Genomic DNA, 242,475 nt, shown 5'->3' with positions numbered 1-242,475 from the left:
GGAGAAATATCAATAAGCTCAGATATGCAGATGACACCACCCTTATGGCAGAAAGTGAAGAGGAACTCAAAAGCCTCTTGATGAAAGTGAAAGTGGAGGGTGAAAAAGTTGGCTTAAAACTCAACATTCAGAAAACGAAGATCATGGCATCCGGTCCCACCACTTCATGGGAAATAGATGGGGAAACAGTGGAAACAGTGTCAGACTTTATTTTTCTGGGCTCCAAAATCACTGCAGATGGTGACTGTGGCCATGAAATTAAAAGACGCTTACTCCTTGGAAGGAAAGTTATGACCAACCTAGATAGCATGTTCAAAAGCAGAGACATTACTTTGCCAACAAAGGTTCGTCTAGTCAAGGCTATGGTTTTCCTGTGGTCATGTATGGATGTGAGAGTTGGACTGTGAAGAAGGCTGAGCGCCAAAGAATTGATGCTTTTGAACTGTGGTGTTGGAGAAGACTCTTGAGAGTCCCTTGGACGGCAAGGAGATCCAACCAGTCCATTCTGAAGGAGATCAGCCCTGGGATTTCTTTGGAAGGAATGATGCTAAAGCTGAAACTCCAGTACTTTGGCCACCTCATGCGAAGAGTTGACTCATTGGAAAAGACTCTGATGCTGGGAGGGATTGGGGGCAGGAGGAGAAAGGGACGACAGAGGATGAGATGGCTGGATGGCATCACTGACTCGATGGACGTGAGTCTGAGTGAACTCCGGGAGTTGGTGATGGACAGGGAGGCCTGGCGTGCTGCATTTCATGGGGTCACAAAGAGTCGGACACGACTGAGCAACTGATCTGATCTGATCTGATAAAGTAAAATGTTCACATTCTTTTTACCTATTATCTCAAAGGCTACCCATGATGCCTGGCATCTCAGGACCCACGTTAGGGAATGCCCTGTTGTTGGATGTGATTGATCAATTTGGACCAGGCAGTCAGGAAGTAGGGTTCTAGTCCTAGCTCTCCTCACTAGCTACATGTAAGAACTTCAGCCCCTCTCAGAACCTCTGTTTTTTCACTAGTAAAGTTCAGAAATTGGCCTCAGTTACGAGTTCCCAGGATATTTTCCAAAGAACCTAAGTTTTTGGAACTTTAATGGAATTTTTTTTTAATGGAGGAGGGATTATTTCATAATTGACTTGAAAATCAATTGCTTAAACAAAGCTAAAACTGGTTTTTGTTTTTTTGTTTTGTTTGTTGCCCCAACTCTCCTCTGTATCTTTCAGAAGCTGATGTGCCTTGAGAATCTTGAGGGACCAGGGTAGGAAGTTCAGTAACGTTTTTCTGACTGACTTAAACCCAGAACAAAAGTAACAGAATCAGTGTTAGAAACCAGTTCGAAATATACAGATGACAGCCTCTATCATCAACATTCCTCCCAGCTGTTTTGAACACTGGCTGCTTGTGTCTTTACTAAACACTTTAAAAGAATTTAAAAAACAGAAGAATAAGCTGAAAAATGAAAAAGCACCAACCAAGCACTGCCAAATCAATCCTCAGATATTTACTGTGTGCTAATTCTATGAAAAGCACAGAGCTGATCCAGGTGTGTTCTTGGCAAAAGGCATTGTGTTCTACATTCAGATCATATCAGATTAGATCAGTCGCTCAGTCGTGTCCAACTCTTTGCGACCCCATGAATCGCAGCACGCCAGGCCTCCCTGTCCATCACCAACTCCCGGAGTTCACCCAGACTCACGTCCATCGAGTCAGTGATGCCATCCAGCCATCTCATTCTCTGTCATCCCCTTCTCCTCCTGCCCCCAATCCCTCCCAGCATCAGAGTCTTTTCCAATGAGTCAACTCTTCACATGAGGTGGCCAAAGTACTGGAGTTTCAGCTTTAGCATCATTCCTTCCAAAGGGTAGGTGATATCTGAAGCATAGAGCTGCCCAAGCTCTTGGACCACTATGTACCTTTTCATTTCACATTATAATTGCTCACAAAATGGCTTTTCCATTTCCTAAAGCCCTGTTCCTAGGGGTTCTATTAAATTGGCTGCTGAATGAGAGAAAAGGAGAGAGCCCTTCCCTGTAATTCATTCTCTCCAGAATGATGGAATTACAACTTTCATTTCTCTTAAGAATGACCCATTGCAGGAGCTTAAGAGATGAAGGGTCACTGCTAGGGCTGAGGATGAGATAACTCTTCAGAGGTGGCCACAGAAACTCTGGGCTGTGTGGTCAGACATTATGTACTTTGTCTTCCCCAGACCCTTCATGTTTAAGCACTAGTTGATACCTGCTGCTGCTGCTAAGTCGCTTCAGTCATGTCCGACTCTGTGTGACCCCATAGACGGCAGCCCACCAGGCTTCCCCGTCCCTGGGATTCTCCAGGCAACAACACTGGAGTGGGTTGCCATTTCCTTCTCCAATGCATGAAAGTGAAAAGTGAAAGTGAAGTCTCTCAGTCGTGTCCTACTCTTAGCGACCCCATGGACTGCAGCCTACCAGGCTCCTCAGCCCATGGGATTTTCCAGGCAAGAGTTCTGGAGTGGGTTGCCATTGCCTTCTCCCAGTTGATACCTAGAAAGGCACAAAGAGTGTCTACTTTGTTAAGGTGTATGGGGGCGGGATGAGGGTGGTTTCTAGTTTTTGCCTCCTAAAACAAGTTATTGACTGCATCCATAGCTAGCTGTGTTGCTTTGGTTGTTTCACTTCCCCTCTGGGTTGATCAAATGTCTTGATTTCTTGTACTGTAAAGGAGTTGGCCCTGCAGGGACTCTTGAAAGAGCTATTTCACTTCTGATACCCCATGATACTGGGCAAGGCACTAAGATGGCACCTCTGGGATTCTGGTAGTGGGGGGACAAGTGATGAGAGGGTTTGCTGTAGTGGCAGGGGAGAATTCTACCAGGTTTGAACAGAGGGACTATCATTCTCAACCCAGGGCTTTCTCTGAATGCAACACTCAGATAATATCACCTCCCTCCATCCCAAAGCCAGTGTAGAGCTGGGAGTGCTAATGAGTTAATGTGGATAAATTACTTAGAAAGGTACAGATGCTAGGCAAAAGATAAGCACCCCAGATTACTGCTATTGCCTGTAGAACCCTCTAAGGCCTTTTAATTCCCTGGGCAAAGCCCCATTTGAGAACACAAGTTTCTTAGTAAGCAGTGTTCATGCCCGTAAGTGAGATCAAGAAGAAGCCACCCCTCTTTGGGCACTACGGGAGGCCTTTGCCCACTTCCTTCCAAAGAACTTTCGAACACTGCTGTCACTTACAACAACTTTATCTGTTTGAACTGACATCTTGCCTTCTATTCAATCAAACCAAAAACTGAATTCCAGGAATTCCTGTAAGGCACTGAGTTGTTCTTTAGCACAAATGGTAGAAGACATGAAAAACATGCTCTGAAGAAAGAGAGAGCTGCAAAAAGAATCCTAACGATGACAGTAGCTGACATTTGTGTTAACTTACTGAGCACTTTCACCCCCTCCCTGTAAGGTTCACAAGCAGATATCACTCTCTCTGCTTTACAGATGAGGAAAATTAGACTTGATTAGATCACTGGTAACCATGGGAATTTATATTTTATCCTGTAAAGAAACTGGGGGATCTCTAATCCAAACCCTTTGTTTTACAAGTGGAGAAACAGAGAACCAGAGAAGTTAAGTGAGTTGCTCAAATCAACACACCTAGTTAGTGGCAGAGCCAGAGTGCAAATGAAGTTCTAGGGTCTCAACCTTGCACAGATAGGGAACATGTTGACAGGAAGAGTCCAGACCTTCTGGCATTCAGTCCTGGCCTGCATTATCTCTGCCACTCAACTCTGAGTCTCATGGATATAAGTTAAATACATGAACGCATGTCTGGTTCCCAGAGCCTCAGATGAACCCATTTTGAAGATGTGGGCTTTCTGGAAGTGAGGAAAGAGTGTATTAACATAGGGTCTGGGAGGCTTTGGATGATGTTCAGAAGCTGTTCTTGGGGGCATTTTCAAGAATCTCTTTCCTAGAGTAAACAGCATAGAATCATGTGAAGCATGGCACGAAGAAGTAGATGCAGTGGTTAAAAATAGTGTGTACCAAGAAAGGCTAATGAGGTTTTACTTCCCCATTTCAAGTTCTGAGGGGTTTTCTTGGTACATTTGTCATTGTATTCTTCCCCCACCCCCACCATATCACCCCTGCTACCTGAGGATTTAGAAATAAGCAAAATTAGGGTCAAAGAACTCCAGCAGATCATCTTTTCCCAAAGAGCCCGTAAATTGTAACACATCTCCTACACCCGGTCTGAGTTGTAAGCTCATGAAAACTCCGGCTCTTCAGAATTGTGCAATTATGGTACCATTCAGCCCAGTGCTTCCAATGCTTTCTACAAACTGCCACACCCTGCATCAAATTAATTGTGTTGGGTCAGAGTAAAGAAGTTCTCCAGTTGTGTCTCTGGAGCTTTTTTTTTTTTTTTCATTCTTCTGGAACACTGGGTCCTCGGCTAGGCTCTGCACTTTATGAAGTTCATCCCCTCTCCTCCAGTAAGCTCTGAGTGCATGTAAACTGCCATTACATACCCCACTGTATCTGCACAGTTGCTGCTTGCCACCCAAAGCAGGCCCAAGGAGTCTGACGTGGAAATGATGTGGACTGTGTGCTGGGAAATAAGAGGAACAATCAAGGGTTATGATTATGAGAGCCTGATCTACAGAGAAACACAACCAGGGAAGGCTTGAGGGGGTGGAGAGCAGGCTGAAGAGGTCAGTGCTGGACAGAGGGAAACATACCAAGAAAAGGAAGTTAATAATCAAACTACTATCTATTTCAGGGGTAAAAAGAAAAGTAGTGGAAAGTAAGAAAAGAATGGGAGTGAGCCAAGAGGTATACTGCTTTTTATTATGAAATGTTTATGATAAAGTGAAGTTAACCCCATGGAAGGTCAGAGACAGATGAAGATCCTGGGAGATGGCCTAGTGAGGCCAACTTGCTCAGAATACAGATGAAAGAACTGAAGCCTGAAAAGAGGAAGAGGTCTGGCTCCAGGCATGTTATAGAGAGCCACATCCCTCCTCCTGTATGCGCTGGCTCCCTTGCTCCATGTGAGTCTATGCAGAGCCTGGCCTTCAGCCCTCACTCTTCCTCCGTTCCTCCCTCCCTCCCTTCCTTCCTTCCCTCCATCCTTCTTCCATCCCTCCCCCTCTCTCCCTCTCTTTCTTTCTCTTTCTTCCTTCTTTCCTTTCTCCTTTCTTTCTTTCTTTCCAGAAAGGGCAGTTTCAGAATGAAAAACAAGGACTGACATTTTAAAGCAGCTCCAGAAAATCCCTCAATTCTGCATTTAACACAACGTGATTGGCAGCCCTCCAGCACAACTGACAAAGCCAGCATGCCAACAGGGACTAGCAGGAAACAAGGCACCCTCTAAGAACCAAGAATTCCAAAGAAAGAAAGAAAAATAACTCCTGACAGGGCCACTTAAAATCTTACCACCATTTCTTGTTTTGTGTATGTGCGTGTTCATGGTGTGTGTTTTGTTTCTAGAAAGCTCTCTTTGAGGGCAATGAATCTAGGTCAGTGATTTATTGATAAGCCTCAAAGGGTGCACAAATACGTCAAAAATGTATGCAAATTTTATGATGAGTATGTATTTTCTGACCCAAGGGGTCTGTAAATTCATTCATAATAAGACCCCCAAAAGAGTCATGTCCCAGAAAAGATTAAGAACTTCTGGAACACAGCATACTATTACTTTTAGGCTCATCTTCAGAGTGGATGCTCCACCAAGAAATGCCTCTGGCCTCTCCTTGGTATGTCAAACCAGGTGCAGAATCCAAGTGCCTTCAAAGTAACCACAATAGGGAACTAAAACAAAATCATGGTGGTTTTGGAGATAACAGTTGTCCTAAAAAGAGCTGGAATGACATTTTAGGACATCCTAATAGTCACTCCAGTCAGGTATGACAGCACCCTTCATTTTGTTGACCTCGATAGGTCAGGTATATAAATAGAAATCAAACCAATATTACAAAGCAATCATCAATAAATTAAAAAAAATATTAGAAAAAACCCCTGAGCCTCCTAAACAAAGGCCATAGCTCCCATATCCATGAATTTATCTTTTAAGAACTCTTGAAATTACTCAAGAGAGGAAGCAGTAGGTGTTGTCTCTCAAAATATGCTCCACATATGTTCCACCACAAAAGCATCCTAGGATGAAGTAACTTGAAGAAAACTCCTGATCATCTGCCCTGTTGTAGGATCACCATAAGCAATGGTTTTCTAAAGGTTCTGAAAAATCCTAGCAGAAGTAAGCTCATTTCATTTTCTTCAGCCCAGTGTTTGCTGACTTAGCTTGACCATGGCACTCTTTTTTTTTTTTTTTTTACATAATATCTATTCAGATTTTATGAAATACACCCTGGAAAGCAGTGACACAGTAGAATGGCACCTGAGATAGAAGGCTGGAAGCCTGGATTACAATCCTAGATCTGCTACTCATTGGATGTGGCCACTTGAGAGCTCTAAAAGTGTAGAGCTTAAAAGGTCTCCCAGATTCTTTCCTGAACTATGATCTATACAGTATGATATCTTGGTTTCCACATATAGCTATTTTCTACAATTATGCATATTTTATCCAGGAGACTATTCAGTAGTACCTGCTATCCTATAAGCCACAGTCTCTTAAGAATCCTTTGAAGACAGAAAGTAAATTTCTAAGCACTAGACAGGATGGAACCACACTGCCAAGTAGGGGCAGCTTTATCACTGTGATGAGTGCATGGGGAAGGCTCAAAGCCCTACATCTTAGTAAACACAAAGGCAACACACAGGAGACTGTGTGTGTTTGATGGGGCTGCTGTTTTGGAAGCTGCACAACCTCTTTGAAGCCACCAAGGTTTTTACTAAGCATGACCTTAAAAGCAAATGCCTCTTTTCAAAGGACCAAAGTTACTTCCATAGGCATTATTATCCTCTGGGAGAATCCCCTATCTCAGAGAAAAGGAGTGCTGACTCCAGCTCCCTTTCAAAGGTGTTTAACAACCTGATGGCAAGCTTTCCCATGGAGTACTAGAGGCCTGGGAACACTAAGTACTACCTGTGAACGTCTTGGACTCTTGCACAATCAGTGGAGAATTAGCCCAAGGTGACGCAGTAAGACTACATGTGTCTTCTGCATGGAAGTTCTATAAAAATTTTGCAGGCATAACATAGGGAAGATGTCATAAAAAGCAGGAGCCCCAGGCTGCAGGGAAAAGGGCCAGAAACAAGTCGGAACTTGCTCCACAGAAGGGCTTTCCCCAGCCACCACTGTGGCAGCGTATGTGTCCTTCTACCCAGGTGGGGCCACATGTTCAGGCAGGCTGTGCTATGCGCATCTTCTTGCCTCGAATAGGGAATCTTAAGTCTCTCTCAACACCCTTTTGCTCCTTGGTGCCCCGTGAAATTTAAACAGTTTAGCAAAACATACCCACATCTTCCCAGTTGAGAACACACTACCTTGTCTTTAAAAGGCTGGGATCAACAAATGGAGAACTATACAGCTATATAAAAGAACAGGACGGTCTCTATACACTCCAGTGGAAAAATCTCTAAGACTGCATTAGGTACAGATCAGTGTTAATATATGCCACTTTATCTTACAACAAAGAGGAACAAATAAGAATATTTATTGATGTGTTTATATTTGTGTAAAGAAAGGATAAACCAGAAATGAATATAACTGTTTACATCTATAAGGACTAAGGGGAGATGAGATATACTGGGTCCAGGATGGGACAGGTTTTTCAGCATGTACCTGTTTTGTTGTTGTTGTTGTTTAGTTGCTAAGTCATGTCTAACTCTTTTGTGACCCCACAGGTAATTGTAGCCTGTCAAGCTCCACTGTCCATGGGATTTTCCAGGCAAGAATACTGGAGTGGTTAGCCATTCCCTTCTCCAGGAGATCTTCCCGACCCAGGGACTGAACCAGGTCTCCTCCATTGCAGGCGGATTTTTTTTTTACCATTGAGCCACCTGAGAAGCCCTATAATTGCTTATATGCCCACATGCATGCATGTTAATTAAGTCACTTCAGTTGTGTCCAACTCTTTGCGACGCTATGGGCCGTAACCTGCCAGGCTCCACTATCCATGGGATTCTCCAGGCAAGAAACGGGAGTGGGTTACCATGCCTTCCTCCAGGGGATCTTCCTGATCCAGGGATTGAACCCATGTCTCTTATGTCTCCTGAATTGGCAAGTGGGTTCTTTACCACTAGCACCACTGGAAAGCCATATATCTGTTTATACTCTGGTAATTTTTGGACGTATTATAAAGTATAACAGCTTAGGTTCTGGAATTAACAGAACTAGGTTCAAATACTGGCTCTTGTATTTTCTAGTTTTGAGCAAGTTACTCATCTGTGATCCTCAGTTTCCTCACCTATAAAGTCACCTGAATCATATAGTACCTATTGCATTAGGGCTCTGTTCAAAACTGTTTGTAAAGTACTCAGCAGGATGCCTGACATATTGTAAATACCTAATTAATAATAATACTGTGGTTGCTGTTAATATTACTAGTACTTATTGAATTCTGACTGATCCTTCTGACTTGGATAAAATATGAGAAGTTTTGCCCAGGTCAGGGCAGAATGAAGTGTTTCTTTCTCCATCATTCCCACAGTAAGCCTTTCTGGTCTCATGCTGGTCTCCCAGGCTCAGCTTTTTGTTTTCACATTGGCTCCCCAGTAGTCTGTGGGCTCCTGAGAGTCCTAAACTCTGCTCCTGCATCAGGCACAGAATAGGGGATTGTCAATAAACGTCTGGAACTAATACAGTTTCGATTTTCTGTATGAGAGCCCGTCTGAGGCTGCCGCTGGGAGTTTCACTTCCTGGTCTGACCCAGCAGATGTCTGCCTGTCACTCTCTGGGTCTGCAGGAAGTTGCTGGGAGAATAAACGGCAACAAGTTGGCTTCAGAGCTCGCAGCTGAAGCCTGGCTGTGCTGAAAACGTGCCAAGGAGGGGAACTGTGGCGATTGGAGGGGCTTCCAGGAGCTGCAGGAAACCAGAGGTCTCCAGGGAGCCCAGGCACGCTGGATGCAGGCAGAACGTGCAGAAGAACACTCCAGCTGTCCCGGGAACGTGCTGACCTGATGAGCTGGGCCAGGGGTGATGTTTCTGCCTCAGCACAGGGGCCGGGCCCAACAGCCCCTGAGCTATTTCTGCTCTCACTGAGTTGGCTTCACTGGGGAGAGCATGGTGCAGAGGAAGAGCTGACAAAAATAAAACCTGAGTGTTGAAGTGCTTGCAGGAAGTCTGTGGGTCTGCAAGCCAGAGCAGAGCATAGGTGTTTGGGTGACACACCACATGAAAGCTGCCTGAAGACCAGTCCTGACAACAACACCCTGCCTCGATTTGCATCTGGGTGTTTCTTCTTTCAGGAGTCAAGTTGGTAACACCTACTGTGGTCAGGCAGATTGGGGTCTAGAGCTGGCCTCTGCCACCACTGATGGCTGACCTTAGACAGGAGGTGTCTCTGAGCCTTATCCTCCTTATCTGGGGACCCTTTCAGAGACTTAATCCAAAAATATATGCTAAAGGATTAAGCCTTTATATAATAAATATGTTTCCTTCCTTCTCTGTTAAGCACTATTAAAGGTGAAGGACAAGGTCTTCAGTAAGAAGATGAAATTTTACTGCAGAGGTAACACATGCACTACACACAGCATACACATATTACATACATACCTCACATACATACACACCACACACACCTATACAAACCATGGACACATACTGTATACACTGTGCTTAGTCACTCAGTTGTGTCCGACTCATTGCAACCCCATGGACTGTAGCCCGCCAGGCTCCTCTGTCCATGGGGATTCTCTAGGCAAGAATACTGGGTGGGTCACCATGCCCTCCTCACGTTATGCACTACACACATTTACACCAGATACCTATACACACCATGTACATGTACTATACACACTACACACATATACACACCACACACACCTACACACACCATGCACACAAACCACACACATACACATCACACACCACACACATACTCCTGCCAAGTTTAAAACCTTCATGAATCAACAACTCTAAACTTTACAGCTCTTCTGTTGGCTGCTCCCTAACTGGAAACAGATTGTCTTCTCCCCCCGCTCCCGCCCATCTGTTTCTGGGGCAGAGTTCCTCTAAATGTGGGTCTACTCATGGTGATTCCGTTTTCTTTTTCTCGGTCAACAGTCATTCGACACCCCTACCCAGGTGTTCTCCACAGCTCATTCCTTTCATTAGATCATAAACCTGGGAACTGAGGGACTGCTTAAAAAACTTCATAGCCTTTACCACGTGTGCCTGAGCATACTTCATGATGTCAGTCCTCACCACAGCCAGCAAAATACTTCTATTATCCCCTCACACAGCAGATAAGAAAATTGAGGCTCAGAAAGATTTAAAAAATAGTCCAAGGCCTTCCAAACAGTAAGAGGCAGGATTTGAACCTAAGGACTGGTTAGCCTGAGCTGTTCCCACTACCCAGTGCAGCCTGGCAACACAAAATCCAGCTGGAGCCCTTGAGGAGTTCCTTCTCCACATCCCTGATACCACCCAGGCTGTTTCTCTCGTAAGTTTCTATTTGGGTTCCTGTTGGCCCCAGCTCCCTCTGCACCTCTCTGCCCTCCGCCCTCCTCCCTCCTCCCTCTTGGGAGCCTCAGGCTTTGCCTTCTTGGAGCAGAGCCCTGCAGGCAGCAGGGCCTCTATTTCCCCTGTTCCCATCATCACAGCCAATGCAAACTTCTCACTGGGAAACACTGCACCCTCGGGACAAAGGCTCTGTGTGATGTTCTGGTACCTGCCTGTCGGGTCTTCTGTGAAAAGACCCATCTGGGGTGGCTGGGCTGCCAGGCCTGGGACAAGCAAAGTTCATAAACAGCTTCTCCAGCCACAGAGCTCAGGCTGGACTGGAGCCACATACTGCCTGCCTCAGTGCTTACACCCTCCCTGGCCTTGGTCAGCCAGAGCCCATTTCTGGGAAAGCAGCAGGACATCTGGGTGTTTGGGAGGCTGAGGCTGGGGCCCTTTTCACAACAGAAATAGATTTTGGAGTCGGGCAGACCCAGGTGTAAATCCCAACTCTGCCTCCCTCTAGCTGTCTCACTTTGAGAAATTGGCTTCTGCTGGCTGAACCTCAGCTCTCTCAGCTATAAACGAAATGAAAACTATCCACCATCCCTAGCCCAGTACTTGGATCTCTAAAATGCAAGGGAGGGACTTCTCTGGTGGTCCAGCAGTTAAGACTTCCAATGCACAAGGCTTGGGTTCGATCCCTGGTTGGGGAACTAAGATCCCACATGCCCAGTGGCATTGCCAAAATTAATGAAAATAAAATTGTTAAATTTTAGAAGTTAAATGCAAGGGAAGGATTGGGCCTTGAGATTTCTGTCTAAAATGCTCTCCACCAAGCTAGCCTGGAGGTGTCCTTCCTGCTCATGGGACACTGGGAAATTTGAAGCATTGCTGTGTCTCTCAAGCTGAGCTCAGCCATTGGGGAGGGTTTTTGGTTTAATTCAACAATTTTTACTGAGCACCCCACAACATCCTGTACCGTTTTAAGAACTCAGGGTACAAAGATAAGCATAGGCCCTGCCCTTAAGGGGTTCATAGACTAGACCAGTAGGAGTGATAAGACCCATAAAAACAAGTATAATATGCGTGGAAAGTGATAAGTATGCTAGGAGGGTGCAGATAAAAGACGATGAAGGTGGAGAGCAGAAAGAGGGTGATTCTAGGCTGGGAGGGAGATAAAGCTGCGGCCAGTCCATGAAGGGTCCTGAATGATAGTTTGCACTTTATGGGGCCAGGCTGTTGGAAGCTGTTAGAGGCTGTTGACTAGGGCGGGGAGCGGATCAGGGTCATGATGACTGGAGAGTTAGTCCTCTACCACCTGGAACACCAGACTGTGGAATTTCTAAACAGAAAGACTCAGGTTCCACCATTTTTCACAAGGGCTTTCTTTCCTTCACAAAGTATTGGGTTGGCCAAAAAGTTCATTTGGATTTTTCCATACTATCTTATGGAGAAACCTGAAGGAATATTTTGGCCAACCCAAAAGTTCAGGATTTGCATACAATGTGCAGGGGCCCAAAGCTGCCCCTTGGTCCTGTTCTTGCATGTTGCACGACCCCATGCCGCTCTCTCTCCTCTGTGGCATCTCACCGAGCCCCCTCCCTGACTGAAAGACGTGAGAATGAGGTCTGTGGGGCAGGAGGCAGGCACCCAGCTCCAGGGAATGGTCTTGGCTCCACAGACAAAGCGTCCTGGGACCTTTGCTGTCCTGCCAGTTTGCTTTGGCTCAGCTCACAACCTCCTGGGAAGCAGTTGGCCTGTGGAGGAAAGAATGTGTCAGAGTTGCAATTGGCTAAAGTTGCCTGAGAAGCGTGTGTGTGTACGTGTACACGCACTCAGGACTACATGTTTTGCAGCTGATTGCAATCTGGGTCAGTACTGTGCAGCCTTCAGCACATCGCTATCTACAGACGATAAGGTGGAACGATCCCGGGCAGGACCCAGCAGTGCTCAACTAGCCCTCAAGATGTAAACACAGCTGTTTGCCAGGCTCTCATTTCTAATGATGAAGGGGCCCACGTCGATAGCAGAAGGGATCCAGGTAGATCATAGGTTTGGTTAAGCCTCCCAGAGAAGCAAGGGTCTGCAGCTGGCCCAACCTACTGGTGGAAAACACAGAAGACACAATGATGAATTCCGCCCCCGCCGAGCTCCTGCCACTTGGCTTATCAAGGAGAGCGCGTCCAGAGCTGGGCCTGACAGGGCCATGGAGCTGAGGAAAACATTCTGGTTTCAGTGCTTGTTCTGCCACTCAGCTACCACTGTGACCTTGACCAAGTCACCTTGTCTCTGTGGCATTTGTCTCCTCATCTGTAAAGTGGGACTAGTGCTGTCATCAACGTGAATACCAGGAAGAAAATCCTAAAGGCTTCGGAAAAATCAGAAGAAGTTAATCCATCTGTCAGCCTACCTCATATTCTTTACTCCGAGAAAAGCTTACTTTAGCTCTTCTCTTGAAACCTATGTTTTCTCATAATAAGAATATGCTTGGTTTTCTGACTTCCTGGCTGACCACAAATGACAAACGATTGATTAGCAGGGAGCTGGGTCTGCTAAACATAGGACCTGACGACTGACGTCATCATCCTAGGAACTGACGGAACACAAAAGGCAACCAAGAAGGCAAAGAAGGAGAAAAAAGCTGTTGAGCAGAAACAAGACCTTTAAAAGCAACACAACCCATGTATCAATAGCACTAAAGCAAACATGTTTACACATGTCCGTAGCTCTGAAGTCCGTCGCGCCTAGGAGCCTATTGTGATAACTGACCCTTCAAGGACTTTTCAAGGAAATTTCAAATGACTGTACTGTATTTCTACTGTTAGCAAGGCAGGGCTTTATAGAATATTATTTTAGAAAAAATTTCCTTGCAAATGCTTTAAATAAATAATGCTTGGGTGCTTAAAGAGGAAATTTTCCAATATCCTGAACAATTAGACACTGCCCAACCAAGGGGACCGTGAGGGGTAATCCCTTGGTTTTGAATCCCTTGAAGGCTGGCTGTCTAGGAATGATCCTAATTATCATACTTGTTGATGAGTTGGCCTGGAATGTGTTGGGTTGGCCAAAAATTTCATTGGTGTTTTTGTACCATCTTGTGCAAAAACTGGAATGAACTTTTTGGCAAAGTCAATAAATCTATTTTGCCTTGGCTATTGTCTAGAGGGTGGACTTTTCCCAAGATATGTGGCAAGCCTACTGTGGAAGTAGACAGGGAGGAACGAGGAAATAAAGTTTCTGTCCAGATGAAGCATCCTTTTCAATGAGCCAGCCTATTGTCTTCACATCTGTATGACACTGTGGGCTCACAGAAAAATGTAATCAATTGAGCTGCACCATCTGCTGCTGGTCAGGCTCCACAATAGCTGCGTGGGAAGGACGGGCACCCAAGGAACATGGGGCTGTCCCTCAAGAAGCTTATAGACTCAGGGCTTTTCAAGGATCAGGCCTGGATCAATGTGAAGTGTTGGCTTAACAGCACTCTTCCTGATACTTCTTTCTTTAAATACATTTTGGTGCACAAATAATAATTGTTCATGTAGCAAAACAAAAAAATACAGATGAGAAGAGAGAAAAATTAAAAGCCTCTTCAACCCTATCACACAAAAATAACCAATATTAATATTTGTATTAATAACCAGCATTAACAAGCTGTAGAATTGTTCATATAAATGAGTACATGAATAGGATCATACTGTACCCAGGACTTTTTTACTCAAAAAAGTATGGACCCCTTAATGCATTCAGGGCTTCCCTTGTAGCTCAATTGGTAAAGAATCTGCCTGCAATTCAGGAGACCTAGGTTCAATTCCTGGGTTAGGAAGATCCCCTGGAGAAGGAAATGGCAACCCACTCCAGTATTCTTGCCTGGAGAATCCCATGGACAGAGGATCCTGGCAAGCTACAGCCCATGGGGTCACAAGAGTTGAGCACAACTTAGCAACTAAACCACTACAATGCATTCAGAGTGCTGAGAGGAACAATCTCAGAAACATAGCATCTATGCTGGGAACAGAAAATTCTTCATCTACTCTAAACAGAAATTCCTGAAATATTAAAGATACAAACGTAATGAATAAAGCCATAATAGCATTATAAGAAAACAGAGTAGACTAATTATGTAACATGAGGACGGGGAAAACTTCTTAAGCAAGACAGGAAACCCAGAGGCCAGAAAAAAAAACTAACAGGTGTGAATACTGAAACATTTAAAACTCCTACAAGAGGAAAGTCAGCATAAAGTTTAAAAACAAATAGCAGATTTGAATAAAATATTTGCAGCTGTTAACAGACAGAAGATTAACATCCCTAATGTCAAACAAAGACTTTTGGCTCCTTAGTACCTGTTCCAAGGGCCCTAACCCTGCCCGTATGTGCTTCAAAATAAAGTGTTTTTCTTCCCATCAATGGATGTCCATGCTTAATGGACAAAGAGTTCTTCCAAATAAGACATCCAAACAGAAAAATGGGCAAAAAATATAAGCAAAGAATTTACTGAAGAAAGGTAGATGGCCAATAAACATAAAAAGATGTTCAACTTCACTGCTGTCCAAAAATGCACATAAAAAAAAAAATGAATAGAACCCTTACACATAGCAAGGATCTGTAAGAGTGAATACTCTCATCCACTGTGAGTACAGTGCAAATCTGCACAACTTTGGGAGGAAGGTGATTTGGTAGAATCTTGTGCAAGTGTGTGGACTCGTGGATCCAAAGAGGCCTCCGCAGCCATAAGAAGAAAGAAATTCTGGACCTAAAGGAAGGAGCGAGTCTGCATTGCTCAGCCTCCCAAGAGGACAATCCCTATGTCTTCTCTTTCTTCAGGAACCATGAGTCGACAGAGGCTGAGGCACCCGGCTTAGCCACGCTCTGTGGAGGAAAGAGCTCTCAGCACAGGCAACTTTGCTCCGGACGTGGGTCACCTCCTTGTTTTTCATCTGCTGTTGCTGCTTTTGGCTAAACTCTCTGGCCTCTTGCCTGAACCAATAGGACACAGCAGCGTTATCCTGGTTGCCTTTCCTGACTTGGCTTCTCCCCTGCTGGTCTCAGGGTGCTCAGCCGACCCTGCCTTCCTCACACACCCTTCCGGAGCTTCTCAGAGCTCTTCTGGGCAGGCATGCCCTGGCCAAGGTGGCCCACTGACAAGCTGACACATTTAACACTCCAGAGTTGTTGTCACTTTGACTTATCATCCTATAGACAGGCACACTGGGGCTGGTGAATTTCCAGTGACTCGACTCTGGATTGTCAGTTCCTTGAGAGCAGGAATCAAGATGGCTTTGAACACCAATTCTGTACATTCAGGACCTGGTACATAGAAGGCCCCAGGAGAACTTGTTGACTGAATGAAAACTGGATGAATCAATGTAAACTCCCTTCTCCCCCGCCACATGTAACAGTTTTAAATCAGCCTGACAGAGCAGATAATCCACTTGAGCAGCCATCAGAAAACTTTTTCTGCAAAGGGTTAGAGAGTGAATAGTTTAGACTTTTGCAGGCAAGAGGCAAACTCAAGACTATTATCCATCTCTTAAAAAGCAAAAGAAAAATTAAATTTCCATGACATTTTTGTTGATGAAGTTCAAAATATAATAATAATAATACAGCTTTTAAAAAAATAATACAGGGCCCCCAATGTGAAGAATAAAATTCTTTTTTTGAGGAATAACATGGCACTTATTTGGGGTTCAGAGTTAATGTCCTCCTTCTTCAAAAGCTATTGCAAATATTCATCTGCTAAAGATAATACGTAATGAGATAGTATGTATTTCATCTTTGAGAATGAAAGTTGAATTTCATATCATTTTCACAGGTCATAAAATAGTACTGTTTTCACTTTGTTTTCAGTGATGGTCAGCTCATAGGCAATACAGAAAGAGGCAGTGGGGTAGGTCTGGCTTCAGGCTGTAGTTTAACTCCTGCACTTGAGAGTAAGACAGAGGAGGCTGTTTTCATTCTCTCTCTTACTTTAGGCTCCAAATCCTACATTTTCTAAACCCCAGGGTTTCTGAGACACTTTCACTCCTTTCTTTCTCAAAGAACTCACAGGCTGAGCCTGGCAACTCCCCAGAAAGGGGTTCCAGAAGTTTCGTTATTGCCAAAGGGCCCCAGCATCGCGGAGTGAAGTCAGGGCGGCCACAGGCCCTTCCTTTTCTAAGGCTGGCATTAGTTCCTTGCCAACCACACACAAAACCGCTGGGATGGGCTTGCTTGTGCTGCTTCTCCAGCCCAAACCACAGAGAGAAGGGAGGCCTCAGTGTGGCTGGGCTAATGGGAAACAGTTGTGTTCACCCAGCCCTGTTCACAGAGGGAACACATTTAGATGCCTAACATCTGCTTGTATCCTGAAAAATGTATCATTTGAAAAAGACAATTGACCACAGCCCCAAATTCAGGGCTAGCAAAACAGCATCAATAATGCACTAACAGGACCTGACTTTTTGTCCATATAGAGAGTACCAAGGAGATCAGGGACTTGTGAAAGCATCGGTCATTCACTGACTTGTTGATTTATTCAACAAATAATTTTTTTAGGGTCTACTATGTGCCTGGCACTGTATTAGACCCTGACATAGTGCAGGAAATAAGACTTGACATAGTTTCTGCTCTAATGGAGTTTACAGTATTATTCAATGGCATTTGCTTAAGTCTGGTATTTTGTGGCATATCACTAAGCATCCTTTGAATTGAAATGATTGAATTGAATTAAAATGAAACAATGCCAAACTGTTCAGGAAAGAAGGAATTAAGTCAACTCCACCAGATTACTTTATTGGAGGACTCAGAACCTTTGGTATGCAGATTTCCATTGAGAATCTCCAAGAGAGAGATATATAGAATGCAGCCTTCCCAATCTTATTTAAGTATGGCATCTTTCTGGTGAATTGCATATTGTGGCACCAGTCAAATGGAGCATAGTTTGGAAAGCATGGCTCTTAGGACTGCTGGGTTTGGCCATGTAGGTTGTACACCGAACAGCTTCAGTGCGACCACTCACACAGACTACCAGTTACGGTGCCCTGGAGTTCTGTGACAATGGACCTGATCTCTGTAACTACAGGGCAAGGCATGGGTAAGACTGGTTTCATATAGCTATCACTCAGCTATCTGCCACTTGGCTCTTTCTCATAGAACAGGCCAGAGACAGCGCTCAGCAGCTGGGAAAACAGATGGAGCTGTAAAGAGAGCCTGAGGGAAGGTCGAAGCACAGCATTCCTGTGAGTGTCTGGGTAGAAATAAATCAGCAGAATGAATTTAAAAACACACACACATACCAAGGTACAATACAGTGACACTTAAAACTCTGAGGATATAAAGAAGACCCTCAAAGCTTCCAGAGGGGGAGAAAAAATCAGGTAACAAAGGAACAAGTATTAAAATTGTATGGGTTTAAAACAGATAACCAACAAGGACCTACTGTATAGCACATGGAACTCTGCTCAATGCTATATGGCAGCCTGGATGGAGGCGAGTTTGGAGAATGGATACATGTATGTATGTGTGGCTCATACATGTATGGCTGAGTTTCTTCTCTGTTCACCTGAAACTATCACAGTATTGTTAATCAGCTATACACCAATACAAAATAAAAAGTTAAAAAAATAAATGAATGAAATATGACACTATTCCAGCCCCCCCCCAACCCCAACAAAAAGCAACACTGGGAACTAGAAGATAATGCAGCAATGCTTTCAATATTCCAAATGAATAATGAATATGGTTTTTCACCCAGACATCTCTACCTAGCCAGATTCCAGATCAATACTGAGAGTAGAATAAAGACATTTCAAGAGTTGAAAAGTCTCTGAACTACTATTACCCATGATTTTCAGGAATTATTTGAATACGTGCTCTACTGAAAACAAAAGTTAATAAACAAAGAAAGAGAAAGGCATGGGCTCCAGGAAATAAGAGATGCCACTCAGAAGAGATGCAAAGAGAATCTACAGGGATGGCAGTGAAAGTCTAAGGATGACAGCTACATGGTAAGTCTGAGGATAACGGGTTCCAACTGAAACTGACAGGAAGAAGTAGGGGGCGGTCCTACAGAGAAGATCCAGGCAATAAGAAAAGAAAGGAACCAAAAGATTACTGAGTATGTAGATAATTCTATTTACAGAACTGGGTTCAAAGGAAACTAATAACAACGACAACAACAAAAAGAGGTAATTATTAGGTAAAAAATAAAGTGTAAAAAAGACAATGTGATCACAGCTTGCTACTTGACACATGAGTGATTCGTATCTATTTAGCTATAATAATAAAAACACAAATACCAATTTAGAATGCGAGAAAGGGAGGTAGGAAAGGGGTAGCGTAAGCAAGCTACAATTCTCCTCTACCACACCAAGAAGTCAGTGGGGGGTGTGTAAAACTCATTCAACAGGAGTGAATGCATTTTAGGCATATGTTTAGAAACATGGAGGAAAATATCAGAAGAAATAGCTGAAACAGTGGGGAGTGATTAGGAGCTGGTTGTAGGTTGTGGAAGGGTGAGCAGGCAACACAGGGAACTGCCATTTCTTTAATAAGCCTTTTAGGGCCATTTGATTTTTGTGTACATTAAATATACACATTACTTTGGTTTTGTAAAACATGGTTGGTAGGTTAACTAGGTTGTCACTGGCTAAGCGGCTTACACTATTTGTCAGTTTCAACACTTGCCCAATTAAAGTTCATGGATTAATAAAATGACAAATCACTGTAGGTTCTGGATCTTTGGGACTCCTAGGGAAGACTGGTGCTAAGTCACTTCAGTCACGTCTGGCTCCGCTGTCCCTGGGATTCTCCAGGCAAGAACACTGGAGTGGGTTGCCATTTCCTTCTCCAAGTCTTCCTAGGGAAGACTACAAACTCTGAATGTCAAACTTGAGAAGAATAAGTGTTTGTTGCCTTAGTACTTCAAGTGCTACCCACAGACCAGGGGTGTGGGTTATCACCTGGGAGCTTATTAAAATTGAACAATCTCAGGTTATCTTCTCAGACCTATTGCATTTTAAAAGCTCCCTGAGTGATTCATATGCACATTAAAGTTTGTACTGGGACAACCAACGATAGTGTCCGGGTAAATGAAGTGGGGGCAGGTATACAGGCCAATGATAAAGTCAATGGTGATAGATTAAGAGTATAATGTGGGAGACGTTCTAAGGGTTCCCTGCCTTTAAAGATCCTACCCACATTCTAACAATCCTACAATGAGACAAAGTATATACATCTACATACAAGATGGGTTGACTTACAGGAGACTGGTTGCCATATGTCACATTTTGTAGGCATTTAAAAATTAAACATGTATCAGTTAAAATCAACAAAAAGTACAATGTCCAGAGGGCATCCAGGTTAGGCATGAGCCAAGATGGTACTTATAAAACTTTAAGGGGCTTTCCTAATGGCTCACTTGTTAAGAACTGGCTTGCAACGCAGCAGAGGCAGGAGACAAGGGTTCGATTCCTGTGGTCAGGAAGATCCCCTGGAGGAGGAGATGGCAACCCACTCCAATATTCTTGCCTGGAGAATCCCATGGACAGAGGAACTGGTGGGCTACAGCCCATGGGGTTGCAAAGAGTCAGACGCAAGTGAGCGATTAAGCACGCAAGTGAGCAAGGACAGAGAACCCTGGGCCAGCTTCTCAGACAGATGAGGCTGTCGTCAGCACCCTTGATTGCCCGTGACAGAACCCCAACTCAGTCAGAGTGAAATAAAGAAAATAATTTATTGCCTTTCATAACTCCTTGAGAATAGCTGGCACCTGGGATTTGGTCCAAATGTTTGTGTATATCTGGATTCTGACTTTGTTTCTCAGTCTTGCTTGGCTTCCTTTTCAGATAGCTTCTTGCCACATAATGATGAAAGGATAGCTGGCTGCCTAGTAAACAGTAGTTCTAATAACTCTTTAAAGTAACTGAAGAACCTAAAGAGTCTTTTTAATGTACACTATAGCTGCCAATATTTAACTATAGTAAAAAAAAAAATTTTAATACATATAATTACTTCATTTAAAATAACAATAATAAACCTACTCCATATTAGCATAAATAACATATTTCTTTGAGAAAATTATGTTTTCCAGAATAAAGATTATTTACTGAGTGTCCTTGTTTTACATTTTTGTAAATCTCCCTAATCTTAGGGTTAACAGAAGAAAGCTGACTGTCCATTATCTGAATTGAATTTGCTACAATATATTGTTTCCATTGAAGTATTTAAAGAAAATCTGGCCTCACAAAGACTTAGGTAGAAAAGGGAGGAACATTTTAATAACTTTTTTCAGATAATTGTGGCTATACTTCTTTGATACTACACTGAAATTTAAAAATGGTAGTGTCTTCTTAAAAAATACATACGCAGGCAAGTTTATGATGTAATTTTCCTCTCTATTGGCTGGTTATATCAATCCATTTACGATTCTTCCAGGGTTAGCCTAGAGCTAGAGCTGCTGCTGCTGCTGCTGCTAAGTCGATTCAGTCGTATCCGACTCTGTGCGACCCCATAGACGGCAGCCCACCAGGCTCCCCCGTCCCTGGGATTCTCCAGGCAAGAACAGACATCCTTAAATTAGTGTTTCCAACACAGCACATTTCACTCATTTCCCGGACAATGCAAGGACCTTAGAACATTCTAACTCCGTTTACCCTCTTCCTGACTCTTTTGTGTCCTATATTTTAATTTTCTCTCTGTATCTTAAACATTAGTTGTATGGTTTTATACAACCAAGATTCATTTGCATTTATCCATATTTCCCTTTCTACTGTCCTTCTTTCCTTCCTGAATATCCAAGATTCCATCTGGGACCACTTTCCTTCTGCCTGAAGCTTCCCTTTGTATTTGTGTTTATATTTGAACCATTCAAACAGTTCAAAATTCAAAAGAAGATGAGTGTTCTATGATAGATGTCTCTCTCTCCCATCTTTGCCCCCAGCCCCAAACTATATATTTCTATGTGTACACAGTACATTACTTGAAAGGATACACACCAAATTGAGAGGAGTGGCTTGTCCATGTGGTCTGAAACATCTGTGATGATAATATATCAATACAAAAATGATAGTTTCATTAAAGGTCATTGCAATGTGAAACCTAAAACCATATCTGTGGGGACTTCCCTGGCAGTCTAGTGGTTAATACTTCATCTTCCAATGTAGGGGGTGTGGGTTCGACCCCTGGTCAGGGAACTAAGAGCCCATGTGCCTTACAGCCCAAAAACCAAAACATAAAACAAGAAATATTGTAACAAATTCAATAGACTTTAAAAAATGGTCCGCATCAAAAACAAAAAAAATCTTTAAAAAATAAAATAAAACCAGGTCAATGAACTTTTCCCACTCTGTTACATTAAAATCCATTGGTCTATCCTGTGTTTTGAATGGATCTTTTACTCATTCATGTTTTTACATCATGGATTGGTCATTGGAAAAGTATTGGTTCAACTGAGTTTTGCAGATCTTCCAATATTGACCTATCTCCTTACACAACATCCCCAAATCACATTCTTTAATATCACCACCAATCACATTAGGAGCCTTGAAACATTGGGAGCTAATAAGCTCACAGTAGAGAATATGACTTTCCAAAACTCCCAATTTTTGCTTTAAAATTCAAATGTTATCATCATCAACAACAAAACCATCATTTGTTTTCCTTGAAATGGCAAGCTCACTCCTTTCATTTATATGGAAATGTCTGCCAAATACCAAGTCTGAATAACCGTGGTTTGCCAGTCATTCTTTTCAGGCAAGATGGAAATCCATGAAAAAAGTAGCTGGCTCAGCTCATGGCTCAAACAATCACATGAGTATTTTTCTTGAGACAATCACAGTATTTTGTTACACAGTTGAAAGTACTTTACGTACAATAGAAGTGTTTCACGCACCTTCCAGAAACAGATTTCAAGGCCAGATGAAATGTGCATAGCCAAGGAAAACACCTGTGAAGGAAAATGGGGAGGGAGTTGGAGAAGTAAGGAGATCCTTTGACCACGATGCTAGTCTAACCACAGGGGAAGAGGAAGGAAAGGAAAAAGGATCAAGTCAAATAAATCTTGGACTGCAGTGTAGTTCAACAAAAGTTCAGCCAGGCCAGTGGGGAGTCCTCAAGCCAAAATCACCCAGGATAGGAGTCCCACGTTTCTCAAGAATGAACCTGCATTAGTACTCCCCTCATGATCAACCATCGGCAGACGGAGAGAAGCAAGGCGTTGACACAGCGTGGAGGTAGGGCCAAAGGACAGCAGATGCTCCCTCCCCAAGCTGATCTGAGTGGCACATTTTTACAGCCACCACATGTTTTATGATGCTGCTGTGCTGTGCTCAGTTGTGTGCAACTCTGTGAGACCCCATGGACTGTAGCCTGCCAGGCTCCACTGTCAATGGAATTTTCCAGGCAAGAACACTGGAGTGGGCGGCCATTTCCTACTCCAGGAGATCTTCCTGACCCAGGGATCAAACCCATTTCTGCTGCATCTCCTACATTGGCAGGCAGATTCTTTACCATTTTGCCACCTAGAAAGCCCAATTACCACATGGTTTATAGATACCTTTCATTTCATCACAAGACATCCTCACAATGTTATAAAGATGTGTACCCAAGGGTTGAGGTTGAATAAAATTGATATTTGTTACTGCTTCATCATGACATTTCTTAAGTGAAACTGACCTTTATTTTCCTGCAAGTGTGTGGCAATGAAGAATGCATTCAATTTGGAGTCACTGCCTCGATTCATTCCAAGGTGGCAGTAATTCACCCCACTATTGCTTTTGCACTGATAGTGCAAATGTCAACATACCAAAAAAGGCACGTGAAATCTCAGTATCATTACAAAAACAGTTTTGATCTCATAGATTCCTTGAAAAGACCTTGGGGATCCCTAGAGAACTGCAGGTCACACTTGGAGAACCAGTGACGTATAGCTAGCAACCCCAGAATTAGAATGTGTTGGTGAGGAGAGGTTGCTGTTGTTTTGTTTCGTTTGGTATGGTTCTGGCAAAAGTCACAGGGAAGATTTTAATGTTTCCATTTGGGTCATGTTCCTCTACCTGAATCAATCACTGTGAAGAGGAGAATGAGGCACTTTTACTGGTTAGGCCTGGATTATGTGAGCAGTTCTCTGAGAAGGATAAGACACATCCATCCAATGGATGGGATGCTAAGTCACTTCAGTTGTGTCTGACTCCTGTGCGACCCCATAGACAGCCTCCCACCAGGCTCCTCCGTCCCTGGGATTCTCCAGGCAATAACACTGGAGTGGGGTGCCATAGCCTTCTCCGATAGATTAGGTTAGTACTTCTAATTCCCAAGGAGTTATGAAATGGTCAAAGAGACGGAAAAGTTTGACTGAGAAAGGAGAGTTCGGTCCACACGTTTTGCCCATTTCTGGTCGGTTCCCGAAGGAGACATTGGGTGCCTCTTGGCATTGGCAGGTTGGTATAACGCCCCGACAGGTTTCTGCCATAAGCCGTATGAGATAACCGTGGAACCGCAGAGCAGGGCTCCTTACTTGCTTCACACAGGGCATGCCATTCATTCATACAAGCACACCGTAGAGTTAGTAAAGCACAGCAGAAAACGTGTTCGCTAAGGGAACAAAGAACTAAAGCTCCAAGCATCCTTACCTTGTCCTGAAGGATCCCGGATGAGCCCCCAAGATGAAAGGTTGTTGTTGAATCACGCGAAGACACCGGGATTCTTGGCCCCCGGAGGAGAAGAATTCAATCCGGGGCCAGAGATGAGGCTTGATTGCTCAGAGCTTTTGTGTAATAAAGTTTTATTAAAGTATAAAGGAGATAGAAAAAGCTTCTGACATAGGCATCAGAAGGGGGCAGAAAGAGTACCCTTTGGGATGGATGGGATGGGTTCCCATAAAAAGGAGTGGTTCTCTTTAGGGCGGAGAAGGCAATGGCAACCCACTCCAGTAATTTTGCCTGGAAAATCCCATGGATGGAGGAGCCTGGAAGGCTGCAGTCCATGGGGTCGCTAAGAGTTGGACACAACTGGGCGACTTCACTTTCACTTTTCACTTTCACGCATTGGAGAACGAAATGGCAACCCACTCCAGTGTTCCTGCCTGGAGAATCCCAGGGACGGGGGAGCCTGGTGGGCTGCCGTCTATGGGGTCGCACAGAGTTGGACACTACTGAAGCAACTTAGCAGCAGCAGCAGCAGCTCTTTAGGGCAGGGATACTGCATGGTCAAACCAGCCCACTGTAGAGTTCAACTGGGCAAAGAAATTGGCAATAAGTGTGTGGGCTATGAGACTTGGCCTGTTCCAGAGGGAGTCTGATGGCAGCATCAGGCAAGAGAAGAGATCAAAGCTGGGGTGACGGTTCCCAGGCAGGAGCCCAGCCCCTGAGGGTACCCAGCTCCTGAGGGAGCCCAGCCCCTGAGGGTACCCAGCCCCTGAGGGAACCCAGCTCCTGCAGCCAGTTTGGCAGCTTGTTAATTTAGCCCAACAGGCAGGGCCAGGTGACCACAGCTCAGGTTAGGTCAGATTGCACGTGTATTTAAAAGGGCAGATGTCTCATTCTGTGTCTCCCTTCAATGATGCTGGGGCTGTGACTATTGTAAGTTTGCTATCTTGGTCAGCAATAAGAACCAGAGGAACCAGAGATTAAATTGCCAATATCTGTTGGATCATAGAGAAAGCAAGAGAGTTCCAGAAAAACATCTACTTCTGCTTCATTGACTACGCTAAAGCCTTTGACTATGTGGATCACAACAAACTGGCAAATTCTTTAAGAGATGGAAATACCAGACCACCTTCTCTGCCTCCTGAGAAACGTGTACGCAGGTCAAGAAGCAACAGCTAGAATCAGGCATGGAACAACGGACTGGTTCCAAATTGGGAAAGGAGTATGTTAAGGCTGTGTATTGATACCCTGCTTATTTAACTTATATGGAGAGTACATCATGAGAAATGCCAGACTGGATGAAGCACAAGCTGGAATCATGATTGCCGGGAGAAATACCAATAACCTCATATGTGGTAGTTGACACTACCCTTTTGGCAGAAAGCAAAGAGGAACTAACGAGCCTCTTGATGAAGGTGAAAGAGAAGAGTGAAAAAGCTGGTTTAATACTCAACATTCAAAAACTAAGATCATGGCATACGATCCCATCACTTCATGGCAAATAGATGGTGAAACAATGGAAACAGTGAGAGACTTTATCTTTTGGGGCTCCAAAATCACTGCAGATCATGACCGCAGCCATGAAATTAAAAGACGCTTGCTCCTTGGAAGAAAAACTATGACCAACCTAGACAGCATATTAGAAAGCAGAGACATTACTTTGCCAACAAAGGTCTGCATAGTCAAAGCTATGGTTTTTCTAGTAGTCATGTATGGATGTGAGAGTTGGACCATAAAGAAGACTGAGTGCTGAAGAATTGATGCTTTTGAGCTGTGTTGGAGGAGACTCTTGAGAGTCCCTTAGACTGCAAGGAGGTCAAACCCGTCAATCCTAAAGGAAATTAATCCTGATAATTCATTGGAAGGACTGACGCTGAAGTTTAAGCTCCAATACTTTAGCCACCTGACATGAAGAGCTGACCCTGATGTTGGGAAAGATTGAAGGCAGGAGGAGAAGGGGACGACAGGGATGAGATGGGTGGATGGCATCACTAACTCCATGGACATAAGTCTGAGCAAGCTCTGGGAGATGGCGAAGGACAGGGAAGCCTGGTGTGCTGCAGTCCATGAGGTTGCAAAGAGTCAGATACCTGTATTAGGGTTTAATTGGCCGAGTTTTTTCTTTCCTAGTTGCACAAAAAAAATAAAACGCAGAATTGACATTCTCTTAGATGAGATGAAAAATATTATTTGGGTCTCTCAGAGAAACATGAAGTCAAATTTGTTACCTAAAGCAACATGTCCCAAAATTCCTGCTTTCTTTTGGTTTCCAATTATCTAACCCCTATAGCTACCCAGAAGCCTCATTTTCCATCTTAAACTCTTTATTGTCCACCAAAACGTAACGAAACCTCCCTGACATCTCTCCCAGAACGAGGGTATCCTCTTTCTTCCTCTCCCTCCAGCTCTCTCTCCCTCCCTCCCCTCTTCTCTCTGAGAATCAACCTCAGTCATCTTCAAAGGACATCACCCCACTCCTCTGCTTCTTCCTCAACCTGACAATTTGACCTGTTTGTTTGTTTGTTTTTAATAAGCAAGAGAGGGAGGGCCAAATGCTTGGCAGTTAGAATTTTCTTTAGCAAGGAAAGGGAAAGGCAAAGAGGCTTTGACTAATCCCATAGAAATAATTCTTGGACTGGGAACAAGAGAACAAGCAGATCACAGTGTGGGTTAAAACAGAGGTGGGTGCACCTGGCCATGGCCAGGGGAAGGATTGGAGTGCTACCTAACATGGGGCATCCTGGGGAGGCTCAGATTTTAAAACCTCCAAGCTTGTCCAGAAGCTTCATATACATGTATCCTTGCATGCATACCTGCAGGCAGGCACAAACACATGTACACATACACACGTGTGTTTAAATAACAGGCTGAGGCCTTTCTGTTCCACCTCACAAAGCCCTGGGAGGGACGAAGGTGGGGTCAGGATGATTACCTGCTTTCCTGGGTTGAAGAGGCCCAGGGAGGGAGGCCAGGGGCTGGAGACCCTACTCCTCCCTACCCAGCCCAAATAAAATCTAACTACAAAAGTCTGGACAATGTACTGCTGCTGCTGCTGCTAAGTTGCTTCAGTCATGTCCGACTCTGTGCGACCCCAGAGATGGCAGCTCACCAGGCTCCCCTGTCCCTGGGATTCTCCAGGCAAGAACACTGGAGTGGGTTGCCATGTCCTTCTCCAATGCATGAAAGTGAAAAGTGAAAGTGAAGTCGCTCAGCCATGTCCGACTCTTTGCGACCCCATGGACTGCAGCCTATCAGGCTCCTCTGTCTGTGAGATTTTCCAGGCAAGAGTACTGGAGTGGGGTACCATTGCCTTCTCCAGGACAATGTACTAGAAGAGCATTATCCACTGAGTGGGAAAGGCTTCTGAGCTCTGGAGAGATGCGGAGCTGGAAGGAGGAAGGGTGGGTGGGAAGTGGTCTCTGAAGAGGAGATCATGCTTCCTTAAGACCTTGGAAAACACAAGGGACAAGCTAGAAGGATGATCTGCAGTGGGGGAGGGTAGGAGGGGACCCCACTTTGGCCACCTAGCTGAACCCTTGTGTATGGATTCTCAGCTTCAATCTGCCCAGCAGCCAACCAGAGTCTCAGGATTCCTGTGGCCAGAGAAGGACCTTTGGAAAAACTTGGGCAGCCCATGATGATGAGGGCAGAATGCAGCCAAGCTGACTGGCTCCCACCTCCCCAAGCTGAATGTTTCTGCTGTGCTAAGATCAGACAGGGTGCTGAGCATGCCCTGCTCTTCCTAGAGCTCTGGGGAGTGGGAGTATAAATAAGAAGTGGAGAGGCTGCAGAAGTCAAGATGGAGTTGAAATTGAGTGTCGACACAGGTGGAGCCCAAGTCCTATCTGATCTGCAAATCCCACTCCTACAGAGTCACCCCGGCCTGTGCAGCCTAGGAATTGCCCAAAGCCTGCCCAGAGCTCAGGCCTGTGGGAAAAATCAAGAAAGCTTTATATAGGAAGTGGACTGGTAGGACCTTAGGTAGGTGAGGAGGAGGAGCCCTGAGACTCTCCCAAACCCTGGAATGAGGTGGGGGAGTTGGAGCTGGGCCCATGCTGATCTTCTCTACCCCTGATCTCTGCTGATTCCTGGCTGCAGGGTGTGTATGTGTGTAGCTGGGAACAGGTCAGGTTTAATTATTAATCATCTGACCAGACTAATCAGCCTAGAGCAACGTCTCTCTCTTCCGGGGCTGTGAAATCCCCACTCACTAGCCCAAGCCCCCAGCACCTCCCAGACGCTAGGAGAGAAGAAGAGTGTGAGGAGTTTCCCTGCAGCCCCTGGGTCTTCAGGAGGCCTTGATTAGGTGTGGGCAGCAGGCAGGCAGGTGTGGTTTCCACGATGCAGGGTGAACCAAGGCCATCCACCCCATGTTGACACAAGCGTCATAAACTGAGCTTTGTTCCCAGCTCCGCCTGGGAAGGTCCCTGAGAGATGGGTGGGCCTGGCGAGGTGGGTATGCAGTGAGGACAGATAGGTTTGGAGAGGGCGTGCCCCTGGGGACCCAGAGAGGTGAAGCTGGCATTGGAAGCCAGTCTGTGGCTGCAGAAGAATCTGACCACTGAAAGGCCAAGCTTCAAGCCACACAAGCAGGGTCTGTGACACCAACCATCAGAGCCACCTTCCAGTCCCCGGTGGGTGGCAACCTGGAAGGAAAAGATGGGCAGGGCCAAGGCCGGGAGGTAGGGAGATGCTCCCTGGCACCTCTCTGAGAATACAGTCCTGTTCCTACAGCCAGCTGGTAGCTGGATAGAGACCTGGAGCTTGGGCCCCTGTGGCTGCAGCCACAGGGATGGGGAGGGGGCTGCTTCGTCCTTCAACAGTCACTGGTGCCTGTTCTGTGCAGACGCAGGGGACTAGGACACGCTTCCTGCCCTGTAGACTCAATGGTTAATGCAAGACCAACCTGTAAACAGATTACAAGGCAGCCTGATAAGGGCTATAAAGAGAGGCCTCTATGTGGGGCTGGGGGTGGAGATGGTGTGCTGGGACACCGTGTGGGAGCAGAAACACCTGCAGGGAGAACAAAGAGGGTCAAGGAAGGCTTCGTAATGGAGGTAACGCTTACTTAGAAGGAACGTTAAAGAAAGTCCCGGTTCCCAAGCAGAGAGAAAGGAGAAGGGCATCCAGGCAGTGGGAGACCATGTGCAAAACTGAGGGGCTGAGATGGCGCCTGAATAGGACCCAGGCGGCACTGAGCAAGCCTGGACCACAGGTGGGATCTGCGGGGGTGAGAAAGCAAAGCGGGTGGCGCTTAACTGGCATGCTCTCTCGATTCTAACAGGAAGAGCTAAGCAGGGGAGCTTGCTTCCTCTTTTTGCCTTGGCTCCCAGGACCCTCCCAGTCACATTTCATACTAATTCACCACCACTGCCTCGGCCCTTCCTACTCACCTACTTGCCGCCTGCAGGTTTCCTCAATCCTCACTTCAAAAGTTTCCGTTGGCTTAATCTGGTCGCACATGGCCTGTGTTGTATATTAACTCAATTCCTTGTTGTTAAAAAGTGGCAGGTAAATAAACAATGAAGTTTCACTCAGGAAAGAAGGGTTAAAAGTGCAAAGTATGGCCTGCATCTAGGGGCCATGGGAAATCTCCTTTTGAACACACCCTTATACCCCTAAATTCCCCAAGAACACAAAACTAGGTGCTCTTCTCCCCTCCCCAGAGGAGCAGGAACAACCCCTTGGCTCACCCCTAGATCCAGCTCCTAGGGTGAAACCTCCTGAGTGAGGGGACGAAGAAACTGTGTTGCTTTGGCACCTTCAGCCTTCCTACCCTTCAGTTTTCCTACCCTGCGGTGGGTGGAGACCTTTGTTTAGCTACAGTCTAAGGAGGGAAGTGTTGAGGTCAGTTTCAGAATTTAACAATCAGGATCAGTCATAAACTCCTGAGTCTAGCTAAATCCAGCTCTCTAATCCTCCTTACTCCACTGTTTCTGGCAGACCCAGAATCTAGAAGTTTTAGCAAAAAGCAGGAACAAGAGAAGACCCCAACCCTGAGACAAGCACTAGAGAATAGTGGTTAAAAGCATGGTTTGAGGGTCATGTGGACCTGGATTTGAATCCCAACTCTGACACTCACGAGCTGTCCCTGGGCAAACTATTTTCATCTTTGAGCCTCATTTTCCCTGTCTGTAAAATGGGAGAATAATGGCGCCTGTCTCTCAATATTGTAAAGAGGCCAAGAAACTGTATCTCTACAGAGTACACACAGTGTGTGACATGCACTTAATAATCTGTGGGGCTAATATCAGTATTAATGGTGGCTCATGGAGCACAGGAGAGGGTGTGTGAACCCCAGGTTTCCTCACAAGCAGTGACATGGCCCTGGAGAATGCCCCTGCTCCCTGTCATTCAGTCTCCTCTAGGGTCTGCTGACTGCACAGCTCTCTGCCCTTAGGGGCTAGCATATCACCAGGAGTCTTGATAATTACAATGCCTTCAGCCATTAACGAGGATAAAGAGACCATTGGAAGACTTTTGCCTAACCCTAGTAAATATGATTCCAACTGAAAAAAAATCCTGACGTGCCCCAAACCCAGTCTGACAACCACCCCCTACCACCACCAGCTCCCACCATCTCCATCTGCTACGGTCAGACTGTCTCCTCCCCTGTATGTCCCGTCTTCAAGCCTTTTCCACATTGGAGTCTCCCGTACCTTCAATGGTCTCCATTCACATCTGTTCTGCCCTTCCCCCCAGCAAAATAAATGTCCCTTCTCTTCCAGGAGTTGCTGGGGAAGTCCCCGGTTGACAGCTAGGGCAGCGTTTTTCCAAGCGCGAGGAACAAACTCCACCTGCACTGAATCACTCATGAGGCTCCACTAAGATGCAAGTGCCTTCCCGTGACCCAGTGAGGCAGAATCTCCACCGGGGGTGGGGTGGGGGGGCAGGAGTCTCTAGTTCTAACAAGCTCCCCAGGTGATTCAGATCCACACAAAGCACAAAAATCAGTGATTTTTCTTGAGTCCTTTGCCAATTGCGGAAGTCCAGCTAGGACTAGATCTGGAAAATTCACGAAATAATTCAGCTGAAAGAAACTACACTCCTCATGTGTGCCCAGTTAGGACCACCCAGGAGATCTGGATCCCCTTACCTTATACCAATAAGCTGTATTGCCTTAGGCAAATCACTTCCCCGTCTGGGCCTGTTTTCTCACCTGTAAAAGGAAGGCCAGGGCTTGTGGGGGGGGTGGGGGTGGTCCCTGGGGCCATCCTGTTCTAACAGGCTTGGAAATCCACTTAGGTTAGGCTGCTTTGGAGGGCCGGCCTGGTGGAAAAGGAGAATGGGGACCTGTTGGGGATGAGCGCAGAGGTCCTGTCCCTGCCTAGGTAGACAGTTGTTGATGTGAGAGGGGCACAGAGATCTCAGGTCAGGTGGGGGTCAAGGTCAGTATCTAAGTGGCCTGGCCTCCGGGGACTGTGAGGAGCAACTCAAGCATCTGGGCCATGGCAGAATCAAGCCGAAGAGTCTGGCACTGATCCCTGGGGAGAAGAGGGAGCCCAGAGAGCGGGTCTGAATGTCAGGGCCCAGGCCCAGGTCACTGGCTCAGAACTAGGCCTCAGGCCCTTAGGAACATGAGAAAGCAAACAAGGAGCCTCCAGCATGGCAGGGAACTCAGCTCAGGGGGCTCCCTGGCAGGATGGCTCTATTGCACAGCTCGGGGCGGGGGTGGGGGTGGGGGGTGTGTCTTACAGAAGACAATGTACGAGATGCCCCCTGGAGTTGTGCCACATGGAGGGACTGGGACCAGGTACCAGGGGCACCCCAGCCACCCTGGATCCTGAACTTAGGGCAGCAGGACGAGCTCCCGGCCCACCGGATGCCTTGGCCCACAAGGACACAGCTGGCACTGGCAGGGAAGGATGTTTCCCCACCCCTCCTGGTTGGGAACTGGAGGCCTGAGCTCAGCCTTGGATGGCCACAATAGGTGGGGGGGCAGGGAGGGGGTGGGCAGCAACAGGCTGGATGGGAACTTTCTTCAGATCTACAGATCTGCACCCACTAATTACAGGCAGCCCCACTCACTTTGCCCTCTGGGGCCGGACTGCCCTGCCCCTCCCCGGTGACTCAGGAGCACTGCCAACAGGAGGGGAGGGCCCTGAGAAGATTCCAGGCCATTCAAAGGACTTGCTAACCGGTCCCAAGAGATTAGCATTGTTTTGCTAGAAGAAACGGTTGAGAAAGAACTTAAGAACCTCTGAAAATTGGAGGGTTGTTCTGAATCCCCAAACAGCAAAGATTCAGGGCTGCACAGCATAGCAGTTGCTTTCACCAGCAATGACCTTAACCCAGAAACAATCAGGGAGGTGATTAATACCATCACACACCCTTGCACCCAAGGAAACGGGACTTCAGAAGTCACAAGGCTAAAAGGACCCAAGCGAGGGGCTGACCTCCTCACAGGGACGGCACCTCCAGAAACGGCCTGACTCCAGTGCAGGACAACAGAGTTCGGCCACTAGACAACCTGAGGGCAGTGAGAAGGGCCACAGGGTTAGAAGAAGCCAAGAGATTTTTCTATCCAACCCTTTTGGCCTGGGGAACAGCAGCTCCCCATATTCCTAGACTCAGCCCTTTTGCAGCTTCACCCCTGAGAAGCTCTGATTCCCCGCCAGAGTCCCAAGTGGAACCTCTTGTCTTGTTTTTTCAACTCTTCAGAAACATTCTAGATTTAGATGGACTGAATCCCAACCTCCACACTCAGTGAGCATCCTTTGGCCAAACACTTAGGGATCCCAGTGTAACAGATGACGACTCACTCACAAGCTTTCAAGTTCTCTTTATTAAAAATCTTTGTTTTTCCTTTTGTAAAAACAAACGCTTGAGGTCAATTATACAGATCAGGAAAAGTGACGATTAATAGGACACACTCAACAAATTCCAACACTTTACAAGTTCAAACTTAAATCAACTAATGGTTTTCTTTTTCTCACAAGCTCAATAATCAAACTCTGGTCCAGTTCAAGTATAATCTAACAGATCACAGCCTCAGACTGTCAAGAGAAACCTTGATACTAACGGCTGCTGCTCACACCAACACCAAGTTTACCGAATTCTTCGGGAATACGATGTGAATATACTTTATTTCAGGTGTTTACAATAAAAAGTACACAGGCCTTTTGTTCCATTAACGCAGGGTATGAGTAAATGTGCTGCGCAAGGTAGCAGCTGCTGTTGAACAACTTTTCCAGGGAGACATTTTGAAATGGTTAACAAACACTGAAGAAAAGCTTTAAAAAAAAAATCAATATTTTCCTGGTTGCTTTTAATACTGCATTGTGTATGACACACGTAGGAATAAAAAGTGCAAATTATAGAGTGGGTAAAACTATGCCAATGGAATTGTATAAAAATAAATAAAAATAAATATATATATACACACAAATATAGGACCTTGGATGACTTTTTAAATTAAAGGTTCTTATTAAACGCAAAGAGCTTCTTCTCTCTCCTTCCCAGGGCCGGTCTCCAGCTTTAAAATATAGGGAAGTTCGGTCTATCAGCAAGAGAGCCATTACATTACTAGGGAATATGGCTGTTTGAACAGCCATCCAGGTTTCCATGGAAACACTGCTTGGTAGGGGGGTGGTGAGCTGGTGGGGTCAGCTTCCACTATGCTCAGAGAAAAGGCTGCCAGCTTCTCTAAAAATGCAGTTTTAGGCTTTAGGCTTTTCCCAGAGAGGTTCAGAGAGTTGGCCCTGACTTCCCACCAGTGAGAAGAAAGACACACAGTTTCTGAGAAATGGAGGAGGCCGGTTTCTATAACACCAGGTAAAAACCAGAGAAGGCAGCCAGGGGAACAGGTCTGGGCTGAGTCACTGTTTTCAAACTCTACTCTTTGAGACACTCACCTTTCTGAGGCCCACAGCTGCCTGATGCCAAGCTCAGGTTTCCCACTGCATGCCGCCTCCCTCTACACCTGTTCAAGCTGGTCTGTTTGAAGCTTGCCTGAACTCTTCTCTCTCACAGGTCCCCAGCGGTTCTCTCCTTGCCGATGCCACCTGCCCCCAGGTTTACACATGATCCTTGTATCTTTTGTTTTCCCTTCCTTTCTGAGGCTTAATTTTCTCACTGATCAGATGTCAGTGTGGAACTCAAATAATCCATCTCTCTACCTTCTGCTTTTAGGGCAGAGGACAGAAAACAGAATATGCAGTATAGTCTTATCTACCATAAAAAGAAAAAAAAAAGCAAAACATTAAAATAAAACAAGCAATCTCGTCCTAGCCTACCTACCTGTGGTCAGGAATAGAACTAACAGAAACCGTCCTCTAGGAGCTGAGCCAGGGCAGCCGCCTCCGGGCAAGTGTCTCACTTGAGGAAGCAGCCCCAGGCTCCCTTCTGACCTTCTCAAGGGCTTCTCCAGGGCTCAGCTGAGCCTCATTTTCCCCAGCACCTTTTCCCAAACCCTCCCAGTGAACCTCAGCCTAGACCCCCGCAGCCTGTCCTGTCCAGGAACCTGAAGGCACTGACCTTCAGTACCCACAGCCCGATGGGAAGGAGCTCTGCGCTTCGTAACATTTAATATCAGTCTGCACATGGAGTAAACTCTGAGAGGCCTTTGGCCTTCTGCCCAATTGGAAAGGGCCCACCTACAAATACCTGGCAACCCTCAATGCTCCTCAGTCCTGCAGCCTTCCTTCTCCTTAGCTGCCCCCACCTCTAAGAGACCATTTAAAAACCATCCCACTGTGAGGCTGCTGGTACCCAGTGTGCAGGCACCAAAGGACGAGTCAAGGATGGATGCCTTTTCCTTGTTTTGGTGTCTCTCAAGCCAATCATGCACAGCTGGGAGGCCAGTCTTCAACAGGAGTCCTGACCTTCTAATGTTTTAGCTGAGGGGGAAGATGCTTCTGTTTTCATTTTTATTTAAAGTGAATCTAGACCAGACTCAATATCCAGAGGAGAACAAACCCTAGCATCTCCTGAAATCAACAGGAGGGAAATGATCAGAGCTTCCAAAATAAAGAGCTCTTTTCCTTCTTAAATTTTAAGGCTTGAATCTGGTGGGCTTCTAGAACAATGGAGAGGACAAAAGAGTTATGAAAATCAGGGCTTTTCAAAAAGGTGGTTGAGCTGGAGGAGCTCCCAGTTTCTGCCTGCTGGTGGTCCAAGGCTCCCCCATCCAGGACCGTACGACCCAACTCAGATCCCCCACCCCCCCACACACAGGATGCCAAGCAGAGACATGGTTCTCGACCCAGGAGTCTCCGTGAAATCTTTTTTTTTTTTTTTTTGGAGGACTCAGCCTGGCTTGACCTATCCTATCCCACCAAGAATTGGAACACTGTGAAAATCCCTGAGAAGTTGGATTTTATGGGCACAGAAGGAGGGAGTGAGAGATGGAGAGGAAGATAGACAAGCAAATTGAAAAATTGTTCAAAGGAAACACGAGTCACTGGATACGCCGGGATGAAGGCACCGGGAGGTGCTCCAGGCCTTTCATGAGTCTCTGCAGACCGACTCAGGCACCGCCGTGGGCTCCCTGGTCTTCCTTCCTCTCTGGCAGGAAGGCCCCACTTCTCAGGCCCTCCTCTCCCTCTTCAAGCCGCGGTGTCAGAGCTTCTTCCTTTCAAAGTGCGGCACGATTCCGCTGTCCTGGGGCCGCGGGCTGCCCGCCCTCTCCGTCTCTTTCAGGCCCTCCTCGGCCAGCTGGGATAAGTACTTCTGTGGTGTAAAGAGGGACAGAGTCGGGAGGGAGAAAGACAGTGGTGAGCTGGGAGGAGAGGAAGGGGCTGTGTGCCTGGCCCCCCTCTCCTCTCATCTTGCCCCCTGGGGTGGGACCCCTCTTCTCCCTCCCCAGATCCTTCCAGGGCCCCGGGACCCAGGCTCAGTGATGAGCTCCACCCTCTTTATGTTAGTTTACAAATGATTCCTGGAGAAATGCAGGGAAGTGCAGATCCTAACAACAAACACGTGCAGAGCCCTTATCCCAGACCCAGCGCCAACTGCTTTTCTTCTATAAACTCATTTAATTCTCACAACTCTACTCGTTGTCCAGAATGAGCCCCAGGATCCAGGCAGCACGTCCACATTTAAAAGGCAGAGGAAAGAGAGGGAGGCTGGAAGGGCAGGGAGGGGAGCAGCTCTGTCCCATACCTACTGTGAAAGACAAAACTGCAGCCCGACACCTGAGGCTCCACAGACAGGCTGGCAGGGGGCTGCCTGCATCCCACCTCAGAGCACCCATGTTCCCACTGGCCCCCCAAGTCCAACTCGGTGAGCCTGTCAGGCTGCTCATGAGGTTCTGGATTCAATGCAGTGAGAGAACCAGAAGATGCCCTAGGCCCCAGTTGGATGTCCTCTGATGGCTGGGGGAGCCCAGGGCAGTGCAAGGAGTGCTGGATTAAGAGTCAGCAGGGTTAAGTCCCCCACAACGGTCAAATGTGTGGGCTTTGCCATCACATGACCTGGGTTCAAAGGCTGGCTCTCAGCCGCAAGTTCCTCAATATCTTTGGCATCTGTTAAGTGTGAGTAATACGGTAACCACTGCACAAGGTTGCTGTGACATCCCAGAGAGGTACCATAAAGCATCAAACACAGAGCCTGGCATGGAATAAATACCTAGCAATGTCATAGGCGTGAACCATCAATTACTCAATTGCTACCCTATTCCTGGACATTCAGGCTGTTTCCAAAAATGTTGGCAATAAGTTATACATTTATTATAATTAACTGCAATAAGTGTCCTTGTACATATTTACATATTGGTGAATTTATTTCTGTAGGTTAGATTTCTGTAAGTGGGATGGCAGGATCCTGGGCTATATATTGGGTGGGCCAAAAAGTCAATGCCCCCTTGATCATAAGTGGCACTGGCTGTCTGATTCTGTGAAAGTCACTTATCTTCTCCTAGCCTCAGACCCTAAATTGTTAAATGGAAGGATGATATCTTCCTCCTTCTTCCTCCAGGGGTGAATCTGAGGGTCAGACCCGATGATGTGGGAGAGGTGATGGAGTCGACCTGGTGTCTCTAGGAGAGACTGGTTGGCTTTGAGAGGTGGGTGAGACTGATGGAGAGAGGCAGATCGTGGATTCCAGGGGATCAGGCTGCTGATGGAGGACTAGGTTGCTCCTTCACCTCGTCTCAGGGAAGGCAAGTGGGTGGATGTATCGAGTATCGGACCTGGGGCTGAGCAAATGTCTAGTTTTCCCACCTAGCACCTTCTCCACCTGCTATTTTGATCACCTGCTGTGGCTTCTCTCAGAGCACGAGAGAACAGTGGGACTGCAGACAGAAAATGAAGATTCCTACCACCTTACCCCCAGGAGCAACCCCTGCCCCCACCTCACAGCCTCCCGGGGTGCTAGATTTACAAGCTGCCTGACTGAGGTGTTAGCCAGCACTGGCCACTCCCGTCTGAATTCTTCCCTTTTCACACATGTAACATGGAGTGGGGGTGGGATGGGTGCGTCTGTGTGGACAGAGACAGTCTGTCGAGGCCACTGGCAGAAACCCTATCTGGGACACCTGTGATTGAGGCTCCCAGCTCCCTGACAGGTGCACCCGGGAAAGCAGAACTGCAGTTGGCGGGCGTAAGGGACTGAGCCAGTGTCTGGACCTGACAGGCCTGGGACCACAGGAGCGGCTGTGGCCTGCTACAGGGAGGCGAGTGTGCCTGGGGGGTTGGCCCAGAGGCCCAAAACACAGTGAAGTCTGTTGCCCTGCAAAAACCACAGGGTTTAGAATTCAAGGACCTGGGAGTCTGCATTCTTCCAACCTTCTTGGGTGACCTTGAGCTGTGTGTCTCCTTGAGGGTTATGCAGTCCAGTCGAGAAGACAGGATGAGAAGGTTCTCATGTTGGGGTATCATAATCTGCTGGAAAGACTTTAAAATGCAGATTCTCAGGCCCCACGCTAGAGACAATGAATAAGCAAATATAGGGTAGGTCCAGGAAGCCACATTTTAAAAAGATTCCAGCTGAAGACCAAAGTTTGGGAAAATCAGGACTGGATGATCTTCAAGACCCTGTTCAGCTCTTCCATTCTAGAGCTTTCCTCTTGTTGTGGGTGGGTGGTGATGATGTCTTCAGGGTTAGACAGCTGCCGCCAGCTGGCTCTGTGTAGCCCAAGCTGAACCCTTGGCCTGGCCAAGTCACTGCCTACACCCTGGAGAGGCCAGGACCTGGGCCCCGGGCCCTGTGACTTTCTCGGTCATACAACAGCTGCTTTCCGGAGGGAAATCAAGAGGCTTAAATGACCTGAGTTTGGGCACAGCTAGTAACAGTTCCTTGCAGATGGTGACCCAGGCTATGACATGAGTCTCAGTTCATAGACCAGCTTAGTCGAGTGAAAGCAGCAAAGTGACTAAGAATCAGGCAATCTGGTTCCAGCCCTGGTAACTCACCATCTTGATGGCCTTGGACAAATCCAAGGGTTGGACTAATCCAAGGTTTAGATAAATCCTTGGTTTCTCTGCGCCTCAGTTTCCTCAATTATAAAATAAGAGAGTTGGCCTGTATCTGAGTTTTCTTAACTAGGGGTACACATTCAAATCATTTGGAGAATTTTCTCAAATTACATATTCCTGGGTCTCTCCCAAATTCTGCTGAACCCTTGGCCTATGTAGTATAAATACTTCTGAAACACTGCGTACAGGACTTTGGTTCACATCCCTGGCTAAGAACCACCAGAGCAGCCACTCTTTAACAATTAAACTGAACAGTACTATCTGCTCTGGAATTAAAGTGTCTGCCTGCAGTGCGGGAGACCTGCGTTCAATCCCTGGGTTGGGAAGATGCCCTGGAGAAGGAAATGGAAACCCACTCCAATATTCTTGCCTGGAGAATCCCATGGACAGAGGAGCCTGATAGGCTATAGTCCACGGGGTCGCAAAGAGTCAGACATGACTGAGAGATTTCACTCACTCACTACCACAAGGGTCTTCCAGAGCCAAGGCCTTACGCCTCAAAAAAGTAGTCTAAATTCCTTGCAGTTAGAACAGAAGGTACTTTGATACACTTACCCCAAGCATCTATCTACTATGATTTCTATTATATTACTAATCCCCAGCTTACACCAGAAGTCATATGAAAATCACATTCTAATATGCTATATATTATTTAGGTATTTTTATAGGATATGTTGCTATATCTCATTGATTTTAAGAAGTGTTTTTTCCCTGTGTATGAACAGTCCTGAAATTGAGATGTATTTTCCAGTTGATGGAGTCTCACTGTTTAATCCGTAACATTTTTTTTCTTCTTGGTATCAAAAAATAGTGTTGTATCTTACAACTGATGGCACCTTAGATTGGATGAAATATGGAATAGAATATTTTGTATATGTCACAGTTAATATACAAAGAATCTACTACTCTAGAAGGGAAGGTCCATGAGGGCAGGGGTTACCATCTGCTTTTTTTGTTGTTGTATGTTGTACCCCCAGTGTCTGGTCCCAGACGCTGTGTCTTTGATACAGCTGCAGTATGAACAGACATTTCAATAGAACATAACACTGACTTTTATTCTAGCCAAACATGGATACTAGCACAGGAGAAGAGAAAAACACAAGAAATATCTGTATCTGAAATATCCAGGTCTTGTGAAAAGGGATCAGCTCCAACCATGGGCTAGGTGAACACTAACACGTCATTCAGTCTAGAGGGAGAGGCCGTTGCCAAAAATATCCAACCCAAATAGAATGTTTTGTATTAAAGTGGAGACAGATGCTCTGAGAGCATAAGGAAGGCAGCCACCATGTGGAGAAGTCTGGTGGAATCAGGATGCAGACCACAGAATGAATTTTCCATGTGATGGAAGGAGATATAACCTCACAGAAACCTAGCCCAGGGACTGCCCCTCCTGGGCACTAGGCAAGGAAGACCAACAGTTACCTGTAAGTTCCGGTAATGGACGGCGCTGCGACAGTGGTTCATCTTCGCCATCTCTTCACTCGTGTAGAACAGCCCACACAGCTTGCAATAAAAGCCGGTCCTGGGCACCACGAACTCCACCCCTGCAGAAGGATGGGGGATGGACAGGTAGGCAGTTTAGGAAGGTGGAGGGAGGCCCCTGGGGTCCAGACAGCAGTCAGGGTGAAATAGGAGCAACGCGATCCAGCCCTGGCTTGCTATTGGCTTGGGCTGGTTACCCAACTTCTCCAAGCCTCATTGTCCTCATTTATAAAACTGGCACGAAGAAAACAGCATCAGCTTCATTCACAGGCAGTGTGATGAAGTGTGACGGAGTGCTGGGAAATCACATGCTTTGCCTTCCAGAAGTAGGTTCAGGCTCTACTAACATCAGTCTGCTTCCTGGGGAAGGAGGAGTAAGGAGGTTTCTTACATTTCCCTGGGTGGATTTCCTTTCTCCACACTGTACGTCTCTCTGCAGCTGCTGTGGCCAAGACTGGAAGAACACTCATTTTTGTTTGCTTATTTTACAATTATGTTCACTAAGAAGAATTTTTTAAAGATAAAAGTGAGGAAAAATCACTCGGAGTCATTCCAATCAAAATATTTTCTTCCACACTATCTATATATAGAGCCCTTTGTGGGGTGGAAGAGGACATTTTTAATGACACCCTAAGTGTAATTCTGTTTCCTCCCTTTTTCATGTGATGATCTATCATAAACATTTTTCCGTCTTTCTCCAGTCTTAAATCTTAGCCATTCGTTAGTAGCATTTTATTTATGATGCGTTAAATAGAAGTTCCAGGATTTGGGGAGCTCTTTTGATTCCGAGGAAAGGAAACAGTGACCCAACAGCCAGAGAAATGACTGCGTCACAGCCCAGAGGATTCATCTTTGAAGGGGGACGGTGGCTGCTCCAGCCTACACCATGCTGTTTTGGGGTCACAGTTCTCCTCTTGAGGACACAGCAGAGTGGAAAGAGCCCAGGTCTGAGAAGGGGCTAAGACCAGAGGCTAAGAATCTGTGTAGCCTGGGGAGAGCTGGCTGAATCCCTCCTGGGCCTTCTGATTGAGGCACTAGCTAAAAAGCAGGGCTGAGGACTGCGGAGATCAGGACACACAAACGCGCCACTCCCCACTCCCGACCCCGGGCGCTTTCAGGCTAAGGCTGCTCCCTGTGTGCTGACCCCTCAGCTGTGCTTTGCTGCTGCCCATATGGTGAGTTCTGCTGCGGATGGAGGGATGCTCAGAGAGCTGGCCCCCTGGGTGTCAGGGAAAGTGGGGCTGGGAGCCACACACGAGGCCAGGGCAGCCTCTTACAGAAAGGGGGACAGGCCAGGTCTCCGCCAAGGCCCTGCGTGTGACCACAAGCCCAGGCCTTCCTCCACTTTCCTTCTCCTGCCTCTAGAGACAGAGCTAAATGTACAGGAGACCCTGTCATAGAGGAGCAGTTTAGACTTCTAATTACAACCTTCCCCCCAACACTCACCCCGCCCCTCCTCCAGCCTCATTTCACAAAAGCCACTTGTCAGCCTGGAAGCACAGGCCTGGAGGAAGGAGGGAGCCTGGGAGGCCTGCCTGCGCTCTGCCTTAATGGATGGCGCGCGCGTGTGTGTGTGTGTGTGTGTGTGTGTGTGTGTGTGTGGTGTGTGTGTGGTGTGGTGTGTGTGGGTGTGGTGTGTGTGTGTGTGTGTGGTGTGTGTGTGTGTGTGTGTGTGTGTGTGGTGGTGGTGTGTGTGTGTGTGGTGTGTGTGTGTGGTGTGGGGTGTGTGTGTGGGGTGTGTGTGTAGTGTGTGTGTGTGGTGTGTGTGTGTGTGTGGTGTGGTGTGGTGTGTGTGGGTGTGTGTGGGTGTGTGTGGGTGTGTGTGTGTGTGTGTGTGTGTGGTGGGGGGGGGGAGTGGACTGGCTGGCCGGTTCTAACTGCCACGTAGCAAGCCTGCCTGCCGTGCCCTCAGCAATCTCCAATGAGGTCCTTGGGTGAGGGGCCCAGTTGCCTTGGGGGAGGCCGAGTGTCCTCCCAACCTCACTGCAAAGGATGTGAACGTGCTGGCTTTGTGGGTGGCCGTCCCGCCCCTCCACCTCCCCCAGGCCCTGGCTCCTGGCTGCTGCTGGCAAACAGAGCATTAAGCAAGGCTCGCCTTCCTCCTCTGTGCCTGCAAAATACTTCTCCCTTTTGCTGCTGCTCCACAGGGAGCAGAGGACCCCACTGGACAAAAGAGCAACCAGAAAAGGGGAAGCACCCCCACCCCCCACCCCGAGGCCACGGGAGCAGACACAGGCAGGGGATCAGAGCCTCTCCCTGAGTCCAGACCTTGTAGGGGCGACCAACTGGGTAAAACCAAGAAAGAAGCCTTAGGTTTTCTGTGCAGATCCCACGAGGCCTCCAGAATCCGTCACGTTTCCCAAGAGGTCTTCAAATCCCTGTCCTGGGTGCCCCCCAAAGGGGTGCAGCTGCCTCAGAAGCCACCACAGAACGTGAAGCAGACCCGAGCTGGCAGCTGTGGCCCATTTCAGCCCCAGCAGTGGGCATGGCTACCATCTGTAGTGTTTGGGGTGAGATTTCACTTGAACAAAGGCTTCTACTGCCAAAAAACAAAAAAGTTGGAAGCCACAGAATACTGGAGAGAAAATGGAATTTGGAGTCAGACCTAGCTCTTTGACTCACACTGTGCGACCTCAGGTATGTGTGTTAACCTCTCTGAGATCAGTTTCCTTGTCTGTGAAACAGGAATAATAATACAGTAAATGGTATAATGGGGAAGCACATGTCATTTTGCCTAGGGCTCAACAAACATTAGTTCTTTATTAAACTGTTTATCAAAAAACAATAGCAGACATGTGTGAGGCTTTTCTCCACAGAAGCCTTCTGGCCCTCCAGCCTTTCACCAGAGCTGCCTGGAGAATCCAGGCTCCATGGCTGGGCAGCAGCTCTCTTCCGGGCCCCTGCAGACCTCCAGGGCTACTCAAGCAGTACCAGGTGGTCAGAGACAGTGTTGAGGAGGGAGAAGCTGGGGCAAGATCCCCAAATGCCTGGGAACTCACCCTTGAGTAACCAGGAGTTGCCCAGGCACTTAGAATGCCAACACCGCCTCAGGATACCTCTGGAACGTGAGGGCCTGGGGAAGCACAGCGTGAAGAAAACACAGCCCCAGACCCAGAGAGTTCTGTAGCAACCTGGTCCTCCCTTCAGCCTCTATTAAGTACCGTAATTAAAGTAACATCTGCCTTCTAATAATAGCTCCTGCCACGGGTAATTACAGTCCTGTCATCCCAGCACAGCCTGTGATGGGTGGAGAGGGGGAGCTTGCATTTTGTAGGCTTCCCTTTGGTTCTGGGAAGAGCTCAGGCCTTGGCAGGCTCATGCTGGCTGGGGTCACCCAGAGCTGGCTTGAAACCACGGAGCTGCCCTTTCTTACCCCCGTGCCCAGCCCAGCCCCGAAGCAGCAGGACTTTGCCTCACCTCTCCTTCTCCTTCTCCTTCTCCCTCCATGTGTGCCACAGGGACCAAGCCTGAGTTGTCCCCACTCCCTAAAAAGTCTCTCTGCGGTAGTGATAAACCATGGAGTGTGAAGGGTTATGCAGCCCCAGTGAGAGAAAGCAGAGTAGGTCTCAAAAACTATTCCATAAATGAATAATGGTTTCCCTGATGGCTCAGACAGTAAAGAATCTGCCTGCAATGCAGGATACCTGGGTTCAATCCCTGGGTCAGGAAGATCCCCTGGAGAAGGGAATGGCTAACCACTCCAGTACTCTTGCCTGGAGAATCCCATGGACAGAGGAGCCTGGCGGGCTACAGTGCATGAGGTCGCAAAGTCAGACGTGACTGAGTGACTTTGAGAGAGAGGGAGAGAAACAAATAATAACAATAGACAACTCATAATAAGTACCTCCTACTGAAAGAGACTGAGACCTTACATGTACTCATTCATCTAATCCTCAAAATAACCCTACATGGTAGGCGACTACTACATCCCGGATTTATAGGTGAAGAAAACCAGGGAGACAGGTTAAATCAGCAGCTCTTTGTCCCCCAGCCAGCTGGGATTTGAACCCAGGGAGTCAGATTCCACACTCTGTGCTCTTAACCACTGAACCAAAATTGCCTTTCCTTCCACTGTGCTGCCTGAATGGCAGGGCAGCCTGGTCTCCAATTAGGATTCCCTCAGTTCTGACCTTTTTACTGTGTGCTTTCAGGCAATAAGGGGCTTCCTTGGTGGTTCAGTGGTAAAGAACCCACCTGCCAATGCAGGAGACTCAGGTTAGATCCCTGGGTCGGGAAGATCCCCTGGAAAAGGAAATGGCAACCCACTCCAATATTCTTGCCTGGGAAATCCCATGGACAGGGGAGCCTGGCGGGCCATAGTCCATGGGGTCACAGAAAGAATCGGACACGAGTTAGCAACTAAAAATCAAAAACAACTCTGGTAATAAGTCTCTGGGCTTCAGTTTCCTTACCTGGCAAATGCAGAAAACAGTATCATATACCCCTCACCCCCACTGAGATTAAAGAAACAATAGGTCTCAAAGCCAATCGGACACTATCATCAAGCGTAAAAGTACAGTCTGTAATAGCCCCAAACCAGAAAAACCCAAACGCTCATCAACAGCTGAATGAATAAACAAAATGTGATCCACCCATAAACACAGTGCACTACTCAACGATAAACAATTATCCATACACCCAACAATTGGGATAAATCTCAGAATAACTATTGAGTGAAACAAACCAGGCAACAAGAGTACATACTGTATGATTCCCTTTCTAGAAAATTCTAGAATGCAAACTAATATTTTGCGACACGAAGGAGGGCAGTGGTTACCTGGGGACTGGGGTTGGGAGGGAGGGGTAACAAAGGAGAATCAGGAAATCCAGGGGCGATGAGTATGTTCACTGTCTTGCTTGCAGTGAAGGCTCATAGGTGTATATGTGTCAAAATTCAGGTTTTATGTGTACTTCATTAACCTCAATTATACCTCAATAGAGCTGTTTTAAAAAATAAAATGAGTTACCATTTTCCTCCAATTGGTTGGTAAAGATTAAAAACTGCTAAGATCCAAAGCTGGCAAGGATGTGGAGAAACCGTACTCTCAAGAACACTGGTATAATCTTTCTGGATAGCGATTTAGTGGTAATTATGAAAATGTGAAATGCAAAGATGCATGGACAGCCCCCTCTCCCCTGGGCTAGCGTGCTATCCAGCAGGAACCGGTTCACACACAAAGGCGGCAGCATGTGCGGAAGGTGGGAGGTGCCCAGGCAGCAAGAGCGCGGGGCCAGGAGTCAAAGGGCTGTTCATCAGCTCTGCAACCTGCCTCTCATCCTAGATCCCTGGTGGCTCAGTGGTAAAGAAACTGCCTAAAATACAGGAGACGTGGGTTCGATCCCTGGATCGGGAAGATCCCCCGGAGGAGAAAATGGCAACCCACTCCAGTATTCTTGCCTGGGAAATCCCACGGACAGAGGGGCCTGGTGGGCTGCAGTCCGTGGGGGCACAAGAGTCAGACACGACGTAGCGACTAAACCACCAGCATCTCGTTTCTTACCTGTAAAATAGGGCTGAAAATATTACCAACCCCACAGGTGTTTTGTGAGTTCAATGGTAAATGAAAAAAATAAAAGTCTAACTTGTATAGCATTTAAATTAATAATTTTAATTTTTCATAAATAATGTTACTTTGTACTTTCTCACTTATACTGTTCTTTTATTCTTGGCTGCTTAACATTCCTAACATTGGATATCTTACTTAATTTTATATTACAATCCTTAGAAGTAAATACGTAAGAGAAAGGCGTTATTGACTTTAAAGATGGGAAAACAGGAATAAGTTTGTGATATAGTATATACCTGACAGGAAAAACATTTCCTGATAAGAAAAACAAGTCTCTCTGCTCTGGCTCCCAGGGCAGTGCCATTCAAATATACAATACTTTTAGAATGTAAGAATATATTCTGTAGAAATATGTGAAATGTTTGGTTATTGATCAGTGCTAAACTATGATGGAAATCATATTCTACCTAGTATTGTTGTCAATCTAATTTTTAATGGAAAAAAAAAATTAAAGACATTCTGAATGTTCACCAGTAGAGAGATGTATCGGTAATGTATGGTACAGCTTTTAAGAAAAAATATTTGCAGTAGTTAAGAAGAATGCATTTGATGTGAAGAGAGCTCTAAGATTCACTGTTAAGGTATAAAAGCAAACTGCATAACATTGTGTGTATAGTTTGATCCTGTTTTTGTGGGAGAAAAACTATCCATGGGTATGACTGTGGTCACCTTCGGAGACGGGGAGAGACTGGAGAGAAGAGAAACAACATTTAATGTTTACTTTATATGGGTGATAAATTTATAATAATCTTTCACACTTTTTATAATAAAAATAAGACATGAATTATAAAGCAGCAGAATTTATTCTTAATTTCTGCCTGTGTCTATCATACAGATTCCAAGCTCCTGGATGCCGAGAGACTTGTGTTCCATTTCTCAGTGCCCCTGCCCCGAGTGCCTCACGCAGTGCCACATTATCCAGGAAGGGCTGCTGGCTGTCTGGCACCTTTTTCCTGAAAGGCAGCCTTTGCAACTATTTTCCAGAACCCAGGGCCTTCTTGCAATCATCTTAGTTCATTCTAAGGTCAGTACGTATTTCCGTTTTTTTTTTTTTTTTAATTTTTGTCCTGGGGCATGCTGGATGCTATGTAGCAAACTCCTTCTTCTTCTTCTTTTTTTTTTTTTTAAAAAGGAAGTTTGCTCTTTGCATCTAACTAAATGGCACACTGGAAGACAGAAAAAAAATAAGGGATTTTTATACAGCAGATGAAAAGGAAAAAAGAAAGCTTGATGCAAAGTGTGAGCCTCCATGCTGACTAACTCCCTTGGGGCTCATCGACTTGTTAATGAAGGACCTGCCATGCTGTGATTAGTTGTGTCATGGGCTATAGCGCCATGCTCCTCGTCCATGGGGACTCTCCAGGTAAGAAAACTGGAGTGGGTTGCCATGCCTTCCTCCAGGGGATCTTCTTAACCCAGGGATCAAACCCAGGTCTCCTGCATCGCAGGCAAATTCTTTACCGTCTGAGCCACCAGGGAAGCTCATAAATTCTGAAGTGGGTAGCCTATCCCTTCTCCAGGGGATCTGCCCAACCCAGGGATTGAACCCAAGTCTCCCACATTGCAGGTGGATTCTTTACCAGCTGAGCCACAAGTTCATAAATACTGGAGTGGGTAGCCTGTCCCTTCTCCAGGAGAACTTCCCAACCTAGGAATTGAACAGGGGTCTCCTGCATTGTAGGTGGATTTTTACCAGCTGAGCTCCCAGGGAAGCTGAAGGACCTGCTGTAACTGGAAAAAAAATTCCTGGTTATGACTTGTCTGAGGACACGCAGTCACCAACATGGGAAGGACAGGGACCCAGGGACCCTCTATCAACTATAGAGTGTGTTCTCAGTTGCTCAGTCATGTCCAACTCTTTACAACCCCATGGACTATCCATGGGATTTTTTTGTCAAGAATACTAGAGCGGGTTGCCATTTCCTCCTCCAGGGGATCTTCCTGATCTAGAGATTGAACCCACGTCTCCTGCATTTCCTGCATTGGCTGGTGGATTCTTTTACCTCTGAGCCACCTGGGAAGTCCCCTAAACACAGTCTATTCAGTATCACTGCCTCAGAGAAGCTAGTCCCTCAAAGAGCAAAAAAAAAAAAAAAAAAAGCAGCGTTGTTTGGAGAAGTGCTGGGGCCAGCAGGGCATTTCTGTTGACTCTGTGGCAGCTGGTGGGCTGCCACTACCTGGGCTGAATAAGGGCTGTGCGGTTAGGAATAAAACATTTCCTGACAGGAAAAACAAGTCTCTTTGCTCTGGCTCCTAGGGCAGTGCCGTTCAAAGTCTGGCCCCATGAGCTATCTTGGTCTACTATGGGAGACTGAAATTGCAAGAAACTTTAAAGCTGCAGGTTAATCTGGGTGATTGCATCAGACATTAATATTACAACAAAATGACGAACAGCCTTCTCAAGCTCTTAGACATTATTACAGAACTATCGTCCCCTGGAACTGAATTCTCAGGAAGGACTGAGTATCTCACCCACCTAGAGGAATGCTAAGTTCACTGAACACATCCTCTGGTTCCCAGGAAGGCAAAGAAAGGGGCTGTTTCAGCTCCACTTCAGCATCTTCCAGTGACCTCACGTCCAGAGATTTCATTTCTGAGTACCTGGAGTTTTCTGCAAAACATGAGCCGGGACAGAATACCAATGAAACACAACCTGCCTCCAAGAATCCCTGCAATTCTGTTCCTTGCACTGTGTAATGGGAAATAGTCCTGGGGCTGCTTAATTACATGAGACTAGGGCCAGGGCTGCTAATTAGAACCAAAGTGCTAGAATAAAGAGCTTTTACGGCTGCCAAAAGAACGCCACACACAAGAAAACTTGGCAAATCTTTGCACTGGCTCTGTGGGGGATGGGCCTCTGATGCCTTCGGTTGGAATGATCCACACCCGTGCCCCCGATTCAGTATCACTCCATTTCTGCAGGCAGAAGAATCACTGAAGTGCAAAAATTGTGCTGACATCCACAGGAGCACAGAGGCGGGCAGAAGAGGCAATGCCATCCTCACCCCAAGCCTATTGAGCAGTGCTATTAAATATGAACTCCAAACACTGGGGAAGCTAATGAGCGATGAACACCAGTGCATGTCAAGACCTATACTACAACACAGAGGAGGTTCAATCCGAGCAAGGTGAATGGCACTCGCTCCTCCTTTATTCTTGCCTTCTCTAGACACAGCCCAGGCCTCAGCATTTCTCTAGCAACAAGGCAGCTCACGGCAGAGTTTCCATGGAGGCTCAGATCCACACAGGTGAAAGAGAGCTCAGGTCAGCTTGACATGGAGGGAAGCCCAGACCACCCGCTCACCAACCAGTTTGTGCCAACCACAGGGCACTGAGTTGAAATATTTATTTTTAAGCCCTTCCTCTCTATTTTCTGCCCTGGACTCTTATCCCCACTTCCTTCAAACTCTGGAATGCCACAGGCTTTCTGCAAAATGAATTTCTAGCTATTTTCATTGGGAGAACACGGAGGGCCACACCTCCCCCCTCCTCCCACAGCTCTTGCTGGATCTTAGTTTCCACTTGGCAGAGAGGACCGGGCTTAGCCTATTTTAAACTCTGTCTTCATGATGTCATAGTGCCAGGCACAGACACAACATCACCTCCAATGGAGGTGGAGGAGATCCCAAGACAAGTCTGGTTTCACCATCAGACCCTGGAGAAAAGTGGGTTTGAGGTGGTGAGAAGGGAAACCAGCCAGGCCCCTTCGTGAGCCCATCATTCTGCCCTCTGCCCATTCCTTTCTCTCCTTTCTTGCCCTCTGAAGCTCTGCCCCCTCACTCAGGCCTCACAAAGTAACGGCCTGGGTGGTCCTCTGTGGCGCAGGCAAGAGAGGCTGCTTGCTGATCCCCAGGAACCAAAGCTCCTTTGATAATCCCAAACACTTGCTAATTTAGTTGTCAGAGTTCATCTGGGCTCCTGTCAAGGCAAAGAAGTACGTCCCATCTGAGTCTGCTTTTCAGAAAATGTGCGATCTCCTACCCAACGTCCCCTACCTAAAAGCTAAGAGCTAACCACTGCCTCAAAGCTCTAGCAGTTTAATCAGGATTTTCAGCTTGCCTCCTGCACCAGCTTTCACACTGGCTGAACCCTGACTTCTGTTGGTTCCAGCCTGCACTTGCCCACACACCGCTCCAGGGAAGCAGTGGTCGGATCAACCCAACCGACAGAGAAAAAGGGAGGAAAAAGGGAGGTAGTTACCCGGGGTCGACGCTCCTTGGCAAGCCTGGCTTTGGAGGTCGGTTTCAGTGGGGGGGCCGGCTTTCTCCTCCAGGGGGCTGCCTTCACCAGCCCCATCTTCGGGGGTCCCCCTGGCCTTGCAGTCATCGAGAAACGGGCCGGGCTGCCAGGCCCTCTCCTCTGCTGGCTTGGGGGAAGACATTTGCAGAAGTGGAGGGGCCAGACGAACATCTGAGCTCTCTCCTCCCTTTGCGGGCTTCTCGTAGCAATCTGAGCCCTCCAGGGAGAGGCCTGTCTCGCATTCAGCTGGCTTCCGCTCAGCATCCAGATTTAGGCCAGGCATCTCCACGTCCATGTCACTGGGACAGCCCGTTGAAGCAGAAGGCAGTTCTTCGGGCGACTTGAGGCTGATTTCTCCAGCCCCATTCCCGATGGTCTTGACTCCCTCCTTGGCGAAACCTTTGGTAAAGTCCAGGTCTAAGGCAGTTGTCACACAGGGACATATTTCTGCAGAGATTCTGTCCTTCTGGTCTATGGGCACAATCTCTTCTAGTTCTGGGATGTCTGGTTCCATGATAAAATCTTCTTCCTCCCCTACCTCATCCACTGTCACCAGCTCCTCCATGTTCGTGGGGTACCAGCTCTCACCCTCAGCCTCACTTCCACTCTCCGAATCCTGCTCCTGAATAAAAATGCAGATGGAGGTCAGAGGGTGGCTGAGGCTTGGTTCTTAGTATTTAACCAGAAGAGGGTGCAAATCGTGACCACAGGGCCCCTCAAACCGGAAAGATGCTGCGCAATCTTACTGCTACCTGGGTAATTAGGAGCTGTAAACCATTCAATCTCTCATCACTGATTCATCCCTAGGATGGGCCTCAAAATAGCACAGGAGTTGGAGTAAGCCCTTAATGCTTAACCCACCAAGTGGCACAAAGAATCTCAACTCCTGGTACATAAACAGGTGTTCAATAAAAAGATAGGGCTTTTTTGTTTGTTTTGTTTTCAGCTGTGGGTAGCTTACATTTTTATTTGGTATTATGGCTTAGAGGTGCTTCTATATCATAGAATCTACATCTCTACCGTAACTGTTAACGCCCATGTAGGATTCCAGTCAAAGGTATTTAGCCTACTTCCTATCGTGAAGCACTCCATACTGGTGCTTAGCCACTCAGTTGCGTCTGACTCTTTGCAACCCCATGAACTGTAGCCAATGGGATTCTCCAGGCAGTAACACTGGAGTGGGTAGCCATTCCCTTCTCCAAAGGATCTTTCTGACCCAGGGATCAAACCCTGGGTCTTCTGCATTGCAGACAGATTCTTTAACATCTGAGCCACCAGAGAAGCTCCACATACTTCCTATTAATAGATAATAATCTCTGCTCATCTTTTTATGATTAATTTCTAGAAACTTTATTTTTTTAAGTTTTGAGAGAGTTTTTGAATGAATAAGTTATAAGCTCTAAACGCATCACCTTGCTTGCAGGGCATCACTAAATGTAACTGCAGCGAAGCCCTTACAAGGTCCCCCCAAACACCCTCTCCCAGCAAGGGTACAACCCTCCATAGCCACAGTTCACACTTGGCTCCTCCCGAGACTTTCCCCTCACGTCCCCAGTGGCCCAGAGGCCCGGCAGCCAGATTTAGGAGATCAGCTTCCAGCCAGTGATACTCATCTCCCTGCCTCTTCTGACTGGAAAGGCATGAAGCTGGCCACGCTCCAAGGACATTTCTTTTTGCTGTGGCAGCCCCAGCCCTGTGACTGGGTTTTTCATTTTAACTAAGTAAAATAATCTTCACAAGCACAGGAGATGTTTGGTTAATCCCAGCGTCAGGGCCTACTGAGGTGAGGGCCCCAGCCTGAGTACCCAAAGCCCCCTTCTGCCTGCAGCCCCTCCCCAGGACCTGCCTATTTTGGGAGTCTGGCTCTGTAGCCTGGAGTCTTTTGTGGGCACATGCTTTCTCTTATGAGCACAGCCAAGTTACTGAAGATGGAGACAGAGCCCAGGCAGGTGGTAAAGATCTCTTCAATAAAGACTGTGCAAAGGTCCCAGGTGAAGCCATTACTCCAGAAAGTGCTGGCTTCATTCATGGACCCACTGCTGGGGTCTCAGACACATGCCATGCAGCAAGCAGGTCACCCCCAGGCAGCACGGGAAGGCCTATGACTTGGGGAGGCCTGTGACTTGGTGCCCCAGAGCCGTTGTGCCGATGTGGCTACACTGCCAGCATCTGGCACAAACTTTACCTTCCTTGCCCTTCTGTTTTCTGTATCGGAGGACTCTGTTTCCTTCTCTTGTCTGCCCACTGACGGGGGACTCTCTTCCATGCTATCCTGTTCCTCTTTTCCAGCCTTAGCAAAGGAAGCACAGAACAAACCAAATCAATAGTGAACAATGACAGAGGGCACACCAGGAGAAAAAGAACATTACTGAGAACAACTAATGACGCCAGATGCATTTCACACACATCACTTCCTTTATCCTCACAAAATCCCTTGGAGGCAGGGGCTGTTATCGTCTTCTTTTTACAGATGGGGACACTGAGGCTCAGAGAGGTTAAGTAACTTGCTCGAGGTCACACAGACAAACGGAGGCAGAGAGATGTTTCACTAATGTTTTCCCTGAGGACTTTAGGGAGATAGAAATCCCTGGCAAATTGGATACTTTTTGCAGCCATGATATCTGTAGACAGGGTGAATAAAGGGGACAAGGGGAATCTGATCCTGGGGTTCATAACCATCATGGTGACGTCTCATAACAGATCTGTATTAGCCATAAAAAAATCACTTCCAGGCCACTTAGGGTTAGGAAGAGTGTTGTCATCCAATCAGGGCCCCATCACCTCACTTTTGACTTATGTCTGTCCTAGAGTTATCGCCCCAGCTAGCAATCCTTTCCCACCTTCCTTCCTCCCATCCCTTCCCTCAGATTAAGTCCCTCATGCTAGCACTCATGTCTGGGAAAGTGAACAACTGAAGCAGGTGTTTGCTTTGAGAATTAGGGTCTCTGACCCGCCTTTAAAACAGGGGTCAGCAAACTCCCATCCTCAAGCCAAATTTGACCCAGGGCCTCTTTTCTGTGCAGTCTGTGAACTAAACAATGCTTCTCACATCTCTAAACAGTTGCATGCTAAATGATGATACAAGTACCTACATAATATCCTCAATTTAGCCTACTTGCCCACATGGCCGAAAATAATTACTCTCTGTTTTTTTTGTAGAAAAACATTTGCCAACCCCCATTTTAGAAGCTTGAGGAGAATATTCTCCCATGACTTAAACTTTGGCCACCAAAGCAATGAGTGTTCCCGGATGTTCTTGGGAGCAAGCTGCATTTTCTCGACAACTCTGGCTGAGGTTGGCTCAAAGTAAACCACTCTCGCTCTGATTTCTTACGAGCAGACACACCTCTCTTTGCTGACAAGGAGCCAGCCTGGCTGGGAGCTCAGGGCTGACGGGTTTAACTAGATATGACCGGACAGGGAAAGACAGTTGAAATCCTCAAGTCTTTGCTCTTTCCAGTGTTTGCAGCAGAATCTCTGCTCTAGCCTTCTGAGCTGACCTGAGCTGAAAGCAGCTCCAAATGCCTTTTTAGCCCTCAGAACCCAGAGCTTCTACCAACAGGGGGCCACTTTTCTTTATTTTTCCTGAATAAATTACCCACTGCCCTCTCTTGTCAAAATAAACAGCCTGTACCCTTCCCAGGCAGTTTCTGCAGCCACATATCCAGATCAACACAGTAAAGAGACTCCCTCTAGTTCTAGCTGGGAGAGGCAGGGACAACCCAGCCTCTGGAAAGCCCCTCGCCAGAAGGACCTCTTGCCCTTCATCCCTGCAGGCAAAGGCCATACCACAGTGCCTTTCAGGGCATCCCTAGACCTGGGACCATTTCCAGGTGACAGCAGCTTACAGGGAACAGACAAAGGCAACCAATGCCCTTGCGCCCCACCCCATCCCCACCCACCAGCTTAGGGAGCAAAGTATTAGGTCCTGACTATTGCAGGCAGTGCTGTCACCACAGGGCTGGGGTCACTGCTAAACCACCTACTAACTGGTTTCCCCTTCTGCTCGGCAGCCTCCTCCCAAGTGTGTTCTCCCCAAGGTCCTCGGGAATGACGATTCCAAAATGTAAAAACAATTATATCCTCCCTGCACCTTCCTGCCTGAATGCTTCATTTCCTTCCCCTAGAACTTAGGATAAAGACAAAACCCCTCAACCTGCCTGTAAGGCTCTGCATGATGCAGTCTCTCGTTGACACATCAGCCTCACCTCCCACCATTCTATCCCTGGCTCTCTCTGCTCCAGCAACACTGGTCTCCAGCCACAGGGCCTTTGCACATGATATTCCCTCTGTCTGTTCTCCTTCCTTTTGACCCAATAAATACCCACCATTCCTTTCAATCTCAACAGGCACATCCTAACCCAGGAAAGCCTCTGGTTTGTTAAAGGCACTGATAGCACTGCATCCTCCACCTCCTTAACACTTAACACTCATACTCATCTGTTCAATGAAGGAATTATTTTATGAGCGTGTTTTTCACGAGACCATGAGCTCCGTGCAATTAAGAGTCATTTTAGCTTTGACTCACAGCTGCAGCCCTAGTGCTAGATGCTCCATGAATATGAGAATGGAGACTGGTAGGAGAGGGTGAAGTGAGTAATAAGAACACACCTGCCACCCAGCATGCATGGATCTCTCTCTAGGCTTTGAACTGAGCATGAGTTCTTTTGATATTTCTCTCTCCTGTGGATTATGTATACTGGGGGCTGTATTCTGGGGACGCCTGGGGCTCCACCTGACCTACAGACATGTTTTGTTTTACATAATTTCTAAAACATGGGAAATTTCATACAGATATCTGCATCTGGACTTTGGTCTTGCCTTAAGAAAAGGGAAATCAGACACAGGGTATGTATGCTTGCACGGCAGCCATAGAGTGGACCTGAGAAGTGGCTGACCCAATATACAGGCATTTCCTCCTTGGTCCACCACATTCCCAGTTTTCCTCTCTGGCTTCAGTCATGCTACCTGGTCTGTGTCACCTGTCTGGTTTCCCTGCCCTAGGCATCTGGGTCTGTAAACCTTGGTGCCCCTGCCAGGAAAAGTGGAGGAGAGCCTCTTTCCCATGTTGTCCTATTCACTGCCTTGTCTTCTTTCTTTCTCTTTTGGTCTCATGGTCAGGGCTGAGCCTATGTCTGGCTGTGGCCTCCCACAAACACTGAGCAGTGCATACAATGGCTTTGCCAGCACGGGCACTCCCTTCAGACTCTCCCAGGGTTTCCCCTGAGCACAATCTTGTTAAAAGTCTTACAGCAGCCTTGTGATCACACCCATTTCACAAAGGAGAAAACTGAGGCCAAAAGAACAGGGTGTGACCTAGTTCTCAAAAGCCAGGCTTCTGCCTCCAGAGTCTGGACTCAGTCATTCATTCCTTTTACAAATACTTATTGAACACCCACTCTGTGCCAAACCCTAATCCAGGAATTAGGGGGGACTGGCGGTGACACAAATTCCTGCCCTCATTGAGCTCACAAGGGGGTTGGGGTGGGGGAGGGCTGGGAGGGAGAGGAGACCCTATACAAAATAAAAACATTAGGAGATAGATTAGAAGGAGACAGATGCCACTAAGAAAAAGAAAGCAGGGAAGGATGGGAAGTGGGTTGGGATGTTGTGATTTTATGCAGTGACCAAGAATAAACTTTGGAGATTGTGACAATGAATAAAGACACAGGAGCTGAGGAGGGAGCCATGTGGATGTCAGCAGGGGAGGAGCTTCCGGGGAGGGGCTCCCAGGCAGGGGAATGCCCTGTGGTGGGCTTTTCATATCATAAGAAAGGGAGGGACCCTGTCCTTAGCCTTCATTCCCCAAGTTCAGTTGCTGCCTGTTCTCCGGCTCCTGGGGCAACCCTATAGGTTGTAGGCTGTTCTCAAGATGGTGATGAGAGTTTAACATCAGTGGGTCACAAGGAGGACTGAAGTCCTGCAGCAGATGGTGAGCCCCGGATGAGGCATTTGGATGGAAGGCGCCAGCCAACTGCTGAGCATTTTTATTCCAGTGGAAGGAAACACAATGTCTGGAGAAACACACCAAGCCCTGGGCACCCAGTATAACTTAGCGGGGGGTAGTGGCTTCTCCTTCACCACCTCTCATCAAAGCCCAACGCTGGTGGATGCTCTGGCAGGAGAAAGGACGGAGCAGACCAAAGGTCTAATCTACCCTGGCAGAGTGCGTGGGTGCAAACACTTCAGGGCAGCTCCACCCTGGACAAACAGACAAAATCCAACAGAAGGCCTCTGCATCAAGTCCTTGCCGAACTTCTAGTAAAGGCAGGAGGGTGCCGTGGGACTTAGAGCCAGATCAATGACTGGGTGTCATTCCAGTTCTACCATCTCCTGACCGTGTGTCCTTGGGCAACTAACATAAGCTCTCTGGGCCTCAGCTGCCTCATCCACAGTAATGATAGTATTATTACTAGTATTTCTTCGTAGGGTTGCTGCGAGGATTAAAAGAGTTGAGATAACATGGTTAGCACAGTGTCTGGCACAGAGTACACATTCAGTAAGCATTTCATTCATTCCATAAGTGTTAATTATCCTTATTAGTCTTCTCCCCTGGGACCTGCCTCTCCTTACCTGGGGGAAAGGGATTCCATCCTTACCTCATTCTCTGCCATCCTTTCTTTTCTGTCATCAGCTCCTTCTTGGTCTCGATCAGATCTCTTGGCTCTGTTTTTCTCACTCTGTTTGGACTTGGTGCCCTTGGGCTCCAGTCCGTCTTCTCTGCCCGCGTCGTCGGCGTGGGGGTGCCTGCCTTCTCGCAGCCTGGCCTCATCTTTCCTCCTGGACCTCCCCGGAGCATCCTGCTGCGGCTTCAGGTACTTGTCCGATTTGCCCTTGGACTCTTTCCGGTGGTAGCCGTCTTCCCGGCTTTTGTAGCCGGACGCGGAGTGGAGCGGGTTGGGGGACCCAGACCTCGGGTGCTTTTCTCTGTAGCCCCTCCCCGCTTCCAGTCGCTCGTCTAACTCGGCTTTGTCTAGTTGCCGGGGGTAGTGCTTGCGATCATGCGCCCACGTGTCCGTCCTATCCCTCTTGTCCTCCCCGTTCTCCCTCCTGGCGTAGGGAGAGTGCTCCCACGAGTCCCGGCCATTGCCCCAGTCGGCCCGGGAAGGGCCCGGGGGGCTGTGAGAAGAGCTGCAGGAGGTGAAGCTCGGAGTGTGGGACCTCGGGGACAGCGACCGGCTCACTGGACTTCGAGATCGCGGCCTTTCTGGGGCGTACCTGTGAGGGGGTGGCAAAGGAGCCACTTTAGAATCTGTGGCACCCACAGGTCCCCCCACCCTGGCCAGATACACCCCATCTCTGCAACAGAACCACGGTGCACGTGACCCCACCCAGCCATGCGTTCTTACCACCACTGTGCACAGAGCCCAGAGTGGTCCTGGAGCAAGCTCTGCCTCCCTCCGCCCTCAGGGAGGGATTTTCCCTGGGCGCAATGCTGGCTGCCCTCTGCTTCTTTCCTCATAATGCTCCTGGGAATGGGGATGAATAATTGGGCTGGTTTGGCTCAGCCACATCTCCTCTTGGAAATGAGCTACACTCAGGAAGCAGGAGACTGTTCCAGGGAAGGGGGTGGAGTTTGGGGTCTGGCAAGGTTGCTCTGGTCCAGCCTGGTGGGAGAGGCTGCCTAACCTGGGGTTCTATCAGCCGACCTCTTGACTAGGAGACTGAAGTCACCCCTACACCTGGCCTCCACTGAAGTAAAGGCCGCCTCTTGGCCTCCATTTTTCTAGGAAGGCATTTGGGGTTGGAAGAGTCCTAGAGCTCTGACCTGCTCATGTATCAGATGATGAAACAGAAATCCAGAAAAGGACCTGAGCCTATCTAGGGTTCAGAGCAAGACTTCCTGGTCACCTGCCTTCGGGACTCTACCACAGAACTGCAGGGGCATGTTGCAGCTTCACACGTGTCTTTAAAAAACTCAAACAGCCACAATATTTGAAACAAACAAAAATCCCAACCCTGAACAGCTGCAAACATAGACACACACACACACATACACACACACGGTTGTTATTAAACAGGTCAGTTGAGTCATCCACCCAATATTCTAAAAGGATGGGGAACTTCCATTTGGTTTCCCAATACAGGAAAACCACGCAGTCCTCACTGACCAGGGGACAAGAGATGTGGCTCCCTGGGACCAGCTTTGGCCTCCTCTGGGGATACAGCCTGGGCTGGGCCCTCTGCAGCAAGGTTAGAGCGCCACCTGTGGCAGCTCTGGGTAAAACCCACAGAATGAGCAGGCCAGCTGCTGCTCCGCTTTCTGCACAGCGGCCTCCGCAGGGACGGTCTTCACTCTGCAGGGTGCTGACAGTGGTGAACTTGTAGCCGCAGCCTGGCAGAGTCACAGCTTCAGTTGGGAGAAATGAGGTGGACAACTGAAGGGACTCAATGTTGAGTGAGTGACCGGTCAAGTCACAGACGTTTCTGCACCTACATTCAGCTCAAGAAAAATCAGGGATTGTCTCTAAACAGAAGACATACACATACACATACCACACTCACAGCCCACATACACCCACACCACACGTATCACACAAACACACACACAGACCCCACAGATACACCACATGTACAACACACATACACCCACACCACACACACACAACACACACCAGACACCACACACAACGCTCTACACATATCAAACACATGTACAACACAACACACACAATACAACCATGTAACACAAACAAAATACACACACTGCACATAACCATAATACATACAACATACCACATACACAATACAACCACACAATACACAGCAAACACAACACACATATACCACACACACTTTCAGGCCGTTTTAGCAGAGTGTACCCTTGCCCCTAAGAGTCATGTATCAGCAGACCCTCTCCTATATGCCTTTACAACAAAGGAGGAGCAGCTGAGAAGAAGCTGAGCATCTTGAATTTTTCTGAAGTTTAACCTGAGTACTCGACTGGACTCATGTATTCCATCGGACACAAAGTGTAATGCCCAGAAAAAGCTGATGGACAGGATGAGGCAAGGGCAGGGCACAGAATGACTCAAGTACCCCAAGAAAGGGGAGGATGTTCCAATGACCCAGAATCTGCCCTGAGACCAAGGCTGGGCCTCACCTTTCTGCTTCCCGGAACATGTCCCTCTCCCTCTGGGAATGGATGTCCTGGATGATGGCAGCCACGGTCTTCCCAGGTTTCTAGGCAAAGTCAGAGGGTCACTGTCAGACCTGAGAGGGCCTTGCAAACACCAGAGGGAAGCAGCTAGGACTTGGGTTCATTGCCCCATCCACCAAAGGGGGAAAAGAGCCTTCTTAGGGGGAGAAAGTTTAATCCAGAGGATGAGAAGTATGAGCGTAATGCTGAACAGTGCGGGGCTGAGTGGTCCAGGGCACATGGCATCCATTAAGCTGGGAAGGAAGAAGTCTGAGGCTCACTATCCAGGTGCAGGGGGGAAAGCAGCATTTGTTACTACCCACCTCCCTCCAAAATAAAAGAAAATATCTAATATGTGAAAGAAACAAAAGGAAAGAGGGAGGGAGGGGAAGAGGTGTTACAACTTAGAAAGAGACTTGAAGATCAGAGAATGCAGCCCCCACATTTTACATCTGAGGAAACTGAAACCCAGAGACATCAAGGCAGAGTTCTGCCTGGCACGGCTCCAGTCACCAGCCCCGCTGTGTTCTAGGGGGACCCCTGGAGTTCTGTTGGGTTAAGGAACACATTTACAGAGATGGTTAGGACTTGACAACCGGCATTTTAACTCCAAGGTCCTTTCCATGCCCCCACGCTTCCAGCAGCTCCTGACTACAGCATGGTTCTTTTAGTGGGTCATTTAGTGCTAAATGGAAATCTGCAAGGTGGGCAGTGCAGGCTGTGAGCCAGGTTTCACAGTTGAGGATACAAGCACCCAAGGCTCCACCCTTCCAGAAGTCACCATATGGTGACTGTGCCAGGACAGGACCAACCCCAGCCCCCTTATCCCAACCAAAGCCCTTTCCTAAAGCCAGAGTGGACAAACAACAAGAAAACAATAAAAATAAGTGGTTAAAAATGAAATTCATGAGCACAGAAGGATGGAAGCATTTTGCAAAAGACTACACAGAATTCGTCCATTCAATTAAAATGGATGGAGCAGGGTAAATTTATGCTTTGTGATTTATATCCCCAAAATTGTTGTTGTTGTTCAGTCGCTAAGTCATATCCAACTCTTTGTGACCCCATGGACTGCATCGCACCAGCCTCCTCTGTCCTCCACTATCTCCTGGAGTTTGCTCAAATTCACGTCCACTGAATTGCAGATGCTATCTAACCATCTCATCCTCTGCCGTCCCTATAATACTGATGTTTAAAAAAGACTTAGAAAACCCTCAGTCTATAATGTCAATTTTTGACAAACAATTTTCTTAGGAAATGTAATTAACTGTTCTTTATATCCTTATTTTTTTTTCCCCTATATATTGGGTTGGCCAAAAAGTGTGTTTAAACGCAAATAAACTTTTTGGCCAGCCCAAAAATTAACATGAAATCTTAGAGCCTATATGAATGTCAGGTATCATCAAACACCTCATCTTATAGGTGTGAGACCCAGGCCCCAAGATACGAAGTGAGCTCCATGATGAGCTGGATGCATAGCCACTGATCTGTGTTACTGCTGCCATTGAGGGTTGTGCTGAGGAATAAGAAAGGGAGGAGAGAATGAAGGAGGAGGCTCCTGTGGGTTCAGAGGAGAGGTCAGAGCTAGGACTTAGGGAAGGGATGTAAAATGTTCAAGCCAGGGAAGGGTCGCTTGTCAACTTGAAACACAAGAGAAGAGAAGAGAAGTCAGTGATCGCTACCACTGTGGCTATGAAGGAGGAGGGGGAGGTCAAAAGCCAGACCATCCCTATTCAATAAAATGGTCAGGAACTAGCACAGGTCAGGATACCCACCTGAGAGCAGGCCTTGCAGTTTTGGCAAATGACCCCTTTCATCAGACCACAGCTATAAAGGCGGCCCCTCTATAAGCCTATGGAAGTGTCACCTATGAGTACCCAGATCACCCAGGCTCTGCACAGGCAACCAGCACCCTAACTACTTAGACTGGATCAGAAGCCGGCAACCCAAGGCCAAGAAGGGAAGGAGCTGGGGCTGTGGGCCTGCATGGAGAAGAAGGCTCCTGCCAGGGTGCCTCCTTCCACCCCACTGCAGACCACCTGTCCTCCTGCCTGGGTTGTTGGTAGAATGAGAAGGTTGATCTGAACCTACTGAGTGGCCTTCTTCCTGACTGCCCCCGTCTTGGACCACAAAGTGAAAGTTGCCTCCTGCATCATCACAGGAGAGGCCAGCCTGGGATGGCTGGTCCTTAGGAGCCCCGCAGCATCACTGCCTCCATGTGGGCCAGCCTGGGAAAGCCCTTGAGAGCCCTCAAGGCCAAGAGCAGAGACGTGGGACAAGATCTGCTGGCACCAGGCAGGCTCAAATCTGTCCTCACCCTGCCAAGCTGGAACAGCCCAAGGTTAATGAATGTGCCCCCACACCAGGTGAAATGTACCATGGCAACTTTTCACAGCATCCAAATTCCCTGAGGGGGCTGGATCAGGGACTTTCTGGAGCAAAAAGAGTCCCTAGGGTCCCCAACACCTTTCTTCTGCCTTCTGGAACCTCAAGTCCTTGTGACTGTCCCTCCAATCCGGACCCAGAAAAGCCTGGGATGAGAGGAGGGGCCTGGTCAGGGAGCAGCTGAGGTTCTGTAGGCTACCCAGGGCAGCATCAGGGTGGGCTTGAGACCTACAGGGAGGGGCAGGTCAGGCCAGTGGCATAGCCAGAGGCATTCGAGGAGCTCTCGCACCCTACTGACCTCCATCATCACAGACAACAGTCCCTCAGGCCCTCCTCTTTCTGGATGCCTTGCTGATGAGAGGGCAGAGCTGGCCAGTCAGGCACCACAGATAAAAACATCCTCAATGGCCCAATGCAATCCCCTGGGGGTCAGAGAGGTGCTTCTAGAGTTCTCTGGGGGCTAGAAGAGCCTCTTCTGGGCTTAAATATTTCCTTGCCCTTATTTTCTCAACCACAGAACAGCTTCGTGAGGCCACCGTCAGCCCAGAGCCCCCTGAATTTGCTTTTATTCAGGTGGCGTGGCTGGGTGAAGCAGGGAATGGGCTTGTCGACCAGCAGCAGCACTGGGCCCCTCATGGAACGACGAGTTTCATGGCACGATGACTGGCTGGAGAGGTGGGTTGCAGAGAAAGGCCACAACAATCTGCAAATACTATTTGCTGGAGATGGTGGTCACAGGCACCGTGACTCTCCGCTCTGAGGACCGGAGGTCAATTCCTCTATTTTAAGTGATAATTCCAAACTGTTGGCACTCTCTGGCCCAAACACCCTGCCAGCTGCCATCTGAGAAGGAGTCAGAAGTGGCCAAAGGCTTTCAAATAACAGAATCAACTTTTCACAACTCTAAGAAAATCCTCTCTCAACCTTCCTCTTCAGGCCTGGCCTCATTATCTTGTGGTTAAAGGTATAAAGGAAGCAGGTAAAAGAAAGCCATAATCACTGCAGAGGAGTGGAAAGAGAAGAGGATGGAGTAGGTGTGTGATGATGTTTGGATATACCTTTTTATTGTAGAATACTTCAAACACACACAGAAGTGGACAGGATGGTATATTAACACACACACCCCAACGGTGAATCCACTTCCACTGTCAACCAGCCCCCAGGGGACCATTTACAATGCTCTCTGTCGACACATCTTGCTGCTTTAAGGCAAGAGTGAGATTCCAAACCCCATACAGTCCCAGGGAAGTATGATCTCACAGGGAGTCTCCGTGGATGGAGAATCTCCACCCAGGAAGAGCAGCCCAGCCCTGCTGCCAGCTGGCAGGGTCACCTGGGGTCATGGCTTGTTGCCTGTGAGAGACTCACCTTCTCTACCTATAAAGGTGAGATAATGAGGCCCACCTGGCATCCACTGAGAGCCTCGGGGCAGAGAGCGCTGTCCTGATAGAGGTCACGGAGTGCTGGGCCAGCATAAAAGAAGCCGCTAGAGAGTTTCGTGCCTCCTGACCCCTCCTGGGCTGTTTCATTTGTCTCAAGAGCCTTAAGAAGATGCTGACACCTTGCAGATGAGCCCTGAACTTGTCAGAGCCACAGACTGTCACAGCATCCCTGATTATTTCTGTATCACTGTGCTTTCCAGACTCTACATCTCTTCTCACCCACCTCCTGCCCAGAAGCCCCCTCTCTGTTCAGTTGCCTCATCCTTCAAGGCTCTACTCAGGAATCTCTCCCTTCTTGACACAACCAAGTCATTCTGCCTTTTGCCACTGATCTTCTAGGAACTTGGAACGGATGCACTCAGGTTTAAATCATGAGATGAGCTTCTCTGTCCAGTGAGATGGCAAACTTTCCCCCAAGTGAGGACCTCTCTCATGTTCACTGTTGCTCTTGGCACCACATCTTACATGGAAAAGACCCTCAGTCATCATTTACTGATTTATTCTCCTTAACCAAGACATCATGGATCACTCACAAGACTGCTTCCCAGGGCCAAAGACTGTCCCTGTGGGTAGGAAGATGGCAAGACCAGTGGCTCTGAAAACAGGCCCACTGTTCCCAAACCACCTGGGAGCCTCAGTCCCGCCCCAGGCTACCTGATGAGAGTCTGGCCAAAAGGACTTGACACTTCCCTGACAGTTCTCTGATGGAGTGACTGGAACACACAGCTTTCAACTATTGCAGGTTCCCTCCTACATGTGAGATACTGTGATTCTGGAGAAGTCTCTACAGAATAATCAGTCTTCTCATGCAGGTCTGCAGGAAGGAAAACACTCACTTTTTATCATTCTTTCAGATTTTCTCACTCATTTCACATGTTTGTAGGACACCTATTGTGTGAAAGTTTCTGTCCCAAATGCCCTGAGGAAGAGAACCTCGGCCACAAAGAGTGAGACAAGATTACCAACATGAGGAAATATTTGAGAGGAGAGGAGAAATGCCTTAAAAAAATCTCTCCTTCTTCCTCCACTTTGTCTGGTGAGCAAAAGGTAAAATTACAGGAGAAAGACCAATCAAAATCTCCCCTACCTCTGCAAGCCCTGGTGGGACCCCACGTGGTGGCCCTTTGGCCCAGAGACACATATGGACACGGTGCTTTCTTTGCTGTCTGCCTCCCCAGGAACCATCCCCTGTCTCCAGCCTGCTCCCAGGATGCAGCAGGTGACATGTTCTGACCAATCACACCACAGCTACAGGGACTGGCTCAGGGAAGTGCATGTATCAGAGAGACTTCCCTGGTACCACTAGGAAAAACTCTGGCTTTCTCTTGGTGAAGGAAAATGGGAGGCTGAAGAGCCAAAGATGCTGGAGTCACTGAAGCCATCACGCCACCTAGAGGAGAGAGCCGGGGGCTGTCAGGGGCCATCCCAGGGAGACCCCAACAAGGCCAAGGGAACAGAAACCGAGTCCTAAATCCAGCCATGCCTGCAACCCAGGGCTACTCTTGTTTTTTTTCGGTTCCATGAGCCAATAAATTATTTTATTTACATTTGTGAGTATGCTTTAATGGAGATAAATTTCTGTTGCTTGCAGAGAAAGTCCAAGCTGATTCATGTCAACATGGGAACCATAATACACCCGTTACTATGTAATTGAAACATGCTCTAAAATGCTTTCACATAGAGGCAGTGTGACTACTTGGGGAGCACAAAATCCTCGCTAAAGGTCAGGATCACTGTGTTCTGGCCACTTAGAGTGTGCTACAAGGACCAGAAACATTGACATCTCCTGGGAGCGTGTGAGAAATGCAGAATCACAGCCCTGACCCAGACCTACTGAATCAGAAATTTCAACAAGATCCACAAGTCATGTGTACGCACACTGAAGTTTGAGAAGCTCTGTTAGAATACTATCTCTGCTCCTTAATGACTGGATGACTGTAAGCAAATTATCTGATTTCTCTTTTATTTTTTTCACATGGACAACGGAGATCATAAAAACACAATATGGAGGTGCACACAGAGTGCAAAACCAAAACAGTCCTAAGATACAATCATGACTCTTCCAGTAACTATGATCTTGGGCCAGTTACTAAACTTCTGTGAGGCTCAGTTTCCTTGTCTGTAGAAATGATAATAATACCTGTCTGACAGGACTGATGTCAGGATCACAGTAGATAATATCTTAAAGTGCTTAGCACATTACTTGACCCAGGACTCAATTAAAGGTACATATTCTCATTATTATTGTTGTACTATTTTGATTACTGTTATTATCCACCCTACACACGTCACAGGGGAGGTTGATTGTGAGACTCAAGGCGACCACGTGTGAAAAAAAAATGCTTAAAACCAAAGAATACAAGGTATAGTCCTTTACTGATCTGGAACCTGAGGTTCACAGAGGTTAAGCAATTTGTCCAAGGCCATCAAAGCTGGAAGGGGTAGAGCCTAGGCTGGTCCTACTACCCCTAATCTGGGGTAGGTCACATGGTTGTTGATGGTTCTGTGTTTCCATGCTCTTCCTCCCACCAGCCTGTGAGTTCCTCTACAGACTCGCTGCCACCATATTCATGGCCCAGTTCCCACTCACAATGAGCACTCAGTGAACATTAGCTGAATGCAAACTTTAATCATCTGACCCATTTAACCCACCACAAAAGACCTCCCTGGATAAGGGACCTCGGTGCCTTGGTACTTTAAGAAGCAGAGGACTGCAGTTAATCCTAACTAGAGCCTTATGACAACATCTCATTTGGAGACCAAAGCTCCACTGGGAATTCAGTGCAGAAATTCAATTCTAGCCCCCAGGGCAGAACCAGGGAGAACAAGAACTTTGGGTACAGAATGGGGCAGGATCTTTTACTTGTCTGAGAAAAGCAACAGGCTTTCATGAGCTGGGAAAAGAATGCCAGGTTCTGCCTGAAGCTGAACTGTTGGCAAAGGAACTTCAGAAGCAATAATGCAAGCAAAGCAGAATCAGGACCTTGGCAGCTGGTTGACGTATTACCAATCTACATATGTAGACTTGTCAGAAAGCTTGTCCTAGCTAGAAACAGCTGCTTAGCCTTTGTGTTCTGATTTGAGCCTTGAAGGCTGACTAAGGGCTCCAAGTCTTGAGCAAAATGGACCCTCAGTAAATGTGGAATGAGCTGAAGTGAACTGGAAAATCCCTATTAAATAGGACAGTAGAAAGTACAAAATAAAAAGTTAGATTTAACCAAAAATATGGCATTAATTATAACAAATCCAAATGGACTCAGTGCTCCAGTCAAGAGAACTCCTGCAAACCAACAGGAAGATACAATCTAAACCAAATGCACGGACAAATGACTTCAAAATTTCCCACCAGAGAAGATCTAGGTGGAATAACCAACAAACACATACAAAATTGCTCAGCCTCAATTAATACGGAAAATAAAAAATAAAGCCATGATAAACCATCACACTCTTTCTCAGAGGGGCAAAAAAGTTGGACAAGACAAACAATTAGCAAGAAGGGGAGCTGATGAAAACTCTCAGACACTACTAGTAGGAATGCGGCTGCTGCTGCTGCTGCTGCTAAGTGGCTTCAGTCGTGTCCGACTCTGTGCGACCCCATAGACGGCAGCCCACCAGGCTCCCCGTCCCTGGGATTCTCCAGGCAAGAACACTGGAGTGGATTGCCATTTCCTCCTCCAATGCATGAAAGTGAAAAGTGAAAGTGAAGTCACTCAGTCGTGTCCGACTCTTAGCGACCCCATGGATTGCAGCCCACCAGGCTCCTCTGCCTATGGGATTTTCCAGGCAAGAGTACTGGAGTGGGGTGCCATTGCCTGCTCCGAGTAGGAATGCTATCATCTAGCAAAGCTGAGGGTAAGCATGCCTGGTGATCCAGCAATTCTAGGTACGTAGTTCCCCTAATTATATACTCATGTACATGGGTACTGAAATAGCATGTTTGAAAATGTTCACAGTAGCTCTGTCCCTACTACCCTAAAACTGGAAATAACCCAAATGTCCATCAACAGTGGAATGGATAAACAAATCTATACTCATACAATGGAAATTTACATAGCAGTGAAAATAGACACATCCAACATAGATGGCAAAATGTTGAATGAAAGAATCCAGTATGATTCCATTCACAAAAAACTCAAAAATAGGCAAAACTAAACTACAATGTTAAGAAAGGCATGGAGAGGAAGTAAATAATAAATGGAAAAGTAAGGAAATGATTATCTTTAGTCAGGAAAGTGGAAAGAAGAGTTGAACATAAAAAGGGACTCATGGGAGTTTCTGGGTGCTGTCTGTGTCCTATTTCTTGACTTTGGTGATGGTTTTACGGGGTTTAAGGAAGTTTACCATCATTACTTTTTCAGCTGTACAATACAAAATTAGTATTTTTTTTGTTGTTATACTTCACAATAAAACAAAAAAGAAAGGAAAAAAGAAAGGTAGAACAAGCTAAAACAAAGACAAAAGCCCTGTCTGGAATGACCTCAGTTCAATCCTGAGTTTGGACAATGGCCAACTCAGTCATGTGCTGCTTAGAAGAATTTCTATGGACCTTAAGGCATAAATGGGGGCCTCCCTCATGGCTCAGCTGGTAAAGAATCTGCCTGCAATATGGGAGACCTGGGTTCCATCCCTGGGTTGGGAAGAGCCCCTGGAGAAGGGAACGGCTACTGACGCCAGTATTCTAGCCTGGAGAATTCCATGGACTGTAAAGTCCATGGGGTTGCAAAGAGTCGGACATGGCTGAGCGACTTTCACTTAAGGCATAAATACAGAGGATGGAGGAGAGAATAAAAATCAAAAGGTGACAGAGGAAGAAAAAGTAACTTAATACCTGTCTAAGTAGAGAAGGAGGTTACATTCAGAGGTTTGCCTGGAACTCTAACCTCTGAAAAAGCAACCACCTTTCCCTCTTGCTTTATCGTTTAAGACTTCCCTTAAAATCATTTGGGTCCCAGGTAGGTAGCCATCCTGTCTCAAGCACCCCTTTGCATCCTGTCCTTACCTCAATTAGCATGTTTCTTGCCATGTTAGAATGGGTTTGCCTTCCCATGTGATATCCTCAAAGGCAGTGGATACTTTTTGGATCTTTTCCTTTGTCTCCTTCCCACCAGCACTCAGGCCAGTGGCTGACAAGGAGACACTCAGCTGATGTTTGCTGAACAACTGAACGAAGGAGAGGGTGCTTTACCTTCAGCTGCAATTCCTTGTACCTCTTGGACATCCGAATAAGCAATTTCTCACCATTGATCATGGCAGATTTTTCTCGGTAGTACTGGACCATGGCCTGGGCAGCCTCTGTGTAAGCCATCTCTAAAAAGGCCTAGGAAAGAACGGAGGGACAGACGTCGGACTTGACTTGAGTGGTCTTAAAGGAAATTCCATACAAGATGTGACTCCATGTATATAAAGTTTAAGAACAGGCAGAACAAATTGATGGTGGTAAAAGTTAGAGTTGAGTTTCCCTCAGGGTTGGGGGTGGATATTGATTAGGAAGGGAAATGAGGAAACCTTCTGGGGTTCTGGAAATGTTCTCTATCTGTACTTGCACAGTAATCCCTGGTGGCTCAGATGGTAAAGAATCTGCCTGCAATGCAGGAGACCTGGGTTTAATCCCTGAGTCAGGAAGATCCCCTGGAGAAAGGAATGGCCACCCACTCCAGTATTCTTGCCTGGAGAATCCCATGGACAAAGGAGCCTAGCAGGCTACAGTCCATGGGGTTATGAAGAGTCGGACATGACTGAGTGACTAAGCACACACACACACTTAAGATTAGTGCATTTTAGGGTATCTGTTTTATACCTCAATAAAAAGGAAAAAAATTCAATACAAGGAAAAGAGCTCTCTTTGATCTCATCTGTTCAAAGAGACCTATTTATTAACTTTAGCAAAAGAGCTCATTATAAGATGGCCCCTCTCCTGATCTCCATGGTTACCAAACATTATTCTTAATTACGTACATCCATCTGTGGCTACAACATGCCACAGGAGCCCCTTGGGTTGGGAGGGTCCATTAACCCACAGTTCCCCGAGAGGAGGGGCTGAGTCTGTTGCACAAGTGACCTTGGGCTGATCCCTGCAAAACTTGCTAGTCAGCGCTGCCAGTGGCAGGAGACAGACACAAGTCCTGGGTATCTGAGCTCTCAATTTCTTAGCAAAGAAAGAAATACTCTAAAAACCATGGGGGTTTCTGAGGCTTGAAGGAAGGCCATGTCTTTGTGAGCTGGAGAGAGAGGAAACAGTTATGTTTCCACAGTATTTCTCCTCTTTAACCGGTCTAATAAAAATTTACAAAGAAACGGGCTTTTCCACTCAATTGATGCTACAGGGAGTTTCTACATAGACTTTTTTTTTTTTTTTTTTGGCCACACTAAGCGGCTTGCAGGATTTCAGATCTCTGATCAGGGACTGAACCTGGGCCATACCAGTGAAAGCCAGAATCCTAACCACTAAGCCACCAGTGAACTCCCTGCATAGATTGTTTTGACTGACCCGTCAGTTTGCCCCAGGAGCTGCAGTGACAGATTGGTCACTGTTATTGTATCTTAGATTCGATGGGTTTGTATTAATACCATAATCACGATGCAACCAACTGGTCAATTGACCACTGACTGATCAATGCAACTTCTCAATGTCAGTGCTGAGAAGGAAACATGGTCTGTGACCAGGGACCCCTCTCTGCAAGCCCTCACCTCCCATTTCCTTGAACTGCATGGGCTAAACAAGCTCACACTCCCCCCACCAACCCCGCTTCCCTCACATTTGCTTTTGCATTGCAGTCTTGCCTTTCTCTGTGCTGTCACAGTCCACGGCAGAAGGGTGGGAGACCAACAAGTCAGAGTTCTTTACAGTTTTATTTCAAAATCTACCACTCAGCTTTCTAAGTGCCTCTTTTTTAAAATGTTTTATTTTTATACAATTTTTAAAGGTTACTTTCCATTTACAGTTATGACACAGCATTGGCTGCATTTTCTGTGTCATGTAACACACCCCGAGCCTATGTTACACCCAACGGTTTGTACCTCCCACTGGCCCACCGATAGCGCCCCTACCCCCACCCCGTTAGTAACCACCAGTTGTTTCTCTATATTTGTGAGTCTGCTTCTTTTACGTTATACTCACTACTTTGCTGTATGTTTTAGATTCCACAGTATAAGCTCTATCTGTCTGACTCTAGGTGCCTCATTCCTCACGCCAACATTTTGGCACCTCTAGCTTTCACCTCACACGGAAATAAAATGAACCCAGTGAATCTCACTGCATTCATGTTGCAAGCTGAATTTTGGAAATTGGCCCAAAATAGAATTCTGAGAAGGAGGAATGAAGAGACTACACGAGTAGTCCAAGCCCGAGTTGACGGAGGAAGACCCCTGATGATCCAAGGTGGCTTTGATTTTCCAAAGTTCGTGCCTTACTTAAGAAAAGAATTTCTCCTGTGCCTGTTCCTCTGATTCCTAAAGTTAAAATAGTCATTAAAAATAAAAGACTAAATGTTCTTACTGCTGACCAGTCTCTGTATAAATTCCTCTCCTGACTTCAGAAATGAAGACAAACATAACCCCCAAGACTCAGTCCACATGGGCTGAGGGTTCTCAGTTCCTTAGATTCACCGTGCATCCACTAATTCCCACTTACTCTCCTGCTACGAGAGCCAAGAGCCTCGGATGTCAACCCCAAGGATCAGTGAAAATACCTCTTCCCGGTCAGTTGTTGGTTGGCTCAAAATCCACGTGCCATCAGAGATGAGGAACGTAGAAGGTGAGAAAGACTAGCGTTAGCTCAGGGGTGGGTAATATAGTGCAAAGACTCGAGTCCATGGATTTCTGTTTAGGAACCAGCTGGCTTTTCTATGTTAAGGAACACTTCATTCCAAAACACATCCTCACCTCTAGGTAACTCACAAAGGCCTGGGCCCATCACAAGAAGGGTAAAGTGAAACCAGAGCAAACAAAACACCACCACCGCCGACGAAAATCTCGGTGCTGCATCAGCAGGAGGCCAGCTGTGCATCACCCCTTTATGTTACAAACAGCTTCTTTTATAAAAAAAAAATTATATAGTTCCCTTCCCAGTGTGTGGTTTATCCGGTACCTACCAGTGTGAACATGCTCAGACTTACCTGATTAGTTGACTTCATGAGGATATAATTAGTGACCTTGCCAAAGGGCAGCCCCAGGTTAATGACGTCATTCTCTGTGCAGCTTCCCTCCGGCAGGTTGCAGATGTGGACCACGCGGCCGGCGCCCGTTTTCCGCTGGGCAAACTAATGGGAACAAAGACCCGTGGTTGGTCTTCAAAAGACATTTCCTTCCTGCCCTCTATTCCAGATGAGCCTAATGGCTATCTTCCCCCCCGCCAAATAACGATTGCAAAACTAAAATTTACAAAATAAATGCAGAAAAAGAATCCATTCGCAGACACATATGAAACATTGATTTTATGCCATCTCTACACAGAAGATTCATAACATTTTTAACGAGCAATCCTATCCAGGCTTGATAAAGAGACTGGGAAATGGGCATATCCATACATTGCTGGTGGGAAGTTATATATTGACAATCTTTTGAGAATATACTTTGGCAATATTGGATAAAACTTAAAATACATAGGGTTTGCCCAAAATTTCCTTTCAGTTTTTCCATAAGATGTTATGGAAACTTTTTGGCCAACTCAATATATAGCCCAGGATCCTGCCATCCCACTTTTGGAAATCTTACCTACAGAAATAAATTTACCAATATGTAAATACATACAAGGACTTTTATTACAGTTAGCTTATTATAATAAATTTACAACTTATTGCCAAAACTTTTGGAAACAGCCTGAATGTCCAAGAATAGGATAATGACTGAGTAATTGATTGTTCACACATATGATGGAAACCTATGCAGCCATGAAGAGGAAGTGGTAAATGAGCTGATCAGGACAAATTTTTAAGACAGAGTAAGTAAAAAACAGTTTCCAAGTACAGATGTAGTATAACACTATTCTTCTAAAACAAAACAAAAACCCAAAAATGTATGAGAAAAAGATGAAGCAAGTGTTGTAAAGTCTTGATAATTATTGGAACTGGGGGATCAGTACATATGGGTTAACTACACTCGTTTCTACTGTTTTGCATGTTTGAAATTTTTCACAATGAAAACATTTTAAAGGATATCAGCACAGACAGACAAACATGTGGGAGGGTGCATATCAACCTGTCAGTACTGGTTATCTTCAAAGAGCAGAACTGGAAGGGAGTAAGGGGAGAGATGTTTAACCTGTTTCTTATATACCTCGTATTATTTGACTTTTAATTTTTTAAAAACTCAATAAAGAAAAAAGAACATGAAAGGGCTGGTGAACCTAATACATACACAGAGACATTCATAGCAACAATCTTTGGTTTTTAGGACAGTGGCTTTCAAAACTTTGTTAGCCCTGAAATCCTTTCTTCAAACAAAAGCTTGCCCACCAGCCCAAAATATTCAACACCTAAAGAGGAGCTGCTTTAGACAAACCTTATGGTCCCACACTCTGCCGCCGCCCTCCATCCAACAGTCCCAAAGGCGCCTCTAAGGAACACATTTCAGAAACAAAGACTTGGGCCTAATCACAGCTCTTGGAGGGAGGAAGTGTGTGTTTGGTCTGTGCAAACTTTAATCAGCCTGGAGTCTCCAGGAGGTTCAAGAATTAGTACCCATAAGCCAACCTAAAGTAGAAGAGAAGGATGCAATTTTCGAAACCCATACTAATAGCATAGCCCGTATTTGCATAATCACCATCTTCTGTGATAAAGTGAACTTCAACATCTAATTACATTTGATGTAGGTCCTACTCAGCTATGGTAATACAGTGGGAAAGTCTGAGGTCTCATCCCTAACAGGGACTAATACTTGGGTAATTCTACCATGAAAAGTCTTCATTTTTCTCATCTGGGCTGAGGACAATTAGACTCAGTCAAGAATTTCCTTGGATGGTTCAGCCCTGAATTGAAGAAACCCATATGCCTGTTTCAGACCTCCCTCTCTGCAGTGTCCAGAGGTCAAGCATTTCCCAAAGTGGGACAGTCTTCCGTGCCTGGCCCGGGTGGCTCCCAGAGCATGTGCGCGCCTCCCTAAGGTGCAAAAAGAGCTCTCCATAAGCTGGGAGGCTTTGAGTGTGAGCCTGGCTCAGAAGAACTGTGTCCTTCTCCAGGCGTGATGGGAGGAGAGCTAAGAGGCAGGACCTTTGCCTCTCATTAGGGCGAGGGGGCCACACCAAGATGCCGACCCAGCTGAGCTCTTGGGCTCCGCAAAATTGCCAGTCCTCTGAGTTCATCAACAAAAGGGCTGAGGCTGGGTGCTCCGCCGGCTTCTCTCAGCTGGGCACGTCTCTGTCCACGTGACTGCTGTGGTCGGCTTGGGCTCATGTTTGCTCAGACCACACGGCAGACACGCAGGGAGGTTCGGGGCCCCTCCAGCTCCTTGCCTGTCCTGTTGCCTAGTGACCGGGCATGAGGGCCAGCGCCTCCCCGATTGTCTCCTGCAGATTAAAAAAGCAACTCAAGAGGCTTTTATCTGAGGGTTAGTGCAGCAACTGCTGCTGAGGGCAGAGCCTGCCTCTGAGAAATAAACACCTCCACTGCTGCAGGTCACCTAAGAACAAGATGAAGTCACGCTGCAGACAGGTTACAAAGGTGCCAAAATACATGGGTCTCGATTAAGGTTTTCATTTAAATTTAAAAAGTACATTGCGGCAGCATGGATGCACCTAGAGACTATCACACTAAGTGAGGTGAGTCAGAGAAAGACAAGTCTCGCATCACTTAATGAGGAGTCTACACAAATGATACAAAGGAACTCATTTACAAAACAGAAACAGACTCACAGACATAGAGAAATTTATGACAACCAAAGGGGAAAGTGGCAGAGGGATAAATAAGGAGTTTGAGATTAACATTTATACACTATGCTAAGTCGCTTCAGTCGTGTCCGACTCTGTGCGACCTCATAGACGGCAGCCCACCAGGCTCCCCGTCCCTGGGATTCTCCAGGCAAGAACACTGGAGTGGGTTGCCATTTCCTTCTCCAATGCATGGAAGTGAAAAGTGAAAGCGAAGTCGCTCAGTCGTGTCCGACTGTAGCGACCCCATGGACTGCAGCCTACCAGGCTCCTCCGTCCATGGGATTTTCCAGGCAAGAGTACTGGAGTGGGGTGCCATTGCCTTCTCCGATTTATACACTACTATATATATATAACAGATAAAAATCAAGAACCTACTATATGGCACAGGGAACTATATTCAGTATCTTAACCTATAATGAAAAAGTCTGGAAAAGAATATATATATACACACACACACACACACATAAAACAATGGCTTTGCTGTACACCTGACACTAATCAGATCAGATCAGATCAGATCAGTCACTCAGTCGTGTCCGACTCTTTGCGACCCCATGAAATGCAGCACGCCAGGCCTCCCTGTCCATCATCAACTCCCGGAGTTCACCCAGACTCACATCCATCGAGTCAGTGATGCCATCCAGCCATCTCATCCTCTGTCGTCCCCTTCTCCTCTTGCCCCCAATCCCTCCCAGCATCAGAGTCTTTTCCAATGAGTCAACTCTTCCCATCAGGTGGCCAAAGTACTGGAGTTTCAGCTTTAGCATCATTCCTTCCAAAGAAATCCCAGGGCTGATCTCCTTCAGAATGGACTGGTTGGATCTCCTTGCAGTCCAAGGGACTCTCAAGAGTCTTCTCCAACACCACAGTTCAAAAGCATCAATTCTTTGGCCCTCAGCCTTCTTCACAGTCCAACTCTCACATCCTGACACTAATACTACACTGTAAATCAACTGCACCTCAATGAAAAGTTGTCCATTTTGAAAAAAATTTAAAAATAAAGTACCTATTTACATATTAAAAAAAGTACATTTCATGGATGCACCCCCTGCATTGGGAGGCAGAGTCTTAACCACTGGACCACTGGGGAAGTCCTTAGAAACATTTTCTATGTGTTGTACTGTTTTGCAAATATTCAATTTAATATAGTTCAGTCTACATTCTGTGAGTGATCTAAAATATCTTTTTGTTAAACTTAATTAGGTTCAAAATCATATTTGATTCATCAAGGGCATAGAGTTATATGTATAATCACTCTAGTCCATCCTTGAACAGTTCATATAAAACACGGCTATTATTTGCCTTACGTCCCATGGGAGATCTAAATGATGAGGGAGGAAGGGAGGATATGGTCCAGGAGGTACTTCTAAAGTCTGCTCACCAGGATCGCAGACAACCCTGAGTGCCCTGGAGCAGGCAGCACAATGTTGTACACTTATTCCCAACCTGGGTTCTCTAAGGAGCCCAAGTCCTGAAGGGTCTTTGAAGGTAATAATGTATCAAGAAAGGAGTGTGTGTGTGTGCGTGCGTGTGTGTGTGTGTGTGTGTGTGTGTTGAAGTATAGTTGTTTTACACTGCCGGGTCAGTTTCTGCTGTGCAGCAAAGTGAATCAGCTATAGGTATACATACATCCCCTAAAGAAGGATGGTTACTTTTGACATTTAAAAAAACCCAAGTTGAAATCATACTTTGAGTTTCTTTACTAATAAGGTAACCTTTGGTTAGATCTCTAGGCTGATGAGAAAGGGTGACTCATGTATCTGCTTTAATAAAAACGGGTAACTAGTTAATTACTCACTAAACTCACTAATATAAGTACTTTGGCAAATAGTACTTTGCCAAACATAAAATGCAGGACAGGGGCTGCCTGAGGTAGGAGTGAATAATTTAAAAGAGTCTGGGCTGTAAAAACCACAAGACTTTCTGATGTAGTTAAAAAAAAAACACCCTGAACTTGGAAGACAGAGGACTGGATTTCAGACCCAGCTCAGCTACCGATTAGGGGCATGACAAGGACAAGCTAGCCTTTCTTTGCGGGGTGAGTTCCCCAGGGTGGGGTATGAGGGAGTTCGTCTATATGTCTCAAGTCCCTTCCAGATGTAAAATAGCCATGCTTATGTGGCTCAGCGTTCTAAAATTCCACTCGTCTCAGAAGCCTTGCCAAGCTAAAGCCTAAGACCCAGGATAATGATAAGTTTCCCCAACTGTGCTGGGCAAACACAGGAAACCTGCATCTTTTCCACCCCCTGCCCAATGAATGTAATGCCTGTCTTCTACTCTGGGTGATCAGCCATTCCAGCACGCATACATGCACAAGGACCGTCATCCTTCAGACAGGCCTGTCTGTGTTGGTATTGGTCTCCTCTTTACAGAGCTGAGGGTGAGCTCGCAGCAGGGAGCACCTTGCCAATGTGTCTGCCCCCCTGAATGACTGTGCCTTCTGAAGGAACGAGAGGAGTTGAGATCCTACACTGAGATAAACTAAACACACACGGGGCCTGCTACCACCCTGAGGACAGACACAGCAGCTGTGTGCCTCCGGCCTCCAGGCACTCGGGCCAGGGCAGTAGGAGCATCAAGACAGACCTGGGTCTGTCTCCAGTGTTCCTGCTCTCCAGTGTCGACCACGAGCAAGGGACTGAATTTCTCCAAGCTGATTTTGCTTCTCTATAAAACAGGGAAAATAAAAACTGATTCCATAGGACAAAAATGCCACAGTGTACTACTATATAAAGTGTCTTCATGCAAAGCCTGGTGTCAGCAAGCTTCTATAAATAAATATTTGTTCCTTTCTTTCCTGTGACACTTCAAGAATGTGCTGGGCTTCCCGGGTGGTGCTAGGGGTAAAGAATCTACCTGCAAATGAAACAGACATAAGAGACAGACGCAGGTTCGATCCTTGGGTCAGGAAGATCTCCTGGAGGAGAGCATGGCAACCCACTCTAGTATTCTTGCCTGGGAAATCCCATGGACAGAGGAGCCTGGCAAGCTACAGTCCATTGGATTGCAAAGAGTTGGACATGACTGAAGCGACTTATCATGCACACACATGATGCTACTGGACAAGGAAAAAAAATATAACTGTACTATGATGATGTAAGAGAACGTCTGTGTTCTTAGGAAATTCATGATGATGTAGTTATGGGTGAAGAGGTACAGTGACTCCAATAGTTCAGGAGAAACATGCATATAGATCATTGGATGGATGGATAGACAGATGGATGGAAGGACAGATGATACAGAGAGACAGAGAGGCACAGAGAAAGAATGATAAAGTACATCAGCCAAAATGTAAAAATGTAGTGAATCTAAGTAAAAGGTATATGGGGGTTCTTGTATCGTTCTTGCAACTTTTCCGTAAGTCTAAATTAAATTAAAATTTGAAATTACAAAAATAAATTTTAAAAGATGTGCTGGGGGGTAGAGCAGCAGCTGGACTTAGAATCGTGAGGCTGGTGTTGATGGGCTCTGCTAGCATCCCACCCACTAATGCTCTCCCGGGAGGCACACAGGCGCAAGGTGCATTTGAAACTTTCCAGTCCAAGGTCAAGTCTCTAGGAGAGCTAAGGTGTCTGGGTGGTAACTGAAGTCTTCATTACTAACCTGAGGGCACAATCATCCCTCACCAGCCCGGGGATGCTCCAGTCAGTTCACAAGCTAGCATGGCATGGCATGCCCCCACGTGCAGTCAGGGCCCTGGGTACATTTTCATCGGTTGCAGCCACTCATTTAAAACCAGACGCTGCTTCTGGACTTCCCTGGTGGCCCAGTGTTTAAGAGTCTACCTGCCAGTGCAGGGAACATGGGTTCGATCCGTGGTGGGGGAAGACTCCACATGCCTCAGGGCAACTAAACCCATGTGCCGCAACTACTCAGCCTGCACTCTAGAGTCCATGCACCTCAACCACTGAGCCCCACAGGCTGCAACTTCCGAAGTCTGCATCCTCTAGAGCCTGTGCTCTGCAACAAGAGAAGCCACCGCAATGAGAACCCCGCACATCACAACGATAATAGAGTAGCCCCCACTCACAGCAACTGGTGAAAGCCCATGCACAGAAAGGAGGACCTAGCGCAGCCATAAATAAATAAAGCAAAACCAGACACTGCTTCTAATGGTTCATGCGACCGGGTCTAAGACCTCTCCAGTCCCTCGCAGATCTTTTATGGATGGGTGGAAATGTGAGAAGAGCAGACTTGTGTAGGAAGATTCTGAGACCTTTCAATGCCCTCTGATGCAAGAGGGAGCAGACTTCGAAGATGAGTTCAAAGAACAGACCCAGTTTCAATAATTAACAGAGCTGTCATAACAATGTGGCTCTGGGCAAGAGGCCCCCAGGGTGAGAGAAGTCTCTCAATCTGCTTTTAAGAGTTATAATATAGAGGTGATCTTCAATAAACCATTTTCTCTGCTCCAGCCTCATCTCCTCTAGGTGTGACCTAATTTCACCTGGCACACAGTGTGTGGGCCTCTGCTGGGTTTGTGCTAAACATACCTGAGGACAGACACAGGGAAAATGTTTAGTTCTCATGGGGTTGATTTTGAACATACCATGCAGACATTGAAAAAACCAAGTCCCACTATAGACAATACAACATGATCTGATTTCCCCCCAAGTATACACTTATAGTAAGTAAATTTGCACAGGTACCCTAGCTAGAGACAGACAGTGATAGCTGAAGACATTTACCTTTAGTTTTCGCTCCAGGGTTGGATTTTCTATTCTGTATACTTCTGTTACTGTTTAACATTTACATCATTTTACTATTTTTGCAGCAACAAAAAAATGCATATTTGTAAGCAAAAAAAAAAAAAGACCCATGCGGGTCTTCTGCTTCTTCATTCTTTGCTCTCTTTGAAAATGCACAAGGTGAGCCTTGCCAAGGGGTCAAGAGCAAGGACAGAGCTGGAATGGTGGAGGAGGGGAAGAGTATTTGCCACATCAGTTACTACTCTTCATGGTCTATGCGGGGTCAGGAGACCAGGGTGCTCTGAGCCATGGAACTTAGAGGCCGGGGTGGAAAGAGAGGTATTCTAGAAACAGCCAGCAATCGGAGGGGCAACCTATGACTTAAACCTCTGGCTTCTCACAGCATTTCTATTTCCCTGTGCCTCGGTTTCTTTATTTACACACATTTTCTGGTGAGCAAGGTTCTAGTGAGAAAGAAACCGTGAAAACAATACATATCGTCCCCAGCCGGGGAAGCCCCATCTGAGGCACTAGCACTACTGAATGAACTCTAAGGTGTCTGTGCAAACTGCAAAGTGACTTTATGGGACAGTCAGCAGGCAAAGTGCATCTCAGGCAGGCACAAGAAGACTATTTACAGGCTGAGAAGGCCCCTATGGCCCCTTGCAGAAACCTGACTACTCTGTTTATGACGACTCAGGCAGCCAAGGATAAAGCGCCTCTGCTCCCTCACACGGCAGGAGCTTAAGTGAAAGTGAACACCCTTCTCCCGGGATCCTGGAGGTGGAGGGGAGGGGCCAGGGACAGGCACAAATCACCCACCCTCAGCAGAGCACGCAACCGTCACTTCAGTGCCCCATCTCTGTCAGAAATAAACACGGAAAGGCTTGCATGGCTTGCATTGCTAACCGAATTGAGGTAAGTGCAGATTCAGCCAGTAGACAGGTTGTGTGGTCATTTTAGATTTTGTGGCAGTTCAGATACCCCCTGAAGCCTCCGTCACGCCATGGAACCCCGTGTGGCTGTTCCCTGCTTAAAAACAGGGGGCTTTAGAAGGATGAGGGCTTCCCTGGTGGCTCAAATAGTAAAGAATCTGCCAGCAGTGCACGAGACCCAGGTTCTTTGCCTGAGTCAGGAAGATCCCTCAAAGAAGCGAATGGCTACCCACTCCAGTATTCTTGCCTGGAGAATTCCATGGACAGAGGAGCCTGGCGGGCTATAGCCCATGGTGTCGCAAAAAGCTGGACATGACTGAGTGATTAAAACACACACTTTTTAGAAGGAAGAACTGTTCTCTACTCCACAAACAATACTGATGTGAAAGTGGCCGAGTCCTGGTGGTTCCTGCTTTTACTCAAAACGTGTTTCTGAAAAGATGTATGTAAGCGGAATCAGGCAGAAAAAGCCCGGGCACTCAACTGGAAAACACTTCTGGAGGAAAAGGCACGAAAGCCTTCACGGGTCTCTATGGGGGCAGAAAGGGGGGAAAGTGGGAGGAATTTCAGTGTCCTCTTTAAATATTTCTTTTCTGCTTGAGTTTTCACAAAAAGCACACATTATGTAAGCAGGAAACACAATAGATGTACGTATGCAAAAGGAGCTCTCTAGGCACTCATGGAGCCTGAAAAAAGTGCCCTTCAGTAACAGATTAACCACCCCTTGGTGCATCTGCTTATCTTTGGAGACCAGCAACTGCAGACAGAAAAAGAATCAATAATTCCTCTGAGGGACTCTAGCACTACATAAGGAGCCTTGCAGAGTATTTTTCAGTAGCGGATTCAACATATTTCTTGGCTTGTCTTCACAAGTCAATAATTTTGGATTTCAGGTTTTTCTAAAGAAACACACCTACATTTGATTGCATTTGTCAGAAACGGCAACAAGAGGATCAGAAGGATGAACCGGCTCTGATGCTGCAGGGACCAGCTGGAGCAAACTCTGTCCTTGTCCCCCAAATATCCTTGGGAAGCTCATGTGACCAAAGAGACTTCACAACTTACAACGATAAAATCGTCAGATGACACCTCTTTGCCTCCACTGAGCGTGTACAAATGCCTCCAAACGTCTGGGTTCATCTTGGGAGACCCCGTCACGGTGCCGAAGAATTCGGCTGCCAGGTCTGACGGCCTCTTCACCTTTTGCTCCACGGCAGCTGCTGACTGAGGCCCAAGGAGACCTCATCACTCCCAAGACAGCCTGAGAGCCTGCTAAGCAGCTTGTGGAGTGGAAGCTGGGGAGGGACACGGGGAAACGTACTAAGGAGAGAATCATCCTGATGGAGAGACCTCAGAGATGGGCGGTAGGGCTTAGTTGTTAAAAGTGAGGCTTCTACAGCCAGGTCCCCTGAGTTCAAATCCCATGGCTGACCCTTTACCAGCTGAGTGACCTTAGGCAGGGAATTTAGTCTCTCTGTGCCTCAGTTTCCTCACCTCACAGGGTTGTCTAGGGGATTAAATGAGTTAATACATACAAAAACTCTAAGAGAGTATTGAGCACCATATAATAACAGCTATTGTGATTATCATCTGACTATGTCTGGGCTTTCCATCACCTTTCTGCTGCCACAGCACAGAAAGCAAAATGTTTCTTGCGCTGCTTCTCAGGCTCAAGCCAGATGAACGCCCTGTCTCTAGGCATCCAGAGGAAGCTGTACTCACAAATGATCACGAGTCAGCACATTGCTGGTGTCTGCCCCCTGCCTGGGTAAAGCCCTTCCGTGGGAACTCTCAGCTTCTCAGGGGGAGCAGACGGGACTAGAGGGATTCCCAGACAGAGTCGCGCAGAAGGAATGCTGACCCTGAGACCAGCCCCTAGTCACACGGCCAGCAGACAGAGCACAGGTTTGTCTGACCATAGCACGGGTTTCCCCACAACAGGTTAAATGGTCTTGTGCTCAATACCAGCCATTATTACTGCTCACACGCTGCACGGTTCACTAATCCTTGTCACCGACATGGTCTCCTTTGACCTTCACAAGGGCAGGACAACACTGGTCTGCCCTGAGCCTCACGCCCACCTTACCACTCAGACCATCGAATCAGAAGACAGTGCTCAAACGGCCACAAAGATGCTCCAAGATCAGTGGCGTCATCAGAAGGCTCACAAGCCAAAATGGAAACCCAACTTCAAAAGTCATTATCAGGGGAGTATTTGCCCAACTTGAGGAAAAGGAGTCTCCCAGAAGTAAAGTGACTTGTCTGAGGCCACACAGTGGCGGGCTCCAGACCTGGGACTTGAACCTGGGCTCTGGCCCTGCGGTTCACTGGTTGGGGCCGGAGGATGTGGCTAAGGCACAGGCCGACACAGAGGTGTCCTTCTCTCCTCGCCCCACTCAGCCCCTGCCCCTTTACAAAGGGCTCATCTGACATAGTCTGTCTTTCCTGTGTCCAGATCCCTGGCCCACCTGACCCCCAGTCCTGCCTCCCCCACCTGGGTCACAGCCCCTTCTGCTCAGTGCTGGGGTCTCAGAGTGGGCAGAGAGCTGGCTCCATGGTCCACAGTGTGGGAAACAGGCCCTGGGGTGGGAGCCGTGCCAGAGCTGCCAGCGCCTGCATTGGACACGAGGTCATGGAATCTGGCGTCTGACTCAAAGACAAACGACAGGTTCACTGAACCCACCCTCTCTCCTGGGACTGACCCAACACTGCCGCTGACCAGGCGTGGCTTTCCATCTGAAGACTGCAGAGAGAAACCACAACGTTCTCTCTCACCAAAACATGGGCTGCAGACAGGGGCGCCCCCTTGAAGCACTTCTCCCCGAAACACAAACAAATAGAAATTGCGGTCCAAGCAGGCCTCGCTTCTCATCATGAACTTCCTCACCTCCCCACTCACTCAGCACCCAGGGTCTAAACCTAAACATCTCAGCGTGCTCTTCCCAAGCTTTGCTCCAATGCCCTGATGCGTGGAGAGGATGGGATGTGGGGAGACTGGCTCTCCTGAGCTGGAGAAGAAAGAGCCTGCAGCTGCTCACATGACAAACTGGAAAAAAAAAAAAAAAAAACACCCCACAGATTCAGGCAAAACCACACAGACACTCGGCCTCAAGCAGGGTTCGGTCAGACGCAGAGGATGAGGCGGTTAGATAGCATCACCGACTCAATAGACATGAATTTGAGCAAATTCCGGGAGACAGTGGAGGACAGGGGAGTCTGGTATATAATAGTTCACAGAGTCAGAAAGAGAAAGATACGACCTAGCGAATAAACAACAACAAATTCGCTTTATGGGGGGCTCTGTGGCTCATCGCCTTCCACGCATTTCCCAGGGAGGAAAGGAAGCTGGGTAGCTCCTGGGAGTGGGAGAAGCAAGTGGGGAGAGCAAGTTGTCACAATTGGTGGAAAAAAGAGGGATGAGCCCTTAGAGCTTTGGGACCAAAGTGCACACTGCAGAGAAGAAGGAACACAAACACAACTAAAAAAAGCGTTATGCAGATGTCACCATTTCCCCAAGGAGCCAAAAATAACCATGCGCAACGAGTCCCTACTTTTAAAACACATTTTCTCTTTCTGTTCAAGTTTCAGAATTACCCACTCAAAGGAAACGGTCCACTTCAATAAAATGTCAAAGTGCTAGAAAACACACAACACACAAACACACACACAGACCTCAAACTTATTTTTTTCTAAACCAGGACCGAATGCTAGAAAGTCTTTGAGTGCTTTCAATTTGAAGAAATTAAGTCAGACTTTTAATCTGTGTGTTTCAACCCCAGTTGGACTGAATTAAACACTGACCTCTGCTTTCCTGCCCCTCACTAAGCGCCATCTGTACCTGCTTCACCCAGCCTCCTCTGCACCTCTACACCCAGGCAGAGAAGGTGGTAAAAATGCTTCGATGATGACGAGAGACAACGGAGAAAACGCTTCTGTACTCACATTTGTCCCTGGGGAAGCTGAAGGGAACGCGGGACTTGACTGGGTAAACGACCTCGCAGGAATGGCCGCGTATGACGTTCCAAGGTTTGAGGAGTAATCTGAATGGTAAATTACACAAAATCAAGTGAAAACCCAGTCATTTCCTTGACCTTCAGAAGTCCTTGTTTATGGATATGTGCAAGAGTCATTCCCCCCCTATTTAAAAATAACAATGACTTTTTGGCCAAATGTTCTTTTTAAAAATAATTAAAGTTAGCTTTTCTTTCTTGAAATAAATCATTCAAAAGAAATGTTTAAAAGTTGTAAGGCAAACATAATAATAAATAACTGGGTTAACCCCCACCCCCCCAAAAGTCATTATCAGGACAGAAGTGGGAAGGGAAAAGTGAAAATTCCCTTTTAATATAGTGATTAGTGGTTGGCATGATTATACTTCTGAGTGTGCTGATAACCAGCAAAGCTTTAGGTCTAAAACACGTAGAAAACATCAAAGAGCCCAGAGAGCAAGTCCAACGCCTCTTAGCATCTTGGGATCTGTTTGCTTTACAGACGTCTAAGGAGGGCACATCGGGGACATTTGGTTAGTAAAGATGAGGCACAAGAAGCCTTTGGGAGGGGGCTTCCCTGGCAGTCCAGTTGTTAAGCCTTGGCCTTCCAATGCAGGGGGGTTGGGTTCAAGCCCTGGTTGAGGAGCTAACATCCCACATGCTTCTCGGCCAAAAAACCAAAACATAAGACAGAAGCAGTACTGCAACAAATTTAATAAAGACTTTAAAAATGGTCCACATAAAAAAAAAAATCTTAAAAAAAAAAAGGAAAGAAGCCTTTGGGAAACTGCTTTCTGCTTCAAGCTGCTGACCCGTGGGCCCCTCTTCACCTTCCGTCCCAGCGGGGTTATAAACGGCTGTGCTGTTGGGAGAGCCACACAGTGTTCCCTCTGCAGGACCGAGGACACACCGCACACCAGCGCTGGAGGGGGTGAGAAAGGGGAACTGGTTACTCAGTAGGTTAGACAAAGAATTGCCATGTGACCCAGAAATTTCATTAAGACACTCAGACCCCAAAGGGTAGAAAACGGATGTTCAAACCAAAACTTGTACACAAATGTTCACAGCAGCCCTATTCATAACATCCCAAAGGTAGAAACACCCCAAATATAGATCAGAAGTTGAATGGATAAGCGAAATGTTTTTATATATATGAATATTATTCAACCATATAAAGGCTGCATATGCTACAATGTGGGTTGCACTGAAAATATTATGCGAAGTGAAAAAAGCCACAAAAGGTCACATATTATCTGAGTCTATTTATATAAAATGTCTAGAAGCAGCATATCCATGGGGATAGAAAGCAGATTAGTGGTCCCCAGGGGCTGGGGGTGGGGAAGGGGATGCGCAGTGACTACCTAACAGGTATGGGTTTCCCTGGAAGTGAAGAAAATGTGGAACTAGAGAGTCGTCCTATTTACACAACTTTGTGAATGTGTTAAGTAGCACTGAATTGTATACTTTAACATGGTTACTATGGCGAATCTTATGTGAATTTTACCATAATAAAATGATGGGGAACCAGAAAAGAAATGGTTTTTTAAAATCAATTTTTAAAATTGTGTTAATAACCTAAAACTAAGATCATGGCATCTGGTCCCATCACTTCATGGCAAATAGATGGGGAAACAGTGGCTGACTTTATGCTTTTGGGCTCCAAAATCACTGCAGATGGTGACTGCAGCCATGAAATTGAAAGACGCTTACTCCTTGGAAGGAAAGTTATGACCAACCTAGACAGCATATTAAAAAGCAGAGACATTACTTTGTCAACAAACGCCTGCTAGTCAAGGCTATGGTGTTTCCAGTGGTCATGTATGGATGTGAGAGTTGGACCATAAAGAAAGCTGAGCACAGAATTGATGCTTTTGAACTGTAGTGTTCGAGAAGACTCTTTAGAGCCCCTTGGACTGCAAGGAGATCCAACCAGTCCATCCTAAAGGAGATCAGTCCTGGGTGTTCTTTGGAAGGAATGATGTTGAAGCTGAAACTCCAATACTTTGGCCACCTGATGCGAAGAGCTGACTCACTGGAAAAGACCCTGATGCTGGGAAAGATTGAGGGCAGGAGGAGAAGGGAACAACACAGGACGAGATGGTTGGATGGCATCACTGACTCAATGGACATGAGTAAACTCCGGGAGTTGGTGATGGACAGGGAGGCCTGGCGTGCTGTGGTTCATGGGTTGCAAAGAGCCGGACACGACTGAGCCACTGAATTGAACTGAACTGAACCTAAAACTTACTATCTTAACCATTTTTAAGTGTACAGTTCAGTAACATTAACTACATTCACATTGTTTGGCCACCATCACCACCATCCAGCTCCAGAAGAACTCTACCTTGTAAAACTGAAATTCTCTACCCATTCACCACTAACTCCCCAAATCCCTCTTCCAGCCCCGGCAGCCTCCATTCTATTTTATGTCTCCATGAATCCGAGTTCTCTCCTGTAAGTGGAATCATACAGCATTTTTCCTTTTGTGACTGGCTTATCTCACTTAGCATAACCTCCACCCATGTTGTTGCACATGTAAGAAATCCCTTTCTTTTGAAGGCTGAACGATATTCCACCGTAAACATAGACCACATGTGTTCATCCATTCATCTAGCCTGGACATTTAGGTTGCTTTCTACCTTTTGGTTATTGTAAATAAGAAAGAGAGGCCTTTTGAATGAGCTCATTTCTAAATGCTTAACCCCATCTTCTACTCTACTTCCCCGGGCCAGAGCTCCTCTTTTCTGTGTGGGTGTCTACAACACCCTCGACATCGGTCTCCAGGTATCTGCCTCTGCCCCCTACCACTTGAATTCTCAGCATGGCAGCTGGGGTCCCAATCAATGAAGCCAGAGCACATCCCTCATCTGCTCAGCCCTCCAGGGCTCCAGCTGCACTCAGATCAAAAGTTAAAAGTCCTCTCGAGGAGCCAAAGTGCTCAGGATGGGGCCCCATGACTTCCCTGGCTCTTCCCCTCAGGTACTCTGCACTGTTCACATTGATGCTGCTGAGCAACCCTGGACCACACCAGGGTCTTCAAAGTAGCTATTCCTTCTGCCGGGAGTGCCGGTCCCCCAGGCAGTCATGGCTCATTCCACACCCTCCTGGTATGTCTTCAGTGAGGTCTCCCTGCCAGCAGCCCCTGTGAGTGAATGCACACACACATACGTACGTACACACACACACACACACACACACACACACACACACACACAGTCTCTCTCTCTCTCTGCCCTGATGCTGTTTTCTGTTTTCTCATTAGCATTTACCGCCAGAGATGCTACTGGGTTGGCCAAAAAGTTCGTTTGGGTTCTTCTGTATGATGTCATGGAAAAACTCAAAAGAACTTTTTCACCACCCCAACACATACCTCACTAGTGTGTCATCTGTCACCCCCTGTCATTAAGTATAAGCTCCTTGAGCACAGGGGTTGGCTTGTTTTGTCCTCTGTTTTCCCAGCAAGAATGGGGCAAAGCACACAGCTAGATGAAGGCTTGCTGAGCACATGCAAGGACCTGTCCTCCTGGACAGCACTTACTTTTCAGAGAAGAGCAGGCATTTCTGAGCATGTAGTTTCCCTTTTACATGCAGCTCCCAGTCCTAGGCCAGAAGGAGAGAAAAATGACCGAAGTAGAACTGAGTCCACGGGAAGGCAATGGATGAGTGCGGGCTTCCTCCTAAACACAGGGAGCGCAGAGCACCCAATCGCTGGACCAACCCCGCAGGCGCATCTCCCTCCCTTCCTCCCCCACCATCCAGGCTCCTCCCCGGCCCGCTCCTGCCACCCTACCCAGCCCTCACCCCACCAGCATCCACCTGCATATCCCAAGTCTATCTCAGACAGGAGCCCAGATTCACAAGTCTGATTCCCTCTTCCCGTCTCAGTGGGCCCTTGGTCCCACCGATGAATTTCTATAGGAGAAGCCGGCAGGTGGAAAGCCCTAGAAAAGGCTCAATCCTCCATCCCCTCCTGTATTAGCCAGACCCCCTTCAGAGATGGAGGTGAGAAGGTATGTCCCACCAGAGTGACTGGGATGCATTTGGATGACATGACCCAGCAGAGGTGAAAGACACACCGTGGTGGGACACACACTAAACAGGGATTATTGCGCTCTGCAGACAGGACAAGAGACAAGAGGCTGTACAGCTCAGTGCTTAAGAGGCACAGGCTCTGGGAGGGTCAGACCCACATCTGAATCTCCACTCCACCACTTTCTGACTATGGGGTCCTGGACAAATCATTTCATCTCTCTGGGCCTCAGTCTTTGCATCTGTAAAATGGGTATAATAATAGTGTCTCTCTTGGAGAGTTATTGCTGACACAGACAAAGAGTATGCTAACTGTAATTATTATTGCTTTGGAATATTTTACTGCATCAGCAATACATTTTAGGGGGAAATTTATACTACCATGGGCTTTTGTTTGCAGGGGCCCAAAGCACTTTCCAAGCGCTGGGAAGGTGCCATGAGGCTCTACCTCCATTCTGCAGATGGAGAAGCTGAAGCCCCTCTATAATAATCTGTCTAGGTCCCATCTGAGAATGACTTTCTTGTCTGACTCAAAATTCTGCTAAGTTTTTCTCTGTTTGTACTCAGTACAATGTATGTTCTCAAGGAACATAGACTCTCAAGCTTCCTGGTGCTCTACAGAGAAAAGCCCTTTTCAAGGAGGCAGAGGCTCTAATTCCTGAGTCCCTTTTTCATAACCCAGGTTGGGTCCCTTGATCCCCACTCACCTTGACTCTCTCATCTATAAATACAAGTAAGACTCTCTTACTTGCCTTAAAGCAAGAGACTGGCCCTGATACACTTCTGAAATTCCTGTTGGTTCTAATACCAAGGATTTTAATCAAGGGTAGCTATGGCAAGATCCTGTCACCCAACCCCCAAGTGTCACAGTTCTTAGCCCGTGAACAGCAAGGGTTGGGTTGTGGTGGCCGGCTCCCCCAGGCTCCAGCTGGAGCTCCCAGCCGGTCTCAGATGACTCACCTTCAGATCAAACACCTTCTTGTCGCAGATGCTACAGACGTGCGGCAGGTGGAGGGGGGCCACACCGTGGAAGTCATTCAGCTCGTGCGCTTGCAGGGGCCGCAGGGACAGCACTGCCTGCTCCTCCTTGGCCCGCCTCCGGGCTCCGCTGAAGCCCTGTTTGCTGTTGTTGAGCCGACCCCCAAAGGAAGGAGGGGTTCTGTCTGGTGTGGGCTCCTCAGGGTCATACAGCTCATAGGGCTGGCCAGGGGGAGGGGGCCACAGGCTGGGGGCTGCCGCAAGATCAGGCTTGCTCTGGCCAGAGAACCCATGGGGGCTCTCCCACTGGCTGTTTGGACCCTGCAGCAGGGGACCCACCTCGCCTTTCAAGGCCCCAGCCGGCTCAGCCACAAATCCACCTGCCACCTGCGACCCTTGGGCACTGGGTCCATAGAAGTCCTTGGGAAAGGCAGCCTGGCCATCTTGTCCTGAGTGGCTGTAGTGCCCTTCGTAGGTCACGCTGCCCGAGGTAGCAGCCGAGGCTGGCAGGAAGCCGGGCTGACCATCGGTTTCAGAACCATATGCCTGGCCAGAGTTGGCTTTGCCATATTCGTAGAACCCTGCAGCAGCGGGCGCGGGCCCAGTCTTTCCAAGGCCCAGGATGACCGCTGGCTGGGTGGGGGTCTGAGGCATGAAGGGGTGCATCACCATGGCGTTGGGGGGCTGGCTGGGAAGGCTCACCGTGGGCCCTGGGCCTCGCATCTGGCCAGGGGGTGAGAAGGCGAGTGCGTTAGAGGGAAAGCGGGTGCTGGGCACGGTGGCCGCGTGTTGGGGCACCCCAGTGTGGCCGTGGGGGGCGCTGATCATGGATGGATGCCGCAGCTGGTTGAAGAGAGGCTGGGACATGGCCACTTTGGAGAGGACTTGGTTGAGGACCGTGGCAGCCGCGGTGTTGTTGGTGACGGCTGTCTGTGCCAGCTTCAACCGGTGGAGGGTGAGCTGAGCTTGCAGCTGGGCCAGCTGGAGGCTGGCGGGCGAAGGAAGCAGCGGGTTCGGATTACTGACCGAGAACGGGGTCTTGTCCAGGAGCTTGGCGGCACTGTGAGGAGACAAAGGGCTAGATGCACGGCTGCTTTCCACCTGGCAGGCAACGGGCTGCTTGTTTGCTGTCTGTGGTCCCCCCTCCCATACAAATAAGACCTCCCACACAGGCCCCACATATGATCCAGTCTGCAAAACCTGTGCTCATACACATCAGTGCAATAATCCTTTAAATTCCAATAGGTGGCTCAGACAGTAAAGAATCTGCCTGCAGTACAGGAGACCCAGGTTCAATCCCTGGGTCAGGAAGATCCCCTAGAGAAGAGAATGGCTACCCACTCCATTATTCTCACCTGGGAAAAGCCCTGGCAGAGAAGCCTGGTGGTTTATAGTCCACAGGGTGGCAAAGACACGACTGAGCAACTAACACAGAAAAATTCTTATAAGGTATAATATTCAAACTCACTGGTAATCAAAGAGACAAAGTCAAACCATTAGAAACAAATATTTGCTGACCGAAGTAGCAAATACACACATACGCATAAATGACAGCACTCGGTGCTGGTGAGGTAAAGTGGAATGGACACAAGGTCAGTGATAATCCAAACTCGTGCAACCTTGCCCAAAGGTAGTCTGGCAACAGGCGCTCATTACAGCCATATTCTTCGACCCAATAATTCAATCCTATAAATATGCCCTTAAGAAAACAAGCTAAAATGCAGACCAAACTTGATATGCAAAGATGTTTAGTAGAACTACATTATTTAAGAGTCCAGTGTTGAAAGTTACAAATATCCGATAACAGCAGGGAGGTGAGTTTTAAAGCGAGTAAATTATAATACATTGGCAGAATGAAATGTTCAGTAAGCATTCACTACTGGTGCAAGAATTTCCATTGTGTTATGCAATATTTAAGACATTCAAAGAAATCTTCCCATCATCAAGTTTAAGATAGAAGATATTCCACCACACTAAGTCCTCCTTGGGCATCTGCTCTCTCCATCCTCACCCCACCTTCATCATTGCCAATGACAGACATCATCTTGAATTTGGTCAGGTCATACTTTACAAAGAAAAAAAAATGGTGACAAGAGAAAATCCATCTACTCTAATGTTAAGTGAAAAAAGTAGTCTTCAAAATTACACAGAGAATGAATTGTGTGTGTATATCTGTGCCAAATACATTTTTATCCTTGTCCTCATTTCACATCCAAAAGCAACAAGACTCATGTGGCCTTCAGTCCATTCTCAAACCCAACAAGCAAAAGAAATTAAAAAAAAAAATTACAAGGGAAGAATCTGAATTTTCAATCATAGGCAGTGGTGGGCTCTCACAGAATCTTATTGCAGGGGTGTTCTGTCTGACATGTGCGTTTCACGTGACTTCTGTTGGTTGGTTATGGTATTTTCTAGACCAAAAATCAGGACCTGTGAACTGGAAAGGGAACAGACATTCCCTTTCGTGGTATGTGTGGTTACCATTGTCAGGGCCGTTTTGTAAGACCATATATTTCCTGGTCTTAAACTCCCCTTCTGGGGAATGAGTGCAATCAGGAAATGTGTTTGGGATGTTGATAAACTGGAATTCTCAGGACATCTTAATGGGAAGAATGGAACTGTGCAATTGAGATTGGGGTTATCATGGACAGGCCTGGCTATACATTCAGCATGCCTACGGAAGTGTGGGGGAGAAACTGAAAAGCTGGGACCGTTTAACAAGGTGTCCACTGTCACAGGCTTTGTACAGCACAAGTCTGATGATAATGAAACAAAGGGGAAGGGCCAGAGGGTAGGCATATGAAGGAAAGAGAGAGAGGTGGTTGGCATGTCACATCTCTCCCACTTTGGGTTGGTGCTCTGTACTGGTCTAAGAGAATGAGCACAGGCAGGTTGGGGAGGCAGGTGAGGGGGAGAGATTCTTCACATTTTACTGTGATGCCACGTGACCAGTGCTTGTCTATGCTATCTCACTGGACCTCTCCATGAGTCCTGTGGGGTGGGTAGTGCTATGTGCTGTGCTAAGTCACTGCAGTTGTGTTCTAGTCTTTGCGACCCTATGGACTGCAGCCCGCCAGGCTCCTCTGTCCATGAGATTCTCCAGGCAAGAATACTGGGTTGCCATGCCCTCCTCCAGGAGAATCTCCCCAACCCAGGGATCGAACTCAGGTCTCCCACATTGCAGGCAGATTCTTTACCATCTGAGTCACCAGGGAAGCCCAAGAATACTAGAATGGGTTGCCATTTCCTTCTCCAGGGGATCTTCCCGATCCGGGGATTGAACCCACATTTCTTAGGTCTCCTGCACTGGAAGGCATGTTTTGTTTTTGTTTTTTACCACTAGCACCACTTGACAGAGAAGGCAATGGCACCCCACTCCAGTACTCTTGCCTAAGAGTCGGACACGACTGAGCGACTTCACTTTCACTTTTCACTTTCATGCATTGGAGAAGGAAATGGCAACCCACTCCAGTGTTCTTGCCTGGAGAATCCTAGGGACGGGGGAGCCTGGTGAGCTGCTGTCTATGGGGTCGCACAGAGTCGGACACGACTGAAGTGACGCAGCAGTAGCAGTAGCAGCAGCAGCAGCAGTAGCAGCACCACTTGGGGAGCCCATGGGGTAGGTAACTTCATCCCAATTTTGCAGGGCAAGAACCTACAGCTCAGAGAGACTAGGTGACCTATTTAACAAATGCCCACTGTTGGTGAGAACAGACCAAGGAGTCAGGCTTTCCAAAGAAGAGAAAGGGCGCAGCCCTCTTCATGGGCTGCTTCACTGTTTTGTTCAAAGTGAGTTCTCAGAACATTAGGCACCCCCACGTTCAAATTCAAGCACAAAACACATCTCAGAGCCAGACAAACACAGATTTGCCTTACTCTTTCTCATTCTATGAGAAATCAAGTATTTGCTGTAAGTCATTAAAGAGACAGGATATTCCCTCAGCCAGCAGCCTTGCCGTGCTCCAAGGACAGAGCAGGCTGGTTGCATGTTAAGATACTGCAGGGTTGCGGGGAGGGGTCGAGGTTAAAACTGGTGACAGACCTCTTCTCCTGTGGGTAGTCATGCTGGTTGCAGCCAAGCCTTGGTGGCCCCACTGTGGCTCAGGCACACATCATGGCAGCAGCAGAGTTGGAGAGGTACTAACTGTCTACGTAGGCAAGAATGTGAAAGGCACAGGAGGATGGTGTAGAGGCTGGTGATAGATTTCTACTTGTGTAGTATTAAGTGGCTGAGCTTTAGAGGAGCAATTAAGCTTAACTCAAAACCCTGCCCACACAGGGCCAACCCTTCCTACCAGGTCTGTACCCGATGCAGCCTGTCCTTGCTAACAAGGCGATAATGAGGTGCCAACTTGGTTTCCATGACGAGAGTAAGACAAGGTTGGTTTTGTTTTTCCCAGAGAAGTCAGCTGTATTTTCTAAAACAGTGTTCTGGGCTGGAGGGAGCTCTCGCTGGAGATTCCCCTTCGCCTCTGAAAGGACATGTGGGGAAGAGCTGTCTTTCCAACGAGGAGAGCCAACCTCGCTGGGTATTTGTAGGTCAGCCATGGGAAACAAGTGCTTTCCTGAGGATGGCCCAGGTTACAGAAGTCTACTCATTCACATGCAGCATACATTAAGAAGACCGACTAGATTTTCCTCTCGACTTCCGCTTTGCCTGGCAAATTGGTCCCCAACTTGAATCAACCTTGAGTAGAAGTAGTTTCATAAGAATCGTCAGAATCAGATACCCTTTTGAACCAAAGACCCTTATATTAAAAAGAAATGACACATCATCCTACTTTTAAAAAGTCTTAAAATTCTCAGCCTATCAGAGTTAGTAACTTAAAATTCAGGTGCAGGGACTTCTCTGGTGGTCCAGTGGTTAAGACTGTGTGCTCCTACTGCAGGGGACACAGGTTCGATCCCTGGTTGGGAATTAAGATCCTGCGTGCCACGAGGTGCAGCCAAAACAGATTACAAACGAAAATAAATTAAAAAATAAAATTCGGGTGTGTGTAACAATCAAACTTCTGAACCAAAAACTGGGGCATGTGGTCTGAAACCCTAAAGGACAGAATGGATGTCACCCTCCTGTCTTCCCACCACCTCAGTCTGTCACTGCTGCGTCCCTGCCCTGTATTGAAAGCAACTGCTTATGTGTCTTTCACCCTCCGTTAGACACAAGCTCCACCAGGGAAGGGAGCATTTCTCAGAGATTCTCGCATTTTCTAGGCACACTTGCTTAAACTTGGTGGGCACTTGGTAACCGCCATGAACAGAATGAAGAAGGAAGATAATGGATGAATTAAAGGAAGGAGAATCTAAATATAGCCAGAAAGCAAATGGATTTTGCTGTTGTATACAGCTTGAACTTCACTCAGGTACAGAGTCGCCGGAGCAGGAGTTCCAATACACTCTCTCCCTGTCCAAATCTAGGTTTGTGTGCTTGTTTTTTCCAAATGAAGTGTTTTTCATTTTTATTTATTTGGCTGTGCTATGTGGCATGCAGAATCTTAGTTTCCTGACCAGGGATCAAACCCGTGCCCTCTGGAGTGGAAGTGTGGAGTCTCAACCACTGGACCACCAGGGAAGTCCCCGAATCTACGTTTTGAAATCAAATGGACAATCCCTGTGGTAGCCTGAATAATGAACCATCCCAAATATCTCTACATCCTAACCCCCAGAAGCTGTGAATCTTACCTAACATAGTAAAGGGGATTCTGCAGATGTGATTAAATTAAGAATCTTGAGATGAGAGGTTATCCTGGATTATCTGAGCTGGCCCAATGTAATCACAGCCGTCCTTATAAAACAGAGGCAGAAGGACTAGAGTCAGAGAGAGAAGATATAACGATGGAAGCAGAGGCAGAGAGGGGGAAAGATGCTATGCTGCTGGCTTCAAGGACAGAGGAAGGGGCCGTGAGCCAATGAAATGCAAGTGGTCTCTAGAAATTGGAAAAGGCAAGGAAATAAAATTTCCCCTAGAGGCTCCAGTAGAAACCAGCCCTGCTGACACCTTGACTTTGGCCCCGTGAGACTGACTTTGGACTTCTGACTCTCGGAAGTGTAAGAAATTTGTATTGTTGGACGCTACAAATGTGTGGTAACATGTTACAGACACGATAGGAAACTAAAACAATCCACCAAGAAAGTGAGATGCGAAAGAGGCTTCCGCACAGAGAGGCAGGGGTGGGTATGGGGACATTGGCTGGATTTGTTGGTATGAACTCTTGCCCACAGCAGTCCTGGGGAGTACAGACCATCCGACCCAGGATCTGAAGACCCTCTGGGAACTTAGCCAGGAGCCGAAACAACACAGAGGTCTCTTCCTTTTCCAAGTCAGATTTCTCTAAACAGCTGGAGCAATGGCACCCTGGGAAAGCTTAGAAATGCAGACCCTTAGGGACCAACTCATCTACCCCTCTCGTCAACAAAGAAAGTGACTTGCCCAAAGCCACACAAAACCCATCTAATCAGAACCCAGAGCTTTCAAGCCAGCTTCTAGTGCCTGACAGAACAGCCTTGCCTCCAAAAGTCTTAAGTTTCAGAACTATTTCATCATCAAATCATCATCTCCATCCATATTTCTCTGTGGTCCTCCTCTCTGTTCAGTGAGATGCTGACTCCCTGCCACAGGCAAGGCATTTGCTGAGCCCTGGAGAGACGTGGAGATGCAGGCCCTTCTGGAACCCCTGTCAGCTCCAGTGATGACAGCAAGGATGCCCTCTTGTCTGGGGAGTGGGTGGGGAGCATGGCTCTATGCATCTGCCACATCCTCTCCTAAGTCTTGTGCGGCAGCTCTGTCTACAGTCACATGGTCAAACCTGAGATCCGGGGAGGGAGGGAGAGCAGCACAGTCAGGCACAGAACCTGGGCACCTGGCACGGAGCCAGAATACCTACCACACAGCCCCACAGAGGGCCCGTCCACTCCCGGCACAGCCACTCGGGTTCATTCAGGCCTCGACAAGGCTCACTGTGCCCAGAGCTGAGGCTTCCTTCCCTTTCCTGAGCCATTCATTGTAACAAAGACCTCACAGTGCATAATTACATCCAAAACTTTGGTTCCCTACTCACTCGGAAAGTTGGTTGTTTTTCCCAATTAAAGCAGCATTTCTCTCAATAATTTTAAAAATAAAATACAATGTAAAGGAGAACAAGTTGCCTTTATAAGCCGGAAGATTTAGGAGCTCCAGATGAAAACTGTTTCCGATGATTTAATTCCATACTGTCGAAAGGATGTGCACCATATTGCATCTCCCAGGGCAGCCAACAGCTGTCTGCAATGCTCACTCTTTGCCCCAAAGCTCTTCCACATTTTATGCTGAGTACCCAGCAGGATGTGATGATGGATTAATATTTGAGCACAGTAACTGAGGCACTCTCCTTCCTCAGTTCAAGTCGGGGTGCTGGAAATTCAGCGTTTGTGACATAATCCGTCCTGTTCTGAAAGGAAAAGATAGTGTTCAGGACACAGACAGGGGCTGCAGAGCCTCTCCTCTGAAACAAACTCCAGCAGAGGGGTCAATAGGACATGGACGAGTTCGATTCAACCAGAATGGATTGAGCACCGATTATGTGCCAGGCAAAGTTGCTAGAGATGGAAAAAGAGAAATGTCCTGAGACCACGGGGAAGACAGATCAGCGCAGAGAAGATGAATATTCCCACGGAGGTAAGCACAAAACAGCAAGGCAAGCAAGGAAGTGGTTCAAGCCTCAGATGTCTCACAGCAATGTCACAAGTGAAACAAAAGACCAACTCAAGGGCTGTCCCTGAACTCTGAACAAAACCTTTGAAACAGTCTGGGTTTATTAATCCAGCTACATGTGCAAAGATGCATCAGCTGTTGGTGAAAGGCAGTTGTAGGGGGAGTTATGGTCAGAGACCAGCTTCCAAGTGCCTGTTACTGGTGGTGTGATGGGGGAAGTGAAGTGAAGCGTTGGTGGCTCAGTCATGTCCGACTCTGCGACCCCATGGACTGTAGCCCACCAGGCTCCTCTGTCCATGGAATTCTACAGGCAAGAATACTAGAGTGGGTTGCCATGCCCTTCTCCAGGGGATCTTCCCGACTCAAGGATCAAATCTGGTCTCCTGCACTGCAAGCAGCCTCTTTACTGTCTGAGCCATCAGGGAAGCCACATACGAATTGCTGTAGAGGAAAACAAGCCCTGGATGGGCTCGAACCACCAACCTTTTGGTTAATGGCTGAATGCGCTAATCGATTACGCCATAGAGACATATGATGGGGGAAAATCGCTTAATTTTTTCCAACCCTCAGAATTCTCTCATTTATAAAATGGGGATAGTAATATCTACCCAATATGATCCAGCCAGTCAGAGCCCCCAGCCACCGTGACTGACTCAGGAATGGACACTCCCAGATGCTACTGGAGCCATTAAGAGACAGACCCTCGTCATCTTGTCAGGCCATGCCTGGGTTGCTAAACTGGCTCAATTTAAGCTACCGCTTAAGGAGAGGCTGCCTGAGAATAAAGCTAACCAACAGACACTGGCCTGGAGGTGGGCCAGTCCACTCTGGGAGTTGCCTTGAGCCGTGCTTGGACTTTTCTTTCCATGAACCCTGAATCTGCTTGGACTTTTCTTTCCATGAACCAATGCATTTCCTTTAGGTGCTTAATAAAAATAATAAGGTAAAAAGAAAAGCAGCCTACTAGAACCATCTGCAAGTAATCTGGATGGTTCCCTCCGTGGTCCCACATCAAATCAAGAGTCCCCTGTTACACTCCAGCTTCGTCAGCTGGAGGCAAGGGGTCACTCAAGGAAAGTTTGGGCGGTCACTTTGGTGCGAGTACCTGCTGATCAAAGAGACCTATTTCCTGGAGACTCAGGAAGCAGAATGCTCCCCGATCCTGGGTGGACTAAAAGCCATGCATTGTGATCACAAAGTGTGAATAGGGTGCCGGGGAAGAGTCCCCACAAGAGTAAGGGACCCAACATCCTGCAGGTTTGCAGATCCAAAGCTTACCACGCAGGTGCTCCTGTGAGAGGGGACAGAATGTCTTGGCCCTCACCTGAGAGAGTTTCTAAGCAACGCCTTTCAATTCTATGCACCTAACAAGCCAATTTTGCTGTACTGAGAACTGGCTTTATTATGCCAGACACTCATTATCCCCCAGGAGAAAAAGTTATTTATTACAGATACAGTTCTCTGGTCTCCTTTCACCTGGAGGGGAGGTGAGTGTACAATGAGTACATATTGGGCTGTGGGCTGCCCTTTACGAACCGGGGTAGGAGCCAGGGGATCCAGCCCTAACTCAGCGCTTATCAGCTGCGTCACAGTGGACAACAGAGCTTATCTCTCTGAGCCTCAGTGTCAGAACTTACAGTTCTGAAATTAAAAGAGAACTTACAGTCTTTCCTCATTTATATCTTAAGGACTGATTCGGGGTTCAGTAAGGAGCTGTCAGAATGCTCTGTAAATTATTTGGCACTTACAGATGTAAAGGCGTGGCATTGGCCAAAGATTATTGGAAAGAGAACATCTTTTGTGTGATCACAACATATTCTTCCTTTTCAGGAAACGTTCCTTTATAGAGGAAGTAATATTTATCCCTCACATCCATGGAGATAACCTCCTTGCCACTAGGATTCAAAGTAGAAAGAGGTAAAATTGATTCAGCCATATTAATGGAGTACATATTGGGGTGTACCAAGGGCTGAACCATACCAAGGACTTCCCTGATAGCTCAGTTGGTAAAGAATCCACCTGCAATGCAGGAGACACGGATTCGATTCCTGGGTCGGGAAGATCGTCTGGAAAAGGGATAGGCTAACCACTCCAGTATTCTTGGGCTTCCCTTGTGGCTCAGCTGGTAAAGAATCTGCCTGCAATGCAGGAGACCTGGGTTCAATCCCTGGGTTGGGAAGATCCCCTGGAGAAGGGAAAGGCTACCCACTCCAGTATTTTGGCCTGGTGAATTCCATGAACTGTATAATCCATGGGGTCACAAAGAGTCAGACACAACTGAGTGACTTTCACTTTCAACCATACCAATGTGACTTCGCTCTGCATCACATATGGCGGGTAGGGATGTAAAGAGCATTGCCCAGAGGCTAAGGGCACAGGTTTCAGAGTTTGTATCACTTGGATATGAATTTCAGTTTGCCACATATCAGCTAGTGACTATGAGCAAATATTTATTCTCTCTCAGCCTCAGTTCCCATTGTTAAAGTAAAGATGGTTATGTCTAAGCTATAGGTTTGTTCTGAGAGTTAAATGACAGGGTAGACATAAACTGTTCTGCACAGCTCCTACATACAGTAAGCAGCCACTAAACCAACGCAGCAGAGACCAGCACCACCGCTGGTCTTCTTACCATTGTTGTTACCATAACTAATATTACTATCATCACCAGCATCATAGTCATCAGCAGGGCAAATGGCAGGTGAGCTCTGCCAAGGCAGAGAGGATGAAACTTCCTTAGAGACAGATAGAGATAGATAAAAGAAAACATAAAGAGATGCAAACACTGAGGGAAAAAAAAGAATTTAAAAAGTAAATGCAGACATGTGCTGAGAGAGGAATAGCAGGGGTGGGGACAGGGACTTGGAGAAAACACAGAGAGTTAATCACAGATGCTTGGTGAACTGGATAAGTAGTCAACAATAGATTTAAAAGCCGTAAAACAACACAAGGGCGCGGCTGAAGTGTAGTGTACCAATGTGTGTGAACTCACACCAAGTTTTTCCCTCGTAATGTTCGTCCATCCAGAGGTAGAAGCCAAGAACTGAAGTCCAGAGCACAGCAGTACCTTTGTCAACTGGACCAGTCACATTTTCAGTAAGCACCATACCTTCCACAATAAACAATCAGGAATTTAAATTCACTTCCAGTTCAACTCATCTCCCTTTCCAGGCCACAATGAATATGCCATTTCTTCTTAAGTGCTAAGATACAAAATATAATCCAGACCAGAGAGCTCACAAGAGAATGTTTTCCCAGCTTTGCTCACAGCTTACAGAGCAACCAAATCAAATCAAGAGCAATAGTCAGGGTCAGGGATGGGCTTTCCATTGCTTCCTGGGAGTGGAACCTCAAATCACAAGCTCTCAAGTCTGCTATAACACTCTTAGAAGCTAGGTCAGGATGTGACCCTTGGGAACAGCCCCTAAATGTCAGGTTACAAAGATGACAATGATGAGACCACAGTAATACTGGGGCGGAATTCCAAATTGCACCTAATTGTCACAAACGTAAAGAGTCGGACACGACTGAGCGACTGATCTGATCTGATCACAAACGTAAGAGCAAGAGATCTCAGAGGTCATTGAGTCTAACTCACTCATTCTACAGAGGAAAACTGAAACCTAAAGTAGTTGGTGTAAGTGTAAGTTAACCCAACAACACAGCTAGAGAGGGGAGAGCTGAGGCTGGAACCCAGTCTTCATCCTCCTTCCTTGGGGCTAATGCAGCCACTGTGGCGGATGCGTCCCCATCAACATGCATCAGGGGAGTCTTCTTTGTGGGAGAAGAGTGAGATCACACACTTTTTTGATAGTGCTGCCTTCCTGGTAACAATAGGGCTCCTGGATTATCACTAGAGAGGCCTCGGTGACTAATTTTGAGATGACTGGGTCCATGCTGGCATTGTCCCGTGTTTGGGTTTTAGCCATGACATTATCATGTGATGATTCATATCACCATGACACATTCATAACAGCAATCATAATCCTATTATCTCTCTTTTGTTTTGTGACTTTCAGTTGGAGTGTTAATAGATGTTTTCACCTCATTAGCTACCTGACTGCTAGGACAGTTACATGGTTAGGTAAAAGCGATACGACCATTTCTAGTTTATAGTAAGACTGAGTGAGACCAAAAAAGGTCAGATGAATCATATGAGGGCATCCAGCAAATAGGGTACTTAGCTGGGACTTGAATGAGGGTCTTTTTACGTACGACCAGTACCCTATCCCCAGTTTACACATTCATTAAAGGGAGTTTATAAAACCACATTCCTCTATCTATTTCCTTGAGTCCAGTTTTTTTTTTTTTTGGGGGGGGGGTGTTGTTTGTTTAAAGTTACTAAAATAAAAAGCTATTTCCTTTAATTTGTGCTTTTCCCCCCAACTTCTCATAGTGTTTCATTTTTTTTTTCCAGCTTTATAGGTATATAACTAACATATAGGGCTTCCCTGGTGGCTTAGATGGTAAAGAATCTGCCAGCAATGCAGAAGACCCAGGTTCGAATTAACATGCGATGTTCTATAAGTTTAGGTGCACAAGTAATGATTCGATATATGTATACGACATGAAGTGATCACCACAATAAGTTTAGCGAACACAGTCAGGATGTGATTTTAAATAACACATCTGATATCAAATCACCAGCTTTTTGGTCCACTGTACTCAGTACCACTTTAATCAGTCAGATTAAAATTCTTGGAACCTGGGGGACATGCAGTCACGAAGGTGCAGCTAGCGATTTTATAACTGACAAGAGAGGGCCTGCCTGTCCTGCCAGAGTTATTAGAAGTGCTTGAAATGTGAAAAAAAAAGAACTGATAACGCAGCAGAAGCAGAGAAATGAATACACATCCTGCTAGAGTCATAACAGGAAAAGACTTCAAGCAAAGACAGAATGAATGTCAACTTAACCACCAAGAACTAGATATTAGCTTTGGTTTTTCTTTCCTTTCCTTTGTACCAAATTTCTTTCTTTAAAATATCCTTTCTTTTATGAAATGATGGTATTGTAGGGGCTAATTTATTTTTTATATTAGTATTTGTTTTGAATTTTAAAACTACAAAAATCTAAAAAACAAATACTTATTAATTCATTGCTCATCAATCAAAATTAACAAATACTACCATTACAGTCATTTTAAGCCCAAGTATTTTTTATCAAAATAATAAAATTATACAGACAAAACTGACATCCCTTTGAGACTGCCCAGTCTAATTCCACATTCATCTCCCCCAATAACATCCACATGTGATTTGTGTATCTATTTACCTATATATCTGTTTGTTTACCTATCTATATATAGAAAAATTATAAAAGAGACTTTTTCTATACCTGCATGAGCTTACAGAACAGCACATAAGACTGGTTTCAACAATATTTCTCTTAAAGAAACAAATACATATTCTTTCAAGTTTCTTTTTACACACTGAAAGTTAAAAGCAGCATGATACAGTGAAAAACTTGTTGAGCTGGAAATCAGAAGATCCAGGCCTGGACCTACAGTTACTATTTACTTCTGGTGGGATTATATATCAGTCAACTTCCTCTTTTTTTTTTTTGGTAAAATGAGAAAGCTGGATGAAAGGATCTCCAAGGCCTGTTCCACCTTTGAAATCTGATGACTCTAAGGTTTAATCTCCTCATCTGTCAAATGGAGATAACAATGTCTGCCTTACTAACTGTTATAAAGATCAAACATTATGTGCAGGTGTTCTGCAAAACAGTGATGATAGTAATAATATTAGTTGGATAATACTGAATAATAATAAGTATTAATACTACTCACTAAAATTAAGCTATTTTTAAGCTTCTGGGAATACTTTTATTTATTTATTTTTTTTCAGAGTTCAGACATGATTTTCTTTATTTGGAAACCCTTAATAAGTCAACCACCTCTATCACCCTGTAGAGGATGTGCTTACTTCGGATTTATTTCTGCAAGTGCTGAATACTTTTAAAGAAACTATTGTCACACTACTGTTGTTAAACATGTAACTTGGTTTAGACTGACATGTTGCAGTCCAGGCGGCATGAAATAATTCAATTTCTTCTAACTGCTTTCTTGGGTAGGCAGTTCTGCACAAGGACAAGCTCTCAACTCAACCCATGAAGACTGAGTAAATGAAATATCAAAAGTGCCTTGCCACAAGATACTGTCTTCTACAAAGCATTCCATAGACAGAACCAGGCTTCCACAGTAAAATGAAGCTCAAAGTACTCTGGGTCTGGAGTTGGTTTGCCTGAGACATAATTCTTCAGGAAATGCATGCAGAATTTCACTCATTTTGTGAAGGATGAAACTGAGGGGTAATTTGACTTATAGGGGTTAGGAGAGATCTTTATTTTCTCAGTGACATAAGGTATGGTGACCTCTCAACCCACTAACTCTTCTGGGGAACATCAGGGTCTTTGAGATGGAAAAACAAGCTGTTTGAAATGTGTATTTAAGGGAATTCCCTGGCAATCCAGTTTTAGGGCTCTGGACTTTCACTGCCGTGACCCAGGTTCAATCCCTGATCAGGGAACTAAGATCCTGCAAAGCCAGGGCACGTCCAAAAAAAAAAAAAAATTGAAATGCATGTTTAAAAACTGTTAAACAAGTTCTCTAAGAAGCCAAATGATAATGTTTCTACATGCAAATGAAGTATTTAGGGGTTTATAGGTCACTAGCCCCAGTGAAGAACAGTGTGTACACAGACATGAACACCTTTGCATATACCGCTCCTTCCCCCTGGACCACCTCCTCCCTACTCCCCCTCACCTGGGTAACTGCCATCCTTCAACATGCAGCTCACATGGCACCTCCTCCAGGCAGCCTTCTCTGACTTCTGCCCCCCTCCAGTGTGTGCTGGTGTCTCCTCTGTCATCCCCCATAATGCCCTGCAGTTCTATCAAGCCTCAATTACACTCCGTTCTAACTCCTACCACCCTCACTGATAATTATCTACTCAATCACTCATCTCATGTCCTCATCTAATACCCCACGGTCATTTTGAAAGCAGTAATTATGTGTCCATTTCATGTCATAGTGCCTGGCACACAGTAGGTGTGTGGAACCAATAAACACACCCATACTTGTACACACCTGCTCCGTGCATATGCGTGCGGAGATAATAGCTGTGTATCACATTCTCAATTTGTTTCCTGGCTAAGTGCTCCATGTGTGCTGCTACAAGGCTTTGAAGATGAAGCTCCGTGGAGAATGTGGATTAGACTCAGTCTTTGAACACTGTCAAAATTATGTAAATAACCACCATCCACATCAAGGATAGAATTCTAAAATAGTCAACAAACAGACTTGTTGCCACATTTTTCCTTTTAACTAAATGTGAAGAAAATGCAATTTCAGTGTGTGATCTGAGGAGCTATGTGTCTAATCTACACGATTCTGAGATGAAACACATGCTCCAGGAATGCTCCCTATGTTTTCTAAATTTTATTTTCAGTTTATATCACTGATTTTTTCTGGTAAGTGTACAAGGAGGATTATAAAATTCAAGTTAATATTAAATCACAATAAAAGTTTAATTTTAAAGAATTTAAATTCTTACTCAAATAAAGCTGGTCCTTTCCTAGAGTTGCCTGACTGTTACCCTGGACATTTTAATCAGTGTAATTTAAGCTAAATACTAGGAGTCCCTATGAAACCGAAGAGGTGTTATGGGGTATTTAGGCAGGATGCCAAGAGAGACAGTTTTTGTTGGTAAGTCAACCGACTCCTTGGACAGGCTCTGCCATGAATAATTGTACATCTTATTGCAATCAATTCGCCCTGCAGACCTCAGTTTTCTCATCTGTGAAATGGGAGGGCCAAATGAGACAACATTTAAAGCTCCTTTACGCTTTGTGATTTTAGGATGGTGGGCGTTTTCCTAAAGCTGTTACTCATGATACACAGAAAAGTGAGGATGAGCTGGCCACGGTGTAGACAGATTTTGGCCCTGAGAAATCTGAGTTTCTAGCCTCTACTGCTTCTCTAGTGCTGGGTAATTTCGGGGCACTTAACCTCTGCTTAACAGATATGTCTGTAAAATGACAAAGTGAAACCAGAGCAGTGATTTTCAGGTGTTGGGGGAAGGGGAATCAGGAAAGTTTCAAAACACAAATGCTGGGCTCACTCCCAGTTTCTATCTTAGGAGATCTGAGTTGGGACCTGAGAATTCGTGTTTCTAACAAGTCCAGGTGATAACTGATGCTGCACTTTCAGAACCACTTAAGAAGACAAGCTTGAATTGACCTTCCAACTCTAAGAATCTATGGTGGTGAGTTATAAAGAATTTAGTAGCAGTTGTATTTTTTTTAGGAGCCACTTCTATCTACTAATTGTGCAGTACCCCAAGAAGGGGCTTCCTTTTCTGTGGGGGTTTTAGACACTGCAAAAATGTGGTTATTCTTATACCTAACTTCCTTTAAGAGACTCAGTCGGCACGTTCAACAACATTTGACCTCCTGCGTTCAAAATGTTCAAGGTTCACAAACCTCAGGTAATTTAGTGGATTGACTGGCTCAGTGTTATGTTAACTTTGTTGACTAGGAAGAAAGCATACCTCCATTTACCCTGAGTTCAATGATGCAGAGGACAGAGGATCAGACTTCAGTATGTCAAAAGTTCTTTAGTCAAGCAACATCATCATTATGAGAAAGCCTACCTTCCAAACTCACCCTAGACTTAAAAACAAAGTTTTTGATAAAATCATCTGTATCGCTAGATTTCAATGGTATAGCAATTACTCGGGGTGTTTTTTAGAATACTGATACTTGGGCCCCATTTCCAGAGATTTCTTTTCACCCTAGGCATTGGGATTTTTTAATAGCTACCCCAGGAGATTTCAGAGGAATCAGAAACAAAGTTTGAGATTCACCAGTCTCTAAAGGAATACTATCAATCTGTTCTTCTTTACCTTGATCCCCACAAGCCATTTTTGTCACTACAAAAAACATGTCCATGTGTCTTAAATTGTACTTATGAATAAACATTGAAATTTTTATAAGCCCACAAAGGGTCACAAACACAGTGGGCAATCGATCAATATTTCTTAGCTAGACTGAAGCATCTTTCACACAATTCAAAAAATATTTTTTGTGGCAAGACTTGTCGCAAAGTATATAAATAATTTTTGCTGTAGGAAGCTGGGTGAGGTTTGCTGGCGTATGATTCTTGCTTTCTAAATGATAAGCACCTTGAAGACATCATCCACATCCTAAAATCTTTCAAATTCCTGAGTGTCTGTCTGGCTCAGTGCCGGGCAAATTAGAGGCGGTGAACAAACACTTATTCAACTCACTTGGATTTACGATTGTCTCTAAGCCCATGGGAACAGAGACCTTAGCAGAATATGCTAAGTGATTCATTGTGGAGTATGAGGTATATGTTTCCTCGTGTTGTGGGAATGTGCATTGTTTAATTCTTCTAAATTCCTTAGAGTAAATGAGAGTATTATGGATGGGACTTTATAAATACACCATATAACTATTTGTTTGAGAAAATGGAGAGAAATTTCTGGTGCCTTAAAAAACCTTTCTGACTACAGCCGACAAAACACAGGTGCCCCCCAAGGCAGAGAATATTCTATGTGGGTGACTTCTGAGTTTTGTCTCTATTTTACTAAGCTGTGGTCCTATGAAAGTTACTGTGGAGAGAGGATGAAAGACAAAAAGCAGCAACAGAGGGACAGGCCCATCTCGGTTACACGTGTGCGTGCCCTTGGAGCCATTTTCTCAGATCACCGCAAATTAAACCTGTGGTTCAGATCCAAGCAAGATTGAGAACTGCCTCGGCTGAGGCAAGTAGGAATGGTTAAAACCCAATGGCTGGCTTTTCACTCAAAACTGTTCTCCAGCCCTTTCCCCTGCCACCCCATCCATTGCTAATTAGGGGAAGCCAAGGCTTGACATGTACACAGTCCTCTATGGTAAAATTGATTATTATATTACTCTGGAAAATAAGGAAGTCATTTTGTTCAAAATATCAAATTCCACAAAATCATACGTGGCAGCTGTTAGTGTATGTGTGTAGGGGAGGGGTGAGTGTGTGAAAATATTAACCCTCTCCCCTTCAGTTTTCTAACATCTTGACAAAAAAGGGCACAAAAAGAAAGGAGGGGAAAAAAAAAAAAGATTCCAATGCATGTAAGGCAGAAACCAATAGCAAAGATAACATCTGGATTTTTTTAAGGTTAAAAAAATTCCCGCAATGTAAGACACATCATACACGCCATTTAACCAGAGTGTGGATTTGCTCTGACACACTGGCAAGCAGAGAACCAGTATTCCTCTCTCAAATGCGTCCAAGTGACTTTTAATTGCATCAGATGAAGAAATGAGGTGAGTCATGTTTGGTTGTGCTTGAGCCTGCTAACAGATCATCACATCCATGTCCAGCTATGTCCCCTGAACCTCAGGACCTAAGTTTATGTTCTTGCTTGGGGACTGGTAATATAGTTTTGCTTTGTAATTTAAAGATATCTGAAGTTGCTGAAATGCGTATCACAGCTCCTGCAGAGGTACTCAGAAGCGACTTGCGAGCATGCTTTTCTGGCAAAACACCCCTGCTCGTGAATCCTAACACCGCACTCCCCTCCGGTTCATGAGTCTGACTGCACTCAACAGACACGGGACCTTTCAAATGCCTTAAAGTTCATTTTCCATCATCGACAAGTTCCAGCAACGAACACAACAAACCTCAACCTTCAGAGACCCTCATAATTCATAAGGTTTCGGGATATCGAAAATGTCCCCTTCCATTCCCTCCGATCTGGTGACAACGCAATCTGTTTTCCCGTAGCCACGCAACTTTTCTTTATAAAAGAGTTTAGTAACCAGTGTAAAAAGAGCATCTAGACTTCCTTGACATTGGGATCGGTGATTTCACTGGGGTCATGAGGAGCTGTTTTAGGTCACATGTTACCCCTGCCATTATGAATCATTTATTACAACTTTTTTAAACAGAAGGGGGTGGGGATCCACACAAATCGCATACTCATGCACAAATGCTTAGCGCCAAGAACATGGTCAGAAGTGCAGCCCGGACTAGAGAACTAAAAAAAAAAACCCAACCCTTGATTTCCCGCTTGGGCTGGGGAAAGGTAGGATGACGTCATGCAACCTTACCTTTCTGAAAAAGACCAGGGCTCCTGGCATGGAAGGCTCACCTGAGGCCACCGAAGCCGGGAGTCATTTTGGGTGTTGCGCGTGTGCCTCCCTAGAAAATTCCGATGACATTCTACCAGCTTTCCGCATGCCAATCATGACAAGCGTCCGCTTAGACTCTCCGGAGTCTGGGAAGGGGGCAGAGGAGGGGGGACGCCAGCAAGGCAGCCAGCGAAAGAGAAGGAGCACCCCGGGCACCGCACACCCGGCTGGAAGCAGCGTCACATGCCGCCAGGAGCAATTCCTGTGGCATTACACATGCTGAGTGTAAATGGCAAACAATATCAGTCGATGTTTATACCACATGTTCTCAGCCTCTTCACATATCAATGCCCAGGCCAGCTCTACGCAGACAGGATGCCTAAGACCGCTTCTGAAGGAGGGAGTCTGGTGCTAATCATGAGGCCATTTTTAATAAAATTCCAAAGCCTTCAGTTCTGGTTTACTTTCCTATTTTTTGTGGGTGGCGGTGGTGAGAGTGCTTTGTTTGCTTGTTTTTGACTCTGGGTCTGGTCCTGAAGAACCCCCAAAGGACCCCATAACGACGCTTAGCAATGCAGCCGCCTCAGACAGCGTGGTCACACTGACTCCCAACCCACAAACCTCCTGATTGGCTGGCCTCTCTTTATAAAACTTTTGTGAAGCAAGAGGAGATGGAGTGAAGTGACTCATCATTTCACCATCCCAAGTTGTAACTGCAACATTTTTCAGCAGGAAGAACTGGCTGTCTTCTGCTATAAGCAGGGGCCCGTAACTGGGGGTGAATGTCCCCCAGGGTACACTGTAGACATTTTGTTTCAGAATTGGGAGCCCTACTGGTATCTACTGGACAGAGGCCAGTGGTGCTGCTAAAATCCTACAATGCTCAGGACAGACCCATAAACAAGGACTACGAGTCCAAGAGGGCAACAGTGCTGCAGCTGAGAAAATATCCTACAGCTAAGTACCTCTAAAAGTCTTGCAAAAAATATGACACCAAAAGCGGGGGTGGAGGGGGGAGCGTGGAAAGAAGGAAGGAAGGAAGAAAAGAGAACAAAGGCAAGAAGCCCTCTCTGTGAGGCACTGACCAGAGACCATGGGTCCCCTGATGGACTTGCCTGATTTACTGTTTAATTACTTAGGAAGTTAAGTTGCTCACTTGTCTCCCCAGGAGTCACCATTCTCCTGCCAGTTTTCCTCCTCTTCTCTTTATTAGACTTAATCAAACCAAGGAAACATTCTCATGACTTTCTAAGTCAAATGCTGCTGTCTGCAGATGCCTCGTTGCCAGGTTAAACAGAGCTGCCATCGCCCCTTTGTCCTGTCTGGACCATCTGATGTTCATCTGTGATGCCCAGAATCCTATATAATCCCTGCTCAAAACTATTCAGGAGGGTAGGCGTTTTGCAAGGTAAAACCTTCCCAAAAGAGCTTAAAGGCTGAGGGATGAAAGCTCACGGCGTTGTTTGCCTGAGACTCCTAGGTGGGGATCGGGGTGGGGATGGGGATGGTCATCAGCTTCGGGGAGGCTCTTCTTCACACACTCAGGGTGTGACGTTCCTGCAGCCACTGGCGAGTCGAAGTGAAGGCCACTCTTGCCTGCCTGAACAGCTGCCCACCAGAGGCCGGTCCACCGCCCACTTGCCCACTGAGCTCCCTGAGAGCCCGAGGGCTCCTTCTTCCTAATTTAGTCATAGCCCACAGGCTGCCCCAGGCGCCCTGGCTCTCTGCCGCCCACTCAGTCACAGACACCTAAAGGAGCCAGTCCCAGATCCTGCCGCACAGGATCCAGCCAGCCTGGCCGCAGCTGCATTTCCGCTCAGGCCTGGGCCCCTCCCACGATCAACTAGTCCTCCTCAAGGTGCGAGGTGGCGCCACATTTTGCCCTTCCTCTTGTCTGTTGTCTCATCTCATTACACTCGGGACTTGCTAAGGATAAGGGTTTACTACAAAGTGCTCCACCACTCACATCTCCCCAAACCCGGATCTAAGGCTCTGCCTTTCTCCTGCTACCAAGCCAGCACCAACAAGTGGATGGGAAGGGTTCAGGGGCCCTGGGCTGGAAGAAGCAGGAGGCAATTCTATCCCAGATGAAATGCTGCTGTTTATTATGAGACTATGAGTTCCTTGAGGTGACACGATGGAAGGGGATCATGTGGCCTCTGCTCCAGGAGCAACATCCCAAACCAGGTGGTGTAGTGACCCTCAGTGGAGGTGGGGGAGGGGCTACACACAGTAGTGCAACATGAGACACACCCGGCAGGCGTGTACAGCCCACAGTGAATGGTGAAGGCAGCGGAAGATTAAGAATAGGGAGGTGGGAAGCATTGCTTCATGGCCCCTGGCTTCATCAATGACTCAGCGTGTGGCCACCAGCCCCTGCAGAGTCCTCAGAGCTCAAAACATCCAAGTGCTAAGCACACAGGAACTTAAGGGCATAACATATAGCCATGCAAAGTGAAGTCTATAATCTACTTACTATTGAATGTTAAAAACCAGGTTCTGTAAAAAACTAAAAGTAGAATTATCATATGATCCAGCAATCTCGCTCCTGGGCATATACCCAGAAAGGACAAAAACTCTAATTTGAAAAGATACAGGCACCCCAATTTTCACAGCAGCACTATTTACAATAGCCAAGATATGGAAGCAACCTAAATGTCCATTGACAGATGAATGGATGTAAAAGATGGAGGTGGGGGGCGGTTTGTGCAGAATGGAATACTGCTACTGCTGCTAAGTCGCTTCAGTCGTGTCCGACTCTGTGCGACCCCATAGACGGCAGCCCACCAGGCTCCCCCGTCCCTGGGATTCTCCAGGCAAGAACACTGGAGTGGGGTGCCATTTCCTTCTCCAATGCATGAAAGTGAAAAGTGAAAGTGAAGTCGCTCAGTGGTGTCCGACTCTTAGCGACCCGCTGGACTGCAGCCTGCCAGGATCCTCCGTCCATGGGATCTTCCAGGCAAGAGCACTACTCAGCCCTAAAAAGAATGAGATACTGCCATTTGTGGCAACATGGATAAACCCAGAGAGTATCATACTGAGTGAAGTAAGTCAAACAAAGACAAAAAACATGACACCACTTCAAGTGGAATCTAAAAAAAATGATACAAATGAACTTATTTATAAAACAGAAACAGAGTCACAGATACAGAAAACAAATTCAGGGTAACCAAAGGAAAAAGGGGTGGGAAGGATAAATGAGGAGTTTGGAATTAGCAGATACACACTGCTATACAAAAAATAAACAAGGGCCTACTGTATAGCATAGGGAACTATATTCAATATCTTGTAATAAACTATAATGGAAAGATATATAAAAGTATGTATATATAACTGAATCACTTCACTGTATAACAGAAACTAACACAACAGTGTAAATAAACTAAAATTCAATTAAAAGTTTTTTAATTAAAAAAAAAAAACAGTGCACAGAATTGTATATATGTTATGGTTATAGACATGTAAAAGGCAAAACAACCCTCAGGTAGAAAGAAAAAATACTATCAGAGACCACACCAAAATAGTAACAAGGGCAGCTGAGTTTAGATGGTGGATTCTTAGGTCATTGCTTCCTCCTTTCTCCTTGGGTAAATGTTCCAATTTTTCTTTAATAAGCACATTTATTTTTCAAGGGAAAAAATTTTTTCAGGGACAAACTGAATTCAGCTGGACAAGCATACTGTACCATCTAGCGCATAAGGACTTTTCAGTGAACTCCCTTATATTAAATTGTCCATCAAGGCTCCTTGCCATAGCAGGCACTTCTCTGTTGGAGAACCATTATGCCAGAATGTAAGGGCAAGGCACCTGGAGGAGGGAGGCATCCATGTTCTCTTGTGGAGGCCCAAGCGCAAGATGCAGGTGTGTTTTCACACTTGTATGACAGGAAGGCACCTGCACAAGGTAGGTGGAGGAGCCAGCACACTGTTCAGGGGTCAACAAAGGCCCATTTTAGGACCTCAGACTTCTGACCAGAGAGATCAAGGTCATCGGCAGGGGACCGCTTCTCGTATGGTGCGTGTACACACTGTTGTACATATATATAATGGAATATTACTCAGCCATAAAAAGGAATGAAATTGGGTCATCAGCAGAGAAGTAGAAGAATCTAGAGTCTGTCATGCCAGAGTGAAGTAAGTCAGAAAGAGAAAAATGAATATCATACATGAACCCAAATACATGGAATCAAGAAAAACAACTGATGAACCTATCTGCAGGGCAGGAATAGAAACGCAGACATATAGAACATTGTAAAGCAATTATCCTCCAATTAAAAACAAAAAAAAAGCAGCCTCTTTCCCTTTCCCATGCAGGTCTGGGGGTGGGGAGGGGGAACTCTCAGTTAACTGCAGACGGCTAGGCAAGGCTGAAGGGAAACGACAGTCATAGCTCAACCCCCAGAAGCAGGCCTGGGCCCACAGACTCAGTCTCTCGCACCCTTCAGAGGGGGACTAAGTAACTGCACCTCCCATGGGATGTGCAAGCACAATGACTAATCCAGGCCAGGCCTGGACTAGAGACCACAGCTGGGCCTCCTCTAACCTGCAGCACACTGACCCTGGACGGGCTACTTCACCTCTGTGTTTGGCTGAAAATCTTGCTGGAGCCGAATCCCCCCCTGCACTGGAGAGGCAGAGCTGGTCCCTGCGGCATCCACTCCCTCCTCCACTCTGCCAGGATAAGCCAGAAGCTGCTTGCTGCTGCTACTGCTGCTGCTAAGTCGCTTCAGTCGTGTCCGACTCTGTGCCACTAGGCTCCTCTGTCCCCGGGATTCTCCAGGCAAGAATACTGGAGTGGGTTGCCATTTCTTTCTCCAAGGCATGAAAGTGAAAAGTGAAGTCGCTCAGTCGCGTCTGACTCCTAGCGACCCCATGGACTGCAGCCCACCAGGCTCTTCCGTCCATGGGATTTTCCAGGCAAGAGTGAATAGCCCAATTCTTGGCCAAGAGGTACAGAGGTTTCCACGGCCTAAGAGATCCCAGCACACACACGGCATGTGAGAAAACCACTGCAAACATTCCTGGAGTCTTTTTTTCCCACTCGTTTCCTTTCCTCTTTTCCTTCATAACCTTTTCAACAGAAGTGGCAATTCAGGGTAAAACTATTTCCAAAGACCAGTTTCTCTTTATAACCAGGACTGATTATGCCATCCAAGCTTGGGACAGGGGGTTGGAGGGAATAGCTAAGCCAGAAAAGTTGGAGCCTTGACCCCTGAGATAACTGGAGGGAAGTAAGAAGAATGCAGAATTGTCGTTGTTCAGTCTCTAAGCCATGTCCGAAACTGCAACCCCACGGACTGCAGAACGACATCCTTCCCTGTCCTCTATCTCCCGGAGTTTGCTCAAATCCATGTGCATTGAGTCAGTGATGCCATCCAACCATCTCGTCCTCTGTTGCCCCCTTCTCCTTCTGCCCTCAATCCTTCCCAGCATCAGGGTCTTTTAAAATGAGTTGGCTCTTCGAATCAGATGGCCAAAGTATTGGAGCTTTGACTTCAGCATCAGTCTTTCTAATCAATATTCAGGGTTGATGTCCTTTAGGGTTGATTGGTTTGATCTCCTTGCAGTCCAAGGGACTCTCAAGAGTCCTCTCTAACACCATAATTCTAAAGCATCCATTCTTCAGTGCTCAGCCTTCTTTATGGTAAAACTCTCACATCCATACATGACTACTGGGAAAACCACAGCTTTGACTATACAGACCTTTGTTGGAAAAATGATATCTCTGTTTTTTAATATGCTGTCTAGGTTTGTCATAGCTTTCCTTCCAAGGAGCAAGTGTCTTAATTTTATGGCTGCAGTCACTGTCTGCAGTGATTTTGGAACCCAAGAAAACAAAAATCTGTCACTGTTTTCACTTTTTCCCCTGCTGTTTGCCATAAAGTGATGGGACTGGATGTATGATCTTAGTATTTTGAATGTTGAGTTTTAAGTCAGCTTTTTCACACCCCTCTTTCACCTCATCACCTCTCTAAAGAGGCTCTTTAGAGATCCCCTTAAAAGAAAAATTGTAGAGATTCCAGCCTCTCATTACAAAAAGCTTCAAGGAAAGAACAAACACAGGATTCGTTCCCAGAATGAACAAGCAAGATCTATGTAATGGCTACATCCTGCAAGACAAAGGCCAGCCCTGCCTGTGAGCAGAGGAAACCAGTCAAGAGTTGTGAGTCAGACGATGTGGGAATGAGCCCTTCCTAGAAAAGGAAGCAGGTTTTTTGTTGGGCAGGAGCTTTTCGTTCTCATCTGGTTAACTGTTGTTCCTCTGTAGGTTCTCCAGGGGCTCACAAAACAGAGGCAGGAAGCAATTGTAAGTTTTCCAGATTTGCTCTTTGAAGACTGAGCCCAGCTTCCAGACCAGATCCCATGCTGGGTTTTCAGGGGCCCCATGTCCTCAGGACCTTTGCAAGGCCTCTCCTTGCAAGGCCTTTCTCTAGATCTTGCACTGTCCAAGAGAGTAGCTATTAACACATGAAGTTATTAATATTAAATATAATTTAAAACTCAGTTCCTCAGCTGTACCAGCCACAGTAGCCATGAGAGTCATGGCCACACATACTGGACAGCATGATATGCAACATCTTCAGCATGCAGCAAGTTCTACAGGACATCACTGCTTCAGACCCTCATGTGACCAGCCCCTTCGCAACCTCAGCTTCCTGTGCTACTGTCCCCTTCCCAAAGAGACCCAGGAACCTAAAGGAAGGACAGTCACTCTCCGTCCCTTTATCCTACCTTTGTCGATATCTGAAATTATCTTGTTTATTTTGTGCTTTATTGCCTGTCACTCCCCTGGAATATAAGCTCCATGAGAACAGGTCTCTTTTATTGCTGCCTTCCCAACGACCATACCTGGCACAAGCAGAAGCTTGGTAAACACTATTGCATAAATGACTCGCAGTAGGGTCTACCTCAACATTCTGGGATCAGAGGACACTAGCCACCCAACACAGCTGCATCTTATTTCCCCACAGGCCGAGATTATATCCAAGCATGGGCTCATGAGATCACCTGGGGAGATTGAGTGTTGTGGGTGTGCCTACGTAATAGCAGAGTAGCCAACACCCAACCTTGATCTGATTCTCCTCCTAGAACACTGGTTACCCTTCATCACTGCTACCAGTCAGTCAACAGTGCTGTGCCCAACACTTGCATTGTCTTCCTTCTCTGCTTTTGCAAAAGATCAAAGTAACCTCTAACACAGTATTAGATACTTTTCAACAGCTGATCACTTTTCCTCCATGTGTATATACAAAAGCAAGTGACAGAATGAGATTTATCCTAAGTTTAAGGAGTTGGTGACAAAGAAATAATCTCAAAAATATGCAAGCAACTCCTGCAGCTCAATTCCAGAAAAATAAACAACCCAATCAAAAAATGGGCCAAAGAACTAAACAGACATTTCTCTAAAGAAGACATACAGATGGCTAACAAACACATGAAAAGATGCTCAACATCACTCATTATCAGAGAAATGCAAATCAAAACCACAATGAGGTACCATTTCACGCCAGTCAGAGTGGCTGCTATCCAAAAGTCTACAAGCAATAATTGCTGGAGAGGGTGTGGAGAAAAGGGAACCCTCTTACACTGTTGGTGGGAATGCAAACTAGTACAGCCACTTTGGAGAACAGTGTGGAGATTCCTTTAAAAACTGGAAATATAACTGCCATATGACCCAGCAATCCCCTTGCTGAGCATACACATTGAGGAAACCAAAATTGAAAGAGACACGTGTACCCCAATGTTCATCGCAGCACTGTTTATAATAGCCAGGACATGGAAGCAACCTAGATATCCATCAGCAGACAAATGGATAAGAAAGCTGTGGTACATAGGCACAATGGAGTATTACTCAGTCATTAAAAAGAATACATTTGAATCAGTTCTAATGAGGTGGATGAAAATGAAGCCATTTATACAGAGTGAAGTAAGCCAGAAAGAAAAACACCAATACAGTATACTAACGCATATATATGGAATTTAGAAAGATGGTAAGGATGACCCTATACGTGAGACAGCAAAAGAGACACAGATGTATAGAACAGTCTTTTGGACTCTGTGGGAGAAGGTGAGGGTGGGATGATTTGGGAGAATGGCACTGAAACATGTATATTATCATATGTGAAACAGATCGCCAGTCCAGGTTTGATATATGAGACAGGGTGCTCGGGGCTGGTGCACTGGGATGACCCAGAGGGATGGGATGAGGAGGGAGGTGGGAGGGGGATTCAGGATGAGGAACACATGTACACCTGTGGCGGATCCATGTCAATGTATGGCAAAACCACTACAATATTGTAAAGTAATTAGCCTCCAATTAAAACAAATAAATTTATATTAAAAAATAAATAAATAAAATGGTAAAATTTTTTAAAAGGAGTTGGTATTTTACTACTCTGCAGACTCTTGTGCTTTCTGACACCTCCCCTGGGAGAAGAGGAAGAGGAAAGAGAAGAGGAGTAGGAGGAGAAGGTGGGGAGGGGGAGAAGGTGGGAACAGGGAGGGGGAGAAGGTGGGGACAGGGAGGAGGAGGGGAGGTACAGGCCCACTACAATTGTGTTTTACTATTTACTTCAATTAAAATTTGAGTGGCAAGAGTATTACATTCAGCAAAACATGACCCCATGGCTAAATGCTAGAAGAGTATTAAGATATAAAAGTTGGAAAACATACCACGTGTCACATGTTATTGAACTTTCATAGCAAGCTGAATACAAAGTCATCCTTGTTTGGGATCAAAAAAAACTCAGCAAGACAGAGGAACAGGACATAGAAAAAGAGCATGTGCAATGAAAGAAGAACAACAGGCAAAAAGAAAACAAAAAAGCAGGAGGAATCTGCGCTCAGAGTCAAACTAGGAAGGAATTCCCATAGTCAAGGAAGCTGGGGGGCTAGAAGCTAACAGCCTGACCGCTTGCCAAGAAAGAGAGGGGCGGCTTGGAGAATCTTTCTAGTGTATCCTCTAATTCTTGATGAAGAAACAAATCTGATTTTAAGCTGGTTTCCCCTTAAAGGCACACATTGGCAATTGTCTACTGAGCTTAAAAAGTGCACCAAACTCATTTTTGTAGAACAATGCACAACAATGATTTTTTAAAGATTTTTTGACGTGGACCATTTTTAAAGTCTTCATTACTTGTTACAATATTGCTTCTGCTTTATATTTGGGATTTTTTTTTTTTTTTTTTTGGCCAGGAGGCATGTGGGATCTTAGCTCCCCACCCAGGGACTGAATCTGCACCCCCTGCATCAGAAGGCAAAGTCTTCACCACTGGAATGCCAGGGAAGTCCCAGCAGTGACTTCTGAGCAAACTGGCAAAGAGAACACATCTTCCACTCCAGCCATGTTTTATTAATCAAATTCCAATATCCATTCTAAGATGATTTCCAGAAAACTGAGTTTATTCTCACACATAAATCACTCATTAATTCTTGTTTCTTTGTCCAAGACTGCATGAAGCTTTGTCCAAGATAAGCAGCAAGATTGGTTGCCATCTTTCTCCACTTTGTCTTTCGCTAGGTCTTAAAAAAAAAAAGTTGGCTTAAAACTCAACATTCAGAAAACTAAGATCAGGGCATCCGGTCCCATCACTTCATGGCAAATAGATGGGAAAACAATGGAAACAGTGAGAGACTATATCTTCTCCCAAATCACTGCAGATGGTGATTGCAACCATGAAATTAAAAGATGCTTGCTTCTTGGAAGAAAAGCTATGACCAATATAGATAGCATATTAAAAAGCAGAGACATTACTTTGCAAACAAAGGTCCATCTAGTCAAAGCTATGGTTTTTCCAGTGGTCATGTATGGATATGAGAGTTGGACTGTGAAGAAAGCTGAGCGCCAAAGAATTGATGCTTTTGAACTGTGGTGTTGGAGAAGACTCTTCAGAGTCCCTTGGACTGCAAGCAGGTCAAACCAGTCAATCCAAAAGGAAGGACTGATGCTGAAGCTGAAACTCCAATACTTTGGCCACCTGATGTGAAGAACTGACTCATTTTAAAAGATCCTGATGCTGGGAAAGATTGAAGGCAGGAGGAGAAGGGGATGACAGAGGATGAGACGGTTGGATGGCATTACTGACTCAATGGACATGAGTTTGAGTAGGCTCTGGAAGTTGGTGATGGACAGGGAAGCCTGGAGTGCTGCAGTTCATGTGGTCGCAGAGTCAGATGCAACTGAGCGAGTGAACTGAACTGAACTGAACTGAGGTCTTAAAAAGAGAAGCGTGGCCACCTTTATACTTGACCAAAGGACAGCTGCCTCTTGGTGAAAAGGTCATACTCTCAGAGATGACCCCAGTTTTGGGAGGGATGCTCCCTGAAATGTGGGGAAGAAAGAGAACTCCAGCCAGCTGGGGCAGCCAAATCAACCCTCACGAGCAATGGGATGACAAACATCACAGATCAGCCTCACAACCAGCTTCAGGTCCCCCCTCAATCTCAGTTTCTCTCTCAGGTGATTGGCCTTAATACTTTGCAAGATTATAAGCATTCTGGAGGCCAGGATACTGCAATACCCAGAATGATGCTTTCCAGGTGGCAGAAGTTCATTAAGTGTTTTCTGAATCAACAAATGATTTACAAGCTTTTCCTCATGTTGACTGTCATTTCAGAGGCTTCCATCCAAAGTTGGGATTGGAAGACTAAAGGGTCAAAAATTCATTCCTGACATGTGAGATTTAACGTTTTGAAGACTTGATCCAAGACCAACTGGTCAAAGCGTGATGCTGAGGGTAGGCCAAAGACTGGACCCATAAACCCGGCCCAAGCATGTGCACTTATCCACCGCCAGAGTCAGCAACCCACCTTCACTGTCACAGACTCACGTCGCGGTGCTCAGGCATCAGGCCACGAGATACGCAGCTGCTGACAAGCACTGTCTCCACCGTCTGAGCCAAAACCAGCTGCCCTCACCGCTGCCTCGAATTCGAAAAAGCTGGACCTCCACCACTATAGCGCAGTTCAGGACCAGCCTGAAGTGGCAGGGAGACCGGCTAAGAGAGCTTTTCCTTTGGAGGTTATTTTTTCAAGGCAAAGATGCAACTTATTAGCTGAAGACACAGCTTAAGGAAAGAACAAGTGGTATCAAGCAAGACGGGCTCTGCAAGTTTGTAATGTCACTGGGACAATCCATCCAAGACTCACACCTTTTACTCCTCAAATTCTACTCCAGATGAGTCTTCCAAAGGATGACTGCTAAATCTCTTGTTGTTCAATCGCTCAGCTGTGCCTGATTCTTTGTGACCCCATGGACTGTAGCACACCAGGGTTCCCTGTCCTTCACTATCTCCTGGAGCTTGTTCAAACTCATGTCCATTGAATCAGTGATGCCATCCAACCATCTCGTGATCTGTTGTCCCCTTCTCTTCCTGCCCTCAGTCTTTCCCTGCATCAGGTTTTTTTTTTTTTTTTTTTTTTACAATAAGTTGGCTCTTCTCATCAGGTGGCCAAAGTATTGGAGCTTCAGCTTCAGCATCAGTCCTTCCACTGAATATTCAGGGTTGATTTCCTTTAGGATTGACTGGTTAAGACTAAATCTGTTACCACACACAAAAGAACTTATGGGCTTACATTCCCTTTATCTTCTTGCACTATAACTTTCCTAAGGGTAAATATAGTTGTTAAACACAAATGCTTAATTTTATACAATAAAAATGGAATAGCTGTTTTCCATAAGGGAAGGTTAGGTTATAGGTTATTCAGATAAATCTCTCACTGAAAAGAAAAAACTCTGGATAAATCACCTTTAAGCACTTAGGAGCTGAAAAGATAGTGCAGCCCTGCCAGGCCAATGTTGAGGGGAAGCTTAAATTCAAAGTGACCAGAGAACTATTTGAGTAGCCAAGTTGCTTTCACCTTAAAGACACTGGAGGGGTAAGGGTAACAGATATCCAGGCAAAGAGGACATTCAATGTAAAGACTTACAGGATACTTCTCCCTGCATGAAGCAGGCTCCCAGAGTACACTCTCACAAGTAGGAGGACTCTGAGCTGATCTGCCACTTCCTATTTCTCCCCAGCTCCACAGGCTAAGGGAGGTTGCTTTATACTGAAGCAGAGCAGGAGGAGGAAAAGGAAGGTGGTGAAAATAATTTTGAGAAAACATGGCCATAGGCCCACCCTCATGCACATTTCACCCCAAGAATGTACAGCACAGATAGGCAATGAATTTGGTTTGATGTGATCCCCAACTTGTAGTGCCCTGAAAAGACAGTCAGAAGGAGGACAGTACACTTATTTCAAGCCTCAGGGAATCACAAAAAATGTTTTAAGGACAATAACCAGTGAAACAGTTAAAAGATAAGTAGACACATAGAGAAATAAGGCAACACGAGTGAGACCCAGTATAAACAATTGAGAGCAGAAACAGACGTGGACAGATTTCAGATATAGGCTTATTAAGTTTATACATGCTTACCACATAAAAAAATGAGACAAGTTCACACATAACTAAGGAGAAAAGACTATAAAACATGCCTAAGCAGATCTGGAAGAGGATCAAATAGAACTTCTGGAAAGAAAAAATATAGTAACACATTAAAATTTCAATAGAAATGTTTGGCAGCAGATTAAACACAATGGAAGAGAGAATTATAAACCAGAGGTAAGATCAGAGGAAAATATCCAGAATATAGTACAGAAAAGTAAAAACAGGGAAAACACAGAAGAGTGAGTTTATGACAAGGAGAATATAGTAAAAAATTCTAACATACATTTCACTGGAGTCCCAGAAGAGGAGGAAAGGGGGTATGGGGTTGAGACAATTTTGAGGAGATAACAGCTAAGGATTTTCCTAAACTATTGAAAGATACCATGAATTCAAAAGACCCAGAGACTACCAAACAGAATAAATATAAAGAAATGTACACCTAGACACATCATAGTTATCAAAACAAAGATTAAAAATCTTAAAGAAAAAGTATAGATTACCTTAAAACAAATGATGAGCAGACTGAGAGATAACATCTCAACATCAAAAATGGAAACCAGCAAGAAAATAAAATGATGAAAAGACAGTCTCCTTAATAAATGGTGCTGGGAAAACAGTATAGCAACATGTAAGAGAATGAAATCAGATCATTTTCTAACAAAATACACAAAAATAAACTCAGGGTGGATTACATGCCTACATGTAAGACCATGTACTATAAAACTCATGGAGGAAAACATAGAACAGTCTTTAACATAAATTGAAGCAATAATTTTTTTTTAATCTGTCTCCTAAAGGAAATAAAACCAAAAACAAACAAATGGGACCTAGTTAAACTTAAAAGCTTTTGCACAGCAAATGAAACCATAAACAAAATGAAAAGACAATCTATTGGGGAAAAAATATTTTCAAGTGATGCTACCAACTAGGGCTTAATTTCCAAAATATATAAACAGCTCATACTGCTTAATAAAAAATAAAACAAATAACCCAATCAAAAACTGGGCAAAAGATCTAAACAGACATTTCTCCAAAGAAGACATACAGATGGCCAACAGGCACATGAAAAGATGCTCAACGTCACTAATTATTAGAGAAAAGCACATCAAAACTACAATGAGATATCACCTAACACTGGCCAGAATGGCCATCATCAAAAAGTCTACAAATAAATGCTGGAGAGGGTGAGGGGAAAAAGGGGAACACTCCTATATTGGTGCAGCCGCTATGGAGAATAGTAGGGAGGTTTCTTAAGGAACTAAAAATAGAGTAGCATGTGATCTAGCAACCCCACACCTGGGCATGTGTGTGTGTGTGTTAGTTGCTCAACAGTATCTGATTCTTTATGACCCCATGGACGACTGTAGCCCGCCAGGCTCCTCTGTCCATGGGATTCTCCGGGCAAGAATACTGGAGTGGGTTGCCATTCCCTTCTCTGGGGGATCTTCCCAACCCAGGGATCGAACCCAGGTCTTCTGCATTATGGGCAGATTCTTTACTGTCTGAGTCACCAGGGAAGCCCACATCTGGGCATATGTTTGGAGAAAACTCTAGTTCAAAAAGACACACACCCCAATGATCACAGCAGCACTATTTACAATAGTCAAGACAGGGAAGCAACCTAACTGTTCACCAGCAGATGAACAGAAAAAGAAGATGTGGTATATATACATAATGAAATATTACTCAGCCGTAAAGAGAATGAAATAACGCCATTTGCAGCAACATGGGTAAACCTAGAGATTGTCGTCTTACGTGAAGTCAGCCAGAGAAAGACAGATATCGTATGGTATCACTTATATGTGGGATCTTAAAAAATGGCACAAATAAACTTATTTACAAAACCGAAATAGACTAACAGACATAGAAACCCAACTTATGGTTACCAAAGGGGAAAGAACGGGGAGGCAAATTAGGAGTTTGGGATTAACATAGACATACAACTATACATTGATATGGGCTTCTCTGGTGGCTCAGATGGTAAAGAATCTGCCTGCAATGTGGGAGACCTGGGTTCCCTGGGTTGGGACGATCCCCTGGAGGAGGGTATGGCAACTCACTCCAGTATTCCTGCCTAGAGAATCTGCATGGGCAGAGAAGCCTGGCAGGCTACAGTCCATGGGGTTGCAAAGAGTCAGACATGACTGAGCGACTAATCCCAGCACAGCACAGATGCTATAAAATAGATAAACAGCAAGGGCCTAGGTATAGCACAGGGAACTATATTCACAATCTTATAATAACCTATAATGGAAAAGAATCTGAAAAAGAACTGAATCACTTTGCTATACATCCGAAACTAAGACAACATTGTATATTAACTACACTTCAACTTTAAAAAATGGTTTAAAACTGGAAGCCAGAAGACAGTAGAATCATATCTTTAATATGCTGAAAGAAAATAAAAATCAACACGTAGTTTTATACAGTCCTGTGCAAAGATTAATAGTGGTCTCCAAAGATAACCAGGTCACAGTCCCTAGAACCTGCAATATTACCTTATACGGTAAATAAAGACTTTGCAGATATGATTAAGTTAAGCACCTCCAGATGGGTGGATTATCCTGGATTATTTGTAGGTCCTCAATACAATCACGAATGTTACTACAAGAGAGAGGCGGAAGGAAACTCCACACAGAGGAGAAAGGCATGTGGGAGGAGATGGAGGTTTGAAGATGCTGCAATGCTGGCTTTGAAGATGGGGGAAGGAGTCACGAACCACAGGATACCAGGAACGCAGCTCTAGAAGCTGGAAAAAGCAAGGAAACCATTTCTGCCCTGGAGCTTCTGGAAGGAGCACAGCTCTGCTGACATCTAGACAAGCCCAGTGACATAGGGTTCGGGTATCCAGCCTCCAAAACTCTCCAAGGATAAATATCCTGCTGATTTAAGTCACCACATCTGTACAGCAGCCATAGGAAACCAATACAACTGTCAAGACTATCCTTCCACAAAGAAGGTGAAATTCAGGCATTTTCAGGCATGCAAGACCTGAGACAGTTCCTTATTGGCAAAGGAAATTCTAAAGGCCGTACATCAGGCAGGAGCAGAGGGATTCTAGACGGAAGACTGGAAACACAAAAAGGAGGAAAGAGCACAAGACAGTGACAAATGCACGAATAAATCTAATTGAACGCTGACTGTGTAGCACAATTTATTTCATGGTGTTCTTCAAAACATACAGAATTAAAACACACGGCAATGAGAGAAAATAGTGAGGAGGGGGTAAATGTTTTGGGGTGTTCCAAGGACCTGGTGTTACCCAGTGGGAAATGAAAGCTTTCATCAACCTTAAACTCCAAGTACAAATATTGTAATTTTTAGAATACAAAGAGCACGTAACTTTCAAAGGAGCAAAGGGAAACACAGATGGTAAAACTAGAGAGAAAGCAGGAAGTTACTGTAAAACATAAGTGAGGAAAGAGGCTGGGATGGATCAGGCACTCTCAGAGGCTCTGGGAGCCAGTAGCATCCTATTCATCCACCTGGTGATAGTTACATAGGTGTTCATTTGTTGAACTCTGCATATGTGTTTTAAGTATTTTTTGGTGTATACACATTTTTTTTTGCAATGGAAAATAACTGAAAACAACAATCACATATGTACCCCTTTCAACCATACTATGTCCAGACTCTTTCATCTCAGCTCAGTGTTTAGCAAATCAAATATCCCTAATGAGTTCTCCAGAGGACATTCATCCAGCCTCATTATTTACAGAGAAGCAAATTCTTGTTTTACCTCGTTTATAGGTGATGCAACTGAAGTCTAACAAAGTTGAATCATTTATCCAAGGCCACAGTGATTTCATCCAGATAGTTACCTGAGAATAACTTTTACTTCTGCTTTTCAAAAATAAAGCAAATTCTCTTTTTCACAAACACATCTGAAGATACCACCCAGGGTGGTATCTGTCACACTGAGAGAGCCCCAGAACTGAGCTTGCATCCTCTTGCCTCTAACTATTGCATATTTAAGTATGACGTGCTAGTGGCCAGAAACGTGTGACTGCTTGTAATTAACAGTGTTTTTGCAAGACTCCCCCTTAATATTGATGCAACAATACAAGAACAGGGATTTAAAAAAAGGGGGGGGGGCACATAATCAAGCCCGGACTTGACGTGGCTTCTCAGTAAGATGCTCACCAAAAACAACACTGCTAAAACCACAAGTCATGCATCAAACCAAAGGCAAACAGCACCATACCAGGAAGGAGGAACTCATTCAGGGAGGAAGCCTCACACAGTCCTGTGGAGGGGGTGAGGGGAGAGGAGCAGGCAGGGTGGAGAAGGAGAAGCACAAATAGTCACAGTGGCTTAAGAAATAAATCTGCATAGACTCCAGTACTCTTGCTTGGAAAATCCCATGGACGGAGGAGCCTGGTAGGCTGCAGTCCATAGGGTCGCTAAGAGTCAGACACGACTGAGCAACTTCACTTTCACTTTTCACTTTCATGCATTGGAGAAGGAAATGGCAACTCACTCCAGTGTTCTTGCCTGGTGGGCTGCCGTCTATGGGGTCGCACAGAGTCGGACACGACTGAAGCGACGCAGCAGCAGTAGCAGCAGTTTTAAAGAAATCAATTTCATCTTGATATTCATCTTGATACAAGTAACTGCTTAGACAGCAATTTTATTTATTGCTAATTTTTAATTACAACCTCCTAACAGATCAAAGCGATTGAACTGAACTGAACAGATCAAAACAACTGCCATAAAGCACAAGACTTTCAACACTGGTCACTGAAAACACAGTAACTTCATATTTGCCTCTAAGCAATGTCCACTTTCCCAGGTCCCTCTCAGCTTCAGCCTCTGCTATGCAAACACTATCCCTTCAGTGAACTCACTCAAATGAGGACAGTCTTTTCACGGATGTCAACGAGCTAGTGATGAAGTTTAAAAGTTGCCAAGTTAAATCACAGCCAGTACTTTTGTGTTGCAAAAAGCTATTGGCCATTTTCATTACATAGTGGCTATTTTCATTACAATCCTTCAGGTCACAGAAAGCCACAGTGCATTTTTTTTTAGGGTATCTCTAGAGCCTCGGGCTTCCCAGGTGGCTCAATGGTAAAAAATCTGCCTGCCAATGCAGGAGACACAGGAGACATGGGTTTGAACCCTGAATCTGGAAGATCCCCTGGAGGAGGAAATAACAACCCACTCCAGTATCCTTGCCTGGAGAATCCCATGGACAGAGGACTACAGTCTATAAGGTCCCAGAGGCTTGGACACCACTGAGCATGCACACCCCATCTCTAGAGCCTACCCTACAAAACACTGTTGTGACAACAGAATGAAGCCTCTGGAGGATTTCCCAAATGACCTTGCAGGGAAAGAACCTAGAAGATGCAGTTGTTTAGTTGCTCAGTCGTGTCAGTCTCTCTGTGACCCCATGTACTGTAGCCCACCAGGCTCCTCTGTCCATGGGGTTCTCCAGGCAAGAATACTGGAGTGGGTAGCCATGTCTTTCAGGAGATGGCTAAATGAAGTGAAGAGTGGAAGAAACAGAGAAGGGAGGAAAAGATAGGAGTCAGGTGGTGGTAGAAGATGAATTTCTTTTGTACCTGCAGCAGAAAGATGGAGATGAACATAAGGAGTGCGTGCCTACACTCCCAACCTGATCCTGCTACAACCAGTACTCCATTTAGATCCTCAACTGAGTCTCATAAAATTCATTCCTGTGGCAAACACGGGCCATTAGAGGATGCCCTGCCTCTCCACTCTGATTTTGTTGTCATTGAGCACCCGACCAGTTTCACAAGGACATCGTGTAAGGTCTGAAGAATGTGTCCACACAGACAAATCATTTAAGATGACGGAGGTCTTGGTCACACGCCCTGCCTGGGTTGAGAACAGTGATAACTGTAATTATAAATACTCAGCCAGTGGAAACCTGTGCGCCACTCCCTTCCTGGTTTCAAAGTCCTCTTTCTCCCTCTCTGCAGGTAAAAAGGAAATGACCCTCTACACCACTCTGGTCTCATCTGGTCAGTTCCATTTCACAGATGAGAAAACTAAGGCAGGACAGACCAGCAGATCCACAGATGACTGGTAGGATTCCAAGACTCCTGTTTCTAAATGAACAGCCCACAGAAACCACCTTGATCCAAACATCACACCTCCTTGGCGACCCTGACATCCTTACCCACCCTACCCAACCATACCCGAGTGAATCGCTTGGCTCTTTTTCAGGCTCTGACTCCAGAGCGGTAATAATGGAGACCAATTAAGCTGGGGCTTCAATGTCAGTAGCACGCCACTCCTGCTCAGTGGCAGCTAATTAAGAACCTCTGCCACTTGGTAGGGAGCACACTTGTCCCTACAGGGCACCCAGATCCACCCTGTTGAGGAAAACAGCAAGGTCAAAGGTTTAAAAGAAGTCAGGTGGGGCCCATGAATTAAGAGGTCAGGCAAACAGGACGTGACCGCAGTGATAATCACCTCCCCGTGCTTGTACAGAACTTAGGCTTGTGACAATGCTCTTGCCTGTGCATTCTTCTTTTTCTGTTCCTCCAGCAGTTGTTAACCTCTCCCATGGAAAGAAGAGAAACAGTGAAAGCTGGCAAGGGAGAGGACATTAGCAGACTTTTGTTTTCCAGAGTGAAAAGCCCTTGAGAAGGAGGGTCTTACCCAGGGACCCAGCTTGCTGACGGCAGTGCTATGGTGAGAATCAGACCTTTGGGGTCCAGGCAATTTCCCTTATACAGCCGCAGCTTTCACACTGCTTGCTGATTTGGGTTGAGAGTTGCTTAGTGTTTTCTTAAAAACAATTTTAAATACAAAAATATTTATAAATGGGGGGGCAGGTGAACTGGAAGATGGCAGTGAAAAGTTACAAACTTTCAGTTATAAGGTAATAACACCAGGGCTGTAATGCACAACACTGCTGTATGTTATACACGAAAGTTGTTAAGAGAGTAAATCACAAAGAAAAACCTTTTCTCTATTTCTTTAATTTTGCACCTATTTGAGATGATGACTGTTTATTAAACTTAACTGTGATAATCAGTTCATAATGTAACTCAAAGAATTATGCTGTGCACCTTACACTTATACTGCACTGTATGCCAATTATATCTCAAGGACTTCCCTGGTAGTTCAGTGGATAAGAATCCACCTGCCAATGCAGGGGACATGGATTCGACCGCTGGTCCAGGAAGGTTCTACATGCCCTGCAGCAACTACGCCCATGGGCCACAACTACTGAGCCCGTGTGCTACAAGTACTGAAGCCCACGCACCTGGAGACTGGGCTCTGCAACAAGAGAAGCCACTGCAGTGAGAAGCCCAGGCACCACAACAAAGCATAGTCCCCACCGGTCCCAACCAGAGAAAGCTCGTGCGCAGCAACGAAGACTGAGTACAACCGAAAACAAATAAATAAAAATATAATTTAAAAAATTATATTTCAATAAAACTTGAAGAAAAAAATAAAACAAAATGTTGAAAATATAAAAAATATTCATAAATGTAACAAACTTTATGTTCCCACCATCCAGAATCAACCAGTGTTAACATTTCTTCATTTTTAACATTATGGATAAAGTTGAGTTCCCTGTCTCATTCTCTCCCCTCTCTCGCTGTCCAGAGACAACATCTATGTGTATACTTTTAAGTCAGATCCTTCTACTATTCACTAATAAATAATGATATGCCAGTAAGTTGTCCCAGAGAAGGAAATGGCAACCCACTCCAGTGTTCTTGCCTGGAGAATCCCAGGGATGGCAGAGCCTGGTGGGCTGCCGTCTATGGGGTCGCATGGAGTCAGACACGACTGAATGAGATAAGGATACTAGATATCCTTATATCTAGTACACGACTAGTACTAGATATCCTTATATCTAGGACATGACTGAAGCAACTTAGCAGCAGCGGCAGTAAGTTGTCCTGTCTATGAATGTATCATTGTCCATTTATTTTAAACTTTAATATTCTTTACTGGAGTGTAATTGCTTTACAATGTTGTGTTAGTTTCTGTTGTACAGCAAAGTGAATCAGCCACACATATACGTGTAGCCTTCTCCCTTGGGTTTCCTTCCTGTTTTCTAATAATGTTTTATGACATCTCCATTAAAGCCTTATATATGTTTTACTTGATTCCTAGGTACCATACAGATTAGTTGCTATTAAAATATCTCTTTTCCTAGTGCATTTCCTATAGGTTATTGCTACACTGAAGTGCTACTGCTCTTTGTATGTAGATACTGTACTCTGCACCATGTTTATCTCTTTTATTACATATAATGTTTTCAAAATTCTTGAATTTTGAGGGTATACAATCATCCCATGTTCACGTAAGAAAAACTTTGGCCTCTTATTTTCTGTCCTTAAGCTTCATTTCTTTTTCTTGTCTTGTTGCATTGGCTAGATCCTCCAGCACAATGTTGAACAGCAGTGATATCTAGTATCCTTATCTCATTTCTGACTCTAGCTGTAAATGCTTCTAAGGTTACCCTAGTAAGCACGATGCTGGCCACAGAATGGCAGTTGCCTTTTTTGTGTCCTCAGATGGCATCTTCACAACTAGGACGCTCCTTCAGCGTCTGTGTGTTCAGTTGCTTCAGTTGCATCTGACTCTTTGCAACTCTGTGGACCATAGCCCACCAGGCTCCTCTGTCCATGGGATTTTTCCCAGCAAGAATACTGGAGTGGGTTACCATGCCCTTCTCCAGGGAATCTTCCCAGCCCAGAGATCAAACCTGAATCTCCTGTATCTCAGGACTTGCAGGCAAGATTCTTTACCACTGAGCCACCAGGGAAGCCCCAAGCTCCTTCAGGGCAAGGCCTAAATCTCATACATCTTTCCACTCATTATAGTATAGTGCTGGTCATATAATTAGTGCACAATAGATGGTTGAGATTGTTCATATACTTTTAAACTCTTCTACTTATGTTTAACACTTTTTGCTTCTCTAACCTGCATAAATATGGTAGACTCTTCAGCAACCCTTGGCTAGATGGTTGTAAGATGGGTGTTCTTCAAGTGTATGTGTGTTCATACTTAACTTCATGGAGATGATAGCCTAAGTAGTGAGGCTATGAAGGTTCATAAAGAAAACAAAGAATTCAGGTTTTCAAAAAGCGAATTCTTGCAAGTATTTGAGATTTGATTACCCTCTGGAGACTGTTTATCTGCTCATTCCTGTTCATCCCATATAAGTAAGGATTAACTAGAGAGACTAATCAGCCCCCGAATGGGTCACTGACTTTTTCAGATTCACAAGGATCTATTCCTTTGTGTAGAGCAGTAGCTCCACAGGCCGGAGAACACTGTCCTCACGGTTCAGTTGGAGTGATGCCACACACCTCTGGCTTCTCAGCAATTCCTGGGAGTCTGTCCAGCATAGTCCCCCTGAGGCTGTGCACACAAAACCACCAGGAACTCCATTCATGCTGACGAGAAAATGCCTGTGGTGAGGAAGAGAGAAACAGAACTACAGTCCATGCTTCTCTCTCATGCTCAAGTTCCTGCTCCCTGCCCTCCTCAGCTGCATCCCCAAGTCACTTTCCCCAGTGATCAGCTCACTTGGCCTGAGGTATATGGAGGAATGAGAATGTCAGCAGATGGGATGATTTTGACCCCCACCCCAAACTCTCCTTAGCCTCGTTCAAGCCAACAGCTAGAAAGGGAAAACTGGATAATGGTGCACATGCAGGGTGAAATCAGAAAGACTGCTGGCAGTGATCTGCTCCTGGGCAGCAGGGTACAAAGCGGGGAGCAGGCTCAGGCAGTGGTGAGAGGCTCACACTCTGCTGGAGACAGGGGGCCTGGGTTCAGGTTCAGCCCCACCACTCACTTGTCTTATCACCACAGGCAAACTTTCAGTCTCTAAGTACCTCATCTGTAAAATGGGGACAGGCACCACGGTCCCAAGTTCAACTACAGCATTGGCCAGGGACGAGGGACAGCCTGCTTAGTCCCTGAAACACCCAAGCCCCTAAGGGAAATTTTTCGCTGAAGCTAGAGATTGAAAGTTCCTGAATGGTTGGCTTGAAGGACCAGGGCAAACTGAGAAAACTGGGAATAAGTTATTACCTGGGTGCCACCAGGAAGACTCATAAAGCCTTCCCTCACGGTGCCATGAGAACTCCTCTATTACTTAGCAACCAGGCTCAGCACACAGCCAGCTCAATGTGGAATGAAGCAGAAATGAGAAAGGCTGGACAGGCTGGCCGGACCGCCGGGCCTCCTACAGGATCCCCTTGGGCCCATCTTCGCCTCCCCACCTCCCTCAGACCCCACAGTCACCACAGAGGCCAAATCCTTTTGAGTCAGCCTGAACTGCAAATGGCAAACTCATCACTTCTTGCTGTTCTCACTGCCAGTTCACTAGTCAACATTCTCACCTGAATGATTCTAATACCCTTTCCCATCATTCCCAGGCCCTAATGGAGCTCCATGATGCTACCATGACCATGGTGCTCATCTTGGAGCAGTCACTGCTCTGCTCAAAACTGCCAATGGCTCCTACTTGACATTGAATGAATCCAGACATTCCAGAAAGACATTCAGCTCTGAGCTGGATTCATCCCCCACCTTGCTTCTCTACGGGTCTTATGCACGAGCCACCTGGACTAATGGCATTTACCCAAACACACCTACATCTTTCACCCTGAACCTGGGTGTTCTTTCCCGTGTCACGAGTGTCCCTACTTTGTGGACAGAATGAACCAGATACACGCCTCTCTTCTCCAGCAGACCAGCACCCTTAGGGGCATGAACTAAGTTTCATTTTTCCAGTTGTGCCCCACAGTGTCCCTTACATGGTGGTTTTTTAGGATGTAAAACTAAGCCTAAATAACATGGAAGACCCTTGAACACACCATGCAGAGTGAAAAAAGCCAGACACAAAAAGCCACATATAGCATAATTCCATTTATGGGAAATACCCACAGTAGGCAGATCCATAGGGACAGAAAATAGATCAGTGGGTTTTGGGAGCAGAAGAGAGTGACTGTTAACTGGGTATAAGGTCTCTTTTGTGGATGATGAAAAAGTTCTGGAACTACTGATGGACAGTGGTGATGTTATACAACATTATTACACTGAACTGTATACCTTTAAATGGTTAAAATGGTAAATGTTATGCTATGGGTACTTTACCACACAAACAAAACTGAAGCTGAAGGATGAAAACTCTCGTGATACACGCTCTCCAGTGTTCATAACAACAGTATTTACAATAACCAAGACATGGACCAACCTAAGTGCCCATCAACAGAAAATGGATAAAGAAGATGTTGTACATACACACAAAGGAACATTACTCAGCCATAAAAAAGAACAAAATTTGCCGTTTACAACAACATGGATAGACCTAGATATCACATTGAGTGAAGTAAAGACAAATATTAGACAATATCGCTTATATGTGGAATCTAAAAAATAATTCAAATGAACTTATTTACAAAACAGAAACAGACTCACAGATTGGAAACAAACTATGGTTACCAAAGGGGAAAGCAGGTGGGGGTGTAAGTTAGGAGTATGGAATTAACAGATATACACTATTATATATAAAACAGATAAACAACAAGGATTTACTGTGTAACACATGGAACAATGTTCAGTATCTTGTAATAACCAACACTGGAATAGAATCTGAACTGAATAAAGATATATATATAAATGAATCACTTTGCTGTATACTCGAAACTAACACAGTACTGTAAGTCAACTATACTTCACTTTTAAAAAACTGACACTGAAAAGATATAATTATTCCAGGGGCACATAGCTAGTGAGTGTGACTGCAGGAGTTGATTTTAAGAGTCCAGCTTTTCACTGCAATTTTAAGAGTCAAGAGCTGTCCCCCAACATCGCCACATGCAGCCCGAGTCCAGGCATCCTCTCTGAGTGATCCAGGCCTCAGGATCCCTCGTTTTCAGAATCACTGTGACTGTGCTACGCAGCTTGGCACAAAAGCTCCACTGCGCCCTGATTCTCTCTGGCGGCTTTCGGCACACTGGTCTGGGTCTCCACGGCCAGACCATAAGGTCTTCGAGGGCAGAACCCTCCGTACAGCCTTCCCACCAGCCTTACTGACCTCACCGGTGTGGCGGGCACTGACAAGCACCCTGGGCACCATTATATTTTTCAAGGTTTTGACTTGCATTTTAACAGAAAAGTTCCCACGCTCTTTGGTCAGCAAAACACCACAGTCTGCTTCTGCCAGTGATTCAATCTCAGGAAATAGCTTTTTGCCACAGAACTACTAAGCCAATTGCTACCTATTGTTTTCTAATGGGTGGGAAAAACAAAAGTTAACACCACTTTCTCCACTTATTCATAAGAGAAAGTTTCATTTCTCTACTTCAAAAACTGAACATCACAGGCTGCCTTTTTATAGAGCAAGCCAATAAATAAAAACACATGAAATAGTGGCCTAGTGTTTAAACATGGAGACTTCAAAACAAGTTTTATTACTACACTTGAAAAACTTTTTTCCCTTCTTACTCTATTTAGGAATTGGCAAGGAAAACCTAGGTTAGAGGTCAAGGTCCAAATGCTAGCCTTGGGTCCATCTCTTACTCATCACCTTGGGGAGGTCCTTCAGCCTTCAGAGTTAGTATTCCTATCCACAAAATGGGACTGAAAGGGTCTTCCTATGAGCCTCGGAGGATGCTGTAAGACATCATTAATACTCCAAAAGGGAAAGTGCTTAGTAAAAGGCAGAGCCCTGAGTGCAGGAGGCACCTGGAACGAGACCTGAGCCCAGAGGGGAGGGAGGCAACCACCCCCAAGTCTTTGGTTCCAGCCCCTCTGCACAGCTAGTCAGCTGGTCTACCAGGCGCTCTGTGGAAACGGCCAGTGGATCTGAAGTGGGAGAGGATGCTACTCTGGCAGAACAACCGAAAAAAAAACAAAACAAGGTTTTTAAATTGAGGCTCAACTCTTCCCAAACAATAATGCAAATATGAGTAATACACAAGCAGGTGGGGGTTATTTATAGAGAGGATTTTTTTTCACTTTCTATTCTGAAATAATTATAGAGTCACAAGAAGTTGCAAAAATAGCACAGAGAGGTCTCTGTCCCTATTACTCAGCTTCTCCCAGTGGTAACATCTTATGTAACTATATTACATTATCAAAACCAGGACCTGACAGGAGATCCATAGGAGGAACTAGACCACAGATCTCATTTGGATGTCAACAGTTTTTGCATACACTTAAGTTTACAAACAGCTATACTGGTAGAGGATAAAGAAAGCACTGGTGTAGAATAATTTACAACATTGGAGTGAAATCAACACAATGTTAATTTTGATAGGCAGCACCTGTGTGTGCAGTTACAAACAGTATCACAAACAGTATTTTTTTGTGTTGTACCCATTGTCATGGGATGATATTTGGAGCATCTTATTTGTTTATATTTACAGAATCTCCCATCCCAGAGGTGAAGAGGCTTCACAAGTATTTGTTCCTGTGACAGTTCTATAATAAGGAAGAGTTGGTGTTTCCCAGCCAACACCCATGACGGTCCTCAGCCCAGGCCCCCTCTGTGATCATCACCACCCAGCCCTTGATCCACCCAGCAGAATTACAGGAGTCCTCAGCTGTAAGGGCACATCCAGATGGAATTTGGTGCTGACCTTCAAAACTCCAGCTTGACTAAGCAATGACGCCATCTGGTGGTCAGACAAAGAACTAAGAAAATCAGTGATAATGGGTAGCTCTTTATGGATGTTGAGTTACCTACTCTCTTTATAAATCTACTCCAGGAAAAGGCGTACTTAAGGCACTGAATATTCTAATCAGAAATGTTTTGTAATGAGAAATAACTACTCTTCTGTAAATTAAATACGGCCACAAATTCTCTGAAGCCCTTTCCATGAAGATGTTTCCATGAAGCCCTTTCCATGAAGAGGTGGAGTCTATCTCTGGAATCTGGGCTGGGCTGGTGACTCGCTTTGGAACAGGGATGCACAGAAGTGATGCTGCTTAACTTCCAAGCTGCTGCTTCAAGAGGCTTCAGAGCTTCCACCTCCCCTTCTTGGAACACTGCCACCTTTAGAACAAGCCCAGGCTAACCTCTGTGAGGACGGAACTCCACGCAGAGGCAGAGAGAACCAGCCATCTCAGTCATTTCTTCTAAGGTCCCAGATGTGCGAGTGAGGCCATGCAAGACCAGCAGTCCCAGCCCAACCACTACCAAATGCAGTGACAAATGAGCCGAGGCAAGACCAGAGGAAGCCAACTCGATCATGAGAAACAGTAAACTGTTGTTCTAAGCCACTAAATTCTGGGATGGCTTGTAAAATAGCAGTAGATAACTAACATATGGGCTTTCCCTGGTGGCTCGGTGGTAGAGAATCCACCTACCAATGCTGGAGACACGGGTTCAATCGTGGCTCAGAAGATACCCTGGAAAAGGAAAGCACAACTCACTCCAGTATTCTTGCCTGGAAAATCCCATGGACTAGAGGGGCCTGGTGGGCTACAGTCCATGGGGTTGCAAAAGAGTTGGACACAACTTAGCAACTAAACAATTCTGAACTTTAAGGTTTATTATTACTATTTTAAACATGGGGATGGGGGGGAGAAATCAGTATTTCCACATGATGAATTTTGGCTAATGCACAACTTTTGAATGTTACATATTTCCACCTTATGCATTTTCAGACCCTGCTACATATTTTCATTCATTAATGAACCAAGCATGTCACAATAGTGACTGAAGAGGCACTAAAAGATTTGGCACTGAATTAAATACGATGCCAACCCTTAAGAAGGTCACGGCTGGAAAAGACACATATGCAAATGCATCATAACACTGGGTACGTGTTAGTTTAGAACACAGGAGCAACTACCTGGACGGGGGCAGTGAGGGGTGGTAGGATGGATAAATTAGTCAAAACCCAATTAGAAAAAGAGAAACCACTCCACATATTTAGAACAAAGAAAATTTAATCTAGGGACTTCGTTATACAAGTGAGAAGGCAAACTAAAGATGGTGGGACAGGAAGGGGTGGGTCAAGCCCTGGAAGATAGTCAGTCACTGCGAGAGATGCCACCCATACTGAAGGAGGGGCAGGAGTGCGTGGGCCTCTCCCTTCCTCCACCCTCCCCCCAACAATCTCCCCCCAGTGCCTGGCACTGGTCAAACCTAGCAGGAGCCAAGAAGATGCTGCCTGTGGGGATGAGCACTCTGGAGGTGGAGCACCACACGGGAAGAACAGGAAAGAATGCCAGCAAACAGGCTTAGGAGCTGCCATGTGGGGTGCTGTGGGCTAGAAGGCTTTACAACTCATGGGATGATCAGGTTATTTCATGCCACTCGTCCATTTCTCTACCTGCCTCTCCCCCACCTTGGGGGGAGCAGAATCGGGGTCTCTGTGATGATCTTTCATCCTGGTGCAGTTCTAACTCTGCCATGAAAGAGGGTCAAAGGCCACCACAGTAGAGGTGACATGATTCCTTTTGTGCCTCCATGGGCCTTTCTCAAAGGAGAATCTCGAGGAACATTTAAATAAGAAGCACTAAACTACATGGGATAAAGGACTGAGCATCTGGTTGAGTCAAAATTTCAGCCAGAGGAGAAACCTGGGGTAAACTTGGGCTGCTCCCTGAATGGTATGGGGCTGGGCTAAGATGTGCTAAGGCTCTTTTGGGTCTCATGTCCTTAGACAAATCTGGAAGAGAGGCTTGAGCACCTCTACAGCCTGTACAACAGGGCAGGGCTGGGAGAAACTGACTTGATGGTGGACAGCCACTACCAGGGCTGTGGGTTCACATCCGAGCTCTGCTGCTGGCTATCCAAGACCTGCAGCAAGCTGTTCCCTCCCTTTGTTTTCTTGTTTGTAAAGTGGGGGCAATCATTCCTAAACTTACAGAGTGTTAGGAGGATGAAGCTGACTACCTGAGCACCTGTCAGATGATCTAGGACTATGGCTTTCAGAGTGGAGTCCCTGCACCAGGAACATAGCATTACCTAGGAACTTGTTACAACTGAAGTTTCTGTGGCTCCACCCCAGACACACTGAGTCAGAAACTCAGGGGTGAGCCCAGCAATCTATGGGGTCGCACAGAGTCGGACACGACTGAAGCGACTTAGCAGCAGCAGCAGCATACACCCTCTAGGGATTCTGGTGCCTGTTAAAGTTTGAGAACCACTGATGCAGCTAGAACACAGTGGACCATCAATAATAGTAGCTGTTACTGCTATTTCAAAGCTTTAAGGGATGATTTTGGAAAAGGAAAATGTTTATGTATCACCAATTGCTGGAATCATTTGGGAGGAGCTGGAATGTGAGGACATCCAAGTCTGTGAGCTTCAACACCAACTGTGAGTAGTATGGAGCACTCCCCTGCTACCCCACAGACCAGCCCCACTGCCGAGATAACCTCAGGGCCAGCCCTCCCAGGTCCCAGCTATAACAGGCCTGCCCAGGACTATTACTGACCCTATCTGCTAGAGATGAGATGTTCTTCCACATCCCAGAGGAGTCTGGGAATATCTCAAATGGAGTGAGGGGGAAAGGGACGGAGGCTTTACAAGGGAGGGAGAAGATACAAAAGAAAAGAAATATCCGGTCTTAATAAAGTAGGAGAAAGTCTGAGCAGAGAAAAATCTCAGCCCAGAGATTTGGCTCAATTCAGTTCAGTTGCTCAGTCGTGTCCGACTCTTTGCGACCCCATGAATCGCAGCACGCCAGGCCTCCTTGTCCATCACCAACTCCCGGAGTTCACCCAGACTCACATCCATCGAGTCAGTGATGCCATCCAGCCATCTCATCCTCTGTCGTCCCCTTCTCCTCCTGCCCCCAATCCCTCCCAGCATCAGAGTCTTTTCCAATGAGTCAACTCTTCGCATGAGGTGGCCAAAGTACTGGAGTTTCAGCTTTAGCATCATTCCTTCCAAAGAAATCCCATGGCTGATCTCCTTCAGAATGGACTGGTTGGATCTCCTTGCAGTCCAAGGGACTCTCAAGTCTTCTCCAACACCACAGTTCAAAAGCATCAATTCTTTGGCGCTCAGCCTTCTTCACAGTCCAACTCTCACATCCATACATGACCACAGGAAAAACCATAGCCTTGACTAGACGAACCTTTGTTGGCAAAGTGATGTCTCTGCTTTTGAATATGTTATCTAGGTTGGTCATAACTTTCCTTCCAAGGAGTAAGCGTCTTTTAATTTCATGGCTGCAGTCACCATCTGCAGTGATTTTGGAGCCCCCCAGAATAAAGTCTGACACTGTTTCCACCGTTTCCCCATCTATTTCCCATGAAGTGATGGGACCGGATGCCATGATCTTCGTTTTCTGAATGTTGAGCTTTAAGCCAACTTTTTCATGGGGCAGTAAAAACGATAGAAGAGGAAGAAGAAAATGGGAACACTTTGCCTAAGAGATTTGTGATACCCACAGAAAGTACAGAAGGGTGATGTGATGGCTTCAGAGGAGCAGGAAGCAACAGAGACAACAAATAAGGAGTTAAAGGCAATAATATCCCATTCCTTTATCGCCCCTTCCTTGCAGATCTTGTATCAGGAGGGTATTATCTTCCATGGGGAGGACTGTGATGTTTGTTCTGTCACGGGTACATCCTGATTCCACCAATTACAAGCTACACTCATGGGTACACAGATGGCTCCGCTGCCACTAGAGGGGGGTATTTTGCTGAACTGGGTGGGAGACACTGAGAAAAATGTGACTATTCAGAGGTCTTCGGCTGTCACCACTTGGGCTTGCCCAGGAGGAACAAGGATGAGGAGGGAGAAGGTTTGTAATTGAGCGATTGCTTTCAACACTGACTACCAACCGAAATGACAGAGAGGGTACAGAAGGATGCTGGTACACCCAAGCAGCGGAAAGAGCTGCTCGCACCAGGCCCTTGTCGGCACCAGAAGAGGCAAGGTTGAGGCCACTGCTCAGATCCTGAACTCAGTTTCTCTGGTCCACACACCAGTTGCAGTGTTTCACCACAAGACAAGCCAAAGACCAGGATGGACTTACTGCCTTTGCCAGAAACAGAGCTGAGTCCCCATATCCACAAATTCTTCTCTCTTCTTGGTACAAGTGAATGCATCTTTATAATTTTTCCCTCAATTGCTACATGTACATCTAAATGTATTTGAAATGAAATAATGGGGTGGCTCTTTAATTCTAAGACATGGCTGACAAATTTCAGCAGGCATCAGAATCACCTGGAGGGTGTATTAAAGCACAGTATTGCTAGCATCCACCCCCAGAGTTTGTGAGTCCCTAAATCTAGACTAAGGTCCGAGGATCTGCATTCTATGAAGTTCCCAGATATGAAGCTGCTGGTCCAGGACCACACTTGGAAAAAGAATGTTCTAACTTACCCCCAAGACCTTTTACTGTCTATATCAAATCACCTCTGCACTGGAAGGACTGAGGCTGAAGCTCCAGTACTCTGGCCACCTGATGCAAAGAGCCGAATCACTGGAAAAGACCCTGATGCTGGGAAAGACTGCGGGCAGGAGAAGGGGGTGACAGAGGATGAGATGGTTATATAGCAATACCAATTCAATGGATATGAGTTTGAACAAACTCTGGAAGATAGCGAAGGACAGGGAAAGCTGGCATGCTGCAGTTTATGGGGTCACAAAAAGTCGGACATGACTGAGCGACTGAACAACACCTTTATAGACTTGTCACATCAGTGGCCATCTCAGCTGTCCCAACAAGCATCAGCTGGCTGCTTGTGAAACACTTCCCTGCCACTTCCTCCCCACAAGAAGATCTGAGAGTCTGGGCTGCTCTCCTCACAGGCTCCTGGACCACAGGAACCACTGGCATCCTGTAAGCCTATCGGGTGCCAGGCACTCGCTAACGGACTGACGGGCGCAAATTCATTTAATCCTCTTTGTATTTCTACTTGGGCTTCCCAGGTGGCACTTGTGGTAAAGAACCCACCTGCCAATGCAGAAGACAAGCCAGGTTCAATCCTGGGTGGGGAAGACCCCCTGGAGGAGGGCAACCCACTAGTATTCTTGCCTGGAGAACCCCATGGACAGGGGAGCCTGGTGGGCTATATTTGCATTTCGTCTTAAGGGATGAGGTATCTGAGACTCAGAAAGGTGAAGTAACTTGCCCAGAGTCACACAGCTGGCAAGTGGAGAAGCTGGGGTTCAAACTCAGGTCCTGTGATCTTGATCATTCTGTTCTACTTCCTCCACATTAAAAGGGGCCTGGAGCCCCCACTGTCTGAGATGCGGATGACTGACAAATCTCTCTGGGGAAGAGAAGCTGATTTCTTCCAAGAAGAAACACCTAATAAAAATATAGCAAAGGGACAGTGTAGGGACTGAAGGGGTGTGTGTGTGTGTGTGTGTGTGTGTGTGTGAACTCTGGGTTTACACAGTGGGGAGAAGGTGGGAAGAGGGACAAGCTTCAGAGTATAGCTGACTGGAGTTTGTGTGTCTCTGATCACTGGGTCAGCCGGCAGTGAGAAGGTGGGAAGAGGGATAAGCTTCCAAGTAATGCTGACTGGAGACTGGAACCCAGTTAGTTCATACTTTTGGGCAAGCCACCTAACCTCACTGTGCCTTGATTTCATAACAGGTAAAATGGGACTCTTTTTCACCATTGGAGGTTAAGAGAATGAAGTAAGATAATGTATTAATATGTGAAAGCTTCTATTTAGTTCATAAGCCATTACAATTTTTTTTTTTTGGTAAAATACACAAAACATAAAATTCACCATGTTATCATAAACCTTTTAAAAATAGTTCTTAGAATTTAGTTTGTCTTAGCTCCCCCAACAGAGCAGCGATTAAACCATGAGGTTCTCAGAACCCAAGTCTGAGCCACTCGGGGAGGAACAACTATATCAGCAAGGCGGTGTCCAGCGACTCACATGACAGCCTAACACGTCTCTATATATGCTCTTCAGCTTATTCACTAGAGCCTCCAGCATGGGGAGGGGTGGAAGAGGCCCCAGATGGAAAATGGTACAGAAGGCAAAGACAAAGAATGTACTTAGAGGGGTGGGGGACACTGGAGAAGCAAGACAAGCTGGAGGATGTGTTGGGGAGCCATTGAGGGAGACCGAGCCCACCCAGAGCTGGGGCTCCATCTTGAATGTCAAGAAGTTAAGGAGAGCCCAGCTGAACACCACAGAACCAAAAGAAAAGACAAAATAATAAGGTAGAGAAGGATCCAGACTCCAGGTATGAGAGCCACATTACCCAAAACAGAAACTCCGAACACCAAGGATCGCTGAGGTCCAGCTGGCCTCTGAATCCCCTCTTTGAACCCACGAGAGCTATGGTGAATGACCTGTGTGCCTGCAGAGCACTATCTTCTGTGGAGAATGTGTTACATGTTTTCACACAAATAAGGATACCATATCTGCTACCATTCACCTGAGTAAGGTGAAGAAACCAAGTCACCTCAGCCCAGGAAGAAGCCCCCAAAGGAGATTAGATTGGCCACAAGTTGCCTCCCACCACAAACAATGCTCCCCACCGAGTCTCGTGAGAGAGGAAGCTGTGGAGGGGAGAAAAGGGAGGGTGGGCTCCATCTCTGGCAGATGCTCAGCCCGGCCCTGCAGAAGGCAGCCACCACCCCTGGGTTCCTACCAGCTCCGCTGCCGCCTTCCTCTCCAGCTGGACCTTGGCCAATCTTCACTCCCCAGACCCTGCTCTCACCCACAAAACACTCACATTAGCTGTACCAATTCAGGGGACCTGGGTCTGCCCAGCCCATATAGATCTGGCTGACTCAGAAACACCCAATCTCAGGAGGAAAAAAAAAAAAATTGTTTTCTTTCCAGCACACAATCCTAGTGACCTACACTGAGCAACTGCATCAGAAACAAAAGCAATCTCCCCTTCCAAGGTCAACATTACTCCATGCCAAGGCCATCAAACATACACCCAAGAAAGAGACTTTCACAAAATCCTGAGCAGCCATCTTTCCAGAGCTCTGAGACAAGCAGCCCAGGGGGCCGCAGATCAGACTTCCTTCCTTGGCCCGGCATTGACCAAGAACCTCAGCTCAGCTCAGCAGTTGGCCGGAAATGCCAGGCTGCTTTAGCGCTCGAGTTCCCAGACAAGTCTGCATTGCTGAGGATCAGAGGGAGGCTGGAGCAGGTCTGGGAACCGGAACAGGGAGCAGTGGAAGACGGCCCAGCCAAGGCTGAGAACACTCAGAACGGGCGGGGCTGTTGAGTGGGTGAGGTTTTCTTGTTGTTCTGCGGTGTGCATTTGGGAAGCCCCCCACCTTGATGGCCAAGATAGCTGCCCACCAGTACTCAGGCCAGGGTCTTGACCTACCTCCACAATTTCAGCTTAGTCTTCATAACAATCCCGCCAGTGGGGATTATTTTACGTTTTACAGATCAAAGTTGCCAAAAGCCCTACCTCCAAGAAGTCACCCCCAGAGGTTCAAACTGAGGCTGATGTCTTTCCTCTACTCTGCCTCCCTGACCAGATCAGCCCCCTGAGTTCTATCTGGAAGCCTTGCTAATTTCCTCCCTGAGTGCGTGCCAAGTTGTTTCAGTCGTGAAGGACTCTGCAACGCTATGGACTACAGCCTGCCAGGCTCCTCTGTCCATGGGAATCTCCAGGCAAGAGTATGGAAGTGGGTTGCCAGGCCCTCCTACAGGGGATCTTCCCGACCCAGGAATCAAACCTGTCTCCTGCATTGCTGGCAGATTCTTTACCACTGGGGCACCGGGAAAGCCCAATTTCCTCCCTACTTTCTTCCTTATACCTATGATAAGCACTTTTCCCTAAGGGAAAATTGTCTGAGATGTTAAGAAAACAGGCAGTTCGACAAAACAACCCTATATTAAGAGAAGACCATAGATGACTGTAGCATCACGAGGATGGGAATTTGTGTATATTTTGTTCACTCTGGAGTGTCAGTGTCTGAGACAGTGCCCAGCATGTGCTGACACAGAGAAGACATCCAATCAACAGTTCATTGAAAAAACGCCCTCCTAGACTGCAGATTCTTGCAAAGATATCACAGTTCCTGGTCAGTCTCTTTCATAAAGACAAGGCAAGGTTTCAAGTGCCCTTGGCTAGGCTAAAGTAACCGTGACAGCCTAACTCAGTTGTGGGCAGCTATCAGTCTTCATGGGACCAACCTTCACTCAACAAACAGAAAGACATCCATCTGGCTTTCCCTGTCCAGCCAGAAATGTCCCCAGCAACAGTGGGATCCTGGGAAGAAATAAGCCTCACCCCTTTCAGTCAGTGTCAGCTCCTGAAGGACTCTGAGCAGTGGAACATTTCAAACACTTCCCACTAAGCCTGCAGCCAGTGAGCCCTTCTTACCCCATCAGTGCTGCTGGCCTGAGCTCCCAACACAGGGCTCCTGAGCCCCACCAGGAAATGACAGATAGGTGGGGCTCTGCACATCTCACAGAGCCCCTCAGCCAGACTCCCTGTAGGGGGTGCTGTGTCTGAAGACCCTTCCACTGCACTCATTTCCTTTAAGAGAAGAGCAGACTGATTGCTCTGACCCTCCTGAAACTGGGCAAGCTCCCCTTTCCCCCATATTATTTCTGCCGACCTGAAAGAAAACCACACCTAAGATGCTGGGCACCCCTGTCAGCTTGGGAATGGCCCCCAGCTGGGAATAAACCAAGGTCTCTGTCTCACAGAGCTTGCAGCTAGTGTGAAGATCAAGACAACTTTTAAACTGATTTTCAAGTGTTTAAAGTTTAAAAAATTTATTTTAAAATAACATTTAATTTTTAATAAGATGTTTTTTGTTGTGAAATAATAAATGCACAATAAAGTATATAAAAGGCACTAATTTTGTTAACATGCATGTATATCCACCTAAACCACCATGAAAATTAGGATATATGAAATAGTTGCAGCACCTCAAAAGATACGTCTCCCTTTTGGTCTACATATATCCCCAACAAAACCACCATTTTTCTAATGTCAAATATGGGTTTACCTGATTGTGAACTTCATATCTAGCAGCAGATTGACATGCTCACAGGGTAGACATATATTTAACCTCAGTGGACACTGCCTGTGTCCCTTAATGGCTGTACCATTTTACCTTCCCCCAAGCAGTGTATGCAAGCTCCAGTTGCACATGTGAGTATTTCATTTCTTTTTTCTGGCCAAGTAACATTCCAGCTTGTGGCTAAAGTACACTGTGTTTACGCGTTCATCAGTTGATATATATTGAGCTGTTACTATTACTATGATAATGCTACTCTGAACACTCATGTACAAGTCATTGTGTGGACATACTTTTTTACTTCTCTTGGGATATACCTAGGAATGGACTTTGCTGGTAAATCCGTGAGCAACTGCTAGACTGTTTTCCAAAGTGGCTGCACCATTTTTTATGATTTCACCATTAATGAATGACGGTTCCAATTTTTCCACATGGTCACCAACAGTTGCTATTTTCAGTCTTCCTAGAGTTTAGTCATTCTGGTGTTTAGCAGCATCTTCCATATGGTTGTAAGCTGCATTTTCCTAGAAGCATCTTTTCATACTCTATACTCTCCACCTCCAGCTCCCCTTTATGCCCCACATATAGGTGCTAATACCCATCCACCTCACGGAGAATCACTAGACAAGAACATCTGCCAGGTTTTAACCCCTACAGGCTCTGTTACAAAAGGCTGGCATTGTTTCATTAACCAGAATAATGTGAAAATACAAATAGATCTTTTCAAAATGAGGAAATTCAGCTAATCAGCCATCCAAAGAAACATTTCATCAGTGCTTCTGTCCCCAGTTATAATAGTGCTGCTGCTGCTGCTGCTAAGTCGCTTCAGTCGTGTCCGACTCTGTGCGACCCCATAGACGGCAGCCCACCAGGCTCCCCGTCCCTGGGATTCTCCAGGCAAGAACACTGGAGTAGGTTGCCATTTCCTTCTCCAATGCATGAAAGTGAAAAGTGAAAGTGAAGTCGCTCAGTCGTGTCCGACTCTTAGCGACCCCGTGGACTGCAGCCCACCAGGCTCTTCCGTCCATGGGATTTTCCAGGCAGGAGTACTGGAGTGGGGTGCCATCGCCTTCTCCAGTTATAATAGTAGTTGTTAGAAATAGGAAAGGGGCAAATAAACATGAGTGGGAGTAACCAGGGAAGGCTTCCTATGGAAGCGACCTCACCTGGGACTTGAAGAACAGGTTACAACCATGAGTAAACAGGCATACATTCTATGCAAAGGGAACATCGTGATGGAAGGCAGAAAGTAGACTCTGAGAATGTGGGGCCAGGAAAGAGACCCGCTTTGACAGGAATGCTGCAGATGGAGTGTGGAGCCAGGTAAAGTCGAAGAGGTTTATTAATGTGAAATCTATAAAGAGCTTTTCATGTCACTGCTACAGCTAGGGTTTTAGGATGGGATTCAATTGCCTTTTTTATGGGGAAGGTGCCAGAACAAAACACACAGACAAAAGCCAGTGAGAGACGTAAGAGACAGAAGAAAGACAAAAGAAGCTGGATTATGTCCACAGGGTGACACACAGACCTAAAAGGATCCTGAGCCAACGCCAGGTCCAGATAAGACTGGTCCAAGAGAGAGCATCCCGTTGGCCAATAGTCCCTTCTGAGGGCTGTCATTCCCACACTCAGCACTGCCAGCCCAGCCTCATCTTGTTGCAGAGGAAGGTGAACAAACAGAGAGAGAGGTCCTTGTGGTTCCTACAGGATCATATGACTGCATTCATGAACACCTCAATGGCTTCCCTTTGCTCTAACACAGAGGTCTGCCACCCCCACCCCACCGCAATCTCAGCCTCACTACCCTCTCTCTACCACCTAATCCTGCTCTGTGCTCTGGCCATCCTGGCATTCCTTCAGCTTCAGGAATGTGACTCACAGGCTCTCTCAACTGCATGGCAAGCTTTCCCATCACCCTGCTGACTCCTCTTCATCCTTCAAATCCCAGTTTTGTCAACTCTTTAGGGAAGCCTTCCCTTACATACTACTCCTTCTCTGAGTCCAGATCTATTTCCCAAGTCAGACGTTCTCTTGGAATGCTGCTTCTTTCCTCTTTAACACTCATCTCTGTCGCAATTACACCACCCCAGTTTAGTGTGTTTGATTAATGTCTGCATAAGAACAGAAACCACATCTGTTTCTGCTCATTACCACATCCCAGTGTCTTGCACAGGGCCTGCCAAATGAATGAATGACCACAAAGAGTTTAGTGACAGGCAACAGCACCTAATAAGACACCCAAAGACCCAACAATTCTATATCCTGGCAGAAATGTGTGCACATGTTCTCCAAAAGGCAGGTACAAAAATGTTCATGACCACACTATTTGTAACCACCAGAAACTGGACCAATCTAAATATCCATGAACAGTAAAATAAATAAATAGATTGCAGGATGCTCATTTAATGGAATACTACACTGCAATGAAAATGAAGAAAGTACCATTACTGGCTATAATATGATGAATGGCACAAACATAACACTGAGCAAAAGAAAGTTAGACACAAGAACATATTATATAATTCCAAATATGTGAAAATCAAAATCAGGCAAACTAAATTATGGTCAGAACGGTCAAAAGTAGAATGACCTTTGAAGGCCAGGGGGCAAAAGAGCTCCAGGGATGTTGATAATATTGTTTCTTGATCTGTGTCTGAATTTTTAGGGATATGTTCATTGCATGAAATCCATCGAATGTTCACTTATTATTTCTGTAGGTATGTTATACTTGCCATAAAAAGCTTGCTGAAAAAAAATTGGAAGGACAGCTCCTTCATTAGCTGTTGCTGGATCTCAACAAGCCAGGAGGGTGTTTGAGCGGTTTCAGAGCACACATGTGCGTGTTTCTATACTCTCAGCACATGCGGGCACTTGCAGCCACCGTGTTCCTCTTTGTCTGTTATCGGGGTTTCCTCTTGCACTTTTTTTTTAGGATGGGGATAAATCTTTTGCTCACCCATGAAACACTAATAGAAACAGGATTATTGTTGAACGACCTAACCCAAAAATGTATGAAATTTAATGCCAAAAAAATAAAACACTTTCTCCTATATGCTGTAAATGTGTTGACAAACACAAATAGTGTGTGATACAGAAAGGAGCAAGAAATGGAATTCAGTGTGAACTGGGTCTGTTTTGTGCAAATCACACTGTAGAGCAGCAAGCAAATGACAAAATGCCATTTGAGCAAGTGGACTTCAACCTCTTTAATTTCTGTAAAAACTGCATTATGGATTTCTTGGTTTAAGCGACTTCTTCCCAAATGCTATGGTTCCGAAGAAGTTGTAATCCTAAATGCCTGTTATTGAGTATTTGCTGCCAAAAGATTGAGTTTCATCCTCTCTGGGTCTGAAAGTGTGAATGTTTTGTGCAAACGCATTTGTGCTCTGAGGCAGACCAGCTGGCAGGAGGAAGGGACAGGTCTGCCCACCACACAGCTAATAGTCAGAACAAAGGGTGGGGAATAGTGGGCCTTCATAGCTATGATACTGCGATTTAGAGTAAGAAATATACATGCTGTCTTCACCCAGGTTCAGTCGGGCCTATAATGAAGCCTCCATAAAAACCCAAAAGGACAGGGTCTGGAGAGCTTCCAGGTTGGTGACACATGCAGATTCAGGGGCAGTGCCAGCCCGGAGAGGGCATGGAGGCTCCTCACCCTTTCCCCAAACCTTGTTCTATGTTTCTCTTCTATCTGGCTGTTCCTGAGTTATATAGTTTTACAATAACCCAGTGATCTAGGAAGTAAAATGTTTCTCTGAGTTCTGTGAGTCGCTCGAGCAAATTAACCCAACTTAAGGAGGGGACTGTTGGACTCTCTAATCTGTAGCCACCTGGTATCTACAGACGAGGGACAGAGTAAGAGGACAGTCTTGTGAGACTAAGCCTTTCACCTGTGAGAATCTGACGCTCTTTCCAGGTACAGAGTGTCAGAATCGAGTTAAAACTGTAAAACACCCAGCTGGTGCCAGATACACACACACACAGCCCTATTGTGCAGACCTTTTAACAGCCTAAATTTGTGGTTAAATTCCTAAGCCTTTCACTCCTTAGGCTGAATGCTTGAGCCATGAAATTGGCAATCCTGAGCAAACATTCCAAATGCCTATTAAGATCAATTTAAGTAGCAACTTTGATTACATAACTTTTGTGTGTGGGTCAGTGTCCTGGGTTCTATGGGTGGTGAGCAGGTTCTTGGAAGGCATAAAATCTAGAGACAATGGCAGGCAGGTACTCTCATACCTTAACAAGATAAAGAAGCATATTCCTTCCACCCAGCAATCCTACTTACAGACATGTATTCTCCGAGTGGACTCATATATATATGCAAAGACACATGTGCTAGCATACTCAGTGGAGCCCTGTCAGTGACAGCAAAATACTCAATATTGGGAACAATGTAGATCAACAGGGACTATGCAAATAAATTATGGTTAATTCGTACAGTGGAATACTACTTTATCAACAAAAGCACAAAGTGGTTTTCTATGTGCTCACAGGCACCAATCTCTTCAGAGACATATTGTTAAAACAAAGTTACATACGGTGCTTAGTAGTATCACACATTACTTTTTGCATAAAAAAGGTATGCACGCAGATAGATGTTTATATAAGCAGGGAATAGAAAGACATCCAAGAAACCCAACAGGGGAAACAGAGAAGTGAATAATGTCTCAGAAGAAGGGAGATTTACTAATTATTATCTATAACTTTGCACTATTTGCATGTTTATCATACTTACACAATTTTTTCAAAGTGGCTCAGATGGTAAAGCATCTGCCTGCAATGCAAGAGACCCAGGTTCAATCCCTGGGTTGGGATGATCCCCCAGAGAAGGAATGGCAACCACTCCAGTATTTTTACCTGGGAAATTCCACAGACAGAGGAGCCTGGCAGACTACAGTCCATGGGATTGCAAAGAGTCAGGCATGACTGAACCACTAACACACTTTAACACAATGTTTTCAAATAATAAATTTAGTTTAATTTTATTCACTGGGAAATACACATACCAAAGACAGAAACTTGATTTTTGCCCTAAAGAATATGAGATAAATAGCAGCTTCGATACACAGCTTGCAAGGAGGTATCAAAACAGACTTTAAAGCAAGTGGTGTTGTTTAGGGTATTTGGGAACAACTCCAAGCGCAAGCAGCTCTGAGCAAGGGCCAGAAGGATATGACACAATTAGACCCCCCAGACAGACATATAAAATAAATCTCTGAAATGTTTTCTATCTTTGGTGTGCCTGTGAGAAAGTTCAATCCATTTTCCCTCTTGGCCTCAGTTATCTTGGTATTATTATTATGTTTTAAGTGTACTTTTTAAAGAAGTCAATTGAATTTGTTATAATATTACCTTCTTTTTTTTATGTTTTGGTTTTTTGACCACAAGGCATGTGGGATCTAGTTCCTGACCAGGGATCGAACCCAGGCATTGGAAGGCAAAGTCTTAACCACTGGACAGTTAGGGAAGTCCCATCTTGGTATTATTATTATATTCATTAAATATACATTTCTCTAGGGACTTGTTAAGATCACACATTTCAAGCCAAACGGGCTCGGGTTAAAATCCTGGCTTGGCCACTTACTCGGCATGTGTCATTAGGCAGATGACACTTTCTGTTTCCTCATCTGTAAAGTACAGAGAGTAACCCTTCCTGGTAGTGTCCACTGTGAAGGTTAAAGAAGTCCTGGAGGCAAGCACGCTTATCCCAGGGCCCTAACCACTGGGATGAAGTTAGCACTCAGTGAATGGCAGGCAGTGATCATCATTACATTTCCCTATTTTGCCTCTCACTCAACCTGCTCCTGAAGACAGTGGTGGTTAACAGGTTAGCAGGGGAGCATGCCTGGCTTCTAAGACTTCCATCTGGCTTTCCAGTGGGGTAGGCGAGAGAGGTCTGGGTGCTGCCCCAGGGACCTGGGCAGAGGTAAGGAGCCTCATTGCCTCCAACCTAACCAAAGAGCCCCAGAGCCAGCTGGGCAGCCAGTTCTGGTCTGACACTCAGGCTTCAGAAAGGCTCATGCTCAGTTGTTAAGTTGTATCCAACTCTTTGCAACCCCATGAACTGGAGCCTATCAGGCTCCTCTGTCCATGGGATTTCCTAGGCCAGAATACTGGAGTGGGTAGCCATACCCTCCTCCAGGGGATCTTCCTGACCCAGGGATCAAACCTGGGTCTCCTGTGTCTCCTGCATTGGCAGGCAGATTCTTTACCACCGAGCCACCTCTCATTTCAGAGAGGCTGCTGCTGCTGCTGCTAAGTCACTTCGTGGCTGACTCTGTGCGACCCCATAGACGGCAGCCCACCAGGCTCCCCCATCCCTGGGATTCTCCAGGCAAGAACACTGGAGTGGGTTGCCATTTCCTTCTCCAATGTGTGAAAGTGAAAAGTGAAAGTGAAGTTGCTCAGTCGTGTCCAACTCTTAGCGACCCCATGGACTGCAGCCTATCAGGCTCCTCCGTCCATGGGATTTTCCAGGCAAGAGTGCTGGAGTGGGTTGCCACTGCCTTCTAAGGGACAATTATTCTCCACCATGGATGTGCCTCAAGGGCCGCGTGAGGCCACAGGACAGACAGCCTGGTCAGAACGTCCCTCATTGTAATAGCTGAGCTGGCCTCAATAGGGGCTGCTGAGTGGGAACATGATCTTGAGAGAGCTACCTGAGAGGTGTGTCAGGCACATGCCTAACCTCACCCCATCCTCTCAGCAACCCTATTTTACAAATGAGAAAATATCGTGCATTAAGATTACTACTCATCATAGTAGGTTGTGGTCTAGGTACATTCAGGATCTGCTTGAAACAGGAATACGAGGGAATTTTTACGTAGTCTCCATGCCAAAGTTTTAACATCTTGACTTATAGGGTAAAACGAATTCACCCACAGGATTCAATAAGGTAAGCTAAAACATAAAATTTGATGCAGATGCAAATCCAGTTTTAATGAGGGGAAAAGACTGAACAGAAAGAATAATTTCCAATGAAACCCGAAATTCAGAAAATACTCAAAACCAGGGACTTCCCTGGTGGTTCAGCAGCTAAGGCTCCATGTTCCCAATTCAGGGGGCCAGGGTTCCATCACTGGCCAGGGAACTAGATCCCACATGCTGCAAGTAAAGAGTTTGTATTCTGCAACTAAGACTCAGTGCCGCCAAACAAATATTTTTTAAAAATACTCAAAACCATACCTGAAAGTTCATGACTTAAAAATCACCAATACATACGAGCTCCCAGAGTCAAGTCTTGAGTTCATTTCTGAACTGATAAGACAGTACTCCTGGACCTAACTGTCCTTGTTCCATTCTCTTCTGCATTCCTTTTTCTTCTCCCAGAATTTCACCATCCTTCTGCTCAATACCTCAAGAGTAGCTCACAACATCAAGGGAGGCACAAATAAATTTCTCCAAGGACACAAATAAGACCTTCTATCACGCTTTATGACATTATAAAAACCAAATCAATCAAGAAGAGATTTTTGAGTTAGCATGCTTCTTTCTAGCTCTTACCCAAAGACCAATAATTCAAGATAGAAGGAAGATTTTTAGTAAACGGTAAAAACGATGTCTTCATCGAATGGAAGGAAGGAATTGGTTTTATTTTCACGAAGAAAGGGAAGCAATGAGTCTAGTGAACGTGGTTTAACAGGCAGTCTCAAGCACACTGAAAAGATGAGGAAGACAGGTGTGGCTAAACAGCACACCCCCCACAAGCTGCTTAGCTGAAGTCACATGTAAGACTGCTCTCTTGAGAAAGCACTCTAGAAGGGAACATCATATTACTGAGTATAAAAATTTGTCCATTATCTTGGTTTAGAGGCCATCAACCTTTAAAAAAGTGAAAGTGAAGGTAGCTGAGCGAGCAGTTCTTGGTCATTCTGCAGTCACGAGCATCAGCTGGCCAGGAAGTGCTGAGTCACAAAAGTGGGCAAAGTGTAGCCAAGCCAAGCCAGTATTTCCAGAACTAAGCAGACACCCCAGACAAGATCCCAAGGGATCATTCAAGGGGCTGCACCCCTGATTTGCCATGACGTTAATCAAGGTGCACACACCAAAGAACTTGCCATGCACGGGCAACTCTATTCATGCATGAGTGCCTGCTAAGTCGCCTCAGTCATGTCTGACTCTGCGATCCTATGGACTTTAGCCTGCCAGCCTCCTCTGTCCATTGGATTTTCCAGGCAAGAATACTGGAGTAGGTTGCCGTAAATCACAATGTTTGCCTCCTCAGCATATCCGGAATTCTGTCCAGAGGCAGTCTCCTCCACAAGACCCCCGCTGGGTAGACATCTGGAAGGAACATGCACAGCCCTCTCATCCATACACACGGCTCTGTGCTCCGTGGTCTCACCTGACAGTTCTGCTCATCCCTACACAAGCAGCATCTCAGCAAGGGAGAGGGGGTAACCGATTCTGCCCTAGAAGGAAAGTCATGGCGGGACAGGGCTGGACGGAACTGAGTCACCATGAAGCAAACTCTGGAGCTAGCAGGCCAGAAAGGGACTCCCAGAATGGCTTCCAGAAGAACTCCATTTGTCCCAAGGGCGTTGTTTGTCCAGGGTGCTTCATTTCCGAGCCTTGCCAGCTTCCTTCTTGTTGTATTTTTAAGTGATGATGCTGAGACAGAGACAGAAAGGGAGCAGAGAATTTTGACTGAGATAGGACACCCACCATGGATGCTGGCACCCATAACGAGTGATTCTATAAGGAAAGAAGTGATTAAGAGAAGAGGTTTTCTGAGCCTGCTTAATAGGCCTGATAATACAGGTAACTGAGAGAGGCCATGATTGACTTCAGGCCAGATCCTGCCGCCTGGGGAGGTTTACCAGGGCTTTCTGCAGTCTGTTCTTGGAAACTAGCTACTGGGGAGAAGGAGCTGCTGATGGTTCCAGGGGTCAGAGGTTTTCAGCAAGGTCCTCAAGTCTCCTAGGCTCAGAAGACCAGGTTCTCACACTTAACACCAGCTCAGTCTTTTTGGGGCAAGAAAAAGAGAAGCATCTCTCACAGAATTTCTGCTCCGGAATCCAATAATGGGGTGTCAGTGACCGGCGAGGACAAACCTCACTGTTGGGGATTCACACTCAGCCCAGAAGGCCCCAGGGCCTCAGGATGGAACAACTGGTGTTCGGAAAAGAAGAGAAATTTAGAGAATGATTTCAGGACCTACCAAGGCATGAGCCCCAACTCTCAGGGACAAGCAGTGAACTGGCCTTGCCCTTGAAAACCCAGTGTCACTGCTGTCAGAAGTCAGGATCAATGAGCAAGTGACACTGCTTATACCCGATGAAAAGAAAAGCTTCCCCCAGTTTTTTCAAAAAAATCTGAGAAAGGAGACTAGGGCAAGAGATGCCTGTACACTGTCTTTACCATATTCTCAGCAGTCTCAGGTAAGCCAGCCTAGACAACAAAACAAAGCAGATAAAAAAGATATTATCTACAGACGTGTAAGATAAAGAGCTGCTGAAAAATAATTTTAAGGATCAGGATGGCAGCACATATAAAAATGACAGAACTGGAACTAAAGCAGATTCATGAATTTAGCTAAAAAGCACGGATTCCTAGATTTTTCAGATATATGGGGTATGACAGGAAGTCTGTAGCCTGGGGAACAAATGTAAGATAATATGGAAGGGATATCACTGCACTGACTGAAATTCCAAACACAGTTTCAACTTCCCCCCTCATCCCTCCCATCTTTTTATTGTTAGCCAAGAAGTCAAACAGGATACCCCTCTTTCTTCTTCCATTCTCTCAAGGAAAGGAATACAGCAGGGAGGCCAGCAGCTTTTTGGCTTGCTTGCCTGTGTTGTGTCTGAGTTTGAGGACAGGCACGGTGAGAAGAAAGTAGGAAAGAGCCTGGCTATTTTCCAGCAGGGATAGTAAACAGCTCCCGAATGCTGAGAGCTGACCGCATTCAGAGTAACTAAGGGGATGATGACCTTTCATACCAAGAAAGGACAAAATAGTTTCATGCCTAAAACTTACCTTAGTCATTGAATGAAATACTGGGATACTTAGCAATGACTCAACACAAAGCATGTACGTTACACATTAAAGGCCAGATTGAGCACACTGCTTTCCTGGGACAGTACGGGACAACTGACCCTCTGTGCCCACCCTGAGCAGGGCGTGTGTGTTGGGAGGGTGGGCAGGAAAGGGTGCCTCCCTTCTCCTTTCCGCCTGGTTCCCTGCCTGCCAGCCTCTGATGTGTGATTTTGCCCCAGCATTGTTGTTAAATAGGAAGAGGAGAGAAACAGGGGGAGGCAGGCACTTAGCGCAGGGTCCGAGGGCTCTTTGTCGCGGCTCAGGAATCTGAGAAAGACGGGAGGGGGCTCCCCACCCCACTGTGACAAGCTTTGGAGAGGAGGATGTGGTGACACGGCCTGAGGGCCAGCCATGGGCCAGGTACTGTGCCCATTTTACAGACGTGCAGTAGAGTCAAGCTTCACAGACAGCTGGCCTTTGCCTTGCTCTTGGCTCTGGGAGGTGATCTTAAGCCCTCAGATTGTCCCGCCTGGTAAGAGTGTCTGTTACTGAACTTAGGGCCACATCAGTCTAACAATATGATTTATGGTGGTGGCTCTGAGCCATATTGAATCAGCATAACCTTTAAGAAGCTGGACACTAAGGTCAGCCTCACGGAAAGACAGCAAGAGAAGACAATCAGAAGCTCTGGGCATGGAATTCTTATAGACTCTGCTCTTGGCATCTCTTCCATGGCCTATTTTAATCTGTATCCTTTCACCACAACTGCAATTAGCACAGTTTGCAATAAGTTCTCTAAGTCTTTTTAATGAATGATCACTCCAGAGGATGGTCTTGGAGACTCCAAACTTTGCAGCTGGTGTCAGACGTAAAGGCAGGGCCCTGGGGCCTCCGAGTTCGGTACTCCCTCGGCATTGTTGTTTCATTCGCACTTGAGCCCAAGGAAACAGGTGTTTCATTCTCACCTCAGAGACAGGGAGCCTGAGTAGTTGATAGAGGTCATTGAGACCCACAATCCCACACCCGACAGGTGGGGGACCTGGCGTTAACCACTAAGCCACAGCATCAGTATTGGAACTCTCACCTGGGCACGCGTGGTCCTGCTGCCACCTGCCGGACCACGTCTCAGACTACTCCGAGAGCTGCGGACCAGTGAACAGAGGGCCTCACTTTGAACAGCAGGCCATGCCATGGGGAGATCTTAGGAAGTGCCTCAGTAGGAAGAAAAAATAAAAAATCCTATGCTGTATATAGATGCTGTGTGGTATTGTGACCTTACCATTTCAGCTTTGAGACATGCCACCCAGGACACAGATACCACATCAGCCCTGAAACCCAAACCTCAGCCCTTTCATGGTCAAGAGTCACACCAGCCCTGGGGAGCGGGTGCCTGCACAGACTGATGCAACACCTCCCAGGACAGGACATTCCACCAGGAGGCCGGTGGAGGGGCTGCGTCAGGGGAGCGGAGAGGGGGGTGCTCAGAGAGGGGACTCCGGCAGGAGGGGGCAGACGGGGCGGCCAACGGTGGCACCGCCGCCTGCCAGCGTGGGGAGGGGCAGGAAGGAGGCTGCACACGCAGCAGATTCCCCGACCGCGCCAGACCAAGCTGTGCCTGTCAATCCTGCCTCCGCGTCTTGGGAAACCTGGCATGGCCAGTGCCCTCAGCCTCCTACCCACACGCCCCACCTCCAGCTCTGCGCCATCAAATTCGTTTTATAAGAGCACTGGATTTAATGCTGCCCTCCCCTAAAACAATTCTGTGGGCTCTGCAGCCCCCAACTACACAACCAAGCAGGATGTCACTCCTAAAATCCAGATGCATTGTATATATATAAAGTCTGCTCCTATGTCATTGTTTTCTACTTTATTTTATACATGTATACCAGGACAAAAAAAAATTTAGTTTATCAGATTTATCCTGCTTTTGCTTTATTCTTGAGGCTCAAGAATCTAAATAATACCGCATCATAAGGAACCTTTGGAAAATGATACCATTAACGAGAAAGGATTCTGACATAGAAATAACTGAGAAACAGTATTCTTAATAACAGTAATATGAATTACCATCCAGGATTTTAAAAACACCCTGTGAGAGATAAGCTCTAAAACAGGTGTTATTAGCCTCCAGCCCCTCGGGGGTCCATGGATGGGTTTCAGGATGTCCATAAAAACCATGAAATTGAAATTGTCTGCAGAATCACACGGGTGTGCGCCCCAGAGCAATTTTTCTGAGGTGAAAGTCCAAAGCTTTCATCAGCTCTTTAAAGGGATCTCTGACCCTAAAATGTTAAGAGCTACCAGCACATCCAGGGCTGGCACATTCTCTGTCTCATTTACTCTCAAGACATCCCAGTGAACTAAACAGCGAGTGAATGATCACCTTGCTGGGCAGGAGGGAAAGGGCAGGGATAGTCCAAGTTCAGGAGGTGTGCCTGTCAACTTGATCAGCGGCTCAGGACTTCTTTATTACAGTCCACCTGGTCCACAGACGTTTTCACCAAACCAAAGACTTAACATTTCTTGAAGACAGAGATGAGGGACTTCCCCCACAGTCCAGTGGTTAAGACTCCACGCTTCCAAGGCTGGGGGTGTGGATCCCCTATGGTGCAGCCAGAAAAAAAAAAAAAAAGACAGAGATGGGGCCTCAGTCACTGAACACCCAGCACGTGCTAGGTGTGCAATTGAGGTCCAAAAGGTCAAATTCCTGGCATGGGAGATGCCTGGCACAGCCAGAGTAAACCAAACACGCACAGAGGGTGCTCGGAAAATGCTTTTTATGGTCATGTCTTGCCTTGTCTGCTATTCTCACTCTTCAGACAATTCACACGCAGCAAAAATAATCTGCTTTGGCTAAAAAAATAAAAAAAATACCCTCTCTCAGTCTTGAAGGGCTGGCTTCCCTCAGGGCAACAATATGACCCAGCATACCAGTGGCAGCAGGGACATCACTGGGCATCACGGCAGCTATTTGAGAGGAAAAGTCTAAGGTTCAGTAGAAGGATGCTGGGCAGTCTGAGTACTGACCCTTCTCTCCTCTCACACTGTAAAGTGAGTCAACGACCCAGTGACCCAACCACCGTCTTCAGCCCCAAAAACGGCACTGAGGTCATCTTGGAGAAGCTCTCCTGCACGGAAACACCTTCCAGCATCCTCCGACAAAGCCACCTCAGTGCTGCAAGCCCCCTGCTTTGGGCCAATTCAGCTGGAGCAGCCTGCAACCCATGGGAACAACTTACATGCAAGGACATGGAGTGGCTGCCATTCCAGTGGATCTACAATCTCCTTCTGGGTATGAAAACGTTTTGGAATGAGATATTAGCAATGGATGTAGAATTCGGTGACTAGACAGAACACTGATCTGCAGACTTTAAAAGAGTAAACTGTATAGCGTATGACATGTACTTCAGTGGAGCTGTTACCAACCATGGGTACTCCCCCTCCCCCTCCCAGGGCTGCTGGGAGAATTACCCAGCCTGCTGCTGCATCGCCCTTGAACCTGAGTCCTGGGGCTCCGGTCAACAGCACTCTAGACGGAACTAGTACTGTCACCCTGTGCTCCAGGCCTCCTGGGGAGCAAAACGAAGGACACAGATGGACAAGAAGACTGGTTTGGGGGCAGGATCTGAGATTCTGGGTGGTGCAAAGAAAAACAAACACTAGCTTTATATGCAATGTTTTAATACTTCAAAGCAGAACATATTCACATACTACTTGAGTAATTAAAATTAAAATTTCAATGCCTACTTCTATGCTAGAAATACCTTTTACTATTAATCATTTCATGGCAAATAGATAGGAAAAAAATGGAAACAGTGACAGACTTTATTTTCTTAGGCACCAAAATCACTGTGGACAGTGACTGCAGCCATGAAGTTAAAAGACACTTGCTCCTTGGAAGAAAAGCTATGACCAACCTAAACAGCATATTAAAAAGCAGAGACATCACTTCGCCAACAAAGGTCCATACAGTCAAAGCTATGATTTTTCCAGCAGTCGTGTATGAATGTGAGATTTGGACCATAAAAAAGGCTGCGCATCAAAGAAATGATGCTTTCGAACCGTGGTTCTGGAGAAAACTCTTTGAGAGTCTCTTAGACTGCAAGGAGATCAAACCAATCAACCCTAAAGGAAATCAACCCTGAATATTCATTGGAAGGACTGAAGCTGAAGCTTCAATTCTTTGGCCACCTAATAGGAAGAGCTGACTCACTGGAAAAGCCCCTGATAAGGGGAAAGATTGAGGGCAGAAGGAGAAAGGGTGACAAAGGATGAGATAGTTGGATGGCATCACCGACTCGACAGACATGAATTTGAGCAAGATTCAAGAGATGGTGAAGGACAGGGAAGCTTGGCGTGCTGCAGTCCATGGGGTCACAAAGACTGCAACAGGACTGAGTGAACAACAATGAATCATTTCAAATCGTCCACTCTAACAGTCATTTAAACACAAATAGCAACCAAGAGCCAGGAAGGCTTTACCAAGGAAACATTGCCATCGAAAGAAATACAACTAAATTCACTGTTCCCAACTACTAACGACAGCCCTCCCCCACCCACGATTAACCAAAGGCACAGAAAAGGAAATGGTCAGAGGCAGGGGCAGGAGCAGGTGCCCACTGGGGAGCCCTCCCCTCCTCAAATAAAAGGGGAAACAAGACTCGGCCCCCACACACCTCGGGCCGACATTTGAGGTCTCCGCATGCACTTGAGCTGTAGGTGGGGGGGGGCGGTGGGGAGCTCTGGCATCATTGCTGTGATGCTTATCACACCTATTTTTAGGCCTTCGTTTTATAGCTTGATGAGCTGAGAAAGTGTGGAGAGATCCAAATACCTGGCTACATTAAGATGTCTCCTGAGAAGCAGGGAGACGCTTTCATAAGCAAAGCCAGAGTCGGAAGCCACAGGGGGTGTTTGAAGATGACACCAATTAGGGAGGCTGCTGAAGAGCTTGGTGATTTGCCCTTGGGTCATATGCACAGGCATGGTCTCAGAAGTGATGATTTACCGCTGGAAGGACTCTGCCTGCTTGGACCCAAATGTACGGCAGACACACACAAACACCGACCCTGCCTGTCCAGGCTGAGCCTACCCCAGTCCAGAGACCCCCCCGGGAAACAGCGTTAACAAAAGCAAGCGATCCCATGGCCCGAGTCCTGGAGCTGATCAATGAGAAGGCAGGCAAGGTTCTAACAGCAGGCCGGGCCCTCATCAGGAAGAGTCCAGGTTGGACCTTTCTATGTTCATTCAAGAAATAAATGAAGGACTTGGACATGCCAGGCACTGGTCTGGGTGCTGGAGATTCATTCAACAGGAAACAAAATCTCTCTTCACAAGGAAATTACATTCCAGTACACAAAGAGAAAAATTGATAAATGTATAATGTGTCTGGCGTGGGTAAGGGCTAAAAGAAAAATGGGAAATGGAGAAAGGGGCCTCTGGATACGGTGACAGTTGAGCAGGTGGCCACATGAAGCAAGGGAGTGAATGCAGTAGGCATCCAGAAGACCAGGACTCCCGACAGCAGGTGCGAAGGCCCTGGGGAACCACAGAAAGAGCAAGATACCTGGGGAGAGTGTCCAAGAAAGGCCAAGAGTGAAAAAAGAGGACCTGAAGGTAAAACGGAGGGCCTTGCAGCCAAGACCTCTGGATTCTGTTCTGAGTCACCTGGGAGGGTTTCAGAGAGAGAAAGGAAGTGACTGGATTTGCATTTTAAAGGGCACCTCTGGCTGCTGCTGGAGGAATGGGAAGGACATCAAGTATCTGGGTGAAAGGCCATGGCAGCCTGGCCCCAGGGATGGCAGAGGAGGTGGTAAGAAGTGGCAAGTTAGAAAGCATTACTACGAACAAAGCTAGTGGAGGTGATGGAATTCCAGTTGAGCTATTCCAAATCCTGAAAGATGATGCTGTGAAAGTGCTGCACTCAATATGCCAGCAAATTTGGAAAACTCAGCAGTGGCCACAGGACTGGAAAAGGTCAGTTTTCATTCCAATCCCAAAGAAAGGCAATGCCAAAGAATGCTCAAACTACCGCACAATTGCACTCATCTCACACGCTAGTAAAGTAATGCTCAAAATTCTTCAAGCCAGGCTTCAGCAATATGTGAACCATGAACTTCCTGATGTTCAAGCTGGTTTTAGAAAAGGCAGAGGAACCTGAGATCAAATTGCCAACATCCGCTGGATCATAGAAAAAGCAAGAGAGTTCCAGAAAAACATCTATTTCTGCTTTATTGACTATGCCAAAGCCTTTGACTGTATGGATCACAATAAACTATGGAAAATTCTGAAAGAGATGGGAATACCAGACCACCTGATCTGCCTCTTGAGAAATTTGTATGCAGGTCAGGAAGCAACAGTTAGAACTGGACATGGAACAACAGACTGCTTCGAAATAGGAAAAGGAGTACATCAAGCCTGTATATTGTCACCCTGTTAATTTAACTTATATGCAGAGTACATCATGAGAAACGCTGGACTAGAAGAAACACAAACTGGAATCAAGATTTCCGGGAGAAATATCAATAAGCTCAGATATGCATATGACACCATCCTTATGGCAGAAAGTGAAGAGGAGCTCAAAAGCCTCTTGATGAAAGTGAAAGTGGAGAGTGAAAAAGTTGGCTTAAAGCTCAACATTCAGAAAACATTCAGGAAGATCATGGCATCCAGTCCCATCACTTTATGGGAAATAGATGGGGAAACAGTGGAAACAGTGTCAGACTTTATTTTTCTGGGCTCCAAAATCACTACAGATGGTGACTGCAGCCATGAAATTAAAAGATGCTTACTCCTTGGAAGGAAAGTCATGACCAACCTAGATAGCATGTTCAAAAGCAGAGACATTACTTTGCCAGCAAAAGTTCATCTAGTCAAGGCTATGGTTTTTCCTGTGGTCATGTATGGATGTGAGAGTTGGACTGTGAAGAAGACTGAGCGCCGAAGAATTGATGCTTTTGAACTGTGGTGTTGGAGAAGACTCTTGAGAGTTCCTTGGACTGCAAGGAGATCCAACCAGTCCATTCTGAAGGAGATCAGCCCTGGGATTTCTTTGGAAGGAATGATGCTAAAGCTGAAACTCCAGTACTTTGGCCACCTCATGCAAAGAGTTGACTCATTGGAAAAGACTCTGATGCTGGGAGGGATTGGGAGCAGGAGGAGAAGGAGACAACAGAGGATGAGATGGCTGGATGGCATCACTGACTCGATGGATGTGAGTCTGGGTGAACTCCTGGAGTTGGTGATGGACAGGGAGGCCTGGCGTGCTGCGATTCATGGGTTCGCAAAGAGTCGGACATGACTGAGTGACTGATCTGATCTGATCTGAAAGGGATTTGCCGATGGATTGGATGTGGGAGAGAAAGATGAAAGTCCCAGATGACTTTAAGGTTTGGGATCTGAGAATATGTTGAGTCTCAAACTGTGCATTAAGTTATGGTGCCAACTGTGCATTAAGACAGTAGACATGGGAAGAGTTTTGCTTTTCGAGGACAGCAAGTGAAGTCCTGGGTACTCCCTGGAAGGAGCTGGTCACCCACTGGTGGCAGAATGGACACAGGATTCCCGAATATTGTGCCCAAACTCCCTGGCATCAAAGAAACAGCCCGATAACACCAGTATGATGGAAGAAGGCTTCAGTGCAGTGCTTGGAAATATAGGAGGTTGGAGAGGGAGGCAGGACCCTTTTCACAGTATCTCATACAATCCTCAGGAAGAACACATGTCTTCATTTATAGATGAAGGTGACATTGCTGGATGAAATATCTAAAGTTGTAAAAATACTCATAGGAGAAACTCTTTACATCCCATCTGGGATGGGAAAGGCCTTCCCAAACAAGACGCAAAACTCAGAAGCCATAAAGAAAAAGATTAACAAATTTGAATTCATAAGAATGTAAAATGTTTGCCTGATCAAAGATAAAAAGACAAAACTTAAAACTATGCACACACACCCAAGAGACAAAAACAAAAACAAATTCAAACTTATCTGTAAACAAAACTAAAAGCAATATGAGAAACTATTTACATCAATAACAGTTATCTATAACGTGCAAAGAATATATTCAAATCCATAAGAAAAAGTCAAAGAAATACATTTTTAACAAGCAAAAACTATGGATACCCACTGGCCCAAAGAAGAAATTCAGAACCGCTGTGACAGGGTGCTCACCTCCCCAGCATTCAGAGGAATTCATGTGAACAAGGACCTCATGCTTTGACTTTGGGGATTAGGAGGGTAGGGAGTGGAAATTACTCTGAGTCATCAGTCTGGCCTTTTTGGAACATGACATGGCAGAATCTGTCAAAACATTTCACGTGTATTTCCTACGACTCAGCCATTCTGCTAGAAGGCTCTGTCTACAGATACATGCCCATATGTGTTCAAGAAAACGCACGAAATTATTCACTGCAGCAGTGCTGTTACAGAAAGAAAAAGCCATGACAGTAACAATTAAACATCCATCAACATGGGATTACTTAAGCAAATTATCCACGCTATCAAATACAGTGAAGTCTTTTAAAAAGAATGAAGTAGAACTATATGTATTAGCCTTAAAGATTTCCAAAAAAAACTGAAAAAACATTATAGAATAATATGCATAATGTTACTCTAAATGTTAAAAAATAAAACACAAATTGAGTATGTATATACATTTATAAGGATGTAAATACAAAGAAAAAAAGCTAGAAGTTCCCAGCAGTTAGACTTTGGGAGAAGGGATTTCTATTGAGTAGGGGTGCGGAAGAAGGAGCCCCTCACTTACTACTCAATGCTTCTAAGGAAACACTAAGCTATTTGAATGTTTCTAATTATGAATTCATATTCCTTTCCCTGGTGGCTCAGACAGTAAAGAATCTGCCTGTAACATAGGAGATCTATGTTTGATCCCTGGGTCAGGAAGATCCCCTGGAGACAGGAATGGCTACCCACTCCAGTATTTTTGCCTGGAGAATCCCAAGGACAGAGGAACCTGGTGGGCTACAGTCCGTGGGGTTGCCAAGAGTCAGACATGACTGAGCGACTAACACAACAGATTGCTTGCAAAATCTTTTAAAGCTCTACAGGCTGATGATACTTGTTCAAACTCTTTAATTGCACATGACAGAAACCCATCCCAAAGTCACCAACAGATAAATGAAAAATATAATAACAGGAAGGATAACAGGCACAGTTTTGGATTCAATTTTTCCATATTGTTTAACCCTTTTACTCCCATACTCTAGCCATTTATTCAATAAATACTTGCTTACTCAAATACCCTCTGCCTTCTGAAATCCTGACCACTCTTGGGCTTCATTCAAAATTAGGATACAATCTACATTTTGCACTACTGAATCAACCAGCCTACGTCAATCCCAAACCACACGTTTTCAATGGTGGTTGAGTATATAAAGGTAGATGATGCACTTTTTAATTATGTTGGCTGCCACATAATTAAGATTGCCTTCACCCAGGCCTGGACAGCAAGAGAAGCCAGCACTCTGGTGTTCAGGCATGGGGTGGTGTTCTAGCCCTTGTTGCCTCATAGGAAATGAGGTCACACCTTGCCTTGGATGGAGGGATCTGGGCCTGCTCTAACCACTCTGCTCCCTGTTATTAATAGCAGGAAAGATACTGTCATACAGAGGATGCTTAAATGCCTGGAACTCTATCTGCTGCTCCCACTGGGGGCTCCCATTGGCTACAGGGCACCCACAGCTCCCATTGGCTATTCCTGCTCTCCGGGGGCAGCGGTTCTTTCTGACTGTGGCCAGCAGATGCTCTCATCAACAGGTCACTCAATTATCCTGGTAGCAAAATCTCCTGCTCTCAGGTAAAGTGATCTTCCAGGGCTGCCTTCTGATGGCTGCTCTTGGGGTCCTCACTGCCTTACCCAACCTGCAGTTCTAAGACAGTCCAGCAGCCCTGCCAGCAGGGTTAATGCAAGGCATCACTTCAGATAAGCCCATGCCAGGCCAGCCTTCTTTGTTGCAACAATGGTACTGAAGACTTCTGCCAACAAACTCCTCCTTGACAAAATCTTTTCACTTCCCTTCAAGGACTTATAGTTAACATTTCTAGCTGCCCAGCATGGGCAAGACCCAAGCTGATGAGCCTCTTGGATCAGGGAACACCCCATCTCCCTTAAGAGTAGATATCTCCTACTATCCCTCAATCCCAAGTGTGCCAAGGCTCCAGTGTCCACTCAGTGGGTCTGCAGAAGTCCGACTTCTTCCTCCAGAACCACAGATGCAGGATCAGTATCGCCTCTGAGACTAACCTCGGGCACAGACCTGCTTAACCCAGGTCCCCACCATAGATGCATGAGCATCATCCTTGGAATATTCCTGGGTTTTGATCCTCTTGGACATGCATCTTCTAGGAATTAAAAATACATCAAAATATAATCGATCTTCATGAGCAAGTATCTCTATACTGTTTCCCACCCATCTAACAAGACAGCTCTTTGGAAAATACACTGATACAGAAATAAAAAATTGGATCAATAATAAAATTGGTGAATGAGAACACTCTTTCAAAACACTATGCAAACTCTGGGTGGTACTAGTTCATTTATTCTTTTATTTGCAGCAAATACATATATTTAATTTTTAGAATTTCTTATCAATGTCATAATTAATCAGCTTACAATACTAAATTACTAACTACCTACTCTGGCCCTTAAGTGTGCAAAGTATCACAAGAGACCCAGAGAGGTTTAAGGCATGGTCCTTGTTCCTTAGTGTCTTATTCTCATCAGGGCTATAATTTAAAATACGAGTGGAGAGGACTCAGAATCTCATCCCAGCCATGTCCCCCACATAAGATAGAGGGAAACTGAGGCCTAGAATGGTTAACTAATAATCAATAGCAGCTATAATGCTAGCTAACACTTACTGTGTATTACTCTGTTTGGAGACTTGCTTAGGATGGCCCAGCAGGCCTGGAGCCCAGCCAGGCCTGGAACCCAAGTGTGAGTGTCCAGACTGCTTGGCCAGGACTATTCCCATGTACATATAAATCCAGTAATTATGTACAGATGTGAAAATCAGACCACAAAAAAGGCTCAGCACTGAAGAACTGATGCTTTTGAATGGTGGAACTAGAGAAGACTCTTGAGAGTCCCTTGGACTGCTAGGAAGTGAAGCCAGTCAATCCTAAAGAAAATCAGCCCTGAATATTCATTGGAAGGACTGACGCGGAAGCTGAAGCTCCGATACTTTAGCCACCTGGTGCAAAAAGCTGACTCATTGGAAAAGACCCTGATGCTGGGAAAGATTGAACGCAAGAGGAAAAGGGGGCAAGAGAGGATAAAATGGTTAGATAGCATCACCGACTCAATAGCTGTGAGTTTCAGCAAACTGGGAAATACCAGAGGACAGGGAAGCCTGGCATGCCGTAGCCCATGGGGCAGCAAAGAGTTGGACACGTCTTAGCGACTGAACAACAATGAAATAAATCCACTTCTCAGCATGTGCCCTATTAGTCCAGGCTCTATATCCACTACTCATCTTTGTGATCCTCATATTGAAAGTCCTGAAGAATACAGGAAAAAAAAACAAGAACTGAGACAGTGGGCAGAACAAAAGACCACTACAGCAGATAGCCCAGAACTGAGGTTCAAAGGAGAAGAAGAAACGCTCAGAATATGGAAGCCAAAGAGATGGGTGACCTCAAAGGACAGAAAACCACTTCAAGACACTCTATAGAGAATATAAGAAATGTAGTCATGGATGTGATGGGGAATTACAGAAAAGGCAAAAACTGTTTCTGCCAAACAGAAACACATATTTGAGTCTAGGTGATAAAGTAACACCTATGACATGACAGGAGAGTGGTTACTGAGGTCTCCAGAACAGGTTATTAGCCTCAATCAATACAGACTGAAAGAAATTTCCCTGGTGTCCCAGTGGTTAAGACTCCACATTTCCAAAGCAGGGGACATGGATTTGATCCCTGTAAGGAAATAAGATCCCACATGCTGTGCAGCACAGTCAAAAAATAAAAGTAAATTAAAAATAGCAATATGAATAATAACATAATCTTAACAAAATAAAGACTGAAAAATTCTAGAAAGTCTTTTCATGTCATGATTGAACTATCACATGTCTGTTAGTTGATCAATCGTGTCTGACTCTCTTGAAATCCCATGGACTGTAGCCCTCCAAGATCCTCTGTCCATGGAATCCTCCAGGCAAGAATACTAGAGTGGGTAGCCATTCCCTTCTCCAGTGGATCCTTCTGACTTAGTGATCAATCCCAGTTTCCTGCATTGCAGGTGGATTCTTTATCATCTGAGCCACTAGGGAAGCCCTACTAAATTGCAGTAGTCATTAGTTTAAAAGGACTCAATTTTGTTCACTATTACTACTACTACTACTACTACTACACACACACACACAGAACCTCCTCTGTGGTCTCTGGCTTTGGACACTGACGAGAACCTCCCTCGAAAGCCACTCCTCTGGAGGAACCTTGAGAAACCTGGGTGCCCCCTTCCAGTGGTGACATCTCCGGACAACCTGTCCACGTAGCCTCCTTGTTCCTCAAGTAATGACAGTCCCACAAACTGTGGCCCAATGTCACCTGTTCTCCTCCACATTCTAGGGTCTGGAGCTCACGTGGGACCTATCTCCGAGGTGGGGGTCCTATCTCTCTTCTCCCCCTGCACCAGGAGCCCAGAGCAGATAGCACATCCTGACAAAGCAGGCTGTCCAACTGGGAAGCCAGCCGCAGGGGTGCCCAGTCTCCGCAGGAGACTTTGGGAAAGGAACCCCACCTATTCTCTTCTCTTCTCTCCCAGCTCAGAGAGGGAGGGGCCGGCCTCCTCTTTAATTTCCAAGCAGCCCTCAGGAGCCCCAACATTTAGTTATTCTCTAAACTTAGAACCAGAGGTGCTGTGAAATGTGAGTAAGAACAGTATTTACCCCATGGGGTTGTTGTGAGGATTAAATGAGTGAACACAGAACACTTAGGCCAGTGACAGCTTCGGAAGCGATTGTCCTCATCACTGGAGTCTTGGCTGCATTTCCAGGTTGTTGGGGTGAAGCTACTCAGCTCAACCACCAACCTGTCATGCTAAAACCCACCTCAAATACAAAGCACCATGTTCAACTCAGTCATGGCCCAACTGCTGGTACCTGCTTTCACACCTCAGCACAATATTAGCGCTAAAGAGATGGCAGATGCTAAGAGCTAAACAGCATTGCAAGGTAATGGTCAAATTCTGTGGCTTTTAGTAATGAACTCTTTCCTCGTGTGAAATAATAGGTGGAAGACTAAAATATAATGCTGATGTGATTGAAGGAGTTCTGGGAGATGCGAGGGCAGGGACCCGGAGGGAACCCTCATCCTATCCTGTCCCTTTGCCCCAGCCCCTGGGGCTTCAGGGGACACAAGTTCAAAAGCCAGCTGAATGGATCAAACATAACATTCTCTTAACCTCAGAAGGGTTTTCATTCTGCTCTACTTTGAGCCTTATAATTTTTGAAATTACAATTTCTCTTTAAAAAGCATGGTGTAGACCAAAGCATTTCTGGCCACGGACAGAAAAATAAAAGATGACCCCCGGGCATCAGGGCAGAAATTCCCCTTAGCAGAGGGACCGGACAGAGGCTGGCTGGAGTGGGGCTTGTCCCAGACTGGCCTGGCGTCTGGTCTAGTGTTCCCAGGATGCCCTCAGGGTTGCCCTCTCCAAGGCAGGCGTCCAGGAGGACGCCCCGGTCACCCCCTAGTTCTCTTACTCTCAACCCAGCATTTAATTCCTGGCCAGTCCACAACCAGCAGGAGGGCTTTAGTGGTGCCACTGTGCACAGCAGTGGGGTGAGATGTCAACAAGAGTTTTGAGGCCAAAGCTGTTTATCTCACACTGGATCTGACCCCACATCAGAAGGACAGCCCTGCCCTGGTTCAAAGGCCAACTGCAGCTTTGCCCAAAAGCAATACATTTCCTATCTTGTTGTTGAAGGGTGAGAGGAGCGTTTAAAACAAGAAAAAAAATACAAGACTTATAGATGATACTTACACACACACAAGAAAAACAAAGGAACACAACACATGATAGCCAAGGACTTAAAATGAAATAAGATGCCATCAGCGCCTCCTGTAAAATTGGATCCCAGGCCCAGATTATCCTCAAGTTTACAAACACCCACTGAATATTTCTGCCAAAATAGTACCACCCGCTCTCGGCCACACACGCTCCAAGCCATTTCTTGACCCCTACTAACATTTCTCTGACTGCCCTGCAGGAATGGGAACCCTAGCATCCCAACTCTGTAAGGCTGCCTGCCAGAACCAAAAGGAGATGTTCCTTTAAGGAGATGTTCCTTTGAAAGCTAAAATGAATGAGTCAGTTTGGGTTTTTTAGCTTTATTGTTTCTCCTTCCTACCCCTGCTTCCCTTATTACAAAAATAATTCCCACTGGTTGTAGAAACTCGAATTCAGAGCCATAACATAAAACAGAAAAAGCGGAAATCCTCTGAAATCTCAGCCTCTAGCAAAAGCCACCATTAATAATTTGAGAAACAAGAGTTTCGTTTCACTTATTCTTACCTAGCAAAAATATGTGGAATCTACATATTTTAATAGATATTAGTAAAAAAAAAAAAAACAGGGTTTTAGTTTTATATCATATGCAACAAAATAAAAATGTTCATAAACATAGACTTATCTGTGAACTCTGAAAATAGTTGAAAAGAAATGTATCTAAACGAAAGTCCTGTGTGATCCTGGTCCTCACAATTCCTATTTAGGGAGAGAGAACTGGTAAACATCTGGTTAGGATCAAGCTGGAAATTCACAAGGCTAAAACTAGTTTAAGGTGAATTACCGGGTGGCTGATTCATGGGACCAGCTACCTAATTTGCAGAGCCCAGAGCAAAAGAAAATGGTGGGGCCCCATGTTCGAAAATTATTAAGAATTTTCAAACAGCGATACGAGAGCATTAAACCAAGCCAGGACCCTTCTAAGCATGGGGCCTTGTGTGACTGCTCATGTCACTGCCAGTCACATACGAGAGCATTAAACCAAGCCAGGACCCTTCTAAGCATGGGGCCTTGTGTGACTGCTCATGTCACTGCCAGTCACATTACTTTAACCAATGATTGCCAAATCTTTGTATTTTTAAGGCTTCAGATCTATCATGTTTGCCTTCAAGACCATTCATTTTATTTTCTAAAAATGTCTATCATTCTCGAAGGAATGAATGAGAATTAGGTGAGACTAAGGCCAGCCGTCTATGGAGTCGCACAGAGTCAGACACGACTGAAGCGACTTAGCAGCAGCAGCAGCAAGGCCAGGAAAAAATGTTAAAAAAAAAAAAAACAGTACAGGAAATTTCCCAGTGGTCCACTGGTTAAGGGCTTCCCAGGTGGCAGAGTGGTAAAGAATCCACTTGCCAAGGCAGGAGAGGCAAAAGACTTGGGTTCGATCCCTGGGTTGGGAAGATCCCCTGGAGGAAGAAATGGCAACCTACTCCAGTATTCTTGCCTGGAGAATTCCAAGGACAGAGCCTAGTGGGCTACAGTCCATGAAGTCGCAGAGTTGGACACAACTGAGTGAGCACACGCACATAAGTGGTTAAGACTTCACTCTTCCAATGCACACAGGTTCAATCCCTCATGGGCCCTAAGATCCCACATGCTCAGCCAAACGCAAAACACACCCCCCAAAACAGTATATTTTCAGCTTGACTTTGATTAAGTTGTATGTTTTCTGACATATTTTCCAGTAAGAATGCACTGATTATGTAGCTAATACTGCAAACACAAAACAGTCTGGAGTATCAATGTAGCAAAAATAAAATCTTAAACTCCATTTCACATTCAAAAATCTATAATTGAGATTATTTACAAGAGATAATTTTCTAGGATAAATTTTGTAATAAGCTTTCAGTTTTTTAAAAACAACAAAATATGTACTTCTTTCTACTCCAGTAAACCACAACTAAATAGACTTCCCTTAAAAGCAAGGGAAAAGAAAACCTGAACACTTGCCAGATTATACTGTATAAAATTAAGAATTCTCTTTAGTCTCTCCAAAGCACAAAGGTTCATTTTACAACAACAACAACAAATATTTGCTACATAAAATAGTCATCCTAGCAACTCCCTGGGTCATTTAAATGTATTTCCATGTTTAACATGAGCTAGGTCATGAATAAGAATAGCTTGATCTTTAATACATGATAAGAATACCAGGAATTCTTTCTAAACGTCTATAAAAGGCTCACCAAAGCCAACCAAAGGCCTGGACCACATTCTTTGGCAATTATCAGTGTGAGGAGGCGGCAGAGAGAGAAGGGGAAAGTGGTTTGTAAAAAGCCTTGACTACACCCCAGCCTCTTCATTTAAGAGAAACAGCTGCAGGGCTCTTCTCGCCCAAGCAAAGGAAAATCACTTGTGTTCCTGAGGGTCACCCTTCTGATAGACAATCTAGACACATCGTGCTGAGACTCCCAACCTTTCAGCCCAGGAGAGACCAGAATAACCGTCCACACCCAATATCGCCTTCTGATGGATGCATCTTGGAATCCCAGGGAGAGGGCTTCTCCTGGGAGTCTTCAGTAGAGTCTTTCAGTGAACTCTATTTAAATGAACTGTGGCCTTTCCCGAGGGAATGGCAGACAGGATAAGGGAGGCAGGCCTGTGAGCAGCCAGCCTGAACTCCCTTCTCAGAGTCCAGGGCTAGTCCCAGAGACACACAGACGTTGCCCCTGCCTTTCATCAGCAATGAAGCCCAATGTGGGGCTTGCCCAGTGCAGGCAATGAGACAAGGCTTTGTCCCTAGAGAACTTAAAACCACGAAAAGCCACCTTCTTTTTCTTATCACCAACCATCAGCAATAATGTCAGTGAGAAGCTATTCCTCTTGGAAAGCATATTTTGTTGGCTTAAGTTCTAAAATATCCCTGCAGTTACTGTTGAGCTACCTGTAGCGAAGAGCCGATTCATTGGAAAAGACCCTAATGCTGGGAAAGACTGAGGGCAGGAGGAGAAGGAGGCGACAGAGGATGAGATGGTTGGATGGCATCACCGACTCAATGGACATGAGTTTGACTAAACTTGGAGAGATAGATAGTAAAGGACAGGGAAGCCTGGCGTGCTGCAGTTCGTGGGGTTGCAAAGGGTCGGATACGACTTAATGACTGAACAACAACATATATGTAAGCTTCAAATGAGCATATCTGTGTTATTTATCCTTTGATAAACATTGTATTTACAGGAAAGGTAACTTAGAGCATCCCTAGCTTTTCAGTTGGCCCCATCCATGCAAACCAGACCTCAAAAATAAATTTATAATAGATCAGAATCTTGATTTCAATTCAGACAGTCATGTCTCCAGTCCCTACAGTACTATATATTCCTGCGTTTAAGCCAATTTAAAATAAACAGCAATAGCACAGTGACTGTAAAAATGAAAAAACAGAACTTAAGTTACTTTAATTCAGTCCTGCTATGAGACCACTTGGAGCTTTCATTCCTGTTTAAAATTTAAAACAGTATAATACCAAACTACAAGATGTGATAATTTTGCTGGAAGTATAAATTTTAATTCAGTGAAATACTAAATTTAGTGAATTTAGTTTAGTGAAATATTAAATTTGAGTAGTATTTTTAAACCTTAAATGTATTCTTTTTCAATTCTTCGGTGTTTACAAACTAAAGAAACCAATCAAGAAAATAATAAGTACTGGTTACATGGCTTTTACTGGAAATAATTTGGTCATTTGGAGGACAGGAATGTGAAAAATTATCTGCTCCAGATGTCAGATGTGCTAGGTGAGTTTTCACTGCACTCCATCAAACTGACCCCTCTTCACAGGAAGAACCAACATCCTTCCAGAGCCTGGGAAAACCAGCATGTGACCTGGCCAGGTGTGAGTCCTTTGTCCACAATGGTAAAATGTTCAATCCAGCTGGTGTTCCAACAATGCCATGCTCTGCTCTCTCTCGTAAGTAAAGAATGCCCTTGTGAAGAAATTTGATTCTACAATGATCACAGACCAGCAAATTCCCAATCTCAAGCAGTGGTGGCACCAACATTGCAAACCCTTTCCCAGATCTCCACTCTTTCCCCATCCCGCACCTCCCACCTCTGCATTTGTCCACTGGGCTTTTTCAAGCCATCTATAATCAGATAGCACACAGTTTTTATATATGGGCTCTTATTTGCAACCACTCAATTCCCACACCCAGGGTAAAACATTCCTGAAGACAAAAACCATCACCATACCATTTGAATCTCTTTCCCTTGCCTATCTCTTACATAGTCTTGCACACATTATAAAAGTCAGTGGCCCGTTTTAACTTATTTAACAAATACTTACAAAGTACTTACTATAAATCAAAGAACTGAACATAAATTTACTGTTGAGGGGTACAACGAAGTGTTATGTTTACAGTAGTAAGCTTAAACATGTGCCAAACCACCCAACAACCGCACTCCTGGACACTCCTCCCAGAGAAATTAACACTTAAGTTCACATACTAACCTGTACACAAATGTTCATAGCAGCTTTTCTTGTAGTAACTAAAAACGGGGGAAAGCCTAGATGTTCTTTATTGAGTGAATGGTTAGACAAAGAGCTACATCTATATCATGGTATATTATCAAGCAAGAAAAAGGAATGAACTATTGATAGACTCAAGAACTTGGGTCAGTCACCAGGAAATTAATATTGAGTGAATCAAGTTAATCCAAAAAGGTTGCAAACTGTAAGATTCCCATTTATATAGTATTGTTTTTAAAGGCTGCACCACGCAGCTTACAAAATCTTAGTTCCCTGACCAGGGATCAAATCCATGTCCCCAGTGGGAGAAAGCCTGGAGTCTTACCAACCAGATTGCCAGGGAAGTCTCTAACATTCTTAAAATGACAAAATATTAGACATGGAAAACAGATTAGTCTTTGCCAGGGGTTGCTTGAAAAGGAGGGATGTGGGTGTATTTACACAAGGGCAATGTGAAGAGTCCTTGGATGATGGAGCTGTTCAGGATCTTAACTGTGGTGGTGCAAGCGTAACCTACACGTGATAAATTGCACAGAACGAAATGTACACACATATACAAGTGAGTACACGTAACACTGGGGAAATCTGAATAGGGCAAATGGATCGCATCCGTGTTAATATCCTGGTTGTGCTACTGTACTACAGTTTTGCAGAATGGAGAAAACTAGATAAATGGAACAAGGAACATGAGAACTGTCTGTATTATTTCTTATAACTACATCTAAATTTATAATCATAGCAGTAAAATCTGCTATAATCATAGCAGAAAAGCAGTAAGCTAACAAGAATATCTCAAACTAATAATATTTACTTAAAGTAATATATTTACTTTAAATATATTTGTCATGTCTGATTATTTGCGACCCCATGGACTGTAGGCTGCCAGGCTCCACTATCCATGGAATCCTCCAGGCAAGAATACTGGAGTGGGTTGCCATTTCTTATAACACTTATAAGGAGCTTACTAATTACCAGGTATGTCATGTATGGATGTGAGAGTTGGACTGTGAAGAAGGCTGAACGCCGAAGAATTGATGCTTTTGAACTGTGGTGTTGGAGAAGACTCTTGAGAGTCCCTTGGACTGCAAGGAGATCCAACCAGTCCATTCTGAAGGAGATCAGCCATGGGATTTCTTTGGAAGGAATGATGCTAAAGCTGAAACTCCAGTACTTTGGCCCCCTCATGCGAAGAGTTGACTCATTGGAAAAGACTCTGATGCTGGGAGCGATTGGGAGCAGGAGGAGAAGGGGACGACAGAGGATGAGATGGCTGGATGGCATCACTGACTCGATGGACGTGAGTCTGGGTGAACTCCTGGAGTTGGTGATGGACAGGGAGGCCTGGCGTGCTGCAATTCATGGGGTCGCCAAGAGTTGGACGCGACTGAGCGACGGAAATGAACTGAACTGAACTGAAGAGTCATCAACATTAAGCACAAAATGTTCATAGTGCCTAGGTATATCCTACGTTAAAAATTGCTATATTGGGCATGCTGCGGTTCATGGGGTCGCAGAGTCGGACACAAGTGAGCAACTGAACTGAACTGACTATTATAAACACTTAAATATCATCTCATGACTCCTCCTAACTACCACAGGTGGCATGACTATTACCATTCCCATTTTACAGATGGAAAAACTGAAGTACAGAGAAGTTAGAACACTTTGTCCAAAGGACACATAGCAAATAGGTTAACTGATGAAACTGATCCAAAGGCAGGCGATTCTTTCTTTATGAGGATTATTTTGACATACAAGTTTTTTAATTTTTAAAATATTTATTTACTTATTTATTTGGCTGCATCAGGTCTTAGTTGCAGCATGGGAGACCTTCATCACACCACGCAGGATCATTCATTGTGGGGCATGCACTTAGCTGCTCCGCAGCATGTGGGTTCTTAGTTCCCCGGCCAGAAATCGAATCTGTGTTGCCTGCATTGAATCGAGGCACGTTCTTAACCACTGGACCACCTGGGAAGTTCCCAAGGCAGGCAATTAAGATCCAAAACTCTCCCCTCAGAGATCTCTGCATTTCACTTTCAGAGTCTGGGGACCACCAAACAGACTAGACCTTGGATGCTGACAGTGGCTCTTCTAGAAGAGTCCCCAAAATCCAGGCCAAATATCTGACAAATCCTTCTGACCAGAAAGTCAACCATAAACTTCCCAAGCTGTCAACTTTAAAGGAAGTAAACGAATTATCAGATTCTAGTGTAAAAATCTCCCACCGGGTGAGAGGATGAAAACTTCTAACACAGGAACAACTCACCACAGAGTAAAGTCTACACTTCCCTGTGTCACTTTAGCCAACAGAGGTCAGAAGATGGAGGTAAGAGTTGGGCACGTTTGGGAACACACTGCAAGAGTGTGGAGCCGTAAAAAGCAAAATGCATCTGAGAGTAGACGAAAGGGGAAAGCTCAAACAAGACCATGTAGTTGCGTCAAGCTCTGCGCATCCTGACCCCAGCTCTCTCCGCCCTGCTGCCCTGCCTCCAGCACTGTGTCTTTCCTGACTCTGGGAATGGACCTCAGGGAGCTCCCCGCCTTATCAGCTTCAAGCCCACCAGCTCTTACAAATAAGAGCCAGGGAGGGCCCTGGGGATTGAAACCCAGAACCTGCGTGGCATTCTAGAGTAGCAGGCCTATAGCAAAGGCCATCTGGCTCAGAAGATTTTCAGATTATCAAGTGGGGAAGGCAGGAATGTCACGGCCTCTGTGGGTGGACATGGGGACATTCATCAAAAAGACAGCTACCATGAAACCACAGTCTCCCTTTCCCACTGGAGTTGCACAGAGCTGGGGTATGTGCATGTGCTGGTGTGTGTGGACAAACCAAAGTCATTTTAGCAGAGAAATCACTTCCCAAGATTCAGTGCTAGAAAGGGCAAAGGGAGGGCTAAAGACCCAGATTTTTCAAAAGACAGACTACCAACCAGAGGGCACTGTAACTTCACACTAATCGTGAATACTCTAGCTCAGAGTTTCCACTGGGTGAATGAGGTGAACAGTATGTTACCAGTGGTCCAGGCTGATACGATGCACCATTCAGAAAAGGGGGATTGGGTACTAGACTGTAGGGGTCAGAATTTATTGGTTTCTAAGATGAGAACTCGTAGATACTCTCAGATGAGCTTTGGCTCTTCAGTTGATGAAAATTAAGCCCAACTAAGAATTCTGAGCTGAAAGAAACTAAGAGGAAATAGTTTTTCTCAAACTGTGATTTTAAGAAAGAATAATTGGGAATGGAGTTGGAAATATGCACTGGGAAAATGGAGTCTTGGCTCACTCTGTCACCCAGATGACTGGGATCCATGTCAGTTTTCACATCTAAACAGCACTTCCCTGGTGGCTTAGACAGTAAAGAATCTGCCTGCCATGTAGGAGATCCAAGTTCGATCCCTGGGTTGGGAAGATCCCCTGGAGAAGGGAATGGCAACCCACTCCAGTATTCTTGCCTGGAGAATTCCATGGACAGAGGAGCCTGGCGGGCGACAATCCATGGAGTCGCAAAGAATCAGACATGGCTGAGCAACTTTCACTTTCACTTGCAACAAAGATCCAAAATGTTCTGCTCCCAGATAAGAGAGATGTAAACAAAGAGCCGTTCCGTTTACGGAACCTCGTTCCGTTGCCCTCCATCCACCCCTAACTTCCTGCTCTGCCTGTTGGCATGAAAGTACATGATACTTGGGTCAAGACCCTGGGAAAAGGAGGCCACAGACAGAAGAACAAAAGCATCAAGGTAGACAAATGGGAAGACCCTGGATGGAGTTCCTGAGGACCCTGTTGAACCACTAAAGCAACCCTGGGCCTCCTGCCTCCAGACTTCTTGTTAAGAAGATGATAAATGTCCCTCAGGTTAAACCTGCTGTTTGACTTTTCTGTTGTCAGGCAAACATTTGTCAATTGGCATAAAGCTCCCATAATGATTTTGCTCAACAACTGTATTATAGCTGCCAAAGTCACATTCCCTAACTGGCCCATGGCTGAAAGTTGGATGAAACCTGTAGACCTCTTTATCCTTGTACCTAATCTGAAGCTCCCACATAACACAGTGTAGCACCTATAAAGCTAGCAGGCCTTGTCACCTGGACCTCAGGAGTTACTGCCAAAGGCACAGTGAGTAAACACAAAGGCATGGAAAGGAGGAGGAAAGGAGGGTGGGTGGGGAGGGACAGGAAGAGAGAAGCATGGGGGGAAGAAGAGACAGGAAACAAGCGCTCTGTAAGAATGTGCATTTTTTTTTCTTTTTTTTTTTGAGGGATGCCCTCGTGCTTTCAAAATCAGCACACTCTGAGTAAAAAGCAGCTGAGTGCCTGATCTCCATCATCACGGAGCTCTGGGAAGGCCAGATCCCATCAGGGGAGCCCCTCGGCCACATGGTGCAGACATGCGAATGACCAATGGGCTTCTGGTACTGCCTGTGCATGACTTGGCGGAGCAAAGCATATTTTACATTAGCTTAGGTCCTGACATTCTATCATGTTCCCTGTCAGGAGGCCAAGTAGTTCTTGGAACTCTGCACACCAAGTGACATATTACAGAACCCTAGCAAGCAAGGTGGCTCGTTGCCAAGTGCCCTTAAATTTAAAGACTCTTCTTACCTCTTTCACCTCCACTGCAAGGGGTCCGACTGGGTGCAGAAGTCCAGTAAGAAAGGTCATTATTCTTTTCCAGCATCTAAGGTATTTTTCAAGGAGGCAATGTGACAAGGTGTGGGGCTATTTGCAATTAGATTACCCTTAGCGATCAGTATCACCAAGTTCGGAACTGAAAGTGAGACTGAGCGAGGCACTCAGGCTCTTGATGGAGCAGAGCTGGGGCAACGGCCATCAAAATGACACCTTTCCTTTCTAGCCACTGGCTGTCTTCAGTGAACCTTCTCCTGCCATCCTGCAGGGACACTCTGTCAGGCTGTAAGGGGAGAACCTCAAAGGCCACCTCACATGACACTGCTTGGAATGCCTGCAGCCTGATGGCCAGCCAGAATGTCTGTATCTCCACGTGGGTGTCAACACTCTCACAAGGACGAGAGGTCCTCCCAGGCTGGATTCCTACTGGGCAACCGCCAGCGGGGGCATCTCCCAGTGCTTTCCTCTCCACCTCCCACCCCAGGTGCTACCATCTGCAGCCTCTTCTTTTGAGTTCCACTTACTTTCCCAGACCACCTCCTGTATTTACTGGATGCCTCTATAAGCTCAGCCATGGAGGGGATTATGCAGCCATGTCAGGAATTAAAGGCAAAGTCTGCCCACAGAGCATGCCACCTGTAGTTTGAGAAATAAGGTCTTTCTTTTTTAATGTGAGGAAACCAAAGACAGAGCTCACTGTTTGCTGTAAGAGATATACTGATTAAAAGTTCAGAGGAGGGAGATGTCACAGGAGAAAGGGATGGTCAGCAAAGACTTCTCTGAAGAGAAGGAACTTGAGCAAATGCTTCAGGGAAGGGTGAAGGTCAGACAGGGAGAAAAAAGAGAGGGAGACAGCAGAAGTGTGATGGTTGTAAGTCCCTAGGCTCAGGGGCCAGGACACAGCCAGCATGGGTGGCACCCAAAAGGGTAGCGAAAATGAACCCACAAAGACGGGACACGCCACACATCCAGTGAGCTGCAGGGCAAGCTAACAAGCAATGCCTCATCTTTCTGCCCGTGAACACCTCTGTATTTCCAGCATCCAGCATGTGCCTGACTCAGAGGCTGTCCTCCACAAATGCTGATGAATCAGTGAGTAAAAATTACTAAGGACCCTCATCCTTGCTAGAGGCCCCAAACCAAGAAACTAAACAACACCCAATGGCAGGGGCTGCAAACACAAATGCCCACAGGGCCAGGCAGGCAACAAGCATAGCCGGCTAGGGGTAAGCAATGGAGCAGGGAATGGGGAGAAGCAGGGGGAGCTACCGCAGTGCAGAAGCCCATCTTCAGGGGAAAGTCCCCACCCAACCGCAGCCCAGCGCCACCACAGAGGTACACGAGCCCAGAACTATCAGATGTTTTGATTATTTTATGAAACACCCCAATTTTAAAATGTAGACAATAATTTTTTAAAAAATAAACTGTGCAAGCCAAACAAAACATACTTTGGAGCCATATCCAGCCTGTTAGCGATCTTTGGCTATTCAGGATAAACTTTCTGCGCAAGAAGTTTATAATGTAAAAAAGTCCCCAGTAACAGAAGTGAGAATGGGTTTTCCTTTGGGAGCGGGGCCTCTGGACTAGAATGAGTACAGGAAGACTAGAAATGTTCCATATTTTGATCTGGGTGGTGAGTTATAAGAGTGAGGTTATTGTTGCTGCTCAGTCCTATCCGACTCTTTGCAACCCCATGGACTGTAGCCCGCCAGGCTCCTCCATCGCTGGGATTCTCCAGGCAAGAATAGTGGAGTGGGTTGCCATTTCCTTCTCCAGGGGATCTTCCCGACTTAGGGCTAGAACCCACGTCTCCTACATTGGCACATGGGTTCTTTACCACTGAGCCACCTGAAAAGCCCCCCAAGAGTGAGGACATACTTAAAAATTCACCCAGCTGCAAACTGAAGAGCTGCACCCTTGACTATTTGTAGGTTACAATGCAATTTAAATGGAGTCTCCCCACGCTCTCTAGAGTGTGCTCTCTGTGATGTTGCCCCTTCCACCTATAATTCCCTTCAGCCCCTCCCTCTCGACACCCTGCTGCCATCAACCCATCCAATAAGAGGTGGCCCAGGCAGCACCTCTTCCAGGAAGACTCTCCTACTCCAGGCCAGCCCAGATTTAAGCTGGGCCCATTTGGCTGCTCCCAGACACAGTCCAGGGAGTGACTTCTTCACCCCCCAGCACCTGTCACCTCCTTGTCTGACTCCTTGGGAGCCCCTGAGGTGCTGGAGCCAGGGACTGTGTACTGTTCACTGGGGTCCAGTCTGGCACATGGTGGGCGTTAGTGTCTGCCATGACAGCTCATCCTCCTTCGGGCAATCAGCAAATAGAAGGATGTCCCCCAGCACACCTCATCTCTATTTTCCTAGAACGGACAGTGTAAAATCTGGAAACATGACATCTGCAGAACAAAGCCAGGAGACCAGCTGCATCCTGGGTAAGAGGGTGAAGAAACAGACCCATGTAAGGATTTTAAATGTGATTCTCTTGTAACCAGATGTGGTGACTTCCTACTGAGAGAGGAAGTGAGTATGGGTAAGATTCTTAAGTCATCTCTCTGGTTCAAGCACCTCCAGGCCAGTGGTGCTCAAAGTTTAGCAAGCATCAGAACCTCTGGCGAGTTTGTTAACAACAAATTCCTGGACCCATCCCAGACTTACAGATCAGGAGGTCTGAAACAAAGTCTGGGCATTTTCATTCCAAACTAACTTGAGTGATGCTGGTACTGATAGTCCAAGGACCTCCCTGGAACTGGCACCAGACGAGACCACAAGCAGGAAGTGTGAAACATCACGATGCATCAGTGTTCTTTCCTTTGTTCATTTAACAAACTTTTATCAAGTCTCTGCCAGGAGCAAAGTCATACAAAAGATGCAGACATAATTAGAACCAGCCGTTGTCTTCTCTCCTCTGGGCACCAGAAAATGGATTGCTACTCCTCTGTACCCTTCACAAGACTTGCCGTTGAAGCAGAAAATGACACCAACTTGAGGCCACTCCCCAATGCTCAAATGGTCTCAGGTTCAAACTCCTGATTCTGAGAATGAAGTTTTCAAAGTCCGCTGCCATCAGTGAACTCATCTGTTTCTTCAAATAAATCAGTGATTTTCCTGGGTCTCCTTTCAATATATCACCTCCTTCATTTAACTAGAAAAGGAGTTAATTACAGATCTTTTGTACTCAGGGCTCAACATGGGGAAGATGAATTTTCCTGGAGACCAAGCCAGCACAGGGTCTCCAGGAGAGTCAGAGGGTGGAGGCAGCCTTCCAGCAGACAGGCAAGCACACTTCTCTGAAACAGCACCCTCTCCCTGTCCCGGGCAAGAACCACGTTCTGACATATTCAGTTACGAGTGAGTGCCTGGGCATGAAATCGAAATGGCCCATGGTATGGAATGCCCGGGCAGCATGCTGTTGGATTATTTATGCCCTTTGCACTTGTGGAAGCCGAGATTTAATTATTTATCTCGTGTTAGATTTCCAATCCTGGGCTTCCAGTCTGCAGATGAATAAAGCATCTCAGTTAAACTGCAGGGGGGTTCTGGGTGACCACTCAGCAGGGGCCGGAAAACTTAGTGATTTCAGCACCTAGGGATATCATCTCACTCTCGAAGGATATCCTCATGAAATTCGATCATGTGAGGAAGAGTTTTAAGAACACTTTGAAGTGACAATATCTGAAAAAACCCAATTCTATTCTCTCAATGACAACGTAACTCAAGACGTAAAGGCACAACATTTGGACCATGGACACAGCACTTTTGCTAAAATGTCTTTCCTCACACACGTCTGACTTGTGGTAGGAGGCCACTGGCCATATTTACTCCAATTTCTTGGGTAGAAAATATTTTAAAATTGTAGCAATTCTCAAGTTAAACACCAGTCAGCTTCTCAGGGACTGTGATTAAAATGCAAAACCAAGGTATGTTCTAATAGAACTAGCTCCTCTCTTATAGTAAGATCTAGTTTGCTGTTGTTGAAAGACCTATAGCTTGGAAATAACTATTTTAACCAAACCATCATCAGCTTTTCACTTCATGCAGACCAACTTAGAATTCAAACCTCACCTCTTCTGTATCCGTCTAGCCCTGCATTAGTAGGTCCAATCTTTTGTTTCAGTGAAAGGGTTAGATTCCCATTTTGCTTACATTTTCCTTTGTGGCAACAGTATCACTTTTCACATATAATTCTGAAAGGCTTCCAAGGTCCTGCACAAATTTAGCTACTGCTTCATCAGTCTCCCTCCGCTTCAAGGAGCTACTCAAGCTTCCAACACAAGGGCCAACCCAGCACCGACTGAGATGACAGCCAAGATGGCAGCACCTGGGAATGCAGTTGGTCCATTAAAAGGAACAGGACAAAAGGTCCTAGACTGTACCATTGGATGGCAGAATTATTTTCTTTTTGAGGACCAACCCTGCCTTTTGGTTTTGGATTTACCCCTTGGTTCTCCCAACAGACAGGAAAGTTACCTTTCTTGTGTGTTTCTGCATTTTGCATCATTGGGAAATCTATGGTTACAACAGTGTTTGGGACACAACAGGCACTCAAATAATGTTGAATGAATGACTTTCTACCAGAAAACACCCAGCCTGAGGACCAGACAGAAGCAGAGGGGAAAGTCACAAAGTTCTTATACCACACAGATGGGGGTTGCTTCTCTTGGCTTTGTCTGACCCAGTTGCTAAAAAGAAACTTGAGAAATCTAAACTTGAGCCAAATATATCACTGGTTCATTATGTCATACCAATTAAACAGGCTCAAGATCATAAAATACAAAGTCAGTTTATAAGAGTAAGAATAATTGTTAGTCTATTCTGATATGATAGCAAAAACTCCACAGAAGCCCTATAATCTAAGTTATAAGTAATCAGTATATTGGAAACATTTATATATACCCTGATAATATTATCAGGGTATAATATTTTATATACCCTGGGTATTTTATATACCCAGGGTATAGTATTTATAATATTTTATAAACACAAAATAATTTATATTTTATATTTATAAAATATAATATATATTTTATATAAATATATTTTATATATTATAAAATATAATATATATTTTATGTTATAAAATATAATATATATTTTGTTATAAAATATATATTTTATATAAATATATTTTATATTATAAAATATAATATTTTATATTATATTATAATATTATACCCTGATAACATAAAATAACATATACCCTCCACCTTGAATGAGTCACAAAACACACCGTAAAGTATTTTATTAAATATTTGACAAAAATAGAATACACATCAATACTATATACAATGAAACTCTCATATTTCATTGGATTTTACTTTGTAAAGAGACAACATGTCATTTAAAATGAGAATTTCACTCTTAGGCAAGACAGTAATAAAATCAAACAGAAATAATTTGCCAAAAGTTCAATTTTCAAATGGTCATAATTGAGATTGATAAATACCAGGCAACATACAATTTGCAAAAACTGATCCATAAAAAAATAGGAAACCTGAGAAAATCTATAAAAAAGTAGGAGGTTGAATCATTAATCTAAAACCTCTCAACAAAGAAAATTTCAGGATGAAATAACTTTATTGGGGAATTTTAGAGAATTAACACTGATCTTTCGCAAACTCTACCCAGAAAAACGATGAGGGAGAGAACACTTCCTAACTTATTCTATGAGGCCAGCATAACCCCGATACTGATCCCAAAGACACTACAAGAAAACTATAAGCCTGTATCCCTTATGAATATTTATGGAAAATCCTTAATAACATACTAGCAAAGTTAATTCAGCAGCATAATAGAAAAAAAAAACAACTATAGACTATGACCAAATGAGATTTATTCCCAGAATACAAGGATGGTTCACCATAAAAATTCAATCAATGTAATACACCACATTCAAAAAAAAGAAGGAAAAAAACACATGGTCACCTCAATTGATACAGACAAGCATCTGACAAAATTCAACACCCCTTAATGGTAAAAACAATAAACTACAAATAAAAGAAAACTTCTTCATCATGATAAAGGCATTTATGAAAAACTCATAGCTAACATCATACTCAATGGTGAAAGACTGAAAGTTTTCTCCCTAAGATGAGGAACAAAACAAAGATGCCAGCTTTCACCATTCTATCTAACACAGTACTGGACATTCCAGCCTGAACATTAGGCAAGAAAAAGAAACAAAAACCACTTGAATTGGAAAGGAAAAAGTAAAATTATTTCTGCTTGCAGACGGCAAGATCTTATATGTAGAAAATACTAAATATTCCATGAATAAAACCATTCATGCTAATCAACAAGTCAGCAAATTTGCATGATACAAAACCAAAACACAAAAATCATTTTAATTTCTATACAGTAGCAATGAACAAACCATAAAGTAAATTACTAAAATAATTCAATTTACAGTAACATCAAAAAGAATAAGATATTTAGGAATAAACTTAATGAAGAAGGTGAAAGATTTGTACACTGAAAACTACAAAGCATTGCTGAAAAAAATTAAAGAAGACAGAAATAAATAGAAAAACTTCTCGTGCCCGTGGATTGGAAAATATAATCATATTGTTAAGATGTCAATACTGCCCAAAGCGATCTACAGATTCAATGGAATTTTCCCAATGAAAAATTTTGGAAGAAACAAAAAATCCATCAAAAAATTCATACAGAACCTCAAGGGACTCTGAATTGCAAAAAAATAAAGAAAAAAAATGGCAGACTAACACTTCTTGATTTCAAAACTTACTACAAAGCTGTAGTAATCAAAATAATACTGGCATACGGACAGACATATATACCAAAGAAACAAACAGGGAAAAACTCACATCTACAGAGGAAAGGCCATCTTTTCAATAAATGGTGTTGGAAAAACTGGAAATCCACATGCAAAGGAATGAAGTTAGACCCTTACCTTATGCAACATACAAAAATTAACTCAAAATGGTCAAAGATCTAAACGTAAGCACTAAAACTATAAAACTCTTAGAAGAAATCATAGGGGAAAGCTTCATGACACTGGATTTAGCAATGATTTCTTGGATATGACACCAAAAGCACAAACAACAAAAGGAAAAAACATAAACAGGACTTCCAAATTTAACTATTAGGAACACGGAAGGGTACCATCAACAGAGTGAAGAGAAAACCCGCAGATGGGAGAAAAGACATGCAAGTCATATAGCTGATAAGTGATTAATACGTAAAACATATAAAGAAATCCTACAATTCAACAACAAAAAACAAACAACCCAATTCAAAAATGGGCAAAGGACAGGGAATTTCCTGGCGGTCCAGGGGCCGGGACTCTGCAATTCCACTGCAGGGGGCACAGGTTCAATTCCTGGTAGGGGAAATAGGACACCACATGCCACGTGGTGCAGACCAAGAATTTTTAAAATTAAAAATAAAAAAATATAGTAGATGAGACACTATGCTTCTACAACAAATGGGCAAAGGACTTGAATAGACATTTCTCCAAAGAAGATATGTAAGTGGCCAATAAGCATATGAAAAGATGCTGAACATCATTAGCCACTGCGTGCGTGCATGCTCCCTCAGTCTTGTCTGATTCTTTGCAACCCATGGACTGTAAACTGCCAGGCTCCTCTGTCCTTGGGATTTTCCCAGCAAGAATATTGGAGTAGGTTGACATGCCCTCCTCCATGAAATCTTCCCAATCCAGGGATTGAACCCACCTTACCTGCGTCTCCTGTGTTGCAGGCAGATTCTTTACTGGTGAGCCACTGAGGAAGCTCTCATTAGTCATTAGAGAAATGGAAATCAAAACCATAAAGAGACATCATTTCATGCTCACTAGGATGGCCATAATAAAAAACAAACAAGCAAGCAAAATAGCAAGCATTTTTTGAGGATGTGGAGAAACCAGAATTCTTGTTCATTGCTAGTGGGAATGTAAATGGTATAGCCACTGCAGAAAATAATTTTGCAATTCCTTGAAAACCTTACCATAGAATTAGATGATCCAGCAATTCCATTTCTAGGTATATACCCAAAAGAACTGAAAGCAGGAACCCAAACAGATGCTTTTACACCAATGATCATGGCGGTGTTATTCACAATAACCAAAACATAGAAACAACCCATGTGTTCACCAACAGATGAATGGATAAACAAAACACATACAATGCACATACAATGGAATAGTATTCAGCTGAAATATGGAATGAAATTCTGACATATACTACAATATGGATGATCTTGAAAATACTATGCTAGGTAACATATTGGAGAAGGAAATGGCAACTCACTCCAGTGTTCTTGCCTGGAGAATCCCAGGGACGGGGGAGCCTGGTGGGCCACCGTCTATGGGATCACACAGAGTCGGACATGACTGAAGTGACTTTGCAGCAGGTAGCAGGTAACATAAGCCAGATACAAAAGGACAAATACTATCTGATTCCACTTACATGAGATATCTAAAATGGGCAAATTCATATAGACAGGAGGTAAACAAGAGCTTACCAGGGGTTTGGGGAAGGAAGGAAAGGAGAGTTACTGTTTAATGGGTTCAGAATTTCTATTAGGGAATGATGAGAAGTCCAGGAAATAGTGTGGATAATAACTCTACAACATTATAAACGTATATAATGCCACTGAATTGTACAGTTAAGAATGATTTTGTTCAATGGTTATGGGCTTCCCTGGTGGCTCAGAGGGTAAAGCATCTGTGTGCAATGCAGGAGACCTGGGTTCAGTCCCTGGGTCGGGAAGATCCCCTAGAGAAGGGAATGGCAACTCACTCCAGTACTCTTGCCTGGAGAATCCCATGGACAGAGGAACCTGGTGGGCCATAGTCCATGGGGTTGCAAAGAGTTGGACATGATTGAGCAGCTTCACTTTCTTTCTTTCTTTCTTTCATGTTATGTATACTTTGCCGCCAATTAAAAAAAAAAATGGCCTTAGTTGTTCATTTGAAATCGTTCATTTCCAGGGTAGAAAATAACTGATATCACTCAGTATATTGAGCTGAAAACCCTATTTAAGTATTTTTTAATACCCATTCCTCTTTTCTGAGGGACACAATTCGACATTCAGATGAAAAGCCCGTTCTAAACATTTGCAATCCGAAACCTTCCCTGGCCCTTTGATCGTGTCACAACTTCTTCAGGTACCAAAAACACTAAGGAATAAAAACAAAGTAACAGGCTTTATACACTACACCTGTTGTCACTAAATGCACAAAACACCACCACTGTGAGGCCAGACCCTACGCTGCGGGACTACAAGCAATGGAAACAAGGCTCTCCATGGAATTTCACTTAAACTCCTGAGATTTTTAAAGACCCACTACCAGCACAGAACAATACCAAGGATTTTCAATAAACAGGGTGTAAAGTAGTTATACATGATTTTAATGTGAAATACAATCAGCTACCCTGTCAAAAGCAAGCAGTTTCTCTGATGCTCCCACCGCATGGGACCAGGGATCTCAATTTTCAAGAGAAGCTGGAATTCTGGATTTCCTCCTCTCTCTGAGTGTAGTCTCTCTTCATGGGACTGATTAGCTGCCATCCTGTTATCTCTGCACGTGTTTCTTTGTTCATGTCTGCCTCCCAGAAGCTAGGCTCCAAGAGGGCAGCTTTTTCTCTCTTGTTCACCTCCTGCCTCCCTGGAACTTGAACAGAGCCTGACCCCCAGGAGCCCTCAGTCAACATGCACTGAATCAAGAGGGTTCAAGTGTTGGGCTGGATGATGGAACCTTGTGGTGGTGGGAATGTTCTGTATCCTGACTGTATCAACATCCTGACTATAATACTGGACTGTAGTTTTCAAGATGTTACCATTGAGGGAAATGGAATAAAGGGTCTATATATATTATTTCATACAACTGCATGTGAATCTACAATAATTTCAAAATAAAAAGTTTAATTTTAAGAAGCTTATGAAAATTTAAGCAAATAACACAAATTCCTAAAAGATATTCTACAAAACACCTAATCAGTATTCTTCAAAGATATCAGGGTATGAAAAGAAAAGACCAAGAAGCTGTCATAGACTGGAAAAGATCAGAGAGACAAGACAACTAAACGTTACGTGAGATCCTGGACTGAATGCCGGAACAGAAAAAGGATGTTAGTGTGAAAACTGGGGACATTTGAATAATGTCTATAATTAAGTCAATAGGATGGTACCCAATGCTATTTTCTTAGTTTTGACAAATGTACACTGTTAAGGTTAGGGGAAGCTGGGTGAAGGCCATATGGAAACTCTCTGTACTATCTTTGCAACATTTTGTTAAATCTAAAACTATTCCAAAATAAAAGTTAATTTTTAAAAAATTTACTGTTGGAAGAGAAACATCTGTTAACCCACCGGGTAGTTAACTGAAACTACACCTGCTAATTTTTCAGATAAAATCATACAAATCTAAGCAATTACAATTATTGGAAAAGACCCTGATGCTGGTAAAGATTGAGGGCATTAGGAGAAGGGAGTGACAGAGGATAAGATGGTTGAATGGAATCATTGACTGGACATGAGTTTGAGCAAACTCCAGGAGATAGTGAAGGACAAGGAAGCCTGGCGTGCTGCAGCCCATGAGGTCGCAAGGAGTCGGACATGACTGAGTGATGAAGCAACAACAGCAACAACAACAAGCAAAAAAACACTAGGTGTCTACTCTTGTAAACAATTATGCTGTGATTTGAATCCACAATTCCTCATCCAAAATCCTTGTGACCAGATTTGTTTTGGAATTTAGAATCTACTTGATTTCAAAGAAGAAACATGATGTGTGCTGTTCATGAAACCCCAGTGGGGTCCAGGAAGCAGTTTATTGTCAAACGCATGAAAAATTCTTTAGCAAGATGCGTGAGCAGTCACACCTGCAGGGTAGATGAAGACCGCCAACAGCCACCATTCTTTTGGGTGAGATCTTGTTGCCTAAAAATTTTTCTAAAAACTTGCAGTTTTCAGAGCTATTTGGATATTAAAATAGCAGACAGGAGGTTACAGACTGGATTATAGAGGATTCCAAATGAATAAAATTTTGTCCTTTAAGGGGCTTCCCTGGAGGTCCAGTAGTCAAGATTCCACACTTCCACTGCAGAGGTGCAGGTTCGATCTTTGGTGGGGGAACTAAGAGCCTGCATGCAGCATGGCATAGCCAAAAAGTTTTTAAAAAAAGAGAAAGTTAAACAAAAAATTTTGACTGTTAATGGTAAACTTTTAAATTTCTAAAAAGTATTACCATCTCAATTCTTTTTTCCTCTCTCCCTCCCTCTCTCACTTTTTCCCTACATTTAGGAGTTGCATCCAAGCCCCACGGTGGCTTCTAGAATGTTGATAACATTAAAATTATGTATCATAATCCACGGCTGGTTAGAAATGTGAAAATTCAATGAGCTATGCATGTATGATTTGGCCACTTTTCTGCGTGTACATTAAATGTTGACTTTTTTTTTTCAAAAGCAGTAATCAACAGAATTAAATTCAAAGTCACCAAATGCTAACACTGCAAGAAATCTTCTCTCACTGAAGATATGTAGTCCCATTTCCTGGCTCCACAGTTCCAGAGTGGTGAAGTGGGCTGCCCAAGGTCACACAGCAATGCAGTGGGAGAGCTAAGACTCCCAGCTCAACCCCTAGTGCAGGGTTCTATCTGTTATGCAAAAACATGAGATTTCGGCTTCAAACATTTGTTCTACAATATGTGTTACTAATTAACTGGGAAAACTTGTAATATCATCACATTGGAGTTAATACCAAAACATTTTTTGCTCATTTAGATTTATTTTTTCCCATGAAATTACTGAACTGAAGTCTGGATCAGATGTCCCCATCTAATTTGGTGTAACTATGCTTCCCTCTAATAATGTGTAAAACCTTCAATGACCATAAATACAATTTAAGTGTTTTGTCACATCATCCAACTTAATTATTTGGCTATAAATATAATATCACAGATGACTTAAATCACATTGATTGGGCTCATCACTAAAAAAAAAAAAAAAACCCTCTGGTTAACTAGGACATTTTGAGGATGGAAAGGGAAACGTGATTTGGGGGCCTGTGATTTATCTTACTACTTTCCTGATTGGTACCATACGACTCAGCTTTTCCTTCCATTGCATTTACGATCTTGCTTTTGACAGTTTTACAATCCTGCTGTACGCAGTACACCGCAGCAGTCCTAGAAAAAGCACTGAGCTCAAAAGGACACAATTTAATGATTTCTTCTTCTAGAAAAGTAAGTGATCTAAAAAAGATGCATAGACACAGAAAATGCCAAATGCCAGGCATCTGTAAAAACCTAGTTCTTTCTAATGGAATTAGAATTTCCATAAAAGAAAACTAGAATCAAATCAGAGGTTCTCAACTGAGCTTTGGACTATGAACCTCTGACATCAATGCTAAACTCTGTGTGTGTGTGTCTGTGTGTGTGTCTGTGTGTGTGTGTGTGGAAAGAAAGCCCATACAACACTCTCGAATGGAGCCATGATCTTAAATAAAGGAAGGGTGAGGAGAAGACTCGCTAGCTACTATAAATAGCAGAAAGTGAGGTTTGGACACGAGACCCCTTGTTTCTATTGCAGGTTTTATGAAACATCTGAAGAGCCTCAAGAATGCAGTATAGCACTGTATTATAGACCATGTAGCAGCTCTGTGAGGCAGGCGGGGAGACCTGGTTCTGTTTTGAGGATGAGGAAACTAAAGAGCTTTGATTAGCTCCGTGGCCAATAGATGTGGATTCAAGACAATGGAAATTCAGATGTCATTTAAACCAATCCTCATCAGAGCTACCTGCACATTTATATTAAATTAGAGCTGAGGAGCTAACAGTGTTTCTATCACATCAGACTGCACCACTGGTTTTAAAACAAAACCTTACACTATTTAAAGTACCATAGAAATGTAATTTGCAGTGCATCAATTTTAATTTGTGTTTTATACATCATGCAAAAAACAAAACAAAGCCTACTTTTCGTATCACCTCCATCCCTCTTCCATTCTCTCCCACTACCCAAGGCCACCCCAAATCCAACTTTTATTTTCCACTTTCCTTCCAGCCATCCCCTTTCCAGGCACTAAATGCAAAGGCAGAAATGTCTCTCTCTGTGTATTTTCCCACCCTCCCGGAGGTCTCCCTTCTCCTCTTTACCTCTTGTTGTGAACGACTGGGGACTTGCTAACCAAAATAGAAAAGAAAAATGCATTCCATCTCCCCTTCCTATCTAGGTGTTTAAATGCCAGAGCTATCTTCCAGTTACCCTATGACCATCCTGCACACGGACACAGCTGTCAACAGAAGAACAGAAAACAAGAAAGTCCACGCGAGTTTGACCTGACAGAAGACAGGTTTGTCACCAGTCTCCAAGTCGAAAATAGATCACCCACCGCTCAGAAGGGCACAAGGCACTTTTCCACTCTTATCTCAGCAGCCTCCAGCAGTTAGGTGAAATGCGCTGAGCACTTGATGGAATGAAATGTACAATCAGCGATATGCTTTCGAAATAACTCCTCTTTGACAGGCCCGCCAAGGACAAGAGGACAACGAATCTGTAAGGTCGAAAGTGACAGCGCTGAGTTTCCACTGTGACCACAAACCCCAGAAAGGCCAGGAGTGGCCCACACGACGTCTTTCCCAAACCTACAGCTCGTTCAATCACCTCATTTCACAAACAGCGTCCGCAGTCTGCACTTCATTTCAGACTAAAGGGCAGGTTCAGGAACCTGTGCTAGAGCTTTTGTGAATTTATTCCCTTCCCGAGATGTCAGGAGCTTCCATAGTCATACACAGATGTCACCAGCAGTTCTTTTGTCTCCTTCACATTATGTTCTTTTAGAGGCCCTGAGCTTCAAGGGATCTACATCTGACTCATGCGTGTGACTTTACTAGGCTGCTTCATAAACACTGATAAGAATACATGGCAACAAAGTCTATGATTCCCTTTCATAAATGTTTAAAAAATTAATATCTTGGTTTTTCATCCAATCCTACAATCAGGGAAGATGAACAACTTATGGAGAAACAGCATGCCAGAGATTTGGATGCATTTTCTCAGTACTAGTGGGAATCCGCCTGAACTTCCCCAACCCATTCACCAAAGAAGGTAGGACTTAAGCTGCAGTTTTTAAGGGTCCATGTTTTAGTAAATTCTGTCTAGGACAACATCAGAAGCACCCAAATTTCCTTCCTATTCTTCACTCCAATAATGTCTTGGGCAAATGAAAATTCTTTCCTTTCTGTGTCTTTTTTTTAAAACTGATACTATAGGAGAATTTTTTCCTACAAATTTCTTTAAAAGCTGGGCTGATGTAACTTGTCCCCCCAAAATTAATCAGTTCAAAAATCTTTGTCACAGGACGTGCCTTGATTTTTCTCTTCTTTCTATCATCATTGACCACAAAGCCCTAAGTAAAGAACATTTTTGAACTCACCTAAAGGACCTACAAAAATGGAACAGTCACACCCACCACTCTTCAGTTCATCTTTTGTATGGCTATTAAAGGAATGGTTTTTACAGGAAAAAACAGAAGTTTCTCCTATTTTAGAAAGCTGACTCAACATATTCACCTTGTGTTTAAAAATAGATCGGACAGCCTGTTTTTTGGAAATCTGTTTGACTTTCTAAGGGCTTCCTTGGTGGCTCAGTAGTAAAGAATTCACTTGCAATGCAGGAGACGCAGGTTCGATTCCTGAGAAGGTCCTCTGGAGAAGAAAATGGCTACCCACTCCAGTATTTTTGCCCGGAGAACTCCATGGACAGAGGAGCCTGGCAGGCTACAGTCCATGAAGTCACAAAGAGTTGGACATAACTGAGAGACTAACACTTTCACTTCACTTTGGGCTTTCTAACTGAGGCCAAATCATTTAAGACAACATCTTACTTCAAGCTAGAAACATGCATACAAAAGCAAGGAAACTCTATTTACTTTAAACTCTGTTCCTCAGCCAGGTTTTTCACCCTTAAAGTTTTCCAACGAGTAAAAAGAAAGTTCTTTAAGAGCCAGAAGGGAGGGAGAACTAGTAACTTGGACCACACTCACAATTCAAACCCGATCTAGAATGCACCAGAAAATACTCCAAACTCCTCCTTCACCCAACAAAATTAATGAAAACCTATTGCCAGCTCCTGACCAGCTTCAATCACCCCAAGGCTCACATTCCCAGTGCAACTCAACCAGCTGTGCAGTACACACAGAATATAAATTTGGCCAGCATTTTGGGCTGAAAAATAAAACTGCCTCTGCCACTGACAAGTGAACAAAAGCAAACCTGCTAGTCTAGGGCCAGATGTCCACAAAGCGGAAGTTAGGCAGAATAAAGCCAACTATGAAATCAAGAGGATGGTCAAGAGTTAGATGAGACCAGAGAAATCCAAAAGAGGACACACTTGCAACTACTTCAAAAATCATGATCATCCTAATCCAAAATACAGAAGAAATAGCTATGAGTGCACACTGATACAAACGAAGAGTTTTTCTTCACAAAATTCCTATTAATAAATGTAGACGAAATGAGTGGAATAGAAATAGAAATTCACCATTAGAACACCACAGAGATAACTGTTACAGGCAAGATCCACTGATGGAAGCTAAAATGTGCAGACGAAAGTTTGAGGAGAAATGGGACATTTGCATAGAGTATCTGCTTTGAGTGAGTGTGAAATTGCTCAGTCATGTCTGATTCTTTGCGACCCCATGGACTATAGCCTACCAGGCTCCTCCATCCATGGGATTTTCCAGGCAAGAGTACTGGAGTGGGTTGCCACTGCCTTCTCCAGGGGATCTTTGCTGACCCAGGAATTGAACCCGGGTCTCCCACATTGCAGCAGATGCTTTACCGTCTGAGCCACCGGAGAAGCCCTTGAGATATTTTTAATTACACAGTGCGGGGGGGCGGGGTGGTGGATAACTGTCAAATTTACAGTTAATGCCACCTTAACCAAGTGATTAAGAGGTCACTGAGATGGACACAACCCTTCTGTGGGATTCCCATTTAAAAATGTCTAACCTCAATCAGATCATGAGAACCCGTCCAACAAACTCAAACAGAGAGTCCTTCTACAACAGGGGTTGCAAACTTCAACCTGAGGGCCTAACCTAGGCCTCTGCCTATTTTCATAAATGAAGTTACGTTGATGAACTCACTCATTTTCATGGTGTCTAAGACTGCTTTGGGGTTACAACCGTAAAGCTGAGGATTCACAACAGAGACCGTACAGCCTGCAAAGTCTAAAATATTTACTGTTTGACCCTTGACAGAAAACTCTGGCTGATTCTTGTTTTTTAAAAAGGACACCTCAAGAGTGAAAGGCAAGGCAAGAGTGAAGAATTGTCACACACTGGAGTAGACTACAGTTTGTTGTTCAGTCGCTCAGTCATGTCCTACTCTGCAACCCCATGGACTGCAGCTTGCCATGCTTCCCTGTCCTTCACTATCTCCCTGAGTTTGCTCAAACTCACGTCCATTGAATCGCTGATACCATCCAAGCAGAGACATCACAATTAAATCCCATGTGGGACCACCCTGTTTAATATCCTTGAATAGACAATAAAATTCGTGGAAAAGCTGCTAAAATTAAAAAAAAAAAAAAACCTTTGCAATTTGGTTTCAAATATTGTACCAAGATTCCTTTCTTGGTTTTGATAAATGGACTACGCTTATGTAGTCAACACAAGAGGAAGCTGGATGAAGAGTATACAGGAATTCTCTGTGCTGCTTGCTATTTTTTGCAGATTTTCTGTAAGTCTAAAATTATTTCAAAATAAAAAGTTAAGAAAGAACTGTGATGACTTCCTCAGCCTGCTATGAGGCTGAGGGAATGGCAGCAGCCGTCTGGAGGCCAGCATCACCTTCCAAAGTTTGTCTTTATGGGGCTTAAAGGCAACTGTGAAAATAATTCCAGTGTCACTGGCACTTCATGCCAGTGGCCTGAAGGGAGACAGGATTAGCAGAGAGTACTCCTGCTTCAACCAATACTGCCTTTAAAAATATATTTGAGCTTGGGGATTCCTGTCCTTAAATACAAAGTACTGAATAAAAGGATGAACTAAGACATCTAAATTTCTCCCATGAGGTCTGTCGGAGCCTATAACCAGCTCTAACGAGCTATAACAAGTAGGTGGACAGGAAGACTGTCTTGGAAGAGTCGAGGGGGTTAGGCTGGGTGCAGACCCCACTGCCGAGGACCCTGGTCTGACAGCAGGGGGAGATAGCGTCCTCCTGGGTTGCACGTCCAGTTCTGTCACCGCTTCCCGTGCAGCCCTGACACAGCAGTGAAATGCCTTCAGCAGAGATGTCCCTTCTTCATTTACTCAAGGGCTGAGCCCTGCGGGGTTAGCAAGGAGCTTGAGGCTAAGGACCTCTGCTTCTCTCCCATCAGGCAACTGCCCCTGGGCAAAAACAAGCCACAGAGTTGGGATTTTTCATGTGTTTCAACAAGTCACACTATAAATATGCCAGAATAGAGAGAGACAATCAGTTTGAGACTGCCAGAAAGACGTGGCAAAAAGATGCTAAGGGGAGCACGGCTCGGGGGTCAGGGGGAACACACAGGAGGAATGGCAAGGAAAAGTGTGGGTGCAGCTCTTCCCTGCAAAGGACCCTCAAAGACCACCTGTCTCCCCGCAACCTTACTGATCAGCCCCTGAGTAAGCGGATGAAGCTGGGTGGAGGGCAAAGTCCAGACAAACCGGGCCAAGTCCATCACGTGGTCCCCAAGCGCCCTGGGCCCCCAGGTGAGCTGCCGCTGTGACAAGCACCCTGGGACAGAGTCTCGGAGCCTGGACTGGGGCACCGTGTGAGTCAGTCCCGGAGCTAGCCAGACACCCTTGGCAGATGATGGTTCCCGGCCGAACCCGTGCCCCGCAAAGGCCGGCCATCCATTCCTGAGCATCTGCGCCCACTGAGAGTGCCCCGGTAGGGCCTGGAGAACCAGGTGCTTCTTCAGCCAACGGTGCTCCTCCTCCCCGCCTTGAGAGAAATGAACCCCTGGGGTGGGGAAAACTAGGCCAGGGCCGGTGCCATGTGGAGAAGGAAGAAGAGGCGTTTTATGAATGGGCCATCTGGACAGGAAAACAGCCCTTCGGGCCCTCCCCGGGCGGAGCTGTCCCTCCTCCCTCTGGAAATTCTTTCAGCCCCATCTGCTCGGAAGGAGGCAACACACCCGGGGAGCAAACCCACCACCCACTCCCCAGCTTCCGCCCCCACCAGGAACATTCCAGTGGTTTTGCCAAACAAACTAATTGCTCTCCCCCAGGCCAGCCTGCGTGACAACAGGTGCCCGGCCCCAGTGCCACCACTCAGTTTCTGGATTTTATCCTTGTTAACTGGCCTATATGATTGTTTTTAACGTCATTTAAAAACAGCTCTGCCTTACTATGCCCTTCTCTGGACACCTCAGAGGAAGAGCCTAGGGAAGCAGGGTCAGTGGGGAGATGAAACTGAGATGGAGATGACCTCCGACTGCCTCTGGCCTGAGCCGGCAGGAGTTGTGAATGACAATCACCAAGTGAATGACTCGGTGGCCATCTGCGGGCCGGGCCTGTCTGTCTGGACGGGAAGCGTGTCTGCATGTGCCCCAGTCCGTCAGGGCAGGAGAAACAGACCTGCCTTCCAGCCTCAGCCAAGCCCTCTCTCGGAAAACAGCTACTCTGCACACAGACAGACCTCCAGCCTTCCTCTTTTACCTGCCCAGTCCTACCACCTGCGCCTTGGAGAGGATCTAAGTGCTCACAAAGCACGTCCACACAATCACATTTGACTTTCCAAACAATCCCATGAGGCAGGCACCGCAGGCAGGACACCAAGACACAGCAGGGTCTGTGATGTGCCTAACTGGAAAACTGCAGTAACTGAAGCCATTATAAACATTAATAAGAAAAATGTCAGCAATGATGGACATTTATCAGGAAGAACATTCAGAGGAAGAGAGGAGTGTTTATAGATGAGAAATGGAGGCTCCATTTCATTGATGTGAAAACCAAGGCTCAAGAAGGCCAAGTTTTCTGCCCAAGTCCACACAGCTACTTAGCATGGTTTTCTGGGTTTGGACCCACAGCCTGCAAGCCTACCCACTGTGGAGCCCTCCCGTCTCTGAATGTGGGCTGCAGCCAAGCATGAGCTCATTTGTGCTCTGGGTCTGAATGAGCACAAATTAAGTCATTCCAGGAGTCCATGGTATCGTTCAGCCTGGACCTTTCAGACTTCTGGTCCAGAGCTCCCTCTGCTGCACCGCACCATGAAAATGTCACGTCTTGATTAAGCATAAAGGGATTCTACCCGAACATTCTCCTACTGCCCATTTCTTCTAAGATAAAATTTGGACCTAGGAAAACTCTTTAAGGCCATCAAGCTCAACCCCTTTATATTCCAACTCTTCTAGTTTCAGCGAAGCCAACCTCCTTGAATAAAGGAGATACAGAAGAACACAGAGTACACCCCACATCCCCCTGGCCTTATATGTTCAAGCGTGCTTTCCGGAACAAAATTGCACCAGAAATAAACAATGAGGGGGGAGTCACCCAATGAGACATTTGCGGTGGTAGCCCTGCCTCAGGGGGTCCTTTCCCCAGTGAGACTGCAGTAAGTACAAGGCTGTTTTAACTAAAATGAACCAAATTATGAGACGATTCATTGCTTATGGTCTCAGCATGGCTCAAACGTGTCTTGAATTCATTAGTGACCCCCTCAGGGCCAATTAATGGCAACTTGATATATTTGAACACCTTGACATCACATCTTTTGCATAATCATTCTTAACCTTGGCTCTTTGTTTAGGCTTTTATAGAAACTTTTTTTATACGAATAAACTTTTTAGTTTTAGTTCCCCTAGCTCTATTTTCCCACTTTGGGTAGAAAGAACTCCTTTTTCTTCCTTCATATTACTTGTCTCAATTTATGCTTTTATAGTTATCTGTATTATTTGGTTTCTGTTTTATTCATTAGACTGTAATTTCCACCCATAAGGCCCACACCTGTTCTGTTTATCACTTGAAATCACGTCACTTCACATCAGCACCCAGCATTAGTAGGTGTTTAATATATACTTCTCCTAGTTGAATGAAGTGTCCCACGTGTTAGGCTGGGAAGCACCAGCCTCTGAAGAATGTGAACCCCCTTTTCTTAGAGCAAAACAGTTCAGAAAACCATTATTTTACCAACCAAGTTGACATCATTACCTTTCAGTGGTCATCCATCACATGAAGACATGCAACGTGAGATATATGTTCATCAAAATAACCAACCATTTCAGACCCCCATTTTAAAATGCACCAATCTAGAAAACTGGAATATGAAAAACTGGGCAACGCTGCAATTTTTCCAAAATACCCCATAGCACCAAACAGATCTAGCAGATTACAATCTGACTCTAGCCATATTTGAAAACGTAAAAATTCTAAAGCAAATCTGCAGAATTTTTAATAAAGTTTCTAGAAATTTTTAGACATTTATTTTTCTATAAATTTTTAGAAATCTGTTTCTACAGAAATAAATTTTCTGTAGAACTTTAATAATTTTTTTCTAAAATTTGTAGAAATTTTAATAAATTTTCACATTTTCAGAAACACTACATTTTTTTGGCGCTGCAGTCCACGGGGTCGCAAAGAGTTGGACACGACTTAGCAACTGAACAACAACCTATTTTTTAGCATTTATTTCCCTTTATACCTTCTCTTGCATTCCCAAATGTCAAAACCAATAGTGGATTAAGAGCAACAAAGAATGTTAAGTAGTTTCAAAGAAACCAAGGTGGATTATACCAAGGGCACAGAAACTAGAAACAAATAGATGTGTCACAACCAAGGAGGCTGAAAATCAGAAGAAAAAAAAACTAGAAACTGTTCTTTTTGTGTACGGTAAAGCGTCTGCCTGCAATGCGGGAGACTCGGGTTCGATTCCTGGGTCGGGAAGATCCCCTGGAGAAGGAAATGGCAATCCACTCCAGCACTTGCCAGCCTGGAAAATCCCATGGACAGAGGAGCCTGATAGGCTACAGTCCATGGGGTCGCAAAGAGTCAGACACGACTGAGCGACTTCACTTTACATTGTGGCTTTTGAAATTCTCAGAGGAAGCAATGCTAAGAAAAACTACAGCCATGGAATATCACAGAGGAGAGCTACCATGAGGACAGTTTGAAATGTGCAGGGACTCAAACAGAAGCACCGGGTACTGTTCCTCTACCAATTCTGAGAATCATGTTTCTAAACAGTGTTTCATCTTAGTCCACGGCTTTTCTTCTACTGGTTTTTTTTTTCTTTTAAATATTTTGTTCAAATGTCTCTGTCTTAGTTATAATTATTCCATGCATCATTTAACTTTATAGACAATTAAATATGCTTTCAAATTTAATTGCTTTCAAATGCTTTCAAACTTTCAAATATTTATGGTCCTTTCTAAGAGGCAGGCCAATTATCTGCGGTCAAGCACCATCAGGAAGCAGGAAGCAGCAGAGAAAGGACACTCATAATTTCAGCAGATCCCAATTTCAGCCCGTGGAATGCACAATTGGCACCGAACTATGTGCCAAATTTCAGCACAATGGCAATGTCCTGGTTTTACCCTCCAAGTTTCAGAGGACAAAGGGAAATGCACTCAGTTCATGGAAACAATGCAGAACCACATCTGGAATTTATAGTCCATTCCTGGAACACCCTGGCAGAAGGAATCCAGCTTCTGGTATCTGTGTTGGCTAATTATTATTGCAAATGACACCAAATAAATTCTACCTGAATCATGTCTTACCCTTATCCTTCTCCTCAGAGGCTTCTTTATAGAGGTATATCTCAGAACCATAGTAGCTATCATTTTCTGCCTGCTAACTCCCTGCTGGGTATTCTGCTAGATGATTTTACATACATTATCTCATTTAACCCTCTCAACAACCCTGAAGTAAGCATTATTATTATCCTTTCTTGATAAATGATGAAATCCAGGATCAGAGAAATAACTTGTAAGGTTACAGTTAATAAGCAGCAAAGCCAGAATGTGAGCCCAGGTCTGTCTGACTTGAAATGCTGATCTCCTCCAAAACCCAAGGGAGGACGTGGGGAATGGGGGCCAGTGGCAGGGGGGAAGACCTTGTTAATCTTATCAAGGGCTCGCAACTATTACTAAAAGGCCATAATATATTATGGTGAAAACACAGACTGAAACCAGGCTGCCTGACTCAATCTATCTGAACTCCACCTCTATCCAACCCCAGCTGGAAGTTACTTAACTTCTCTACATCTCACTTTGCTGTAAAGCAGACATATTAGTCATTGCTTCATAAGGCTGTTCAAGGATTAAATAAGATAACACATGTAAAATCCTGGGAACCATACAGCAAGCACAAAATAAAGGCTAGGTGCTAACACTACACTATTGATGATGATGATGGGCATTTCAAGGATCAGCCTTTCTTCCTGGCCTTGGGCTCCTCCCAACCTACATCCACCATCCTATCTAACCTTATTTATTAATTTTTGATCTTAAAGCCTTAAGCAGTATCGATCTTAATGCCTGCACTTGCTATCAGCTTAATATGCTGGCTTCCTTTACGCAATTTAAAAGCTTCAATACTATTAATCTTGTGAGCCACAAAGACGGGACACATTACTGAGCCTGTGTAGTCATGGCACAAATGTCCAGCTACAGGTTGCGTAATTCACATCTGTCCATCATCTGGACATGCGCTGGGAGTTGAGAATAATTCTAAGATACTCAGAACACATTTAAACTGCAGGACACTGAAGCCCTGCTCTAACTCTAAAGCAGTAGGGCAAATACAACAGCCTTGGATTTAAGAAACCAGGGTTGTAAGCAAAGCCCCAGGAACACGAGAGCCAAGCACAGAATATGTGAACTGGTGATACAGTTACAGGTTTTCTAATGGATTTTACAGAAAATAAGTACTGACCATGAACAAGTCAAACATGAATACCATCCTACATAGTTCACTTATTAAAACTTAGCCCTTCTGAGACAGGCTGGGACCTGGGACCCTTTGCTGCAGTGTCTTCACCTGGACAAACAAAATACAAAGAAACAATATGGGACTGTGCGCATGCACAGTTGGGGCAAGTTTATGAACAAAAAACCGTAACCTCCCCATCAAAAAAACCCAAGCGCCACTTCTGAGGTACCTAGAGCAAAAGCAGGGTACTGCGTATGCACTCTGTACGTACCACAACCAAAACAGTGGGCAAACCACCTAAGCCACCCCTCCACCTGATTCCTACCTTATCACTGTATAAGGAAGGAGCTTGCCCTGCTCAGAGAGCCAGCAAGGGAACTGGTTGCTTGTTTCTGCCCCCTCCTGCTGCAATTAGGGCCCCAATGAAGCCTTGCCTGAATTTCTTGTCTGGCCTCTTTATCAATTTCTGTTGGTTAAGAAAGGCTTCCCTAGTAGCTCAGTTGGTAAAGAATCTGCCTGCAATGCAGGAGACCCAGGTTCAATCTCTGGGTCGGGAAGATACCCTGGAGAAGGGAATGGCAACCTCACTCCAGTACTCTTGCCTGGAGAATTCCAGGGACAGAGGAGCCTGGCGGGCTACAGGCCATGGGATCACAAAGAGACACAACTGTGCAACTAACTTTCACTTTCAGGAAAGGCCAAGAACCCTGGTCGGCAACACTTCTAATACATTAGCAGACTAATGGTTATAAGTGATTTCTGCATTTCTTCCCACCCACCTGATATCCTGGAAGAGAGACCCTCTCTCTCCAGGCAACAACCTCAAGAAGAAACTGTAGTATAACCTCTGGGGCTGGTGAGGGGGAAGTGTACCCAGCAATCTCAGATTCAGCCCTCGCCCCAGCAAGACACAACCTCAAACTGCAGACAGAAAGCCTCTCTGCTATGGACTCATTCTGCTCAAAATGGAAGCCAATCCCCAAAGGTGATAGAAAATGATATTCATAGAAAATGATATTCCCTTTATATGTAACTCTAGCTCCTGCGTTACTTGCCAAGCCGTGATAATTTCAGATAGCACTCTATCTTAAACACATCAATCCAAGAAAAACTTCTAGAACCCACCTCAATCCCTGACACACAACTAAACCTCATTCCCTCAGGTTCAGTATAGGCTGATATCTTTAAAATGCAGGGAGTTGGAAATAAATGGGTTACAGAAGGCAGGCTTCCAGTCAGTACTTCCTAATGCTCTATGTCTATGGCCTTAACCTCAGTGTCTGATGAGGATTTTCATAATACCCAGTGCTGGCAAGGCTGGCATAAAACACAAGTTCAGACATAGCCAGCAGAAGTGAAAACTGGTACAAACTTTTTGGAAAATGACTTGAAATACACACACACACACACACAAAGAGAAAGACTTAAAAATAACCCCACATTTTGCTCCAAAAAATTATAATAATGAGACTACCAATTAATACAAAGAAAGCTTTAGGCAAAAAGGTGTTTATCACGGAATTTATTTTTTTTTTAAAGAACAAGCAAACCCCAACCGTGTAAATATCCACAGAGGAAGGGCTGTTATGCGCCAGTATGTATGTTTGTAAGATAATGTCAAATGAAAAAAAGCAGACTTCAAACTTCAACATTATAGTACAATTAAAAGCAGGAAAAAGGGAAAAACTAATTTATGGATAGAAGAGGAAGGCAAAGGGACTATCCCAAACAGCCACTGATTTTGGGAAATGGACCCATGAGGGTTTTTTCCCAACTTTTCTACTGTCCTGTATTAAGCACGTTTTAAGCCCTGTTTGAAAAACTGGTAAGGTTCAACTCCACGGTACATCCCAGCATGATGGGGACACTGGCACCCCAAAAGAAAGAACCTGCGTTCTCAACCCAGGAAGAAAGACCATTTTCCGGGCCGCTGTCCCCGCCTAGGCCTGGGAAGGTTTCCGTGCAGACGGCAGAAGTTGCGGACCGAGAAGCTTCTGGGGCGCGGGCGAACCGGGCCGGCGTGCGCGCACACCCCCCGGGGCCCAGCGCACCGGCCCCGGGGCTTCCGACCGACGACCCCCGAAAGTTCGACGAGTCCGACAGCCCCGGCCGCCCAGAAGGGAGAAGCGGTCTTGACCGAGGGAGGACGCAGGGCCCCGGCGCAGTTGACATACGGCGCACGGGCAGCCTTCTCTTTGACCGGCTCGTGGAGATTTCTCAGGCTTCTAGAGTTTTTAAGCACACACAAGGATTGAATTATTCGGAGAGCTCAGCAGAAACAACCAGGATTAAAGAGAGGAAAGCTGATCGAGCCATAAAGTGAGAAGCGCTGCCACCTCTTTCGCCCTCCAACCCCAGCCGCCCGATGCGAGCTGAAACCTCACCACCGCCCGCGCCCGCAGAGTCCCGGGCATCGCCACCCGGCACGGAAGGACCCGCTCCACGTGCGCCAAGACACGCGGGAGCCGCAAGAAGGGTCCCGTGCATGCTCCCAGGTGAAAATTATCTCGGACCCGCAAACCCAAATTCTACATTAACAGCCATCCATTCAACAGGAGAGGAAGAAGAAGATCCCTTAATACAGGCCTAAAAGTACCCACATATTTGCCCATCCCCACCCCACCCCTAGCGAGTCGGGAGGAGAGGAGGGAGGCCCCATTTAATTATTCCAATTCCTTAGAGATGGGTGGCTGTCAGTCTCAGCACCTCCCACCTCGGCTGGCTGACATCTGACCTTCACACACGAACCAAAGGGCAGACAGGCAATCCGGTTTTGAAAGTTAACGGCTCCTAAATAATGTGAATAGTCCCACCAGAATGGATCTGTTCTGTAAATTAACATTATAAAATCTACGTTTTCCAAAAAAATAGATTTTTAAACCGGATGTTACTTAGAAATACTATTAACACCTCTCTCTCTACTTCAAGATTTTTAAAAATTGATTTTATAGAAATACAGTGACACTTTGGTTTTTTTCTATTTTTACGTATTTGTTAACAGCATTTCTGTCACTATTTCTAAAATAAAATGTCACTTTATTAATTTTTCTTAAATCTTGAACTAGAGAGTTATGTTTTACGAACACACAGTGTGTAATACTTGCATACTCTGTTCTAGACACTATACAAATATTAACTTATTCCTAATAATAGCCCCTTGAGGTAGGTACTATGGTTATCCCCATACATGGTTATACAAAGGATGTAACTGAAGTATAGAGAGGTTAAAAGGCCTGCGCAAGGACACACAGCTGGTAAGTGGCAATTGACAAACCTGGGATTCAACCCAGGCAAAGGTCCTCCTATCCACTCATGAAAATCAGGAGTTTCACAGTGCAATTCATGCCCTCCTAAGTAACTGCTAACTTTGTAAACTGCTGTAACTTCATCATAAAGCAACACAGCAGATATATCAAGAGCAATAAAAACATTCATACCCTCTGACCTAATAATCCAATTCCTGGGAAATATTCCAAAGCTCCAGAAATGAAGATATCCATTACTATAGTATTAAGAGTGGGAAAAACTGAGACCATAGTTTTCTATCAGTTGGTGAATAATTAGATGCATTTTGGTAGGTCAGCTCAGTGGAATATCAAGTAGTCATGGAAAATTAAATTATGAAGATGATGCAGCTGCAAATACAATATATTAAGTAGAAAAAATAAGTTGCATGTAATATTTCAAAATACATGCAACACAACCAAACATTAAAGGAATGAAGACAAAGCAGGCAAATAACTGAGTCTGACAAAGATCACGGGTAATAATGTTTTCTTTCAAAAACTTCCCTTTATATAATTACAGTTGAGCTGTTATAAATAAAATCTGGAGAAAGGGAAGTTTGTCTTAAAGGATTTATGAGAATAAGCCAAATCTGCACAAGTCAGGAGCATTCAGATGGAAACTTGTTAAGAGATAGTTCTATTGTATTTAAATGTTCCCTGAGCCCGGCTGCCCCTAGCCAGGGAAGGAGGAGGATCCGGCGGCAGCTGGGATTAGTACTGTTCTCAGCCCCTGTACTAGGAAACTCCAGCTGAGACAACACTGTTGGGATTCCAGGCCTAGCCTCAACCCCACAAATCATGGTAACAGTGAAAGAAGCAAGGCTAATAATGCCAGAGGCTTTTCACACACAAGCATGCGATCTAAAGAAACACAGTCCAGTTGTGAGAAATTTTGGCTCCACTCTCACCTCAGTGGACCATCTCAGAAAGTGCCACATTCTTCACTTCCCAACCTGTAAACGCCAGGCACCACCCAACAGTTCCTGGGAAAGATGTAAGAGTGATCTTGACCTTTTCTTGATCTACCCTGAAACTCCCAGAGGTGAAATCCTTACCTTCTCTACAAGGAGCCACGTTGAGACAAGGGAAAAATCAGACAAAAAAATGCTCTCCTTAACATGAACAACCAAAGTGACACCGAAAGGTTTCACAGGCTCAACCATTAAAGTTAAGGTCAAAAGTAAGACAGAAATATCTGAACAAGTGAAAAGAGCAAAACTGAATGGTTTCAACGAAATAGCATATTATTTTGAATTCAGGAAGTCTGTTTATGAGGGGTTTGTCTGTTTACCAAGTCCCAAGAAATTGCCTTATTCAGACTAGGAGAGCATCTTTCAGTCACTGTGCTTAAGGACTATGACAATGTGTAACCCGCCCCAGCCCTGCCCTTTGCTTCTTTCACTAAATGGACAGAACCCAAACTATCAATCCGGCTGGGAGAGCCTGTCCCTTAAAATTTACTGCAAACGAAGGTGCAGAGTTTTCACAACAACATTCTGAGCCTAACAGTGCTGTAATTTAATACAAAATTTTATTGAAAAGATCATTAAAGCCTGCAAATGGCTTTTTGAAGTGCAGGCAAAAACCCATAAGAGTCCAAACAGATGGTAGTGGACGATAAACACATCACACTTCATTTTGATTGCTTTTAACAGAAAATGCAACTAATATATGGAAGGAGCTCATTGTTCAAATATCTTTACTACTCCCCTAAAATAAAATGACCACACACACACCACACACACTTACATACATACATACATATACACACACCTCTTCCTGTGCTCCCCTCTCAGACTCTATCAGGAGACATTTTCAAAATTCTCTAGCCATAAACAACCTCACCGTCAGCGGCTTAGCAAAAGTCACTGGCGTTTTAAATTAATCTGCTTATCCTCAACAGTGGCTTTGCTTGCATACCAAAAAAAGAGAAGGAAGTTTTCCCTTTGCTTAAAAATGACAACACCTTAAACAACAGGAGTTGAATACACAACCATTTAAAAGTGCAAAGAGAAATGACACAACTCGAGCAAACTGTCATTATTATTTCACATAAAATCACCATTTAAAAAAAAATCACATTTCTGGAATTCCCTGATGGTCCAGCAGTTAGGACTCTGCCGAGGGCACAACAGATTCTATCCCTGGTCAGGAACTAAGATCCCACAAGCCACACAAGAAAAGAAGTGGGTAGGGGAGTGGGGGAGGGGAATCACTTTAAAAAAAACAAGGGCCAGAATTTATGATGATAAACAGGCTATTTTCCCCCAAAAAAATACATTCACATAGAACTGCTCTAGGACAAGTTCAAAAAAAGAGCCTTTGTCAGTCCCGCCCTTCCAGTGAAACTTTAGGCCAAAGAATCTTAAGAGTTAGGATCAATTCTACCCTCTGCCCTCCCCTCCCTTCACAGTCCTCAAAGAGCAGACATTAAAAAGATTTCAAAGAGGGAATTTAAGAGGGTTTCTGAGTTTTCCCTGGCACCCTCATCACTCATCAGGAACTCTTTGGACAGGAATGACACTTGTTAAGTTTTTTCCCGTCTCCCTCCCTCCACCTGTCGTCCCAAGTCTCCGTGGTATGCTGGGGCCCTTGGCGCTTTCTGCTTGAATGGCAAAGTCTCCCCTGCAATCTGGTGTCTCCTCTCCCACCCAAGTGGTTGCTTCTAAATTGGGGCCCCAAGAAAAACATGTACCAATTAAGGGCTACTTGATAACTAAGCATCGCAGATCGGCCATACGCTGGCTGATGGGATTTTTCCTTTTATTTTTTTCAGTATAATGACTAGCTCCACCTTAACCTTCCAGAATAACCTTCTATGGGGTTGGGATGGGCAAAGGCATGAAAAGTCAGAAAGCCGGGGATTGGTGAGGTGCCCCTAACTTCCCTCTGGGCCTCCCAGAGTAGGTAGATCCAGCCACAGCTCAGGAATTCCAGGCGGGATGCTTAGCATAAGTGAGTAATTGAGTTAAGGGAGATCTAAAGAAAGACTTCACGTTCACATTCATATGCTAAACTCAGTTAAAAATAGGCTCAAGAAGGGCCTGACTTCATTTTTAATTTTAGCCTGATGATGAACATGCCCTAAAGACAGAAAGTCACCAGGCATTTTCCTGAGGGCAGCGATCTTCATATTTTTATAAAAAGGAAATGCAGCATGTTCTATTAATAAAAGTGCTGTAGCCTCAGTTAAATCTGGACAGTTCGTAAATCAGGACTCTCTCCAGCTGAGTTTCCCCAGGTCGGCAGCTCCCTCACACCCAAGCCCCCAGCAAGTGTGCAAGTGGGCCTGTCACACGCAGTGGGGACACCCAGGGGTCAGAGGCCACACCAGATCAAAGACAGTAAGGTATGGCTCCTGGAGACTTTCCAGGTGACCAAATGATTCAACCAAGAGCATTCGCCAGGAACTCTTTTAAAGGGCTCCTGAAAAGATCCTCATTGCCAGGATGGAGCCCTGTGTTACAAGATTTAGTGAGGAGAGAGGGACGGTTTTGGTTGCGGAAGGTACACGGGGTAAAAGAGAGAGAAAATGTGATGCTTCCTTCAGAAATGACACACAATTTCAACTTCTCCTTCTTATCTCAAAGATGGCGAAGTTAAAACTGGCCTCTGGCTATGTGGCTGGACTTTTTGATGGACCCGCCAAAGAAGGATCTTCTCCAGTGACCCTTGGCTATCAAGCTACCTAACAAAATAAAATGTGGCCAGGTGGGGAAAATTACCACCCTTAGGGCACTGAGCCTCCCCACCCAGGCTAACTGGTTAACTCCAGGCTTGGGCAGGGCTGCCCCTGGTCCTGGAGAAAGTGCTAGGACTGAGGGGGAGGGGGGGGGAGGGGTGTGTGTGTGTGTGTGTGTGTTGTGCCCAGGAGGGGTGTGTGTGTGTGTGTGTGTGTGTGTGTGTTGTGCCCAGGAGGGGTGTGTGTGTGTGTTGTGCCCAGGAGGGGTGTGTGTGTGTGTTGTGTGTGTGTGTGTGTTGTGCCCAGGAGGGGTGTGTGTGTGTGTGTGTGTGTGTGTGTGTGTGTGTGTTGTACCCAGGTCACAGGGCACTTTTAAACACACAATCCCCAGCCCAGCTTAGGGATTCTTAGGATCTCAGTGACCTGCGATTCTGCGTTCTTTTCTAAGGCCCTCACAAACTCACATAATCCTCCCAACAACCAGACGAGGCTGGTTGAAGAGACCGAGACCGAGGCACAGAACAGTAAGGTCACACAACTAGCAAGGGGTAGTTCTTGCTTTAATCAGGCCTCTCTCAATCCACAACTCAGGATGGTGTAACAGGAAAAGCCTGACAAAGTCAAGGTCAAAGGTAAGCTGTCTTTTTCCACTTTCTTGCCTTTCACTTGGGTTAATTTCCTCCCCTCAAAGGGAACAATTATAATGTTTTGGTTTCAATTTTTGGTTTTTGTTTTGCTTCTGCCCCTATTTTTTTGTGTGTTTTTTTTAAGGCCACTTGTAAAATCCTATAAACCCTCAGTCTAAACAATGCCATGATAGTCTGAGCCATGAGTGAGTGAGTGAAGTTGCTCAGTTGTGTCCGACTCTTTGCAACCTCATGAACTGTAGTCTGCCAGGCTCCTCTGTCCATGGAATTTTCCAGGCAAGAATACTGGAGTGAGTTGCTATTTCCTTCTCCAAGCCATAGAATGGCATAAAATATAGGGGAAAATAGAGAGACCTTAAGCATTGGGGCCAGGGAGATGCAAGTTCCCATCCCAGCCCATCTACTTACTAGCCAAGTGACTTCAACAAGGGTATACTCCACAGCCCAAAATTAAATTCAGAAACAGTTGGACTAAGAATTGGCCAACTGACTGAGCTTGTGGCTTTTTTTAAACTTTTATTATGGAAATTTTCTAACTACACAAAGGTGAGTAACTGCTAAATTGCCTCAGTCTTGTCCAACTCTGTTGACTGTAGCCTGCCAGACTCCTCTGTCCATGGGATTCTCCAGGCAATACTGGAATGGGTTGCCATTTCTTTCTCCAGGGGATCTTCCCAACCCAGGGATCAAACCTGCATCTTTTATGTTCCCTGCATTGGCAGGCATGTTCTTTACCACTAGCGCTACCTTAGAAAACAATACAATGAAGTCTCAAACATATCACCCAGCTTCAACAATTATTAATACTAACTTTTGGTCAGCCTTGTTTATTACTACCTGTTCTCACCCTCCACACTATTATTTTGAAGCCAATTCCAGATACATCATTTCATCTATAAGTATTTCGCTATCTAGCACTAAAATATATCATTTCAATTTTAACATAATTTCAGTATCTTGATCACAACAATACATAAATAATTCTTTAGCCTCAATATCCAGTCTGTTCAAACATCCTAAATAATCTCTTAGTTTTTGTTTTGTTTTGGATAGTACTTTATTCATATGTGCACACTACACTTAAAAGACTTAATTTCCACCCAGTAGCCAGCACAAGCCAAAATGAAAACTGTAGAAATCAAAGTCAATTCTATAGCCTGTAAAAAAATAAGGGACCTTATTTAATCAAGACTAATGAGCAGGTGGCGCTAGTGGTAAACAACCCACCTGCCAATGCAGGAGATGTAAGCGACGCGGGTTCGATCCCTGGGTCGGGAAGAGCCCCTGGAGGAGGACATGGCAACCCACTCCAGTATTATTCCCTGAATCCCCGTGGACAGAGGAGCCTGGTGGCCTACAGTCCATAGCATCACAGAGTCAGACACGACTGAAGTGACTTGGCACAATGAGCATCTTCCATGGGAGCTTATCCTAACTACTTTAGGATTTTAACCTGTAGATCTTGTGTTTCCCTAGTATAGCAATTTTTAAAATATTTATTAAATGTCTGTATGTGTTAGGCATTCAAGACCTGGAGCATAGTTTGTTTTTTAATTGCTGGTTTGTTTGAGCTAAGACCCAAAAAGCACAGACTGCATTTTGCTGTTAAGCATTCCTATGTATGTGTATGTGCTCAGTCATGTCCTGCTCTTTGCAACCCCATGGACTGTCGCCCACCAGGCTCTTCTGTCTACAGGATTTCCTAGGCAAGAATACTGGAGTGGGTTGCCATTTCCTTCTCCAGGGGATCTTCCTGACCCAGAGATTGAACCCAAGGCTCCTGCATTGCAGGCAGATACTTAACTGCTAAGCCATGAGAATGGGGGTAAGTATTCTTAGTCTCTCTTAATCCATACTCCTGCAGTTCTTATTCTTATAATTGATTTGTTGAAGAAAACAAGTCTTCTGAGGACTTCCCTGGTGTTCCCGTGGCTGGGATTCCACACTGGGGGCCTGTGTTCCGTCCCTGGTCGGGGAACTGGATCCTACGTGCTGCAATTGAAAGATCTTGCATGCCACAGCAAGGATTAAGCAGCCTGTGTGCCACAGCTAAGACCAGGAACAACCAAGTGGGAAGCCATGTCCTTCTCCAGGGGATCTTCCCAACACAGTGATCGAACTTGGGTCTCCTACATTCAGATAGATTCTTTACTGTCTGAGCCACCAGGGAAGCCCCCAAATAAATACATAGATTAAATATTTTTTTAAATAAAGAAAGAAAGAAAATAGGTTTTCTGGCCCACAGAATGCCCACATTCCAATTGGTGGATTTCTACCTCCGTGGTGTTGTTTTGACACGTTCCTCTGTTCCCTGTATTTTCTATGAACTGGTGGTTCGATCTTGAGTCTGGCATAGATTGAGCTTCTATTTTTTTTTATGGTGTTGTGTACTTCCTACTGCAACAGTAGGCACGTGATGCTTGGAAGTCTTTCTTTTTTGTGACGTTAAGATTGATCAGTGGGTTTGATGTCACCAGGCTGATCCATCCATTAGAAAGTTCTTCTACAAAAGGATTTTTCCTCATCCACTTTGGATGAGGTAACCAATAAGAAAGGACAGAATGAATGTCTGATTCATTCCCTTTCTTGAACGGTGTTCAGAATGAGTTGGTTCCCCAACATCCTCCAGTGAAAAACCACTGAATTTTTAACTCATGCATTTTACACATTGGAATATATTTAATATGTGTTAATCCACTATAGTTACTCTTTTTAATGCTCAAATTATTCCATATTTGGGCACTGGGAAGCCCTTTAACTTGGTTCCCAAGTCCTTTTGACAGGACACAAGTGGTCTTTGACAGCTCCTTTGTTTTCTGATACAAGATAAGTCAACTCATTTTGTACATTTCCTGTCCCAGAACTGGAATCAGCCATTTTTCTCAGGCTCCTTAGTCCCTTTTAGTTGTTGCTGCTCAGGTGCTCAGTCATGTCTGACTCTTGGTGACCCCGTGGACTGCCGCATGCCAGGCTTCCCTGTCCTTCACCGTCTCCCAGAGTCTGCGCAAACTCATGTCCTTTGAGTCGATGATGCCATCCAACCATCTCATCTTCTGCTGCCCCATTCTCCTCCTGCCCTCAGCCTATTGGGGACTTGCATTTAGAGGCCACAATCTAGGTGTTACAGGTGCTCCTTGCTTCTGAGCTGGTCCTTATTTCTAGGTTTCTCAGTGGACAAAGTTGGGAAATACTTTTTCATTTGTTAAAGAGAAGGTATATCAGGATTTTTACTTAACATCTTTGATTATAAAATCATACTAAAAATATTGCTTTCTGATTATTTTAACATAATTACTACATATATATATATATAATAGATTCAAAATAGTAAAACCAATATTATTACTAACAATATTACTGAAAACAGCTTAAGATTTATTTAGAATTTGTTTTGACCTTAAGATATATTCCACTTGAGCTGTATAATCAAATTATTATGTTTTAAAGTATGTGAAATAATTCTCTGTGTGATTAAGCTACCAACTTGATACATAAACCTTTTATTTTCATCTTGATTGGGTGAATTTTTCTATTTTAATTAAATTTTGTTTAGAGTTAAGGAAAATATTTATAGTGTTCCAAAGTCAAATCTATAAAACAAAATACACTCAAAACAGTCTAGGGACTTCCCTGGTGGTCCAGTGGCTAAGACTCTGTTTGTCCAGTACAGGGGGCCCAAGTTCAATCCCTGGCCAGGGAACTAGATCCCACATGCTGCACCTAAGAATCCGAATGCCACAACTAAAGATCCCGCGTGTCACAGCTAAGACCCAGCACAGTCAAATAAACAAATATTTTTTTAAAAGTCTAGCTGACCTGATCCTGACCTACCCATCCATTTCTTCCCACTCCATATAGGTTAATCAGTATTCGTAAATTTTATTAGTTTATTAGTGTAAAATTTTAGTTTACTCTTCCATTTCTTTTAATAACAGGCAAATACATATGTATTTCTCAGATAAAAGGTAATATGCTATCCATTATTTCTGCACCCTGCTTTTTTTCACTTAACAGTATACCCCGGAGACCATTCCATAGCCGTAGTTGTGCAGACAGATAATTCTGCTTCCTTATATAGCCCTACAGCATCCCACTGTATAGATGTCCTGTGGCTTACTGCTATTACAAGTAATGCCACCACAGAATACCCTCTGCACGTCTTTTCTTATTTTCACCTGTGTATTTTTGGAATAGATCTTATAAATAGGATTGTGTGGTCAAAAGACAATGTACGTGTAATTTTGCTCAATATTGTCAAATTCCTCTCCTTAGAGGTGGTGCCATTTTTGTAAATCTCTTGACATCTCAGGGGACTTCCTTTAAAATCCCTGAAAGGGATTTTAACCAAAGCCATCTAATTCAATTCTCCACATTCTGGACAAAGGAAATTTCTTTTGAGAAAGGGCAATGATGTGCTCAAGGAACTGCCTTTATCCCTCACCTTTTAAATACACGGTTTACACATAATTCTTTTCATGTCAGAGAAATCAAGCACAATATTAAACATTCAGATTGAAAATATCACAGGTTAGCTTAGGTCTTTGCAAACTACAAGTGGTTCCCTGAACTGAAACTGAAGTTCACGGAGGAGATCCGGAGACTCCTCGGTGCCCTTTCCTTCCCGCCATTTAACAAGTAAGATCTGATGTGCATTATGATGGCACCACACGTGGATACTGGCTCCCGTCCACATCCACCGCAGAACATCGCCCCAGCCTCCTTTTCCGCACAGGATCCTCCCAGCGTCTGAGGTTAGGCACTGTTACATGTGTTATCTCATTTACTCATTTACCTCACAATAACACTATGAGGTGGATGCCCTATTGGCCCCCTTTTAAACCTGAAGAAATGAAAGAGCAGAGAAGTGAAGCTACTTGTCCAAGGTCACACAGTTAGCAAGCAAATAGGGAGCCAGGATGTGCACGCAGGCATTCCAGCTCTAAAGCCTACCTTTAACTGTTGTGCTGTGGTGCTTCCACGTTTCAGACCTTCATCATCTTTTGCCCAACCAGTGCAGCGGCCTCCCAACTACACCCAACCCACCTCTAGGAGCACACCTACACACACAAACACTTGTGCACACATGCACAAAACTCTGCCATTTATCCTTCTCCAATACCAATATAATCTTTCCAGAAAACAGATCTCATTACATCAGACCCCTGCTCACAAATGACTACTCAAAAGAGAACATCCAAACTCCTTACCTTGAGAAACATGTTCTGTATCACCAGCATCCTGCCTGTCTGCATCCTCAGTGCTAGCCATTCCCAGACACTCCATCCCATTAGTTAAAAACACATTCTGATCTCCAGTCATGTGGAATTACTCTGAGGCTCCCAGGTCATCATGGTTTTTCTCCTCTCAGAAAATGAGTCTTTTCTCCCACCTCCATCTAGATCCCACCCTCTCCCATCTACTTCACAAGACCTTCTTATGCTGAGATTCAGAACCAGCTCAGAATGGCTTCCTCAAACATCTGGGCTGGTCCTTCCTGGACGCCCTCTCCTCTACCCTCTATGCCTATACAAAACCTGCTATAACATGACTCTCATTCTCACTACCTCAACCCTCTTCTCCACCTGCACTCAGAGGTACTCATTTTATCAGGTCTTCTTTTGTTTATCCTTCTAGTATTTTTTTTTTTAACAAAGTATACATTAAAGCTCAACATTCAGAAAACTAAGATCATGGCATCCGGTCCCATCACTTCATGGGAAATAGATGGGGAAACAGTGGAAACAGTGTCAGACTTCATTTTTGGGGCTCCAAAATCACTGCAGATGATGACTGCAGCCATGAAATTAAAAGATGCTTACCCCTTGGAAGGAAAGTTATGACTAACCTAGACAGCATATTCAAAAGCAGAGACATTACTTTGCCAACAAAGGTCCGTCTAGTCAAGTCTATGGTTTTTCCAGTGGTCATGTATAGATGTGAGAGTTGGACTGTGAAGAAAGCTGAGCGCCGAAGAATTGATGCTTTTGAACTGTGGTGTTGGAGAAGACTCTTGCGAGTCCCTTGGACTGCAAGGAGATCCAACCAGTCCATCCTAAAGGAGATCAGTCCTGGATGTTCATTGGAAGGACTGATGCTGAAGCTGAAACCCCAATACTTTGGCCACCTCATGTGAAGAGTTGACTCATTGGAAAAGACCCTGATGCTGGGAGGGATTGAGGGCAGGAGGAGAAGGAGATGACAGAGGATGAGATGGCTGGATGGTATCACTGACTCGATGGACATGGGTTTGAGTGAACTCCTGGAGTTGGTGATGGACAGGGAGGCCTGGCGTGCTGCAATTCATGGGGTCACAAAGAGTTGGACATGACTGAGTGACTGAACTGAACAGAACTGATACATAAAATCTGTATATAATATATATACATATAATTTACATGATAATATTATACATATGTTCCTATTCTCCCCTTTTCTTACACAAAAGGTAGCCAACTATACACACTTTTTGCACCCTACTTTTTCTGCTTGATATATCCTTGGCATTTCTCTGTTACAGCACACAGAGATGGTCCTTGTAGTATGAGAGGATAGAGCCACATCTATTTACTCATCGCCTGTTGCTCGACTTGGAGTAGAGTATATCCCCTTATTTCAAGGGACTGAATGAGACCCAGTCCTGTTGCTCTTCATCCAACATCAAGATCCCACTGGATGCACAGCTTAGATCTCTGCCAAAGAGAGTCCAATGAGACTGGCCACTGCCAGAGCCACAATAAGAGACCAAGTTACTGATGCCAGCAGGAGCAGCTCAGGTTCTGTACCTTCTTTTACGTCCAAGAATCACACCAGAGCAGAGGCTATGATCCTTTCAATTCAGTTCAGTTCAGTTCAGTCACTCAGTCGTGTTTGACTCTTTGCAACCCCATAGACTGCAGCACGCCAGGCTTCCCCGTTTATCACGAACTCCCGGAGCTTACTCAAACTCATGTCCATTGAGTCGGTGATGCCATCCAACCATCTCATCCTCTGTCATCCCCTTCTCCTCCTGCCTTCAATCTTTCCCAGCATCAGGGGCTTTTCAAATGAATCAGTTCTTCACATCAAGTGGCCAAAGGATTGGAGTTTCAGCTTCAGCATCAGTTCTTCCAACGAATATTCAAGACTGACTTCCTTTAGGATGGACTGGTTGGATCTCCTTGCAGTCCAAGGGACTCTCAAGAGTCTTTTCCAACACCACAGTTCAAAAGTATCAATTCTTCGGCGTTCAGCTTTCTTTATAGTCCAACTCTCACATCCATACATGACTACTGGAAAAACCGTAACCTTGACTAGATGGACCTTTGTTTGCAAAGTAATGTCTCTGCTTTATAATATGCTGTCTAGGTTGGTCATAACTTTTTTTCCAAGGAGCAGGTGTCTTTTAATTTCATGGCTGAAGTCACCATCTACAGTGATTATGGAGCCCCCAAAAATAAAGTCACTGTTTCCATTGTTTCCCCATCTGTTTGCCATGAAGTGATGAGACCAGATGCCATGATCTTAGTTTTCTGAATGTTGAGTTTTAAGCCAACTTTTTCACTCTCCTTTTTCACTTTCATCAAGAGGCTCTTTAGCTCTTCTTTGCTTTCTGCACTAAGGGTGGTGTCATCTGCATAGCTGAGGTTATTGATATTTCTCCCGGCAATCTTGATTCCAGCTTGTGCTTCATCCAGCTTGGCATTTCATATGCTGTACTCTGCATATAAATTAAATAAGCAGGGTGACAATATACAGCCTTGACATACTCCTTTCCTGATCTGGAACCAGTCTGTTGTTCCATGTCCAATTCTAACTGTTGTTTCTTGACCTGCATACAGATTTCTCAGGAGGCAGGTCAGGTGGTCCGGTATTCTACCTCTTTAAGAATTTTCCACAGTTTGTTGTGATCCACACAATCAAAGGCTTTGGCATAGTCAGTAAAGCATAAGTAGATGTTTTTCTGGAACTCTCGCTTTTTCAATTATCCAACAGATGGCCATTTGACCTCTGGTTCCTCTGCCTTTTCTAAATCCAGCTTGAACATCTGAAAGTTTACGATCCTCTAACATCTTGGAATTTCGCTTCAGTTTACAGAACCACAAAATTCAGATCCAGTAGCCCACAGAGTTCACATCTTAGGTGGACTCAAAGAGGAAACAAATGGTACCATGTGTCATTAACTAAACTTGGCATTTCATCTAGTCATTCAACAAATATTTAGTGAACTGCTTCTAGGTACCAGGTATTGTTCTTAGGTGTGCACACATGCATGCTCAGTCGCTCCAGTTGTGTCTGACTCTGCGTCCCTATGGACTGTAGCCTGCCAGGCTCCTCTGTCCATGGGGTGCTCCAGGCAAAAATACTGGAGTGGGTTTCCATGCCTTCCTCAAGGGGATCTTCCTGACTCAAGGACTGAACCCATTTCTCCTGTGTCTCCTGCATTGCAGGCAGATAAGATTCTTTACCCACTGATGGGGGTATAAATCACTGGGTGAAGCTCACTGGCACAGGCAGGATGCTAGGAATAAAACAGACAAGGAAACCATAATAAATAGGGACTTCCTTGGTGGTCCAGTGGTTAAGACTCTACACTTCCACTGCAGAAACATGGGTTTGATCCCTGGTCAGGTAACTAAGATCCTGCATGCTGTATGGTATGGCCAAAATAATAATAATAATACATAAGTACAATAAGTAAATGATATAATCTGTTTGAAGATGACGAGTACTATGGAAAAGACAGAACAAAGTAAGGGAGTTTGGACTGGAAGATACAGGATGCAACTGAAGTACAGTGTTCAAAGTAGATCTCAGTGGGAAATCCTGACAAATAAGTTATTTCGGGGGCAACTCCTTTTTGCAGCTGTCACAGGTCAAGTGTCATTAGCACTGCCACAATTAAACTGTCACCATCATCACAGTGTCAAGGTAACAACGAAGTATCTGAGGGTTGCAGTCGTCTTGAATTGTGTTGTTCTAGAAATTGCTTGAAATAAGCAGAGTATTCACGGAGGGCTTGAAAACCCTTTTTGTGACCTAGAAATTTCTTTCTTGGAAAGCTTTGAGGCAATGGGGCTTAAAGGATGTCCCAAGTGGTCCCGTTTCATTTCAAACTTCCCCTGTTTGAAATGAATCTCAGAGAAGAAATTCAGCCTGGAAATTTCCTGTGCCTTTAAAGGCACAATCAGGTCCCCGACTGGAGATGGTGGAGTGAGACAGAAAGCCAGGTTACATTGAGACAAACGTGTGTTCAGCATGTCCTTCCTATATTCCTGTGTCACATCGTTGATTCTTACAACCAACCTCACATCCTGTGAGAAGCCCGCACTCTCTCAGAAGCCCTGCACCTCGGCCCACATTGTGACTTGAAGGTGGCATCTGGCCCTAAGCTAGAGCTTCTTACTTCCTGAGTCTGTGCCCCCACACACCCAACTGCTTAGACCACCTCTCCAATCATAAAGACCAAACACCAAGCTTTGGTCTCCCATCAGTTCTCAGCCATGAGGCCCTTCCAAGTGGATTTTCTCATCACAAAGTTGCTGAGATTGAAAGTTAGGTTGCAGCTAACTTGCTCCATCTCTCATGGACTCAACATACTATGTGCCAGGGACCCTGCAAGACGCTGAGGACACCCAGACAAATGACAGTGGTCCTGCCTGCAAAGACTCTGCAGGGTGTTCAGGGAAGACCAACAGGAGGTGCGTTAGTCACTCAGTTGTGTCTGACTCTTTGTGACCCCATGGACTGAGCATGGGGTGAATGCTACAGGTGAGGCCACAGAGTGTTACAGGAAACAGGCTCTCACCCCATCCTTGAAGACAAAAGGAATGTTCCATCTGAGGAGAGAGAAGGTAGTTCAGGTGAAGGAAACGGGACGGGATGGCAGCCAAGAGAGAACAGAGAGAGTTAATGGGGGGCAAGGCCAGAAGGGGCTTGAATCTCGACCTACAGGCGACGAGAAACTTTCCCAGGGCTTTAAGCAAGCAGATGATATGGTTAGCACTGTGCTCCCGTAGAGAAAAGAAAGATCTGAGGACAGGTCCCACTGGGAGGCCTGGGGAAGAGGTGGTGGGCACGGAAAGTGGGGAGGGGTTCCCAAGGAAGGAGGCAGTGTAAACTGGAGCGGGTCAGAGCTGGGCTCTGAGCCTGGGCTCTCCAATCACTGGCGGGAGGACCCTGAACTCCTCGTACTTACTTAATCCCTACCTACTTCACAGGGCTGTTGGAGGATTAAATGGGATAACCTAGGAGGAAAAACAGTGCCTTGTGAGCCATAGAGCACGGCAGGACACCAGTGCTGTCCAATCCCTCCTGCACTGTCGCATCTGTAGACCCTTCATCGCTAGGAGACTTAAATTTACCCTCATAGACACGAAGGTTTCCTCTGCTCACTGAACTTCTCTGACAGCTAAGTGGCCTTTGGTAAATCTGATCTTCCTTCTGGACCTGGCTTCCTTTTCTACAAGAGAACTGAATCAGATGATCTCCAGGGCCCCTTTCAGCTTGAAGTTTTGCTTTCTTATTCGCCTTGTAGCCCAATTTCCAGAGTAATAATTATTTGTCAAATGAAAACTTATTGACAGAAGAATCATCAATAGAAGGAAAAGAACCAAGCTAATGAGTGATTGACACTGAAAACTAAGGTGATAAAGTGTGTGTTCTTTAAAAGCCCTGAAGGATCGTATCAATAAGTTCCATTCAAAGACACAGTCATAAAAATTCAAAGGAATTTTCATCTCCCCCAAACTGATTCTTATTTATAACATCTGTGCTCCCAAAAGGTTGAATTATCATTGGCTTAGATATTTACCTAAGAAAACTAAAGACATGTCCACATTAAAACTTGCAAAGAAATATTCATACAACTTTATTGTAATAGCCAAAAAATTGGAAACAGTGTAAATGTCCATCAGCAGGTAAGTGATAAACAATGTATGACATATCCATAAAACAGAAAGCCACTCAGCAATGAAAAGGACCAAACTTTCGATATGTGCAAAAGAACAGATAAAATTGTAAGCTGAAAGAAAACTCACAGAATGAGAGAAAATACTTGCAAATCATGTATCTGATAAGGGTCTAGGATTCAGGATAAATTCTGAATCTGATTCATAACTTCACACAAAAAAATAAACAACTCCGTTTAAAAAGAGACAAAGGACTTTTCTCTGAAAAAGATAAACACAACAAACACATGAAAAGATGCTCAGCGTTATTAGTCATTAGGGAATGCAAATCAAAACCACCATGGGATCGCACTTCACACTCACTAGGATGGCCATAAATTTTTTTTTTTAATGGAAAATAACAAGTGTTGGCAAAGCTGAAAAGAAACTGGAACCCTCATTCATTACTGGTGGAAATGTAAAATGGTGCAGTTACTTGGAAAACACTTTGGAAGTGCCTCAATAAATTAAACACAGAATTACCATATGACTCAGCAATTCCACGTCAAGATACATACCCAAATGGATTGGAAACAGATGTTCAAGCCAAAACTTGCACACAAAATTCATAGCAGAATGGTTCACAATAGTCAAAAGGTAGAAACAGCCCAAATCCATCGACTGATGAATGGAAAAACAAAACATTATCTATCCATACAATTTACTCAGCAATAAAAAGGAATCAGGTACTGATACAGGTTACAATATGGATGAACCCTGAAAATACTACACTAAGGGAAAGAAAGCTAATATAAAAGGCCACATATTATATGATTCCATTTATATGAACTGTCCAGAACAGGCAAGTCCATAGACACGGAAAAAACAGATTAGTGATTGCCAAAGGCCTGGGAGAGGAGGGAACAACTGCTTAATGAGGACAGGGTTTCCTTTCGGGCGGATGCAGATGTTCTGGAAACAGACAGCAGTAGCCGTTAAGCAACATTGTGAATATACTTAAAACGACCAAATTACACTTGAAAACCATTAAAATGGTTAATGTACATGTATTTTATCACAGTTTTGAAAAATATTATTTCCCCCCAAATCATTATGCGAGTGAAAGAGCCAAGTAACAAAAAGAGTGCATACTATGATTTCATTTGTATAAAATTCTAGAAAATGCAAACTCATCTATAATGCTAGATCACTAGTAGCCTGAGAGGAAAGGGGTTAAGGAAAAGAGAGAAGGATAAATTATAAAAGGCATGAAGAAACTCTTGGGGGTGATACAAATGTTTACTATCTTTATTGTTTGATGGATGTTTTAAACATGTACAGCTTCGTGAACTTCAATTACACTTCTGCAAAACTGAGAAAAGATCAACAAATGTTTTAAAAATTATCCCTGGCCCTCTAAATTCTTACACTTACTAAATTTCTATTTGAAATACACGGGGGAACTGTTTAGAGGATCTTTGCTATAAACCCTTTTGAAAGTCAAAAGCAAACAATCTTTCCCTGATTTATTGATTCTATTAAGTGTGCTTTTTACATTCAATGGTTTCTTAAAGCAAAAGAACACCTGTAACAATATCTGCTAAAACCGTTCAAGAGTATGTCTGGTGGAGACTAAGTGAGCTTGATGTGGCCATGTTTCAAGTCAGAAATTCTTTTTGCTATTAATAGGCGCCTAGGACACTTTAATCATTGCTGAATCCTGGTTTTTTGAATTGGTTCAAAAAAGGTCTGGTAGAACTTGGCAGAGGCTCACTCTGCAAATCAAACGATCATATCTGTTATTAGTTGAGCACATGCTGAGAGGATTATAAGTGTTTATGTACTCTCCGTGAGCATCCAGTTCAGATCTTGCCTAACATGCATAACGACAGAATAAGACAGTGAATCAAATGCCAGAGTCAGATTTGCTCGTGGAATTTAAATTGGGATATGGATTTCACTTTAAACCAAAAGTAATACTTAAAGCCACCAGAAACGGAAAAAGAGGTTTCTGATCGGACTGCTTAGTTTGTCTCAAATTAAATTTGGCAGAGTTTCAAATTTATTTCCGTAATCTTTCCATAATAATATTTTCTTTGTAAATAATGGGTTTTTTAGTAATTATTCTGAGGATGCAGATATTTACATACAGATGACATGATCACTTGAATTTATATAACATTCTCCCATCCCAGCCCCACACCACCAGTTCTTTCATAAATACTATTTTCCTTTAGCTTTGTTGAGCCCTTTGAAGTTTGTGACTTGATTTCTTCATCTGTAAAATGGGGTGAATAGGGGCATTAACTTCACAGGATTATTGTTGGATATTAAACATATATAAAGTGCTAAGACTATTGGCTGACTCACAGGAATCACTCAATGAATGTTCAGTGTTATTCATGTAATTATTACTATTCCCTTTTACAGATGAGAACACTGAGGCTCAGCGCTAGTGGTGGCAAAGCTGAATCCAGAACACAGAGCATGCTTATTCCTGATTCTTTTCACTACTCCACACCACTTTCCCCACCCATACATATTTTGTGCATGAAAATAAGAGTACCAATTGAGAAGAGGCAAAAATAGTTGTGTAACTTAAATCTAAAAAGCATGAACAAATTGGTAGGCACAGACCAACTCTAAGACTCATCCAGTTTAGGCCCCAGGGCAAGTCATCAGTCATTTTTAAAGTTGGCTTCATATAGAGATTTTGAAAAAGGAGATTAAAGGTTTCTGCAAAGAGTCAACTGAGCTTTGAGGATGCCCCCCAAATTGTGCCAGCTAGCAAAAATGACATTATCGCCCACTCACTGCTTCAACATTAAAAGGGGTTTACATTCACTTTGTATGGACATTAAAAAGTACTGCAGCTCAGGACAGAATGTCTCTGGAGGGGTTACATGGAAAGCGGCAGGCCCATCAATTAAGTCCTTTCTTATCAGGTCAAGACTAGAAAAATCCAGAGGCTCCAGATAACAATGCAAACATATTTGCAAGGCTGTCTGATTTAATCTATTTATCCAAATTAACCTATTCTAAAGTGATATTTAGTTAAGTTTCCAGTTCCAGGAATTTCATTGAGAAGGGTTTGTTTTTTTTTTGCTTGTTTGTTTGTTTAAGGTGGTCAAGTTAAAAGATAAAATCACTAGACGAAAGTTTGTTGGGAAACAGGGTATTCAGAGGGTCTCACAGGATCACTTCCAAAGACAACCTAATCATAGACAGATTAGATAGAGAGATCTGGCAGTGACCATGTTAACCAAGGGATCAAACTTAGTGGAACATATATCACCTGTTGAATGCATACCCTTGCCAAAATGCTTAACCTGAATCTGGCCATGAGGAAACAACAAATACATCCTGATCATGGTTCCTTCTTGTTTTTTTACATATTTATTTTTTAAAAAGAATTTGACTATACCCCACTGCATATGGAACCTTAATTCCCCAACCAGGGATTGAACCCCTGCCTCCTGCACTGGAAGACAGAGTCTTAACCACTGGACTACCAGGGAAGTCCTCAGTTCATGGTTCATTCTGTAGTGGGGACTCTGGTCACGAAGAGCAGAAAAGAGCAGGTACTAAATTCAAAGTTTAGCAGGTGCTAAATTCAAAGAGATACCATAAACAATGCACTTGAATCTGAACCAGAGGGATTTAAGAATTGCTATATGAGACATTTTTCTGACAACTGGAAAAAGTTAAAAATTAAGTGTTTATTGGAGAAATCATTTAAGTAAGACTAACCATCTTAGATGCAACAACAGCATCATGGCTATGCAATTTACTTCCAGGTGCTAAAGAAAAATACGTGACACTGCTTCTGTTTGGAAATATGGAACAGAGTGTGAGATGCCCTAGAGAGACCCAGTCTACCCCTACACGTAGAAAGATCTTTGTGGGAAGTACTGAGCCCACACTCTACAGCCCTCAAGCCGCAACTACTGAGCCCTCATGCTGTAACTACTGAAGCCGGTGTGCCTAGAGCCTGGCACAAGAAATGCCAGCGCAATGAGAAGCCCTAGCACAGCAACAGAGTAACCTCTGCTTGCCACAACTAGAGACAGCCCCGGCAAAGCAATGAAGAGCCAGTGCAGCCAAAAATAGATAAATAATTTTTTAAAAAAGAAAACAGAAAGATCTTTGTGGGGAGAGATGGGAGGAGATAACACACCCAGAGATAATTTTCAAAATTCTCTTTCAGAGGTCGACTAGAGCTGGCAGATAAAAAGGAATGCTCTCCATTTCCTTCTCGCTCATTTCCAGGCAGGAGAAAAGGGCAAATAACAGAAAACGCGACAGACAGAAATATGAGGATTCTTATGCTAGCCTGACCACCACTTGCTGTATGACTTCAAACAATTCTCTTGACTTCTCTGATGCTCACTTGCCTTACCCTGAAAAACAGGGCGGCTGGGCTAAAGCAGCTCTCAGATGCCTTCCAGATCTAAAATTTAAGATGCGAATGGCTCATTCAGTCTTACAGACAACATGCAATGCCAATGTGAAAAGTCTATTCCTTCTTTTTTTTAATGGAAATAAGTGTTTCCTCTCTGATTAGAAAATTAATACATGCTCACTGGAAAAAAAAAAAAAACTATAAAAAGGGAAAAAAGAAAGACAAACCACTATAATTGCACCACCTAGAGTTAAAACCACTATTAATATCTTTTATTTGTTCTTTAGATGGTTTTTCAGGCTTGAGGAACCAGCACATGCTCATAAAGGAAAACATAAGATCCCAATATATGTGCTGTTTGTAATTCTTTTAGTTAACAATATTATATGGTTTACATTCCATATTAACAAATATAGAATAAAGGCATCATTCTAATGGATGAATGGTACATGCTATTATACAAGCACGTGATTTATTTTCTCAATGAGAAACATCTGGGTGGTTTCTAATTTTTTGTCCTTCTAGACAATGCCGCAATAAATATCCTCAGGTTCATCCTCATTATGTAAATAACAAAGTATCTAAATCAAGATTTAATCACACTACCCCTCTCCCTTTTCATAAAAGTTTTAAAAAAAAAATCTCTTTTCAAGTATTAAATAAAGGCTCTCCCGTAACTCCAGACTACAGTGAGCCTGCCAGCCCAGTAGCATGCAGGGCCCTGAGGAGACCTGGGCTTTAGAATGCTCTGGAAGCAACGTTTGATCTCTTTGATTTCAAGGAGGCACTCGGAAACCTGAGGCCCAGCTTCTGGATAACTGTGATCTCTTTGCAAAGTGTTTGTCGGCGCAGAGTTCTGGGCGAGTCTGCGGCCCAGGCTGCGGCAAATGAGTACAGCAGGCAGCATCTAGTCCTAGCCTGGGCAGCCAGCAGGCTCCTCCAAATGTCTGTCGGCCTATGCTTATGTTTTCTGCCTTTAAAAATAATAACGCCACCAAACACACTCCCACCTGCCTATATTCAATACAATCTAATTTAGACACATGAAAATTACTAGATCTGTTTCCCAAATTGAGAACCATACTCTTTCTACAAACTCAAGCATTCACTTTAACATTCCAAAATAATGAACATTCCAAAGTATTTGTTTTTATTTTTTTTAAGTTGGTAATAATTAGGAAACAGTATGAAATGCCCTCCTTTTCACTGACATTAGAATCTACCTGTTTTAAAATTATGTCATTGATCCAAATGTCATTGATCCAGCACTTTGCAAGTGCTGAAGAACACTTTTAATTCTCTTTTTGTGGCTACTGCTGTTTCCGTGAGTAATCAGTCTCACAAACATGTACCTGAGCCCTTGATTAAAATGTAACTGATTCTCCATCACATGTGAAGGCAAGGAGAGGCCTCCTACAGTGATAAGCACTCAGCAATATTCCTGGGGATTCACATAATTTTATTCTTGGAAGGAACTGACATTGATCATTTCCAAACCCTGGAGAAGCAGGATTAGGAAGATTAATTGATGTGTCCAGGTTACCCGCTCCCAATCCAGGGTTTCCTTTTCCTCTCTGACCCTCTTTGTCAGAAACCCAACTATTAATTTAAAACAAAGATACTCATTTTACATTTGACAACACCAGAAAGATCCTACCTGTCATTCAATTCAGTAATGAATTCAAAATAGAGCCAAAGAAGTAACTCTGTGAAATGAATACGTCCTTAAAATATATATTACCTTGTCTTCTCCTTGAGCATCATAGCACTGGAGGTCAGGCTTAAGGGTGGGTCTAATAAGAACCAAAAACACATCTGGAAGACAGTCTGCAGACAAGCTGCACCAATGAAAAGTACTTAGGATGTTTAGACAGCCGTGAATGGAGGTTTCCAGGTTTAGATCAGAGTGGAAGTGGCACCTGAGAACTGGTGGGTCATCACTGTGATCCAGAGAAAGCAGGTGCGAAGAAAGAGCAGCAAATAGCTCTGGTGCATCCTTGAAGCAAATACCCACATTAAAGAAGGGAAAAGTGGCGTGAAAACTATCTTCATGGGGTGACAACCACCCCCAAATGCAGGCGTGACCTCCAGCCTTTTGCTTTTGAACACATGGAAAGAATTATTTGGCAAATTGAGCTGCAAGTTATTAACACATCCTCATTCAACTTGCTTCACAGCTCCTGTTTTGCTCATAAAGTACATTCCCATCAATATGGACCATCCCCCTGACAGAGCCGCTGTCAGCGAGCTGGAAAAGTTTCCTTGTAAACTATCAGGGGACTTATTTATCTTATAAAATCCAGCAGGAATTGTAGGAAAAGAGAGGCTCAATTAACTTGTCTGTAACTTCTGCCACTGTAAAGACTTTATCCTATTAGATGGATATACGCCTTAAATCCAAAATACCCCCAACTTGCTGTCTTGAAAATGTCGAAGACTGAAACCTTAGTTGGGTGGAATTAACAGTGACCACCCATTGCGCCAGGCAAAATATCAGCCCACTGCCAATATCCCCTTGGTGGTTGTTGGAAACCAAATTCACATTCCTGATTAAAAATGTGCCTACTTAATTAAAGTCAGGATTTCCCAGTCTTCTCACTGGTGGGAAGAGGCAACATGAAGCTTCCAGAACACACACATCAGCAAGATACAGTCAGGTTCATTAACCAGAAAGGGAATTGCCATGTGCTCCTTTCTACAAGCTGCTAATTACCGTCTTTTGCCTGATTTTGGAATACGGATCACTTTACTTTCTGCAAAACTTTTCAATGCACTATTCTAAACACAGCCATCAGTCACTCACACCAGCTGTGGATTCACAGCGACTTTCCTTGTTAAAATACACAAAATCGTATCGGCTACACCATCCCAAACAAGGTAATTACTGTGTCAGGAAATAAAAAATCAGATTAAGTGGAATTTCGTGGCACAGGAGACCCCTTTAAGCTTTTGCCTGACAGAGGGACCAAGGAGGACGAATTTGCCTTTGGAGTTTTAATTCCACTGTCTCAAACTTCTTCCATTCTAGTTTTTCAAGTTTAGTTTGATCTGTTTTAATTCTATCCCTTGGTTAGATCTCAGTTCCTAACATTTTGTAGATTCTTGTTTATCAGAGATGTGAACTGAGCTATACTGGTGTGTTTATTTGAGGATTAGCTGTTGTGGTCAAGGAAGAAATATTTGTTCAACTGGAGTCAAGAACCTACAGCCACAAGAAAAATAAAGCAGAGAGAGAAACTGGATAATGGGGGATCATTTCACTGTGAGTCGATCCTGGTGGGGTTTTTTTCCCCCCTGGTGACTTTATGCATAGGCAAAAAGAACTTAACAGATCCAAGTCCACATTCCAACTGACAGATATGGGTTTTTTATATTATTAATTTGATGAACTGCTAAAGCAGTAGCAAGAGAATAAGTGGACAGAAGAATAAAATAGGGGATAAAATTTGTCTTCTTTTTCTTCCCGTGCAGCATTGGCATTAGAAAAGCTCTGTGTATACCATATGTACAGTCATTTAGTGTGACTAATGGGAATAATGTACTACATTTCATAAAACTGATCTCTGGCAATTTGAGAAAACACTGGATGGCTACACTTACTATCTAAAAGTACTTATCAAAACAAACCCTCAAGCAAAATTTCTTTTTTAAAAAAACAACCCTTAATAGGCTTTCTAGTGAAGCAAAGAAACTTTTCAGAATGTCAAGAACCCTCCCTGTTTTGGGTAAATGCTTAATCCTCTCAGATGTTTTCTCCTGCTGAATGCTTGTCTTATGTGCAGTTTAAGATGGTGTTTAAAATTTTCAAAATTCCTTCTACAAGTGTATCCCTGTTTCCTCTAAAAATGGACCCAAACTGATGTTAGAAAGTGGCACAGATGTTAGAAATTCCAACCTCTTTCCAGAACAGGACCAAGTATGAGTTGAGATAATGTCCCTTTTTGGCAAACTCTTATTTTCTCTCAGATTCTGGAAGTAATTGTCAACATGCCCATTAAAGTGGGTGGACATCACACACAACTTGTCTGAGTGTCACCGTACGAGTTACATGGAGATCCTTCCAAATACAAGACATCTGTAAAATTATCTGCAATCAGAGTGACTACTTGTAATATTCCCTAGACTGATCCCGGGAGCACTGTGCACTGAAGACACAGCCGGCCAGCATCTTAACTCTAGGCAGAAGACTGAAAAAGCAATCAAAACTGGATTTATATCTTCATAAATCACAATACACGCAGGTGACACTATCAAACGCTAAATCAAAACTTTTTCCTTTTCATAATTGATTTTTATTCACTTCATACCAAAATAATCTGGAAAGGAAAAAAATAAGTCATCAATATACAAATTAAAGATGCAACCTGACATCAAGCATTAGTCAGGAGTATTTCACTGCAAATCAAATAATTGAGGAAAATCACCTGAGTGCTCATCTCGTAGATGTATATGCTTGCTTGGTTAATTTTCACCATGATTAGTATCATACTTTCTAACTGCATCTGACAACTGACTTCCACACTGCACACAGAACCAATGACTGCTTTCATTCTGAAGAGTTTTAAAACTTACGACCTAAAATTGTAATTTCTGATGTTCATCAGGATTAATAAATAACTTCTTATAAATCAAGAATTAGGTTTGGTTATAAAGCACAAAATTAAAAAATAAAATACTTTTGAAAATAAAATATTGTGAATATTTGAGGAGATAAATCCTTGTAAAACATTCACTGACACATATCAATGTTGTTCTTTTTCTGTTCATAGGAAGATAATATATATTTTTTAAGCTCTCAAATTATTCTAATTTCCTAAACTTATTCCAAATCTCTTAAGGTGTTATTTATAATTCCTTTGCCCAAATGGCTTACATAATGCTTCAGATTTTATTCAGTAATATCTCCACACTGGCCAGCTTAAAGAATGCATGTTTAAAACACATATCTTATAAGACGTTAGTTATATGCGTCTAAACATGGCTGATAATCTTCATAGGTAAGGCAAATACTAGCCTGAGGTCAGGGGTTAACCAGGGTGGAGAGGTCATGCACCATGCTTGACTGAAGCTAACAATACAACAATGAAAAAACTAAATACACCTGAACAGGACGAAAGACCTCCAGGGTAGTTAACTTCTGATGCAGTCTTCATAAATACAGAGACTGGATTCTATAAAATAAACCCCAAAGTCAATCACATTATTCATTGTCACACCTCATTCTCTTGAGACCAAATGTAATGTAAGTGAATAGGATTCAGTATGTATCATGTTCATGACTGTTACTTTACCAAAATCCTTCATGTCACCCCAAATGAAAACGTTATTAAAGAAGATCAGTAAACACAGAATTTAAGTGAAAAAATTATTGTAATCCTTAAACGCTATGCAACATGAAGATTGATATCTTCATCATTTTGAAAGCAATCAAAGCTCCTCTTACAAATTACATAATAACCTCATTTAAATAACTAGAAAAAACACAAGTTTCCTCAATACAATGCATTTAACATGCCATCCTCTAGAGAATTACAACCAAAGCTCTAGCTTCACAAAATTCTCAAATCAAGAGGCGGACAACTCTTTTTGCCGCTGAGGGCAATCTCTCCCCGCCACATTTTCTCAAAGATGGCTGATGCAAACAGCACCTCATAACTACATAAAAATGGTTGCTCAGATTAAATTATGCAAACGCAGTTTCAAAATAACCTGCTCAAGTTTCAGCGCATTAAAGATGGACCTGCAAATCATTTGTCATGTTATGCCTGCTTCCAGCAGAATCACAGTGGGTGATCAGGCGAGCACAAAACCCAAGTCATCCTTATAAAAAGAAAGACTCTGAAACATAAGCGCACAAACATCAAATCCCATGCGCACATTCACCAGCCTTGGACTTGGCGCCTGAAGACTGATCCGTCACCAGTGCAAAACAAGGAAAAGCCATCAGGTAGTTCCTGAGGTCTCCATCCTGGAACTACTAGCAGAAGGGGCCATCTTTGAACAGCTCAGGCTCATCAATTAAAGTAAAATATTCCAGGGGTGGAATTTTCAAAACGGGGGTGAATTTACAAGGTTAATTTTTTATTACATGAGGTAATTGATATATACTTGAAATGATTCATCTCCCACAAAAATAGCCTTTATTTTCAACCGGGCAATATTTCGTAGTCAGACACCCATTTACAAAGATTTTTCTGTGAACATAAAATTCTTGGCTTTTTCCTAATTAAAAGTAAATGACTGGAAAATGTAGGGTGATTACAATACCAAAACAAGTTCAGTAAACTTAACCTGCAGCCTAATTTTAAGCCAGGAGCCACTGATAAGAAGCACATTAGATGTTTCCCAATTAATAATCAGTCAATTAGGGCTTTTTCCTCTTTTACTAAATAAACTTTAGGTTTTAAACATCTTTTCTGTGTTACTTTATATTAAGGACTAAAGAGAAATTTTAAATAATGATGTACTTAAACTGTCCATCATACTTAGTAAATCTTAGCTGAAATGACTTGCAAAACAAAGGGAACAGAATAACAATATAAAATATTTTCAGTTTCAAATAATTAGCTACTTATAGGTAGTTGAAAAGTTTTATAAAATCAAACTAAAGCCAAAAGTTGTCATAAATGGAGCTTTTAATATTCTACCAGTCAAAAGAAAAAGAGGGGGGGAACCATTTTGTTCTGCAACAGGATACCAATGTTCTTTGATGTCAAACATAAATTTTCACTATTCTTCAATGACATGTTAGTCTTAAAAACAATATTTACTTCCATTTACACCCCATTACTGGTTATTTCTCTTACTACATTTTAATAAGTTTAATAACTCAAAGCATCAACACAACAGCGCTGGAAAACCTCCGCTTCGTTCCATAGGACTGATTTTGCTGAACTTGTGTTTATTTCTCTTACTTTCTCCAGCTTCACCAAAGCACTCATCGTCCAGGCTTTCCAACACTTCTTACCCTAATTTTGAGGACTTCACTACAGACTGAGGGAAATTTTTAGGGAAATAAAGATCCTTTCAACAAACCAACATTCTAGGCCTTAAACTGTCCAACAAAATCTGGAAAGAATGAACGGAACCTCACCATTTTACTTTTATCTCCCCCAGATGGGTTGAATAGAGCTTCTGAGAGCACACTGGCCATCCCCAACCTACTCACGCATTGGGACGTCCGGCCCGGAATATTCGCGACCCAAGCCGCACGGTTCCGCCGAACCACGAGATGGTAACATTAATGGAAAACGGTTCCGCTGCTAAGAACTCTTCGCAAGGGCCTTCTTGGAAAGTGTTAACACTTCTTGCGGGGCAAAGCAAACTATGTTGTCCACAAACCGTCGGTACCCTTTGTACCCAGTATCAGGGTCACCATTTAAGGTGGTTTCTTCGGGCGGGCGTCTTGCTGACGCGCCCTCCCGCACGCGCGCGCACATACTCGCGCGCGATTCTCCATACATTTCACCGGCCTCCTGGGGCTGGAAAGATGAAATATCGTCTCTAGGCCATTCCCCCGGAATTGAGCTAATTGAGTTTAAAATATCCAGTAGAGAAAAGAAAGGGGATGAGAAAGAACAAAATTATTTTCCCCAAATAGCTTGGTTTTCCTCTCCCCAAGCTGACGAACAGCCGGAATGACACCAACCCTGCCGAGAGGGAGGGCAAGAAAACTTCAAACGCGAGGCGGCCGAGCGAAGTTTAGCCGGGTCCGTAGAGAGGAAGCCACAGAAGGGGGCGCCCAGGGCGCGTCCCCCAAGCGCATCCAGGTCCCCGCTCCCCCTTCCCTCCTCTTACTTTTGGATGATCTGGGGCAGGCTGGCTTGGGGCGGAGGCGGCGGCGGCGGCGGCGGCGGCTGCATCCCTCGCGGGCCTGGGGGCGCCGGGGGCGCCGGGGCACCGGGCACGCTGCGGGCATCTCTGTCCGGTTGCTCGGGGCCGCTGGGCTCGGCGTCCTGGCTCATGGCTGCGGCCAGCACCATGTGAGGCGAGACCGGCCCGGGCTCGCGGCGGGAGAGCGCGCGCGAGGGGCGGCCCCGGGGCACGGGCGCTCACTGGCCGGGGTCCCCGTGCCCAGTCCCCTTGTCCTTCCCGGTAGCGCGGGGAGGAGACGCGATGGGCGGAGAGGAGGCAGTCCCGGCGGCGCCGCCTCCGCCTCCTCCCGCGGGTCCCGCTCGCCCAGCCGGGCCACTCAGAGGTGGGGGCCAGGGGGCGTCTCCCAGCCAGCGGGAGACGTTCGGCGCCCGGGTGGTCAGGGGATCTCTGCCCGTAGCTCCTGGGCGCTGCGTTCTCCACCCGCCACCCGCGCGCCCTCAGGGTCCCCGGTTCGGCTCTCGGCAGCTCAGCTCCACCGCGTAAGGCGGCGAGACACACGGCAACCCGCCGCCGGACGCCGAGCTCTCGCCTCTCCCGCTAGCCGGCGGCCTCCGGACTGTCCCCGGGGACGACGCGCGCGGCCTCGCGCGCTCCTGCCAAGCGGGGCGGACCGAGTGCGCCCTGGGCGTCTGCGCGCATCGCCAGCGCGAGGTGCGCGGGCCTTGGCACCTTCCCGCGATTGGTGCCCAGCCAGCGCCACTCGTGGCTGAGGGGCCCGAACCCGCGGGGGGGAAAGCCCACAACTCCCTCAGGTCGATGCGACTGGTAACCCTAGGTCTAAGATGACCGGACCCGAGGGCTCTCCAAATTGGCAATCCCCAGAGGCAGCCTGTGGGGCCGCCGTGATTTCTCTTCATTTATTTCCCCACTTTTCTAAAAGACCTGCCGCTGTCCCGCGAGCTCAAAGACAAAACAACGTGTATGTTTTATTCTTGTTATTTATTGGCCAAATCTCAGTAGGAAAGTAAAGGATGAAGAGGAGTTCGCTACCATGGCTCTCCCCAGGATCACCGCCTCTGAAGCTCTGCTGGTTGCCCGGGAGCCACCGTGCGCCAGCTCACCTGCACACGGCGGTTCACGGCGGTGGACGCGGGCGTCCTGCGCTGAGGAGTCACCCCACGAGGTGCAGCGTAATGTCCTAGAGCACTGGCAGAGATCTGGGGACGCACCTGGTGCCGCGGAAACGTCCAGAAGCTGGGCAAAGATCTCGGACAGTGGTTACCCTGGAGATCCTTACCGTCTGGCGGACACATAACTTTCTAAATCCTGACACAGGCGCCCCGAGAAACGAGGAAAGGCGTCCCTTGGGTGCCTTGGAAGCCAGAGCGCGCGCCAGGGTGCCCCAGGGCCTGGAACGAAGCTTCCTGGGGGTCTCAAGCCAACCCATCTTCCTCCCGCAGAATTCTGAAGATGAATTCTCCCGGGACCAGCAACTATTGAATCCCCTGAAGGATGATTTCTTCTCTCCCTAGACTGTGAGTTTCTGTCAACTTTCCTGCCAGTTTCAAGAAGTTTAGCCTCCCTTTTGCTGTCATCCTACCTAGATCCTCCCCCACGTCCCTCTCTCCTGTACACACAGGGTCCTGTCTACTCTCTGGCTTCCTTCTTTTCTCTCACTCTCTCCCTTCTTCCCCTTACAGATAAAATGATACACCCAATGCCTTGTATTCGTAAGAGTAATCATAATTCTCAAATTTGAATCTCACCAGAAAGCCCAGGTAAAGACGAACCAATTGTTTATTCATTTCGCCAATGGGGCAAGTCAGGGTGATTTATTTGTTCAACTATATATGGCTAGTAAAAGGCTGTCCCAGAGTCCTCTTGGGCTCTAAGAGTAGTTAGTTCATCACTTTCAGTTTCTATCACTGAAGTACTGACCATGGTTTTCATAAAACTCCACCTTCCACTGCCGCCCCCCACCCCACCTCCTTGGTTGAGGGAAATGATCTGAAATTAACATTGCAACTCTCCCAGAAAGGAAAACTTTCCATATGCTTGTATTAAACTATCCCTCTGAGAATCCCGCAAAACCTTTGTGAAAGAAAGCTTTGTAGTCAAAAAAAGACAGATCACTTTTTACCAGAGAGGTTGACTGACTCAGTCTCTCTGAGCGTCAGTTACCAAATATGTAAACTGGCAGTGATGAGACCCTGACTTGCAGAGTCACTGTTAGGATTAGAGATAATGTATCCTGCATAATTGATGCATAATTGGTACAAGAGATATTCAGTCTGGCAGTTATCACAAAAGTGATTCTTTATCTTCCAACCTTACAACCGAGTAGAACAATAGATCTCAAACTCTAGGAAGCCGAGTGCCTGGAAATCATAATATTGATATAACTTAATCCATCCTCATAACGTTTTTCCTGGCAGAAACATAAAGGAAGGAAAGAAAGGAGGGAGGGAAGAAGGGAGGAAGGATAAAAGGAAGGGAGAGAGGGAGGAGAGGAAATTCATATTATACAAATGCAGCTCTCTGTATCTCAAAAATAAGGTATTAGCTTTTGTGACAAAATAACAGTGGATACATCTAGGGTATTTATTAGACTTTTCTTCCATCCTTTCTGTAAGTTGAAAATTTCCCCCCAAATGGAGAAAATTAATAATACACAAGGTGTTTTTAAGAAGCCCCATTTCTGTGAGTGTAGCTGAATATTTGCAACGTATGTGTTACGTAAGAACTGAAACTTGAAGCAGATGTGAAGGGAGAGGGAAGCACTGCAGCAAAAACCTAAAGCTAGTTCTGGTCCTACCTCAGATCCCCTCAAAATATTGTCCAGGATAACAACGAACGAGACTTTCCATTTTGCAAGTCAGGTGTTCGGCGTATTAAGCAAGTCCAGTGAAAAATATTTATTAACGTAATGTCATTTCACTCCTTTCCAGGAAAAAATGAGAAAGCTCCTGGGATGGGGTTGCAGCCGTTCAGGAATCCTTTAGTAGGTTTGCCTTTGTCTGCCCTGCGTCCTCACCACCCCCACCACACCGGGATGTGCTTGCAGTTACTGACCTGAGGGAAAGGCTGTAGGGGTCACCTGACTTGACAAATGGGAAAAGGGGAGGGGTTGGTAACATCTCTGTTCCACTCTGCAGAAGCGCTCTGTCCCTGCTGACATACCAGGAAACTGAGGTCAGTGAGGCTTTTGCTGTCTATGAATATATTGAACATTTCATAGGTTATTGTTGTTGTTCAGTCACTCAGTCGTGTCTGACTCTTTGTGACCCCATGGACTGCAGCACAACAGGCTTCCTTGTCCTTCACCATCTCCCGGAGCTTCCTCAAACTCAAGTCCGTTGAGTCAGTGATGCCATCCAACCATCTCATCCTCTGTCAACTTTCCGATGAGTTGGCTCTTTCCATCAGGTGGCCAAAGTACTGGAGCTTCAGCATCAGTCCTTCCAGTGAATATTCAGGGTTGATTTCCTTTGGGATTGTCCTGCAACAGTTTGATCTCTTTGCTGTCCAAGGGACTCTCAAAAGTCTTCTCCAACACCACAGTTTAAGAGCATCAGTTCTTTGGCCCTCAGTTTTCTTTATGGTCCAGCTCTCACATCCATACATGACTACATGGGAGTCAGCTGTTAAATGCTTTCATAGATTATTACTTACTTCATATTCATAATAATCCCATGAGGTAGCTGCCCATGTTTTTATTTGTTTAATTGAAGGATAACTGCTTTACAGAACTTTGCTGTTTTCTGTTAAATCTCAACATGAATCAGCCATGGATATACATATATCCCCTTCCTTTTGAACCTCCCTCCCATCTCCCTCACCATCCCACCCCTCTAGGTTGATAAGGAGCCTCTGTCAGAGTTCCCTGAGCCATACAGCAAATTCCGTTGGCTATCTATTTTACACATAGTAATGTAAGTTTCCATGTTACTGACCCATGTTTTATAATTGAAAGTGAGGCTAGAGGGCTAAAAGAATTTGCCTCAGGTCACCTGCCTTTTAAGCTGCAGAAGCAGAACTGCAGTTAGACCGATCGGACCCCAAACCTCACCCACTGCTTCAGTGGCACACAGAGACCCGAGAAGCCACCTAGTCTTTTGCTGTGATAACTGCCTGCATCTTCTAGTGAATGTAAAATACCCCCTGCATTGTGATTCAACTCTGCCACTCATATTTATCTAATCAGTAAATTATCAGGCAAGGTCCAAATTGACATAAGCGAGAAAATTTAAAGAAATTAAGCAGCCTAGCAGGGGATAGTAGAAAGGAACAAAAAATAGAAACCAGGTCTCTGTCATTCTCAAACTTGCCAGGGATTCTGGCACACTGGTTTGTTCTGTAATGTTAATAAATGTTTACTGGGTTCCAGACAGTGGTTCTAGGAGCTTTCTCATGCCTAATTTCTCTAATTATCACCAGTTTGCAGACAGAGAAGCTTGATGAACCTCTCCAAGGTCACAAGGATAATACATAGTGGAGTTGAAGTTCATACCCTGGTCTGACTCCCTGCAACTCGCTGTCCTCTGTTCAAGGTGATTGTGAGCATTCAGCTCCACAGATGAGATCGTTTAATATGTATTGTTTTTCCCTATGTGTAATTACTATTAAAAAAAAAACAGTTTACTTAGGTTGTAAAGTTTGATAATAAATAGAGCTGGTAAAAATACAGGACTGCAAATATTCTCATATACTGTGGATGAAAGTGTCAGTTGCTACAGCCTCTTTGGAAGTGAGTTGGCACTGTCTGTTACAATTACAACAAAGGAAACTGACTCAGTAGTTATCCTTCTAGGAATTTATCCTATAGGTAGGTTTATTTATAGCAACAACCCAAGTTCCATGTGCAAGGAAGTTGATTGTGGCATTGTTTGTAACAACAAAAACCAGAAACAATCAGTGCTACTGCTACTGCTAAGTCACTTCAGTCGTGTCCGACTCTGTGCGACCCCGTAGACGGCAGCCCATCAGGCTCCCCCATCCCTGGGATTCTCCAGGCAAGAACACTGGAGTGGGTTGCCATTGCCTTCTCCAATGCATGAAAGTGAAAAGTGAAAGTGAAGTTGCTCAGTCATGTCCTACTCTTCACAACCCCATGGGCTGCAGCCTACCAGGCTCCTCCATCCATGGGATTTTCCAGGCAAGAATACTGGAGTGGGGTGCCAAAGGGGGCCTGGTTACATAATGGATGGTCCCTGCCTGGAAAGGAATACAATGCAGCCCTGAAAAAACACAGGCTAGGTCTGTATGCACTACGCTATGCTATGCTAAGTCACTTCAGTCGTGTCCGACTCTGTGCGACCCCATAGACGGCAGCCACCAGGCTCCCCGTCCCTGGGATTCTCCAGGCAAGAACACTGGAGTGGGTTGCCATTTCCTTCTCCAAATTTCCAAGATGTATCACTAAGGAGAAAATGCAAGTTCCTCAGCAGTAGTGCAGTATAATTAAATCTGTATAAAACCAAAGAGTATAAAACACTTCTAGAAAAGTATGCAAGTAACTAATTACTAACAGTAATTACTTCTGGAAGTTGGGATAGGGCAGGAACTCTCTTACATTTGAATATCTGAAATAAAATTTTATTGAAGTATATGTACTGTTTGAAATTTTTTACTATAAACGTATTGTTTTTTATTACTGATCACTAACAACAAAGCCGTTCTTTCCCTCTTCAACTAGTCTTTCTATTTAGCACTTAGCACACAAATAGGATATTTTTTTAAGCAAAACATCATCTGGAAGATTGAAGGAGAAATGCCTTGGACCATGTATTGTCCAGAGTAGTCTTTTGTTATCCTAACAACCCCAGTAGAGACAACTGGATAATTAATTCATTAATTCCCAACAGTCATTTTGATACAGTCTGTTATCAGTTTGATAATCATATAAGCAACCTATCAACATTAGCTATAACATATTAACTGTTATCTGGGTGTTAATAAACAGTTATCATTTCTTTAGTATTACTCTATGTCAAGCTGTCTTGAGCACATAATGTTTCTCATTTAATCCTTACAACTTCCTTGTTAGTTGGCTGTGTTTATGCCCATTTTACAGATAAGAAAACCAAGACTCAAAGAAGTTCAGCCACTTGACAGCTACTTTGTGGAAGAACTGCACATCTAATGCCAGTCTCCATTCCTCCTAGAACAGGGCTTTTAACTATTCCAACATGGTGGCAATGATGTTTCTTGGTATAATGGGGCTTTTAAGACCAGATATTCCTCTGCTAAATGATGGCTGGTTTGACCTCTCTGCTATCTCCAGTACCTCATGCTTTGGTTTCCCATCTCTCCACCAAACCTGGCTTCTTTTTTCCATCCCCCCTGAGGTCAGCTTTATCTGTTTGCTGGCTCCTCTTTCAGAGCTACACCCTAATCTTTTACTTAAACTTCATGGAATCCCTGCATGTGTCTTAAAACAATCATAAAATAAAATCCTGTGCTAGCTTTGGAAAGGATCACCTCTCTGAAAATGCCAGAGAGGCAGCGGCTGAAGGATGCTGTTTAAAAATAATATGGTTACTCATGGAACTGGATGCACATTTGAATGTGAAGGCGACAGTCAGGGAACTCTAGCTGAGGAAAAGTGAGGACATGACCCATATGGTTCTTTTCTGCCTAACAACTCATGCAGAATGTCCCTCATTGGCTGCCGGGTAAGGCTTAGCCACTGTCTCTCTGGTGGTGGATTTACCAGCCAGGCTCCTTGTCCTCTGATGAGCCGTGCAAGTCTTGTATTATAATCAAAGGAACAGTTGACTGGGAGTCAGAAAATCTGAGTTCTGGACCTCTAGGTGTATCCAATGTTCCTGAACAGAAAAGCAGTCATCCCAAACCAGGGGTGAAATCAACATCTTTGCCTCCTCTAAAAGCATCACAACTCCAAGCCCAGGTGGCTTGAGCTCTGCCGTTCCAGCACTTGCTCAGGACCTGGCCACAAACCAACAGAGGATTGAGTTAGAATCCTAGGGGGCTCATGGTATTATAGGGCAGAGTTACCTGGGTCTGGCTTCCAGGAAAAGAAAAATTTTGAGCTTTGTTTTGAAGGAGAGAATGGCTTCATCTCTTTTGCTATTACCAAGAGAAAGCAAAGCAGCAGGGTACAATAAGGGGTGTCATAAAACAAGTTGCAGCTGAATTTTCTTGGAGGGGGGATGGGAAGTGACGGAGGTATGAAGCGAATGTGGGAGAAACGTTAGCTGGTGGCTAATTGCGTGATTTAAGTTCCATAGGGCTCCGCACCCCCCGTGGAGACCCAGCTTCTACACTGCAAGCTTAATCCCTGGGGAATGTCACTGTCATTCAGAGGCTGCTAGTGTGACTCGGGGCCCCAGCCAAGCCAAACAGCACTTCTTAGAGGCAGGGGATTCCTTTATCAAGCCCTTCCCCCCAGTCGCCTGCTCTGTCTTCCCTTATCACCAGGGCTGTCAGGCCAGTTGGTCTGCAGGGAATAAACATCTCAAGCTGTTTGCCCACCAGCGCGGAGATCAGGTGACCATTATGGAAGGCAACACCGGAGGCCTCTGCATGCCAGCGTGACGCCAGGAACAGTGAGAGCCTGTGATGTGCTGACCTCACTGAGTGGGCACCCATGCAGCTGGCTTGAGTGAGGAAACTGGTGCCACTCCCCGATGTGGTACCTTTGATCATCCCAGGGTCACCTGATGCCGGATGTCCTGCCCAGCCCCCTCTCAGTGTAGACTCTGGAGTCAGAAGAGCTGGATTAGAAGAGCCCAGCCCCATGATCAGTTAGCTGCATGACTTTAGGCTACTTTACCTCTCTGTGCTCCCTTCAGATGGGAGCCTCAGTGTTTCCATCTGAAAAATGGGGTCAATAGTGCCCCCATCATAAAGTAATTGTTAGGATTAAGTGTAAGGCACTTGGGATGTTGGTAAAAGAGTACAAACTTTCAGCTCAGAGATAAATAGGTCTATGGATCTAATGTAAACATAGTGACTGTAGTTGATAACAATGTGTTGTATAATTGAAATTTGCTGAGAGTAGAACTTCCGTGTACTCACCCACAAGATAAATATGTGAGGTGATGGACGTGTTAATTAACTAGGTGGCAGGAACTCTTTCACAATGAATATGTATATCAAACCACCACAATATGTACTTTAAATATCTTACCCTTTTATGTGTCAATTATACCTCTATAAAGCTGATTATTAAAGCACTTCAGATAGGCATATGATTGAGGTCAGCAAGCTGTTGTTAGCTGCTTTTAATATTATGATTACCGGGCTTCCCAATGGAGAATCAACAATCATAATCCATAGACTGCTCTTGAAAGAGAGAGGGGTGCTCTGAGTCCAGGATGTCTGTCACCTCCTGCATGTAAAAGTCCCAGGGAAAAAGGATGTAATCATAAGAACCATCTGGAAGGAAAACTGGGGAAAAGTGGGTACTGTCAGAAGAACACATTGGAAAAGAGATTCACAGACCTGGGTTGCCCTTGCCAGCCTCATGACGTTGGGCTTGCTTTGTGAGCTCTCTGCCCTCAGTTTCCTCATCCATGAAATGGGATAACAATCATTTCCTTTCTGTTGTTGTGAGGATGAACCCAAGGCTGGCCCAGAGTCTCTTCTCAGTCCCAGAGGCTGGAATGATGACCTACTCTCTGTAACAGGTAACACAAATCCGGTGAGAGCAGGATGCCCACAAGAGGAGGGGGTGTGGAAGTGAAAGGTATGTTTGGGTTTGGTTTGGGGGGTGGGAATTCGTGGCAGGTGGAACTTGCTGGAGGAGTGCCTGTTCCTTGGTATATTTCCCCCAGGAACTTCACTCTGATGATTTAAAGAATCCTAAAGAAAGCCAGTTAGGGTTCGTTTGGGAGAAGGAGGGTTGTTAACATATGTCTGCTTCACTCTCCTCCACTCTCCCCAGCAAGGAGTAAAGCAGCACATGTAAAAGGTCTAAGGTCGTGTTGTGGGTTGAAATGTGTCCTCTAAAAAGATCTGTTGAAGTCCTAGCCCCTGATATCTGTGAATGTGACCTTATTTGGAAACAGGGTTTTTGCAGATGTCCTCAAGTTAAGATGCAGTTGTTAGAGTGGGCTCTGATCCAGTGTGACCGATGTCTTACAAGAACAGGGAAATTGAGACATCGATTCCGCAGGGAGAATGCCTTGTGACGACAGAGGCAGAGACTGGCATGATGCAGTTGCAAGGCTGGGAACTCCACCAGGAGCCAAGAAGTTGGGAGGAAGGATTCCCCAGAGGCTCAGATGGCCCTGCTGACACCTAGATTTCTGACTCTGGCCTCTAGCATTCTGAGAGGATCCATTTCTGTTGTCTTAAGCCATCTAGTTTGCAGTGCTTTGTTACAGCAGCCAGGAGGAGAGTAATACGGGGAGGAAAGGGACTGGGGACATGGGAGGAACTGTGGGCCCAGAAAGCCAGGTGAAGAGATGCCCAGCTAGAGGGTCCTTGGGGGCTCCCCACCTTATCCTCCAGCCCGAGAGGCCACCAAGGAAGGCAAGATATTTGAACCAAGTGAGAAACAATGTTTGAACCAAGCAGAGAAGAGCCAGAGACAAGTTCCATGGTCCAAGAAGGAAGGACTCTCCCACCCAAAAGCCTTCACAGCCTCTCTGTGGTCCAGCCTCCAGGCTCAACTCCTTCGACACTTAAATCTGGCCAGGCTAGTCTAATTCTTTCCCTGGAAAAGCATCTTATGTGTTCTGTCCCCCTGAGTCTCTTCTTGTCTGCCTTTCTCCCTCTGTGCCCTGCCTAACTGAGCCCACCTCCATCCTGGGAGCACCTTCCAGCCCCGGAATGTCTCCCTTCTTGGAGCATGTATCACACTGCTGGACTGCGCATCTCACTTAGCGGCTGATCGTGTACTCCCCGGTAAATTGTGTGTACTTTTTATTTGATAAAGTGATCCCTTTTTACTGGTTTGTGGTTTAGGTTTTCACATGTCGTGCCTTGTTCTCGTGACTATATCAGGTATCTTGGTATGCAGGGACTGGGCATGCCTCTCCAAACTGCCCTTTCATCCTCAAACATGGAGATCTGCCCATGTAGAATGTATAGTTGTTTCCTTGATTCAGCCCAAAGATGTTTTGTTTTGTGTTTTGGCTGCGCTGGGTCTTCACTGCTGCACAAGGGCTTTCTCTAGTCGTGGAGAGTAGGGGCTACTCTCTAGTTGCCGTGCATGGGGTTCTCATTGTGGTGACTTTTCTGGTGGAGTACGGGCTCTAGACCATGCGGATTTCAGTAGCTGCTGCACATGGGCTCAGTCATTGCAGCGCGCAGACCGCAGAGCTCAGGCTCTGTAGTTGTGATGCATGGGCTTAGCTGCCCCACGGCATGTAGAGTCTTCCCGGACCAAGGATGGAACCAGTCTTCTGCATTGCAAAGCATCTTCTTAACCACTGAACACCAGGGAAGCCCAGCACAAGAACGTTGGCTATGAAGATCTGGAAATCTAGAGTAGTTTTTTTTTTTTTTAGTTCTGCCATTGGCTTGTTTGTATCATTAGGGGCGTGGCCATTAAAATCAGACAGACCAGATCTTGAATCCTGATGCTGTCAATTAATAGCTGTGTGACCTTGGGTAAGTTACCTAACCTGTGTATGCTTCAGTTTCCTCACCTCTAAAATGAAGTTCATAGACTGAGAGTGACGGCACTGTGTGTAACGCACAGGGTGCCTTCAGAATTCATCTGTGTGATGAATGTAAGTGCTTGGCACCATGCCTGCCAAAGTTCCCTGGGAAGCAGACTCTGAGACAGGCTATAGCAGCTTTATTTGGGGCCGCTCATGGCTGATCAATAAAGTGGAAGAGAATAGAAGGAAGCAGAATTGGGCCGAAAGAGATACCAGGCTCTGAAAAAGTCTCAGTGGAGACCTCAACCAACTCCACGGAGATTCTGAGGCTGGGGTCATCCACCTTATCCATTGAGGCAAATGGCTCTCAGCATTTCCACATCAACACTCCCTCTAGGTACAAGTCTTAGAAGAGTGAGTATGCCCCTCCCAATCACCCTAACAAAATCCTTATTACATTTCTTTGGCTCTGATTGAGTCCTGTGCCTATTTGTGAACCAATCTACAGCCAGAAAATGTGATAATCTCACTGGCTGAGCCAGAGCCTCATGCTGACCCCTGGTGCCAGATGCCCCATGCACTCCACCTGAAGCAGGCAGATTGAAAATTGCAGAGCCTGTGATTCCCCTAGTGGAAAATCTGAGAGTGCCAGGAACAGATGGACGCTGTACTGTGAAAGCCTGACAAACGTCTATTCTTTAACTGAAAAGAATGTTAGCATAGGAACAGCCTATGGTAGAGCAAGTGCCCACTGAGAATGAAGGACATGCTGATGGGAAGTGCAACATGCACTGATTGCAGGGTGTCTGACTCAGAGGAATGTCTGCTTTTAAAAATGAAATAAATATGTATTCCTAATAAATGGTGGAAAAAAGCATCCGCGGAGTGCTCAAGTGGAGTTTTAAATCTTAGCCCTGGAGAGGCTTCTGAGCTGTTGGATATTCTGTGTTTTGATCTGGGTGGTGGTTTGGGCTTCCCTGTTGGCTCAGATGGTAAACAATCTGCCTACAATGCAGGAGATTGGGCTTCAATCCCTGGGTGGGGAAGATCCCCTGGAGAAGGGAATGGCAATCCACTCTAGTATTCTTGCCTGGAGAATTCCATGGACAGAGGACACTGGTGGGCTACAGTCCATGTGGTCACAAAGAGTTGGGCACAACTGAGCAATTAACATTTTCATGGATGTATTCACTTTGGAGAAATTCAATAAGCTAAACATTTATGATTTGTGTCTCTTTCTCCATATATGTTATACCTATAATAAAAATGTTCCTTAAAAGTAAAAGAAAAAAATTTCACATAGTCTAAGGCTACATTATAAGGCTGCATTCTTTCTCCATGTTGTAGTCTTTTTTTACTGTCTATAACCTTTGATAAGTTACAACCACTCCATTTCTAGGTGTTCACTGCCTGAAGAACTATTTCATCTAGGATGATTTTTATAATCGAGCATCCCTAAAACCTTCAGCACAGACCCCCAACAATTGGGATTTAGGTTTTTAAGGGTGTGTCGTGAAAATCATTATTAAAGCAGCAGATTTTTTTGTTTTGGGGTTTTTTTTTTTTTTTGGCTGTACCATGCAGTTCGTAGTATCTCAGTTCCTAGACCAGGGATTGAACTTGGGCCATGGCAGTGAAAGCTTGGAATCCTAACCCCTAGGCAACCAGGGAACTCCCAAGCAAGACTTTTTAAAATGGATGTTGCATATTAAACTTCAAGGATCCAGATAATTATCTAGTATTTTTGTTGTTGCTGAGCTAGTTAAAAATAAGTGATAGACAGCATGAGTTCACTTCTAAATATCAAGTATTGCCAAAGAACAAGACATTCTTCTCTATAACCACAGTATCAATAAGACACCCAAGAAATATAATGTCGATACAATAATATATAATTTTCAGTTCATATGCAAATATCCCCAGTCATCTAAATAATGTCCCTTATACTTGTTTTTTTTTGTTTAGATCTAAGGTTCAACCAAAACATTTTGCATTGTATTTATTTGTTATTCTCTTTATCCTGCTTACCCTAGAACAGTCTCCACACCTCTTTTTTGCGGGGGTCATTCACAACATTGATATATTTAGAATCCAGGTGAACTGATTTGTAGAATTCATTTTCTATATACTGAATTTGTCTTACCACTTTCTCATTACTAGATTCAGGTTAAGACTTTTTAGCAAGAAGACTGCATGTGGCGTATATTTTCCATTCCTCACACCAGAGGCCCATTTTGTCAGATTGTTCCATTAGTAGTGATTCTAAGTGGTCTAGCTTGGTTAAAGCAGGTCTTGTGGTCTCTTTCCCTTTGTGCTTAGAAATTCTTTGGGCTGACAATTTGAGACTATGTAAGTGCCCTGGTCACCAATAGTCATTCACCCAATAGTTTTAGCATCCATCGATGATCCTTGACAGAAGCTGTTATAAATGAAGGTTTTCTAATTGAATCATTCCTTCTACATTTGTTGATTGATGTCTTTTGTAGTGAAAGAACATATCCTGTCTCCTCTCTCTCCTTTCTTTTCTCTCCTCTCCTGCTCCCTTCCTCCCCTCTCTTTCTAGCGTATGTGTGTTTATTATATACACTTAGTCTTATTTCCTTTTCTTTCACAAAAGGTATTTCAGAAACAGTGTATACTTCTTTTGATAAACTGTCTCTTTTGCTCATTTTTATATTGGGTTTTTCATCTCCCCCTCCCACCCTAGAATTTTAGGTCATCTTCATGTATTAGGAAAATTATATCTTTATC

At 45.0% G+C, this 242,475-nt stretch overlaps 1 protein-coding gene across 2 annotated transcripts; it reads right to left on the bottom strand.

Annotated features, from left to right (window-relative positions):
• Nucleotides 1-32,938: 32,938 nt before the first annotated feature.
• On the bottom strand, nucleotides 32,939-229,799 carry RBM20 (RNA binding motif protein 20). Of its 2 annotated transcripts, XM_061403435.1 has the most exons (15): nucleotides 229,133-229,799; nucleotides 88,310-89,387; nucleotides 86,859-86,920; nucleotides 84,151-84,242; nucleotides 83,274-83,371; nucleotides 70,959-71,102; nucleotides 68,030-68,161; nucleotides 58,982-59,061; nucleotides 57,228-57,347; nucleotides 56,478-57,096; nucleotides 52,064-52,168; nucleotides 49,840-50,500; nucleotides 48,116-48,250; nucleotides 40,013-40,134; nucleotides 32,939-35,843 (listed from the first exon to the last, which is right to left on the bottom strand). In XM_061403435.1, the coding sequence occupies exons 1-15, from the start codon at nucleotides 229,315-229,317 to the stop codon at nucleotides 35,733-35,735; spliced, it is 3,744 nt and encodes a 1,247-aa protein (XP_061259419.1). In that variant the 5' UTR covers nucleotides 229,318-229,799; the 3' UTR covers nucleotides 32,939-35,732. The 2 variants fall into 2 exon arrangements, with proteins under 2 accessions (XP_061259419.1, XP_061259420.1); XM_061403436.1 differs by lacking the exon at nucleotides 57,228-57,347 and having other exon boundaries at nucleotides 229,133-229,793.
• Between the last annotated feature and the right edge of the window lie 12,676 nt (nucleotides 229,800-242,475).

The sequence above is a fragment of the Bos javanicus genome, chromosome 26 (assembly GCF_032452875.1).
Source record: "Bos javanicus breed banteng chromosome 26, ARS-OSU_banteng_1.0, whole genome shotgun sequence".
Taxonomy (NCBI): domain Eukaryota; kingdom Metazoa; phylum Chordata; class Mammalia; order Artiodactyla; family Bovidae; genus Bos; species Bos javanicus.
The sequence above is the reverse complement of the archived record's forward strand: the minus strand, read 5'-3'. Positions and strand labels throughout refer to the sequence as shown.

Coding starts and splice junctions, on each gene's coding strand:
- RBM20 (XM_061403435.1), bottom strand. CDS start 229,317: ATGGTGCTGGCCGCAGCCATGAGCCAGGACGCCGAGCCCAGCGGCCCC. Junction 86,921..88,309: donor AGAAGGTGTTTGATCTGAAG/GTGAGTCATCTG, acceptor CTTCTGGCCTAG/GACTGGGAGCTGCATGTAAA. Junction 83,372..84,150: donor TAACCCCGCTGGGACGGAAG/GTGAAGAGGGGC, acceptor TTTACCATTCAG/ATTACTCCTCAAACCTTGGA.